General features: G+C 35.0%; 7 protein-coding genes and 1 non-coding gene across 16 annotated transcripts; 4 read left to right on the top strand and 4 right to left on the bottom strand.

Moving 5' to 3' along the window:
- Positions 1-216: 216 nt before the first annotated feature.
- Positions 217-17991, bottom strand: LOC101891826 (sorting nexin-25). The gene is made up of 11 exons (XM_020037684.2): positions 16818-17991; positions 16138-16234; positions 11694-11828; positions 11452-11628; positions 9621-9793; positions 8422-9554; positions 8195-8359; positions 5202-5339; positions 4730-5136; positions 4045-4327; positions 217-609 (listed from the first exon to the last, which is right to left on the bottom strand). The coding sequence occupies exons 1-11, from the start codon at positions 17146-17148 to the stop codon at positions 289-291; spliced, it is 3360 nt and encodes a 1119-aa protein (XP_019893243.2). The 5' UTR covers positions 17149-17991; the 3' UTR covers positions 217-288.
- Positions 5467-5539, top strand: TRNAM-CAU (transfer RNA methionine (anticodon CAU)). Its single transcript has one exon. It is a non-coding gene; the product is annotated as a tRNA-Met (tRNA).
- A 1674-nt stretch (positions 17992-19665) lies between the features above and the next one.
- Positions 19666-22666, top strand: LOC101892861 (transcriptional protein SWT1). Its single transcript, XM_005186078.4, has 6 exons — positions 19666-20235; positions 20297-21436; positions 21500-21706; positions 21769-22095; positions 22155-22304; positions 22369-22666. The coding sequence occupies exons 1-6, from the start codon at positions 20016-20018 to the stop codon at positions 22581-22583; spliced, it is 2259 nt and encodes a 752-aa protein (XP_005186135.1). The 5' UTR covers positions 19666-20015; the 3' UTR covers positions 22584-22666.
- A 2665-nt stretch (positions 22667-25331) lies between these two features.
- On the top strand, positions 25332-55374 carry LOC101900700 (solute carrier family 53 member 1). Of its 6 annotated transcripts, none has more exons than XM_059121888.1 (8): positions 25332-25365; positions 49070-49160; positions 49230-49890; positions 51555-51925; positions 51984-52326; positions 52397-52566; positions 54227-54360; positions 54431-55374. In XM_059121888.1, exons 2-8 carry the CDS (start codon positions 49092-49094, stop codon positions 54708-54710), a joined length of 2028 nt encoding a protein of 675 aa, XP_058977871.1. In that variant the 5' UTR covers positions 25332-25365; positions 49070-49091; the 3' UTR covers positions 54711-55374. The 6 variants fall into 6 exon arrangements, with proteins under 6 accessions (XP_058977871.1, XP_058977870.1, XP_058977869.1 ...); XM_059121887.1 differs by lacking the exon at positions 25332-25365 and adding an exon at positions 29500-29566; XM_059121886.1 differs by lacking the exon at positions 25332-25365 and adding an exon at positions 29526-29699.
- LOC101892000 (transcriptional adapter 3-A) lies at positions 25467-27151 on the bottom strand. The gene has a single exon (XM_059121890.1). It carries the CDS (start codon positions 26982-26984, stop codon positions 25584-25586), a length of 1401 nt encoding a protein of 466 aa, XP_058977873.1. The 5' UTR covers positions 26985-27151; the 3' UTR covers positions 25467-25583.
- A 4568-nt stretch (positions 55375-59942) lies between the features above and the next one.
- Positions 59943-69181, top strand: LOC101894216 (solute carrier family 53 member 1). The gene is made up of 7 exons (XM_005184772.3): positions 59943-60066; positions 60129-60551; positions 60609-60870; positions 64294-64664; positions 66105-66447; positions 66512-66812; positions 68947-69181. Exons 1-7 carry the CDS (start codon positions 59998-60000, stop codon positions 69146-69148), a joined length of 1971 nt encoding a protein of 656 aa, XP_005184829.1. The 5' UTR covers positions 59943-59997; the 3' UTR covers positions 69149-69181.
- Positions 69182-69220: 39 nt separating this feature from the next.
- Positions 69221-97159, bottom strand: LOC101894043 (dynein axonemal heavy chain 6). The gene is made up of 33 exons (XM_059121699.1): positions 96493-97159; positions 95135-95242; positions 94928-95072; positions 94634-94817; positions 94513-94574; positions 91057-91161; positions 90901-90996; positions 90621-90751; positions 90382-90556; positions 89919-90318; positions 85581-85991; positions 85102-85489; positions 84764-85040; positions 84073-84693; positions 83370-83822; positions 82485-83308; positions 81838-82423; positions 81630-81782; positions 80659-80970; positions 79191-79397; positions 78417-79134; positions 76600-76776; positions 75881-76333; positions 75470-75819; positions 75265-75406; positions 74868-75209; positions 72614-73275; positions 72364-72544; positions 71580-72137; positions 71325-71518; positions 70199-71267; positions 69668-70138; positions 69221-69577 (listed from the first exon to the last, which is right to left on the bottom strand). Exons 1-33 carry the CDS (start codon positions 97157-97159, stop codon positions 69221-69223), a joined length of 11979 nt encoding a protein of 3992 aa, XP_058977682.1.
- A 3854-nt stretch (positions 97160-101013) lies between these two features.
- Positions 101014-222614, bottom strand: LOC101893869 (uncharacterized). 4 transcript variants are annotated; one of them, XM_011294752.3, is made up of 13 exons: positions 221745-222598; positions 142475-142651; positions 117323-117535; positions 112270-113088; positions 112021-112200; positions 111566-111946; positions 111027-111498; positions 107513-107908; positions 106623-106625; positions 106376-106477; positions 102538-102696; positions 102394-102461; positions 101014-102270 (listed from the first exon to the last, which is right to left on the bottom strand). In XM_011294752.3, exons 1-13 carry the CDS (start codon positions 221824-221826, stop codon positions 102155-102157), a joined length of 3168 nt encoding a protein of 1055 aa, XP_011293054.1. In that variant the 5' UTR covers positions 221827-222598; the 3' UTR covers positions 101014-102154. The 4 variants fall into 4 exon arrangements, 3 of the variants coding, with proteins under 3 accessions (XP_011293054.1, XP_011293053.1, XP_011293052.1); XM_011294751.3 differs by lacking the exons at positions 106623-106625; positions 107513-107908 and having other exon boundaries at positions 101014-102265; positions 221745-222580; XM_011294750.3 differs by lacking the exons at positions 106623-106625; positions 107513-107908 and having other exon boundaries at positions 221745-222579.
- Positions 222615-243793: the final 21179 nt, after the last annotated feature.

Below are 243793 nucleotides of genomic sequence, written 5' to 3'. Positions count from 1 at the left end.
AAAAACCCCAGCTAGTATCAAGTCTGAAATTAAAATTTTGGAATTTCAAATTAAAAAATCAAAGTCTCTTCGCAAAAGTGGAATACAAACAATGAAATTAAAGCTTTTCTTATGGGAATCAACATGAATTCTACTACACTTACATATATAATATAGCTATATATCTTTTTTACAATACATATACAATATTAGCACCTAATTTAAATTTATTTTATATTTAACATGGTATGGCTTTAATAAATAACTTAAATGAAAGAAAAGAAAAAAAAAACAACACTTCAAATTTGTTTACTTTCCTGTGTGATGGTGGGAATGCTGCTGCTGCTGATGATGATTGTTAGAATGTTTATCACTGCCATGGTGGGTTTGGTGTCTATCACCATAATATTGCTGTTGTTGCTGGTGATATTTATCGCTTTGGTTATTATTGTGAGATTTATTCGAAGATCCACTACCACCGGCAGCGCTGTTGTTGCCCATTCCACCACTGCTGCTATTTCCAGCACCCGTGGAATGTGATTGGTTCGAGTGTAGTGTCGGTGTGGGTGCATGTATTTTCAATTGTTTAATTTCGGGAAAGAATTCCATCATTAGAATTTCCAAGAGTTCCTGGGAAAACATAAAATAAAAAATATTCGAATGAATTATTAAAAATCTTGGTTAGGGATTGGTTAGATTGTTGGCCTTTCCAAATACAATAGAAAATACAATTACTAGCAAGCGTCTGCTACTTCGTCAGCGAAAAGTCCACCTTAAAATTTAGATTCGTTCATCTTTATACCCTCCACGATAGTATGGAGGGTATATTAAGTTTGTCATTCCGTTTGTAACATCTCGAAATATGCATTTTAGACCCCACAAAATGTATATATTCTTGAGCAGCATAAAATTCTATGTCGATTTAACGATGGCGATCCGTTTGTCCGTCTGTGTAAATCACTCTAGCTTCCGAACGAATTGAAGTAAGTTCATAAAATTTTACTCAAATGTGTGTTTGGTCTGCAGGATTTTTGGTATTGAAAATGGGCTATATTGGTCCACGTTTAGGTATAGCCCCCATTTACTGTACCTCTCTATATTAAAATTCGTGATATCAGTTCTATTCCTTCACTCAATTCCCAAAGTAGTACTACTTAGTACTATTCGAGCAATTATGGTACACATTTCAAAAACCACATCCATATCTCAATGCTAGATAGCAACAAAGACCTTAATATCAAATTTGAAGATTCCAGCCCTATCCCTTCACCCAATGTCAAATCTGGTACCATTTAGTACTTTTCGTTCAAATGTAGCACACATACAACCACTGCCAATTCTCAAACACAGATACCATAAGTATTCATATTTTCAATTTTCAAATTTCAGAATTCCGTCTCTATCCCTGCAAACAATACCAAATTTAGTACCATTTTGTACTTTTCGTACAATATATAGTACACATTTCCGAAACCACCATCAAATCTCAATCCCAGATCCCTACAGGGGCCTCAATTTTAATCTTCGGGATACTGCCTCTATCCCTTCGTCCAATTCCCAATTTAGTACCATTTAATACTTTTCGAACAATTGTAGTACACATTTCCAAAACCACCTCCATATCTCAATTCCAGATACCAACAGAGACCTCAATATAAAATTTGAGGATTCCAGCACTATCCATTCACCCAATGACAAATTCGGTACCATTTGGTACTTTTCGTACAAATATGGGATACATTGTCAAACCACCGCCAAATCTCACACACAGATGTCATCAGTCTTCTTAATATTAAATGTCGGAATTTTATCTCTATTCCTTCTCCCAAAACTGAATTTAGTACCATTTTGTATTTTTCGTACAAATTTAGGATACAAACCAACTCCATATGTCCAGACTACACATGAACAGAGACCCTAATACCAAATTTCAAATTTCTTCTCTTAACACAAAATTGTACCAAATATAGTACTATTTAGTATTTTTCGTGGACTTGTTGTATACATTTCCAAAACCCACCTCCATATCTGAATACCAGATGACAACAGACCCCTCAATATAAAATTTGAAGATTCCAGCCCTATTCCTTTAACCAAAAAAAATTAGTACCATTTTATCTTTTTCGAAAAAATATAGGACGCATTTCCAAACCACCGCCAAATCTCAAACAGACACCATCAGTAATTTAAACATCACATTTCATAATTTAATTTCTATCCCTCCACCCATTACCAAATTTAGTACCATTTTGTACTTTTCATACAAACAACTCCTTCTGTCCAGGCTACACATGAACGTCGACCCTAATAGCAAATTTCAGGTTTCAAGCACTATATGTTCACCCAATTCCAAATTGTACCAAAAAAGTAATATTAAGTACTTTTCGTGCACTTGTATTACATAATTTCCGATACCAACAGAGACCTCAATATCGAATTTGAATATTCCCGCCCTATCCCTTAAACCATTGCTAAATTTAGTACCATTTAGTACTTTTTACAAAAATAGGGCGCCTTTGCTAAACCACCACAAAATCTCAAACACCATCAGTAATCTTTATATCAAATCTCAGAATTCCATCTCTATCCCTTCAACCAATACCAAATTTAGTACCATTTTGTACTTTCGTACAATCATAGTACACATTGCCAAAACACACCCCATACCTCAATCCAAGATACCTTAAGACTTCAACCTTAAATTTCGGAATTTCAAGCTATATCCCCTCAACCAATACCATATGTCCAGGCCGCACATGCGCAGCACATTTCTGAAACCACCTCATTATCACAAACCTACCTACCAAAAGGGACCCCAATACAAAATTCCAACTTTATCCGTTCACCCTTAAAAAAACTGTTCCAAATTTCGTACCATTTAGCACAGTTCGCACACTTTGTATACCGAAACGACTTTAGAACACAATTCCAAAACCGCATTTCCATATCAAACTTTGTTTACAACCTTGATTCTTCTACTAAATTTCAAGTTTTTAGATCTATCCGTTCACATAATACCAAATTGTACTATTTTAGAATTTTAGTGCCATTTTAGAACTTTTCGTAATCTTAAAATTTCGAATTTCAAAATATATCCTGCACTCCATTAGTGACTCTCATTCCAAATTTCAGAATCCTAACTCATTCCGTTTTGTCCAATACAAAGTATTAAATTTTTAGTACATTTCAGTACTTCTCGTACCCTTTAGGTAAGAATTTCGAAAAAAAATCAGACCTACACACCAATACAAACCCTCATACAAAATTTCAAGATTCTAACTTTAGCCGTTTCGTCCGAGCGTTACTTCTCAGTCAGTCAGATATTTCACTACTCTTTTATATAAAATGTATCCCAGCTAGAACGCAATCGTAAAATCGGAAATCGGTACCTTGAAATGATAAACAGTTTTTTTTGGACAAGAATTGGAGAAATGAATGTCGAGGGCATGTTGTTTCAAGAACACGGCTCCAAATGTCGTATAACCAGAGAAAGAATTCAATTACTGTCTCAGTCAGCTATGGTCGTGTTATTTTCGGTTTACGAGAATAAGTTGACGACGACTGAAGCCTTAAAAGGGGAAATTGGTATCCGAATGCAGCGGCTTGAGTAGTCGACGAATTATTCGCGTAAACGAAGAACTTCAAACCCCCTAAAAGAAAAAAAAATAATTTAATTTAGGCGTTAAATCGTACGACCTAGGCGGCCAATTCTGGTCTCAAAAACGCGAAATAACACGGCCGGAAAATGACTGAGACAGCAGTTGAATTGTTACTCTGGTTATACGACGCTTGAAGCCATCTTCTTGAAACCACATTGAAAATATCAACGACCAACAGCAAAGCCTCGTCGGCCATTTGTACGATATCTTGTCGCATACATAACCTAATTCTGTTTACATTACGATACATTAAAGTTACACTTTAAAAATTGCATTCTAGTTGGGACTCCCTTTACATAGATTTTTAATTTCTGATGTTTTCCAAATGATCTCCAGTATAGCCGATTATTTTATCTGATTAAAATTTAATTCCGTATGACCAACTAATACCCTCACATATACTTACATAAAACAATTGCTTATTATAGACAGGATTCTGTAGGGCATCGAACACCTTCAGTATTCCCCGTTTAGCTGCTTGAGCACCAACCAAATTACACAATACCTCTGGGATATTATCCATGAGTAAAGCTTTAGCCGCATTTGTTGTCATCTCTTTCATATCATCCGATCTAACTGGATAGGCTGAGGCCAATACCCCACCGGGCCAGAACGACTTCAATATCGCAGAAAAATAATAGTGCAGCATTGATTCTTCAAACAAATATGATACAGATTCACGAATTTGCCTGAAAATACAATTTAAATGTTATTAGTAAGTACTATTAAGTTAGGGAATTGTTGATATTGGATATATTCCAGAGCCTGCAACAATATACTAGTTTTGGATTTTTTTTTTCGATATCATAAGGTAAACACTTTTAAATTATTGCTGTTCTGGAACAGGGCAATTCATTTGTGAAAATTTGAATATTAGCAATTCAATTTTTCGCAAATGAAGACATCGAATGAGTTTTCTATTTTTTCAACAATCGCCCTTTTTAGTACCTTCAAGAATCTACTATTTTTGAAATATATTTTTCGATATCATCGGTTATCGTAGCAAAAACTTCTGCATTCTTGCAGTTCTGTAGCAGACCAAATTTCAGCTATTAAAAAATAACCAGTAACAATCATTTTCCCCTCCTTACCTATTAATTGTTCTACCATAGGTAATTTGTACAAACGATATAAGACTTTTACGCAGCCACTTGAACACACCGCCCATATCGAAAATTTCACCCATCAAGGCATACAATGGCTCCGCTATCGAATCCTTGCTATCCAAATCGGCCAACAACTTATTATCACCGGCCGGAACACCTTCCAAATACGTCGATATGTCCTCATCGTCTCGCTGTAAACCCCAAAAAGGATCTGTCGATGAACTTTTCGATGATGAATCTGAACTTTTTACAGTTTCTGTTTTGAAAAGAGTCGAAAGTGAAAATTTCGATTTTTTTGGTGAGGGTAGTGATTGTTTCAGATGATCCGAACTGGGACTGAGGAAAGTGTAGATGGCTTCACTGCCATTCAGATGGTCATCTTCTAAAATCATCTGAAAATTGAAACAACAAAATTTGATTAAAATTTTAAATTTAAAAATAATTCACCGTTACTCACATTAATAAACCGTTGTATCTGTTGCTTGGCCTTTTCCAGGGCATGTTTATCATTTTTCAAAAAGAAAAACTTAAAATTTGTTGGTAAATCATATGATTTGAGATTGGCACTGACATGTCGTAGTTTTCTTTGCAACTCCTAAAATTAGAAGAAAAAACAACAACAATAACATCGATTAGAACCTTTTGGTTATTTTGCTTTGCGAATTTGTGCGAATATTTGCCGTCATGTTTGTGTTGGCTTTTTGACAACCGCAACCAAACATGCCTCGGTGGCGCAGTAGGCAGCGCGTAAGTCTCATAATCTTAAGGTCGTGAGTTCGAGCCTCACCCGGGGCATTGATTTTTTAATCTATTTTTTTTATATTAAAATTTAAAGTATATCAATTGTCCATTTTTAAAAGAAACATTTAAGAAAAATACAAAAGTTGGTAGAACTTTTAAAAATAGATCACAAAAAAAATCGACTATTGATTGAAACATTTAAAAAATCCAGAAGTGGTCTTTGAAAAAAAAAAATATTTTTAAAAATGAAATATTTGAAAAAAAACATTTGTTTTTATAAAAAAAGGGATTAAGCCCGACCATTTTGCATCGATAAAAAAAAATAAAATTTTTAAAAAATTAAAAATGATTTGATCTTTAAAAAATAATTTTAAAAATTATAGTTCCTGATTCGGATATATGTAAAGGAGTAGTGAAATAACTGACTGACTGGCTGACTGAGAATTAATACCCAAACGAAACGCCTGAAGTTAGAATCTTGAAATTTTGCACGAGGGTCAGTCTTGGTGCTTAGGCGTGTGCTATGGCAGGGTAGTTCGAAATGGAATAAAATGTACAAACGAAATGAGCTAGAATTCTGAAATTTGAAATAACAGTCACTGATGGAGTGCAAGATAAAAGTAACAAAGGGTTTTAGAAAATTCGAACTTTATGGTTACGAAAAGTTCTGAAATGTTACTAAACTTCTAAGGATAGGGCTAAAAACTTGAAATTTGCTATGAGCATCAAGGTTGGAAAGTAAATTTAATATATGGAGGCTATGATAGTCGTAGGCGTGTGATATGTCTTTGTTTTTGGAAATAGATTCTGAAGAGTACGAAAAGTACTAAAATAGTCCAAAAAATTTAATACTTTGTCCAACACAAATACATGGAATGAGCTGTAATTCTGAAGTTTGGAATAAAAGTCACAGAGGAGGAAAGATATTCTAAGGGGTTCTTAGTAATTCGAACTTTAGGGTACCAAAAATGCTAAAATGGTACGAAACTTCTAAAATGGTACCATTTGTTATTATGTGAACAGAGAAAGAGCTAAAAACTTAAAATTTGGCATGAGAATCAAGGGTGGAAACTAAGTTTGGTAAATGAAGATGGTTTTTAGAAATGTGTACTAAGTGTGCGAACTGTACTAAGTGGTACAAAATTTGTAATATTTTGGTTTGGGGGGAACTGATGAAGTTTGAATTTTGAAATTTTGTATTGGGGCCTCAGTTGGTGTTGGGTTTGTGATAAAGAGGTTGTTTTGGAAATGTGTCCTACAAGTGCACGAAAAGTACTAAATAGTACTATATTTGGTACAATTGGTACAATTTGGTATTCGGTGAACAGTTAGTGTTTTAAATCTGAAATTTGGTATTCATGTGTGGTATCTGTTTTTGCGATTTGGCGGTGGTTTGAAAATGCATCCCATATTTGTACGAAAAGTACTAAATGGTACTAAATTTGGTATTGGATGGAGGGATAGGGCTGGAATACTCAAATTTGATATTGCGGTCTCAGTTGGTATCTGGAATTGAGTTATGGAGGTGGTTTTGGAAATGTGTACGATAATTGTACGAGAAGTACTAAGTGTGCTTAATTTCGTAATGGAGGAAAAGTAGCTGAAATCCTGGATTTTGATATAAAGGTCACTGTTGGTATCTGAAATGCGTACAAAGTACTAAATGCTACCATAATTGCTACTTAGTGAAGGAATAGAGCTGGAATCCAAAAATGTCACTGTTGGTGCCTCTGAAATTTTTCGAAAAGTGCTAAGGGGTACTAAATTTGATATTTGGTTAAGGGATAGATCTGTAATCCCGACATTTGATATTGAGATTTCAGTTGGTATTTGGGATTCAGATATGGAGGTGGGTTTTGGGAATGTGTCTTAAATTTGTACGAAAAATAAAAAGGGTGAAGGAATAGAAATAAAACTCCGACATTTAATATTAAGAATACTAATGACATCTGTGTATGAGATTTGGTGGTGGTTTGGCAATGCGAAATTTGATTTGAGGTCTCTGTTGGTATCTGGAGTTGAGATATGGAGGTGGTTTTGGAAATTTGTACTATAATTATTCAAAAAGTACTAAGTGGTACTAAATGAAATATATTGCTGGTAAAAGAACAAAAATATTGGTCATTGAAAAATGTTAAGAAATGAAAATTTATTCTTATTCTTTCTTTGGAAATAGTTCCTTAAAAAATCCATGATCCATTGGTCCTTGAAAAAATATTCTTAAAATTCCAGACACTATGCCCATTGATTCTTGAAAAATATCAAATATACCTCAAAAACTCTTCTTCATTGATGAAAAATTCGTAAAAGAGCTTGATTTCTTGTCCAACGGCATCCAATAGAAATTTCTTAAAAATCCAGGATTATTTTTTATAATGGTTCGTGAAAATTTATACTTAAAAGAGCGTGTCTAAAAGCCGATAGTCTTTGAAAAAAATTCTTAAAAATTCACGATAACTCGTCCGTATAAATTTCCCAAAAATCCACAATAACTCGTCAGTATAAAATTCTTAAGAAATCCACGTTGGATGCGCGTTGGAAAATGTTGTTAAATATATTATATATTCCTGGTTGTTAAATGGTCGCTGAAAAAAATATCTTGAAAAGAGAGTTCGCACAGTCTTTGCTCTAAGGACGAAACTGGTGGACTGTTAACCGGGTCTTAATCACAATGTCATACAAATAAATACGAGAATTCTAAGCACTTACATGAACTTGATTTAGTGATCTCATGACCACCCAACCACTAGATATGCTACCAGGTCTGGCCTCCACCTTTCCCGACGACGATTGTTTCAACGCACTTGGAGTGTTAATATCCTCGTCTACGTGGACTAAAATCATAAATTGCAACGATTCTTTTTCATCGGAAATCTGCAAGAAAATGATGGCAAAAAATTAAAGAACAATTAAAAGAAAACATTTCAAAAACCTACCTCAACACTTTGTAATGTGGCCTTCCAACGGCCCAAATGTTCTGTCCACGCATCGGTACGACGCAAATGGGCCTCCGTTTGCCGTTTGATGTTTTTCAGCCATTCCATTTCTTTTTCCAAAATTTGCAAAACTTTGGAATCAGGTTTCACTGAGTATTTTAAAGCATCTAAGGCTTGATTTTTCTTATCTATTCTCTCCTGAATTTGTTCCAACTTTTTGCGAGCATACGATGTATGGGCCGCCACATCTATGGTACCTGAACTATTGGCCTCCAGACCATCTAAACTTGCCGATGTCTCTTCGTGATTATCACTCAGGGCACCAACTATTAAGGTGGGATCTTTATAGTCATCAGAGTCCAATGCCTCCTTGAGTAGACGATATTGTTCGCTCAGTACAAACGGGGGATAGTATTTCTCCTCCAGTGTTCTAAGGACTTGTTTTTGCAAATCATAGAATATTTCTGGTCCAGAATCACCGAGCAGAAATGTTTCAATCAGTTTTCGTTCATGTTTGTCGAATTGTAATTCGGATTTCGGTACTCGTATATAGGTGTAGAATATTTCCGTCCCTAGCTGATGGGCTGAGTTTTTGGGGGCATGTTTCATTTCCTCCACTGCCATATAGAAACCCACCAAAGCACTGGCCTTAAGGGGTTCCAAAAATATCGTAAAATAACGCCTGCCAATGGCGGTGTTTAGTATCTCCACCAACGATAAATCCAAATCACTTGAATAGTTGCCATTCCAACCGAATTTCTCCAAATTTTTTTCACACATATTCTTGGCATAGGTCAGTTGTTGAACATAACGCTTCAAACGTACAGCAGCGGATATTTCCGATTTAGAAAGATTGTGATCGGGATCATTGTCGGGATCAATACCTTTGGCACGTTGGAGATTTTGTACTGTTGTTGCATGCATCAAATCGTTGACAATACTTTTGCGTATTAGCGACAACTCTTCCAGATTGCCGCAATTGTTGATTATTTTGAGGAAATCTTCAAAACTTGCTGCATACTCATATGAACGTTTGCTGATGGCTGCCGCCGCCAAACGTCCTTCAATGTTTTGTACAATTTTCTGATTGATATAGTCCGGTGAGGTTAACATTTTTATCATGGGAAAGAAAACTGGAAACAAAAGATAGGGAGAATGTTTTTAATCAACTGGAATATTAGATGAGATTCTACACTTACTTTTATACGAAAGTATCTCACTTAGCAGCACCTTCAATGGCGGCAGAGAGTAACCTCGCGGTAGTAAAAGTATAACCATTATTTCACACAACTTCCTTAAGAATTCCAGTTCTTTTTCTTCGGTAACCAAATAGGAATTTGTTGAAAACACTGGCGCCACATTCATTTCGGCCCTGGAAGTAAAAAATGGAATGTATCGATTACACAGATTTCCTCAAAAGCCGGGAGAGGGGAGCCTGTTGGCCTTTGGAAAAATCCTCGAAGGCCATTTAAACATGCAAAAATGTTTGGTTGTGTGAAATTTGATGGGAGCTAGATGCTCTTTTTGCGTTTGTTTATCAAAAACTTGAACCCTTTGTGGGGGAAGTAGCAAAAGGATTCTGCCGATATATCCCATTTTCACACCAGATCTTGTGTAAGCAAAGATAATGGGATGTGTGAAATATGAAGAGAACCTAATGCTTATTTCGGATTTTATTCTGGTTTTTGATATTCAAAATGTTGACCCTTTGTGAGGGAGGTACCAGAAGGAGTGTACAGATATATTCCAGCAGATCTTGTGTTAGTAGATATAATGGGATGTGTAAAATATGAAGCGAGTCGGATGCTTTTTTCGGATTTTATTATCGTTTTTTGTTATTCAAAATGTTGACCCTTGGTGGGGGAGGTACCAGAAGGAATGGTCCGATCTCTAACATTTTTTTAACAGATCTTGTGTTAATAGAAATATTGAGCTGTGCCAAGTCTCAATGGAATCGGAAATTAAATTCGCGTTATATGAGCTTCATAGATATTCCAAATTTTTGACCCTTTGTGGGGGAGGTACCAGAAGTAGTGGACCGATATATTCCATATTCACACCAGACTTTGTGTTAATAAAAATATTGTGATGTGTGTAATTTAAAGAGAACCGGGTGCTTATTTCGGATATTATAATCATTTTGGCTATTCAAAACTTTGACCCTTTGTGGGGGAGGTACCAGATCTCTACCATCTTTGTAGCAGATCTTGTGTTGAGGAAAAAATTGAGATGTACCAAGTCTGAATGAAATCGGAAATTAATTTCGCATTATATGGGCTTCATAGATATTCAAAATTTTGAACCTTTTTTTGGGGTAGGTACCAGAAGGAGTAGACCGATATAATCCATCTTAACGGCAGACCTTGACTTTATAAAAATATTGGAATATGTGAAATTTAAAGCCAATCGGACTCTTAAATCACATTTTATAAGAGTTGTAATTATTCAAAATGTTGACCCTTTGTGGGGAAGTTACCAGAAGGAGTGGGCCGATACTGCCCATCTCCGAACTCGATCTAAGTTTAACAAAAATATTACGATGTACCCTTTGTGGGAAAGGTACCAGAAGGATTGGGCCGATATTGCCCATCTCCGAACTCGATCTAAGCTTAACGAAAATATTACGATGTACCCTTTGTGGGGAAGGTACCAGAAGGAGTGGACCGGTACCAGAAGGAGTGCCCATCTCGGAACTAGATCTAAGTTTAACAAAAAATATTACGATGTACCAAGTTTGGATCAAATCGGATACTCCCCCAAATCGGATACTCCAGCAAGCCAGACACACATGGGAACGGACGAACATCGCTAGATCGGCTCCAAATGTTCTGAAACAGATTTGGTCCAAAGAGACCTAGGATCTAAAAACGTTATTTCCTTTAGGCACGTTTTGGCCGTATCAAATGATATATACCCTCTGTAGCCATATGGCTGAGGGTATAAAAATACACGGGTGTTGGATATTCATGGATAATACTCGGAGTAAGAGACCTGCTAAGTTTATCTTTTTCCCCTTTTTCAACAACTTACGCTCGTGCCTCCGATATTCGTATCTTCTCCAAATGCACTGTTACTCTGTTAACCATGTCGACAGCTATGATCTTGGGTGCATCGATTTTCTTGGCCCGTTCATGCATTTTTTGTATGGCATTCCACAAATCTTCACGGACAATGTCATTCATTAATTTTGGTTTGGTGACAACATAGCTGCAGGAAAATAAGATATTATTTAAATTAAACAAAAAGAAAACTAAATTCAATTTCTTACTTACCCCAGCCATGGTGTCATAAAATCTCTAAGAACATATTCGATAATTTGTTGTATTTGTAGGTCCACCGTTTTCCCAAAGATAAGTGGTAAATTCGAGGCATTCTTAATGGGTTTGGGTAGGTCAAAGAGACTATTTCTGAAAAAAGAAAAATTAGTATTTTTGAATATTTTATTATTATTGACAATTTTTGGATTTCAGACTATTTCTGGAAAAAATAAAAATAAGTATTTATACCCTACAACACTATGTGTTGGGGGTATTATAAGTTTGATTGGGCCAGAATTTATGTAACACCTCGAAATACTGGTTTCCCATATAGGAAAGTATATATGGATCTTCCTAGCTCGCCGAGCTGAGTCGATCTAGCTATGTATGTCCGTCCGTCCGTCTGTCCGTCTGTCCATGTTAATTTGTAATCACTCTACAGGTTGCAATTATGGCCCGATCCTAACGAAATTTTGCACGAAGGTGGGGTTGGGGTCAGAATAGAACCCTATTTCTTTTGGAGATGATCGCCAAATGTTTAGGGGTTGAAATGGACCAAATACTGAAAAAATGTCGGATTTTGCAGTAGCTATACAGGTCGCAATTATAGACCAATCGACGCGGAACTTCGCATGTAGCTAGAGTTTAGGGCGGGGAAGAAGCCTACCAATTTGGGTGGTCATCGGATAATATTTATCGGGTAAAATAGACCATATCTTTTGTGTTGAAAAAATTCAAAATTTTTCATTAAACCGCGAATATTTTAGATCCCGGCAAAATCACAAAGCCATGATAAGGTTACTTCTGATCTTTACATTGATGTTAACATCCAAAAAAACGGATATATAGCAAAATATGTGCGATATATATGTCTATCAAAGAAGATATGCTTGAAAGATCTCTTATATGTCGAGAACGGCTGAACTGATTTCGACAGTTCACATTAATTCAGAATGGCTTCTTGGCAGGAAAGAAACAACGTCTAAAAAATCGCATAAAAATATCTCTCTAAAGATGAAAATATTGATTTTGTAAAATTTTCTCATATTTTTTCAATTTTGTCACATTTTTGGCATATTTTCATTTTGAATTAAACATTTGGTAATATTACTACAGCTAACAAAACTAAGTAGTTAGGGTATCAGGATATCATATACAGATCGCATTTACTGCCCGATCCTTACGAAATTTTGCATGGGGATAAGATGAGGGTCAGAATAGAAGCCTACTCTTTTTGGAGATGATCGCCATATATTTAGGGGTTGAAATGGACCAAAAAAACTGCAAAATTGTAAGCAGGTCGTAATTATTGCCAGATCCTCACGCACATTTGAATGGGGGTTACCGGACATTGCAAAAGCCAAGCAGTTTTGGATGGCCATCCCAAAATATTCAATGTGTGAAGGAGTTTGCCAACTTTTGTAGACAAAATACGAAAATGTCCATTCCAGTGACTTTTTGGAGAATTCACAAATACAGGAAAGGCGCACTTCTGACTATTTCGTTGAAGAATATTGTCAAATATCTGTATCTCATATAGATGCGTTTCAGTCAAAAACCAATAATAAATGTTAATCTTTTGCCACTTCTGAGAGGTTATAGGTCTTTGGGAAATATTGGTTTCAGATCTAGGAAGACCATTTACGTGCAAAATCTACCAATAAATTGGAAATGAGCAAATTAGTTAAAGTTGCTATTATTTGAAACTTTATAAACTTTATCGTTTATTATAGTGTTGTAGGGTATTCAACGGTCGGCCCCGCTCGACTGTAGCCTTTGCTTACTTGTTTTTTTAATATTTTATTATTATTGAAAATTTTTGGATTTTAGTATTGTATGAGTCCAATATCCAACATTTTAAGTCTATTGTTTAATTGCTTAGATAAATCAAACCTATCACACCTCATTAAATGTGTATAAAACATAATGACGTGTATGTCATCAAATCACACGCAAACGATTTGGAAATATGATCATGGGTATGGGCTATACATTTCACTATTTACATGAAAGTGTTATGTATTTAAATATTGTGGTTAAGCTAAGGCAGGATATTATGTCATTTTGGAAGGAATGACGTTATAGAACATTTCTCAAATGAAAGTGATTAATTAGTTTTGAAATTTTTGGTTTGTGGTGAAGTCAATAGTTTTTTGTCTATTAGTAGAAAGTAAAAATAAAACAAGAAAAACACGATTTCACTGGATAATATTCATTGATAAATTATTGATTCTTTGCAGCCATAAGGATTTTTTTGAAGGACTTTTATACTCTCAGCCATATGACTAGACAGGGTATATATCATTTGATACGGCCAAAATGTGCCTCATCGAAATAACGGTTTCAAACCCTAGGTCTCTTTGGACCAAATCCGTTTTAGGACATTTGGAGTCGATCTAGCGATGTCCGTCCGTCTGTCCAGCTGGCTGGTGCACACGACAACTCTCGAAGGGAGTATCCGATTTGATCCAAACTTGGTGCATCGTACTATTATTGTGAAACTTAGATCGGCTTCGAATATGGACAATAACGGTTCACTCCATCAAGTACCTCCCTCACAAAGGTTCAAAATGTTGAATAATAACAACTCTTATAAAATGTAATGTAAGACTCCGATTGTCTTCAAATTACACACATAACAATATTTTCATGAACCCAAGGTCTGGTGTGAAGATGGAATATATCGGTCCACTCCTTCTGGTACCTTCCCCACAAATGGTCAAAATTTTGAGTAGCCATGACGCGAAATTGACGTCCGATGCAGACTCGCGACATCTCAATATTTCCATCAATACAAGATCTGTTATAAAGATAGTAGAGATCGGACCATTCCTATTGGTACCTCAAAATTTTGAATTACCAAAACGACCATAAAATCCGAAATAAGCATCCGGTTCTCTTCAAATTACACACATCACAATTTTTTTAATAAACCATGATCTGGTGTGAAGATGGGATATATCGGTCCAATTCTTCTGCTACCTCCCCCACAAAGGGTCAAAATTTTGAGTAGCCATGAAGCTCATAGAATGCGAAATTAACATCCGATTCCATTCAGACTTGGTAAATCTCGAAATTTCAATCAACACAAAATCTGTTGTAAAAATGGTAGTGATCGGACCAGTTTTTTGTACCTTCCCCACAAATGGTCAAAATTACCAAAACGATCATAATATCCGAAATAAGCATCCGTTTTCTTCAAATGACACACATCACAATATTTTAATAACCCACGGCCTGGTGTGAAGATGGGATATATCGGTCCTCTACTTCTGGTACCTCCCCCACAACCTCAACCAGAAATCTGAGATGAATCTGGAATTTATGATTTCGCATTAAATTGGATATAAATATTAGTTTTTCTTGTAATTTTGTCTATACCAGTATTTTTATCTGTATTAGATTAGATAAGATTATTCGAAAATTGAACATTTCGGTCCACTATATCTGGTACATCACGCACATTTCAATATTTTGTAAAAATTATCACATATTTCATATAAAGTGAAGGGAGTAGTCGATATTGTCCAAACCTAACACCTCGCAATATTTATATCATATTTATTTAGGTCCATTCCTTTGGAACCTACTCCATAGAGGGTCAACAATTTGAATAATCATGACAGAAGTCAAAATATATTCAAAAAATTGAGTATTGGCTAAGGGTATACATGTATCGGCTAAACCAACTGATACCTTTTAACTTGTTTTGATCTAAAATAATACCAAACTATTTAATATTGCAGTTCAAATTCCAAGCAAAGTTTTTAAGACCTGAAAGTAAATAAATGGACTTTTCGCAAAAAAATTTTCTTACAAAATATTCTTCTCAATTTAAGCGACAATTTAAATACTGGAAATAATTGAGCTTTAATTGCCGGGAGTTTCAGATTTTCACCAAAGGAAAAAATCGAAATAATTGCTTTAAGTTCATGTGAATGTTTTGGAAATTTTGTGGGCCTATATCTCAGAATGTATGGACAAAAGAGGAAGTGATGAACTCGTGGTGTAAATTTCGGAGCAAACAACCTTCTGTATCGTCAAAAAAAAATGATATGCATGAAAACAGGATATTTTCACAAAGGTAAATATGATATGATCACATGATATATCAATATGGTTCCCTCCTTATGGCCCCATTACAAGCCATGATGCTTCTAAAGACCTTAAGGAAATCAAAAAAATAACTGCTATATCTCGTTATGTATGGACAATGGAGGGAGTGATGTACTCGTGGTGGAAATTTCAAAACAAAACCACATTCTGTTATCGTAAAAAATGATACGAAACAGGACATTTTCATAAAAATGATGATATCACATGATATATAAATACGAGGGAACCGTATTATGGCCTTATGGCCCCCTTACAATCCCCGATCCTTCTAAAGACCTTATGGAAATTAAAAATATTAATTGCTAACATTTCTCAAATGGCATTTTAATTATTCAATACTTACTGGGTGGCATTGTAGAGAACATTTAATGGTTCACGATTGGGTTTTGGCGGCTCTTTGGTTGTAAATAAATAATGAATGTATACGGTACCGGCCACAGCTGCAAAAACAACAATGATAAAATTATTACTTACATATTGGAAAAAAAAAATAATTATAATGAAGAAAACTAAAAAAATTAAATGGAATTGTAATGAAATGATAAGAAATGGGTCACTTTGATTATGTTACGCTGCTGGTGTTTTGCGATAGTGAGTGAGTATGTGTGTGTGTTGTGAGGGGGTAATGAAAATTCCCAATTTCAAGATAAGAATTTTAATTTAAATTAACGGAAAATCATTGATGATCCATATTTGTATCAGCTTGGTTTTTTAATAAACAAAAGTGGAAATTAGCATTGGCCAGGCTGTGGCATTGGGAACAAAAAACAAATGTGATAAGAATTACGATATTGATATTTAGGTTTAATGAAAACTAATAATAATGAAATTAAATATCTAAAACAGACTGCAATGAATCCACTCAAGCAGGCAGGCAAGTGACCAACCACAAATCAAAGGGCGTCGTTTTTTGTTTTACAAAACAACAAAGGGAAAAGCGGAAAATAAACTAGATTTTCTTTCTAAACAGAAAAATGAAAAATGTTTACATGATTACATGACTAACGATGTGACATTACTTACCGGCAACAACCAATAGCAAAGAATACAACACAAACAGAATGAAGAGAAAGAAAATTGGATAATACCAAATGATGGCCAGCAGTGTCACTGCCAAGGCAGACAAAAAGATTTTCCAATTAAGTTGTATAACGCGCAATACCGAGGACCACAGTAATAGTTTCCCCCTAGATGAGGAGGCGGATGATGATGCGGTTGTGGAGTAGGATGCAGAGGTTTTGTGCCTTTCATTCTCCGATGATGGAGTATCCAAGAGAAACAAAGGTCGTCGATTGGGAAAGCTTTGTAAATCATCTATAGAAGGTATATCTTTTGGGTTAACTTTGTTTTTCATTCTGCCGAGACTTTGTACTCTATGTTTTGTGCCTTTTGTAACTAACTTTCCGAGCTGGTTGTTCGATGATGACGCTGAGGTAGGCTATTAAAATGTTAATCACATTTTATTTTTATACGCAATGCCCACATTCTATACACTTGTTTCCTCTTCTATTATTTTTAATAGTGATGGCGTTGGGGTGGGGGTGGGAAAAATTCAGTTTCAATAGTCACTATGTTGTTGTTACTACAGGCTGTATACAAAATCAATATTGTTCTCCTTCAAAACGAATAATTTTTTTCATTACTACAGCAGGCACACACAAATCAAATTTAATCCAAACCGATTTTCAAGTCCTTGCCCTGCTTCTCCCTCGACGTAAAAAAGGGGGGCAACAAGTTGTTATATAAAACGCACGCACAGGATCAAATTAAATATTCCTCAGTAATCTTATCCCACTTGTGATTCTTCTTACGTCAAGGATTAAAACATTCTTTTTTTTGTATTATATACAAACGAACGAATATTATGAGAGCAACAAACACATTAACGCTACTTTGCCTTCTTTCTAGTAAGCAGTGTAAGCAGTGTACACTTGTTCTGTTCTGTGGGAAAATTAACAGGCTGTCGTCGTCTGGCAGTCACAACACTTTCACTCTATCACTGATGACCGCAGTTTGTATTTCCGTTCATTGGGTGCGTCCATCCGCCACAATGCACGCGGTTCAATGGTATTGTTCAGTTTGTTTTTGTTTAAAATTATGGTTTATTAATTTATCGTATGTGGAAAAAATGTTTACACTTTGCTCTGCTGCGTAATTGTCTCTCTCTCTCTCGTTGCCCAACGATGGCTTCATTCAGAAAATCGCGACAGAGGCAGTTTTTGCTCTCTCTCTCTCTCTCTGTGTCAGTGTCAGTTTCTCTCGCACAAACAAACAAAATCAGCTGTTCAGTTTTATGAAGGCGCGCAAAGTAGTCCCTGTCGGCGTTTGATTTTATTTGCCGGTGCATGTGTCGTTTATTTTGTTCTGACAGCCAGAGATGTAAAGTTTGATGGGAAATGAGTGCAGTGTGGGAGTTTTATTTGCAAGATCTGAGCTATTTTATTGCTGCAAATTAATTAGGCCTGATACCATTATTGTTGTGTTTACAAAAATAACATTTGTAATAAAGAAAAATATTATGAAGAGGGGGTAAGGCAGGGATTATCATATTGTACAATAAGGAAGTAGAACAACTTCGTAAAACTAGAGAAATTCAACCCTGAGGTTATGCCCGCTTCCTGTCAGACTCATTCAAAATGATATACAACAAGTTGTTTTCATTTTTTCACACTTTTCCTCATTTCGAAAATGAGTTAAATATCGCGAAAAATAAATGAAATGCCTGGATTTTAGCACAAAAATATAGTCCAAACTGTTCAATCTTTCAATTCCATGGCAAAACTGGCAAATAGCGTTAATGCGCGTCTCGCAATGTACGCCTCTTCCACTTATTGATTTAAATTTTTTTTTCGAAACAATAAATGCATACACAAAATTGGCAGAAGTCGGGCACACTTAGAAAAATATTGTAATCAGCTGGTAGCTCTACCTTACCTTTTTATTGTACCATGGGAATTACAATGGTTTCGGAAAGAGCTACAAATCATCAACAGTTCCCTTTGTCTTTTTTTTTTTTTTGTCTGAAAATATTCTTCCCATGAGTTAATTTAAGTTCTGTTCCAGAACTGCAAGAGTGTAAAATTCTACCATGATAAACGAGTTTATTTGTATTTAAGTGGAATTTCTTCAAAATCTCACAACTGCACCCAAACATTCCCAATTTTCTCCCCACTGTTATGCTTTAATGAAAACCTCCAATATTTCCATCAGTTATAATAGCTAATAACAAATCAGAGATGCATTCAATTTTAAACCCACATTATTTTTTTTTAATTTGTGTTTTTATCTATTTTTTAATAATTTAATAAAAGAATGAATTTAATATTTTTTCTGCTTCGAAACACGCCGCCGCTGGTTTGTTACCGCCAGTGAGCCAACGCCGCCGCCAAAAAAGAATCGTTCCACTTCGTTGTCTGCTCTCCATTAATTTCCTTTCTTTATAACTTTTTCATTGTCCTCTGTTTTCCAACCCTCATTCGTAAACACGGCAGTTTTGTTTTCTGTTTATTTTTTAGCGGGTTGTATGTGTTTTCATTCTTATTTGTTTCGGTCAGCTGTGAAGCCTGCCTAATGATAACTCATACCTTAAACATCTGTTGCTGTGTTGTCGGCCGTTTTGTTTTGATTCCTTTTGTGTTGTCGGCCGTTTTGTTTTGATTCCTTTTGTGTTGTCGGCCGTTTTGTTTTGATTCCTTTTGTGTTGTCGGCCGTTTTGTTTTGATTCCTTTTGTGTTGTCGGCCTTTCCCTTTTGATTCCATCTTTATTTCGATTTTCTCTCTGTGCTGTCTTTCTTTTCAGTGTTGCCATATTGTAGTGTCCTTTGTTCGTCTTTGTTCTTTTTCTTTTCTCGGTGGCGTCGGTTGGATTGATTTTAATTTATTAATTTATTAATTAATTATTTAATTTCGTATAAAAATTTATATATAAATAATTTAGAAACAAATAGAACAAATGTGTATATGTGTGATTTGAGAATTTGAGATTGTGCGTGATTTAAAAGACTAAAAAAACAATAAACAAAACCCGACCGCCAACATAACCTCCAATTAATGGTCCATGGATAGAAAAGCCATATATGTGTCTCCAGCAACTCTTCAGTTCTACTTCGTTGCCGTGATTAAATTAATTAATTTTAAACTCGATTTCAAAAAAATTTCATAATTATCACATAATTTTGGAGATATTCGTCATAAATTTAATAATATTTCCAACAACTAACAATGGATGAAGGGAAACCAAAGAAGCCAGATGATTGGATAAAAGTTCAGAGTAAAAGTCGGCCTGGACGATACTATTTATTCAATCGTGCTACGGGAGAAAATAAGTGGCTATCAAATGACTCCAAATCCAAGGAAGAAAGTGGAGATTCCAACGAAAAACATACGTCACCCACAAAGAAAAAAAGCATAGTGGAAGAGTCTCCCCCACCAAGAATATCCGGTAAGACCAAAGTAACAAGTTACCAAGACAATGAGTTATAAGATTTCTTCTCTTCATTTAGTACCTAAACCATTGAAAACTCCCGCCCAGGATCGCCTTAAACGACTGCAGCATGAAATAAAATTACAGCAGACCAAGAAGCAAGAGATGAAGCACAAACGTCGTCATACGGAGGAAAACGATTCCAAATTAACTAAAACTCAAGATTGTAAGGAACAACAAGAAAATCGATGGCATACAGTGGAGTCCAAAGAAACTTCTTCCACGAGCAAAACGAAAGCTGCAAAATTACTAGACGCGATTAAGGTTAAACAAGACTTAGGGGACCAGCAAGAGAATCGTCCCCTTACCAAAGAGTCAACGGAAGCGTCCACCTCGAGCAAAAGTAAAGCTGATAAATTATTAGATGGAATAAAAGTCAAGCAGGAAAAATCTTCCGAAACTAAAATATCTGAATCACCAAAAAAGAAGGATGCAAAAACAACAAAAGACTCGAATATTGCAAAAAATTCCAAGGAGAGAGCAGAAAGGACAACGCCATCGAAAAGAAAAGACAAATCAGAAGATTCTCCGAAAAAAACACTAGACTCTCCAAGAAAGCGTGCTGCGAAAAGACCTCATTTGAATCTCTTGGAGACAGCAGAAAAAGGAAACAAAATTAAAAAGTCAGATTTAAGCCAATTCGTTACTCCACTACCAGCCAAATTATCACACACCATTGATTCACATAAAAAGGAAAGCCCACCACCTTCAACAAATTTATATTATCTTTTGGATGAGGATACTGAAATGTTACCTTGTGATGAGGCACCTTCAACATCTCTTAATAACAATCTACCTAATAAAACCAATTCCAAATCATCTAAAATTGGCAATATTCGTTCGGGTATTGTTAATAAAATCAAAGACATTTGCAAGTTACCATTTCGTAGTTCCAAAGCTGAGAGTATAGAAACAAAATCTTCGGTATTATCGGCTAAAACTAGTTTTAAGTCCCATAAGAAGACTGAAAATAAATTAGAACTCGGAACGTTTCCTGTCCAGCAGACTCTTAGCGAATTTCGAGAGGCCCAAAAGACATTGAGCCAGGAACATTCACATGATACCAGTGCCACATCAACGACATCATCTTTATTGACTTTTGCCACACCTCCCAGCACACCGAAGAATTTTAATATTCCAGCTTATTCCAAGGGATCGGGTAAGGAGTTTTGAATATAATCAATAACCATTTGTTTAATCGATTATTGGCACATATTTACAGCTAATTCTCGACTGGAACGCCTAAGACAATCACTTTTGTCCCAACAGCAGTCAATGCATTCAAATACCTCAGTACCTTATCCCAAAGACTCTGGATTTTCCACCGGGCCCGCTGTCACCAGCCCGTCAGTAAAAAGTGAAGCTAACTCCACATTAAATGAGACATCAAATTCTGTATTCCACACTGCCAATAACACCTTGAATGATGGTAAGTAACACCATATTGAAATTCTTTCCTGAGTTTTTAATTATATTTCCAATACTCTGCAGAATTCGAAGAAATGGACTGGGAACCGTTTGAAAAAGACAACACCGAAACCATTGAAATATCAAGCAGTGAGTCAAACTTGTCATTACTCCCGCCAAAAGAAAAACCCATTGTGAAAAGTCCATCTACAAAATCAATGCCCGAAACAATGGGAGATATTTATGATGCTGTCAATGAGAATCTCTTACGTTTGTCGGCCGAAAAGAAAACCAATGTTAGGGCAAATAATAACAAGTGGAGAAAAGATTACTATTATTTTGTGGTGGATACAAATGTGTTATTGGATCATCTGACATTTATTGAAGACCTAACTCAGTTGAAACTATGTGGTGAGTTTTCTAAAGCTCTTTTTGGAAAGTTTGAAATTTAAAATATTAATTTTTTTTAGATACCCAGGGCAGTATGCTATACATACCCTATGGAGTTTTGCAGGAATTGGATAAATTAAAGATGCGTGAGGAAGGCGTCAAAACTTTAGCTGTGAGAGCCATCAAATATTTAAACAAGAAACTGGAAAACAAATCACAAAATGTCTTGGGTATTTTGAGAACATTTTCAAATAATCGAAATTTTAATTAACTCTTAATAATGTTTATTTTTAGCTCAAACTGCCTTGGAGGAACGTGAACATCTAATAGATGTGAATTCTGCCGATGATAGCATCATAAATTGTTGTCTACAAGCCAAAGCCCAAATACCCAATCTCCTACTGCTAACAGAAGATGTAAATTTACGCAATAAGGCCATCTGCAACAATATTTTAGTTGCAACAAAATCTGATTTGTTGTCCAAACGTTATGATGCCCAGGCATCTTGACCAACTTGGAATTGGTTGCAAAAATTTCGTTATTCTTTGTATAAGAATTTCAAGTTTCGTTAACTAATCATAATTACTATAATTATTCGTTAACTAATCATAATTACTATATTATACATATGTTTTTGTATATATATTTTTACTATACTTATTTACTAGATGTAAATAATTTCAGGTATTTTAATTTAAATTTCATGCGAAAAATTCTTAAGTTTACTTTAAATATTTTCGATTTTTTTTTACTTTGGAAAAAGAAATAAGAAGAGTATATAATTAAACTATATTTCCAGACTAAATTAAATGAATTTTTTTGTTAAAAAACAAAGTAAATATAAAATTTACTTGAGAGCTAAATTTAAATATGTGAAAATTTATTGTTAACTATGGAATAAAATATATATTTTTTATAAAATGATATTTTTTCTAAATGACTAGCAGAGTTATAATGGATAAAATTTCCACAGGGGGACAGAGATATACTCTCGTTTTTTCTAGGATTTTTTTAAGATTATTTTTCCATGTATCATCAGAAGAATTATAATGGATTTTGAAAGAATATTTTTTTTCCATGGACTTTAGGATCGAAAGTCATGGATTTTTTAAGGAATAGTTTTTTTTTAATATCCGACCATAATCATGGAATATTTTTTCATGAACCATTAGACTAATAATCCTGGATATTTTAAAGAATATTGTTTTGAGGACCAACAGACCATTAATGAATAACTTTTAATTGACAATCAGATCAACAATCATCCATTTTTAGAGAATATATTTTCAACCAACATCAGACCAACAATCGTGGAATTTTTAAAGAATTTTTTTCGAGCAATCATCCATTTTAAGAGGATATTTTCTCAAGGAAAACAAGAGGATAATCGTGGAACAATAACTGCGGTTTTTAAAACTTTTTCATGGTTCTCTGTACTTGCCTTCTCCTTTTTATACCCTCTGTCATATGGCTAGAAAGGGTATATATCATTTGATACGGCCAAAATGTGCCTCACCGAAATAACGGTTTTAGACCATTAGGTCTCTTCGGACGGAATCCGTTGCATGACATTTTAAGACGATCTAGCGATGTCCGTTCGTCTGTCTGTCTGGTGCACACGATAACTCTAAGGGAGCATCCGATTTGGTATAAACTTGGTACATTGTAATATTATCGTCAAACTTAGATTGAGACCGAAGATGGGCAATGTCGGTCCACTCCTTCTGGTACCTCCCTTACAAGATGTTAACATTTTCAAAGAACGAATGAATAATTTACTGCACAGAAAGAGAAAATATATTCCGATTTTGCTCCAACTTTGCAGATTGTAATATTTCCATTAGTGCTAGGCCAGGTGTGAAAATATCGGGCCACTCCATGAAGTACCTGCCCCACAAAGGGTTAACATTTTGAATAACCAAAACGATCATAAAATTCGAAATAAGCATCGAGTTCTCTTCAAATTACACATATCACAATATTTTTATTAGCCCTAGGTCTTGTGTGAAGATGGGATATATCGGTCCACCACTTCTGGTACCTCCCCCACAAAGGGTTAAAATGTTTAATATCCATGAAGCTCATAAAACGCGACATTAACATCCTATTCCATTCAGACTTGGTACATCTCAATATTTCCATCAACACAAGATGTGTTATATAGATGGTAGAGATCGGACCATTCCTTCTGGTACCTCCCCCACAAAGCGTCAAAATTTTGAATAACCAAAACGATCATAAAATCCGAAATAAGCATCGGGTTCTCTTCAAATTACACACATCACAATATTTTTATTAGCCCTGTGTCTGGTGTGAAGATGGAATATATCGGTCCACTCCTTCTGGTACCTCCCCCACAAAGGGTTAACATTTTCAATATCCCTGAAGCTCATAAAACGCGAAAATATCACCCGATTCCATGCAGACCTGGTACATCTCAATATTTCCATCAAAATAAAATCTGTTATAAAGATGATATAGATCACCATTTATTTTGGAACCTTCCTCACAAAGGATCAACATTTTGAATAACCAAACGATCATAAAATCCGGAATAACCATCCGGTTCTCTTCATATTACACACATCCCAATATTGTTATTAACCCAAGGTCTGGTGAAAAGCTGGAATATGCCGGTCCACTGCTTCTGGTATCTTCCCCACGAAGGGTCAAATTTTTGAATAACCAAAACGATTATAAAATCCAAAATAAGCATCGGGTTCACTCATCCCATTCTTTTTACTAACACAAGATCTCCTGTGAAGATGGGATCGTTCCACTCCTTCCAATCCAATTTTCCAATCAATATCAGACCAATAATAGTGGATTTTTTAGGTCTTTTTCATGGTTGCCTTGTCCTTTTTTTTTTTGGTTTCCAATTATTTGTCTTAATTTTGAAAATATTTCCGCCACAAACATTACTTCCGTTTTTTCTTGTTATCTGGCAAACAAAGTCGTGTTCTCTTACCCTTGTTGGCTGTGTTAATATTTACATTTTAATTTGAATATCGTCTTTCATTGAATTGAATATTTTCTAATTAACTAAAATTTTACAAGTAACAGATAAGATTACGATACAAAAAAAGGGTTATTTACTTTAGTCAAGATCGTGCCTCCCAAAATCGATGTCTTCTATAATACTTGCAGGCCTTTAATCGTTTCAGTTCCATCCATTTGGCGGTGCATTAAAGACGTGCATTATTCGTCTTTAATTGAAATATAATAGAACATTTAAAAATTGTGTATTTAAATGATAGTCCTCTAAAAAGAAAGAAAAATACATCCTTCAAAGTAAGTGTCTTTTATCCTTCATTTAATATTTAATTTTTGTTTTTATTAAATAGGCAGTTTAAATAGTTTTGAAAAGAAAAAAAATACGAATTTTGTATACATAGGAGGCAATTTCAATTTGAATATATTTTGGGAATTTGTTAACACACCTACAATTTGTCGCTGAGTTCTGTTAAATATTCATCAATACATTTATTTCTGTTTTTTCTTTTGCTATCCTATTCCATTGGAAACTGATGGGCTTGCATACGTTCCAATTGATCGGAGAGTGTCTTTTGTTCGGCTGTCAAACGATAGATTTCCTGCTGTTCTTCCGGCGATAACGGCTTACGCTTAGCCTTTGTCTGCAGAGTTCTTTTATAGGTTTCCAATATTTCCTGATCAATTGCGTCTAGTTTACGTTTAACTTCCAAACGTTTTATCTCCTCGGTGGCCGCCTCGTGAAGACGTTTCAAAGCATTGCTATTGTGTTCGGCAATGGCCGAAAGTTCACCAACTAATCGCTTTATTTCCGCATGTATTTCATCTTCGTCATTGTTGGGAAAATCTGATATGTCCAAAATGCCCTGTTCGATGAGTTCCTTTTTGACACGTTTCTCAATGCCAATACAATTGCGCAGCATTGACAACGAGCGGAAACTCATTGCAGCCGAGGAATGGGTATTTTCACTGCTGCTGTTGCTATTGTCGGCCACCACATCGGCTGGATTTGTTATCAATTGTTCTTCCATGAGGGCGGAGACCAAACGCTGTGTCAATGGCCCTGTCACACATTCATCCACAATGGAATCGGCCTTTTTCAGCATGTTGCCAACACCACCATTATTCTGGGGTTTCAAACGATTGTTCGCATTCGGATTGGAGGCCTGTTGTATTTCCTTCATATCCTCCGCAGCCCATATGGTGGAGTAGTGTGGCCCCAGTTCAGGTATTGGTGGCACCAATGGCCCATTATATTGTTCCATTAAATCATCCAACAAACGTAGATCTTCATTTGTCAAAGGCATACAATAAGGCTCCACAGAAAGCCAAAATTTGTTTGGGGTATCAATTTTGGCGGGTATGGGTTTTTGTACATCCCGACCGGCACCATGTACACCTGGCACACAGTCCATGCTATCATCGGTCTGCTGGGCCAGGGGACTGTTTTTGTTGTGTAGATTCTTGGTATGTTTCAATGTTGCATGCTTGGGTTTGCGCACCAATGAAGTTTCATCCCGTTTACGTTTCCCACTGCTGGTCATGGCCGTTGCCGGAGAGGTGGGTTGTTTTTCTCCCGTCTGAGCGCCCAACAGCTGCAGCGAATGTTTACTCTTCTTATCTTTGTTCTTATCATCTTTATCAATGTTTTCATATTCCAATTTTAATACCCTATAACGTAGCGCCACACTGGACAGCAGTTTCTCCAATTCCAGTTGTATATTATCCAAATCTTCGGCAGCCAAATAATCTTCGGCTGGTTTACTTAAGGCCGCCGTGTAAATGGGCAGTTGTTTGGGACAATCCTTGGTCTTTATCATGGGTATAACCAGACCGGATGCACTCTCAGTGTCTGGCGAGACTGGATTTGTTTGTTGTCCACCCATGGGCATTTTCATGCTCTTCATGCTTTTGGCCATTGTTTTCTATCGAGTGGAAACTCGAAGAAACTCTTTTTCTGCAAAACAAGAACAATTATTGTTTGTTGTAACCACCACCACTTGAAATGCGTAATTTTTGTTGTTAATTACAATTTATTTATATCCGTAATATCTCTCCGCTTCTAAACCAAACCCACGGAACATAAACTATGACTGTTTTTTCGCTTACTCTTTGTCAAGATGCTTAGAAATAAACCAAGGTAGATCTAACAGGTAACCGCATCGGCGAATTGCTACAACAAAGCAACTTTTGTGGTCCCCTCAAATGTCAAAATTGGCATCTAAGGCGAAAAACATAGATTCGCCATGACATTTATAGGTTGCGGCAAATTTGTTTCAACCAATCAGAAACGAGGTGTTTGTTTTGTGTGCCTCTCGTCGTAAACGAACGTCGCAATAAAAGTTTTTATTGTAAAACAAATAAGAGTAAAATAAGTATTAATTGTAGTATTGCGATATTTTTTAAACCAAGAAACTTATAATGACTATATTTTACTGGTTTAAACCGAAAGTTTTCCGGAACAGCAAATGACAAGAATCGAATTCTTGCACTACTTCCCGTGATGTGCTTTGGGAATCTTAGATGTTGAGGCTTAATTTTTTTACTGGTTTCACTCTTAACTTGCTCTTAAATTATTTGAAATATTATAAAAAAGTACTTTTAGGGAAGACAACATAAACAAATTTGTTGTTGCATTCATTTAGGGCGAATTCTTCATTACAACAATTTGTTTTGACATTTAATGGTGCCGTCAGCTGGGCTGATGCGATTACCTAGTACATCTACCTTGGAAATAAACGATATGGTATCTTCGAAACGAATGAGGTAATAATAAAAATGATCGATAAAGTTTGGGAATCAAAACAAATATTATAATATTGAATAGGGAACTAAAGATCGATTAGGTATTAGGGTTCTTACAGTCGATTATTTTTTGGTGGAATGCCGATTTAAATTCTTATCACGGCAAATAACTAAAATCATAAGGAGAAAAAAATCAAAATCATCAGGAGAGAATAAGAATTTCTATGAAAATTTGAAATGAAGAATAATCGTCTTAAAAGTCTCCTCTCCTCTTTTCATTCTCTCATTTCCAACATTCGCAACCAGGCAAGACAAATACGCCTTGACAGCAAATCACAGGGTGTTTCAAATAATTCTTTTTCTTCTTATATGTGTGAAATGTCTGCTAAACAAAGCTAAATGATAATGTACATTACAGCATGAATTTCGGCAACAACACAACATTATGTGATAGCGGCCCAAATGTGGGATCTATTTTATTCTTTAAACGTAAAACTTAGTTGTATTCTGTGTAAGGAAATTAGAACTTCTGCTTTGATAGTCCTGTTTTATACAAGGCGAGTTTACTGACTGCAGTTTTTATGGTTCCTTTTTGAACTTGCCTTTTGGCAATTGGCCTTTATTATAGCCTCAGACATATGGCTAGAAAGGGTATATATCATTTGATACGGTCAAAACTTGCCTCATCGAAATAACAGTTTTAGACCTTAAATCCCTTTGGACCAAATCCGTTTCAGGACATTTGGAGTCGATCTGGTGAAGGCCGTCCGTCAGATCGAGTTCGGAGATAAGCAATATGTGTCCACTTCTTGTATCTCCCCCACAAAAGGTCAAAATTTAGAATAACCAAAACGATCATAAAATTCGAAATAAGCATCCGGTTCTCTTCAAATTACACACATCGCAAGATTTTTATCAACGCAAGGTCTGTTGCGAAAATGGGATATATCGGTCCACTCCTTCTGGTACCTCCACCACAAAGTTTCCAAATTTTGAGTATCCATGAAGCTCATGAAACGCGAAATTAACATCTGGTTCCATTCAGACTTGGTACATCTCAAAATTCCCATCAACACAAGATCTGTTGTAAAACTGGTACAGATAGGACCACTTCGTCTGGTACCTCCTGGGGTTCAAGATTTTTGAAAAACAAAACGCCCAAAGAAAGCGAAATAAGTATCCGACTCTCTTCAAATTTCACACATCCAAATATTTTTATTTTACGCAAGTTCTGTTGTGAAGGTCTACTCCTTCTGGTACCTCACCCACAAAGGTTCACAATTTTCAATATTTTTATCTGTCATAACTTGCAAAATAAGTCAGCTATTCTTTAAAATAAGTCAGCGAACAACGAACTTGTCTAGCGCGATTGTCAGCTTTATATTTACCAGTTTCTTTTTTCGTTATTTTTTGTAAAAGTTGTTGCCACAGATTGAATTTTACATATATCTCCTTTAGAAGTTGTACCATGGGAAGTCGGAACTTTCAGCAGTTTCTTTTTGCATTGTCTAATAAAAAAAAACCCACCTCTGTATGCAATGCAACGAAACACCCTGTTCTCTCGTTTCTGTCATTTTGACAATATCGCTCTCAGCTGGTTCTTTGTTCTTGATGAAAATATCGATTATGTGTTATCGATTTTCTTGTCAGCTCTATTATTGATAGGGGGACGAGAAATTAAATAATTTTTTATTTGTTTTTGTTTGTGATAGCGCACGGAATACGGAGAAATGGCATATCGGGGTCGACTGATATAGTGCGTTGCGTTGGAGACGTTTTTATTTACTGTTTATAGTTTGTAACGAAAAAAAAAAAACAATTGATTTCGTTCTGGGAACAACTACAACTTATACCGAAACCAAGTGATATTTTCTATGAAATTAAATTAAGTAATTAAGAAGAAAATTTCTAAGTGAAACAAATTAATAAAGCTATGCTATAAAAAAGTCATTTACAAATAACAAAGAAAGACTGAATAGTAGTTATTTAACAAAAAAGAAGGATAAAACAAAAGCAGAGCAACACTTGCACACAGAAAAGTTCCAAAGATTAACAAAACCCAAGAGAAGAGTGTGTGACACAAAGAAAACAAAAACAAACCGTTCCTTACCTTGATTGGGGGTTTGGAAAAGTTCTTTCTTCCGCGCCGTACCATGTACCAGGCAATAACATCAATCAATTGGATTTCTCTTCCTTTTGTCTGTTGCTGTTGTTAACCCACAGAAGAAAGGGGGTTAACAATAAATTTTGCTGCCTGCCTTGTGGCATAAAATCTAAAATTAAACACATTGGCCGGATCCAAAAACGAAGGAAGGTAGGTAATTGATAATGTTGTTGTCTTTATATCGATTGGAAATTTAAGTTGTTGTTTCTTTCTGTCATTGCTTAGAGAGGCGAAATTACACTGCGACATGCAAAGCCACAATGCATGCTGGGGGTCTTGTGATTTCCATTAATTCTTGTTTTGTTGTTATTATTGTGAGACATTTATTAATTGTAATTGTTTTTCGTGTTGTTATCTAAACTTGAGCAGGGAGATTGAGTCATTCCGTTCCGTTTTGTACGGATTTGCTTGTCAAGATGCAGGCGAGATGTACATTGTGATGTGTGAGCTGTTCTCAGCCGGTCATTGGTGTTATCAAAATGCAAACCTTTTGCTCGAATCACATATAATGCAATGTTGCAGGTTTATTCCGGATAATGACTAAATTTAACAATTTTTTTTAAAAATAGCTATAACTTCTAAAAATATATTTATAGCTACCAATATCTATTTCGGGAACAATCAAAGCCATGATGTTTCCCAATTGGTATTTGGAAAGCACTAAGTTTAATCAGCCTACTGATTATATTGTTACTGTACATGCGATTTTTGGGTGTTAATTTATAACAAGCGATTGCAAATTAGAGGCCTGTTTAATTGTATGTCGATTCGATAATGAAAACGAAAGAAACCCGCAGAAACTTTAGATTTCAATCTTTTTTATTGATTTGTTCTATGAATAGCGAGTTTGGGCATATGAAAAACCAGTAAGGAAAAGTCAAAGGTATGGCGTTTCCGACTATATGATACCCTACACCACCATGCATATTTAGTAGAGCTCCCGAAACAAAAGAATTGTGAGGGATTTAAATATCAAATCAGATGAAACATATATATGGGAGCTATAGCTATATCTGAATTGATTTTCACCAAATTCGCTGTACTTGCTTCGAGACTGAATTCCGTCGGACTGCTATTGGCCATTTGGTACACATTTAACTTGCTGCGTGATGTGATCGACACTGGTATTTTTAATGCCAACCTTGCTTTCTAAAATACTCCAGACACAATAGCCCAACGGATTGATATCCGGACATTTTGGTGGCCATTTTGAGCTTGAAATGAAGCGAGGAACCTCATTTTGTAAACATTCTTGGGTGGCGTGTGCTGAGTGCGATGGTGCTGAGTCCTGTTGGAATGTCCAAGGTCTGGGGCCAAAATGTTTGCGTGACCAAGGCTTTAATACACCCTCCAGAATATTTTCGCGATAATATTCGGCATTTATTCTGATGCCACGGTCGATTAATACGAGTGGAGAGCGACCATTGGCTGTTATGGCGGCCCACACTATCACCATGTCCGGCGCTTGAGTTCTGGTGGCCAACCGAAGGTGCACATTTTCAGCTGATTTCTTTGGCAAGTAAACACGATCATTTTGTTTGTTTACAAACTGCTGGATAACGAATGTTTTCTCATCGGAAAAAACCAACTTCGGCAGTTCACCACTTTCAGCCAAGCAACTCTTTAGGTCTTTTGAGTCTATTTTCTTTCTGTTGCAGTGTAAGTTCTTGCACTGTTTGGAATTTCAATGCCTTTACCCCGAGCTCATTTTTCAATATTTGACGAATGGAATATTGCGATATGTTCAGCTCGCGAGCCATTTTTTGGCCACTGCGACGTGGGATTCAGTCAAGTCGCTTCTTTACTTTTCAAACCATTTCTGATGATGTTGCTGTTTTCTTCCGACCACTTCCACTTCACTTATCGACAGGCTACGCTACCAGTATCACGGTAACGAGCGATGGTACGAGACGCAAAAGATTTATTCACATGAAAATGCTGGAGTGCTCTAACGATAGCCACTTGTGGTTTTCCAGCCAAATATAAAGAAATCACACCATCACTAATAACTTTTTTTTCTGGAAAATTCTCACCAAAATGCTTTTGTACGCTTGTAGACAATATAATGAGCTGTCACTGGAATAATTTTAACAGCTGTCGGACGAGTGGCTTAGAAATGACAGCAGTCTGAAGTTGGTTGCAGTTTTTTTCATGTCACCCTGTACATACTTCTCCCACAATGGATCAAAATTTTTGAAACGAAATAAGCATTCGATTCCATTATAACTCGGCCCATCTTAATATTTCTATCAACACAAGATGGTAGATATCGGCCCACTGCTTCTGGTACTTTTCCCACATGCGGTCAATATTTCATAAAATTGGAATTGAACATCCAATTTGATTCAAAATTCACTAATTTCAATATTTCAACTAAAACAATATCCGATGTAAAGATGGAATATATTCCTTTTGGTATCTCCCCCCACAACGGGTCAAGTCAGAGATTCTTTTCAAACTTGGTCTATCAACAGTCAGAGATCTGTTGTAAATTGAAAATTTCTTGGTCCGCTCCTTCTGATACCTCCATTTTAACTTTTTTATGCATGTAAATCTCAATAAGATGTTTTAAAGTAATTTAATAAAAAATCAATCATCATTCTTTTGGGCTGCTTGAAAATATTGTATGAAATAAGAACAACTCGATTGACAAATTTAACTAAGATTAATTTAATTGGCAATACATCTTAATAATATTTGACACAATACACCCCAATGTCCATAGTATTTACATACAAATTTAGTTTGATTGATTGGTATTGGTGCACATAAGTGTTGATTGATTTGTTGCCATTTGTTGTGATTCTTTGCGTTAACATCATTTTAATTGTATTTGGTTTGGTGGTTAGGTATATGAGTCATTTCAGAACAATTCCGTTAGTTTGTTTATTTAAATATCACTTTATACTTTTACGATGTTCGATAGTTGGTGAGAAAAAGTCATAAATGATAGAAACATCAAATTGATATACCGTATTTTGACAATTTAGATCAAATTTTCCAACAGAATGACATTTGTTTGAAATTTGGTACATTGGATTGGTAATGTGTTTTAGCTCCTTTGGCAGATCATGGGCTTATATAGCTTCACGTTTTCCGATAACCCCCATTTTTAAGTGCTTCCCAATATTCGGTATTATTTTGATTTTAGACACATATTTTTAGGGGGAATCCTTTAATATTCGGTATGTAGAATTTGTAATGGTTCCTGTCTTCAGTGCTGCTAATGGACCTATTCATTATTTCTTTTATCACTCACAAGTCGGTATTTCCGAATATTTGGTATTTTGGCTATTTTAGTCACATTTTTTAGCAGATATGGCTAGAGAGGGTATATATCATTTGTCAAAATGTGTCTAGTCGAAAAAAACGATGTAGCGATGTCCGTCCGTTTGTCTGTCTGCCTGGCTGGTGTGTACGATAACTCTTGAAGAGAGTATCCGATTTTGTCCAAACTTGGTACATCGTAATATTATTATCAAACTTAGATCGACTTAGGAGATGGACATTATCGGTCCATTCCTTCTGGTATCTAACCCACAAAAAGTAGACATTTTCAATAAAAAATAATTAATAAATAAATATTTTCTGCATAGACAGAGAAACGTTAATCCGATTTTCCTTCAACTTTACAAATCCTAATACTTGCGTCAGTGCTAAGTCAGGTGCGAAAATTGACAATATCGGTCCACTCCATCCAGTATCTCGCCCACAAAGGGCAACATTTTGAATAATTATAACTCTTATGAAATATGATTTAAAAGCCAGATTGTCTTCAAATTTCGCACATCTCAATAGTTTTATTAAGCCAAGGTCTGGTATTAAGATGGAATATATCGGTCTACTCCTTCTGGTAGCACCCCCACAAAAGGTAGAAATTTTCAAAACAATTTATTTTTTGCGCAGAAAGATAAATAATAATCCAATTTCGCTCCAACTTTACAAATCCTAATATTTTCATCAGTGCTAGGTCAGCTGCGAAAATGGACAATATCGGTCCACTCCATCGAATACCTCCCCCACAAAGGTTCACAATTTTGAATAATTATGACTCTTATAAAATGTGATGTTAGCGTCCGATTGTCTTCAACACACATCACAATATTTTTATTAACTCAAGGTCTGGTGTGAAGACGGAATATATCGGTCTACTCCTTCTGGTACCTTCCCCACAAAAGGTCGAAATTTTGAATATCCACGAAGCTCAGAAAACGCTAAATTGACATCCGATTCCACTCTGACTTGGTACGTCTCAATATTCCTATGAACACAAGATCTGTTGTATAGATGGTCGAGATCAGACTATTCCTTCTGGTACCTCCCCCACAAGTGTTAATGTTTAAAAAAAAAAAAAAACAAAATGATTATAAAATCCTAAATAAGCATCAGGATGTGTTCAAACACATCCGATTCCACTCTGACTTGGCGCATTTCAATATTTCTATCAACACAAGATCTGTTATAAAGATGGCAGAGATCGGACCATTCCTTCTGGTACCTCCCCCACATAGGGTTCAACATTTTTTTAAAAATAAAACGTTCAAAGAATGCGAAAAAAGCATACAAATCTCTTCAAATTTCACACATCCACATATTTTTGCTAACGCAAGATCTGTTGTGAAAATTACATATACATATCTGCGAACCCCTTCTGGTACCTTACCGACAACAAGGGTCACATGTGTGGTACCCCGCGCACACTTGTAACATTTTCTAAAAATTATCACATGCCTCATATAAAATGAGGGAAGCAGTCGATATAGTCCAAACCTGGCACGTCGCAATATTTATTTTATATTTATATAGGTCCGAAACGAAATGGACAATATTGGTCCATTCCTTCGGAACAATTTATTGATAATGGCATACTATCTTCGTTGAACCCCCAGACTCGGAAATGAAACGGAGATCCCATATCGATGAACTAAAATAGAGTAAATCTTCATTCATCGATGTGTGGTTAGTTCTCCTTACCCCTTCTGGGATGTCTGTCAGAATTTTATATCATAATCTTGTTATAAAATAGTTTCAATAATATATTTTTTTATTGTTACAAAGCTAATGTAAAAAATTAATTTTTTTTAAAAACCCGAGAAAAAAGTCTATATATGTGTTTATTCATGTGCAATCAATCTGAATAATGTAAATTCTGATAAGAAATCGCACATATACGTCGTACTAGACTATTTCCTCGCACTAGACTATTACCTCTGTAGATGTTCTTTGTCGTAAGACCTATGAATTTGTTCGTTTTATTAACAAACGTTTCTATTCTAATTACAAGATAAGAAATTGTTAATAAATAAATACTGACAAAAACAAAAAAAAAAAAAAAACAAAATTCATTGCAATTGTTTATTTTCAAATGCAAATATTTGACAATTTTTTTGAACTCGATAAATTCTATACTTTTTGCCTTCCCTAGTTTTGGTATCGAATTGCATTCAAAAGCGTTCTCAATGAACACCATTCATGAGAGAGCACAGGGAATATTGAATATTAAAAATTAATTAATTATTTTTTATGTTTGCTTTGTTAATATTGAATGGAGGTAAATATATAGGCATGCAAATGAGTATAGATTAAAAAATAAATATTTTAATAACAGCATAATTAATTAAGTGTTGTGATATGGAAATATTAATGTTTGAACAAAATAAACCAAACAAGAATTTTCATTGTCAATGGATTTTTACAAATTTTGAGTTTTTTTATTATGTTTTACAGATTTTTATACCCTACAACACTATGTGTTGGTGGTATTATTAGTGTAATTGGGCCAAAAATTTTGTAACACCGAGAAACATTGGTTTCCCACATGGGAAAGTATATATGGCTATGTATGTCCGTCTGTCTGTCTGTCTGTCCATGTTAATTTGTAATCCCGCTATAGGTCGCAATTATGACCCGATCCTCACGAAATTTAGCATTGGGTTGGAGTTGTCAGAATAGAAGCCTATTGCTTTTGGAGATGATCGCCTAATATTTAGGGGTTGAAATGGACCAAAACTGAAAAATGTTCTGATTTTGCAGTTTGCTCTACAGATCGCAATTATAGACTAATCGACGCGGAAATTAGCATGGGGCTAAAGCTTAAGGCTGGGCAAGAGCCTTTCAATGTAGATGGTCGTCGGGAAATATTTATTGGGTGAAATAGACTATAACATTTGTGTTAAATAAAAGTCAATTTTTTATTAAACCGCGACTATTTTTTAATCCCGACAAAATCACAAATAGACGAAAAGGTCAATTTTGAAAGCTACCTAGATGTCGGTAGCAAATATATCAGAAGTATATAGTGAAATTTATACAACGTATATATACAAAGGAAAGGGATGTTAGCTAGAATAATTATATCTCAAGAATGGCAGGACCGATTTTGAGAAATTTTGTCATTTGAGTATGCCATCTTGGCGTAAAAGTATAAAATCTAAAAAATCGCATAAAAAGATGCCAATAATGATGTTAATATAGGGTTTGTAGTATTTTGTGACATTTTTTTATTTTACCCTCCACCATAGTATACATTTTAGACCCCACAAAGTATATATATATTCTACATCAGCATTAAATTCTATGTCGATTTAGCGATGTCCGTCCGTCTATCCATTTGTGGAAATCGCTCTAGCTTTTGAATAAAACGAAGTAGGTTGATACAATTTTACTCAAATATACGTCTGCAGAACTTTTGGTATAGCCCCCATATAATGGTACCTCCTTAAATTCGGTATTTTTTAGCGACATTATTCACCGGAACTGTTTCAAATTTGGTATTTGAAGTTCGTAATGGATACTACAGCCTATAACAGAAAATTGTTTGTGCAGATCCAAGTCTTCGTCTAGCCCCCATATAACGTTACCTTAATATATACGGTATTCTGATGATTTAAGCGACATTATTTACCAGAATTGTTTCAAATTTGGTATTTGAAGTTCGTAATGGATACTACAGCCTATGACAGAAAATTGTCTGTGCAGGTCCAAGACTTCGTATAGTCCTCATATAACGTTACCTCCCTATATTCGGTATTTTGATGATTTTAGCGACATTATTCACCGAAATTGTTTGAAATTTCGCATTTGAAGTTCCTGAATGATACTACAGCCTTTGACAGAAAATTGTCTATGGAGGTCCAAGTCTTCGTATAGATCCGATATATCAGTACCTCTCTATATTCGGTATTTTGATAATTTTAGCAACATTTTTCACCGTAGTTGTTTCAAATTTGGTATTTGAAGTTGGTAATGGATACTACAGCCTATGAAAGAAAGTTGTTTGTGCAGGTCCAAGTCTTCGTGTAGCCCCCATATGATGGTATCTCCTGATATTCGGTATTTTGATGATTTTAGCGACATTATTCTGCGGAACTGTTTCAAATTTGGTATTTGAAGTTGGAAATGGATACTACAGCCTATGACAGAAAATTGTCGGTGCAGGTCCGTCTTCGTGTAGCCCCCGATATTCGGTATTTTGATGATTTTAGCGACATTATTCTGCGGAACTATTTCAAATTTGTTATTTGAAGTTCGTAATGGATACTTCAGCCTTTGAAAGAAAATTGTCTATGGAGGTCCAAGTCTTCGTATAATATTTTGATGATTTTGGCCTAATTATACACCGTTTTTTGTAAGTTTCGTATTTGAATATTGTAATGGCTTATGACAAAAGTTGCCTATGCGGGTCCACGTTTTCGTATAGACCCTAATATAACGGATATATTTTTAAGATTTTAACAGAATTGTTAACGGATTTTATTTATATTAAATTTTCAAATTCGTTCCAAGGGTATACAAAGTTTGGCCTTGTCGAACTTCCTTTTTTTACTATTTTAAACATTTGTTTTCATATTTTGTTTTAAGAGCAACCTTTTTCAGAACTGTAGAATATTCCACCTTTAAATAAATCAGTTTTTTAAGTAATATGTTTTTAGGATTTCTTTTTTCAATGACCGTTTGGTCCTGTCTGTTTTTAATAATTTTTTTTGCGAATATTTTATTTTCAATGTTCAATTTTTTTAAAAATTTTTTTTTCTAAAACAATTTTTTAAGGACCATTTGCTGTTTTATTATCATTTTGTCAATATACCGAAAATCAAGAGGAATTGCTATGTCAAAAAAGTGAACCTTCGTTGAATATTTAACGAGGTGTTAAACTACGAAACATCCAAAACCTTCGAAATAGCGAAAATCGGGAGATACCCTTATATATTTCGAACAGAATGAAAAGGTTATAACCGAACCGTACTATTGTTTCGAAGGTATCAGATGCATTTTTTACACAAGTTTGATGCTAATTTCGATTTTCAGCTTCTCGTAGGAAATATATAAATTTGGTATTGGGTGAAGGGTTAGAGCTGAAATACCGAAATTTGACATTGAGGTCTCTTCTGGTATCTGGAATTGTGATATGGAGATGTTTTTGGAAATGTTTATTATAAATGTACGAAAAGTACTAAATGGTAGTAAATTTGATATTGGGTGAATGCTTTAATCCTCAAAAGCGTCTTTTATATGTACGAATAGTACTAAATAGTACTATATTTGGCATTGGGTGAAAGGTTAAAGCTGGAATACCGAAATATACCCCCTTTATGAAGGCCCCAGGCCTACAAACCTGATAGTATTGGTCAAGTGGCGATCTTTTCTAAAAACTCTGCTGAAAAAAGGAGTCCTTAGCCCACTCAACAAAACTTTTACTTTTGGTCTTGCGGCAATCTTTTGTACTTTCTATCCAATGGAATTTTCCTTCCTTTGGAAAGATAAATTTGCATGAGTTCTCCTAGCAACCTTAAAAGATTTTAAGCAGTAAATGGTCGGCACAGCCTTTACGTCATCGATAGTTGTGGATTCCCCTTACTAAGTGGCCTAAATCAACCATAAATCTTTTTCATATAATTTTCCACTGGCCAAAAAAAAATTGTCAAAGCAAAAGCAAATTCGTTGGCAAACTTCTATTTGTCTGGCCCGCTTGCTCCCATTCAAAAGACGATCTTATCACGGCTAGCGTTGATGTTCCTCCGTTTATTTTGACATCAATCAAATTATCATTGTCTTTATTTATCAAAATTTTGTCATTGAGGTGTTAACGAAAAACACAACAAACTCTCTGGCATACCTCCCAGCAATCGTGTACTTACGATGTCATATATAAGTGATCGGATTTAGGTGGTGCTATGCGAACGTCATTTCGACGGGTGGTTGCTCCTCGTGGAACTTGAATAAAATAGTCTACTACTATGTGTTTGTTCGTGTGGAGTGAGTACTGGGTTTGTTTGGGTTTGGGTTGCTGACAGTGTCGGATTTTGTTTTCCTTTTTTACGTTACGTTTATATTTGACTGTGTGAATATCTTATCTGAGAGGGTAATTTGATGATAATTGCCGCCTATGCAGTATCGTCATTAATTCGAGCAAATTTGATGCTACACTTGTTAATTCATGAAGTGCTAATTGGTAATTTTTCTATGCAAATGTCAATTGGGAGAGGGGTGAAGGTTTGATGGTAATAACATTGGTTGGCAGAATAGGGGTTTTTCCATGGAGGCTTTTTTGGGGACAACTAAAATAAATCTGGAATCCAAAATGGGTATGGGAAACGAGAATAAATTCATTTAAAGTCAAACGATGGGACATGGAAATTTTGTGGATAAAAATTCTGTGAAATTTTTAAGATCAAGGAAAATACCAGCTATATTGGAAAAATATCAACTATATTGGCTGTTGTATTGAACGATACGAAGAGTACTAAAGTGTACTAGATATTGAATACTTTGTATTGGACAAACGGAATGAGTTGAAATTCTGAAATTTGGAATAGATGTCACTGATGGAGTGCAGAATAGATGTCCCGATGAGATAAAAATAAAACTGCAACAAAGTCAAACCCCATAATTGTTACATTTTTTTAAAAATTATTGAATGAAAGCAGCAAATGTCGGGAATAGCATCAAATTTTAGAATAAGTTTCGATTTGTTGGAATTGATCACCTTTGGCACGTGTTATGGCCTTCAAACGGCCAATGAAACCGTCACACGCTGCCCGAATGTTGCTCTGTGGGGTTTTTTGGCCCATTCTCGGCGAAACGCTTGCTTGAGGTGATCGATACATTGGTACTTTTTAGTGCCAACCTTGCTTCCCAAAATACTCCAGACACAATAGTTCAACGGATTGGTATTCGGAGATTTTGGTGGCCATTGTGCGCTGGAAATAAGGGAGGAACCTCATTTTGTAACCATTCTTGGGTGGCGCGTGCTAAGGTCCTGTTGAAATGTCCAAGTTCTGCGTCCGAAATGTTCGCGTTCCCAAGACTTTAATACGCCCTCCAGAATATTCGGCATTTATTCTGATGCCACGGTCGATTGCCATCACCATGGCCGGCGCTTGAGTTATGTTGGCCAACCGAAGGTGCACATTTTCAGCTGACCTCTTTGGCAAGTAAACCCAATCATTTTGTTTGTTTACAAACTGCTGCTGGACAACGAATGTTTTCTCTTCAAAGACGGAGAAAACCAAATTCGGCAGTTCTCCACTTTCGGCCAAGCGAAGCAACTGTTTAGCTCTTTTTAGTCTATTTTTTTATCTGTTTTTGGAATTTCAGTGGCTTTACCCCGAGCCCCGAGATCATTTTTCAATATTTGCCGAACGGAATTTGCGATGTGTTCAGCTCACGAGCCATTTTTTCGGCCACTGCGACGCGGGTTTCGATCAAATCGCTTCTTTATTTTTCGAACCATTTCTGCTGATGTTGCTGTTTTCTTCCGTCCACTTCCTTGACGTCGGGCTACGCTACCAGTATCACGGTAACGAGCGATGGTACGAGACACAAAAGATTTATTCACATTTAAATGTTGGAGTGCTCTAACGACAGCCACTTGTGGTTCTCCAGCCAAATATAAAGAAATCACACTATCACGCTTGAATTCCATCACGAATAACCTCTTTTCTGAAAAATTCTCACCAAAATGCTTTCTTTGGCTTGTAAACAATATAATGAGCTGTCACTGGAATAATTTCACAGCTGTCGGAAGAGTGGCTTAGAAATGACAACAGTCTAAATTTGACTGCAGTTTTTTCACCTCACCCTGTATGTAATATAATGATACTAAATATGGTTATAGGGTAGGTATAAGAGCTGAAATCCACAAATTTGATATTAAAGTCACTGTTGGTATCAGAGGTTGAATTATGCAGATTGTTTTGAAAACGCCGGCCATAATTATCCGAAAAGTAATAAATGCTACTAAATTTGGCCTTTGGAGAAGGGATAGAGCTGGAATCCTGCAACTATTAATGTCTGTGGTTGAGAGAAGTAACAGATTTTGGAAATGCGTTCTATAATTGTACTAAATGGTACTAAATTTGGTAATAGGGGAAATTAAAGAGCTTAAATCCTGAATAGAGCTGATAGCCCGAAATACGATATGGATATTCATGTTGTTGTTGTTGTATCAGCTCATACATCCGTGTTCGTTCGGTTTCCATTTTCTGACTCAGTTCAATCAGGTTCTGCCTCTAAGTCCAGTCTCAAAAAGGAAGCAACCTGTATGGGTTGTGTCCATAACGAGACTGGAGTTAGGTGAGTAGGCTTGGCTGGGCAGCGAAATAGGTGCAGCGTGTCATGTGGGCCTGTACCACATGCTGGGCAGATGTTCTGCACGTCGCCGTTAATCCGGGCCCAGTAGGAATTTAGGCGGCTGCACCATCCGCATCGTAATTGAGCCAAGACTACTCGGGTTTGTCGGGGCAGCTCTCGTTCTTCAGCTGCGACGGGAGAGGGATGGTCTCCTAGCACTGTATTCATTCTATATCCTTCAATGGCTTAGTCCCGCTTGATAGGCCTATTGATCTAGAGGCTCTCTCTTATACCTTTGTACCTCTCTCTCTAGATCATGAAGGTCTTTCCTAACGTGCCTGGGCGGAGGTTGCCTATCCACAATATGGTGATTTGGATGGCTTTGTCTATAACACCCAAGCAGGTATTGCATTGACATCATTTTGTTATGCTGTCACACCGGTAAGACCTTAGCCTCCTCATGTAGGTGATCGACAGGTGTCATGAGAAGGCACCCTGTTGCGGTTCTAAGGGCGGCATTCTGGCAGGACTGCACATTTTTCCACTGCGTAGCACTGACGTTGGCGGACCACACCGGAGCCGCATAGTTTACCACAGACCGGCCTATCGCGTTGTAAGAGGTCAACAAGGTTTCCTCATCAGCTCCCCAAGTACTGCCGGCCAGAGACTTGAGGACCTTGTTCCTACTTCTAATCTTGTTGCAGATAGCTGTGGTATGCGCGGACGACTTAAAAAGGCTATCGAATGTGACCCCTAATACCTTGGGGTAGTTGGTGGTGGGAATAATAGCACCATCGACCTGCACATTCAAGGATAGCCCCATCTCCGCAGTCCATGTGGTGAATAGTGTGGCCGTCGACTTAGTGGCGGATATCTTCATATCCCACGGCGGCCGGTTCTATGTATCGGATTGACTCGGAGGTATATTACTCCGACCAGGGGCCGCCAACCCAGCAAATACATGTTCGTGGATATTCATGTTGGTGTCTGTGGTTGAGAGAAGGAGGTGGTTTTGGATATGCGAAGCATAATTTACTAAATGGTACTATATTTGGTATAAGTAGAAATTACGGAGCTGAAAGACTGAAATTTAATATTGAGGTCATTGTTGGTTTCTAGGGTTTACATATTGAGACGTTGAAATATTTTTACACAGAAAAATTGGATATGGGTCCAATGTACAATGGCTTTACTAATATTCTTCTCGGTAAACTTCATAATGAATGATTTTGAAGGCGTAAAATATAAACTGAACCAATTGTGCTTTTTGAGTCCTAAAAAGTTTTAACACGGACTGTTGGAACGAATCAAAAATTTAAGGTGGACTTTGCGCTGACGAATTAGAGGGCATTTGCTAGTTATCTATAAAAATTAATAGAACACGGATCAAATATTTGGTCAAACGACCCTAGTACTATCTTTCAATTATCTTTCTGAACTTTTGCCCCACTGTATGCCAGCTCTTCAAAAACTTCAAGTGTTTTCATGAGAAAAACAAATTGGTATTTATTATGTCTTTTAGATTTATTTAATTCTAATCCTAATCTAATAAAAAATTATTTCGACAATTTTGCACTAAGCACGCCACTTATGGAACCACTTCAACAAAATGTAGCCATTCGAAAAAAGAAATACAACAACAACAAAAACTAATTTGTTTTCATATTTAAAAATATTTGTTGACAATTATTTATGCAATTTATTTTATTTTGTTGTTGGCGATCACTTTCTTTCAATATTTCTCCTCTCGATGTGTGTCATTTCCGTTTTCCCGCAACATTAAACATTTGCCAAAATGTCATTAACATTGAAAAGCCCGCGCACACACACACTCACACACAAAAAGCATTAGCAATGATGCATTGTAATATTGAAATATTTTGTCTCTTTCCCAATTTTTAAAAATTTTCATTCATTTAATAATTAGCCTTCTCTTTGCGGCATCAGTTCCATCGCGTACATTGTTAATGAGTGTGGGCTTGTTTGGTGAATTATTTTCGTGGCATCTGAATGTGTACTCGTATGTACTTTCATACATATATACACATGCATGCCTCATTGTCAGACTAATTCAATTAACATAGCTGATCTAAATGCTTTAATAGATCAATACAAATATTAAATATATATTTTTTTTTTTTTTGGGAAATAAATGTTTTTTCTTTAAAGGGGATGGCGAGTCGGCATCACATAATTGAGTCATTCATTTTTATTTTTTTTTTAGGGTTTACATATTGAGACGTTGAAATATTTTTGCACTAAAAAATTGGATGTGGGTTCATTGTGCACATTGGTTTTACTAATATTATCCTCGGAATACTTTAAAATTATTGATTTTGAAGGTCTTTTGGTTTAAAAGGTAAACCTTTTCCTATTATTTCTTCTGAAAAAGGAAAAATTTGAATAAAAGATAAAACCTTGAAAGTCGGAAAAATAGGACGTAGTATTGATAAAAAATTGTGAAACTGAACAATTTGTGTATTTCGAGTACTAAATAGGCCTAACACGAAATGTTTAGGTGGACTTTTCGCTGACGAAGTAGCGGCACTTGCTAGCTATCTATAAAAAATTAATAGAACACGGATCGGTCAATCGATCCTATTATTATCTTTCAAATATCCCTCTGAACTTTTGCATCCTCTTCAAAAATTTCAAGTATTTTCATATAAAAAACAAATTGATGTTTATAATTTCTTTTAGATTTACTTAATACTAATCCTAATCTAATAACATTTATTTCGACAATTTTGCACTAAGCACGCCACTTATGGAACCACTTCAGCACAACCGTAGCCATTTGAAAAATAAACTACAACAACGACAAACTAATTTGTTTTCATATTTAAAAATATTTGTTGACAATTATTTATGCAATTTATTTTTATTTTGTTGTTGGCGATCACTTTCTTTCAATATTTCTCCTCTCGATGTGTGTCATTTCCGTTTTCCCGCAACATTAAACATTTGCCAAAATGTCATTAACATTGAAAAGCCCGCGCACACACACACTCACACACAAAAAGCATTAGCAATGATGCATTGTAATATTGAAATATTTTGTCTCTTTCCCAATTTTTAAAAATTTTCATTCATTTAATAATTAGCCTTCTCTTTGCAGACTATGTTCCATCGGGTACATTGTAAATGAGTGGGCTTGTTTGGTGAATTATTTTCGTGGCATCTGAATATTTAGTCGTATGTACTTACATACATATATAGAAATGCATGTCTCAGTCTGATTCAATTAACATAGTTGATCTAAATGCTTTAATAGATCAATACAAATATTTAATATTTTTTTTTTTTTTTTGGGAAATATATGTTTTTCAAAGTGGATCGCGAGTTGGCATCACATAATTGAGTCATTCGGTTTTTATTTGCTCAAAAAAAATACCAGTAAAATCGCAGATAAGTTCAATCGAACTGAAATTGGTGGTATATTCCTTTCGGCATCACAAAGCCAATGAGATTTCAATTTATCTAAAAATGTGTCAAAGAAATTTTAAAATTATGACCTGGAAACCAAAATCATATATTTCTGATTTGGGTAGGTTTACCGGTTATGTATCTTCCCAGACTGCAAATTTTATCGGGTGACCCTTGATTTTGTTGTGAATATTTTTTTTTTACTTTCGCATGCAACAAGGCAGAAGTTCAGCAAAACAAATATGGCCTCATATGTATATATATATGGCGATTCCATTAGACGCTAAAATCACACAAATCTTTTGGCTTATTGGAGAAACTGCAAAAATTAGATTTAAGACATCTCTGACTTGACAACCAGGCTGAGAGAGGGGTTTTGTCTTTCAGACGATCGCTTCTTTATTAAATACTAACAACCTTTAAATTGATATCGACCTACATATTTTCTGGTGCTATGTGGGGGTCAAATAACCAACTTTCTTTCACTTTTTTCGCATCACCAGCACCTAGGATGTGTTCTTGATGTTACGCTGAGCAAAATCAGGCCCGAGCTATACAAAGATTAAATTATAGTCCTCAAATTTATTTAAATTTTTTATATTGGACCAATTGAAGATTTTTACTGAATGATGTCCCAGTAGCTAAGAATGTTTCTCTTGGTTCAATTGTGACATCATTAACAATATTTTCATACAAGAATTTTACTCATTTGTAAAACCACCACTGATCTCAACACCAGATATCGACAAATACCAAATTTAGTATTATTTAGTAAATTTCATACAATTATTGTACATATTTGCAAAACCACCTCCATATCTCAATCCCAGATACCAACAGAGACCTTAATGTCAAATTTTAGGAATCCACATCTATTCCTTCACCCAATACCAAATTTAATAGCATTTAGTACTTTTCGTGCCAATGTAGAACACTTTTCAAAACAACTACCAAATCTCAAACACAGATACCATTAGTAATCGAAATATAAAATTTGAAGATTCCTCCACCCAATACCAAATTTAGTACCATTTAGCACTTTTCGAAAAAATATTGATCCATTTTCAAAACAACCACCAAATCTCAAACACAGATACCATCTGTAATCAAAATATCAAATTACAGGATATCAGTTCTATTCCTTCACCCAATACCAAATTTAGTAACATTTAGTAATTTTCGTACAATTATAGTATACAATTCGAAAACCACTTTCAATTCCAGATACCAACAGAGACCTTAATATAAAATTTCAAGATCCCAGCCATATCCCTTCAACCAATACCAAATTTAGTAACATTTAGTAGTTTTTTTTACAATTATAGTACACATTTGCAGAGCCACCTCCAACAGAGCCCTCAATATCAAATTTGAGCATTTCAGACCTATCCCTTCACCCAACAATTATAATTAAGTACCATTAAGCACTTTTCGTACAAAAATTGGACGGACCTCCAAAACCACCTACACATCTTAACCACAGACTTGGTGTCAATGACGTTTTTATTTAAAATTCAGGATTTTAGCTCTATTCCTTCGCCCAATATCACATTTAGTTCTATTTACTCCATTTACTTGTTTCGCAAGTTATGCTAGATAAAAGCATTGGAAATGTTTACCCTTTGTGGGTGAGGTACCAGAAGGGGTTCGCAGATATATATCATCTTCACAACACATCTAGTGTAAGCAAATATGTTTATGTGTGTGACATTTGAAGAGAGTTAGATGCTTATTTCGCTTTCTTTGACTGTTTTGTTTTTCAAAATTTTGAATCCTATGTGGGGGAGGTCTGTCTGAATGAAATTGGATGTCAATTCTGCATTTTATGAATTTCAAGCATATTCAAAATTTTAACCCTTTCTGAAGGAGGTACCAGAATAAGTGGACCGATATATCCCATCTTTACAGCAGATCTTGTGTAGCAATAGAAGTAATGAGATGTATGAAATATGAAGAGAACTGGATACTTATTTTTGATGTTATAACCGTTTTGGTTATTCAAAATTTTGATCCTTTGTGGGGAAGGTACCAGAATAAATGATCCAACTTTTTAAAAAATCTTATGTTGACGGGAATATTGGAATGTACCAAGTCTGAATGGTATCGGATGTTAATTTCGCGTTTATGAGCTTCATGGATATTCAAAATGTTGTCCCTTTGTGGGACAGGTATGAGAAGGAGTAGACCGATTTATCCCATCTTCACATCACATCTTGTGTTAGTAGAAATAATACGATGGGTGAAATATGAAAAGAATCGGGTGCTTATTTCCGATTTTATGATCGTTTTGGTTATTCAATTGTGGGGGGGAAGTGTTAGAAGAAATTATCCGATCTCTACCAACTTTATAAAATATTTTGGTTGGCGGGAATATTGAGATGTACCAGTTCTGAATGGAATCGGATGCTAATTTCGCGTTTTATAAGGTTTTTCGATATTCACAATTTTGATCCTTTGTGGGGAAGGTACCTGAAGGAGCGGACCGATGTGTCTCATATTTGCAACAAACATTGGGTTAATCAAAATGTGTACATCACATTTTTGAAAAGTAATACTTATTCAAAATGTTGTCACTTTGTGGGGGAGATACTGGAGGTAATGGACCTATATTGTCCATTTTCGCACTTGACCTACCACTGATTCAAATGTTAGGGTTTGCAAAGTTGGAGCAAAATCGGATTATCCTTTCTCTTTTTGTGCAGTAAAATATTTTTTTTTTTTTGAAAATTTCGATCTTTTGTTGGGAGGTACCAGAAGAAGTGGACAGATGTTACCCATCTCAAATACTGTGATGTGTGTAGTTGGACTCTTACATCACATTTTAGAAGAGTTATACTTATTCAAAATGTCGACACTTTGTGGGGGGAGGTACTGGAGGTAATGGACCGGATTGTCCATTTTCGCACCTGACCTGATGCAAATATTAGGATTTTCAAAGTTGGAGCAAAATTCGATTATCCTTTCTCTTTCTGTGCAGTAAAATATTTTTTTTTTTTTTTTGAAAATTTCGATCTGTTGTGTGGAGTTACCAGAAGAAGTAGACAGATGTTGCCCATCTCCAAACTTGATCTAAGTTTGATAATAATTTTACGATGTATCAAGCTTGGACTAAATCAAATACTCTCTTTGAGAGTTGTCGTGCGCACCCGCCAGCCAGACAAACGGACGACGGACATCGCTAGATCGACTCCAAATGTCCTGAAACGAATTCTTGTCCAAAGAAGCCTAGGGTCTAAAACCGGGAACAACCAATAAATATACTAGAAATAGGTCAATCACCGATCGTGATATAAGCCATAAAGTGTTTACAAATAACCAAGGCAAACAGTAAAAGAGTCGTTGGGCCACTTCACCAGGTTCATAAACAAAACTTTCCTATAACACGAATAATAAAGACTTTTTTTTATTAATTTTTACGAGTATTCGCAAGACAAATAGTAAATATTTACATTCGTTTTCAAATATTTATTTAAAAAAAAAAAAGAAAAACGATAAAAAAAAACTTCCCACTCCCACAAAGACGTGGTTTAAAAGCTTTCAAAGCCATGTCATTGAAAAAAAAATAGTGGAACAAGTATTTCAGATTATATTGGAGCTACCTCAGACTTTCCAACCATTCAAATAATATAGAACATTTGATTGTTCTTTGATTTGATAAAGGGCAAGAAAACAATCCATTAAGTGCGTACACTCTATAATTGATCCCTAAATATACATGATATAAAAAAAAAAAAACTCCCCATTAACTTCATTCATTAAGGGAAAGTGATACAACAAATTGGTCACGGTGATTGATGAGTATCGATGATATATAGGAATTTTCAAATTGGAAACCACTCAGACAGGTGGTTTAGAGAGACTACGTCAACGCGGCGGTCGGCGGTGGCGACAAAGTACTCGAAACACAATTATGTCGTCATGTTGCACTTAATCAGCAAGTTATCGCTTTTGGTGTCACAAACACACGCTCCAACGCCCCAAAGAATTCATGCCTCGCGATTAGCTACTAATTTTATTTGTTAATTTTATTTAATAATTTTATTGATAATACCCGAAAGTGTCATGCTAATGGTTTTGATTTTATTATTTTGATTTCAGATTTAATCCATAACTTGACGCCATGAAGTTCGCCGAACATTTGACGGCCCACATAACGCCGGAATGGCGCAAACAATATATTAACTATGAGGTAGGTTTTGAGAGTAATAACTTCATGAAAAACTCTTCTAATTGTTCGTTTATTATTTTTTTTTTGCAGGAAATGAAGGCCATGTTATACATGGCCGTCGAGGAGGCACCCTCCGTCGATAGCGTCGAGGATGAAGTACTTAAACGCCACTTTGCCAATTTCGATGAGAATTTCTTCCACTATTGTGATAAAGAACTGAAAAAAATCAACACTTTCTATTCGGAAAAATTGGCCGAGGCCACACGTAAATTTGCCACCCTCAAAGCTGAACTTAAAACCTGCATCGAAGAGTCTGAACGTTCGGCCAAAAAGTCGAAATCATTAAAAAAGACTGCCGGTCTACCGCATCGCAAAGCCCAAGAACTGAAATTAGCCTTCAGTGAATATTATTTGAGTTTAATCCTGTTACAGAATTATCAGAATTTAAATCACACCGGTTTCCGTAAAATTCTCAAGAAACATGATAAGCTATTGCGTGTGGACAGCGGTGCCAAATGGCGTCAGGATCACGTGGAGGCATCACATTTTTTCACCAACAAAGATATTGACAATATCATCAATGAAACGGAATCGATGGTCACCAATGAATTGGAGGGTGGTGATCGTCAAAGGGCCATGAAACGTTTGCGAGTGCCACCGCTGGGAGAGCAACAAAGTCCATGGACGACGTTTAAAGTGGGCCTGTTTTCGGGTTCGTTTATTGTGCTGGGCATTGTCGTGGTGTTGTCGGGTAAGTTGAGGATCGAAAACAAAAAGTAAAGAATAAGAAAAATATGGGAAAATTAGGAATTTTAAAATAGGTCCCCAAAGTCGTCTCGGACGTCCATAGAGACTACTTTCAGGTCGTCTATAGAGACCACTTTCAGGTCGTCTATAGAGACGGCTTTTAGGTCGTCCATAGAGACGACTTTCAGGTCGTCCATAGAGACGACTTTCAAGTCTTCCCTGGAGTCGATAGAGACGACTTTAAAGACAAATTTTGGGACGTTTATAGGATACTTTTTAAGTCGTATAGAAGACTGCATTCAGGTCGTCTATAGAGACGACTGTCCGGTCGACTATAAGGACGTCTTTCCGGTCGTCTATAAAAAAGACTTCAAGACGTCTATAGAGACGACTTTCTGGTCGTAAATAGTGAGGTCTACAGAGACAACTTTCAGGCCGTCTATGAGAATGGCTTTTATTACTGAAAGGTCGTCCAAAGAGACGACATTCAAGTGGTCTTTAAGAATGGCTTTCAGTTCACCTGTAAAGTATATAAAGATGACTTTCGGGACGACTATAGAGAGGAATTTCAGGTCGTTGATAGAGACGATTTCCAGGTCATCTAAAGATACGATTTCTATAGAAATTACTTTCAGGTCGTCTATAGAGACGATTTTCATGACGTCTATAGGGACGACTTTCAGGTCGTCAATTGAGGCTACTTTCTGGTCGTCCATTGAGACGACTTTTAGGTCTCTGTAGGACGACTTTCCGTAGATGACTTTCAGATCGTCTATAGAGACGAATTTCAGGTCGTCTATAGAGACGACATTCAGGTCGTATATAGAGACGTCTTTCAGGTCGACTATAGAGGCGACTTTCCGGCCGTCTAAAGGGACGGGTTTCAGGTCATGTAAAGAGACGACTTTCAGGTCGTCTTTAGAGACTACTTTCAGGTCGTCTGTAGAGGCGACTTTCAGGTCGCCTGTAGAGGCGACTTTCAGGTCGTCTTTAGAGGCGACTTTCAGGTCGTCTGTAGAGGCGACTTTCAGGTCGTCTTTAGAGACTACTTTCAGGTCGTCTGTAGAGACGACTTTCAGATTGACTATAAAGAGTACTTTCAGATCGACTATAGGACTACATGTCTCACGAAATTAACGGAATTTAAATGTCTGTTCCATTATATTTAACATCAATACAAAATGAGATATAAAGACCTGCTATTCATTTTCATTTTTAGAAATGACGAGTCGACAAAATTTTTGCAGGAAACATATTTTTAATGCGTTTTTAATATTGCCATAAATCACTTCGAAGCCTTTTCCATAAATAATGAAGAGCGACATTAAAGTACTTATTTCGAGATAAAGGCGTACGTGATTTATCTTCAAGAAGCCATAAGTAGGGGACCATAAATCATTTGTCATTTGCAGTTATTGCGAATTTTAATTTAATTTGTTTTTGTCCATTATTTGTCAGAATTAATAAAACGCAAACCTTATCGCACAGACTGAAACTGACCAAGTCAATACTTTGGAAGTGAGAAGGATTTTCTAAAATTAAAAATATATTTATTTTTTCCCACTAATAAATCAATGTTTTTAAAATTTTAAAATAAAAACATTGGAATAAATTAAACATTCCTAAAAACAATGGGTAATAACTAATAACCGTTATTTTATTTTCCAGCAATTTTCCACGACATCAGTGGTGAAAATCTAAAAGTCACTTTCCGTCTGTATCGTGGCCCGCTACTCATCATCGAATTCATATTTTTGATTGGTGTCAACATTTATGGCTGGCGTTCATCAGGTGTAAATCATGTACTCATCTTCGAATTGGATCCTCGAAATCATTTATCCGAACAACACTTAATGGAATTGGCGGCAATATTCGGTGTGATATGGACCCTCAGTATGTTAAGTTATTTATATTCGGCCAGTTTGAGTATACCGGCCTTTATAAATCCCCTAACGCTGACCATTATAATGGTGGCATTTTTAATAAATCCCTTCCATGTATTTCATCACGATGCGCGATTTTGGCTGCTCAGAATATCGGTAAGAAACTCATTTTATATATTTTATACATTTAATTAAAATTATTTTTTATTTCCAGGGTCGCATGATTGCAGCACCCTTCTTCCATGTGGGCTTTGCCGATTTCTGGCTGGCTGATCAGCTGAATTCATTGGCCACAGCATTATTGGATTTCGAGTATCTAGTGTGTTTCTATTTTACCAATGGCAATTGGTTTGAGGCCAGAGATGCTTCGATTTGCATGGAAAAAGATTTCATTATAAGACCCATATTCAATTGCCTGCCAGCGTGGTTCCGTTTTGCCCAGTGTTTGAGGCGTTATCGTGACACCCGAGAAGCCTTTCCGCATTTAGTCAATGCTGGCAAATATTCCACAACATTTATGGTTGTGATATTTGCTACGCTAAAGAGTTTCAATAGTCGTAAGTATTGGTGCTTCTTATTCGGGTGATTTCTTTAGAAAATTAATATATATTTTCCATTTTGTCTTAGGTTACTATTCCACCACCTTTGAAAATCCCTACACTTGGCTATGGATAGCAGCTTCGGTGATATCAACAATCTATGCCTACACATGGGACATAAAAATGGATTGGGGCTTATTCGATAAAAATGCTGGAGAAAACACATTCCTTCGGGAAGAAGTTGTCTATTCATCGACGGTAAGTTAGGCCTTCTTAATAGAGTTCAAAATATGTTGTCATAGAAAAGAAAAGAATGAGAGAAAAATACAATTTTAGACATTCTCATAGACCTGAAAGTCGTCCCTATAGACGACCTGAAAATCGTCTCTATAGACGACCTAAAAGTCGTCTCTATAAACGACCTGAAATTCATCTCTATAGAAGACTTGAAAGTCGTCTCTATAGACGACCTGAAAATCGTCTCTATAAGCTACCTGAAAGTCGTCTCTATTGACGACCTGCATGTCGTCTCTATCGACGACCTGAAAGTCGTCTATATAGACGACCTGAAAGTCGTCTCCAAGGACGACCTAAAAATCCAAAAAACTCGTCTCTATAGACGACCTGAAACTCGTATCTATAGACGACCTGAAACTTGTCTCTATAGACGACTTGAATGTATTTTCTATCGACGACCTGAAAGTCGTCTCCATAGACGACCTGAAAGTCGTCTTCATAGACGACCTGAAAGTCGTCTTCATAGACGACCTGAAAGTCGTCTTCATAGACGACCTGAAAGTCGTCTTCATAGACGAGCTGAAAGCCGTCTCTATAGACGACCTGAGAGGTATCTCCATAGACGACCTGAAAGTCGTCTCTATAGACGACCTAAAAGTCGTCTCTATAGACGACCTAAAAGACGTCTCTACAGAGAGTCGTCTCTAAAAGATCAGAAGGTCTTCTCACCGGTGTGTATTCTTATAAAAGACCAGAAGTAGGTCTTTTGAAAGAAGACCAGAAGTAGGCATTTTTATAGAAGACCAGAAGGTCTTCTCATAGAAGATCAGAAGAAGGTCTTCTCATAGAACACCAGCAGAACGTCTTCTCATCGAGGACCAGAAGAAGGTTTTCTCATAGAGGACTAGAAGGTATCTCTCTGTCTTCTTATAAAAGACCGGAAGTAGGTCTTTTGAAAGAAGACAGAAGAAGGCATTTTTATAGACGACCAGAAGATCTTCTCATAGAAGACCAAAAGAAGGTCTTCTCATAGAAGACCAAAAGAAGGTCTTCTAATGGAAGACCAAAAGTCTTCTCATAGAAGTCCAAAAGGTCTTCTCATAGAAGTCCAAAAGGTCTTCTCATAGAAGGCAAGAAGGATTTCTCATTGAAAACAAGAGGGTCTTCTCCATAGAAGACCAGAAGGTCTTCTCCATAGAAGACCAGAAGGTCTTTTCCATAGAAGACCAGAAGGTCTTCTCCATAGAAGACCAGAAGGTCTTCTCCATAGAAGACCAGAAGGTCTTCTCATAGAAGACCAGAAGGTCTTCTCATAGAAGACCAGAAGGTCTTCTCATAGAAGAGCAAAGTCTTCCCATAGAAGAGCAAAAGGTCTTCCCATAGAAGGCCAGAATGTTTTCTCATAGAAGACTAAATGGTTATCTCATGGAAGACCAAAAGGTCTTCTCCATAGAAGGCCAGTAGGTTTTGTCTATAGAATACCTGAAAAAGGTCTTTCCATAGAAGACCAGCAAAAAATTTTCTCCGTGGGAGGTCAGAAGAAGATTTTCTCATAGACAACTAGAAGAAGGTCTTCTCATAGAGATCCAGAGAATGTTATTTTCTATTGGAAGAAGGTCTTCCCCTAACTAATTAACTAATTTTAAAAATTAATTAAATTTTAATTTTCTTTTCTTTAAAGGGTTTCTATTACTTTGCCATTATTGAGGATTTGGTGTTGCGTTGCAGTTGGGCCCTATCATTCTATATAACCGAAATGAAATACTTGAGCGGTGATGTTATGACTTCTATCACCGGTATACTGGAAGTATTTAGGTAAGCAATATCACGTACCCTTTACATAACTGGAATATAACAAGATTATAATTTTCTTTCCCCACCCTAGACGTTTCGTTTGGAATTTCTTCCGTTTGGAGAACGAACACTTGAATAACTGCGGTAAATTCCGTGCTGTGCGCGATATTTCCATTGCTCCCATAGATTCGTCAGATCAGACGCTGATACTGCGAATGATGGATGAACCGGATGGTGTTATAAATCGTTATACCAAAACCAATCGTCCCAAACCGAAAAAGACAAAAGATCCTGAAAAGAGAAGTTTATTACCGCCACGTGGCTCTTTGCAGGATCTTACCATAGACATTGATGGTACCAAGAAATTATAGGAGATGTAATCAATTTACAACTATAATGCAAGATTAAGAAAGCCAGCAGGGCTTTCACAAACTACAAAGAAACAAATAAGAAACATATATATTTTTAATTAGTTTAGTTAAGTAAAGAAAAAAGTTTTGTTCTTTTTAAGTTTAATATTCTTAAATATGTTTATATTTTTTAGTACAATTTTGTTTGTGTGTGTGTTAAAAATTATAGCCCACCATTTACTTCTTGTTATATACATTCCCCTTTTTCCTCTTGTTTGCGTGTTTATTCTGAAAAAAAAGAAAAATGTAAAAAAGGTAAATCATTTAAAACACCTGTCCTGGTGCAGAGTATAAATTGTTTATTACTGGCAATTTGTTAGCTTTATTTTCATTATCGTCCTGTAATTTTTAAGTACTTAAAAGTAATTCTTCCTCGCAAAAGACTTTTTAAAAAAACATATTTGTTCCCCCTCTTCTTTCTCCTCCTCATTACCACCTCTCTTATTGAAGCGGCAGTATTACTTATAGTTTACTCTTGACTATTTTTCTTGATCCCCACGCCCCGCTTAATTGTTTCCAAAACCAAAACTTATGCTAGCACATAAAACGAAATAACATTCCCATTGGATTATAAGTCAATTAAACATATCTTTATAAATATAATTTTGTTTCTTTCTTTTGTTAATCCTAATATATTTTGTATAAAAAAGAAATTAGGTTGTCCAAATTCCTTCATAAATTATTACTAAAATTAAAACTATTTTTTTTGTTTGTTTTTCTTATGTTCACAACTTCAACGTAGAGTGCTACACGAAACGAATTCAAAATTATAACAATAATACCATACTACTATAGAGATATGAATACAAAAAGTTTTGCTACAAAACTTGGCTCACTTTATTGGTGAGCCTTAAACCACTCTTTTTTTTTTACAAATGTAATTCAAATTGTAGGCCTCACAATTTATAAGAAAAATGAAATACAAAAAAAAAATCGAAAAAAAAATTATACAAAAATTTAAAAAACGAAATTACATTTTAAGATTATTCATACACATACATGCATATTTTTCTAATACAATACTAATACATGTGTAGTAGTAATATGATAATAAAACCATACGATACTTAAACGATAAAATGTTTTGAAAGCAAAAAAAGTTGTTGTTTTATTTCAGAATGGCCAATAGTTCAATGAGAAAATATGTTTCCAACTCGTTTCTATGAAGGAAAAACACATGTTATATATGAAACAAGTAAAAAAGTTGTAAGTTCGAGCTGGCCGAACTTTGAATACCCTCCATCATTTGGTACAAATTTGGCAATTTTCTAAAAAATAAAATCCGTTAAAAAATTTTGTTAAAATCTTAAAGATACCGAATGTAGTCGTATATTAGGGTCTATACGACGACGTGGACCTGCATAGGCAACCTTTGTCATAAGCTATTATAATATTCAAATGCGAAACTTGAAAAAAAAATCTGTTTATAATGTACCTAAAATAAATGAAATACCGAATATAGGAAGATACCATTGTGGTTATAAAACGAGTACTTGTACAGACAATTTTCTGGCATAGGCTGTAGTATCCATTACGAAGTTCAAATACCAAATTTGAAACAATTCCGGTGAATAATGTCGCTAAAATCATCAAAATACCGAATATCGTGAGGTAACGCAATATGGGGGGCTATACGAAGACGTGGATTTGCATGGCCCATTTTCTGTCAGAGGCTGTAGTATCCGTTACGAACTTTAAATACAAAATTTGAAATAATTCCAGTAAATAATGTCGCTAAAATCATCAAAATACCGATTATCGGGATGTACCGCTATATGGGGGCTATACGAAAACGTAGACCCACATGGCTCATTTTCTGTCTTAAGCTGTAGTATCCATTGCGAACTTCAAATGCGGAATTTGAAACAATTCCGGTAAATAATGTCGCTTAAATTATCCAAATACCGAGTATCGGGAGGTACCGTTATTTGGGGGCTATACGAAGACGTGAACCCACATGGCTCATTTTCTGTCTTAAGATTTAGTATCCATTGCGAACTTCAAATACAAAATTTGAAATAATTCCGGTAAATAATGTCGCTAAAATCATCCAAATACCGAATATCGGGAGGTATCGTTATATCACGAAGACGTGAACCTGCACAGACAATCTCCTGTCATTGCTGTAGTATCTATAGCGAACTTCAAATACCAAATTTTAAACAATTCCGGTAAATAATGTCGCTAAAATCGTCCAAATACCGAATATCGGGGAGTACAGTTATATGGGGGCTATACGAAGACGTGAACCTGTACAGACAATCTCCTGTCATATGCTGTATTATCCATTTCGACCTTCAAATACTAAATTTGAAAAAAAATCCGGTAATTAATGTCGCTAAAATCATCAAAATACCGAATATCGGGAGGTACCGTTATATGGGGGCTATACGAAGACCTGGACCTGCATAGCCCATTTTCAATACCAAAAGTCCTGTAGACATAATACACATTTGAGTAAATTTTTATCAACTTATTTCATTTCGTTCGGAAGCTGGAGTGATTTCCACAGACGGACGTACATTGCCAAAATCGACATAGAATTTTATGCTGTTGGGGGGAGGTTCCGAAGCAGTTGGACAATATTGACCAATTGGTATCTGACCTAAGACTAATAAAAATATTACAATGTGCCAGATGTGGACTACAACGACTACTTTCTATACTTTAAAGAAAATATGTGCAAATTTTTGGAAAATGTGAAAATATGCGTGAGGTAACAGATACGGCGGACCGAAAAATCTCATTTTCATATTTCATCTAATACAGTAATAAAAGTAAAAAGTCGGGCGGAGCCGACTATATGATACCCCATACCACTATGCGTATTTTGTAGAGCACCCGTAACAAAAGAATTTATTTCAAGTAGATCATATCACCTATCAACCTTTTTCTTTAGAGAAGTTGTAGGTTGGTTTCAGAGGGTGCTGATATATTGGAGGCATATCCAATTCTGAATCGATTTTAACTAAATTTGACGGAGACATTTCAATATTTTATGCCAAATAACATTGCTATAGAATGCATGATATCACCCGAGTTCTACAAAATGGAAGGGTATATTAACTTGGTCATTCCGTTTGTAACATCCCTAAATATTCGTCGTAGACCCTATAAAGTATATATATTCATAACCAGCATAACGATGTCCGTCTGTCTGTCCATCCGTCTGTCTGTCTGTTGAAATCACGATACAGCTCACATTATTTGACGTAGAGCGTCAAAACTTAGCAGAACAAATTGTATTGTGTCTAGGATGGTTGGTATTGAAATGAGGTATATCGGTCGACATTTTGGTATTGTCCCCATATGACGGTACCTCCCGATTTTTTGGTATTTTGATGATTTTTGCCAATTTTTTTTTACGAATTTATCTAAAAATTGGTATTGTTGTGGGTCATAATGGGTTCTAATGTTTCCTTTACCCTAAAAAGGAGGGTATTAAAAGTTCGGCCCGGCGAACTTTATGTTTTTTACTTGTTATAACAGATCTTGTGTTTATGGAAATATTGAGATGTGCCAAAAGTCTGAATTAAATCGGATGTTAATTTCGCGTTCTAAGAGCTTCGTGGATATTTAAAATTGTGACTTCTTGTGGGGAGGGGTATATGGGGGATATGCTCCACCTTCACCCCAGACCTGGAGTTAATTAAAATATTGTGATGTGTGTAATTTGTAGTGAACCGGATGCTTATTTCGGATTTAATGAACATTTTTGTTATTCGAAATTTTGACCCTTTGTGGGGGAGGTACCGGAAGGAATGGTCCGATCTCTACCATCTTTATAACAGATTATATGTTAATGGAAATATTGATATGTGCCAAGTCTAAATGGAATCGGATGTTAATTTCGTGTTCTATGAGCTTCATGGCTATTCCAAATTCTGACCCCTTGTGGGGGAGGTACCAGAAGAAATGGTCCGATCTGTACCATCTTTATAACAGATTATGTGTTGATGGAAATATTGAGATGTGCCAAGTCTAAATGGAATCGGATGTTAATTTCGTGTTCTATGAGCTTCATGGCTATTCCAAATTCTGACCCCTTGTGGGGGAGGTACCAGAAGGAGTGTACAGACATATCCCATCTTCACAGCAGATCTTGTCTTAGTAGAAATAATGGGATGTGTGAAATATGAAGAGAATCGGATGCTTATTTCGGATTTAATGATCGTTTTTGTTATTTAAAATTTCGACTCTCTGTGAGGGAGATACCAGAAGGATTCGACCGATATATTCCATCTTTACACCAGACCTTGAATTAATAAAAACATTGTTTTGTGTGTAATTTTAAGACAATCGGACACTTACATCACATTTTGTACGAGTTATAATTTTTCAAAATTTTGACCCTTTGTGGGGGAGGTACTTGATGGAGTGGATCGATATTGTCCATTTTCGCATCTGACCTAGTACTGATGCAAATATAAGGTTTCGCAAAGTTGGAGCAAAATCGGATTATCGTTTCTCTTTTTGTGCAACAAACTATTTTCTTTGAAAATATTGAACTTTTATGGGGGAGGTACCAGATGGAGTGGACCGATATATCTTCATCTTCACACCAGACCTTGGTTTAATAAAAATATTAGGATATGTGAAATTTGAAGACAATCGGACACTTACATCACATTTTGTAAGATTTATAATTATTCAAAATTTTGACCCTTTGTGGGGGAGGTACCTGATGGAGTGGATCGATATTGTCCATTTTCGCATCTGACATAGTACTGATGCAAATATAAGGATTTGGAAAGTTGGAGCAAAATCTGATTATCCTTTGTTTCTCTGTGCAGTAAAATATTTTCTTTGAAAATATTGACATTCTGTGTGGGTGGTACCTAAAGGTGCGGACCGATATTGCCCATCTCCGAACTCGATCTAAGTTTGACAATAATATTACGATGTACCAAGTTTGGACCAAAGCGAATACTCCCTTCTAGAGTTTTCGTGCGCAACAGCCAGACTGACGGACGGACATCGCTAGATCGACTCCAAATGTCCTGAAACGGATTTGGTCCAAAGAGACCTAGGGACTAAGACCGTTATTTCGTTGAGGCACGTTTTGCCCGTATCAAATGATTTATTCCCTCTCTAGCCATATGGCTGAGGTTATAAAAAAGTAAAGGATAGAATACTGGATGTAAATATTGACATCGAAAAAAATATTTTGGGTCGAAAAAAATAATTTTCAATCCAAAAAAATAAGTAAAAAAATAAAAATACCTCCTGAATTTATACAGAACCCGTTATGAAGTTCTCCGAGAAATTGGGAGCCCACTTAACACCGGAATGGCGCCAGCAATATATATCTTATGTGGTAAGTTACCAATCAAATATCAATGATATTCAAAAATTTTCAAAATTCTTCTCGTGTTTCAGGATCTGAAAAACATGATTTTGAATGTCATTGAAAATGCCCCAATTCCACAGATGGTCTCGGGCCGGATGATTGAAGTCTATTTCCGAAATTTCGAAGATGAATTCTTTTTTGAATGTGAAAAGGAGCTGCGCAAGATCAATACATTTTATGCGGAGAAATTGGCAGAAGCCACCAGGCGCAGTGAGGCCTTGGCCACATCTTTAGATGTCATTGGAGCTGAATTTCGTTTGAAGAAACGTACCCAGTCTCGTTACAGTCTACATGCCAATGCACTGAGTAAGACATCCAAGAAATGGAAGAAAACAAAAATGGAGGAACTACGTAATGCCTATAGTGAGCTGTATTTGAGTTTGGTGCTGTTGCAGAACTATAAGGTTTTGAATCATACCGGATTTCGTAAGATATTGAAGAAACATGATAAGGTTGGGGGAGGGAATTGGTGATGGAATTCAATTGCTAATGCGTTAGGGGTTTTCCAGCTTTTGAACAATGACCAGGGGGCTAAATGGTTTGCCAAGAATGTCGATACGGCCTATTTTTATAAGAACAATGACTTGGATCGTCTAATTGAGGAGGCGGAATATAATGTCACCGAATATTTGGAAAATGGCGATAGGGCCCAGGCCATGAAACGTTTGCGGGTACCACCCTTGGAGGAGACACAAGATATTGGCACAGTGTTTCGGGTGGGATTTTTCATTGGAGTCTTTACGGTGCTGTTGGCCGCCGTGTTTTTGACAGGTTTGGAAATACAACACTAGGCAACATAAAAAATGAGAATAACACAGAAGATTACACAATGCGACAGAACTAAATTTTCCAATAATTATGGGAAAACTCCAGTAGAAGTAGAGTCGAAAAAAGAAGACTGGTGTAACGGCGTTTTGAAAGTTTTCATCGCAAAGTAACCTAAATAGAGTAGGTAAGGTCCCCCCTCTTCCACACTTTTGGAGATTTTCGAATTAAGATTCCTTGGAATCAGGGCATTTTAGGTATACATTATATATGGGTGCTATACTAAAACGTAGACCTATATAGACAATTATCTTCGCGGGGGTAAAGTACTCAGAGAGAACGCCTTGTGTGGATTTTCAGACTATTCCATTGAAAAATATGGCTAAAATCATCAAAATACCGAATATCGAGGGTACCACTATATGGGGGCTATACAATATCGTGGGTCTATATAGAAAATTCCACTTCAGGGGGTAAAGTACTCACAGAGAACTTCTTGTGTAGAATTGCAGACAATGCCATTGAAAAATATGGCTAAAATCATCAAAATACCGAAAATCGGGGGGTACCGTTATATGGGGCTATAAACGTGGACCTATGTGGAAAATTCCCCTTCAGGGGGTAAAGTACCCACAAATAGCTCCTTGTGTAGAATTTCAGACAATTCCATGGAAAAATATGCCTAAAATCGTCGGAGGGTACCGTTATATGGGGGCCATTCGATATCGAGGACCGATATAGCCCATCTTCGAACTTGACCTGCCTGCACACAGAAAAATGATCTGTGCAAAATTTTAGCTTCCACAGACGGACGGACGGACAGAGCTAAATCGTCTTAGAATTTTACGCTGATCAGGAATATACAGGGTGAGACAAAAAAACTGCAACAAAGTCAAACGCCATAATTTTTACATTTTTTTTTTTAAATTTTTCTGAATGAAAGCAAAAAATGTCGGAAATAGCATCAAATTTTAGAATAAGTTTCGATTTGTTCGAGTTGGTCACCTTTGGTACGAATTATGGCCTTCAAACGGCCAATGAAACCGTCACACGCTGCCCGTATGTTGCTCTGTGGTATTTTGGCTCATTCTCGGCGAAGCGCTTGCTTGAGGTGATCGACACTTTGGTATTTTTTAGTGCCAACCTTGCTTTCCAAAATACTCCAGACACAATAGTCCAATGGATTGGTATCCGGAGATTTTGGCGGCCATTGTGCGCTGTAAATGAAGCGAGGAACCTCATTTTGTAACCTTCCATGGGTGGCGCGTGCTGAGTCCTGTTGGAATATCCAAGGTCTGCGGCCAAAATCTTTTGCGTGCCCAATATTTTCGCGATAATATTCGGCATTTATTTTGATGCCAAGGTCGATTAATACGAGCGGAGAGCGAAGATCGGCTGTTATGGTGGCCCACATCATCACTATGGCCGGGGCTTGAGTTCTGGTGGCCAAGGGAAGGTGCACATTTTCAGCTGACCTCTTTGGCAAGTAATCCCGATCATTTTGTTTGTTTACAAACTGCTGGACAACGAATGTTTTCTCATCGGAATCGGAGAAATCCAAATTCGGCAGTTCACCACTTTCGGCCAAGCAACTCGAAGCAACTCTTTAGCTCTTTTGAGTGTATTTTCTTTCTGTTGCGGTGTAAGTTCTTGCACATTTTGGAATTTCAATGGCTTTACCCCGAGCTCATTTTTCAATATTTGCCGAATGGAATATTGCAATATGTTCAGCCCACGAGCCATATTTCCGACACAGCGACGAGGGTTTCGATCAAGTCGCTTCTTTACTTTTCGAACCATTTCTGCGGAGGTTGCTGTTTTCTTCCATCCACTTCCTTGACGTCAGGCTACGCTACTAGTAACGCTCACGATAACGAACGATGCTACGAGACACAAAAGATTTATTCACATTTAAATGCTGGAGGGCTCTAATGATAGCCCCTTGTGGTTTTACAGTTAAATATAAAGAAATCACACTATTCCGCTTGAATCCCATCACGAATAACTTTTTTTCTAGAAAATTCTCACCAAAATGCTTTTGTACGCTTGTATACAATATAATGAGCTGTCACTGGAATAATTCTAACAGCTGTCGGACGAGTGGCTTAGAAATGGCAGCAGTCGGAAGTTGGTTGCAGGTTTTTCATCTCACCCTGTATATATACTTTTTTTGGGTCTAAAATTATTATTTCGATGAGTTCCAAACGGAATGACGAACTAAATATACCCTCCATACTATGTATGGTGGAGGGTATAAAACGCTGCTACATGTGCCTCCTTTTTATAGCCTCCACCATATTATGGAGGGTATATTAAGTTTGTCATTCCGATTGTAACACCTAGAAACAAATATTTTAGAACCAGTAAAGTACATATATTCTTGATCAGCATAAAATTCTATGTCGATTTAGCAATGACCGTCCGTCTATCCGTCCGTGAAAATCACTCTAGCTTCCGAACGAAATGAAGTAAGTTGATAACAATTTACTCAAATGTCTGTCTTTATGTCTTCAGAACTTTTGGTATTGAAAATGGCCCATGTAGGTCAACGTCTTCCTATAGCCCCCATATAACGGTACCTCCCGATATGCGGTATTTTGTTGATTTTAGGGACATTATTTACCGGAATTGTTTCAAATTTTGTATTTGAATTTCGTAATGGATACTACAGCCTAAGACCGAAAACGTGCCATGTAGGTCCACGTCCTTATATATCCTCCATATAACGGCACCTCCCGATATTCGGTATTTTGACGATTTTGGCAACATTATTCACCGGAATTGTTTCAAATTAGGTATTTGAAATTCGTCATGGATACTACAGCCTTTGACAGAAAATTTTCTGAGCAGGTCCACGTTTTAATATAGCCCTCATATAACGGCACCTCCAGATATTCGGTATTTTGATGATTTTGGCGACATTATACATCGGAATTGTTTCAAATTCCGAATTTGAAGTTCGTAATGGATACTACAGCCTATGCCAGAAAATTGTCTGTGCAGGTCCACGTTTTATAACCCCCATGGTACCTCCCTATATTCGGTATTTTGATGATTTTAGCTACATTATAAACACATTTTTTTCCTCAATTTCGCATTTGAATATTATATTAGCTTATGACAAAAGTTGCCTATGCAGGTCCACGTCGTCGTATAGACCCTAATATACGGCTACATTCGGTATTTTTAAGATTTTAACAGGATTTTTTAATTGATTTTATTTTTTTGAAAATTACCAAATTTGTAGCAAATGGTGGAGGGTATACAAAGTTCAGCCCGGCCGAACTTATAGCTTTTTTACTTGTTTAGCTCTACTTTCATTATCTGTTGAAATTTCCCCGCATCCATGTGGCCCAGTGTAATCTAATGGGGGTTTTCTTGTAATTTAGGAAAATTTTTAATTTTTTTTTTGAATTTCTTTTGTTGCAGATTCTGTGCAGTCTCTAAGTTCCCTGGACAAACAATATGGCTTGATATTATTTCGTGGACCCTTCTATGTGATCATGTATCTGTTCCTCTTGGGTGTCAATGTTTTGGCCTGGCGTCAATATGGAGTCAATCATATTTTAATTTTTGAAATCAATCCTCGCAAACGCCTGACCTCATCTCATCTATTGGAACTGCATGGCATATTTGGGGTACTGTGGTGCCTTTGTGTGTTGGGTTTTATTTATGGCCCAGTATTGTATCTACCGCGTTATTGGTTTCCTTTGCTGTTCCTTGTTATGATGTTGGGATTTTTACTCGTACCTTTGCCAATTTTTCATTTGAGTGGCCGCCTGTGGTTAATGAGGTTGATGGTAAGTGGGGAAGGAATATTTGTTCTAAGAAAGACGTTTTCGGGCCGAACTTTGAATACCCTCCACCATTTGGTACAAATCCATTAAAAATTCTGTTAAAATCTTAAAAATACCGAATGTAGCCGTATATTAGAGTTTATACGCCGACGTGGACCTTCATAAGCAACTTTTGTCATAAGTCTGCACAGACAATTTTCTGGCATAGGCTGTAGTATCCATTACGAACTTCAAATACAAAATTTGAAATAATTCCGGCAAATAATGTCGCTGAAATCATCAGAATACCGATTATCAGGGAGTACCGTTACATGGGGGCTATACGAAGACGTGGACCTGCACAGACAATTTTCGGTCATAGGTTGTAGTATCTATTACGAACATCAAATACCAAATTTGAAACAATTCCGGAAAATAATGTCGCTAAAATCATCAAAATACCGCATATCGGCAGGTACCGTTATATGGGGACTATACGAAGACGAGAACCTCCCGAGACAATTTTCTGTCACAGGATATCGGAAATATCGAATATCGGGAGGTACCGTTATATGGGGGCTATACGAAGACGTGGATCTGCATGGCACATTTTCTGTGTCAGGATGTAGTATCCATAGCGAACTTCATATACCAAATTTGAAACAATTCCGGTAAATAATGTCGCTAAAATCATCAAAATACCGAATATAAGGAGGTACCACGGGGGTTATAAAACGTGGACCTGCACAGATAATTTTCTGCCATAAGCTGTAGTGTCCCTTAAGAACTTCAAATGCGAAATTTGAAACAATTGCTGTAAAAAATGTCGCCAACATAATCAAAATACCGAATATCAGGTGCTACCGTTATATGGGGGCTACACGAATACGTGGACCTGCACAGACAATTTTCTGTCACGGCTGTAGTATTCATTACGAAGTTTAAATACTAAATTTTAAATAGTTCCGGTAAATAATGTCGCTAAAATCATCAAAATACCGAATATCGGGAGGTACGGTTATATGGGGGCTATACGAAGATGTGGGCCTACATGGTCCATTTTCTGCCATTACTAATTCGAATACCAAATTTGAAACAATTCCGGTGAATAATGTCGCTAAAATCATCAACATACCGACTATCGGGGGGTACCGTTATATGGGGGCTATACGAAGATGTGAGCCTACATGACCATTTTCAATACCAAAATTCCTGCAGACATAATACACATTTGGGTACATTTTTATCAACTTACTTCATTTGGTTCGGAAGCTAGAGTGATTTCCACAGACGGACAGACGGATAGACGGACGGACATTATTAAATCGACATAGAATTTTATGCCGATCAAGTGGGGTCTTAAATGTATATTTCGAGGTGTTACAAACGGAATGACAAACTTAATATACCCTCCATACTATGGTAAGGGGTATAAAAATAATTTCGTATAATTTCCTCTTCTAGGGTCGCGTCTGTGCTGCGCCATTCTATGCCGTTGGTTTTGCTGATTTTTGGTTTGGTGATCAATTGAATTCTTTGGTTTCCTGCCTCTTGGATCTGAAATACATGGTCTGTTTCTATTCCCTGCACTCACAGTGGGGTGAAAATTTCGAACCGGGTAAATGTCTGGATCAGGACTATATCGGAAATGCCATAATACGCTGCCTCCCGGCCTGGTTTCGTTTTGCCCAATCCGTGCGACGATATCGTGATACCGGCCTGGTACATCCCTTCCTTGTGAATGCTGGGAAATATTTCACCACATTTCCCATGGTCTTGTTTGCAACGCTAATGGCAGTATATAAAGGTATTTGGAGGTATTGGAGATACTGCAATTTATATTTCTAATTTTTTGTCTTATCCTTTTTCAGCCGATTATCCCCATTTCTTTGCCAATCCCTTCGTGTGGTGTTACATCATTGCGGCCACAGTCCAAACGTTGTATTGTTACAGCTGGGATATTTTACGCGATTTTAGTTTATTTGAAAACTTCTCAGGCAAAAATATATTCCTACGCGATCAAATAATATATCCTGCGAAATTCTATTATTTTGTGATAGTGGAGAATTTGTTTTTACGTTTCTTTTGGGTCATCTCGATGTTTATGACCGTGAATCGTGGCATTGAGGCTTATCTAATGGACACCATTGCTGGTTGCTTGGAAATTTTCAGGTTAGTGGGAACAATTTTTTTTATGCGCTCCACCATAGTATGGTTTGTCATTCCATTTGTAACACCTCGAAATATACACTTCGGACCCCACAAAGTCTATATATTCTTGATCAGCATAAAATTCTATGTCGATTTAGCGATGTCCGTCCGTCTGTCCCCCTGTGGAAATCACTCTAGCTTCCGAACGAAATGAAGTAGGTTGATAAAATTTTACTCAAATGTATATTATGTCTGCAGGACTTTTGATATTAAAAATTGGCCATGTAGGTCCACGTTTTTGGTATAGCCCCCATATAACGGTACCTCCCGATATTCGGTATTTTGATAATTTTAGCCACATTATTCACCGGAATTGTTTCAAATTTAGTATTTGAAGTTCGTAAGGGATACTATAGCCTATAACAGAAAATTATCTGTGCAGGTCTATGTCTTCTTATAGCCCTCATATAACGGTACCTCCCTATTTTCGGTATTTTGATAATTTAAGCGACATTATTCACCGGAATTAGTTCAAATGTGGTATTTGAGATTCGTAATGGATACTACAGCCTATGACAGAAAATTATCTGTGCAGATCCCCGTTTTGGTATAGCACCCATATAACGCTACCTCCCGATATTCGGTATTTCGATGATTTTAGCGACATTATTCACCGCAATTGGTTGAAATGTGGTATTTGAGATTCGTAATGGATACTACAGCCTACGACAGAAAATTGTCTGTGCAGGTCCACGTCTTCGTATAGCCCTCATATAACGGCACCTCCCTATTCTCGGTATTTTGATCATTTAAGCGACATTATTCACCGGAATTGTTTCAAATTTGGTATTTCAAGTTCGTAATGGTTGCTACAGCCTGTGACAGAAAATTATCTCTTCAGGTCCACGCCTTCGTATAGCTCCCATATAACGGCACCTCCCGATATTCGGTATTTTGATGATTTTAGCTACATTATTAACCGATTTTTCGCATTTGAATACTGTAATGGCTTATCACGAAGCTGTCTATGCAGATCCACGTCGTCGTATAGACCCTCATATGACTTCTATATTCGGTATTTTTAATATTTAAACAGAATTTTTAACTTTTTTTTTATTTTTTTTTTGCAAAAATTGCCAAATTTGTTTGGAGGGTACTCAAAGTTCGGCCCGGCCGACACACACCAGTGGCTATCGTTAGAGCGAGTAAATCTTTTTGTGTCTCGTACTATCGCTCGTTACCGTGATACTGCTGGCGTAGCCCGACGTCAAGGAAGTGGACGGGAGAAAACAGCAGCATCGGCAGAAATGGTTCAAAAAGTAAAGAGGAGACTTGATCGAAACCCGCTTCACAGTTGCCGACAAATAGCTCGTGAGCTGATTATATCGGAATATTCCATTCGCCAAATATTGAAAAATGAGCTCGGGGTAAAGCCATTGTAATTCCAAAAAGTGCAAGAACTCACACCACAACATAAAGAAAATAGACTCAAACGGGCTAAAGAGTTGCTTCGCTTGGCCGAAAGTGGTGAACTGCCGAATTTGGTTTTCTCCGTCTCCGATGAGAAAAGTTGAGTTGTCCAGCAGTTTGTAAAAAAAAATGGTCGCCACAGAGGTCAGCTGAAAATGTGCACCTTCGGTTGGCCACCAGAACTCAAGCGCCAGCCATAGTGATGGTGTGGGCCGCCATAACAGCCGATGGTCACTCTCCGCTCGTATTAATCGACCGTGGCATCAGAATAAATGCCAAATATTATTGCGAAAATATTCTACAAAATGAGGTTCCTCGCTTCATTTCTAGCTCACAATGGCCACCAAAATCTCCGGATACCAATCCCTTGGACTGTTGTGTCTGGAGTATTTTGGAAAGCAAGGTTGGCACTAAAAAATACCAAAGTGTCGATCACCTCAAGCCAGCACTACGCCGGGAATGGGCCAAAATACCGTAGAGCAACATTCGGGCAGGGTATGACGGTTTCATTGCCGTTGAAGGTCATAATTCCTGCCAAAGGTGATCAATTCGAACAAATCTAAACTTATTCTAAAATTTGATGCTATTTCCAAAATTGTAAAATTTAAAAAAAAAAACCTGAAATAATTATGGCGTTTGACTTTGTTGCAGTTTTTTTTATCTCACCCTGTATGTATATTTTCAGACGCTACCTCTGGAACTACATACGGCTGGAGAACGAACACCTCTTTAATGTGGGTCAGTTTCGAGCGGTACGCGACATATTCATTGCACCCATTGAAGATGACAAAAGTTCCATTAATCTTGAACGGATGATGGACGAAGAGGATGGTGTGCAGAATCGCAAAAGGAAAATTCAATTTCAGGATGATGACAAGGAGGATTAAACAATTCGATTTTATCTATATTTATTTATTAGAAAAAAAACAACATTAAAAATAATATAAAATATAATTATTTTAAGAAATATTATCTGCCACCCCCGACACCAAGGCTGTGCCTCGCAATATCCAAAAGTCGGCAGGCAGAGAACTTTCCAAAAGTATGGAGAGAATAAAATTCGTAGAATGACCAGTTGTTGATAGAACTCCAGAGCGGGCTTGGGTCTTATAGAGGGGAGCCTCGTAACGTTGACCGCGATCCAGTTGTAGGCAGGGTATAAAACGTATGGTCGGCATTCGGGTATAGAGTTCACCAATGTTGGCATCACATAGACCTCCTTTTTGGCGGTTCCATTGGGCAGCCTCAACAAAAATGCCATGCACGTTGACACCAGCCTCGGAGGATTCCGGTAAATCGCCATAGAGGTCATCAACCTGTTATAGGAAAAAAAGGGGGGTTTATTTTTTGGTTAAAAAATCGCGGACGTCTTGTTAAAGAGAATATCCGCAATAATTAAATCCTACCTCCATTCCATTTGCTCTCCTTTCGAAAAATTCCTGTTGCACCAGAATCCTTTCGATAACCTGAAAATCGATTTTCAGGGAATCAATTGGTAGTATACGCTTCCGCGCATGCGTCTGCAACACCCCCGTGAGAAAAGATTGCGGAAAATAAAAACCACTTATCCAAAAAGATTTTGGATTCCCCTCATTCGCCCAGTTTTGGATGAAATCTATACGCCTTTGAAAATCCGCAATATAACTTGGCAGTGGTTTGATGGATAGGAAACTTTTCTTTTCCCATAGCTTGGGTACCATATTGGCTAGGAGGGACTTAAAGACTTCTTCCAGCTCTTCAGACATGACCACCAATCCCCGGATGGCCTTGGCGAGATTTACCAAACTATCGTGGACCAGGCGTAGGGAAATGTTGTAGCGATCGATTTCCTGCACCAAGACCGTGGTCAGCGAGGGCATTTGGCCTTTGGCATCAATCTGGGAAGGGAAAAAATGAGGTTCTCCCTTTTTAATATTTAAGTTCTTAAAAATACTCACCGTCACCAAAGAAGCATGCAAGGACTCTTTGTTGATCTTGGGCGCCAGAACCTCTTGTATCTTCCTGATAATATCCAAACACAAATCATTCTCCTGGGCCTGACCCTCCTCGGCTGCAGAGCGTGGCTGGCCCTCCATTAGGGTATTTATAAAGAAATTTGTCTCCTTGCTTTGAAACACCAAATTGGCATTTTCATTCATGCCAAAGATCTCCGGATCCTCAAGGGTGGGGAAATTCAGTACATAATCCTTGTACTCCTGTATGCTGGCCTTGCGTGGATCCCGGTAATATGGATCTCCACGACAGTACTTGTAGTCCTCCTCAAGAATTTTCTCAAATGTGAAAATTTTCAATATGGTGCGCAGGCAACGCTGATCCCACGAATCGGTGACCCTACCACCCCAGGTTATTTCACCATTGATATAGTATATGGCCTCCCAGGGGATTTTCTCCTCCACTTCCCGATTTATAAAGAAATCCAATGTCTTGAGACCACATTCTCGATCACTTTCATTGAATTCATAGGTTATGTTCCATCCGAGGGGTCCGAATTTCCGGCGCTCCAAGAGCACAGCATGGAAAACACACAAACCAAAAACAATGGCCCGCCATTTTTGCTGCAGAATGTGATGCTCAAAGAAATCGGGATTAATATCTGCCAGGGCACCCAAAACATTAGCTTTTATGCCCTTCGGAGGTTCATTGGTCACCTTGACGGAATTTTGTAGAACGCTTATGGGGAAACTTTTCTGTGGCATGGAGGATAGAAACAAACGAAAATCCGCATGGGCCACAGTTTCACCCAGTGTTATGTTGCGTACAATCGCCTCCATTTGACCCATCCAGGAGGTGGCCAAATGGCAATTTTGCAGGAATACCCAATGGCCCAGCCTCAAACTTTTCTCTATTAAACTTTCGGCAATGGGTCCTTGACCTTGGCCCAGCGAAATGGAATAGAATTTGTCCATGTATTTCATATCTTCGGCAAATCTAAGGAAATTGGCCATGGGATCGGAACCACTGGACAACACGAAAACCAGGGGTGTTACATTGGAGGTATCCAAGAATCTGGAAAAAAATGTGAAATTAAAAATTCCTTAGAGTTTCAGTTAGACTTCGACCTACACAACTTTGAGTTGACTGCCCTCGGCCGAAACTTCGGTAAAATGGCGCCCAATTGTTATTCTCAAATAGACCACAACATTTAGGAGGAATCTTTCCTTGCGAAAGACTCGGATGAACATTAGTTTTTGAAAAGCTGTTAATCTCAGATTCCAGTAATCGCTCGGAGGACCCTTGGCCGAGCAAAAATTAAAGACCTGGGGAAAGAATACAGGTAACCTTATACGAATTTCAAAATATAGAAATTCTTTGACTAACCTCCCGATTATTATCCATTTGCAAAAAGAAGGGCTCATCCAAACGCTCCGTAAATCCCTCAAATGCCCGGAAATTCTCCTCCAAAAACAGGCAGGCCTCCCATTCAAATTGACTCAACTTTAAGTGGGCCGGTTTCATCCTCTCTCTAACCGTGCCTACAACACCTCGAGTCAGGAAATTAAATTCCTGTTGACTTACCCTACCCTCCTGCCGTTCAATTGCCTGTGAGAGCAGAAAACTATAGATTAGCTTGTGATTCTCAAAGAGCCCCCTTGACACATTATCATAGAGGGCCTTCAGCTCATCCAGCTTCAATTGAGCAATACGATCCTCGGTATTCATTTTCGGGTGGTCTTGGCGTATCACCGCACAGAACACTTGTGAGAAATATTTCAAGCTATACTGATACATTGGATCGATATCGGCCAGGCTGGCTATTACGAAGTAGAGTATGGCCCCACGAGATGCTAGGCTGCGATATTTTTCCCGGGTGGCCGTTATGACTTTTTCCGTTTCCTCGGTGTCCACCAGCCGGGTGGCAATAATCAGAGAGGTTTCCTGGAGGGTAAAGAGAGAGAGAGAGAGATAAAATTGAGTCCTGATGTTTAGGAAAAATCTAGAGTATCATCTAGAGTATTCTGGAACCCATATCAGGTTACTTGGCGATGTAAACTTTCAAAAACCCCGAATTACGTGTCCTCTATTTTAAGCTCTACTTCCATAATTGGGTTCAGTTTTTCCCGAATTTATATGAGAGTTTTTTTTGCTTGGGATCGGCTCTTACCTTAGCATCATTCAGAGTTTCCACCAACTCTTCGTCATCCAAAATATTACCCTTGGAATGGAATAACAGTTTTAGGACCTTATCTTCCAGGGCCAGCAGCTGCTGTTTGTCGGCATTGATTTTCACAATTAAATCATTTCGTTGGATTTCCAGAGCTGGGAGTTCTATGGCCACGATGTCGCTGTAAGAAAAAAAGGGAGAACGAATTAAAAATATTTTTTTCCTAAAATAAAAATCTGCTCCAACTCACGCCAGCAGCTGATCTTCCAATCCCGTTTCGGTGACCAAAAAATTCACCAAAGTCACATTAATACAAATCTCAGGCAGATAATGAGGATTGGCCAATTTGGTGGTCATATACAGCCGGAAACGTTCATCATAATCGATAATGACATCTCCCAGCTTCAGATAGGTTCTACCCTCAAAAACATAGGTTTCTCTCTGCAACACCGGGCGAATAGAGGGATCTATGCTCTCGCTGATATCCTCCAAGAGTATCGGATATCCTTGACGTATGCAATTCTCCATCACCCTTAGTAAATTCGAATCATTCATTTTCAGGATGTGTAAATTATTAGATTTTTCCATGTTGCGTATCCAACGATTTGCCTGCTCCTGGGGATCTATCATCAAAGGCCATCTCAGGGCCCGTGTGGCATATAGGCCATTTTCAATGGATATATCATCTTTGGGCAAACCATCCATGATCCATTGACGTATCTCATAGGGATCGCCTAGAACTTTGAGGAGATGAAATTCCGCACTGGAGGGTATTTTTTGTTCGCGACACTTTTCAACCCATCGCTGGCAGAGTTCATTGCGATATTCAGTGGAAAAGGCGCCCAAATAGGCAACACAGGCAGCGGAAACTAAAACGTCGCCCGGAACATATGCCAGCTCTTGGGTGAGGATCTGAAATATGGGAAAAATATCATTAAAAAAATGGAAAATGGGTCGACGTTCGTTATATAGAATTTCTGCAGTGAACAAGAGGTATTTAACAGCCAGAATACCTTCTGGAGGTCCTATAAAGGTAAAAGACCCAGGAAAAACCTTTACAACTAAGAGAACATGTAGGTCTTGTCCATGGAGGTGGTCTAAGCAGTGCGACAGCATAATAAAAAGCTTGGGTGTTACAGACAGACCCATCCGAATCACCATCTGGTGGATAGGCATCCTCCGCTTAGGCAAGTAAGAAAAGACCTTCATGATCTGGAGAGAGGGGTAAGTGGGAGCCTCTAGATCACTCTAACGCGGTCTCAGAAGCTGCCCCTACAAACTCGAGTAGTTTTTGCATAGTTAAGATCCGGATGGTGCAGCCGCCTCAATTCATATTGAGCCCGAAAATACAGCGATGTCCAGAACATCTGCCCGGCTTGTGGCACAGTTCCACATGACATGCTGTACCTATTTCGCTGCCCAGTCAAACCTATTCAATTAACATGTTGTGGACTCAACCCGTTAAGGATGTGTCCTTTTTGAGACTGGACTTAGAAGCTGAACCCGTAAGAAAATATCTTCATGATCTAGAGAGAGGTACAGAGGTATAAGAGAGAGAGAGAGAGAGAGAGAGAGAGAAGGAGAGAGCCTCTATAGGCCTATCAAATAGCACTGAATATTATTTACTCTGACGCGGTCTCAGAGGACATGGTAGGATATAGAGAGAATACCGTACTTGGAGACCATCCTCCTCTCATGGCAGCTGGAGAACGATAGCTGCCCTGACAAACCCGAGTAGTTTTGGCACAGTTAATATCTGCAGCCGCCTGGTGCAGCCGCCTCAATTCGTGCTGAGCCCGAATTGACAACGATGTGCAGAACATCAGCCCAGCTTGTGGCACAGGTCCACATGACTCGCTGCAGCTATTTCGCTGCTCAGCCAAACCTACTTACCTAACTCAAGTATCATTGTGGACTCAACCCGTACTTTTTGAGACTGGACTTTGAAGCAGAACCCGTAAGAAAAGGCCTTTATGATCTAGAAATCTAGAGAGAGATAGAGGTTTTAAGACAGAGCCTCTAGATCAACAGGCCTGGCAAGCAGTACTGAATAGTATTCACTCTGAGGCGGTCTTAGAGGTCATGGTAGTATTATGAGATCGTCCTCCTCTCATGGCAGCTGGAGAACGATAGCTGCCCCGACAAACCCGAGTAGTTTTGGCACAGTTAATATCTGCAGCCGCCTGGTGCAGCCGCCTCAATTCGTACTGAGCACGAATTGACAGCAATGTGCAGATCATCTGCCCAGCTTGTGGCACAAGTCCACATGACGCTGCAGCTATTTCGCTGCCCAGCTAAACCTACTCACCTAACTCCTGTCCCCCTTTTTGAGACTGGACTTAGAGCCAGAACCTGATTGAGAGAAGTCAAAACGAACACAGCAGTATGAGCTGCTACAACAACAACTAGGAGGCGTTGTAGATAAACTCTTCCAGAGGACCTTCATGTATCTATCAACTGGTCAATTAGAGGCTTTAATTGGTAAGGCTAAACGAAGTTATTACCTCCACAGTTTCCTTCCATCGCACTTCTTCATCCGACAGAGCCGAGGTTAATCTTCCCGCTCGATTCAAACGGCCATAAGTCAAATCCACGGCATCTTGTATAACCTGAAACTCACGACTTTTCTGATCGATATTATCTCGAAGAGCTTGAATTTTAGCCTCAACGGCAGCCAATTCTTGCTGCTTGGCTCTCAGCTCGGCCATGACTTCTTTGAGTTCACTTTCGGCTTGTTCTTTGCGGCGAATTTTGGGTTCCACAACCTTATAGACCTTGGCAAATTTATCCATGGCAATTACCCAAAGACTTACGGATTTGGCAACCTTGGAGACTTTTTCGAATTTCTGTAAAAAAAAAATAAAAAATAAAGCATACTTTTAGGAGGAGCGATTTACTTACAGCTGGCACAAAATCTTTGTGGTCAATGTACTTTTTGACCTTCTTCAGCGTGTCCTCCTTAATGTGTTCCTTGTCGAATTCAAAAAGACGTTTGATGAAATTCACATCGGCCATTATGGTTTTGGCTGAGGCCCAGGTGGGTCTAAAGAGAAGAGAAAATTAAAACAATAAACCCTAATATTATGCTTTCGAATAAATATCCTACTTGGCGCCCAATAGTAGGCACACAGCCTCCATAACAAATTGCACCAAAGCCGGTGGCGTGGTAAAAGACTTCAATTCATTTATGTCTGCCTTGGTCAGACCCTTTAAGGCCTCTTCGGATTCTTTTAAGGCTGGCATTGCAATTTCCAAATCCTTGTTGGCATCATCAGACATGGCCTGACAAACGGCTGCCTTTTCCTTGGCACTGGCCTCGTCACGCACCACACTTTCCTTTACCATATCCGCCTGTTTGGTATCACCGGCCAAACGTTCTAGCAGGGTTTTCATGTTGGCCGATTTTTCATCCAGTTGGGGCACCATGACTTCCAATTCTTTTTGCATGACAGCGATCTGAAGATAGAATAAGGCAACTTAGTGGAAAAAATACTCCTCTTGGAAATGTCTTGCTTACAATTTCATTGGTCTCCAAGATCTTATTGAGGCCATTTGCAATTCTCTTCCTTTTATTGACCAAATCCTGGGTCTTAGCCTTCAGCAAACTCTGATAGAGTTTCAGCAGCTCCAAATAACTACTGGGCGTGGTGTAGTAGTGCCGCTTCATTTCTTTGTAGAACCTCAGCGAAGCATCTTCCACAGTTTTGTGCATAAACACTGTGGTCGTGGCCAAGGCCTGACATTCTTCCGGCGTTTCGGTATTCTTTGCCAACAGGCCCAAGGCCACCGAATACAAGGCCTCCGTTGGCCAATTGGAAAACCAATCGATGGTGGTACAATTCACCAAAGATGGGAACATGCGACAACGTCTACGGAAAGCATCTCCAACCGGAGACATGGAGAGCACAACATGTAAGTTGTTACGCACCCGATTAATAAAGAATTTGTAGATTGTATCACGAGAGCAGCCCTGCGAGAGAGAGAGGTGATTAGTATATGGGTTTACAAAAAAAAAAAGACAGAGAGGGAGAGAATGGAAAATCAATGCTGACTTGTTGAACAAAGAGAGAGAGAGAGATAGATAAAGATAATAGTAAGAGAGAGCGATATATAGTTAATTAAAGTAATGTTCTCTCCATGAACAAAGAGAGAAAAAGCTTGAACTGTTATTTCGCCAACGTGCTTGGATGGACACTGACGTTTTAGTAGAAATCCTTGAAGTTTCTAGAGAAATACCTCTTTGTTGACAGCATTGCATTGATCGCGGGCATCCAGAATAATCTTTTCATAGTCATCTCCCTCGAAGAGATTTGGCACCTCTCCTGAATTCAAAATATTATTGATATCCTCCAGGAATTCTTCTTCAACAATTTGAGTATCGATCATTAGAAATACCACAGGTTGATTGTCAATCTGCAAGTATTTGGTGAAGAGATTAAAACACGTTTTAAAATAACTCAACATCTGAAGAAAAATAAGGAAAAGAAGAATGATGTAATTGTTTAAATTATATTTACAAAAAGGATCAGACTGCCTACCTTATTATGAGAGATATAAGTATTAACAAGTAAAAAAGCTTTAAATACCCTGCACCGTTTGCAACGAATTTGGCAATTAAAAAAAATAAAATCCGTTAAAAATTCCGTTAAAATTTAAAAAAAAATACCGAATGTAGCCGTTATATTAGGGTCTATACGAGGAAGACGTGGACCTGGACATACAATTTTCCGTCTTAGGCTGTAGTATCCATTACGAATTTCAAATACCAAATTTGAAACATTTACGGTGAATAATGTCGCTTAAATCACCAAAATACCGCAGATAGGGAGGTACCATTATATGGGGGCTATACCCGAAGGTGGACCTACATGACCCATTTTCAATACCAAAAATCCTGCAGACATAATATACAGGGTAAGATGAAAAAACTGCAATCAATTTCAGACTGTTGTCATTTCGAAAGTGGTTCGAAAAGTAAAGAAGCGACTTGATCGAAACCCGTGTCGCAGTGGTCGACACTCAATAGCTTATGAGCTAAACATATCACAATATTCCATTCGGCAAATATTGAAAATTGAGCTCGGGGTAAAGCCATTAAGATTCAAAAATATGGAAGAACTTACATCGCAACAAAAAGAAAATGGACTTAAAAGAGCTAAAGAGTTGCTTCGCTTGGCCGAAAGTGGTGATCTGTCGAATTTGGTTTTCTCCGTCTCCGATGAGAAAACATTCGTTGTCCAGCAGCAGTTTGTAAACAAACATAATGATAATGTTTACTTGCCAAAGAGGTCAGCTGAAAATGTGCACCTTCGGTTGGCCACCAGAACTCAAGCACCGGCCATGGTAATGGTGTGGGCCGCCATAACAGCCGATGGTCGCTTTCCGCTTGTATTAATCGACCGTGGTATCAAAATAAATGCCGAATATTAACGCCAAAATATTCTGGAGGATGTATTAAAGTCTTGGGCACGCAAACATTTTGGCTGGTGACCTTGGACATTCCAACAAGACTCAGCATCATCGCACTTAGCATGCGCCATCCAAAATGAGGTTCTTCGCTTCATTTCCATCGCACAACGGCTAATAAAATCTCCGGATACCAATCCGTTGGACTATTGTGTCTGGAGTATTTTGAAAAGCATGGTTGGGACTAAAAATACCAAAGTGTCCATCACCTCAAGCAAGAGCTTCACCGGGAATGGGCCAAATTACCGCAGGACCAATCCCTTTAAAGGAAGTTTTTAACCATTCAGGAAAAGGACTAAAAAGAACCCTCGTAGACTCGCTTGACGGTTAAAACATTGGTCCGACATTTTCTCTGTATTTTTATCTGCAATATTGCCGAAGATACTATATAACTAAAACGCACGGATTTCGAGAAATCTTAATCCGAAGGGGAAACTGCCCCCTCTATTTAGGTTACTTTGCGATGTAAACTTTCAAAACGCCGACACACCTGTCTTCTTTTTTTACCTCTAATTTCATAATCTGCTGGATTTTCTCCGTAATTATTTTTTTGTCGCACAGTTTTATTTTTTGAAGTCCTCACTTACCCCCGCTTGCCGGTAGATAATTTTCAAATCCTCATGGAAGCCATTGATGTCATAGTTCCTCTTCAACTCAATTTGCATGCATTTGTATTCGTTGACATGGGCGGCCAATTTCGTCAACGATTGCTTTCCCATACCAGCCACTCCAACCAGAAGACCATTTCCTCGATCACTTCTCAGCAGGCGAGCCAGCCGCACCGTATGTTCCAAGGCATCTTGAAACAAAATCAAATGCATCCTCTTACCCGTCATGGTGTTATAATCCTCCACATAATCCATAAGGATACTTTCCAGTTTGCTATGATCCTTAATCTCTTCATAGATACGTTCCGAACGGGCCTTGCCAAAAACCATAAAATCTCCAAACAGTATTGGTGGCTCTTCATCGCGGCAGACTTCTTTGTTGAAATGTTTCAGACACACTTCGTGCATGATTCGCTTAAAGAGTCTACGATCATCATCGTTGATCAGACGATCATGGAAGACCCGCGTCGTCTCGTGATAGAAGAGACGTAAAATTTGCATTTCCATGTTGTAGTGGAGGTTGCTGGCCTGCAGAATACCCTGGATGCATTTGGAGAGATCTCGTAAATTGAAGATGTAATGTGACTTATCGGGGGTGGGTAACATTTCCTGGGCAATGCGCATGTACACATCAACACAGGCATTGACAATTGGCTCGGACAAGGGGCGTATGGTGGAGGAGAAACTGCTTAGGAAGCTGTGGCGGAAAAAAATTAGGTTAATTTTAAAATTGTAGATCCCCAAAATACTCACCCTGTCAAAATGCCATTGAAAATGGTGGTCAATGTCTCATCATTGGGTTTCGGCAGGGCAAACAGCGCAAAATGCCTTACAAAGCGTGGTGTCAAAGGATTACGGCCACCACCCGGTGGAGCACAGGCACAGCCGAGGACCACATCAACAATTTCCTTCCAAAAGAGCTTTTCACGATCATAGAAACCTTGAAAGTCCAGAAATTGTCTGAAAATGGAAACATATTTTTTAGGCAGAGCACAGATTTTCCCTTCTTCACTCGGAAGCGAAACTTGCTCAGGAGCAGAATTGCTCGAAGAGAGGGAGTTTTTTACGAAGTCTACTCTCCACGCATTTGTTTTGTGTGGGAGCACTCCCGAGCCACTCCTGTTTGAAATTTGAGAGTGAGAGCAGCATCGCTTTAAATTGAGCAGGAGTTTCTTCTAAGAGTGTAAATGAGTGGAAAGAGGAAGAGGGGAAGAATTGAGAGACCATCACCCGGTGGAGCACAGGCACAGCCGAGGACCACATCAACAATTTCTTTCCAAAAGAGTTTTTCACGATCGTAGAAACCTTGCAAGTCCGGAAATTTTCTGAAAATTGAAACATATTTTTTATGCAGAGCACAGATTTGCTCTTTTTCACTCGGAAGCGAAACTTGCTCACGAGCAGGATTGCTCGAAGAGAGGGAGTTTTTTCGACGTCTACTCTCCACGCATTTGTTTTGTGTGGGAGGACTCCCGAGCCACTCCCGTTTGAAAGGTGAGAGTGAGAGCAGAATTGCTTTAAATTGAACAGGAGTTTCCTCTAAGAGTGTAAATGAGTGGAAAGAGGAAGAGGGGAAGAATTGAGAGACCACCACCCGGTGGAGTACAGGCACAGCCGAGGACCACAGAAACAATTTTTTTTCCAAAAGAGTTTTTTACGATCGTAGAAACCTTAGGAGGTCCAGAAATTGTCTGAAAATGGAAACATATTTTTATGCAGAGCACAGATTTGCTTTTTTACCATCGGAAGCGAAACTTGCTCAGGATCAGAATTGCTCGAAGAGTGAAAGTTTTTTCGAAGTCTACTCTCCACGCATTTGTTTTGTGTGGGAGCACATCCGAGCCACTCCTGTTTGAAATGTGATAGTGAGAGCAGAATTGCCCTAAATTGAGCAGGAGTACACTCACTGAATGGAAAGAGGAAGAGGGGAAGAATCGTGAATACATGATCAGTAAGAGAAGATTCTGCCCGAATTTGGCTCTCACTCACAAACGAGGAAAATAAGCTCACTCGTATTCCAACGTCATCAAAAAATTGAGTGTGCTCCATTTTTTTCTGCTCCCAGGAGAGCACTCACTCGAATTGACACAGAGAGTGAAATTTACTCGAATTTGAGCGAGTGCTCTCCTGGGAGCAGACAAAAATTATGTGAACTCAGATGTTATCCGAAGGTCTGGTTTTATTATTCTCAAATATTTTTATCCTAATCGCAGTTACATACCTCAACAGCTCAATGGCCGGTTGACTGCCATACGTATCCAATTTGGGCATATTCACATCATCGATGAACACAATTACCGACTTCCCAATCGGTGCTCCCAGCTGTGTGCGTTTACGTTTCTCCAGTGGTCCTTCGATCATTTCTTGGGTTCGCGCGCTGCTAGTTTGAGCGGAAAAATTAATCTGCACCGGCACAATATTGCCTTGGGATAATTTTTTCAACGTAGATACCGCCAGTACGGTTTTGCCCACTCCCGTCTCGCCTGTGAACATGACGGGATATTTTCGTTGAAATAGTAAGTCGGAGATGTAGCTGAAAGTGGAAGAAGATTCAAAGGAATTTTTAAGCTAAGTCCTTAGTAGGAAACACGGGAAAATTATGGGTATATGGGTGTATTTGTGATCTCGGCTAGAAGTAAATATGGCCGAGGCGAAGCTTAAGTTTATCTGATATACGTAGTTTGGATGCTAACATAGATTTACTCGTTTTTACTCGGGAGTGGGAGTGTTATTCCATTCCTTCTTTTCCCTTCCATCTCCGATTTTGATTTGCTGAAAATGCTGAGCTTCCTTTGGTCGCTTGAAACGGAGGTCATATATTTTCGAATGGCTTCGGCCAACATACCCTATTACTATGAATATTTGGGAGCCGGAGGTTCTCCTAAACGATTGTTGCTACTTGTGTTTAATGGGTGCCATACAAATGGACTTGGGTGGCGCTCAAGCGGGTCCAACAGGGACGGGAAAAACTGAGACCACCAAGGATCTGGGCAAATCTGTGGCAACACATCCGTGTGGTTTTTAATTGTCCGGACGGTTGGATTTCATGATGATGGGAAGGTCTTTTTTTCTTTTGGGGCTTCCTCTTCATGACAGAGGTGGGGGAACCGATCATTACACCTCAAATAGTAGCTATTCCTTAAAATTCCTAATAGCAATAGCCTTTCATGTAATTTTTTCTGGAGAACTCACCCATATTTCGTGGTATCCACCGTGGGTACTTGCATATCGAAATATTTATCTTCCGGATTAAAGACGAATTCATCAATGATACTGGACCAAGATTCCCAGCTACGGCTGGTCATGTTAATGCGATAGTCCCACAATGAAGCATCATCTGGCAAACTGGAAAGGAGGTCAAAAATTAAAATTTAATTCATTTTGAATTTCCACAACTCACTCCAAAGGACCCATGGCTTGGCGAATCAATTGCTCAAAAACGAGTTTTTCCTTATCCCTAAAATTAGAGCCCTGAGACCATAGGACACACCAAACAAACATTTTCTTGAGCAACGCCTGATAGTCTCTTTCCTCCACATCGTGCCAGCGTATCATTTCAATTAGCGAAGAGAGTAATTCCAAGCATAGGCGTACCTTGGAGCTGGTCACTTGATGTATGACAAAGGAGCCATGCTTTTTGGCCACTTCCAGGAGAGTCGCAAAATGCAAACTAAATAATTGGTCGAGGTATTCCAGAGGTTTGTTGGGTATTTGTTTTTGTATATCTCCCATCTTCCACGAATCGAGTAGGGGTTGCCATCCCAAATCTTCGGGATCAACATAGACCATACCACAACGGGATACAGTGGCGGGAGAGGCCTGTACCAGATCTTGTACCTCGAAAACCATGTGGACCCAGGCGGTGAGTTTTATGCGCTCCGAATTGGCCAGGCACAGCATTTTATTGTCATCCAGTACGGTGTTGAGATTTTCAATCCAAACAGCATCCACGGGGCCGTCATTGACAATCCATTGATGGATTTCCTCTGGAAGATCAAAAATTGGAGGATATTATTTCCAAAAAAAATATATATAATAAATTCTCACCCTCCACATTGACTGCAGTACGCACTGCCAATCCCAGGAGACCATCCTGCCATTCCAGGGTTTTGGGATCCACATAACCATACAGCTCATTCATGGAAACTGCCTTGGGATTCATGCATTGTATGTTTACGGGCCGGAAATTGGCACCCTCCACCCCTTGTTCATATAAATGACCCAGAGCCTGTTCCAGGGCATGCAGGACCGTGGATTTCCCACCACCTGTGGGACCCACCAGCATTACACCCCAGCGAACACACATTGTCTCATAAAGTTGTATACATTTCCTCAAGGTGGCCTGGACCGCCTGTAAATTCCTCTCCCTTAAATTGAATACCAAACTCTCCTCCAACTGAGGATGTGAGGAGTCTGGCAACTCCACTCCCGGAAATAAATCACTGAGTATACCCAAAAAGAGCACTGCATCATCGGCCAAGAACTTGGGTATATTTGAGTCCCTCAGGGCGGCAATAAGGGTAATATCTTCCCTCTGATCTGGGGCTGCCCGCTTCAGAGAGCCAGCCATTACCAAAACTGATTTAACCGCCCTCATACCAAAATCATAGTGATTTTGCTGACTCAGCTGCTCGGAGCAAAGTTTGTACATTTGCACCATTTTATGGGCCAAACTCTTAGGGTCCTCAAAGCCCTCGGAATATAAAATGACCTCGGCAATTAAGGCATAATCGGGGACCATCATGGATATTGGGCGGAATAGGGCTTTCAAGTTATCGGGGAGTTCTGTGCGTCCAGCATAGCCGGGGTTCATGGTAATGAAAACGGCACAGGATTTGCTGAGCTTTATTTCACGGCCCTCGAAAATGAATCTGCAAAATATTACTGATTTTTTTACCACCTCAAATCTTTTTGTAGGATCTCCAAACTTACCTCTTGGCATTCACCACCTTGGCATTGCGTATTGTAATCAATTGCTGAGCAATAACCGACAGCACCTCGATATCAATGCGATTGAATTCATCAAAGCAGCACCAGGCTCCACATTGGGCCAGGCCGGAGAAAAATCTTCCCATCATTTTGTAATCCAAACCATCGGAGCAATTAAAGACCACACACTGCTTGGCCACCGATTTGGCCAGATCTTTGGTGGTCTCTGTTTTTCCCGTTCCCGCTGGACCCGCTGGCGCACCACCCAAATCCATTTGTATGGCACCCATTAAACACAAATAGCAACGATCGGTTAGGGGTGTCAGAACCAAAACACCTCCGGCTCCCAAATATTCATAGTAATACGGTATGTTGGCCGAAGCCATGCGAGAGTAGATTGCCTCCGTTTCAATTGACCAATAGAAACGCAGCATTTTTAGCCAATCAAAATCGGAGCTGGAATGGGGAAAAGGGAGTGAGAGTGAGGGAAATGGAAGAAGGGAGGGAAACAGTGTAATAGACTGTGAACAACAATCCTTATCCCAATCTAAATTTTGTTCCTTTCATTTTTGGAGAGTTTTCGAACGCTCTTTGGTCAAATCATGGCTCAAGGATCTCGAACGTTAGAGGCGAGAGAAACATTTCCAAAAGAAGTTATAATTTTCCAAAAGAAGTCATGAGAAACTCCCAAATCCCTTTTACTTACGATTTCACAACCTGTTTTTCAATCAGCAGCGACACCGAATCCTTGGCATGTACATCAATGGTTATCAATGCGGTCAGTACCTTCCTCACCAAACTGCTAATATTCTGCCGCGTGAGAGAAGCCAAGGCCGCTAGATTTTTTAAACATTTCTTTTCGAATAATTTCATCTCTTGCATAACCTTCTCTTCCGACCATTTTGGATTATCCAAAATATAATGAATATCGGCAGCCCATTGCTGTTGGGAAATGGTCAAGGCCACTTGATTGGGATGATCTTGAAACCATTCATCACGTTGCTTGTGCGGATAACATTGATAGCCAAAACGCATGGCTCTCTTCACCGAGGCGAACATACCCTCCTCGACTTTACTTAACCATTCTTCGACAGCTCCTCGAGCCTTGAGACCTTTTTGGAAAAGTAATTTTTCTCCCTCAGGAGATATGAAGGCCAAGATGTCATTGGTCGCCACGGTGCGTCCACTGCCATCACCCACATCTTTTTGGCCGAATTCCAGGCGATGTATGGCATCGAAACATTTACGTAAGTGGGGTTGTACGGTTTGGGGAATACGTGTTTGGGCCAGGATTTCCAACAGCTCATCGTTGGAGAGGAAATAGAATCTAAAACACGAGAGGGGGGGGGGGGGGGGGGTATTATGTGGTGTGGTGGATAAATTTTAGAAATTCCTACCTTGGAAACACAACCCTTTTAACCTCCAAATAGGCCTCCAGACCCCTTGTGATTAAATCCAAATTGCGATTATTTTCCAATAAAATATCATAGTTATCCTTGGAGGACATAACCGGCAGCGCCAGAGATACCTTTTTGGCCGTGCGCACCATTTCCTTGAAACTTTTATCCACAGCAAAGAACATTTTGGCCTCCTGCGGCAATTGCCGCTGGATATCAGGTGAGGCAAAAATGGCCTCCAAATAAATCCACGACGTTTGGCAATCCATCCAGACCTCTAGGGGATGGAAAGAGACTTAAATAATTATTTCAAAGAAAATATAGAAAATAACCCCCACCCAAGGTCTTGCCAAACTGTTCCAAGGCCCCGATCCATTCATCGACTTTATTCTTAATGGGCGTTACATATTTCGAGGCAGCAATGGTATTAATGTTGACATTGGAATCATCCAGAATTGTCTGCAATTCCTCGGTGCCAGCCAATATGAAAACATCCTTCTGATCATGATGACAGACCACGGAGAGTTCTTGTTCCTTCCACACCGCTTCCAGAGATTTTAACATATTTTCCAATTGGGCCTCGCCGGTGGCTTGCGATGAGATTTCCATTAAGGAATTGGCAATTTCCTCATCAAAGGCATGGCACTCTTCATAGGCGGAGAGGAGGATGCCCTCTTCTTGGAAGAATTTGCGGCCCAAAATTGTTTCAACCTCACTCCAGTGGCGCTAAGTGGCAGAGAAGACAAGAGAACCAAAATAAAAGGAATTTGAATTAAAGAGAGAGAGAGAGATATAGAGAGAGATTTGCACCACTTACCGCCCTAAAATTGGGATTCCTCAGATAACCAATAACCGGTAGCTTCACCTTAAAATTCTCCGCAGCCTGCTTCAGCTCAGGCACAATATTATTTGCCGGTAAATATTTTTCATATTGCATACAATTCTTAATGGTTTTTATGGTCAGGTCCGTCAGCTCATTAACGACAAGTTGATTGAAATCCATCAGGATCCAACGATAATAGGCATCCTCCCATTCGTTGACAGAATTGTGTAGACTTTGTCGTAACTTAATTTCCGTAAAGGCCATATCCATTTCCGTGTACATGGTAATATCGATTTTAAACTCTTTTTGATAGCGTATATATTCGGCAGCGTGTTCGTGCAAACGTTCGAGGCGTTCCAAAAGATCCTTGAGCCGTGATTTGACCAAAGAACGTTCGGAATCTCTCTAAAGTGAAAATAATCAAATTTAGATTGGGATGAGGATAGTAAGCCACAGTCTATTACACTGGGTAACAGAGAAAATAATTAGAGGGAAGTCCAGCGGAATATGAGAGAAGAACAAAAAAAAAAAAAGAAAAAAAAAGACACAACTATACAGGGAGAGATGAAAAAACTGCAACCAACTTCAGACTGCTGTCATTTCTAAGCCACTTGTCCGACAGCTGTTAAAATTATTCCAGTGACAGCTTATTATATTGTCTAGAAGCGTACAAAAGTATTTTGGTGAGAATTTTCCAGAAAAAAAGACTTATTCGTGACAGAATTCAAGCGTGATAGTGTGATTTCTTTATGTTTGGCTGGAGAACCACAAGCGGCTACTGTTAGAGCACTCCAGCATTTAAATATGAATAAATCTTTTGTGTCTCGTACAACCGCTCCGTGATACCGTTACGGATAAAAAACAGCAACATCACTAGAAATGGTTCGAAAAGTAAAGGAGCTACTTGATCGAAACCCTCGTCGCAGTGGCCGAAAAATAGTTCTTGAGCTGAACATATGGCAAAATGCTATTAGGCAAATATTGAAAAATGAGCTCAGGGTAAAGCCATTGCAATTCCAAAAAGTGCAAGAACTTACACCGCAACAGAAAGAAAATAGGCTCAAAAGAGTTAAAGAGTTGCCTCGCTTGGGCGAAAGTGGTAATCTGCCGAATTTGGTTTTCTCCGTCTACGAGGAGAAAACATTCGTTGTCCAGCAGTTTGTAAACAAACAAAATCAAAATGATCGTGTTTACTTGAGGTCAGCTGAAAACGTGCATCTTCGGTTGGCCAACAGAACTCAGTGTCGGCCATGGTGATAGTGTGGGCCGCCATAACAGCCGATGGTCGCTCTCCGCTCGTATTAATCGACCGTGGCATTAGAATAAATGACGAATATTATAGCGAAAATACTTTAAAGCCTTGGGCACGCAAAAATTTTGGCCGCAGGCCTTGGACATTCCAACAGTACTCAGCACCATCGCACTCAGCACGCGCCACCCAAGAATGGTTACAAATTGAGGTTCCTCGCTTCATTTCCAGCGCACAATGGCCACAAAAATCTCCGGATATCAATCCGTTGAACTATTGTGTCTAGAATATTTTGGAAAGCAAGGTTGGCACTAAAAAATACCAAAGTGTCGATCACCTCAAGCAAGCGCTTCGCCGGGAATGGTCCAAAATACCGCAGAGCAACATTCGGGCAGCGTGTGACCGTGCATTTCCGACATTTTTTGCTTTCATTAAATACAATTTTAAAAAAATGTAGTTTTTTTGTATCTCACCCTGTATGAACTAAAAATGCAGAAATATTAAATTAAATAGGTGCAACAATTGGGCGCCACATCCTTTTACTACTCCCATTAAGAAAACTATGCGACATATTTCAATTTTTCCAATAATTACGGAGAAAATCCAGCAGGTTATGAGAGTAGAACCCAAAAAAAAGAAGAAGAAAAAGACACGTAACTATATGAACCAAAAATGCATACGTATTAATTTAAAGAGCTGCAACAGTTGGGCGCCACATCATTTTATTACTCCCATTAATAACACTGGGCGCCAAATTTAATTTTTTTCAATAATTACGGAGAAAATTCAGCAGGTTATGAGAGTAGAACTAAAAAAGGAGAAGAAGACATGTAAAAATATGAACGAAAATGCCAAAGTATTGATTTAAGAGCGGCAACAGTTGGGCGCCACAGCTTTTTATTACTCCCATTAATAACGCTGTGCGACAAATTTTAATTTTTTCAATAACTACGGGGAAAATCCAGCAGGTTATGAGAGTAGAACCCAAAAAAAAAAGAAGAAGAAGACACGTAATTATATAAACCAAAAATGCATGAGTTATAATTTAAAGAGGCGCAACAGTTGGGCGCCACATCCTTTTAATAGTCTCAGTAATAACACTGGGCGATAAATTTAAATTTTTTCAATAATAACGGGGAAAATTCAGCAGATTAAGAGAGTGGAACTAAAAAAAAGAAGACACATGTATAGACGTTTTGAAAGTTTACATCGCAAAGTAACCTAAATAGAGGGGGCATGTTCCCACCTCTTCCAAACTTTTGAAAATGTTCGAAATAAGATTCCTTGAAAACCGTACATTTTAGGTATACAGTGTCTTCGGCAATATTGCAGGTAAAAATACGGAGAATATTTTGGTTTGAATTTTTAACCCTCGAGCGAGTTAAAAAAGGGGTCTTTTTGGGCCTTTTTTGAAATAATAGTTAAAAACTCCCCTTAAACGGAATGGTAGCAAGTCAAAATATTCCACAAAATTATTTGTCATGAAATTCTACTATGGGTCCTATAAGACATGAAGCTTCTAAAACTTACCCAAACACCAGAAATTCATATATTTTAAAAACACATTTTAGGGTTAAAGCCGTACTTTGTGTGAGTTTGGGCAAAAATCTCCAACAAATCATCATTTTAGAAGAATGACGTCAGAGACAAAAACATTCTTCATCAAATTTCACTATAAGTCATTAAAGAACAGAAATCTGTATTTTCATTAAATATCAAAAAAAAAAAAAAAAAAATATTTGCATAAATATTCCCAATAAAAAACTCAAAAAAATTATTCCCTATTTTTTTTACCAATTTTTTCTCGAACTTTTTTTTGCCTGAAAGTTTCATAAAGTATACAATGAAAATACGGATTTTGTTTCTTCGGTGACTTATAGTGAAATTTGATAAAGAATATTTTTGTCTCTGACGCCATCCTTCTAAAATGATGCATTATTGGAGATTTTTGCCCAAACTCAGAAAAAGAACGGCTTTAACCCTAAAATGTGTTTTTAATATAGGTGAATTCCTGACGTTTAGGTAAGACTTAGATTTTTGACGTCTTCTAGGACCTATAGTAGAATTTTATGACAAATAATTTTGTAGAATATTTAGACTTGCTATGATCCCGTTTAAAGGGATTTTTTAGCCATATTTTTAAAAAGGGACCAAAAAGACCCCTTTCTTTGCTCGCTTGAGGGTTACACATTTTTAGCAAAATATTCTCCGTATTTTTATCTGCAACATTGCCAAAGATAATATATACCTAAAATGCACGGATTCCGAGGAATCTTATTTCGAAGATTTTCAAAATTGTGGAAGAGGGGGGAACTTGTCCCCTCTATTTAGGTTACTTTTCCGATGTAAACTTTCAAAATGCCAATATTTGTGCCTTCTATTTTTGAGCTCTTCTTTCATACCAAAATATTATCCGTATTTTTATCTGCGTCATCCTTCTAAAATGATGCATTATTGTAGATTTTTGCCCAAACTCAGAAAAAGAACGGCTTTAACCCTAAAATGTGTTTTTAATATAGGTCAATTCCTGGCTTTTAGGTAAGTCTTAGATTTTTGACGTCTTCTAGTACCTATAGTAGAATTTTATGACAAATAATTTTGTAGAATATTTTGACTTGCTATGATTCCGTTTAAAGGGGGTTTTTAGCCATATTTTGAAAAAAGGGACCAAAAAGACTCCTTTCTCTGCCCGCTTGAGGGCTACAATTTTTTACCGAAATATTCTCCGTATTTTTATCTGCAACATTGCCGAAGACACTATAAACCTAAAGTGTACGGATTCCGAGGAATCTTATTTCGAAAATTTTCAAAATTGTGGAAGAGGGGGGGAACGTGTCTCCTCTATTTAGGTTACTTTGCGATGTGAGCTTTCAAAATGCCGATATAGGTACATTCTATTAGGTCTTCTTTTATATACTCCGTATTTTTATCTGCGACATTGCCGAAGATACTACAGGGTTGCCCATTTTCGACGGACCCATGACTCTTTGGGCCCATTCCAATCGACGAGGCTTGTCCGCCCATTCAAAGGCCATCTATGTTTAGCCAATAAAACCCAAACCCCCTCCACCCCCATTACTTACATCAATTAAAAATGGATCCTGGACTTCCAAATAGATTTCATGAGTCTCTTCAAATATCAGCTGAATATCTTCATTCATTTTCTCCTCCAGCTGTTTGACAAATTCCGGCCTCTTCGCTTGGATCTCCTTTAGCTTATCATTTGTGCGATTAACCAAATCTTCACAATCCATATAGTCTTCCTTGCGTTCATCATCAATGGGTATGGCAAAGTCTTTGATGATCATGAAGACATCATGAGCATAATCGACATCGGCAAAGAGACTTTGCATTTCCTCATCGACAACATCCAAAAATCGTATGTGAGAGACAATTTCCAAGGTCGTTATGGGTTCGGCCGTAATGCGTCCCGACAAATCATTTGTGGCCTCATTGATGCGTTCCACCTCTTCGGTGGCCAATCTGGAAGGGAAATTCTTTTTAGAACCACATTTCTTTGAAATTTGTCCTGGAGAAAGAACTTACTTGGGCAAATAATTGGCCAAGACATTTTGCAATTTTATGCAAACCGGGGTCACAGTGTCCTTAAAACTGCCCTGATTCAGTTTCAGCAGGCCCAGGTGTACCGTGGAGAGTATGCCATCCAAGGCCTTGACATTGTTGCAATAACGTTCACAGTAGGCCCTCAGTTTGCCCAAATCTGAATAAATTTAATAATTTTTTATTTTTTTATTATCAACTTCTCTCCTAAATCCCCTTCTTACCCCTTTCCGTTTTCAAAATATTCGGATCGGTTTGGGTGTCTATTTCATAATTATTGCGTATCGTTTCAAATCTCAGAGTATAAATTTCCGCTTTCTCATAGGCCGTTCTAATGTAGGAGTATAATATTTTCCTGCCAGGAAAAGGAAACAAATATCAAATCAAATATCCATCAACAAATGTCCTTCGCCGGAATTACAAAAAATGAGAAATATTTCAAATGAAAACAATTTTATTTTTTGTGTTATTTCATTTTTTGTTAAGGACCCGAGTAAAACTCACCGATTAACTTGAAATTCTTGATCTGTTCTCAAGAGAAAATTCAAATCGGGCGCCACTCCGGATAATCGTTCTTCTTGCCGTCCCATAATTGAGGGTCTAAAAAGTGAATGATTTATTTTGCATAAAAATCACATTTGATATTGGAAAAAAACTCACTCTGTAAACTGTGTATAGGTTTTGTCATCGGTGAAATTCTCAATTTCCATAACAGTTTCCAAGATTAGAGTTGAAATTCGGGTGAAAATGTGCTTCATTACTTCTCTGAAAAATAAAAAAATAAATAAAAATTCAGAAAAATACCAATTAAATCACAAATAGTTTATTATGGATTTATAAGTCCTTAAAAAATATTTAAAACAAATCTAGGATCATAAGATCTAAAAAAGTGCGTCAAAAAAAAAAAAAAAAAAAATGAGGTCTTGAGGTATTTTTAAAGAAAAAAATATTTTTTACGTTATTGGCAGATCTCGGAAAAATAAATTTTAAACTCCATGGTGCAATAGGATAAATCATTACAATAAATTCTATATTCAATATACCTTTAAAAAATTAAAAAAAATACGATTGGTGGAAAATATTTTTAAGCATGTAAAAAGCAGTAAGTTCGGCCGGGCCAAGCTTTGAATACCCTACACCATTTAGAACGAATTTGCCATATTCAAATTCGAAACTTGAAATAAACGGTGAATAATGTAGCCAAAATCATCAAAATACCGTAGATAGGGAGGTACCGTTATATGGGGGCTATACAAAGACGTGGACCTGCACAGACAATCTCCTGTCATAGGCTGTAGTATCCACTACGAACTTCAAATGCGGAATTTGAAACAATTTCTGTAAATAATGTCGCTAAAATCATCAAAATACCGAAAATCGGGGGTACCGTTATATGGTGGCTAGACGAAGACTTCGGCCTGCACCGACAATTTTCTGTCATAGGCTGGAGTATCTATTACGAACTTCAAATACCAAATTTGAAACTATTCCGGTGAATAATGTCGCTAAAATCATCAAAATACCTAATATCGGGAGGTACCGTTATATGGACCTACATGGCCCATTTTCAATACCAAAAGTCCTGCATACATAATACACATTTGAATAAAATTTTATCAACCTACTTTATTTCGTTCTGAAGCTAGAGTGATTTCCACAGACGGTAGGACGGACAGACGGGCGAACATTGATAAATCGACATAGAATTTTATGCTGATCAAGAATATAAATACTTTGTGGGGTCTAAAATGTATATTTCGAGGTATTACAAACGGAATGACAAACTTCAATACTATGGTAAAGGGTATAAAAAAGGTGTGAAGAAAAATCTGGGATATAAAGCCCTAGGAAAAAAATATTCACAAAAACTGGGGTCAAAAGAAAAAAATATTTTTTACGGATCCCGGAAAAATAAATTTTAAACTCCATGGTGCAATAGGTCTTGGATAAATCATTCAAATAAATTCCATGTTCAATAAACCTTTCAAAAATTAAAAAAAAAATTACGATTGGTGGTCTTTTGGAAAAATATTTAAAAAAAAAAATGCAGGTTCTGTTACTGCCTTGGAATTTGTTTTAATTTGCCAGGGTAATTTTTTTTTGGTATTAAAAAAAATCCACAAAACTTAGTTCTCCAGATTTTTACTATTACAAGATCATTTAAAATATGGAGAAATTATTTGATTTTTATACCCTCCTGCATCCTATGGAGGGTATATTAACTTTGTCATTCCGTTTGTAACTCCTCGAAATATTTATAATAGGCCCTACAAAGTATATATATTCTGTATTACCGTAAAATTCTAAGACGATCTAGCGATGTCCGTCTGTCTGGCTGTTGTAATCACCCTATCTTTCGAACGAATTGAGATATAAGGCTAAAATTTTGCATACATGCATAGTTTACCAGTAGGCAGGATAAGTTCGTAAATGGGCCATGTCGGTCCATGTTTTCGTCTACCCCCCATATAACGGTAGCTCCCGTTATTCGATATTTTGATTAACGACATTATTAACCGGAGTTGTTTAAAATTTGGTATATGAAGTTTGCTATGGATACTACATCCTGACACAGAAAATGTGCCATGCAGATCCACGTCTTCGTATAGCCTCCATATAATGGCACCTCCCGATATTCGGTATTTTGAGGATTTTGGCGACATTATTTACCGGAATCAAATTTCATATTTAAAGTTCGAAATGGGTACTACAGCCTATGACAAACATTTTTGTATGCAGGTCCATGTCTTCGTATAGCCCCCACATAAAGGTACCTCCCGATATTCGGTATTTTGATGATTTCAGCAGCGTTATTCACCGGAATCGTTTCAAATTTCGTATTGGGAGATCTTAATGGTTACTACACCCTTCGTATAACCCCTATATTACGGTACCTCTCGATACTCGGTATTCCGTTATTCAACGGAATTGCAACAAATTTCGTATTTAAAGTTCGTAATAGGTACTACAGTATATGACAAAAAATCGTATGTAGGTTCACGTTTTCGTTTTGGGATGTACCAAGTCTTGAATGGAATAGGATGTCAATTTCGTTTTTTATGAGCTTCATGGATATTCAACATTTTGAGCCTTTGTGGGGGAGGTACCAGAAGGAATGGACCGATATATTCCATATTCACAACGGATCTTTTGTTAGTGGAAATAATGTTATGTGTGAAATATAATGATAACCTGATGCTTATTTCTGATTTTATAAACATTTTGGTTCTTTAAAACGTTGACCCTTTGTGGTGGAGGTACCAGAAGGAATGGTCCGATCTCTACCATTTTTTTAATGATAGAAATATTCAGATGTGCCAAGTCTAAACGGAATCCGTTTTATGAGCTTAATGGATATTCAAAATTTCGACCTTTTGTGGGGGAGGACCAGAAGGAGTAGACAGATATATTCCATCTTAACACCAGACCTTGGGTTAATATAAATATTGGGATGTGTGACATTTGAAGACAATGGGACTCTTACATCTCTTTTTTTGAGAGTTGTAATTATTCAAAATTCTCACCAGACCTAGCACTGAACAAATATTATCCTTTCTCTTTCTGTGCAAAAAAATATTTTTTTTTGAAAATTTTGACCTTTTGTGGGGGAGGTACCAGAAGGAGTAGACCGATATTGCTTATCTCCGAACTCGATCTAACTCTGACAATAATATTACGATGTATCAAGTTTGGACCAAATCGGATACTCCCTTCGAGAGTTATCGTGGGCACCAGCCAGACAGACAGATGGACGGACATCACTAGATCGACTCCAAATGTCCTAAACGGGTTTGTTCCAAAGAGACTTAGGGTCTAAAACCGCAATTTCGACTAGGCACTTTTTGACAGTATCAAATGATGTATACCCTCTGTAGCCATATGCCTGAGGGTATAAAAATGTAATAATTATGGCGTTTGACTTTTTTGCATTTTTTTATCTCACCCTGTATAATAACCTGTATACACACTGTTATGTATGTTGGGTGTAAATGGTATTAGAACATCGAAGTCGTGGAAAAGTATTCTTCATAAAAACCCTTCCCAGTTATTCATAAAAAATCCAAGCTAAGAAAGTCCTGGGAAAAAATTGAGTGCTTCTCCATACGATCTACTTACTCAGATGGTTCGATTTCAATACGATCGGGTAACAAATGCAATGTGGTCACAAAGAAAGGACTCTAAAAAGGATAATAGATTCATCTAAACATATCGAATTATTTAGGTAATTTATAAATACTTGAGGAACATCGGCTGGTCTTTCAGGTTCCAATTGTTCGTTCAAGGTTAAGTTTTCCTGCAACACCTCCTTCGATGGTCCCAAGGCATCGTGAATGTTCAAGGCCTTAGCCAAATCCCGAAAACTATTCACAGTGACTTTGTGCAGCATGTTGTACATCATGTGGTCGCAGTAGCTCAGGAAGCTGTAGAAGAAAATTATCTTACCTTATTCGCTAACTTACATTTCCAAAAGGAGATTTCCTTACTTGGCCCAAAATATGTAAACTTTATAGGAAAAAAAATCGAAACTTACTTGGAAAGTATTTTACAAAAACTCTTCTTCTTGGCCCGATCCATAAAGCTCATGGCATCGCGCATTTTCTTTATCGATGGATAATGATTGACTTCATCATCGGCAAAGAACCCATTGGCAATTATGGCATTCAGGCAGGCATCATCTAAGGAATCAATTTGAGAATATAAATTAGGGAACTGTGAAATATTATTTGCATCTACTTACATAGGTTCTTTCTCGTCCTTTCCCGAAAATCTCGAAATGTTACATTTAACCTTTCATAGATTTTCATTTGTATCTCCAGAAAATAGAAGGGATGCCAATCTTCAATGACTATGGAAAGGAAGAAAAAAGACAATATTAAATCTTAAGTGGGGTCCAAAGAAAGGTCATTCAGTCCTCTATCCATAGAAGAGTTACCTCAGCTCAGCTATTAAAACGACCCGGATGTCGGTGAAAACATGACCTTTAGTTAACAAAAAAAGGCGACCTTCGGATCGTCTATAAACACTCTCTTCTGGTTGTCTAAAAATACTCCCTTCAAACTCAGACGACGTTCAGAGATCGTCTATAGGAAGACGACCTTCAGAGATCGTCTATAAGAAGACGACCTTCAGAGATCGTCCATAAGAAGACGACCTGCAGAGATCGTCTATAAGAAGACGACCTTCAGAGATCGTCTATAAGAAGACGACCTTCAGCTCGTCTATAAGAAGACGACTTTCAGAGATCGTCTATAAGAAGAGGACCTTCAGCTCGTCTATAAGAAGACGACCTTCAGAGATCGTCTATAAGAAGACGATCTTCGTCTATAGGAGATGACCTCCACCTTAGCTCGTCTATAAGAGACGACCTCCACTTCAGCTCGTCTATAGGAAACGACCTCCACTTCAGCTCGTCTATAGGAGACGACCTCCACTTCAGCTCGTCTATGGGAGACGACCTCCACTTCAGCTCGTCTATAAGAGACGACCTTCAATTTAGCTCGTCTATAGGAGATGACCTCCACTTTAGCTCGTCTATAAGAGACGACCTTCACTTCAGCTCGTCTTGTCTTCCACAAAGACGAACTTCGGCTCATCTAAACACCCGACCATCTTTTGCTCATCTATGTAGACGACCTTCTATAGCTCGTCCATAAAGACGATCTTCTTTAGCTGGTCTATGAAGACCCTCTTCGGGTCGTGTATAAAGACTATCTTCTGGTCGTCTATAAAGACTCTCTTCTGTTCGTCTATAAAGGCTCTCTTGTGGTTGTCTATAAAAACTCTCCTCTGGTCATCGATGAAGAGTCTCTTGTGGTCGTCTATGTAGACTCTCTTCCGGTCGTCTATAAAGACTCTCATCAGGTCTATAAAAACTCTCTTCTGGCCATCTTTAAAGACTCTCCTCTCGTCTTCTATAAAAACTGTCATCTGATCCCCATAAAGGCTCTCTCTGGTCGCTCATAAAGTCTCCCTTCTGGTCGTCTATAAAAGACTCTCTCTTCCAGTCGTCTATTAGAACTCTCTTCTGGCCATCTATAAAGCCTCTCTCTCTCTCCGCCGATAATCCACAAGTTTTCTCACTTCTCTTCCACTTACCTGTAACATTGACGAAATTACTCCTCTCCAGCATAACAATCTCCTCCCTCAGCCGAAGTATGGCTCGTGCCAAGTGCGGTATGGCGATAAAAAGATGCTCCTGCAAATGCATGCGAGCCTCCGTCTGCTTCTTCCACTTGACCGTTTTCTCCCACACCTTAAAACCCTTCCATAGCCGAAATACGGCAAATGTACGAATCTTAATGATGCTCAGAAATTGTTGAAACTCCTGTTGCCATTGCAACAGAGGTGTGAAGAAATTCTCCGACAAATGCCAATAGGTTACACCGTGACGACTCATGGTGAAATATAACTGTTTGTTGGGCAACTCGGCCCAGGTGTATTCCTTAAGGCTGTACGGGGTGAAATATTCACTTGTCTTCGGCAACATATAGGTGAGGTAAATGAAGCTGTCATCCTTTTGGGAACGCATCCGCTCCACAAGGACATTCAAGTCGGGTATTAGGGATGCACCGGTTTTAATGCCTTCCTGGCTATTTTGATGTATTTTGTCTTCGAGTTTAGGTTTCTTGTCTTGTCCTCCGGCGTTATCTTTTTTAAACGAAACTGAGGGACGTTTAGATTTTAGTCGTCCACTGGGATTCATAATATCCAGTTGTTTAATCTTTGAGCTCAATTTTTCATTGCTAAACTTGTATGAGGACATTTTCGTATTGAGTTTTTAATTTTTTTTTAATATTTTTTCTTCTCGTTTTCAAAATATTGATGTTGAATTGAAAATAGTTTGAAAATTTATTGACAAACAAATTGAAGTTTTGTCCTAGCAACGTTGTAGTTGCCATCCTGCGAAAATTTGGTTACTAAAACAATCGATTTCAAAATTGTTATATTTGTGTGTTTACAAACAAATCAAACAAGTGGATATTTATAAACAGCAGAAAAAAGTATATTTACCAAAGAACGAGGACACGTTAAAAGCGAGGTCAAGTTTGTCTTTATATATTCACATCGGTCGGAGCTCTATCGACAAAAACAAAAGGATTTTATGAGTGGCCAAAAGTATCGTTTGGAATGATTACTTTATATACGACCTTGAGAACATCAGGGAGTATTTAAATATATTTTCCGGACTACCAGCAATTTTTTAAAAATTTGTAAGGGAAATAGCGGGAGTTTTCAAAATATTTATTCGAAGGGGTGATTTTTTGATATACAAAGTCTAAATTTTGCACACATGTGTGTTTTGCCAATTGGCAGGTTAAGTTCGTAAATGGGCAATGTCTTTCCACCATTTCAGTTTCAAATTTCGTATTTGAAGTTGGCAATAGGTACTGCAAGCTATGACAAAAAATTGCGTACGCAGGTCCACGTCTTCGTATATCCCCCCATATAACGGCACCTCCCAATATTCGTTATGTTGATGATTTTAGCGACATTATAGACCGAAATTGTTACTAATTTCGTATTGGAAGATCATAATGGCTACTTCAATCTTTGACATGAAATTGCGTATACATGCCTACGTCTTCGGGTAGACCCTATATGGTGGTACCACCCAATATTCGGTATTTTGGTCAATTTAGCCACATTATTTAGCGGAATTGTTTCAAATTTCGCATTTGAATATCTTAATAAGTATTACAGCCTATGATAAAAAAATTGTCTATGCAGGCCCACGACTTCGTATTGCTCCCATATAACGTTATCTGTCAGTTTGAGTCAGTTTTGCTGCCCGATGTATACCCTCAGCAATGTCGGATTATTTAAATATATTTTGACTTTTGATATGATTATTTGAACTGTTGACCCTCTGTGGAGTAGGTTCCGAAGGAATCGGCCAATTTTCTCCATTTCGTATCGGTCCCAAATAACTATGATACAAATATTGTTTTATCAGGTTTAGACTATATGGGTTACTTCCTTCACATTGTATGAGATATGTGATAATTTTTAGAAAATGTTAAAATGTACCAGATATAGTCGACCGAAGTATTCCATTTTCATTAGAAGAAAATCGAACATTTATATCCAATTTTCTGCGAAATCATAAATTCCATAATCATCTCAGGTTTCTGGTTGAGAGAAATATTAAGATTTAGCAAGTTGTAAAGAATCTCTGGCTTGTTTCGCAAGTTGTGACAGAAAAAGTATTGAAAATTGTGACTCTTTGTGGGTGAGGTACCAGAAGGGATTAGCAGATAAAAATCACTATAACAACAGATTTTTGTTAGCAAAAATGTGTGTATATGTGCAATTTGAAAAGAGTTGGATGCTTATTTCGCTTTCATTGAGCGTTGTTTTTCAAAAATCTTGAACCTCATGTGGGGCGGGTACCAAAAGGAATGGTTCGTTCTCCATCTTTATGGCATATTTTGTGTTTATGGAGATATTGAGATGTACCAAGTCTAAATGGAATTGGATGCCAATTTCGTTTTTTATGAACTTCATGGATATTCAAAATGTTGACTCTTTGTGGGGGAGGTACCAAAAGGAGTAGGCCAGATATTGGATTGGTAGAAATATTGCAATGTGTGTTATTTTAGGACAATCGAACTGTTACATCACATTTTAAAAGTGTTATAATTATTTAATCCTTTGTGGGTTAGGTATTTGATGGAGTGGACCGATATTGTCCATTTTCGCACCTGACCTAGCACTGTTATGAGGTTTCGCAAAGTTGGAGCAAAATTTCTCTTTCTGTGTAGAAAATTATTTTCTTTGAAAATATTGACATTTTGTCTTAAAGGTAACAGAAGGAGTGGACTAATATTGCTCATCTCCGAACTCGTTCTAAGTTTGACAATAATATTACGATGTACCAAGTTAGAATCAAATCGGATACCCCTTCGAGAGATATCGTGCGCACCAGCCAGCCAGACAGACCAAGTGTACTGAAACGGATTTGGTCTACAGAGACCTAGGGTCTAAACCTGTTTTTGCGATGAGGCACGTTTTGGCCGCATTAAATGATATATATCCTCTCTAGCCATATGGCTGAGGGTATAAAAATGAAGATAGTCATAAACAATGTTAAAATTATAGAGAGGGTCTAAGAGTCCTTATTGGCCACTCTTTAATGAAACGATTTACCCTAAGATAGCTCACTAAAGATAGATCCTAGAATGCTATTTTTTTAATCACTGCTCCAAATCCTTTTCTATAATTTTTCAGGAAAGAGATGTAATTTAAAGAATAAGAATTGATTTTTACTATATTTCTTAAACAAATCAGTTTTCGGTATATTTTTTTATAATTTTTACTCTTTTTCTATTTTGAGGTTCATGTAGTCGTCACTGCATTCTTCTCTTAGATCTTGGTAATGATCGAGGAATTTATAGAGGGTTACGTATTTCCAATGTCATTGGTTGTATTTTCTCTTCAAATGCCTGATAGTATGGGGTTTCGTGGTTACTTCGACTTGAATTCAGTGGCTAGGCTATGGACCAATTAATGACTTAAGTTTTCCGCGTTTTGCCATACATACGGTCTTAAATTTCCCCCATTTTCCAAAGTTTCCACCGACGATTGCATCTATTTCATATCAGATGTTCAAAGCTGCCAGTTAAGCCTTCGCTCTCCCACTGAACATACCCGATAACTTTCCCAAAATATGGCAATACTTTTCTTTTTTCATATCTCCAAACAGCAGGCGAACACTTTAATGGTAAGTATTGTTTTATAAACTTTTATTATCCCCTAAAAGTATCATAAATTCATTCATTTTCTTAAGTAAGGCAATCAAAATAAGCAGGGGCCTAATTACAACTTTCGCTATCGAATGCAGAATGGTATCGACATGAATTACGACCCTAATTTATTGTTGGGATGATTGCATTCGATCGTAATTTAGTATCGATTTTGTTACATTTGAAAATGTCAAATTGGCCATCTTCAAGATCAAACAAAATATGTTGTTAATTATTTCGTGAAAAAGTGAAATTTTGCAAAAATGGAATTGTGCTTTTTTATGTCATCGTCAGATTCAGAAGATGATTTCAATGTAAACATCTTAAGAAAACAAATTCGCCATAAAAGCAATCCTTTATCTTTGGCAGAAAATATGTAAGTACACTCATTTTTATATATATTACAACCGCTGTTATAGTTTTCTTAATTCATTCTTCATTGAAGGTTTAAACATCGCATTCGTGTTCCAAAGGTAGCTTTTGAATATATTTTATCAGAACTGCACTTTACTGGCCATATGTCTATGCTATGCTACCATATGTCTATGTCATAAAATCGGCCAAAATAATTTTTTGCTGGAAGTTTATTTTGTTGGAGTTTGCCCTACAACATCTGAAATATAATAATTATTCAAGTATTTAATATTTTTAAAGAAACTTCCATTTTTTGGAAATTGATGAATGAAATTGTAGTATACGATAAAAAAATATACGCAGGCAAAAATTCGCATGGTTGCATTCGACACTTCCATGTCAAGTACTCGATATCGAACGCCGTCATTCAAAAATAAGATTACGATATTTTAGCTTCTCGATATCGCATGCGGTAGGTAGACCCCTGTTCCTTCTTGCAAATAAAACAATTTCTTGTTCATTTTCGATTTTATATTTTCATTTTTTTATTTTATTTTAATTAAATTTGTAAATTAGTATTTATGTGTATGTCTTCTTCATATAATTTGTATGTAGGTATATCAGTTTATAAATAATTTATTATTTACACAAGAAAAGAAACACAAAATTAAGTTACAAAAATATTGCTGTTCTGGGATTCAGTTATGTTTTTTGTTTTGTTTTCAAAACTAAACAAATACAAAATAATATTACAATATAAAAATATAATGAAATGCTGTTCTAAAAAAAACTTGACTTAAATGGTATAACATAAATAAAATGATGCCAATAGTTTAATATGTGATTTTGTTTTTGTATACGAAGGGAAAAAAATTCATGCGAGTAGAGTATAATAATAGGTGATATTGAAATGAACAATTGTTTGTTGTTTTTTGGAAATAATATTTAAAAAAGATGCCGGTAATGGCACACTTATATAAGTTTTGGGAGGGTTTTTTTTTCAAAATAATTTTTTATGAATAAATCGATTTAGCTTAAATCAGCAAAAGACCGAGGTCTTTTGGAGGCAGTATAAATTAAACCAAGTTATTCATAATTAGAAAAAAACAAAACATTTTTTTTTAAATTTTGAAGTGTGAAATGCCAAGAAGCTTTGAGAAGGCCTAGCCAAGCGTTTGTGTTTGGGTAATAGATTGTCTTGCTAATGCTTTATCCGAAAGCTTTATAATTTACAAAGCAAAAGATTTCAAACATTAACACATTTTGCACTCAAAAAGCTTTTGCAATAACTTTCCTCTAAGAAAAAAAAAACTTATTAACTAATTCGTTTATTTTGTTTAAATTATAGAAAAAAATTCTATTGACTTTAGCATTTTTTTGGGGTAATTGTTGTTGTTCTTGCGTTTGCCATCTTTTTTTGGATAGTGGGACAGTGATAGTGTTTTTTTGCTTCTTAAAAATTACAAAAATAAAAACCTAACAATAAAAATTAAACTTAAAAATTATATAATTATATTTCGTTGTTTTTGTTGTTGTTTTTTTTTTTGTTTGTTCTGCATTTAATGTATTCTTAGTTTGTGAATATTGCATCCCGTTTGTAATATGTTTTGTTGTTGGTTTTGTTTTTATTGTTCTACATTGATGGTTATTATCATAGCTGGTCAATAATGTCCTCCACTGTGTCGATGATGGTCCCGCCTACCCGCCGAATGATCACGATATTCACCATTGCGTGAAGAACCGTTTTTGTGGTGATGATGATGGTGACGTTTCTTTTCTAAGTGAAAGGGGGAAATGAAAAGTCTTTATTAGCTTGAAAGCCCGAATGAAAAAATTTCAGATTTTACAAAATATTCGCAAAATAATGCCACTCCTCAACTCGCCACGAATTTCACATTACCTTTTAGACAGACATCGGAGACGACCATTTCGGAATTATCACGCATGCCATAGTTGTCACGACCAACACTGAAAGGGAGAAAAATTTTACAAATTTGGGATTAAGTGACCACTTTTGCTATTTGTTTTCCGAATTTCAATTTACCGATCCAAATTATCTCTAGACCTTTGCATATTATCCCTTAGATTATCCCTAGATCTGGTCATGGCTGGTGGATCCAAAGTCTCTTTGCGGCGCAAGGCATTGTGTGAACTATTCTTGGAGGCAGACTCGTGGAGGTTTTCCCAGGCTTGACGGTAGTATCTATAAAAAAATAGGAGGAAACATAAATAAATAAAATTAGAAAATGTATTTTAGAAGATTCTGAAAACGAAATCTAGCAATTTTGCATTCTTAAATCTATATCAAGTAAAAATCAGTAAGGAAAAGTCAAAATTTGGGCGGAGCCGACTATATGATACCTTACCACACTCTGCATATTTAGTAGAGCTTCCGTGACAAAAGAATTTATTTGAAGTGGAGCATACCACCTATCAACATTTGGGTTTAGAGCAGTTATAGTTTGATTTCAGAGGGTACTAATATATGGGAGGCTTATCCAATTCTGAATCGATTTTCACAAAATTTGACGGTGACATTTTTTTACCAATTTCTATAGAGTGCATGATCGGATGAAACTTATATATGGGAGCTAAGGCTATATATGAATCGATTTTCACCAAAATTTGAAGCACTTGCTTCTAGACTGAATTCGGTCGGATATGCCACAATTCCGGTAATTTGGTGTGATATTGGCTATTTGGAGCACAATTAACCCGAAATCTATTGAGGGTATGGGAGCTATGTCCAAATTTTAGCTGATCTGGATGAAATTTGGCAAAGGTATTTCCGAGCTCTATAGGATATCTGGTACCAAATATTATTGTTGTAGATCGCATATTACGAATGTGAGGGACATAAACCACAAATTGGATGAAACCTACATATGGGAGCTACAATTACATCTGAACCGATTTTTACCAAATTTAAACCACTTGTTTCTAGGATGAATTCCGTCGGAAGTGCGAAAATTCAGGTCATTTGGTGTGAAATTGGCTATTTGGCGTACAATTAACCCGAAATCGATAGAGGATATGGGAGCTATGTCCAAATTTTAGCCGATCTGAATGAAATTTGGCAAAGGTATTTCCGACCTCTATAAGATACCTTGTATTAAATATCATTGTTGTCAAATACATATTGCGCATGTGAGAGACTTTAATAATAAATCGGATGAAACATATATATGGGAGCAATAGCCATATCTGAACCGATTTTCTCCAAAATTTGAAGCGCTTGCTTTTAGGATGAATTGGGTCGGAAGTGTCTAAATTAAGTCCATATGAGATGATATTGGCCATTTGGTGCACAAAACAACCTGAAATCGGATAAAGGTGTATATGGGAGCTATATCTAAATTTGAACCGATTCTCACCAATTTCAAATAGGGTTCGTCCTTGGACCCAACAAATATAGTTTGGAAAATGTTCATCTTAATCGGATAATAAATGCGACCTGCATTTTATTCACAAAAATTTCTCAAAGAAGAAAAAATCTCCGCATAAATGTTGAAGAATTTTCATTAACGTCGAGGAAATTTTGTCAGCTAGCCTAAAAATTGTCTTCAAGAGTGAAACTATAGCTGGAATAGTTCCCATAGAGAGGACATTTATCAACCGGTGGGGGAGCTTCATATCTGAGATCCTCTGACAAAAGATGTCTCAGCAACTGATGGTGTCAAATGTACAATTTAACTGCACGTGAACGAGGATTTTGCGATGTATGGATGTCGAAGCTTTGAGTCACGAACCGATGAAGGTTAAAGATGGAAATAAGAATATGAAAAGTTTAAACGTAGCTTCAACTATGAACATTGCTGTGTTTTATAATTATGCCCAGTTATTAGAGAAAGCAAAGCGATGAATGTCAGAACTACGAGCAACTAACATCAAACTTGATGTAGCCTGAAGGTTGCTGTCGATGCCAATGTTGACCTTAAAGAAAGATTAATGTTTTTGAACTTCCAGGTTGAACGAGACTTAAAATTGAAGGATGATGTGAATGAATATAAATGTCGGTGTCCTACAAAATCAAATGATGGAGCTCAAGTTCGAATTGGTGGCTACTGAGGAAAGAGCCGAGTAAGTACTCAAACAAAGTACTCAATCAAACCACATCGTAAAGCCGCATGTAGGAGAAAATTAGACTATTTTCCGAGGGCTTGGATCATTTGGAGTAGGACTGTAGGGTAGCTGAAATAGAGCCTAATTAGTTCGCTGTGTAAATAGAAAATACCAGCAAAAACAAAAGAATATTTAAGAAGTAAAAAAACTGCTAAGTTTGAAGCCGAACTTTTTGCACCATCCACCATTCGGAAGGAACTTGAAAATTTTCCAAAAAATTTCGTTGAAAAATACCGCTCAAATGAAAACCTTAATATGGGGACTATACAAAGACGTGGTGCAGGATAAGTAATTTTTTGTCATAGGCTGTAGTAACGATTCCGAATTTCAAATACGAAATTTGAAGCAATTCCGGTGAATAATGTCGCCAGTATCATCAAAATATCGAATAAAGGGAGGTACCGTTGTATGAAGGTGAATAACACCGCGAAAATCCTGGAAATACCGAATATTTCGGGGTAGCGTTATATAGGTGCTATACTAAAACGTAGACCTATATAGACAAGACTCTACCAATGGGTAAAGCACTCAGAAGGAACTTCCGAGCTCTATAGAATATCTGGTACCAAATATTATTGTTGTAGAGCGCATATTACGAATGTGAGGGACTTAAACACCAAATCGGATGAAACCTACATATGGGAGCTATAACTACATCTGAACCGATTTTCAACAAATTTGAACCACTTGTTTCTAGGATGAATTCCGTCGGAAGTGCGAAAATTCAGGTCATTTGGAGGGATATTGGGCATTTGTTGCACAATTAACCTGAAATCTGTTGAAGATATGTATGGCAGTTATATCCTAATCTGAATCGATTTTGATAGAATTTTGTCAGAGGTATTTCTGGGCTGTATCTGATACCAAACATCATTCTTATGGTGTGCATATTACACTTGTGTGGATTTACAGACAAGTTCATTAAAAAATGTTGAAAAAATCATAAAAATACCAAATATCGGGAGGTACCATTTGGGGGATATATGATATTGTAGACCAATGTAGACAATTCTCTTACAGGGAGTTAGGTACCCAGACGGAACTCTTTGTGTAGATTTTCAGACAATTTCATTAAAAAAATTGACTAAAATTATCAAAATACCGAATATCGGGAGGTACAGTTGTAGGGGGGATATACGATATTGAAGACTTATATAGACAATTTTCCTGCAGGGAGTAAAGTACTCAGAAGGAACTCCTTGTGTGAAATTTCAGTCTATTCCATTGGAAAATATGGCCAAAATCAAGAAAATACCGAATATCGGGGGTGCTGTTATTTGGAGGATATACGATATTGTGGACCTCTCCAGCGAGTAAAGTACTCAAAAGGAACTCCTGGTGTGGAATTTCAGACAAATCCATTTAAAAATGTGGCTAAAATCATCAAAATACCAAATATCGGGAGGCACCGTTATATGGGGGTCATACGATATCGTGGACCGATATAGCCCATCTTCGAACTTGACCTGGCTGCACAAAAGACTGATGTGTGTAAATTTTTAGCTTCCTATCTTAATTTAGGTCTCAAATTATTATTTCGAGGAGATACAAATGGAACGACGACCTAAATATACCCTCCATCTTATGTATTGTGGAGGATATAAAATAGGCCTTAAATAAAAAGTTGTAAGAAATTCACTCCACTTCGAATTTTCTGGGCCACCCTGTATTTAAAGAGAATTCTCCCTTAGTTGGTCTGTAACTTTTTCACTGGAACTGAAATTTTCATAATTTGAGATAATTTCAAAAATACAGCTTACCTGTTGAGACCATTACGGGAACCAGATGTAGAACTATCGAACGAAGCAACGGTATTACAATCGGGTGAAGCTCTGTGGCGATAATGTTGAGTGGTGCGATTTCTGTAATGAGATGAATGAGAGAAAATCCAAAGAAAGGGAGATAATTAAAATGAGTTCAAAATATAAGAGAGTATAATAAGAGACAACAAATTAGAGGTTAGCTACAGACAGAGAGTGTAAAAAAAGGTATGGAGAAAAAATCTACACACTACTGGGTGATTGTAAAAACCAAAAAAAAAATCAAATAAAAAGGATACATAATAAAAAGAGATAAATGAAGAAAGAGAGTGAGAGGAGATAGAGTTAGCAGAAGAGAACCTAAAATAAAATATGGAGTTATTCACATAATAAGAAGACGTGCAAAACCCTCAAACCGCCCCACCATGGAGACCATGCTTCTTCATACGCCCCCTGATGTGCTCAAAACCAAAAAAAAAAAAAAATAAAAAATTATTAAAACAGAGACGTGCAACAGCAACAGGCGGCATTTTGCAAACCAAATTCTGAATGAAATGTTGTTGTTGTATGAAATGACATGAAGTTGTTTGTTGTTGTTTTTTTGATTTGGATTAATTGTAAGTTTTTTTTTGTCTGGAATTGTTTGTTGGGTTATCACATTGATTGTTTAGAGAGTAAGAGAGTGTGTGTGGTTTGTTTTTGTAGAGTAAAATAAAACGAAACGAAAAATTATCGCCAAATGTAAAATAGCGAGAACAAAAATGCGGCTTACTTGTTGGAGCTTAACAGTAAATTTGGGAGACTTTTCGAATTTGCTTTGGAAATTTCACTTGTTTTTCTTGTTGTTGTATTTTTAGTATTTTTTTTTGGTATGAATTATGGCCTTGAAATTGTACGTTTCAATTCGTGTGTTTTTTTTAGTTTCTTTTTTGGTTTCGTATGGTTAATATTTTGAAATGCTATTCTCTGATCTTTGGCACTGTGTAGCGGGATATTCCTTCCCCCGTACGTCCCCCTCTCTAATAGAGGTCACTATCCATAATGTGTTTATTACTCGTCGTACTCATACTCTCACACGCATCCTTCATATCCCTTTGATTTTTGGCATTTTGTTTTTCGTCCTGCTGACGTTGTTGCTGTTCACTGCTGAAAATGCCCGCCCTTGTGGCATAGCTACGACCACATGTGCTCAATTCACGCCTTCCCCATTTCTGATCATCGAATGGCAGTGCAAGAATGCCCGTGCTCCATATCGAGGGCAATGGTTCCTTTTTGATGCTCGAACTAACGCTATAATGATCGTATAGCCTTTGGGGCCGAATGCTATCCATGTTGCCACCAATGCCCAAATACGATTTTTGGGGATCAAAGGTCGAAGCATTGAACTGGGTGGTGGCCGTCGTCATCATGGTCATGGGTGGTGGCATGTAGCGTAGACGTGATTTGGGAATGTAGTATGGTGGTAATGACGATGGTGGTGGTGGTGGATATGAGAAATGTTTTGCATTGTGCCGCCGTTTGCTGTTCGAGGTGCTACACGGAGAGAGAGAACATAGAGAGAGAGAGAGAAAGAAAAAAGAGGGGAAGCACAGGAAATCAAATACAACAATTCTTCGATGTATGTATGTGTTTTCGTTTAAAGATTGGTGTTCGCGAGAAAGAGAGAAAAATACAATTGTGGGTGAACTTGATTTTGAAGGTGGTACTCCTAGTTTCGTGAGAAGAAAACTTGGAATGGTGTGACCAAACAAAAATTGATCTAAGGGAACTTTTCACACAAGTATGAAATAATAATTTTAGAATATAAAATGTCAAAATCTACCAATTGAAGGCATGTGAATAAAAAAATGTTTTCAAAAAAAAAAAAAAAAAAAAAAAATATTGGCATAGAGAGTCGTGCTGATAACAAAAATTTCAGAATATCGAAAAATCGAATATAAATAAATTAATCCTAGGCTTTTCGATTTGAAATTTCAAAAATATTTTTTTAAAGTTAGAAAAATTTTTTTTCTAATGGAAAAAATTTAGAAACTTATTTCCTCCGTTCCATAACCTACAAGAATATTCCAGTTTTTTTTTCTCGATTTTTCCGATAGAAGTTATAAGAATAGAAAAAATTGGATTATATTTTCATAGAAATAAATATTTGGACACAATTTTTGGGACAGGAAATGTTCAAATAGAAAATAGGTTCGGAATTTTCTTTTCAAGCAAAAAATAATATTTTCGTCCCAATACATAAAATTTGGAATTCTGCTTTAAAAAGAATCAAATTCTTAACATTATTTTCAAATAGAAAAATTATCTCAAGCAATCAAATATAAAACAAAAATTAGATAGAATTTTCGAACATAAATTCCGAAAAAAAACTTCGAATTAAAAAAGTTCGAAACAATTTTTTTCCGAAAGGAAAAAATTTGAAAACATATTTTTTTCGGATAGAAAAAAATTTGAAATCAAAAATTTCATTTTCACACCAGATCTTGTCTTAATAAAAATATTGGGTCGAGTAAAATTTTATAAGCGTTTTAGTTATTCTAAGTTTTGAGTTTGAAGTGGACCATCTTCAGGCCACAATATGTGTTAATAAAAATATTGGAATGTGGGATATTATAAGACAATCGGACTCTTATTTCGCATTTTATGAGAGATATAATTATTCAAAAATTTGTCCCTTTGTGGGAGAGGTTACAGAAGTAGTAGTCCTATTTCACAAGATTTTGTTTTAGTGGAAATATTGGGATGTGTGAAATTTTACAAGAAATTGGTTATTCAAAGTTATGACCAAATGTGGGGGGGGGGGGACCAGAAGCAGTGGTCCGATATCTACCATCTTCACACTAGATTTTTCTTTAGTGGAAATATTAGGATATGTGAAATTTGAAGAGAATTGGATGCTTGATTTGTATTTTATGGTCGTTTGGGTTATTCAAAATTTTAACCCTTTGTGGGGGAGGTACCTGATGGAGTCGACTAATATCTACCATATTTCCAACAAATTTTGTATTGATAGAAATATTGAGATATGCCGAAGTTAAAAGGAATCACATGCTTATTTCCCGTTTATTGAGCTTCGTGGATATTCAAAATTTGACCCTTTGTGGGAGGAGGTACCAGAAGGAGTGGTCCGATATATCTCATCTTCGCTGCAGATCTTGTATTAGTAGAAATAATGGAATGTGTGAAATATGAAGAGAACCGGATGCTTATTTTGGATTCTACAATCGTTTTGGTTATTCAAGACGTTGACCATTTGTGGGGGAGGTACCAGAAGGAATGGAGCGATATATCCCATATCCAAACTAGGTCTTGTGTTTATAAAAATATTTGGATGTGTGAAATTTGAAGATAATCTGATGCTTATTTCGCTTTTTATGAGAGATATAATTATTCAAAAATTTGACCCTTTGTGGGAGAGGTACCAGAAAAAGTGGTCCTACATATACCATCTTGGCATGAGATATAGTATTGCTAGAAATATGGTATAAGAGTTATAATTACTCCAAATGTTGACCCTTTGTGGGGTAGGTACTTGATTTGGCAACTGACCTAGCACTGAAAAAATTATTGGGGCTTACAGAAATTGCACAAAATCGAATGATTCCTTCTATTTCTTTGAGGTAAATTAGTTTTCTGTGAACATTTTGACCTTTTGTGAGGGGAGGTAAGAGAAGCAGTAGACCGATATTGCCCATCTCCGAACTCATTCTAAGTTTGATAAGAATATTACGAAATACCAAGTTTGGACAAAAACGGATACTTCCTTCAAGAGTTATCGTGCACACCAGGCAGCCAGACGGATGGATTGACGGACGGACACCCCTAGATCGACTCCAAATGTCTTGAAATGGATAAACAGATCTAGGGTGTTAAAGCGATTTTTGAATGAGACACGTTTTGGTCGATATAAACCCTCTCTGTAGCCATATGGTAGGGGGTATTAAAATTGGGAAAGGGAAGATGTGTTACACTATTTCAATTAATTTTGAAACATTGAAAGTAAAATGTAGGAATAGTGCTCTAATAGAGCAAATTTTATATAAGTCGTACCCCTGCTGGACGTTCTCCGCAAAAAACCTAAAAAATATATTCTAATCAACCGGAAATTTTAGGGGTGAAGCTCTCCTTATTATTTCAAAATATTAAGTTCGGTTAAAAAGCGGTCGAATTCCAAGGATCCAACTACTTTGGGGTTCCGATTACATATATATTTGTTAGGAACCTCATTACAGCTCCATGGATTTCCCAGACCTAGGGGCTGAGAGGCTTAAACCTTTGTTAGGTACCTCTTTTCTAAGAGAGGGAGATCCATCCCCACGGATTTCCCAGAATGAGAGACTGAGAGGCTTTAATCTGTACCCCTGGCTAGGAAAAGTGAAAATAATGACCTCCATACCCCAACATAAATTTTATGAGGCCTCGTTTCAGAAGCTACCAATATATAAAAATGAACAAACAACATTAACAAAATACGAACGCAAAAATGCAAGGCAGGCAGTTCTTTAGGAGAGAGAAAAATAAGACGAAAACAAAAAACAACCGGCAAAGCATTTGGTAAAATGTGAGTGCGAAAAAAGCTAAGCATAAATAAACTTAAAGCTAGCGAAAACAGTCGGAAAGTTACCCTCTAACCTCTACCATTTCAACTTACCTTCTGACCAATATGACGATGGTGGTGATGACAGCAGCCAAAAAGACAAAACCACCGAAAGCACCCAAAGCCACAATGGCGCCCAAATTGAGTTTGGCTTCCTTGGTCTCTTTGTGATTGGTATTTTCGACGGAGAAGGGCACGTTGACATTGGGCGATTGATTGTGGCGAATATTGACACTGTCGGCAATTTCATTATCCTGAGGATGGGCATTTTGGATGACATTTTGAATGTTGCGGGTGGTGGTCTCGGTGGCTGGTGTGGATGATGGGGCACGAGTACGCGTTGGAGGACTGTAGTAGGTGGGTGGTCTTGAGGTACTCGAGGCTGTGGTGGGTCTACTGGGTGTTTCATAGGCCGGTGTGGTCTTGGGTTTGTTGGGTGTGAGCACGGGGCGCACTGTGCGGCGTGGTGGGAATTCTTCGCGTACCGTGCCGGGCACCACATAGGTGACATCTTCATCGGAATCGGCTGGAGGGGGAGAAATGGGGAAAATTGTATTAAATTAAGAGGTCTATATTTTTTTGGATAGACTTACTTTCTCCATTGATTTCCACTTGGGGACTGGTGGGATATGCCGTACTGCTGCTGCTGCTGGTTGTGGTGGTGGCTGTGGGCCTATAGGTCTTCTTGGTAGTGGTACTGCTAATCTTGGGCCGGTAGGAAGTGGTGGAAGGCACTGTGGGTGCTGCTGTGCTAGGTGGTGGTGGAGGTGGCAATGTGGTAGAGGGTTCCACTTTAATACAACGTGGCAGGGCACTGCTCCATTGACCCGAAGACAAACAGGTAAGAGTACTGGGTCCCTCCAAACGATGGCCAGGTGGACAGGTAATTTCAGCCTTAGAGCCGTAATAAGAACCGTTGGGCGCCGAAATAATGGTGTTGTAGTAGTTGCCGGGTAGGGTATCGCATTCAACAACTGGAGAGAGAGAAAAGAGAGAGGAGAGAATTTAGTTACATTTATCGACTCAAAATTCTGAAATGGAAACCTACTTTCACATCTTGGTGGGGGACCGTTCCAGCGTTCATCAAAGTCACAGGTGAGCAGGGCCCGACCCACCATTTCATAGCCTTCATCGCAGCGATATTTAACCAGGCTCAGATAACCAACTGTGCCATTCAGTAGATCATAGCCACCATGAGGTATGGAGGCAGGCAAGCCACATTCAATATCTGCAAATAAACAAAGTTTTGAGTCAAAATTGTCCCACAAAAATAAATTAGCAACCATTTTCCACTTACATTTACACACCGGTGGGAATTCATTGTAGAAACCCGTCTCCAAACACGTCCTGGTCGATGGACCAACCAGCAAATGATTAGCATCACAGGTATATTTAATTTGGGCGCCAACTTCATAACCATTCAAGGCAATCATTGTCGAATTGGGTGGTTGTTCCGGTCGGCCACAAGTCTTGGGCTGATGTTGACAGATGAAATTCAAATGCGTATTACAATTGGTGTCACTCCACAACCATCCCTTGGAGCCATCAAATCTAGCACAATCCTCATCACCGCCAGGATGATTCCAGAAGGACACAGCCACCTCTTCACCATTAACCCATTTCCAGGTAGAACGATCGACAGCATCACGCACAGCACCCATCCAATATTGAGAGCTCACATCACTACGATGTCTACGCCATAATTCCCAGCTAATGAAACCCTGGAGGGCGGGGTTACTTTCGCTAATCAAAGTACCACCCCGTGAACGGCAGAAAGCCAGAGAATCCAAAAAGTTCAACGGTTGACGATTATAGAAAATATAACATTTGCCATTGTAGGAAGCCAAAGCGCCTGGGGGCTGATCACGGAACGTGGGGCAACGTTCAATGGGCAAAGCTTGATCAGTGTAAACGAATGCCTCACAAATGGACAGCTGATTGGGCGTCTTATTCTCCAAATGTACCGAAACGAAGGCACCCGGCATGGGAGGATTACAGGGCAGGAAGAGAGGTTGTCCCTCCTCCAGCAGACCCGTGAAACGATTGCAAATTGGATTGGTACCCAAGTCGGGACGATTGTTGCCAACGCGAACCACAATGGTGGCGGGTTTGTTGCCTGCAAAACAAAAAAGGAGAGAAGAGATAAATGTTAAAGATAGTTTTTATTTTTAATGAGAGAAAGAAAAGAGGTAAACAGTTTCCAGTTTTAAATACGCATGTTCGTGTGGGAGAGTCGTGATGAGAGAATGATAAAAATCGTTACAGGAGAGCTTTATCAGTAATAGATCTCAATGTCAAAGGGAGACAGCTGACTCATATCAAGAAATGTATGTCACTCGAAGCTGGAAGAGAATCAGTCAAAATTTACAAACTGAACTCATCTATGCGAAAAAAATGTCTCCAAATTTTTTTTCTATTCGATAAAAATGTCTCCAACATTTTTTCTATACCCAAATAATGTCTCCAAATTTTTTCTATACCCAAAATTGTCTCCAAAAAATGATTCCAAAAATTTTTTCTACGCTCAAAAAATGTATCCAAAATTTTTTCTATGCGAAAAAAATTTTTCCAAAACTTTTGCTATGCGAAAAAAGAAAAGAAAATTTCTCCAAATGTTTTTTATGTAAAAATGTCTTTAAAATAATGTATGTGCCAAAAAGGTCTCCAAAAAATGTAGATTCAAAATATGTCTCCAAAATTGTTTCCGTTCGAAAAATCCTTTTACGCCAAAAATATCTCCATTTTTTTTTAAGAAAAAAACGTTTTGTTTTTCTATGCTAAATAAACGTATCCAACATTTTTTTCTGTGCAAAAAGTGTCTCCAACATTTTTTTCTGTGCGAAAAATGTCTCCAACATTTTTTTTTGCGAAACGAATGTCTCCAACATTTTTTCTGTGCGAAACGAATGTCTCCAACATTTTTTTTGTGCGAAACGATTGTCTCCAACATTTTTTCTGTGCGAAACAAATGTCTCCAACATTTTTTTCTATGCGAAACAAATGTCTCCAATATTTTTTTCTATGCGAAACAAATGTCTTCGACTTTTTTTCTATGCGAAACAAATGTCTCCAACATTTTTTCTATGCGAAACAAATGTCTCCAACATTTTTTCTAGGCGAAACAAATATCTTCCACATTTTTTTCTAGGCGAAACCAATGTCTCCAATTTTTTTCTATCTGAAAAAATATCTCCAATTTTTTCTATCCAAAACAAATGTTTCCAACACTTTTTTATGCGAAACAAATGTCTCCAACATGCGAAAGAAAGTCTCCAATAATTTTTCTATGAGAAATAAATGTCTCCAAAATTTTTTTCTATGGTAAAACAAATGTCTCCAACAGTTTTTTTATACGAAATAAATGTCTCCTACATTTTTTCTATGGGGAAACAAATGTCTCCTACATTTTTTCTATGGGGACACAAATGTCTCCAACATTTTTTCTAGGCGAAACAAATGTCTCCCACATTTTTTCTATGCGAAACAAATGTCTCCCACATTTTTTCTATGCGAAACAAATGTCTCCCACATTTTTTCTATGCGAAACAAATGTCTCCCACATTTTTTCTATGCGAAACAAATGTCTCCCACATTTTTTTCTATTCGAAGACAAATTCTCCAACAGTTTTCCTATGCGAAAAAAAAAATTTTCTATAAAAATTTTTCTATGCGAAAAAAGTCCCCAACTGTTTTTCTATGCGAATGAAATGAATCTATTTTTTTCTATGGGAAAAAAATATTCAATTTGTTTTTGTAGAAAAAAAGTCTCCAAAATTTTTTCAAAAAAATTTGAATTTTTTCCTGTGCGCAAAATGTCTCCAACTTTTTTGTATACTAAAAAGTTTCCAAAAAATTGGAAAGTACCTACTCTCCAATTTTTTTCCTATGCAAAAAAGTTTCCAAATTTTGTTCCTACGCGAAAATCCGTGTCTCCAATTTTTTTCAAAAGATTTTGAATTTTTTCCTGTGCGAAAAATGTCTTAAATTTTTTTGAATACTAAAAACTTTCCAAAAAATTGGAAACTACCAAAAACGTCTGCAAATTTTTTCCCATACAAAAAAGTTTTCAATTTTTTTTTTTTCGAAAAAATGTCTCCAAATGTTTTTTTTTTGGGAAAAAATGCCTTCAATTTTTTATGAGAAAAATGTCTCCAGTTTTTTTTTTCGAAAAAAATGTTGATTTTTTTCCTATACTAAAAAAGTCTCCAAAATATTCAAAACTTTCTTTAAGTTTTTCTCTATGCGAAAAAGATTTCGCCAAAGTTTTTTCTATTCGAAAACAAATTCTCCAATAGTTTTTCTATTTGAATACAAATTCTATAACAGTTTTTCTGTGCGAAAAAAATTTCTCCAATAGTTTTTCTAGGAGAAAAAAATTACTCAATATTTTTCTAGGGATTTTTTCAAAAAAAAAAAAAAAAATTAAATTTTTTCCTATCCGAAAAATGTCTCCAATTTTTGTTGTATCATAAAAAGTTTCCAAAAATTTGGAAACTACCAAAAACGTCTCCAAATTTTTTCCTATACCAAAAAGTCTCCACATTTTTCCTACACGAAAAAATGTTCCCAAAATGTTTTCTATGCCACCAAATTCTATCAGAAAAATGTCTCCAGTTTTTTTTTTTGGAAAACATGTTGAATTTTTTCCTATGCGAAACATGTCTCCATTATTTTTGTATACTAAAAAATCTCCAATTTTTTTCCTATACCAAAAAAGTCTCCAAATGTTTTTCTATGCGCAAAAAATGTCTATAAATACGACCTTTGCCTCGTCTATAAAAATGACCTTTGGATTTATGGACGAGCCTCTTTATGCTAGTCTATAAAGACAGGCTTTGTCTCGTCCATAAAGTCCTCTTTATGCTAACCTATAAAGACAGACCTCGGCTCGTCTATAAAGACAACCTTCGGTTCATCTATGAAGACAGCCTTCGTCAAGGCAGCCTTCGGCTCATGTATAAAGACTGCCTTCGGCTCGTTTACAAAGACGACCTTTAGCTCGTCTATAAAGACAGCTTTTAGCTCTCCTATAAAGATATCTTGTTTATAAAGAATTTATTTTCTATATAGGAACATGTTCCGCAACCAAAAAAAATCCGAATTGTTTTGTTTGGTTATTTGGTCAAAAGAAGCTCTCGTGGTCATAATTTTAGAAATTACCCATTAATGGATATTAGGCAACGATAATAAGATAAAAGTCCATTCAAAAATAACTCTCTCAAAGTGATTGCATTGATTGCACATCAACGCCAGCAGACAGAGGCACCGCCATCGTGGTCATCATCCCCCTCACCCCCCCTCCATCATCAACATTATTATGGCTTTGCATTGCGTCCGTCTCGTCATCATCATCCTCATAGGCCGTCCGTATTACAAAGTGTGGGTACTTTTCGGTTGGTCATTATCAAAACGACAAGCGACTTTACAAGTTTGACTGCCATGGCGCATTGCATCAAAGCACCTCCCGTGAGCGGCTGGAGAGGAGTGTGAGAAGAGTACCCGTTTCAGTGAAAGTAATCATAAATTGTGCGCCAGAGGTTGGCTCGGTGTTTGGCTGCGCAAAAAAAGAAAGAAAAAAATCAGGTATTTTTTCCCAGCAACAAAAAGAAGAAAAACAAAGCCATGATGAGTTCAGATGCGGCGGCAACCACATTCACCGTCAATGAATTACTTGGTGGCTGGATGGTTGTTTGATGTTGGGCAAACATCATTACTTTTGGGTCCTCTGTGTTTTTGTTGGTTTTTGGGGAAGGTATAGAAGTGTGGTTGTTGTTTTCTTTGTGGAAGTATGTGTGACTTTGCTGTTTTGCTTTTTTTTTTGTGGAGCTAAACAACAAAACTCACATAACACTTTATTAAGACCAGCCGAAGTGAAAGCATGTGAGCCAAAAACCAAAAGCTTTGGAGGTAACATAGCAGAGATGTTGGGTATTTGGTGGCTTTGATTGTTTTGCCATTTTTCCTACCAGACCCAAAAGACTGGCGCTGGACCTATTCATTTCAAAACTCAGCCATAGAAGGGGAGCAAAAGGATTATGTATTTTTTTTCTTAGGAAAAAAAAAGAGTAACAGGTTTGAAAATTGTCTATTAACTTCTTTCCTCTCCCACTCTCCTTCCCCCTCCCTCTCTCCACTTATTTTTCTAAAGTCACCCACTGACGCAACGCAACTACTGTTAACTAACATGGCCCGAAGACGACAGTTAGAGTTATTTATTGGCTGGCTTGTTCGTTGGCTGCTTGTCTACCATTCCACAGCCAACGGCAGGTTATTGATCTCCTCTACACACACACACACACACGGACGTACTTAATAACTTATACACATATCCACAATTTACTGCTACTTACCACAGCACGATTTGCCAAAGTCCAAACGCACCAGCTGCACCATATAGGGTTCCAATAGATTTACATACCACCATGGCGAACGTTCGGCTTTGGTCAGTGAACAGGTCTCGGGTGTGAAAAAGGCCGAGGTGGAGCCATCGATGGCTTTTTGTGGAGCACCGGAACCTTCGGTGGAAATTTGCATGGGTGCCTTGCCGGCGGCCACATTCAGTACTGGAAATAGAAAAAAAAAAAAAAACAAAAAAAAAAAAAATAATAAAAAAATTCAACAATAAAATAATAATAATAAAAAAATAGAAAATTTGGCTAATATCCAATAATTATTTAATTAATATAATGGCTTAAAAAAAATTAAATAAAATATTTTGATAAATTGAATGTTAGCCACGGATCATTTGGAAGTGGTAAAATTATTATCCATTTTTTTTTAAATTTAAAATACTTTATCCGGCTCATTTGTATAAGGAAATATTTTTATTTGCATCATTTGGATAAAATTTAAAACTTTATAAGCCCCATTTGAATAATGTTAATATTTTTTTTAAAGAGCATATTCTTATATTTTTAAATTTTATAATAACTTTAAACTTAACTTAACTTTAAATCCCCATCATTTTAGACAAGGAAAATATTTTCGGAATTACAAAATTTTTTGGATTTTTTTATGGAATGTATTGGATATACAAATATCATTTGTTCAGAGACTCACAAAGAAATTTGATTTAGAATAATTCTTCCTTTGACACTTTTCCGAAAAAATGAAGTAGAAAGGGAGATTTTGACTCGGATTGGATACGTGTTAAATTAACACTAAAAAAGGAAAGACATAATTTTCACTTATATTACATAAATTTCGAATGTAATTTTCATAGAAACTATTATACCTAGAAATATGGTTTATTCTGAGATTTATGGTGAAATTTTGTGTAGAATATTTCATCCTTTGACACCATTTGACGAAAATGAAATTTTATGTTACTTTCAGGCGTCAACTTGGAAAAAGTCCGAAAAAGTCGATCAAAAAATTGGGGCATTTTTTTTTTTTTTGGAACATTTATGCATTTTTTTCTGGTACGCAATGGAATTAGAGATTTCTTTTCTTTGGTGACTTATAGTGAAATTTAATAGTAACTATTTTTGTCTCTGACGTCATTCTTCTAAAATGAAGCTTTTTTGGAGATTTTTGCTTATATTCACATAAAGTATGGCTGTAATCCCAATTTTTTTAAAATTTATATCAAGGTTTTTCTTAGCAACAATTGACGATATTTTTTCATGGTATATATTGAAAATACAAATTTCTTGTGTTCGTAGACTCACAATAAAATTTGATCTAGAACAATTCTTACTTATACACTTTCCCCAAAAAATGAAGTCAAAAGGGAGATTTTGACTCGGATTGGAAACGTGTTAAATTAACACTAAAAAAAGGAAAGGCATAATTTTCATTTTTATTACATAAATTTCGAATGTAATTTTCATAGAAACTATTATACCTAGAAATATGGTTTGTTCTGAGATTTATGGTGAAATTTTGTGTAGAATATTTCATCCTTTAATACATTTTGCGGAAAATGAAATTTTATATTACTTTCAGGCGTCAATTCAAAAAAAAGTCTGAGGAAAAATCGATCAAAAAATTGGGGCATATATATTTTTTTTGGAACATTTATGCAATTTTTTTTTTGGTACGCAATGGAATTAGATATTTCTTTTGTTTGGTGACTTCTGGTGAAACTTGATAATGAATATTTTTGTCTCTGACGTCATTCTTCTAAAATGATGCTTTGTTTGAGATTTTGGCTTATATTCACATAAAGTACGGCTGTAATCCCAAATTTTTTAAAATTTATATCAGGATTTTCTTAGCAACAATTGACGATATTTTTTCATGGTATATATTGGAAATACAAATTTCGTGTGTTCGGAAACTCACAATGAAATTTGATCTAGAATAATTCTTCCTTTTACACTTTTCCCAAAAAATGAAGTAAAAAGGGAGATTTTGAATTGGATTTTAAATGTGTTAGATTAACCATACGAAAAAACAAATACATAATTTTCACTTTTAGTGCATAAATTTAGAATATAATTTTCCAAAAAACTATTGCCTAGATATATGGTTTATTCTGAGATTTTTAGTGAAATTTTGTGTAGAATATTTCGTGCTTTGACACATTTAGCCGAAAATGAAATTTTATGTTACTTTCAGGCACCAACTCGAAAAAAGTCCAAGGAAAAATTTCATCAAAAAATTGGGGCATATTTTTTTTTTTTTTTTTTTGGAACATTTATGCATTTATTTTGGTACGCAATGGAATTAGAGATTTCTTTTCTTTGGTGACTTATAGTGAAATTTGATAATAACTATTTTTGTCTCTGACGTCATTCTTCTAAAATGATGCTTTTTTGGAGATTTTTGCTAATATTCACATAAAGTACGGCTGTAATGCCAAATTTTTTAAAATTTATATCAGATTTTTCTTAGCAACAATTGACGAGATTTTTGTATGGTATATATTGAAAATACAAATTTTTTGTGTTCGGAGACTCACAACGAAAATTGATCCAGAACAATTCTTACTTCCACACTTTCCCAAAAAATGAAGTAAAAAGGGAGATTTAGACTTGGATTGGAAATGTGTTAAATTAATACTAAAAAATCAAACTCATAATTTTCACTTTTAGTGCATAAATTTAGAATTTAATTTTCCAAAAAACTATTGCACCTAGACATATGGTTTATTCTGAGATTTATAGTGAAATTTTGTGTAGAATATTTCTTCTCTTGACAACTTCCATCTAAAATGAAATTTTATATTACTTACAGGCGTCAACTCGAAAAAAGTCCAAGGAAAAATTGATCAAAAATGTGGACATATTTTCGGGGTTTTTGGGAACATAAATGTAATTTTTTGATACACAATGAAATTAGAGATTTCCTTTTGTTTGGTGACTTATAGTGAAATTGAATGAAGAATATTTTTGTCATTGGCGTTGTCCTTCTAAAAGGATCCTTTGTTGGAGGTTTTTGCATATACTCACATAAAGTACGGCTATAAACCCAAAATTTTTAGAATTTAAATCAGGTTTTTGTTAACAAAAATTGACGATATTTTTTCATGGTATATATTGAAAATACAAATTTCTTGTGTTCGTAGACTCACAATAAAATTTGATCTAGAATAATTTTTACTTTGACAGTTTTCCCAAAAAATGAAGTAAAAAGGGAGATTTAGACTTGGATTGGAAACGTCTTGAATTAACACTAAACAAAGCAAAGACATAATTTATACTTTTACTACATAAATTTCGAATATAATTTTCCAAAAACTATTGCACCTAGATATATGGTTTATTCTGAGATTTTTAGTGAAATTTTGTGTAGAATATTTCCTTCTTTGACACATTTCGTCGGAAACGAAATTTTATGTTACTTTCGGAAGTCAACTCAAAAAAAGTCCGAGGAAACATTGATCATAAAAAATCAGAGAATATTTTTGATTTTTTTTTCGGATCATTTTTGCAAACAATTTTTTGATACGCAATGGAATTAGAGATTTCTTTTCTTTGGTGACTCATAGTGAAATTTGATGAAGAATATTTTTGTCTTTAATGTCGTACTTGTAAAATGATCCTTTGTTGGAGATTTTTGCATATACTCACATACAGTTAGGCTATAATCCCAAAATTTTTAGAAATTAAACCAGTATTTTATTTACAACAATTGACGATATTTTTTTATGGTATATATTGGAAATACAAATTTCTTGTGTTCGGAGACTCGCAACGAAATTTGATTTAAAATAATTCTTCCTTTGACACCTTTCGCAAAAAATTAAGTCTAAAGGGATATTCTTACCCATATTAGAAACGTCTTAAATTAACAGCAAAACAATTAAAAAAGTATCAGTAGGTTGTGCCGACAGATGTATACCCTCAGGCAATGTTCGATTATCTAAATATATTTGACTTCTTACATGATTATTCAAATTGCTGACCCTCTATGGAGTAAGTTCCGAAGTTGTGGGCCAACATTGTCCATTTCGTATCGGAACTAAATAAATATGATATAAAAATTGCCAAGTTCCAGGTTTAGACTATATCTACCACTTCTTTCACATCACTACATTAGATATGTGATTATTTTTAGAAAAGTGTTAAAATGTGCCTGAGGTACCAGATATAGTCCAGATCAGCAACTGAGATATTATCTCGGAAAGGAAACATTTTTGTTTCCCAGTGACTGAGTTACAATTTTTTTCCTTCAGAAAAAAATCCCTTTGTAACTGACGTCGATTTTTTTCAATAGATTTATATTTACATTTTTACTGTAGCCCCCCCCCCCCCCCCACCTTTCTTTACCCCGTTTGACTGTGGCAAAATCTGAATTGCACCCAAAATCTACGAATTGCAAATGCATGCAAAGTGTTCCATAAGAATTACAATTTATAATAACGAACTAAGGCACGCCATGGCCTGGCATGCCATGCCATCAATCCTCGCCACACTCTCTCACTTCTAGGCAGGCACTCACTCACATGCCTAGACACCGACGACAGCAGCCCAAGCATAATAAGAAGTTACACCATTTTTTGTAATTCTTTTTCTCTTTTTTGCAAATAATTTGCAATTTACTGGATATCCAACTACCTAGCCGACTTTCGTGCATTTTTATGTGGTTTCTATAGCTACTAAGATCAACAAACTTCACAAAAAAAAAAACTGGCTAAGAAATAGCCCAGATTTCTGCAAGTAGATAAACTAAATCGCCTCGTAAACATAATGAAAATGAAAGAAAGAGGAGGCAAAAAATCGCAGCTTAAGCTGGCCAAGATAATATCAGCAGCACCAGCAACAGGCATGCAGAAGAAAGTCTGTCCGGCCACCCCTTGGAGAAACTGTAACATAATCGTTGGAAGCTTCTATTACTACTTATTTTTTGTTTGCTTTTCTAAGCTTTGTTTTTCGTTCTATTCTCCATTCTCCACCTAAATGCCGGTGCGCTGATTATTTGCCCGGTTGCTGGAACTGGGAGTAACGCCACATGTGGTGGCAGTTAGAATTGGTTTATTATTCCCAGATAAGATAGAGAACCATGCCATTATTTTATTACCACCTTTTGTGGTTTTGAAGTTTGTTTTGTTGATGTTTTTGTTGTTGTCTTTTGTCTTCTTCTTATTATCGGTAGTTAAGGCAACAAGTGGTATTGTTTGAACTCAGCTTGAGTTTTTTTATTATTTTTATTATTATTCTTTTTGGGCTGAGGATAGTTCTGCAAAAACGGAAAATTAGGGATGTCGAGTTGGATGGAATATTGCCGTATAACAGATTAAAAAAAAAAAAAAATAGTGATTTCGATCGATAAAAGTATTGAAAATTGTTACCCTTTGTGGATGAGGTACCAGAAGGGGTTCGCAGATACATATCATCTTCTCAACAGATTTTGTGTTAGCAAAGGGAGTTTAATGTTTTTTTCGCTTTCTTTGAGCGTTTTGTTTTTCAACATCTTGTACCCTATGTAGGGGAGGTACCAGAAGGAATGGTCCAACCTCTATTATCTTTATAACATATCTTGTGTTGATAGAAATATTGAGATGTACTAAGTCTGAATGGCATCGGATGTTAATTTCACCTTTTATGAGCTTTATCGTTATCAAAATTTTGACCCTTTGTGTGGGAGGTATCAGAAGGAATGGACCAATATATTCCATCTTTACAGCAGATCTTGTATTAGTAGAAATAATGGGATGTGTGAAATCTGAAGAGAACCGGATGCTTATTTCGGATTTTATAATCGTTTTGGTCATTCAAAACTTTGACCCTTTGTGGGGGAGGTACCAGAAGAAATTGTCCGATCTCTACCATCTTTATAACAGATCTCGTGTTGTTAGAAATATTGCGATGTGCCAAGTCTGAATGGAATCGGATGTTAATTTTGTGTTTAATGAGTTTAGTGTATATTCAAAATTGTCACCCTAAGTGGGGGAGGTACCGGAAGTAGTGGACCAATTTATTCCATCTTCACACCAGACCTTGGGTTAATAAAAATAATGCGATATGTGTAATCTGAAGACAATCGGAGTGTTATTTCACAATTTATAAGAGTTATAATTATTCTAAAATTTTATCCTTTGTGGGGGAGGTACTTTATGACGTGGACCGATATTGTCCATTTACGCACCTTAAGTAGCACTGATAAAAATGTTGGGATTCGCAAAGTTTGCACAAAGTTGGACGATCCCTTCGTGTTCTAAACGGCTAATTATTTTCTGTGAAAAATTTTACCTTTTGTGGGCGAGGTACCAGACGGAGTGGACTGATGTTGGCCATCTCCGAACTCGATCTAAGTTTGACAATAATATAACGATGCACCAAGTTTGGACCAAATTGGATACTCCCTTCCAAATGTCCTGAAACGGATTTGGTCCAAAGAGACCTAGGGTCTAAAACCGTTATTTCGATGAAGAACGTTTTGGCCGTATCAAATGTATACCATCTGTAGTCATTTGGATGAGGGTATACAAAAAATTAATTATAAAAAATTAATAAAAAATCAAATTCTGAAAATGCAATGCGATTTCGGGTCTCTGAATAGATATTGTGAGATAAATAATCATTTAAATACCGAAATTCTGGGATATATTAAAAAAATTGAAAAATTATTATGGATGCTGGTTTGAATGGGATTTTGAAAATGTTCAGATTTTCAAAGAAATTAATTTTCAATCTAAGGCTCTGTTTTAAGATTGGAATTGTGTACTATAATTGTACAAAAAGTACTAAATGGTACTAAAATTTGGTATTGGGTGAAGAGATGGGGCTGGAATCTGAAATTTGATATTGAGGTCTTTGTTGGTATCTGGAATTAAGATATGGAGGTGGTTTAAGATATGGAGGTGGTTTTCTCTAGGATAAAATAATGTATGGTGTGTACATGACGGCGATGACCCAAGTCCCCGAAAGGGTTAATATTCTGACTTTTTTGTAATTTTTGAATGAAAAATTTAGTTTTTCTCTTGGGTATAGTTGAGATCCCTAAAAGAAGTAGTTTCGGACGGCATATCAGCAACCCTCCTGATTTCTCAAAAAATAAACAAAAATTCAGGTTGACAAACATCTAAATATGCCTGTTTTTGATATGGCCAATATCGAATTATCGAAGCCCTGGAAAGTTCGCAAAAAAATCCATCAAAATCTGATTTGATATATATCCACAAAGGCTCATCTTTTTAAAAATATACCGATTTCGAAGGTGGCCATAAGCTAACTAAAATGGTAACCACATTTTCCCACATAAGGGATTTTGTTTATTCATTACTTCCACACTGGCATCCCTACCTCAGCCCAGCTGATTGCATTGCTATGGAGGGATTTATTATTAAGTTATTACAGGTATCACGTGGCCACCGAGAGATGGCTGAGGAGTTTTCTTCGGCAGATTTCTAATACTCTATCATCTTTTGTCCGCCCCTCACCTCTCCTTCTTCTCTTCAATGATTTTATTTTCATTATCGTGTATTTCTTTGTAAATTTCCGAAAGATGAAGAATAAACCATCGTCGTCGTCATCTTCTTTTCGGAAGCGCATCTAAAATAGTGCCTTGTGGGCTGCCTCTTTTAAGTAATGGTTGGAAAGAATTTTGAATTGTTCCAAAATGGATTTCTTTTTTTTTATCAAGATTTAACTGTTATGGAGGTTGTAATTTTTAATTTAAATCTCATATCCGGTTATTAGGGGAGATTTTTATTTTTATGATGTTATGTGAAGTTGTGGATTTGAATGGGAGTTTGTATATGTTATGAAGTGTAATAAATGTAAGTTTTTAAAGTTTACGTTGGGAGACAGTGGAATACGTCGAATAAATAGATAGTTCGAAGAGATCAACAATTTTTTGTATAGAGATGAACATTTAAAAAAAAAAAAAATAGAAATAATCCACAACATTTTTTAAAGAAAAATTTAGATGAATTTATTAATTAGATTTAATTTCGATTACTGATGGTGTCTGTGCTTAAGATATGAATGTGTTTTTAGAAATATGTACTACACTTGTTCGAAAAGTACTAAGTGGTACTGATTTGGTAATGGGTGAAGAAATAGAGCTGGAATCCTGTAATTTGATATGGATTTCTCTGTTGGTATCTGTGGTTGAGATATGGAGGTGAATTTGGATATGCGTACTATAAATGTACTAAATGGTACCAAATTTGGTAATGGGGGAAATTATAGAGCTCAAATTGAATATGGATGTTACTGTTGGTGTCTTTAGTTGAGAATATGAGGTAAGATTGGAATTGTGTACTATAATTGTACAAAAAGTACTAAATGGTACTAAAATTTGGTATTGGGTGAAGAGATGGAGCTGGAATCTGAAATTTGATATTGAGGTCTTTGTTGGTATCTGGAATTAAGATATGGAGGTGGTTTGGGAAATGTGTGCTATAATTGTAGTACAAAAATTTGGTATTGGGGGAAGTAATTGAGCTGAAATTCTGAAATTTGTCATTAAAGTCATTGTTGGTATCTATACATGAAATCTTTTGGTGGTTTTGCAAATGCCTACTAAATTGTTCGAAAAGTATTAAATGCTGCCTAGGATGAATACATGGAGATTGGCTGAAGGGATAGATCTGTCTCTAGGGTTTACAAATTGAGACGTTGAAATAGTTTTGATTTTAATAATCATCTCCTAGGTAAATTTAAAAATGAAAGATTTTAAAGATTTTAAAGATTTTTTTGTGTAAAATTTAAACATTTTTCTATTATTCTTTTCGAAAGATTTGAATAAAATATAAAACCTTGAAAGTCGGAAAATTTAGTACGATGTATGAAATTATGATTAAAAAAATTAAAACTAAACAAATTGTGCATTTTGATTACTTAAATATATAACATTTTAAGGTGGACTTTTCGCTGACGATGTACTGGGCACTTGCTAGTATATGTATAAGAGAGGATATGGTAATTAACAAATACCACAAATAAATTCTGGAAATATATATTGAATAAATTAATATAAAATCCGAGATATAGGTTGTAATTAATTGCAATGCACTTTATATATTTTAATTTTTTTATTTCAAAATTGTTGTGCCTACTCTTGTGTTCTTAATTATAAAAAGCAGCACTTGGTGAAACCTTCAGCTAACGTAGGTCATATTGCAAATTTACAAAAATAGCCTTCAAAATGATAAGAGAGTTTGTAAATTTTCTCAAATTGTAAAGTTAATTTCCCACATTAAAGACTCCATAATTAGTTTTTCTTCAAAAAAAATTACCACATTGCCTTCGTCATTTATTATCGCACAAACAATAGATAATGACATGCAGTAGAAGCATTTTCCAGAAAATCTTCAAGGTAAACTCTATTATTTTCAGATTGTTTGAAGAAAATTACTTTATTAGTTTGTGAATTATAGCCAAAGAATTTATGAGCATTTACAATTCTTTTTATTACAGTCTTACAGAGTTGAAACGCCCTTGCTGCAGTATCCGATACAAAAATTTTAAATTTCTAAAAATTCCCCTTCATTTCTCCATGATATTACAAAAAAAAAAAAAACAACTCTAAGAATGTTTTTGAATTTAACCGCAAATGTGTAGCATCTCGACAACGACGACCAACCCATTTCATAATAAAAACCTCTTATTAAATTCTAATTAATAACAAAAGACTTAAGACACATGCCTACATGCCATTTTCAACAACGCCCCTTAGACAGCACGATTGAAGCGTGGCGGCAGCACACAGCTAATCAGAAAATAATTATTTCATTTTTAACAAAAAAAAAAAAGAAGAAGTCAATATAAAAAGAAATCTTAAACTGTTTTTAATATGGAGCATAAGCTATGGAAGGTTTGAAGAAATTTGAAAAAGAAATAATGTGACTAGGCAATATTTGGCTAAGTAATATTTAAGAGATTTTTTTAAAAAAAATATATTGTATTTATTTTTTGATTATGCTATTGAAGTGGTCAATAAGGCATTCCTATTTGGTCAATAAGGCATTCTTGTATTTTTGTACAAGAAAAAGTGGATTAAAAAAGTGGATATTCAAAAAGTACACCACAAAGAAAGTTAAAAAATTCCGACTGTTTGTGGGGACTAATGTATCTCTCATTTACATTGGGCTAATATTGAATATTACGAAATTTGAAAAAAGGCGGTGGCTTTGTCAGCGAAAAGTCCACATTTAAATACAAAGTTTGTTCAGTTTGACAAATAATTTTAACCAAAACTTCATACATTGTACTAAATTTTCAAAATTTCACGGTTTTATAGATTATTCTAGTTTCTCCTTTTTTGAAAAGAATAACAGGACAATGTTTACCGTTTACACCAAAAGGTCTTGAAAATCTATCATTTTTGAAGTTTACCGAGGAGGATATTATTAAAACCATTTTACAATAGGACCACATTCAATTTTCTCTGTCCACAATTATTTTAACGTATTTTCATAATAATTATTGGCCACCACAATATCTAAAACGTAGAAACCAACAGTGATCTCAATATCAAACTTCATATTATTTTGACCTTTTCGAAGAAACATAGTATCCATACCCAAATCCAGTTTTTTCTATCAAAATTATATACCAACAATGGTCCCCAAAAATTTCAGATTTCCATCTCTACCCTCACTTTTTGTATGTTCATAGTACGCATTTCGAAAAACCACCTCCTTCACTCAATTACAGACACAAAAAGTAACATTCATATCAAATTTCAGGATTTCCGCTCTATTCCATCCCTCAGTACCACATTTAGTACTACTTAGTATTTTTCGTGCAATTACAGTACACATTTACAAAATCACAACCATATCTTAATAACACACGCCAACAGTGACATATATATCAAATTTGAGGACTTCAGCAAAAATTTAGTACCTTTAGTACAATCATAGTACTCATAAGCAAAACCAGTGACATCCACAACAAATTTCAAGATTCCAGCGTCCAAAACCAAATTTAGTACTATTAAGTGCCTTTTGTACAAATAACCGATGCATTTCCAATCTACCGCCAGATCCCAAATACAGATACCATAAGTAATCTAAATATCAAATTTCAGAATTTTATCTGTATCCTAATACTAAATTTAGTACCATTTAGTACTTTTTGTACAATTATAGCACCCATTTTCTAAACCACCTCCATATCTCATTTCCAAACACCAATAGAGACCTCAATAACAAATTTGAGGATTTCAGCCCTAACCCTTTACACAATATAAAATTTAGTACTAGTTAGTACTTTTCGTACTATTATAGTACATATTTCCAAAACCACCTCAATATCTTAACCACAGACACCAAGAGTGACATCTGTAAGGAATTTCAGGATTCCAGCCCTATTTTTTTTACCCAGTACCTAATTTAGTACCACTTAGTACTTTTCGAACAATTATAGTGCACATTTTCAGAACTACCTTCATATCTCAATCTCAGACACCAACAGTGACATCTATAACAAAATTCGGAATTCCACCTCCATTCCTTCATCCAATACCTAATTTAGTACCACTAAGTACTTTGTAGTACAATTGTAGTACACATTTCCTAAACCATTTTCAAATTTCGATTTCAGATACCAACAGAGACCTCAGTATCAAATTTAAGGATTGCAGCCTTATTCCTTTACCCAATACCACATTTGGTACAGTTAGTACTTTTCGTACAATTATAGTATTCCTTTTCCGAAACCACATCCATATATCCAGGTAACACATGACCAACGAGCCTAATGCCAAATTTCAGATTTTAAGCACTATCTGTTCACCCAATACTAAATTGTACCGAATGTTGTACTATTTAGTACTTTTCGTAATCTTGTACACGCTTCCAAAAATGACCCCTTTTTAAAAGCCTACCCCAAAAAGGGACCCCAAATACCAACATTTAAAAAATCCAACTTCATTCGTTTACTCTAAACCAAAATGTTCCAAATTTAGTACCATTTGGTACCTTTCGTACCCTTAGCACATATTCCAAAAAGACCCCTCCATATCTCAATCCCAATTACCAACAGTGACATTTATATCAAATTTCAGGACTTTAGCTCAATTGCTTCGACCAATACCAAATTTAGTGCGATTTAGTACCTTTCGTACAAATATAGGACACATTTCCGAAACCATTTCCATTTGTCCAGGCTACACATAAACAGCGACCCCAATACCAAATTTCAGATTTCTAGCACTATCTGTTGATTCAGTACTACATTGCACCAATTAAAGTACTATTTAGTACTTTTCGTACACTTGTAGTAAATATTACCAAAACCATTTCTTTTTTACAAATCTACCACCAAGAGGGACCCCAATAAAAAAAATTCAAAATTCCACCTGCATCTGTTTAACCAAAATCTCTTCCAAATTTAGAACCATTTACCAAAACCACAACCAAAATCACCATCATATCTCAATTCCAGATACCAACAGAGACCTTAATATCAAATTTCAGAATCCCTTCACCCAATACCAAATTTTGTATCATTCAGAACTATTTGTACACATTTCCGAAACCACCTCCACATATCTAGGCTACACATTTACAGCGACCCCAATACCAAATTTCTAGCACTATCTGTTCACCCAAAACCAAGATGTACCATTTATAGTACTATTTAGTACTTTTCGTACATTTGTAGCACATATTTTTCAAATGCACCTCATTATCACGAACCTGCCAGCAAAAGAGACTTCAATACAAAAAATTAAAAATTCCAGCATCATACGTTCATCCCTAAACCAAACCGTACCGTAATTTAGTACCATTCGGTACAGTCCGCACACACTTAGTAAACTTTTCCAAAACCTTCAATTTCATACATCGAACTTCCTTCCCAACCCAGATACATATATTAAATTTTAAATTGTTAGCTCTATCCGTTCACATAATACCAAATGGCACTATTTTAGAAGTTTAGTACCATTTTAAAACTTTTCGTAACCTTAAAGTTCGAATTTCCAAAAACCATTTGGTACATCTATCCTGGACTCCATCAGCGACTCTCATTTAAAATTTCAGAATTCTAGCTCATTCCGTTTGTCCGATACAAAGTATTTAATTTTTACTTAATTTTAGTACGAATTTGCCAAAATCCAGCTTTTCACTCGACTACGATTCTAGACTGACCCTAGTGCAAAATTTCAAGATTCTTTTAGTTCAAATTTCTAAAATCCAGTCATATCACACATCATCGTACCAAGACTGGCTCTCGTACAAAATTTCAAGATTCTAGCTTCAGCCGTTCATTACTCTGGAATAACACCAACTATAGAGTAGGCCTCATTCAAAGGCAAGGTGGTAGGCTTTTGAATGAGGCCAACACGAAGGGGACTGAGATTGTATTCGACAGTCTCCTTCAAATCTCTCATAGTTGCCCCTCTCAAAAAGAAGATTAATTTCTAAACAGATTCCAAAAAAAAAAAAATAACAATATAGTATCCAAATGCAACACATCCGCTGCCCAAAATCAAAAGACTTAAGACACAAGCACCAAAACAATTTTTGTGTTGGAGACAATTTTTCATTCTTTTTCTCTGTTTGTGTGTGTGGTTTGATAAACCCTCTCCACTTTTAGTCATTAATCCAAATTACAAGTTGTAATTATTTTCCATGTTTTTTTTTTAAACGCTTATCATCATCGCCTTATGTCGCATTTTCGAAAAGAAAAATCTTGTTTGGAGTTTATTATTATTTTTTCACTTTCATGTTTGGGTTCTTGGGTGTTAAGTGAAACTTAAATTAGTTCCGGTAATCAGACAAGAGATAAAAAGTTAATTTTAGAATAGAAGATGTAGCGTCTGATATGAAATATTTTTTTCGGAAAAATTTTGTAGCTTTTTAAATAAATATATATATATATATATATATATATATATATATATATATATATAATTAAAAAATATAACAAATAATTTAAAAAAATTGTTAAATGACGTGAAATGTAAAAATAATATTTTAAAAAAATATATATTTTTTTCTAAATAATTTTAAAAATGTTTATATAAAAATATTTTTTTTTTTAATATTTTTTTTTTAATTTAATTTTCTAAAGAATATTTTTTAAAAATTAAAAATTATATATTATTTAAAAAACAAAAATTTTCTATGTTATCAATGTGTTCATATTTTTTATATTTTTCTAAAATCTCCTTCTTTGCAACAAAATAGGTCAATGGCTGGTGCCCTGGCTATTTGACCGCCAACTGGTTGAGTTAATGCATGCAAACCTGTGCGCCTACAGCTGAATGCAACAAAATTTGGCACATAAAATTCTACCCGTTGTCCCCATCTCCCCCTCCTCTCTCCCCTCTCCACTCCTGCAAACTATTATTTTCCATTACAAAACATTGTTCATTGACAAAATTTCATTCATTCTATTTTTGGATTTTCTTTTTCAAGTTTTTTTTTTCAGTTTTTAAGGTTACTGTGTTGAGAGCTGCCAACCACGTTCCATTCTTTTTTCCAATGCCTCGCCATGGTTGATTGTTCTATGAAGAAAGAAAACGAAAAAGAAAAACATGTTTCTCCTAGGGGGTCAAGGTTGATAATGCGTGGTGGAAATGCATGTCTCATGATTTCAATGGGTTGTGGTGGTGCTGCTGGCGAAAGACAGCTGTGACAACAACAGCAGGAACAAAAGACGATGACAGAAAAAAAACGAATTGAGTACAACATCATTATTATCGGGTGGGGGGATAATGCTTGATTATTTTATATGGCATAAAATGGGTAATTGTTGTTAATTATGATAAGAGGGGGGTGGTATGATAAGATTGGGAAAGATGTGAATTACAAAAAAAAAGATGTGGAATTACAAAAAAAAATAATAATAATAATATTAAAATAAAAAATAAAAAATTAAAAAATACAGCTCCAACCAGTCACCCTAAACCGAATTGTTCGAAATTTACTACCATTTAATAAAATTCGCACACTTAGCGCACATTTTCCGAATCTTCATTACACATATCAAACTTACTTTCCAACATTGATTCTCATACCAAGTTTCAAGTTCATTTTACTTTATCCGTTCATGGTACCATTTTAGAAGTGTAGTACCATTTTAGAACTCTTCCTAACTTTTGAAAATTGAAATTTCCAAAAAAAACCCTTTGGTATATAGATCCTGCACTCCATAAGTGACAGCCATTCCAAATTTTATTTCATTTTCAATTCTAGCTCATTTCGTTTGTCCATTATTCAATTTTTAATAAATTTTAGTACTTCTCGTACCTTATGAAAAAAAGCAATGGAGGTTAGGCGTTTTGCAGTGCAAAAAAAAAATTGTCTTGAGAAATCTCCAAGTTTGTAAAGTGGATTTTTATTTGAAGTTTGTGTCCTAAGTCTTTAGTTTTAAATGCAATGAGGGCTGAATAAAAAAGACATTTACATTTTTTTAAAAAAAAATTTAAATTTTATTTTTTTTTTCGTTTGGGAAATAGATAAATGCAAAAGATTTTTAAAATCAGAGATTTTTTGAAAATGAGGCTGAGACCCCCTAACATCTCCAAATATTCCACATTTAGAAACAGCTTTGTACCATAAAATGTGTTTGAGAATGTGTATTTTTAATAGAAGTCTGAGGCCACTTAGAGGCCTAAGAAAACTTGAGTTTTTATTGGATTCTCGGATGATGCCTGCGAAGACGAAGAATTTTGGAAAAATCTGAAGATCTATAACCACGTGGGACAGGTTAGATTATTTAAATAAAAAATAATATTTTTTTTCTAAAATCGCGGAATTTTTTAAAAGGAGCCTGGAGGCTTTTTATATCTCCAAATATTCAACTTTTATAAACAGCTTTGTACCAAAAAATGTCCTCGAGAACGTGTATTTTTAATAGAAGTCTGAGGCCACTTAGAGGCCTAAGAAAACTTGAATTTTTATCAGATTCTAGGATCAGGCCTGCCAAAACGATGAAGTCTGGAAAAGTCTGAAGATCTATAACCCTGAGGATACTTTAAAGGAACACAACAGTTCATTTAAATCGGAAAATTGTTAAAGGAGTCTTGAAGGAATTTTTTGGTGGGATTTAAAAACCATCCAAAAAATTCTAAAAATGTGGAGCTTTCGGTGTGTTTCAAAAGGGATTCTTGAATTACTTAATCACTGGACTTTCAGGGCAATTCTAGGGCCACCAAAAGGCCTCAAATTACGCGGGTTGTGAAAGGTGTTCTACGATTACCCCGCACATTTTAGGGACTCTAGGACCACGTGAATGAATATAAAAACGTGGATTTTTAAATGGACTATAGGTTCCAATAAGGCCATAAAGGGGTTCTAAAAGTCAAATAAATCAGTATCAGTAGCTATACAGTATCAGTAGGTATTGCCGACAGATGTATACTCTCAGTCAATGGTCGATTATTTAAATATATTTTGACTTCTGTCATGATTATTCAAATAGTGGACCCTCTATGGAATAGGTTCCGAGGGAATGGATCGATATTGTCAATTTCGTATCGGACCTAAATAAATAGGATATAAATATTGCGACGCGCCAGGTTTGGACTACATTGATTACTTCCTTCCTGCTTTAGATGAGATATGTGATAATTTTAGAAAATGTTGAAATCATCTAATACAAATAAAAATATTGACCCTTTGTGGGGACGGTACTTGGAGTGGACCGACATTGTCCATTTTCTCACATGACCTAGTGCTAAGATAAATATTAGTATTTACAAAGTTGGAGCATAATTGGATGATCCATTCTCTCTCTCTCTCTCTCTCTCTCTCTCTGCACAGCAAAATATTTGCTTTTAAAATGTTGACATTTTGTGTGGGAGGTACCAAAAGGAGTGGGCCGATATTGCCCATTTCCGAACTCGATCTATGTTTGTCTATAATATTACAATGTACCAAGTTTGGATCAAATCGGTTACTCCCTTCGAGAGGTATCGTGCGCAACAACCAAACAGACGAACGGACATCGCTAGATCGACTCCAAATGTTCTGAAACGGATTTAGTTCAAAGAGACCTATGTGTCTAAAACCGTTATTTCAATAAGGCCCGTTTTGGCCGCATCGAACGATATATTCCCTCTCTAGACAAATGGCTGAGGGAATAAAAAAAATATTCTTAAAAAATATGAGTCTTTTGCTCAGAAGGTCCTTAAAAATTTTCAGTAGGAAGTTCCTTAAAAAAATTACTTGAATATATTTCTGAAAATACATGATTTTTGGCCAGGAGGTCCTTGAAAAAAATTTATTTAAAAATTCCTAACTTTCGGTAAGAAGATTCTTCAAAAAAATTAAAAATTGTTCTTAAAAATATGAACAGAAGAAAGTGGAAAAATTTTAAGTAATTTCTAAAAATGATGTTCTAAAAAATTAATTTCTGCAGGAATTCCTTAAAAAATTAAAAAAAAAAACGGAAACGCTCTTAAGAACCCAAGATTATTACGGCCTTAAAAAATTTCTTTAAAAAAATATACCTAAAAATCCTTGATTTTCTGCAAAATAATAATTCTTAAAAATCTTAAAAAATGTTAGAAATTTTTAAGTCCTTGAATTCCCTTTCAAGTTTGTTGCCTAAGTCTTTATGTTTTCTAAAGGGTAATTTCAAATACGTTAAAAAATACTGATTTTAATTTTCCTCTATTTATCTCCATTTCCATTTGTTTTAATTAGTGTAATTTCAATAATTAATTAATATTTTTTTTTTTAATTTCTTTTCCTTCTCAGAATTAAAATAAAAATATTAAATTTTTTCTAATTGTCAATTTATTAAAGCCTAATTGTCAATTTATTAAAACCGGCAAGGAGTACAGATAGGGTATTGGCTGCAAATATGTCTGGCGATGGGTTCTCTACAAATCCTTCTAAGACATCAAAGTGAAATCTCCACTATTTCAAGTCGAAAAAATTCAAATACTACTAGAACCTAAAATATCATTTGACTCATTTGCGTGTTCGTTGCTTAAGTCTTTTGTTTTCAGATGGCAAATTTCAACGGCGTGAAAAGTAAATTGTAAATTTAACTTTTTTTATTATTTTTTTTATTAAAATTTTACAATATTTAATAATTGCAAATTATTCTCCATAACTATCCCCTCCACCCCTCTCTTCCATAATTCAAAAAATCCAAAAAAATTGTCATAAACATATTTTTTTTTGTAATGCCATCTGGGATTAACCCGACATTGTTCAGCTGAGAAAGCCAAATTGTTGTTACACACATCTGCACATGCTTTTTAAATTTAAAACTATACTCCTTGTTGTTGTTGTTGGTTGTCTGCTATGCTAACAAGCTTAGCCAACGATTAGAGTCCATTCACTGTCATACGGATGGAGCAGAAGAAAAAGATTACAACTTTCTGTTAATGTTTGACAATAAAGCAGACACTAAACAAGAGAAAAACAACAACAACAACAAAAATCCAAAATCCAACAACAATAACTGAAAAACCTTTGGAATTTATGTCATGACTTGGAATAACTTGGGTGTCATTTATTGTTGACTCTTTTTTCGCTTCCTTCATAGGCTAGTAAAGAAGAACTTTCTTTCGTTTGAATATTTTTGAAAATTTCTTCTGGCAACAACAACAACAATGTTGTGGAGATTTGTAAAATCAGTTGTTGTTACTGTTTTTTTTTTGTGAGTTTTCGGTTGGGTTTGTCATTTGATATGCTAATTTTGTTCTCTTTTATTTTCTTGATTGTTGGGTTCCTCCCCAAAAAAGAAGAGACTCTTCTTAGGTGTAGCGTTTTGAACATTCGGTTTTTGTATAATTTGTGAATATAAAATAAATAGTTATGGGAGACGTTGTGGCATTTGTTGTTGTTGTTTTTCGTAAATTGTACATCTTAAATCAGAATTTTGTTGTTGTTTTATGTGTGTGTGTGAGTGTAAGTTAGTTATTTTTTGGGTGGGTGTTATTGTTGTTTGAAATTGAATGAAAATTTGAAAGCCATCTCCCCTTTGTAAACTGGGGCGGAAGAATGCCATAAAATTTCGATTTTTATAACACTGAATATTATCATGGGATTTTTGAACATATTAATATTCAAAATGTGGATTTAGTTTTGGTGTCTTCTTCTTCTACGTCGTGGATAAAATTTTGAAAAAAAATGTAAAAATCGAAAAATATTTTATATTGTAATTATATTAAATAAAACAGGGTAAATTTCCAGAATAATTTTAAAATTTTGAAAGGTATTTCCGGAGAGAGACAGATAAAGAGGGAGAAGGTTTTAATAGTAAGGACAAAATGTATGGGACTGGTTTTCTATAGAGAAGATCAGCTGATCTTCTTCTGTGGAGAAGACCAACTGGTCTTCTTCTACGGAGAATACCTTCTGGTCTTCTACGGAGAATACCTTCTGGTCTTCTATGGAGAATACCTTCTGGTCTTCTACGGAGATTACATTCAGGTCTTCTATGGAGAAAACCAACTGGTCTTCTTCAGTGGAGAAGACCAACCGGCCTTTTTCAGTGGAGAAGATCAACTGGTCTTCTTCAGTGGAGAAGATCAACTGTTCTTCTTCAGTGGTCGTCTTTTATGGAGAAGACCAACTGGTCTTCTTTGTGGAGAAGACCAACTTCGTATTTTTCTATGAAGAAGACGAACTGGTCTTCTTCTATGGAGAAGACCAACTGGTCTTTTCCTATCGAGCTTTTCGACCTCTTGGTCTTCTATGGAGAAGACCATCGGAACTTCTATAGAGAAGGCCTTCTGGTCTTCTATGGAGGTGACCCTCTGGTCTTCTAAGGAGAAGACTTTCAGGTGTTCTAAGGAGAATACCTTCTGGTCTTCTAAGGAGAATACCTTCTTGTCTTCTAAGGAGAAGACCTTCTGGTCTTCTAAGGAGAAGACCTTCTGCTCCTCTAAGGAGAAGACCTTCTGGTCTTCTATGAAGAAGACCAACTGTTCTTCTTCTATGAAGAAGACCAACTGTTCTTCTTCTATGAAGAAGACCAACTGTTCTTCTTCTATGAAGAAGACCGCAACTGGTCTTCTATGGAGAAGACCGCAACTGGTCTTCTATGGAGAAGACCGCAACTGGTCTTATATGGAGAAGACCGCAACTGGTCTTCTATGGAGAAGACCGCAACTGGTCTTCTATGGAGAAGACCGCAACTGGTCTTCTATGGAGAAGACCCTCTGGTCTTTTATGGAGAAGACATTCGGGTCTTCTATTGAAAAGGTCTTCTATGGAGAAGGCCGCAACTGGTCTTCTATGGAAAAGATGAAATCATTAATGAAAAGACCTTCTGGTCTCCTATTAGAAGACCCCTTGGTCTTCTATCTAGAAGACCTTCTTGTCTTCTAAGGAGAAGACCTTCTGGTCTTCTAAGGAGAAGACCTTCTGGTCTTCTAAGGAGAAGACCTTCTGTTCCTCTTCTATGAAGAAGACCAACTGTTCTTCTTCTATGAAGAAGACCAACTGTTCTTCTTCTATGAAGAAGACCAACTGTTCTTCTTCTATGAAGAAGACCAACTGTTCTTCTTCTATGAAGAAGACCGCAACTGGTCTTCTATGGAGAAGACCTCAACTGGTCTTCTATGGAGAAGACCGCAACTGGTCTTCTATGGAGAAGACCGCAACTGGTCTTCTATGGAGAAGACCGCAACTGGTCTTCTATGGAGAAGACCGCAACTGGTCTTCTATGGAGAAGACCCTCTGGTCTTTTATGGAGAAGACATTCGGGTCTTCTATTGAAAAGGTCTTCTATGGAGAAGGCCGCAACTGGTCTTCTATGGAAAAGATGAAATCATTAATGAAAAGACCTTCTGGTCTCCTATTAGAAGACCCCTTGGTCTTCTATCTAGAAGACCTTCTTGTCTTCTAAGGAGAAGACCTTCTGGTCTTCTAAGGAGAAGACCTTCTGTTCCTCTTCTATGAAGAAGACCAACTGTTCTTCTTCTATGAAGAAGACCAACTGTTCTTCTTCTATGAAGAAGACCAACTGGTCTTCTTCTATGGAGAAGACCGCAACTGGTCTTCTATGGAGAAGACCGCAACTGGTCTTCTATGGAGAAGACCGCAACTGGTCTTCTATGGAGAAGACCGCAACTGGTCTTCTATGGAGAAGACCGCAACTGGTCTTCTATGGAGAAGACCGCAACTGGTCTTCTATGGAGAAGACCTTCTGGTCTTCTATGGAGAAGACCTTCTGGCCTTCTATGGAGAAGAACATCTGGTCTTCTATGGAGAAGAAGAACATCTGGTCTTCTATGAAGAAGACCGCAACTGGTCTTCTATGGAGAAGACCTTCTGGTCTTCTATGGAAAATACCTTCGTGTCTTCTATGGAGAAGATCTCCTGGTCTTCTATCGAGAAGACCCTCTGGTCTCCTATCGTGAAAGACCTTCTGGTTTGCTATGGAGATCATATGATCTTCGTCGACTATGATCTTCTCTATATATTTTTTTATTGAGAACACCTTGGCCTTCCATGCAAAGTTTCGGTCTTCTATGAAAAAAATTGGCCTCCTGGAATAATGGGAGTTTCCACATCAAATCTACTTTTCAATCACACCAAGTGATCCCCTTTAGAGTTTCAAAAATCTAATTTAAATATTTTTTGGTTTGCGTTTTCACTGCATGTCTCTGCATGCCAGGCAAGACTATTAAGTGCACGATTTTTGGGTTTTAAAAAAAAGAATGCATTCCATGTTTTCACCACCTCCAACAACAAACAAAACATCAATCTTGATTTATTTTCGATGTTCATGTTTAGTTCGGTGTTATTTTTGTGGACTCTTGGACACAAATATAATTGTCATGCTATTTTATTTAACAAAAGACCCAGAGATGACCACACACACACTCTTCAGAACAACAAGAGCGAACAAAAAGTGGGTCAAATTTCCCATGTCTTTATAATCCAAAAATTTGTGTTATGTTGCTAATTTTTTTTCGTTTCGCCATAACATGACTTAACATCATGTATCGATCTATGCCAATTGTGGACAGATAACTTATTTTGTCGATTCTTTGTTGGCGTTTCTTTGTTCTCTTCCTTGGAATGGCTTTTGGTCGGTCTGATGCTTCCCCATAAATTTTGGTGTGTAACCGAACTAGAGCAACATTTTCGTTTGTGGCTTTGGTTTCTGCTCCAATTTTTGAAGCCAAAGAATGCCATGGTTTGTTATTGTTATTTTTTTCTCCATTCAGATACTCACTTACACACAAGAAAAACATTTGAAAATGAAATAGAAAAACCAAAAGTAACCGAGATTTATACCAATCTCCATGGAGAATGGGTCACTTGACGGCATGCCACCTCAAAAATTTGCATCTCCACTTGAGTCGGCTGACTGGTGTTGTTGTTGTTCGACATTTGAAAATTGACAGTAGCTATTTTGCGGAGGCTTTTCCTGTCAGTTATGTTTTCGAATGGATTTTGGGATTTAACAATGAAACCAATATCACCAATTATAAATTTTTTGATATTTGATTGATACTTTTTGTAAAAAAAAATTGCGTGTGTGTGTGACAAGCTGCTGGAGAAATTTAATTGGCTTTCCGTTAGCCAGCTTTCATAACAAAGATTAAATTGTAACTGTTTCTTTAATGACAAGTTAGGCAGCAAATAAGAAATCAACATTTTTTGATGCCATACCACATGCATTTGCGATGCTAACAAAAGACTTAAGAGACAAGCACTACTTTTTACAAAGGTCAGATAGAGGTAAGAGAAACCCATCTGCTCTTCTATGAGAAGAGCAACAAGTGCTCTTCTAGGAGAAGAGCAACTACTGCTCTTCTGGAAGAAGAGCAACTACTGCTCTTCTAGGAGAAGAGCAACTACTGCTCATCTAGAAGAAGACCATTCAGCTGCTCGTCTATGAGAAGACTATCCAGCTGCTCTTCTTCGGGTCTCCTATGAGAAGACCTTCGGGTCTTCTATAAGAAGACCTTCGGGTCTTCTATGAGAAGCCCTTCGGGTCTTCTATGAGAAGCCCTTCGGGTCTTCTATGAGAAGCCCTTCGGGTCTTCTATGAGAAGCCCTTCGGGTCTTCTATGAGAAGCCCTTCGGGTCTTCTATGAGAAGCCCTTCAGGTCTTCTATGAGAAGCCCTTCGGGTCTCCTATGAGAAGACCTTCGGGTCTTCTATAAGAAGACCTTCGGGTCTTCTATGAGAAGATCTTCGGGTCTTCTATGAAAAGACCTTCGGGTCTTCTATAAGAAGACCTACGGGTCTTCTATGAGAAGGTCTTCGGGTCTTCTATGAGAAGACCTTCGGGTCTTAAATAAGAAGACCTACGGGTCTTCTATGAGAAGATCTTCGGGTCTTCCATAAGAAGACCTACGGGTCTTCTATGAGAAGATCTTCGGGCCTTCTATGAGAAGATCTTCGGGTCTTCTATGAGAAGACCTTCGGGTCTTCTATAAGAAGACCTACGGGTCTTCTATGAGAAGATCTTCGGGTCTTCTATGAGAAGACCTTCGGGTCTTCTATAAGAAGACCTACGGGTCTTCTATGAGAAGATCTTCGGGTCTTCTATGAGAAGATCTTCGGGTCTTCTATGAGAAGACCTTCGGGTCTTCTATAAGAAGACCTACGGGTCTTCTATGAGAAAATCTTCGGGTCTTCTATGAGAAGATCTTCGGGTCTTCTATGAGAAGACCTTCGGGTCTTTTATAAGAAGACCTACGGGTCTTCTATGAGAAGACCTACGGGTCTTCTATGAGAAGACCTTCGGGTCTTCTATGAGAAGACCTTCGGGTCTTCTATGAGAAGACCTTCGGGTCTTCTATGAGAAGACCTACGGGTCTTCTATGAGAAGACCTTCGGGTCTTCTATAAGAAGACCTACGGGTCTTCTATGAGAAGACCTTCGGGTCTTCTATGAGAAGACCTTCGGATCTTCTATAAGAAGACCTACGGGTCTTCTATGAGAAGAGCTTTGGGTCTTCTATGAGAAGAGCTTTGGGTCTTCTATGAGAAGACCTTCGGGTCTTCTATAAGAAGACCTATGGGTCTTCTATGAGGAGACCTTCGGGTCTTCTATAAGAAGACCTACGGGTCTTCTATGAGAAGACCTTCGGGTCTTCTATGAGAAGACATTCGGGTCTTCTATGAGAAGACCTACGGGTCTTCTATGAGAAGACCTTCAGGTCTTCTATAAGAAGACCTACGGGTCTTCTATGAGAAGACCTTCGGGTCTTCTATAAGACGACCTTCGGGTCTTCTATAAGACGACCTTCGGGTCTTCTATAAGACGACCTTCGGGTCTTTTATAAGATGACCTTCGGGTCTTCTATAAGACGACCTTCGGGTCTTCTATAAGACGACCTTCGGGTCTTCTATAAGACGACCTTCGGGTCTTCTATAAGACGACCTTCGGGTCTTCTATAAGACGACCTTCGGGTCTTCTATAAGACGACCTTCGGGTCTTCTATAAGACGACCTTCGGGTCTTCTATAAGACGACCTTCGGGTCTTCTATAAGACGACCTTCGGGTCTTCTATAAGACGACCTTCGGGTTTAGAATGAGAAGACCTTCGGGTTTTCAATGAGAAGACCTTCGGGTCTTCTATGAGAAGACGACCTTCGGGTCTTCTATGAGAAGACGACCTTCGAGTTTTCTATGAGAAGACAACCTTCAGGTCTTCTATAAGAAGACCATCGAGTCTTCTATGAGAAGACCATCGAGTCTTCTATGAGAAGACCATCGAGTCTTCTGTGAGAAGACCTTTGGGTCTTCTATGACAAGACGACCTTCGGGACTTCTATGAAAAAACCTTTGCGTCTTCTATGAGAAGACAACCTTCAGGTCTTCTATACGAAGACCGTCGACTCTTCTATGAGAAGACCATCGAGTCTCTAAAAGAAGGCCATCGAGTCTTCTGTGAGAAGACCTTTGGGTCTTCTATGACAAGACGACCTTCGGGACTTGTATGAGAAAACCTTTGCGTTTTCTATGAGAAGACAACCTTCGGGTCTTCTATGTGAAGACTTTCGTGTTTCCTATGAGTAGACCTTCGGGTTTTCTATGAGAAGACCATAAAATACTCTTCTATGCACTCCAATGAAAAGAGCAATTTTACTCTCCTATGAGAGAGTAACTCTTCTCTTCTCAGAGAAGAGTAAATCTACTATTCTCTGAGAAGGTCAATATATATTCATTCATTTTTAAGATCTTCTTCAAAAATGGAATAAAAAAAATCCCGAATTGAACTTACCACAAAATGGTATGCCCTCTGGCAGCCAGACACCCTTGTCACAAACTCTGCGGGCAGGACCGAGCAACTCAAAACCACGTTCGCAGGAGTAAGAAGCCACAGTGCCATCGGTTAGATTGGCATTTGTAAAGACCACCGTACTATGGGCTGGGGAACCGGGAAAGCTACACGAACCATCTGAAAAGGAAAAAAGAAAAAACATTAAATACAATTCATAACATTATGTCATAATCTTTAAATTATATAAAAAATGGACGTAAAATAAAACATTTCTTCCTGGCAAAGATTTCACCAAAAAAAAAAACGAAAAAGAAAAATGAAAAATAAAGTCATTTCGCCATTTCGGTCCGAAGGCCATTAATTTATGTGCGAATCAAATGCATTGCCAAAGAAATGGGTTTATCGTGTAAATGTCATTAAAATGCTTAACCCAAATTTAAAGCGAAAACTTGCCTAAAGACGTTTCCAGCTACAAAAAAAAACACAACTTGGTTACCCAGCTCCAACATTCAGGAAATAGGTTGGCACTGCATTTGGTGTTGCATCTTGGTTGCAACATTCATGTTTGACTTGAATTGCAAAGTGTGTAAACATACAGGTACACACTCACACATACATACAGACACATGTATATATACATTTATATAACAATTTTTCATGTGTGCCATTACGCACTCTAGAAGACCAGGCCAACAGGCAAGAGTTTCAAATCTTACACAACAGCTTCTTTGGTTATCATCAAAGAAACGTACCCCCCGAAAAAGGAAGAGCCAAGCCAACGGAGATAGCCATTCCAACATTTGACTATGGGGGTTTGATGTTTGAAAATCTGAAAATATATTTTTTTGTACTTCCTCTCCCTCCCTTCCTCCCCCTCTTTCCCTTTGTGAGAGGAGCACCATTGTCTTGCATTTCCTTACATTGTTTTAATGCGTTGATTTTGATTTGAATAATTTGCGTTTGGCAAGTTGCAAACCATAATAGTGATGATGCAACAGCTCCTCTTCTTCTTCTTGCCACAAAAATACAAAAACGCATTACAACAACAATACAAAAAAAATGTAATTTATTTACAACCATTAGCCAAGTTTGACAAATTTCCTTACAAATCATAGGTTATGAGTTTTTCAAGTGGCATATTGTCAGTGCCGGGTAATGGTGGTCAGCAGAATTGTCCATTGTATTATTTTTTATGGCCTGTGGTCGGTGGCAATATGCGGTTTTTTGTTTCTATTAATGACCAGGCAATTATGCGGTAGTTTATGATATTCTTTTTGATTACGTCTTTAAATATTTTTTGCAAAAAAAAAATTAATAATTAATTTGAGTTTAAAATAGTACAAATATATGCGATTTTTTCGGATCTGCGATTTTATCGGACAATTTGAAATGATGCGTTTGAAATTGAGTGAGGATATAATACTTCTAATGCGCTATCGTAAGTAATTAAATATTAAATTTGAGTTTTCGATAGCAGGTATATACAAGATATATGACCAATAGAAGAAGAAATTAATGAGGTGTCGGGAAGCCCTTATTAGAAAATCTTAATAAGGGCTTATAAGAAATATAGGGGGAATTTTTCTACAGAAGACTTCTTGGAAGAGGACTTATTTTTATAGGAAATTTTTGGAAGGCCTTTTTTGTATATAAAACCTCTAGGAGGATTTCTTTCTCTATAAAGTTACTAGATATTTTATAGAGAAAGAAATCCTGCTAGTTGTATGCAAAAAAAGGCCTTCGAAAAATGTCCTATACAAATAAGTTCTCCTCCTCCAACAATAAGTCCTCCTCTCATAGAAGCGATCCGGAGGTCTTCTTTCCATAAAATACATCCAGACACCTTCTTTCTATAAAAAACGTCGTAGTGGACTTCTTAATAGTATTTTTCTACAGAAGTCTTTAAGGAGTTCTTGGTTCTAGAGAAGTCCCGAAACAAGTGTTCCTTTTACAGAAGATCTTTTGCGACTTTTTGTATTAAAAATGGGCTATATAGGTCCTTTTTTGCTAGGTTTGAATATATAATGGCCTATGAAAAAATTGCATAATATGTTTATACCATCCACCATAGTATGGAGGGATTTTAGACCCCACAAAGTATATTTATTCTTGATCAGCATAAAATTCTGTATCGATTTAGTGATGCCCGGCCGTCTGTCCGTCCGTCTGTGGAAATCACTCTAGCTTCCGAACGAAATGAAGTAGGAGGGTATTTTGATGATTTTAGCGACCTTATTCACCGGAATTGTTTCTAATTTGGCATTTGAAGTTCGTAATGGATACTACAGCCTAAGACAGAAAATTATCTGTGCAGGTCCACGTCTTCGTATAGCCCCCATATAACGGTACCTCCGATATTCGGTATTTTGATGATTTTAGCGACATTATTTAACGGAATTGTTTCAAATTTGGTATATGAGATCCGTAATGGATACTGCAGCCTATGACAGAAAATTGTCTGTGCAGGTCGCCGTCTTCGTATAGCCCCATATAACGGTACCTCCCGAAATTCGGTATTTTTATGATTTTAGCGTCATTATTCACCGGAATTTTTTCAAATTACGCATTTAGAGTTCGTAATGGGAAATTGTGCATGCAGGTACAGGTCTTCGTATAGGCCCCATATATCAATACCTCCCTATATTCGGTATTTTGACGGGTTTAGGTACAATACTCACCGAAATTGTTTAAGATGTCGTATTTGAAGTTCGTAATGGAAGCTACAGCCTGTGACAGAAAATTGCTGGTCCAGGTCTTCGCATAGCTCCGATATAACGGTACCTCCCTATATAACATATTTGGATGATTTTACATATATTATCGCCGTTTATTTCAAGTTTCGAATTTGAATATGGTAATGACTTATGACAAACAAGCCTATGTAGGTCCACGTCGTATAGACCCCAATATAACGGCTATATTCGGTATTTTTAAAATTTTAACAGAATTGTTTAAGGATTTTATTTTCTAAATTCTTTCCTAATGGTGGAGGGTATTTTTTGCCGCTATTTAACTTGTTTTTGCTTTCAATTGAGTTTGTGTCTTAAGTCTTTTGTTTTTGGTTTACCAAAAAGGTATTTCCTTTATTGATAACATTATTTAAATAAATATTTTCACAGCAATTGTGAGACTATAAAAAAACGCCTCCTGAACTAATGACGATCCATACAACATTCAATAGATTTACCCCGCTTGAACACCCTAAACATGTTCCAAAACAGAAACTTATTTAAATGGTTACCTCTCACATGCCCCCCTGAAAATCAAAAGAAAAAACTCCGAAGCGCAAAAATTCCTTCAGTAAATATTTATATTGACATATTTATGCACCAATTCCAGTTAATTATTTTTCTGCAGATTTTCATGACGTTGTTGTGGCGTTTGTTTGTTGTTGGACAAGTGAGCAAACAAACATTGAGAATTGACGATGTCAAGAATTTCGTGTTAATGTTGTGTGGGGTGGCAGCGTTGCTGTTTGTGGTGGTGCCGGGGGTAGCGGCTGTGCAAATTCTTTTGTCGGTGGGTTTTCAATGATTTCTAGAAAATGTTCTGCTTTGAAAAATCATTTCTTAAAAAAAAAAAAAAAAAAAAAAAAAAAAAAAAAAAAAAAAGAGGCACAAAAAACGCTTAGGCATTTTAACGATGTTGTTACAATATCATGCTGCTCAATTTCTTGTTGTTGTTTTTGCTGCCTTTTGTTAAAACCAGTGTGCCGGTGCTTGCATTGCATTTTCTGATAGTGTTTTTTGTTGTTGTTTTGTTTTATCTTAAAATTTATTATTATTACTTTGCCTATACGTATGTATGTATGCCTGAGTATCGTAAATGTTTTGAGTTTTCAGTGAACAACAGTTTTACTGTTGCTTGCATTGGGGGGGAGTTAAATAAAAGACGGACCCATGCACGCAGAGTAACTGAACATGTGTGAATTTTGCGGTTACGATTGCAAAATGCCGCCATGGCTCCAAAAACCACTATTACACCGAAGGAGCTGCCAGTTACCATCATCACCATCAACATTGTTTGGGTTGTTGTTGTTGTTGGTTTTGTTGCTAAAATGCAATTTATGGAAAATTTAAACACCTTTGAAGATATTATTTGCTGTTTAATGAAGGCTTTGGAGATAGCTAAGGTGGGAGGAGGAAAAAATGGAAAATAATTTTCAAAAAAAAAAAAAAAATGTATTCTAAAACATTTTTATTTTTTTGCTATTTTAGATTCTATTATTTTTTAGCTAAGGTTGGAGGAAGAAAAAATGAAAAATAATTAAAAAAAAACATTCTTTACAAATTTTTTGCTATTTTAGATTCTATTATTTTTTGGCTAAGGTTGGAGGAGAAAAAATGAAAAAATAAAAAAAAAACATTTTTACAAATTTTTTGCTATTTTAGATTCTATTATTTTTTAGCTAAGGTTGGAGGAGGAAAAAATGAAAAAAAAAAATAAATAAAAATAAAAAAAGTGTATTTTAAAACATTTTTACAAATTTTTGGCTATTTTAGATTCTATTGCTTTCTTTAATTATTTTATATTATATTCTAAAATTTGATGCTATTTCACAAGCTATATATATATATATATATATATATATATATATATATATATATATATATATATATATATATATATATATAAATTACGATTAGTGGTATGATGTCGGAAATAGCATCAAATTTTAGAATAAATTTAGATTTGTTCGAATTGATCACTTTTGGCACGAATTACGGCCTTCAAACGGCCAATGAAACCGTCTCACGTTGCCCGAATGCTGCTCTGCGGTATTTTGACCCATTTCCGGCGAAGCGCTTGCTTGAGGTGATCGACACTTTGGTAGTTTTTAGTGCCAACCTTAGTTTCCAAAATACTCCATACACAAAAGTCAAACGGATTGGTATCCCGAGATGTTGGTGGCCATGAAAATGCGCTGGAAATGAAGCGAGGAACTTCATTTTGTCCTGTTGGAATGTTCAAGGTCTGCGGCCAAAATCTTTGCGTGTCCAAGACTTTAATACACCCTCCAGAATATTTTCGCGATAATATTCGGCATTTATTCTGATGCCACGATCGGTTAATACGAGCGAAAAACGACCATCTGCTGTTATGGCGGCCCACATCATCACCATGGCCGGTGCTTGAGTTCTGGTGGCCAAACGAAGGTGCACATTCTCAGCTGACCTCTTTGGCAAGTATGCACGATTATTTTGTTTCTCTAAATCTGAGATGAGTCTGAGACCCCCTAGCTTTTCATAAGACAAATTATTGTTATTGAATATATCGGCCTTATAAAAGGTGTGAAGCGATATTGCCCATCTACGAGTTCTGTAGTCATTTGGCAGAGAAATAAAAATCTACAGTCTTCGCAACGCCTCATAAAAAAATCTTTTTGTGGATCCGGACATATATATGCGAAATGGTCTTTTTATACTTTTTTGTTTATTCTCATTGCTGTTTGTTATGCAAAAGTTTTGTAATTTTTCATCGCTTAATTAAATATTCAATTAATGTTGTATTAAATCATCTCTACAGGGGGAGGGTATGTACAAAAGTAACCACGTTACAAGAATTTGTAATTTTTTTTATTGCTATCTTTTGAATATGGCAATATTTTTTTTTACATTTTTCAATTGCGGTTTTTGATGTTGTTATTCTGATGTCATATGGCTGGAGATTGAAAAAAAAATGTAGTGGATATTTTTTTTAAATGAATTTTTGAGAATTATCTTCGGGAGATTTTAGGTTTCCAGGAAATATATTTTGACAAAATTCCAAAAATAGATGTGATGAAGATCCGCAATAAACCGGTGGTATTCTCAGTGAATATTTTTTGAAAATTAAGTTTTGAGATTTATCAGTGGGAACCTTAAGTTCTCAATAATTAGATTTTCAAAAAAAAAAAAAAAAAAAAAAAAAAAAAAAAAAAAAAATCCGAAACATTATGTGCTGAAGATCCTTAATAAATCAGTGATATTTAAAAAAAAAAAAATTTAAAAATTATCTATGGTGATCTAAGTTTCCCAAAAAAAAAAAAAAAAAAAAATATTGAAAAAAATTCCAAAAATAGAAGTGTTGAAGATTATTCATAAATCAGTGGACATTTTTGAAAATTAATTTTTGGGGATTTTTTCGGCGGACCTTAGGTTTCAAATTAAATCGATTTTAAAACAATCCCACAAATAGATGTCTTGAAGATCCTTCAAAAATTATTAATATTCTTCAGTGGCTTTTTTGTAAAAATTAACTTTTGAGAATTATCTTCTGGCATCCTAAGGTTCCCAAAAAATAGATTTTAAAAAAATCCCAAAAATAGATGTGATGAAGATCCATAATAAACCGGTGGTATTTTTCAAAGGATATTTTTGAAAATTTTGAGTTTTTCAAAAAATTCTAAGACATTATGTGCTGAAGGTCCTTCATAAATCAGTGATATTTATGAAAATTAATTTTCCAAAAAAAAAAAAAAAAAAAATATTTAAAAAAATTCCCAAAATAGATGTGTTGAAGATTCTTCATAAATCAGTGGTATTCTTCAAAATTAATTGTTGGGAATTTTTTCGGCGGACCTTAGGTTTCCAAATAAATCGACTTTAAAATAATCCCACAAATAGATGTCTTGAAGATCCTTCAAAAATTAGTAATATTCTTCAGTGGATATTTTTGAAAATTAATTTTTGGGAATTATCTCTGAGGCACCTCAAAATTCCCAAATAAAAATATTTAAAAAAAAAATCCCAAAAATAGATGTCATGAAGATCCTTCAGAAATCTGAGATATTATTCTGTGGCTATTTTTTAAAAATTAACTTTTGAGAATTATCTTCTGGCATCCTAAGGTTCCCAAAAAATAGATTTTGAAAAAATCCCAAAAATAGATTTGATGAAGATCCATAATAAACCGGTGATATTTTTCAAAGGATATTTCTGAAAATTTTGAGATTTTCAAAAAATTCTAAGACATTATGTGCTGAAAGTCCTTCATAAATCAGTGATATTTTTTAAAATTAATTTTTGAGAATTATCTCTGGGGATCTCAGGTTCCCAAAACAAAAAAAAAATATTTAAAAAAAATCCAAAAATAGGTGTGTTGAAGATTCTTCATAAATCAGTGGTATTCTTCAGTGGACATTTTTGAAAATTAATTTTTGGGAATTTTTTCGGTGGACCGTAGGTTTCCAAATAAATCGATTTTAAAATAATCCCACAAATAGATGTCTTGAAGATCCTTCAAAAATTAGTAATATTCTTCAGTGGATATTTTGGAAAATTAATTTTTGGGAATTATCTCTGAGGCATCTCAAAATTTCCAAACAAAAATATTTAAAAAAAAATTCCAAAAATAGATGTCATGAAGATTCTTCAAAAATTAGTAATATTCTTCAGTGGATATTTTTGAAAATTAATTTTTGGGAATTATCTCTGAGACACCTCAAAATTCCCAAATAAAAAAATTTAAAAAAATCCCAAAAATGGATGTGTTGAAGCTCCTTCAGAAATCTGAGATATTATTCTGTGGCAATTTTTTAAAAATTAACTTTTGAGAATTATCTTCTGGCAACTTTAGGTTAGCAAAAAAATAGTTTTTGAAAAAATCCCAAAAGAGATATTATTCAGTGGCTATTTTTTAAAAATTAACTTTTGAGAATTATCTTCGGGCAACCTTAGGTTCTCAATAAATAGATTTTGAAAAAATCCCACAAATAGATTTCTGGAAGATCATCAATTTTTCCAAAAAAATATTTTCCAAAAAATTCCAAAATTTATGAAGATCTTTCATAAATGAGTGATATTTTTTTAAAATTAATTTTTGAGAATTAATTCTGGAAATCTTAGGTTCCCAAAAAAAAAAAAAAATATTAAAAAATTCCAAAAATAGATGTGTTGAAGATTCTTCATAAATCAGTGGTATTCTTCAGTGAACATTTTTGAAAATTAATTTTCATGAATTTTTTCGGTGGACCGTAGGTTTCCAAATAAATCGATTTTAAAATAATCCCACAAATAGATGTCTTGAAGATTCTTCAAAAATTAGTAATATTCTTCAGTGGCTATTTTTTATTTTAAAAATTAATTTTTGGGAATTATCTCTGAGGCACCTCAAAATTCCCAAATAAAAATATTTAAAAAAAAATCCCAAAAATAGATGTGTTGATGTTGATTGAAATCTGAGATATTACTCTGTGGCTATTTTTTAAAAATTAACTTTTGAGAATTATCTATGGGGAACAATAGGCTCGCAACAAATAGATTTTGAAAAAATCCCAAAAATAGATGTCTTGAAGATCCTTCAAAAATTAGTAATATTCTTCAGTGGCTATTTTTTAAAAATTAATTTTTGAGAACCATAGGTTCCCAATAAATAGATTTTGAAAAAATCTCACAAATAGATGTGTTGAAGCTCCTTCATAAATCAGACGTTTCCTTCAGTGGCGAGTAGTACTCTCCTCTCTCCAATTTATGTAGAACTTATTTGTTTGCGAAATTCATTTTCCGTTTCAAATTTAAATTTCCCAATTTTCCCCATTGGATATATTTTCCCACGGAGTAGTCTCATAATCCATTTAAAATTTATAACTAATTAAGTTTTTGTTATTGTTGTTATTCGAGTATGTTTAACATTTATTTCCGTTCCTTTGAGACATTGTTTTTAATTTTTTTTTTCTATTCTGGAAATTCTTCAAGAGACTGGTCTCCGTCATCTGGTGTTATTTTCACAACTTCATAAATTACCCACAGCCCTGCCATGTGGAGAGTGGAGTAGAACCCCATCACACCTGACAGCTTACGATTTTATGAGTTGTCGTGGTTTATTATTGTTGTTGTTTTATGACTTTATGAACCCCTCCACTACCCCTACTTGGCTTATTATGATTAATTGTGTGGGAATAATTTGCCATAAACGCCAGCAAGAAAGTGACACACTAAGAACTTTAAGGGGAGAGGGAAAGAGAGAGAGAGATCCAGAGAGTTGGAGTTGTTGAAAAAAGTTATTTTTGAAAAGGGAAAATAAAAACAACAAATTCTGCCTAATTTAAATTTATCTAGCAGAACATTTGTGCCAACAACAACGAGAAATTCAATTTGTTGTTTTTTATGCCCTCCACCATTCCATGGAGGGTATGTTAGCTTTGTCATTCCGTTTGTAACTCCTCGAAATATCCATGATAGATTGTACAAAAGAAATATATATTCTGGATTAGCGTAAAATTCTCAGACGATAGCAATGGCCGTCTGTCGGTCCGTCTGTCTGTCCGCCTGTCTGTTGTAATCACGCAAACTTTCGAACGTAATGAGATAGAAGGCTAAAATTTTCACACATGTTCATTTTGCCAGTAGACAGGTTCAGATCGTAAATGGGCCATGTCGGTCCACGTTTTCCTATATAGCCCCCATATAACGTTACCTCCCGATATTCGGCATTTTGATGATTTTAGCGACATTATTCACCGGAATTGTTTCATATTTGGTATTTGAAGTTCGAAATGGATACTACAGCCTAAGACCGAAAACTATCTGTGCAGATCCACGTCTTCGTATAGACCCCATATACGGCACCTTCCGATATTCGGCATTTCAATGATTGTAGCGACATTATTCGCCGGAATTGTTTTAAAATTCGTATTCGAAGTTTGTAATGGGTACTACAGTCTATGCATAAAAATGTCGAATGCAGGTCTACGTCTTCGTATAGGCCCCATATACGGTACCTTCCGATATTCGGTATTTTAATGATTTAAAACGCCTCATTCACACGAATTGTTTATAATTTCGTTTTCGAAGTTTATAATAGGTACCACAGCCTATGACTAAAATTTTCGTATGCAGGTCCACGTCTTCGTATAGCCCCCCATTTTACTTACCTCCTTTTATTCGGTATTTTGATGTTTTTCGCGACATTCTTCAGCCGAATTGTTTCAAATTTCGTATTCGAAGTTTGTAACGGATACTGCAGCCTATGCGTAAAAATTACCTCGACAGGCCCACGTCTTTGTATAGCTCCCATGTAACAGTACCTCCCGATATTCGGTATTTTAATGATTTTAACGGCATTATTCACCGGAATTGTTTTAAATTTTGTTTTCGAAGTTTGTAATTGGTACTACAGCCTTTGCCTAAAAATTGCCTATGCAGATCCATGCCTTCGTATAGCCAGTCCCCTTTATTCGGTACCCCCTGATATTCGGCATTTTGATGATATAAACGACATCATACACCCGATTTTTTTCAATTTTCGTATTCGAAGTTTGTAATGGGTACTACAACCTATGCCTAAAAATTCCGTATGCAGGGTGGCGTCTTCGTATAGCCTCCTTATAAAGCCTTATAACGGTATTTCGGAATTTGTTGAAATTTTTTAAGTTCCTTCCAAATGATCGAAGATATTAAAAGTTCGGCCCGACCGAACTTACTTATTTTCCCTATTTGTACCCTACACCACAAGGTGTTCAGGGTATTATGTTTTTGTGCATTTGTTTGTAATAGGGAAAAGGAAACGAGATAGACCCATAGTTCCTTTTGATGATCTGCGTAGAATCACATGCTGAGTCGATTTATGAAAGTCCATCCGTCTATCCGTGTGTCTGCCCGTCCGTCAGTCTGTCCATGTACTTTTGAAAACAAAGTACTGGTCGCATTTATTGCCCGATCCATATAAAATTTTGCACAGGTCATTTGTTTGACCCAAGGGCGAACCCTATTGAAATTGGTGATAATCGTTCAACATTTAGATATAGCTCCCATATATATCCGATTTGCCTAATATTGTGCACCAAACGTGTAATATTAGCCCAAATGAGATGGAATTTGGCACTTACGACCGAATTAAGCCTAGAAACAAGTATCTCAAATTTGGTGAAAATCAGTTCAGATATAGCTGTAGCTCCCATATATATTTTTAACCCGATTTCATATTTTTGCCCGCCGCAGCCGTTATATGCATTTTGTAACAACGATATTTGGGAAAATCTATCAAATACAGCACAGCAATACCTTTCCCAAAATTTTACCGAGATCGGTTGAGATTTGGACATATAGCTCCCATATATATCTTCAACCGATTTTGGGTTAATAATTAATATCATTCCAAATGACCTGAATTTTGGCACATCCCACCGAATTCTGTCTAGAAGCATGTATATCAAATTCGGAGAGAATCGGTTCAGTTATAGCTATAGCTCCCCTATATATATTGTTCATCCGATTTGATATTTTTGTCCTCCACAGCCGTAATATGCACTCTGTAACAACGATATTTGGAAAAATCTATCAAATACAGCACAGCAATACCTTTCTCAAAATTTTATCGGGATCGGTTCAGATTTGGATATAGCTTCCATATATAACTTCGTCCGATTTGCCTTTTATTGTGCACCAAACCTGTAATATTAGCCCGAATGGGATGAATTTTCGCACTTACGACCAAATTGAGCCTAGAAACAAGTATGACAAATTTGATGAAAATCGGTTGAGGTATAGCCATAGCTCCCCTTATATATTATTCATCCGATTTGATATTTTTGTCCTCCGCAGCCGTAATATGCACTCTGTAACAATGATATTTGGGGAAATCTATCAGATACAGCTTAGAAATACTTTTCCCAAGTTTTATCGAGATCGGTTCAGATTTGGATATAGCTCCCATATAAATTTTCGTCCGATTTGCCATTTATTGTGCACCAAATGTGTAATATTAGCCCAAATGGGATGAAATTTTGCACTTACGACCGAATTAAGCCTAGAAACAAGTATCTCAAATTTGGTGAAAATCGGTTCAGATGTAGCTATAGCTCCCCTATATATTATTCATCCGATTTGATATTTTTGTCCTTCGCAGCCGTAATATGCACTCTGTAGCAATGATATTTGGGGAAATCTATCAAATCTACAACACATCAATACCTTTCCCAAAACTATATCGAGATCGGTTCAAATTCTGATATAGCTCTCATACATATATCTTCGTCCGATTTGCCATTTATTGTGCACCAAACTTGTAATATTAGCCCGAATGGGATGAAATTTCGCACTTACGACCAAATTGAGCCTAGAAACAAGTATGACAAATTTGATGAAAATCGGTTGAGGTATAGCCATAGCTCCCCTTATATATTATTCATCCGATTTGATATTTTTGTCCTCCGCAGCTGTAAAATGCCCTCAATAACAACGATATTTGTGAAAATCTATCAGACACAGCTTAGAAATACTTTTCCCAAATTTTATCGAGATCGGTTCAGATTCGAATATAGCTCCCATATATATCTCCTTCCGATCTACCAAACGTGTAATATAAGCCCAAATGGGATGGAATTTGGCACTAACGTCCAAATTGAGCCTAGAAACAAATATGTCAAATTTGGTGAAAATCGGTTGAGGTATAGCCATAGCTAACCTATATATTGTTCATCCGATTTGATATTTTTGTCCTCTGCAGCCGTAATATGCACTCAATAACAACGATATTTGGGAAAATCTATCAAATATAGCTCAGAAATACCTTCGCTAATTTTTTTCGAGATCGGTTCAGATTTGGATGTAGCTCCCATACATATATCTTCGTCCGATTTGCTTTTAATTGTGCACCAAATGTGCAATATTAGCCCAAATCGGATGAAATTTGGCACTTACGACCAAATTGAGCCTGGAAATAAGTATGCCAAATTTGATCGGGATCGGTTGAGTTATAGCCATAGCTCCCCTATATATTATTTATCCGATTTGATATGTTTGTCCTCCGCAGCTTTAAAATGCCCTCAGTAACAATGATATTTGTGGAAATCTATCAAATATAGCTCAGAAAAACCTTCGCCAATTTTTTTAGATTTGGATATAGCTCCCATACATATGTCTTCGTCCGATTTGCCTTTTATTGTGCCTCAAACGTGTAATATTAGCCCGAATGCGATGGAATTTGGCACTTACGACCAAATAGAGCCTAGAAAGAAGTATGCCAAATTTCATCGAAATCGGTTAAGATATAGCTATAGCTCCCCTATATATTCTTCATCCGATCTGTTATATGAAGCCCTACTAAATATGCAAAGGGTTGTAGGGTATCATAAAATCGGCCCCACCCGACTTTTAGACTTTCTTTACTTTTTTTTATGAAGTTGTTAAAAGTCCAACTCCCACGCAAGGAAACAACATTGCTTTAGGTTATGGTTTTGCGGACTGGGTTAAACAAACACTTAATGGCCCTTAACGTACCAATTTTTTCCAAAATTTTTTTTCTCTCTGTGTTTGTTGTTGTTGCCCTTGCTGTTCACTTGCCTTTAAGCATTTGTTGGGTAATGACTTTCGAAAAATTATTATTATTTTTTTATATTTTTGATTTTTATCTAGAAGTCATAGCCATAGAAAAAAACGTACGAAGACGAGGATGGTTTCAATTTCATTTTTGTTTGGTTCAACTTCTCTGTTTTCAATTTGTTGTTATTGTTGTTGTTGTTGTGGGCCATAAAGTGAAAGTGATACTCTCATATCTCGTCACAGAAAGTCAGTAAGACAATCAGACAAATCACATTGTGACGACCGGTTAAGTTTTGGCTTCACTCAGGTGTTATAGAGAAATGAAGAGAGACGGACATACATACATACATATGGGAATAATTAGATTTCTATGTAAGTATGTATGTATGTATGTATGTATGTATGTATGTCTGTATGCATGTGCTGGTGTGTAAAGTGTAAGCTTAATTATTTTGTAGATAGTTTTGCTACAACATTTTCTATTTGTTTACTTCATAGAGTTTGCTTTTCGTTGACAGACCATAACAAATGTTCGTTCGTACGTCCACCATTCCCTCCAACCTTCCCTCCCCTCATGTATGACGTCTTAGACAACGCCGTCTATGATGATGATATTTAAATTGTTTTTCAAGCTTCTGGTATTTTGTTATACCTTAAATTACATATGCTCTATGAGTAACGGAGGTAAAAATTGAAAGTGCTTTTTGTCTAACTTCCCTACATGCCTTTGACTAATTACGGCAAAAAAAGATGTAGTTAGTTATGCTTATTACAATTATAATATTTTTTACCATAATTTAACACAAGGGGGTTTTTTGGGGGGGAGGGGAGGTGGAGAAATACGAAAATAATTTGTATAACATGTTTTGCAAACAAATTTGTTAAATGAAAGTGCATGTCAAATGGGCAAACTGTTATTAAATTACTTTCTTTGTTGCTGCTGCCGCTGCTGCTGCTGGGTTGTAAAGAGAAACTATGAAATTCTTTGGGTTGCTCGCAAAACACGTGTTTGTTGCTTAAGTCTTTTGTTAGGCCAAAGGAAGATTGCTAATAAAAGGTAAGTAACATATCTTATTTTCATATCTTATGTGGAAAATAGCAAATAGATTGAACCTAAATAAAAACAAGCGAAAAGCAGCTAAGTTCGGCTGGGCGGAACTTTTCATACCCTCAACCATCTTAAAGGGAAAATTTCAAAGAAAAATCGTAGAAAAATACCTCTCAAATGAAAACTCCAAATAAGGGGGCTATGCGAACGTGTGTTCCTTCATAAGTAATTTTTTGGCATAGGCTGTAGTACCCATTAAGATTTTCAAATACGAAATTTGAAACAATTCCGGCGAAAAATACCGAATAAAGGTAGATATAGTTATGTGGGGCCTTTACGAAGTCGTGGACCTGCATACGAAATTGTTAGGCAGAGGCTGAATTACAAATTACGAACTTCAACTACGAAATTTGAAACGATTCCGGAGAATAATGTAACTAAAATCATTAAAATATCGAATATCGGGAGGTACCTTTACATGGGGTTATACGAAGACGTGTTCCTTCTGTAGTACCCATAACAGAATTCAATTATGAATTTTGAAACAATTCGGTTCCGGAGAATAATGTAACTAAAATCATTAAAATACCGAATATTGGGAGGTATTGTTGTAGAGGGGCTAAAGAAGACGTGGACCTGCATACGAAATTTTTAGGCATAGGCTGTAGTGCCGAGTACAAACTTCAAATAGGAAATTTCAAACAATTCGGGTGAATAATACCGCTAAAATCATCAGAATACCGAAATATTAGAGGTACCGTATATGGGGGCTATAGGAAGACCTGCACAGTCAATTTTCTGTCTTAGGCTGTAGTACATATTACGATCTCAATTACGAAATTTGAAACAATTTCGGTAAATAATGTCGCTAAAATCATCAAAATACCGAATATCGGTAGGTATTGTTATATGGAGGCTATACGAAGACCTGCATGAACAATTTTCTCTCATAGACTGTAGTTCCCATTACAAATGTCAAATACGAAATCATCAAAATACCGAATATTATATAAATGTTGCAACGTGCCAGGTTCGAACTATATTCGTTACTTCCTTCATTTCATATGAGATATGTGATCATTTTTTAGAAAATCTTAAAATGTGCGTGGGCGGTACAAGATATAGCCGACCGAATTGTTCCATTTTCATACTTCATCTTATTCAGATAAAAATATTGGTATGGTCAAAATTACAAGAAATCGAGATTGGATATAAATCCAATTTCATGCGAAATAATTCCATATTCATCTCAGGTTTCTGGTTGAGACAAATAGGGCGAGGTACCAGAAGGAGTTCGCAGTTCATCTTCACAACAGATTTTGTGGTAGCAAAAATATTTGGACATGTGAAATTTGAAGGGAGTTGGATGCTTATTTCGCTTTCTTTGAAGGTTTTGTTTTTTTTAAATCATGAACCCTATAGTCATATTCTATGGCCACCACTGTAATAATTCTATGTCTCATTATCCCCGTTCTTTAAATATAATTAACTTCTTTGATTTCATTATAAAAATATCTCTATTCTAATTGATGCTCTCTTTTGAACTTACACTTACATTCTCTTTCCCTCTCTCTTACTCTCTCAAAAATATTCTCCTGCTCTTAAATTTATTTAATTTTTATTCTCTTTTTATTTCTTATTGTCAAATAAATATCTTTATAACATGAAGTTTTAGAATTAAGATAGTGAGTTCTGATTTGAAGCTCAGTATCAAACCTCGTTTTTAATATTACCGGTCAATTATTAAGTCTTTGACAGGAGTGAATTTAATAAATATAATAAAAATAATCTCTTTAATAATAATATTACAAAATATGTGTTTGATTTAAAATCATAAACATAACTCTATGTTGGGGAGATACCAGAAGAATTGGTCCGATCTCTAACATCTTTACAACAGATCTTTTGTTGATGGAAATATTGAGATGCACCAAGTCTGAAAGGAATTGGATGTTAATTTCGCATTTTATGACTTTCATAGATATTCAAAATTTTGGAGCATTTGTGGGGGAGGTACCAGAAGGAGTGGATATGGATGTAGTTTCGAAATTATACCAATATTTGTACGAAAAGTACTAAGTGGTACTATATTGGCTATTGGGTGAAGGGGTAAACCTGGAATCCTCAAATTTGATATTGAATTCTACTTTTGTATCTCTGATTGAGATGTGGATGTAGTTGATACTGAGGTCTTTGTTGACATCTGACATTGAGATATGGAGGTGGGTTTGAAAATGTGTACTATAAGTGTACGAAAAGTGCTTCATAGTACTAAATTTGGTATTGAGTGAAGGAATGGAGCTGAAATCCTGAAATTCGATATGGATATGTCTGTATGGATATGTCTGGAGTTGAGGTATGGAGATGGTTTCGGAAATTTCTACTACAATTGCACGAAAAGTAAAAAAAACTAAATTTGGTATTGGGTGAAGAGATAGGGCTGGGACCCCGAAATTTGATATTGAGGTCTCTGTCAAATCTGGCGAATGGATATATGCGAGCTTAATCTAAATTTGGACCGGTTGCTACCAATATCACAATACATACCAATGTCAAATGTTATAATCCGAAATATTTTATTTTTAAACTTACATACACATTTCATGGAGATATAACAATTTTAGTTTGTATTTTGTCCTTTAAAGATAATTTGTAATAATTTACCTGAAAATAAAAAAGAGAGAAAGAAATATTAAATAAGGGTAAAACTAAAGGGGGAATCTGACATAATATTAAAGGTCATAACTATTTAAGATGAGACAGCTCTTGTGGTAATGATCCAATATAATTTTAAATCAAGACAATTTCGTACTAAATATTTGTATTTGTATTTTTTCAAATTAACTTATTTTTGCTCAAACGAGAATTTCTATAATTTATCATACAACATTATTTTTATAAACCTTAAATTTTTTTGAATAATTGTCATCTTCATTTCAAATAGACTTCAAATAAAAGCTCTTTGCAACATTGTTGCCTCGCCATCCGGTTGCATTAGCCTCTTTTCTCCAAAAAACCGCACCACCCATCCGTTGGAAAATAAAAACATAAATGCAAACAGTGCATGACAGACTGTCAGGCAGGCAGGCAGGTGGGCCGGCAGAATATTGACAATCAGCAGCACCTTTTTTTCCAAAGAAGAATCAAAAGAAAAAGAAACCACCTAACAAATTCTATTGTGTGTGACAAGACAATTGGTTGCTGTTGCAAAGAATACAAACAAAGACAATAGCAACAAAAAATTAAACAATAGAAGTGGGTGGTTTGTGCTTTAATTGAATGTATGGAAGTAATTTCGTTTTTTTGCGAAAGATAACACTGGGCAACACAAAAAAAATTATAAAGAAAATCCAGAAGATTATGAAAGTGGAGCTAAAAAAAGGAAGACAGGTGTAGTAGCGTTTTTAAAGTTTACATCAAAAAGTAATCAAAAAAGAGGGGCCAAGATCCCCCTTCTCCTACCCCACTTTTGAAAATTTTCGGTTTTAGATTCCTCGCAATCTGTGCATTTTATGTACATAGGGTCTTCGGCAATATTGCAGATAAAAATATGAGAATTTACTTGATTGAAAAATATAACTATCAAAAAATGGGGTCTTTTTGGTCCATTTTTCAAAATATGGTTAAAACTTCCTTTAAACGTGGTCGAAGTAAGTAAAAATCTTCTAGAAAATTATTTGTCATAAAATTTTACTATTAGTCCTAGAAGACGACTAAAGTCTACATCTTACCTAAATGCCAGGAATTCAAATGTATTAAAAACACATTTAGGGCTAAAGCCGCACTTTTTGTGAGTTTGTGCATGAAAGCTTCATTTTAGAAGGATGACGTCAAAGACAAAGATATTCTTCATCAAATTGCACTATAAGCCACTAAAGAAAATAAATCTCTATTTCCATTGTATCCAAACGGTTGGTACAAGTGCCATCGTTAAATTTGGTGGAAATCCATTTGGAATTGGATATAACTCCGACATATAAGTTTTCTCAGATTCCAAACGTTTACCGGTTGCGGGTAGCTCTACTAAATACGCATAGTGAAGTATGGTATCACATAGTTGATCCCGCACGACTTTTAACCTTTCTTTATTCATTTTTATTAGTATTTGTGAAGGGGCTCTTGTTGCGAATTTTTTGGGAACATTCAAATTTATTTAAGGTCACATACCAATAATTTTGAATTTGTATACCCTCAGCTATATGGCTAAAGAGGGTATATATCATTTGATACGACCAAAACGAGCTTCATCGACATAACGGTTTTAGACCCCAGGTGTCTTTGGCCCGAATCCGTTTCAGTAAATTTGGAGTCGACCTAGCGATGTCCGTCCGTCCGTCTGTCTGATGCGCACCATAACTCTTGAAGGAAGTATCCGATTTGGTCCAAACTTGGTACATAGCAATACTATTGTCAAACTTAGATAGAGTTCGGAGATGGGCAATGTCGGTCCACTCCTTCTGGTTCCTCCCCCACAAAATATTTTCAAAGAAAATAATTTACTGCAGGAAAAAAGAAAGGATAATTCGACTTTGCTCCAATCCTAATATTTGCGTCAGCTCTAGGTCAGGTGCGAAAATTGACAATATCGGTCCACCCCATCAAAATATCTCCCCCACAAAGCGTCAAAATTTTGAATAATTATAAAATGTGATATAAGTGCCCGATTGTCTTCAAATTACGTAAATTACAATATTTTCATTAGCCCAAGGTCTGGTGTAAAGATGGAATATATCGGTCTAGTTGGTACAAGATCTGTATATATATGGTAGAGATCGGAACATTCCTTTTGGTACCTCACCCACAAAGGGTCAACGTGATGAATAACCAAAACGACCATAAAATCCAAAATAAGTATCCTGTTCTCTTGAAATTACACACAACACAATATTTTTTTTAACCCAAGGTCTGGTTTAAAAATGGGATATATCGGTCCACGCATTCTGGTACCTCCCCCACCAAGGTTCAAAATGTTGAATCTTATAAAACGCAAAATTAACATCCGATTCCATTCAGACTTGGTTCCTCTCAATATTTCCATAAAAAACAAGATCTGCTATAAAGATGGTACAGATCGGACCATTTCTTGTGTTATATCCCCCACATAGCGTTCAAGATTTTTGAAAAACAACCCGATCGAAGAAAACGAAATAAGCGTCTAACTCTCTTCAAATTTCACAAATACAAAGATTTTTGCTAAAACAAGATCTGTTGCGGAGACGATATATATATATCCTTGTGGTACCTCACCCACAATACTATTATCTGTCAAAACTTTAAAAACAGTGAGCGATTTTTCTAAAAATTATCACATATCTCACATAAAGTGAATGAAGTACCCAATATAGACGAAACCTGACACGTTACAATATTTATATCATATTTATTTAAATCCGATACGATATAGACAATATTGGTCCATTGCTTCGGAACCTATTTTATAGAGGGTCAACAATTTGAATAATCATAGCAGAAGTCAAAATACATTTAAATAATCCAACATTGGCTGAAGGTATACATCTGTCGGACGGATACTTTCTAAGTTGTTTTTTTTTTTTTAATTTTAATAATTTTTTAGGGATTTAAAAAATTTAAATTTTTTAAAATATGCGTATATTTATTAAAATATTTTCGGAATTTTTTAAAATATATTTTTAGGTGGCATTAAACAATTCTGAATTTTTAGAAATATTTTTGGACAGATCAAACAGTTCATGGATTTTATTTTAATTTCTTAAAGGATACTAAAAAAATATTGGACGTTTGAAAATTTTTTAGAACAGTGTTGACTTGTTTTTTTCGGGATACCATAGTATTTTGTTGTTGCAAAATGGTCAGGCTTAACTCCTTTATTGTTGTTAAAAAAAAAACGTTTGTTTATTAGTGGAGAACGATAGTAATGGTTACCAGGGGGGTAAGGCAGGGAATAACTTGGTTTCGGAAAGAGCAACCAAACCTCATCAGTTCTCTTATTTTTTGTCTGGGATATTCTTCCCAGGAGAATATTTGCAAAGGGTTAACACCCCTGAGATACTTTGAAATAGTTTTGTAGAGGCTCCTTCACTTTTAATTTTTTTCTGCTGGTCACCTAATTCCCCCTCCCCCCTATAGTTCACAAAATCGCGCAATGCACTTGAGATTTTCTTGTAATTTATAACAGTTACTATTAATTACACGTTTCCAAGAACGGCTATGGCATTTAAAATTCCATTGCAGTACAATGGAGCGCGAACAAAATAGAACAGTCTGAAATACTTTTCATTGGCCAATATATAGTTCTGGATTGCAACCCCGACCACATGAAGAAGAGGAGGAAGAAGAAGAAGTAGGAGAGTAGAAAAAATGGTCAATATTTACAAGAATCAAGTCGACAACTGGCCACAACGTCAACACCGCCACCACCATCACCAATTGTTAACAACATCATCATTGGCTGGGGCTCTCCTCTACCCCCCCTCCCCCCTTTCATTGCTGTTTTAGTATTTGTTTTATCATTTCATTCTTTATTCTTTTTTTTCGCTGTTGCTGTTGTTGTTGTCCGCTCAAACTTTGCTACTTTCACAACAACCTCATCATTATGAGTTTTGCAAAAGAAAAACGTGTTGTTGTTGTTGCTGTTTTCTTGGCCACCAAATGCTTGTTGACTGGCTGTCCGGACATTTGTCTTGGCCGTACGAAAAAAAAATCTTTCAAGCGGTTTGTTACCATTAACAAAACCGTTATGAAATTATTGATTGTATAATCTGCTGAGCTCCAGAGACCAGCTGAAGATGAAACTAAGAAACTAAGCGGCTCGGGCCAACATTCTTAGATGACGATGATGACGGGGATGGTGATGATGCCAATGATGATGCTGTAGTTCTCTCTTTGTTGTCTATTTGCCGACTGCCCCACAATGAAGGCCTAATATGTGAACATAATATTTAGCCCCGGTAGTGACCATTGTTACCAGTCAAGCATTTAAGTTTTACATCCATGGATAACAGGAGAATTCAATGCAGGTCCAGCTGTGTAACGAAATGCTTTCAAAGAAGGAACATTGTTTTGTAAATTATCCATATGTCAAGTGTGTGGTCAAAATAGAATTTATGATTAACAATTAAGCACGTGGTTATCAACATTGAGCGGATGATTAAAGCTCATATTCATAAGAATGGAAGAAATTGGTTGTTTGCACTTTGTCGGAATGTAATAAATAATCGTTATATGTGAAAGAGGCTGTTTATGAAATATTAACAAATAATCGCAATTTTTTAATGGAAATTTGTAATAAAAGAAAATAATTTATTTACTCAGCGGTGAGAGATTGCCTCGAAATACAAAAGACTTAAGACACAAGCACTACATGGAATAAAAATTGCATGAGAAGTTGGTGAAGGAATTAAGTTTTGGCAAATAAATATGATCCAAAGTAAAAAATGTGAAACAAGGATCAGCCATTAGGCCTCTGCAAAAATATACTAAAAAAATTAATAATTATTAGTATATAAAAACAAATGTATTGAAAAAATAGGATTTATTGGTCTAAAAATGAGGTGCTTTTCTCAAAACTTTTTGAAAATTCAGCAATTTCTGGACAAAAAGTCCCTCAAATTTATTTAAACGATAAAATTACTGGCCATAAGAACACGAAAAAAATTGTGAAAAATAGCACGACTTCAGACCAAAAATTATAATTTTTTTTAAATTATATTTTTTTTTTTTTAAATTGTAAATTTCTCAAATGAAATATATTTTTTATAGATCCCTCAAAATAAGAAAAAATGAAAAAGAAATCCAAAAATATTGGTACGTTGGTCGGAAGTGTCCGCTAATAAATTTGTTTGAACTTTTTGTAAATTCAGCAACTTCTGGACATAAAGTCCCTCAAAAATTATCAAAAAAAAAAATCAAATTACTAGTCTTAAGAACCCCAAGAAAATTGTGAAAAATAGCACGACTTCAGACCAATAAATTTAAATTTTTTTTAAATTATAATTTTTTTTTTAAAAAAATTGTAAATTTCTCGTATGAAATATATTTTTTATAGATCCCTCGAAATAAGAAAAAATGAAAAAAATCCAAAAATATTGGTACGTAGGTCGGAAGAGCCCGCAAATAAATTTGTTTCAAAATTAACCAAATATTTCTTGGGCAAAATTTCCAAACATTATTTTCATAATTAAAAATTTGTCACCACCATATCTAAATCTTAGGAACCAACACTGACCTTAATATCAAATTTTAGGATTTAAGCTCGATACATACACTCAACGGTAAAATTAGTACCATTTAGTACTTTTCGAAAAATTATAGTACGCATTTTCAAATTCACCACCTTCTCTCAAAACTACATACCTTCAGTGGCCTTCCTATAAAATCCTAAGACCCAGTCCCAAATTTCTTATCATACTTTTCGTACATTTGATTTCAACCGTGATTTCAACAGACAGTGACCTCGATGCCACATTTTAGAATTCCATCTCTATTCCAATATTCAACGGCATATTTTTGTGGCATTTTGCAAGTTTCATTCATTCCTGGTACTTCTTCTCTCAACTACCATATCAAATTTGAGGATTCCAGCGCTATCTCTTTAGCCAATACCAAATTTAGTAAGTTTCATAATTTTTAGTACACATTTGCGAAACTAACTTCATGGCATAATACAAGATACCGAAATCAAATTTCAGAATTCCAACTTTATCCTTTTATACAATTCCAAATTTAGTACTATTTAGTACTTTTCGTACAATTAAAGTACACATTTCCAAAACCAACTCCATATCTCAATTTCAGCTGCCAACGGAAACTTCAATATCAAACTTGACGATTCCATTCCTATCTCTTCACTCAATTCCAAATTTAGTACCATTTAGTACTGTTCGTACATATGTAGGACGCATTCCCAAACCACCGTCAAATCTCATACACAGATACATTCAGCAATATAAATATCAAATTTCAGAATTTCATCTCTTTACCCTCACCCAAAAACCAAATTTAGTACTTTTCGAACTATTATTGTACACATTTCCGAAACCATTTCTATGTGTCTAGGCTACACATGAACACATGACCCTAATACAAAATTTCAGATATCAAGCAATATCGGTTCACTCAATACTAAATTGTACCAACTATAGTACTAATTAGTACTTTTCGTGCACCAGTAGTACACATTTCCCGAAGCACCCCTTTATCACAAATCTAATACCAACAGGGACTTCAAAACAAAATTTCGTTTACCCTAAACTAAACTTTTCTAAATTTAGTACAATTTAGTACAGCTCGGACCATTTAGTAGACATTTCCAAAACCATTACCTTTAAAAATCCGAACTTTTAATACCCCCACCTTAGGGTAATGGAAACATTAGAACCAATTATGACCCACTAATACCAAATTTTAGACATATTCGTGGGAAAATGTGGCAAAAATCATCAAAATACCGAATATCGGGAGGTACCGCTATATAGGGCTATACAAGAACGAGGACCTATATATACAATGTTTCGCCAATGAAGCTAGAACTCATTATGATCAACAAATAACAATTTTTAGACAAATCCATGAAAAAATGTGGCGAAAATCAACAAAATACCGAATATCGTGAGATACCGTTATATGGGGGCTATACCAAAGCGTGGACCGATATATCTCATTTTCAATACCAACCAACCTAGAAAAAATAAAAATTATTCTGCTAAATTTTGACGCTCTATGTCAAATAATGTGGCCTGTAGACAGACGGACAGACAGACAGTCGGACATCGTTAAATCGGCTCAGAATTTTATGCTGATTATGAATATATATACATTATGGGGTCTACGACGAATATTTAGGGATGTTACAAACAGAATGACAAAGTTAATATATCCTCCTTTCCAAGGTGGAGGGTATAAAAAGGTAAGAATTTAGGTTCCTTTAAAAAAACATTTAAAAACATTCGTGAGAATAGCTCACTATTTTTTTAACAATCCAGAATTCTGACGCTTCAAAATATCCAAGATTAAAGGTGCTTGAAAAATATATTTTTTTTAAAAATACTCGACCGGGATCCACAGATCAACATTTTTTTTATCAAATCAGCAAATAGAGAGTCCTTAAAAAAATTTTTCTAAAAAATCCAAAAGTATAAGTTCTTAAAAATATTGAAAAAAAAAAATTAAAAGTCCAGTATTCCACTGGTATAGGTCCCTCAAAAAATATTTAGAACAAAAAAAGTCTCAGATATATTTTCTGAAACAACCATGAATTTTTTTAATTTTAAGTTCACGACCGTTGATGACCAGAAAATATTTCCTAAAAATCCACAACAATTGATCCTTTAAAAATAAGTTCTGGTATTGATGCTTTTAATTTTGCGAAAACTTCAGACTTTCTCCTCTTGAAATATATGAATGTCCTATGGAATGTATCATTAATACAGGACATAAAGTACTTTGATCCATACACTGAATTAACGTTCGTCGTACCACATATATCCGAATGAATCACTTCATGCAATTCTTTTGATCTTCTCTCCGATTGTTTGGAAATTGATGTATTTTTTTAATTGTAATGCCTCTTGAAAAATATTACAAAAAAATCCACCATAATTTGTCTCCCAGAAAATATTTTAAAAAATCAAGAATTATTATTTTTTTAAAAATTTTACAGCAAAATTCCAAAATATTAAAAAATATTTTTTTTTAAATCCACGATTTATTTTTGTAAAGACATATGGATTAAAAACTTATTTATTTGGAAGTTACAGATTTTGATTTTCATTGGCATTTAGTTTTTTTCTATTTCAGCCAGGTTTTTCCAAAAAATATATTTTTTTATTTGTAAATTATTTCAATTTCACCCAAGTATCAACTGCTTAGGTGTTGTTGTTCAATTTTTTTTTAATTTAGTATTTTGACCATGTTCTACGCGATTGCTTCTCATGTTGCAGTAGATGTTGTTGTAGTTATTTTTATTGTATTTACTAAATGTAAAGTTTTATTTTATTATTACAATGACCCACATTTGTGCCTAGAAAGAGAGAGAGAGAGAGAGAGAGAGAGAGAGCGAGAGAGGGACAGTTGTTGTCACACACATTTATGGAGTATCAAACGCATTTTGGTGAGGTTTATGTTTTGGGGCTACCAAAAATGTCAAACGGTGAGTTTATTTTTAGGCTGGTGAAACTACTTTTTTTTTGGAATATTCTTTATGGCCATAGTTGGTTGGCAGTTGGGTCGTCGTATTGACAAAAAGTAGAGTTGTAACAGGTTAAAAGCTTTAAAATAAAAATTCTTTTCTTAGTAAATTTTCTTTGGGTGTCAGTCAGTTAGTTTTTTTTGGGAGAGTTTTAGAAAATTATGTTAATGGGTTGGACATGTGTAACTATGGTAAAAATAAATTATGTATTTTTTTCTGGTTTTTCGTTTGGCTTGAGGTCAGAATTTTTTTAAAAAAATATGATTTTTTTATATTTAATTTATTTTTCCGATATTTCGCCTATCTTCAATTTTATGTGTGAAATTTGAAGAGAGTAGGATGCTTGTTTCTCTTTCTTTGAGTGTTTTATTTTTCAAAATCTTATTATGTGGGGGAGGCACCAGAGGAAATGGTCCGATCTCTACCATCTTTATAACAGAACTTGTGTTGAAGGAAATATTGTGATGTGTTAAGTCTGAATGGAATCGGATGTTAATCACGCCTTTTATGAGATCATGAAAAAAAATTTGTCCCTTTGTGGAGGAGGTACAAGAAGGACGGGTTCAATAGATAGCATCTTTACACCAGATAATGTTTTAAAAAAAATTGTGATGTGTGTAATTTGAGAACTGGATGCTTATTTCGGATTTTATAATCGTTTTGGCTATTCAAAATTTTGACCCTTTTGTGGGGGAGGTACCAGATGGTATGGTCCGATCCCTCCCATCTATAGAACAGATCTTGTGTTGATGGAAATATTGAAATTTATAAGTCTGAATGCAATCGTATGTTAATTTCGCGTATTATGAGCTTCATGGATATTCAAACATTTTACCCTTTTGTGGGGAAGGTACCAGAAGGAGGGCACCGTATATTTCAACTTCACAGCCGATCTAGTGTTAGTAAAAATAAAGAGAATCGTGAAGTGTACAGAGAACCGAATGCTTATTTCGGATTTTATGGTCGTTTTGGTTATTCAAAAATTTCACCCTTTGTGGGGAAGGTACCAGAAGGAATGGTCCGATCTCTACCATATTTATGACAGATCTTGTGTTGATAGAAATATTGAGATACACCAAGTCTGAATGGAATCGGATCTTAATTTCGCGTTCTATGAGCTTCATGGATATTCCGAATTTTGACCTTTTGTGGGGGAGGTACCAGTAGGAGTGGACCGATGTATCCCATCTTCACACCAGATTTTGTGTTGCTAGAAACATTGGGATGTGCAAAATTTGAGGACAATCGGACTCTTAGATCACATTTTATAAGAGTTGTAATTATTCAAAATTTCGACCCTTTGTGGGGGAGGTACTTGATGGACTGGACCAATATTATCAATTTTCACACCTGACCTAGCACTGATGCAAACATTTGAATTTGCAAAGTTGTAACAATATCGAATTATCCTTTCTCTTTCTGTGAAGTAAAATATTTTCATTGAAAATTGTGACCTTTTGTGGGGCAGGTACCAGAAATAGAGGACCAATACATTCCACCTTCACATCAGATCTTGCGTTAGTAGAAATTATGGGATGTGTGAAATATGAAGACAACCGAAGGCTTATTTCGGATTTTATAATCGTTTTGTTTATTCAAAACTTTGACCCTTTTGTGGGGGAGGTACCAGAAGGAGAAGATCGATAATGCCCATCTCCGAAGTCGATTGGAGTTTGATAATAATATTACATTGTACCAAGTTTGGACTAAATCGTCGTCAAGGAAGTGGACGGACGAAAACAGCAACATCAGCAGAAATGGTTCGAAAAGTAAAGAAGTGACGACTTGATCGAAACCCGCGTCGCTGTGGCCGAAAAATGGCTCGTCAGCTGAACATATCGCAATATTCCATTCGGCAAATATTGAAAAATAAGATCGGGGTAAAGCCATTGATATTCCAAAAAAAGTGCAAGAACTTACATCGCAGAACAGACAGAAAGAAAATAGACTAAAAAGAGCTAAAGGGTTGCTTCGCTTGGCCGAAAGTGGTGAACTGCCGAATTTGGTTTTCTCCGTCTCCGATGAGAAAAAATTCGTTGTACAGCAGTTTGTAAACAAACAAAATGAGCGGGTTTACTTGCCCAAGAGCTCAGCTGAAAATCTGCACCTTCGGTTGGCCACCAGAACCCAAGTGCCGGACATGGTGATGGTGTGGGCCGCCATAACAGCCGATGGTCGCTCTCCGCTCGTATTAATCGACCGTGGCATCAGAATAAATGCCGAATATTATCGCGAAAATATTCTGGAGGGTGTATTAAAGCCTAAACATTTTGGCCGCAGACCTTGGACATTCTTCCAGTAGGACTCAGCACCATCGCACTCAGAACGCGCCAACCAATAATGGTTACAAAATGAGGTTTCTCGCTTCATTTTCATGGCCACAACAAACTCCGGATACCCATCCGTTGGACAATTGGGTCTGGAGTATTTTGGAAAGCAAGGTTGGCACTAAAAAATGCCAAAGTGTCGATCATCTGAAGCAAGCGTTTCGCCGGGGCCAATGGGTCAAAATACCGCAGAGCAACATTCGGGCAGCGTGTGACGGTTTCATTGGCCGTTTGAAGGCCATAATTCGTGCCAAAGGTGAACAATCCGAACAAATCTAAACTTATTCTAAAATTTGATGCTATTTCCGACATTTTTTGCTTTCATTCAAATAAAATGTTCTCTAAAAGTAATTCATTAACATTTCTTATGATTCATATTTTACAAAATTATTATTTTTTTATCTTTAATTTTAAATCTTCCAAAAATTTGTCGTATCTCCCAAAGTTGCTCAACCTTAATCTCTTATCCAATATTAAATATTTTCAAAAAGTCATGACGGCCCCTTAAAAAATAGCTTTTCTGATAACATTTAATTTTCAATGCTCCCATTTCCATTAAAAAAAAAAAGAAAACTACGACTAACTAAGACGAAGAGGATTAATATGAAAAAGAAAAAAAATAGGAGAAGAAAGAAGGAAGAAGAAAAAGTCGCAAGAATTAGATTATGCTCCAAATACGTTGACAAGTTTTTCAAGCCTTTCAATTGACAATTTATTCGAAACAAACGAACGAACGGGTCTCAATGACACCGCCGCCAGTGTCTCAAACGACGATCAAGTGTTACATTGATTTCTTCCCACCGAACTGCTACGACGTCTTCTCATCCCCCCTACCCATGGCTGCATGGTTTCCTAACATTTCACAATCATTTAATCACAGCACCAGCTAAAAGACCAGGCCAGCGTTTGGTCAAGCAAATCAAAAGCTAAAACCCCCGGCACCAAGAGGAAAGACCAACCAGACACAATGACAAGAACTAACGAACGAACAACGTTACTAGCCATTCAAGTAAATAATAAAATACAAGAAACCAGTCTCGAGAAAGAAATCACAGAATCAGAGAATGCGGTCAAATCTAAAATAAACCGTAATCAATGACCGAAATTATATTGAGTGTGTTTCGAGACTACATCTTGCAGCCATGCGGCCAATCGCTGCCATGGCTACTACTAAACAGCAATTGATGTGATAGCTACCAGAGGAATATGAATTGGCATCATAAAAAGTAGCTGGACAGGCAGGCAGGAAGGGGGAGGCAGCATTATGGAACTTGTAACCGATTTCATAGAATTCAAAACTGCACCAAGAATAAATGGGAGTCGTGCGTTTCCACATTTCCGCATGATTATGGTGTTTGTTTGGATTTCTTGGCTAATATGTGTGTGTGTGTGTGTGTGTACATGTGTGTGAGTGTGATGGTTTTGCTGCAAAAACAGTAACATGCATGGACTCTCCCCTGCCAAGTAACTAACTCAGTCACTCACTCGACTCCAAGAACAACCTGCAAAAATACAAATCACCGGCTACCCAACCACAACAACATCACATACCGGCTTTTTAGAGACGTCAGTTAGTGTAATGTTGCATACAAGCGTTACGCTCAAATGCCAAAGTGACTAAATGAATGGTTACCAGCAATCGCAGAGAACTAGCTGTGTTAGACGAGGTGGGTATGGGTGGTCGTTGGGTTTGTTTCTTGATATGGGTAACATTGGGAGAAAATATTTCTAAAAAATTCTCGATTATGGTCAATACCCCCTGCAGTAACTTGAATCAGGGGGTATCATTATATACCCAAAAGGTGGGATCTATATTCATATTTGTTTAAAAAAAAAATAGCCATTTAACAAAGGGAAAATATGGCCAAGCCATAAAAAATACTTGAAATCGGAGTTATCCTTACAAGGGGACAATAACAAAAAGTGGACCCAAGTGACCCATTTTCTGCACCAATGATTCTAGATATAATCTAAAGATCTCCGTCAAATTTCAAAGCTCTATCCTAAATATTGCGAAACATATGTCAAAATATAAGGGTCTCTTTGTAAAACTGCTAATTTTTCCAGAAATAAACCGGGGTTTTAATTAACAAAAATGATGACAATTTTTTATAGGACTTATAGAATATAGAGGGTGAGATAAAAAAACTGCAACAAAGTCAAACGTCATAATTTTTACATTTTTTTTTTAATTATATAGAATGAAACCAAAAAGTGTCGAAAAAAGCATCATATTTTAGAATAAGTTTAGATTTGTTCGAATTGGTAACCTTTGGCACGAATTATGGCCTTCAATCGGCCAATGAAACCGTCACACGCTGCCCGAATGTTGCTCTCAGGTATTTTGGCCCATTAGCGGCGAAGCGCTTGCTTGAGGTGATCGACACTTTGGTATTTTTTAGTGCCAACCTTGCTATCCAAAATACTCCAGACACAATGGTCCAACGGATTGGTATCCGGAGATTTTGGTGGCCATTTTGGGCTGGAAATGAGAGTGAGGAACCTCATTTTGAACCATTCTTGGGTGGCGCGTGCTGAGTGCAATGGTGCTGAGTCCTGTTGGAATGTCCAAGGTCTGCGGCCAAAGACTTGTTTGAGTGCCTAAGGCTTAAATACGCCCTCCAGAATATTTTCGCGATAATATTCGGCATTTATTCTGATGCCACGGTCGATTAATACGAGCGGAGAACGACCATCGGCTGTTATGGTGGCTCTCATCATCACCATGGCCGGCGCTTGAGTTCTGGTGGCCAACCGAAGGTGCACATTTTCAGCTGACCTCTTTGGCCAGTAAACTCGATTATTTTATTTGTTTACAAACTGCTGGACAATGAATGTTTTCTCATCGGAGACGGAGAAAACCAAATTTGCCAGTTTACCACTTTCGGCCAAGTGAAGCAACTCTTTTGAGCTCTTTTGAGTCTATTTTCTTTCTGTTGCGGTGTAAGTTCTTGCACTTTTTGGAATTTCAATGGCTTTATCCCGAGCTAATTTTTCAATATTTGCCGAATGGAATATTGTTGGTCTCTCAATTTGGGTTAATTTGTGATGAAAACTTAAAAAACACCGATACAAATGTGTTCTGTCTTTAACTTTACTTTCATAATCTGCAGGATTTGTCCTGTAATTATCCCTTTACACAATCTTATGGGTCTTTTAATTCTAAAAAAATAATTTCAAAAAATCTACAACTGTCATATCTGAGGTTATTCAGATAAAATTCCCCATAATCCACAGTTTTTAAGCAGTTTATTTGGGAAAAAAGGATCAAATTAAATTTTTTATGTCTGCTGGTCGTTGGAAAATACATACTTTTTTCGATGTGAACGAACGACCACTATTTAGTAAATTATAATGTAATAAAAAGAATTAGGAAGTAAAAAATGTTCGTTTTTTAAGACCCTTTGGATTGTGTTCATTTCCTCAATCTCACTCACTCGGATTCCCCTTTATAAATTATTAAAAAAAATGAAAAAAGTGGGTTCCTCTGAATTATTTATTGTTAGCCCGAAGACAGATATATAAGCAATAAATTAAAGGTGACAAATTTTGGGTACCAAACTTTTTTATATTTAACTCAACTTTACCTTCATAAAAAATTTGCTTCCTAAGTCTTAAGGCTTCAATTCATTCTTCCCACGTTATGTTTTTGAGAGAGAATACGAAATAATCCAATCCAACTCTCTTCCTTAAAAAATCTAACTATTTTATCATAGGAAGTATGTGTCCTAAGTCTTTTAATTGTGGTTTTCATTTCACTCCATATTCTTGAGGGAGAATATAAAAATATCTCTCAGGCTCTCTCTCTCACACACAAAGGGCTGAATCTGTTATTGATAGAAAGTCGGGATTATTTATTTTTTATTTATTTTATTTCAGAAATATATTTAGCAACAATGAGTTTTTATTAAAAAAAAGAAATTTTGGATCTCAAATATTTTTGTTTAATTGTCTTACCCTTCCATCCTTCCTAAAGTGTTTGTTTCTTAAGTCTTTTATTTTGAGATTTTAGTTCATTCTCTACATATTTTTTATTTATTTTATTTAAGAAATTTATTTAGCAACAATGAATTATTATTTAAAGAAAGAAACTTTGGATTCTTAAATCTTTTTGTTTAATTTGCTCACCCTTCCTTTTATAATGTGCTTGTTTCTTAAGTCTTTTATTTTGAGATTTCAGTTTATTTTCCACACACAATGTTTTTCAGAGAGAATACGAAAATATCTCTCCAACTCTCTTCCCTAAAAGTTCCATCAGTTTATGATTACAAGTTTGTGTCTTAAGTCTTTTAATTAGGGGTTTTCATTTCGACGCCATATTCCTGGGAGAGAACATAAAAATATCTCTCTGGCTCCCTTTCCCTGACAGCACTACCGTGGTTCTTGCTAAATAAGTTCGTTGCTTAAGTCTTTTGTTCAATTTGCTTACATTCTAGTTTATCTATAGAGCGCATGGAGATTGTGCTCTCATTGTTACTCAATTTCTCATTTGATCTATGAATGAAAGACATGAAAGCAAATATATGAATCTAAAGACTTAAGCAACGAACTTGTTATCAAAATGTAGTGCTGAGAGGACTATCTCTCTCTCAGAGAAGAGATATTATTGAATTTCTCTAAAAAACATGGAGTGTTAAGGATTGAATTAAAACCAATAAACGAAAGACTTAAGAAACAAACCTGTTATCACAGATTAATGAAATCTTGTAGGGAGATAGGATTTTGAAGATATTTTAGATTTTCTCTGAAATAAATGAAAGACAAACGTTTTTTTTTTTTTTTTTGGACGGGAGAAAGAGTTGGAAATTAATAAATAAATGTATGTTTAATGCCTGTTTTAACGAAACGTCTTTAAGATAATAAAAGAAAACCACTGAGTAAGAGCTCCTAAGTGTGTTAGTGTGACTAAAAAAATATTCCATTCACATAATCTGGCCATTAATCCTTATATGTTTAAATCTTACCTAAAAAACTTCTTTAAAAAAATAAAATAAAGAACAGCTAAGAAATTTGTAATATTTATATAAAACCACTAAAGAAAGCATTAAAGTCGGACGGTGCCGACTTTATGATACCCTACACCACTTTGCTAATTTAGTAGAGCTCCGCATAACAATTAAAAGTTTTTTATGGGAGAATTCAATCCCCTACACGCTATGATTATAATTATAATTTAAAGTTTAAAGGACTAAATATGCCGAAGCATTTTTATCTTTTAAATTCGGATTTGTATTGCCCATTTGGTGCACAATTAATTTGAAATCGGATAAAGATATATCCAAATCTGAACCGATCTCGATAAAATTTGGCAAAGACATTTCTATTTCTGAGCTGTATTTGATATATTTCCCTGAATATCGTTGTTTCGCGGGGGCATATTACGGCTGTGGGTAAGAAATATAACAAATCGGATGAACAGTATACATGGGAGCTATAGCCATATCTGAACCGATCTTTACCAAATTTGACATACTAGCTTCTAGACTCAATTCGGTAGTAAATGCCAAATTCCAACCCATTTGGACAAATATTAGACGTTTGGTGCACAATAAAAGGTAAATCGGACGAAGTTATATATGGGAGCTACATTCAAATCTGAGCCGGTCACGATAAAATTTGGCAAATGTATTTCTGAGCTGTATTTGATATATTTCCCAAAACATTGTTTTTACAGAGTGCATATTACGGCTACGGAGGACAAAAATAACAAATCGGATGAAAAATATATATGGCAGCTATAGCTATATCTGAATCGATTTCGATAAAATTTGGCATACTTATTTTCAGGCCTACTTTGGTTTCATGTGCAAAATTCCATACTATTTGGGGTGATATTACACGTTTGGTGCACAATATAAGGCAAATCGGACGAAGATATATGTGGGAGCTATATCTAAATTTTGACCGATTATCACCAATTTCTATAGGGTTCGTCCTTGGGCCAAACAAATGATTTGTGCAAAATTTCATCTGGATAGGGCAATAAATGCGAACTGTACTTTGTTTACAAAAATACATGGACAGACGGACGGACGGACGGACGGACACGCATAAATCGACTCAGAATGTGATTCAATGCAGATCATCAAAAGGAACTATGTGTCTATCTCGTTTCCTTTTGCCTCTTACGAACAAATGCACAAAGACATAATTACACCTTGTGGTGTAGGGTATAAAAATCGGCTAAAAAATGCAGTTTAAATTACTAAAACTCCGAATATCAGGCGTTACAGTTATACGGGACTATAATAAAACGTGGACGTCTATAGCCAATCTCCTTCCAGAGAAGGTGGTGTCTGTTACTATTACAAACAATAACCTAAAGGTAATTGTGATAAAATAATTAAAATATCTAAGAGTGGGAGGTAGAGTTATATGGTGGAGGGTATAAAAATTTAATTTGAAATAAAATTCTTACGCTTACATACGTCCTATAAAGGAAATTTGTCCATTGTTTGCCGATTACATACCTAAAATAAAATAAAAAAAATTATAAATATATAAATTGAAAAAAATTTGGCATAAATTTAAAAATAATCAATTATTTATAAAAATTAAAAACTTGATTTTAAAATAATTCTCCAAAAAAAAAAAAAAAAAAAAAAATCTCATTATTTTCTCATTTCATTTTCTCCCCCTCCTCGTTCTACTTTTTTCATTTAATATTTTTTCTTTTAATTTTTTCTTCTCTAATATATATTGCCTAGTTGTAACTTTCAACGGCAACAAACCATAAAACAATAACATATAGACTAAAAAATCAAGTGGTAAGAAGATGCAAGGAAAAAAACTACAAAACCAACAAATAACTATGTATATCGACCACAAAAGGCATTCATTCGACAGTAAAGATAAAAATCTCTTAGTTCAGTTGTGGAACCTGTTACCCAATATTAGTCGAAGAAGTAGAAGCTGAAAAAAACGTATCAACATCTAGAGGCATCTGACTAGCCACAGTCATAGACACCACTCTATGCCATGGAAGCTACTTGCAAACAAGTGATTGTTTTCTATTTTTCTCTCTCTCTGCTGGCCTTTCTTTTCTTTTCATTTCATCTTTCTATTAGCACCTGTTTTATGTAACTGTTTTATAGTTTATTTTCAGCATGGAGTGGCCGCTTAAAGTTTAAGCATTAACTGTTGTGCTGACCACAGCTAAAATGAAATAATAATAAATTTAGCTTGGGGGAGCAGGAATGTTAGAGGCAATGAAATTTTGAAAAAAAAAGTATTGAATTGAAGAGAGGAAGAAGATTTATTGGAGACAAATTGGGAGATGGCTGGAGAGACAAAAAAAAGTAGACCATTGGAGAAAGAGAGGATAATAACATCTCGCAAAAAATATCCTCCTCAATATTTTTCCTAGGAGGCCCTTAGAATTTCTTTTTCTCTTTCATAAAAGGACTCCATCTGAACGGTTTATTTCCAAATAAAACACTTGTCTTTACACAGAGGACTCTTCGATGACCTTCCTTTCGTAGAAGACTTTTTAAAGCTCAACTTTTGAAAAAAAAAAACTTTGGAATGTCTTTTTTAGTAGAAGGCCTCTCAAGGGTCTTTTTTCCCAACGAAAGACCTTTCGAGAGCCTTTTTCCACTTTTCATAGAAAACTATTAGAAAGTCTTCTTTTAATAGAGGTCCTCTCAAGGGTGTTCTTTTCAAAAAAACCCCTTTCAAGAGCCTTCATTTCCTTCAAGCCCTTTAAGGGTTCTTTTTTCATAAAAAACATGCCGACGTTTCCACTGACCACCTTTAAATGACTCTCGTTCCACAGAAGGCCCTTTGAAGGTCTTCTTTTTATTGAGGACATCTAGAGGTCCTTCTTTTCGAACTTTAAAATATCTAGAAATCATAAAAGACCATTGCAGAGTCAGTTTGCAGAGTCACCTTTCGAACTTCTTTACTCAGAAGACCGTTCGAAGTTATATTTTTCCGTAACTACATCCATAAAATACATGAGGAAGCTCTTCTGTTCATAGAAAAAGTGGTCAAAGGTCTTTTCCCATAGAAGACCTGACTATAAGAAAAATGTGGAATGTCGTCTATCCACTGAAGATATGTAGCAGTTCTTCTGTCCATAGAAGACCTCAAGAGGGTATTCCATCCAAAGAAAATCTGTGAAAGGTCTTTTTTCCATAGCAGACCTGTCGAAGATGTGTCCATAGAAGACCTGTTGTAGGTCTTCTGTCCATAGAAGATATATGGAATGTCATCTGACCACAGACGATCTGTAGATGGTCTTCAGCCAATAGAAGGCCTGTGGAAGGTTTTTTGCTCATAGAACATCTGTGGCAGGTCTTCTGTCCATAGAAGACCTGTGGAAGGTCTTTTGTCCATAGTTCTTTTCTTAGAAGAAATTTGTAGCAGGTCTTTTGTCTATAGAAGACCTGTGGTAGCTCTTTTGCTCATAGAAGACCTTTGGAAGGTCTTTTGTCCATAGAAGACCTGTGCAAGATATTATGTCCAAAGAAACCCTGTGAAGGATCTTCTGTCCAGACCTGTAGAAGGTCTTTCGTCCACAGAAGACCTATGGCAGGTCTTCTTTCCATAGAAGACCTGTGCAAGATCTTATGTCTATAGAACACCTGTGGAAGGTCTTCTGTTCTTAGAAGAAATGTGGAATCTCATCTGTCCATAGACGATCTTCAGTCAATAGAAGACCTGTGAAAAGTCTTTTGCCCATAGAAGACCTCTGTCATCTGTCCATAGACGATCTGTAGATGGGCTTCAGTCAATAGAAGACCTATGGCAGGTTTTCTGTCCATAGAAGAACTATGGAATGTCATCTGACCTTATACCATCTGTAAATGGTCTTCGGTCAATAGAAGACCTGTGGCAAGTCGATGTCTAGATGGTTTTCAGTCAATAGAAAACCCGAGGGAGGTATTTTTCCGAGAGAAGATCTGCGGCAGGTCTTCTATCCATAGAGAAATGTGGAATTTTGTCAGTCCATAGAAGAAATAGGGAATGTCATCTGACCATAGAAGATATGTAGGTGGTCTTCAGTGAGTAGAAGACCTGTGAAAGGTATTCTGTCTATAGAAGACCTTTGGATGGTCCTATGTCCAAAGAAGATCTGTGGAAGCTCTTTCGTCCAAAGAACACCTTGGAAAGTCTTCTCTTCATATAAGGTATGTGATAGGTCTTCTGTCCATAGAAGACCTGTAGAAGGTATTCCATCCAAAGAAAACCTGTGGCAGGTCCTTTGCCCATAGAAGACCTGTGGCAGGTCTTCTGTCCATAGAAGAAATATGGGATGTGATCAAACCACAGACGATCTGCCGATAGTCTTAAGTCAATAGAAGACCTGTGAAAGGTTTTCTGTTTATAGAAGACCCATGGAAGCTCTTATGTCCAATGAAGACCTGTGTAACCTCTTTCGTCCAAAGAACCCGTGTGGAAAGCCTTCTGTGCATAGAAGATATGTGGTAAGTCTTCCTTCCTGTTGAAGGTATTCCTTTCAAAGAAAACATGTTGAGCATGTGTCCATAGAAGACCTCTGCGAGATCTTATGCCCAAAGAAAAACTGTGGAGGATCTTCAGTCCACAGAAGACCTGAAGCCTGTGAATTAGCTTCTATCAATAGAAGACCTGGGGAAGGAGTTAGAAGAAAGCTATTCCTGATCTGATTAAAATCCCGGAAGAAAGTCTTCTATGAATTTAAGATCCGTAGAAAGTCTTCTATTCCTTTCAGACCTAACAAAAGTCTTTTATCGTAAGAAGGTCTATCCACAGAAATCCTGAGAAAGGTATTTTGGCCTTCTCTTTATAGAAGTCTCGTAAAAGAGAAGCTCTCTAAGATCCGATGCCCAAAGAAAAGCTGTCCATAAAAGACATGAGGAAGGCCTCCCTCAATAGGAGACAAAAAGAAAGCCTTCGATCTAAATAAAATCTGAGAATTAGCTCCAATTAATAGAAGATCCGTGGAAGGTGTCGAGTGGTAGCCATCAATGTGTAGACGACGGGTGGAAGGTTTTCTATATATGGAAGTCTGATTTAAATTCCTGAAGAAAGTCTACTATGCACCTAAGATCCGTAAAAAATCTTCCATTCCTATAGACCTGAAGAAGTTGTTTGATCTTATGAAGATTTATTCAAAAAAAATCCTCGGTAAGGTATTCTGGCCCTTTCTGACCCATAAAAAATCTTCAATTCCTTTCAGCCCCTAGGAAGTTTTTTTTTTATCATTAGAAGACCTATCCACAGAAATCCTGAGAAAGGTATTTTGGCCTTCTCTTTATAAAACTCTCCTAAAAGATCTTTTATCTATCAAAAACCATCAAATCGCCGATCAATAATCCACCTCCAAAATTTTGCTTCTTCTCACTCTTTTGTTAAATTAAAAATAGTGAGTCTTTGAAATATTTCTATTTTTGTTTAGAATTTTTTTCATCTTCGTTGCTAGCTGATGAAGATACCGCATAATTCGCCTACTTTCTGATCTTGTTTAACCGTTACTCTTGAGATGCCACAGCCCCCGGGCATTATTCTCAGTTAGCATTTTGTTTCGTTTTTTTTTCATTTTTTGTTTGTTTTTTTTTTTCGATGTCATTCTTTGTTTTCCATTCAGTTTTGTTGTTTTGCTTCATTGGCCAGGTTGGTTTGCTAATTTTTGTCTGTGTGTTTTTTTCTTTTGCGCCACACATTTTGCCCATTCATAGTGTTGTGGCTGGAGTTTTGTGAGTAGCTGATTTTTTATCAGCAACAACTTTTTTTTTTTGATGGCCACCTTAACAAGCATGAGTCGATTTTTTTTTCTCCTCTTCCATTTTTTTGCTACAAACAATTAATTTGTGGCCATCTATCATTCATAAATTGCAATGTTTATTGCCAAGGGAGTGTAATGTATTTAATTTTCGATGAATGGCCATACTAGTTTTCTTCAAAGTAGAAAATGATAATTGTTGGACAAAGTACCTCTTCTCAGTTGTTATTTTGAAATTTATTTTTGTTTCGAAATTGTCAGTGAGAAAAAAAATTTCAAGCATTCAAAGGTGTTTTCTTAATTTAATAAATGATTGTCATAAATCAATTTGTGTTCCGTTTTTATTTTCAAATTGAAAGTGGAGATTTAATGAGCATTTTGTAAGAAAAATGTGAGAAAGTAAAATTTAGCTTGAGATTTTCAGGGTGTTGCCATGATGAAATTAAAGCAGACATTTCGGGGAATAAAGGGAAATTATTAATAAAAAATTAAAACAAGTGAAAAAGCTGTAAGTTCGGCAGGGCCGAATTTTGAATACCCTCCACCATTTGAAACGAATTTGGCAATCGTAAAAAACAATAAAATCCGTTAAAAATTCTGTTAAAATATTAAAAATACTGAAGTAGCTATATTAGGGTCTGTACTACGACATGGACCTGCATAGGTAACTTTTTGCAATACAATACAATATTCAAATGCGAAACTTAAAAAAAAATCGCTGAATAATGTAGCTAAAATCGAATATCGGGAGGTACTGTTATATGGGGGCTCTACGAAGACGGGGACCTGCACAGACAATTTTCTGTCTTAGGCTGTAGTATCCATTACGAACTTCAAATACCAAATTTGAAACAATTCCAGTGAATAAATTCATTAAAATCATTAAAATACCGAATATCGGGAGGTACCGTTATTGGGGGCTATACGAAGACGTCAGCCTGCACAGACAATTTTCTATCTTAGGTTGTAGTATCCGTTACGAACTTTAAATACAACATCTCAATCAATTTCGGTGAGTATTGTCGCATAAATCACCAAAATACCGAATATCGGGAGGTACCGTTATATGGGGGCTATACCAAAACGTGGACTTACATGGCTGATTTTCAATACCAAAAGTCCTGCAGATATAATACACATTTGAATAAAAATTTATCAATCTACTTCAATTCGTTCGGAAGCTAGAGTGATTTCCACAGACGGACGGACATCGCTAGATCGATATAGAATTTTATGCCGATTAAGAATATATCTACTTTTGTGGGTCTAAAATGTGTATTTCGAGGTGTTTCAAATGGAATGACAAACCTAATATACCCTCCATACTATGGTGGGGGGTACAAAAATGATGTTATTAAGAATAGTGTTAAGTTATTTTAATGGCAAACTATTTGTAAACTACAATTTTCTCTCGTTTTTTACCCTGAGCTACTAAAAAATAGTTATAATAGCTCGAATATGTTATTTAAAATGTCCATAATAGGTGTGGAAAAATGTAGATTAGAAATGTTTATTTTATGATTTTTTTTCGGGTCAATGAAATAAAATGTTCGTTTTAAGAGAACTAAGAACTAACAGAAACCAGACTGGCAAGAGAGCTCTTGCTCCTGAACAGCCCTTATATTATTGTCCCTTGAGTCTTTATCATTTCTCTCTCAGAATATGTCACTTCAATGTTCGTGTCTTAAGTCTTTTATTGATATGGCCGCATCAACTATTGAGAAAAAATAAAAATTATTTAAAACTCCAAAAATCTCCGAGAAATTGAAGAACTATGTAAATTTCATTAAAAGACTTAAGACACATATTTTAATAGGTGAGATATTATAATATAATATCATTATAATGAAATATTTCTCTCTCTCACTCTCGGAGAGGCAGTTATTTACAACATTGCATTCGAGTGTTTGTGTCTTAAGTCTTTTGTTGATATACAACAATTGTTTGTCCTATTTTGAAGAGCTAACGAGAATCGATTATAATTTTCTGGAACTCTCTGAGAAACGAAAAAATCCGTAAATGTCAACAAAAGACTTAAGACACAAACTTTGGATTATAGCAGCGGTGCTCAAGAAGAAATATCTCTTTTCAGTCAAATTTCTCTTTGCTTATTTAAATCAAGAACAAAACAGTGTTAAGTCATTATTTATACAAATATTTTTTATCCATTTGCTTTATAAATTATTTTGGCAAAAATTCGTGTTTAAAAACAATTAAATAGAACCTTAAAATATAAAGAAAAACAGAATTTTAATTTTCTCTTAAATTATCTCTTTTTTCGGTTCATGTTCCAGAACACGGTTTTGAGCACCGCTGATTATGGTTACTAGGGAAATTCTCTCAGCTCCTTCAGGTGAGTTTTTTTTTCGCAAAACATTTCGTTTAAATAACTCTACCTTAAAGGAATTTTTTAGACATCCCTTACTCTCTGAGATATTCTAGAAACTATATTTAGAATATCAATAAAAGACATAAGAGAATTACATGCATTACCCGTCCTTTGGAAAGAATTTCGAAAAACATATTCGCTTATTTAACTCAAACAAAAAACCTAATATTTCTTGAAACAAATTATAAAGAATCGGTCGTATTTGCCGACAGATGTCAGCCCTCAGCCAATGTGCCATTATTTAAATATATTTTGACTTGTGTTATGATTATTCAAATTGTTGACCCTCTATGGCTTAGGTTCCGACGGAATGAATATGATATAAATATTGCAATGTGATAGGTATGGACTATATCGACTACTTCTGTCAATTTATATGAAATATGTGAGAATTTTTAGAAAATTTTAAAATGTTCGTGAGGTACCAGATAAGGTCGACCGAGGTATTCCATTTTCATTCTTCATCTAATACAGATAAATATATTGGTATGTGCAAAATGACAAGAAAATCGAAAGTTTCTGGTTGAGAGAAATATTCAGATACAGCAAGTGGTAAATAATCGCTGATTTGTTTCGCAAGTTAAATGTTAAAAAAATGTGTTAAATGTTTGAAAAATTGTTACTCTTTGTGGGTGAGGTGCCAGAAGGGGTTCGCAGATATACAGGGTGAGATAAGAAAAACTGCAACAAAGTCAAACGCCAAAATATTAACATTTTTTTCTTCAATTTTATTGAATGAAAGCAAAAAATGTCGGAAATAGCATCAAATTTTAGAATAACTGGAGATTTGTTCGAATTGGTCACCTTTGGCACGAATTATGGCCTTCAAACGGCCAATGAAACCGTCACACCCTGCCCGAATGTTGCTCTGCGATATTTTGGCCCATTGGCCCCGGCGAAGCGCTTGCTTGAGGTGATCGACACTTTGGTATTTTATAGTGCCAAGCTTGCTTTTCAAAATACTCCAGACACAATAGTCCAACGAATTGGTAACCGGAGATTTTGGTGGCCATTGTGCGCTGGAAATGAAGCATGGAATCTTATTTTGTAACCATTCTTGGGTGGCGCGTGTTGAGTGCGATGGTGCTGAGTCCTGTTGGAATGTCCAAGGTATGCGTCCAATATGTTTGCGTGCCCAAGGCTTTAATACACCCTCCAGAATATTTTCGCGATAATATTCGGTATTTATTCTGATGTCACGGTCGATTAATACGAGCGAAGAGCGACCATCGGCTGTTATGGCGGTCCACACCATCACCATGCGCGGCACTTGAGTTCTGGTGGCCAAACGAACACATTGGTGCACATTTTCAGCTGATCTCTTTAGCAAGTAAACACGATCATTTGGTTTTTTTACAAACTGCTGGACAACGAATGTTTTCTCATCGGAGCGGAGAAAACGATATTTGGCAGTCCACTACTTTCGGCCAAGCAAATCAAAGCAACTCTTTAGCTCTTTTGAGTCTATTTTCTTTCTGTTGCGGTGTAAGTTCTTGCACTTTTTGGAATTTCAATGGCTTTACCCCGAGCTCATTTTTCAATATTTGCAGAATGGAATATTGCGATGTCTTCAGCTCACGAGCCATTTTTCGGCCACTGCGACGCGGGTTTTGATAAAGTCGCTTCTTTCGCTTTTTGAAGCATTTCTGTTGATGTTTCTGTTTTCTTCCGTTCACTTCCTTGACGTCGGCCTACGCTACCAGTATCACCGTAACCAGCGTAAATGCTGGAGTGCTCTAACGATAGACACTTGTGGTTTTTCAGCCAAATATAAAGAAATCACACCATCTCGCTTGAAATCCATCACGAATAACTTCTTTTCTGGAAAATTCTCACCAAAATGCTTTTGTGCCCTTGTAAACAATATAATGAGCTGTCACTGGAATAATTTTAACAGCTGTTGGGCGACTCGCTTATGCTATGTTCTCATTACACTTTCAATCACGTTGTTCGCTCTCAGAATTAGGTACACGAATTAACCCGTTCATACGGCACGATTCGTAATTCATAGTAAAATAATTCCTTTTTTCACAAATTTTGTTTGTTGATTTGAATGGGAATTTATACAAAAATACATGAAATTTTCACTAATATGAATAGAAGAAATTATTGTTTTTCTTCCAAAGAATAATTATATCATTAATTTTACAATTTTTATTCATGTTTTCAAGTTTTTGTGTAAATATTGACATTTTGAACATATTTTTGTATTTTTTTAATTTTAAATTCTGCTGGAGAGACACTTGTCAAAATTTTTTTCCTGCCGATACAAACATTTTGAAAATATTGCTCTTTTGTTTGCAGTTTTCTGTGGAAATTTCAACTCGTGGACAAAATGCGTACCTCGAATGAAAGAGAAAACAAAATGTACTTTCGTTTGAATGTACATACGCTATTCAATATTGTAGTTTTCATTCATAATTTTCAGTCTTCCCAAAAAAATTTAAAATTTCATTAAATTTTTCTAGTTTTAATTTTTAAATGTCATAATTTATTTTTTCGATAAATGCTCTCATTTTTTAGGAATGGGACATATTTTTTCGTTGTTCGGAGAGTGATTTGATTTGAACAATGTACAAATATAAGTGTTCGCTCAGGAAATTTTGTGTGAAGAATTAAGTAGTTTTTTCATAGTTAAGGGTCGAACAAAGAATAGAGAGCGAATCAAGTGTAGTGGAAACGCCACATTAGAAATGACAGCAGTCTGAAGTTGGTTGCAATTTTTCCATCTCACCCTGTATAAGGTCATAGGCTAAGGGGAATACATTGATTGACATGTGTTGACCAATCAAAGGCATTTGAATCATTCAAATTTTTTTTTTAAATATTTTAATTTTTGTGGGAACCAATCGAAGGTTCTGACTTTCAAGACTCCACTGGAGAAACATAAAATATCACACAAAAATATTTTTTATTTAAAAAAAATCCATTAAGCTCTCGTCATGATTTCTCACATGCATAGAAAGATATTTCAATTGGCGAATCAATTAATATTACAGCACCGCTTCAAAACATCTGTAAAAGTATGCAACTACCGTGAGAATATTTCAATAAAAATTCAAAAAAAAAAAAAAAAAAAAAAAACCACATGGAACCTGAAAAAAGCAAATGATATTTTGCTGATTGACTATGAGTTAGCCACTGGATTTTTTTGGTAAGTGACCATTACAAAACTAAGCAATTGCTTTGATTTAGTTGCTGTGGATTTTGGTTTGCATTCGACCACATCAAAAAAAAAAAAAAAAAAAAAAGATGAAAAAAATCATAGCTCCGACTGACTCACGTTTATTTATGAACATTGTATGAACAATAATGAATGAATGAATATGAAACGAATCGGAAAAAAAGCGAAGCAAAAAACTCGCGATGGTGTTACTCCACACATAAATTGTAAAGAGCGGGTTTACATGAATCCATATGCAATCTGCCGCCACTGCCTCCGCTACAACATGCAATTGATTAATAATTAAGGTTGCCATGTGTAATGGCTAATTTAACACAAGCAATCACACACAGAGTCACACATAGACCTACCGGAGCATTAAGAGTTAATGCGAGTTAGTTCTTGACAAAAGCGTCGCAAAACATAAGCCCAGATCCACACACCTGCAATGCGATACTTTGTGTTATAGATTTTTTGCAAACCTCAAAAAAAACTGGTTTTCAAGTTTTCGCAAATATTTCAAACTGACTGAATTGTGTGAGGAAATTAGCTGGGAGTTTCACAAAAAAACACAAATTCTGTAATTAATCCAATCTAATTTTATCTTTTCAAGAAATGAAATCATAAGCCTTCCTTCCTTGGAAAAATATGAAATTAAAAAAATAAACAAATTCTTTCAAACATTCCATTTCCAATCATTTTTTTCTCTAACAAATTCATTGTGACAGTTTGAGTTTGTGGTATGTTTGGTATTTTTTTTTTTTTTTTGTGTTACGAATGGGAATTGGGTTACCAGAAAAAATGTCAAGCCAATGGACAAACGGAAAATACCAAAAAAAGGCAAAAAAAATCTAAACAGTTATCTCATCTTTGTCAACAAACCAAACTTTAAAGATTAATGAAGTGAAACAAAAAAAATCGCCCTTGAAGAAATAAGGTTTTTATTTTTATTTACCCAGATTGGCATATATATTTTTTCTTTTTTTTAATTAATTCCCATATTCACACACATTCTTTGAATATCGGTTTCGAAATTGATTGCTGACAGCCATTCAAAAAAATGCCCTGTTTTTGTTCAACAATTTTCTGTTGAACATCTCTTAGGGGTCTATTCAAATGATGCTCGTGTTCGTTGCTTAAGTCTTTTGTTTCATTCTGGGATTTGTTTTTTAGACACATGTTGGAGTTGACATAGTTGATGTGTTAATTCATTAGTGTCAAGTCAATCGAATATTGAATTCATAAAATAATCTCACTCTCTATCTCTCTCTCCATTAATGTTTCTCTTGAAAAAATCAAGTTTAACCTTTCCTCTCTATTGATTGCCTATTGAATAGTTACAAATTACATGGATTTTTTTTGTTAATATTGGAAATCATGACTAAGAGAGAGAGAGAGGGAAAGAGAGAGAGAGAGTTTAAAACAGTACCTTGTTAAAAATTAACTGTTGGGAAATATAAAAAAACAGTGACTACTGATTTCCTATGAGAAGACCAACCAACAGGTCTTCTCTGAGAAGACCAACAGGTCTTCTATGAGAAGACCTACAGGTCTTCTATAAGAAGACCAACTGGTCTTCCATGACGAAGACCTAGAGGTCATCTATGAAGAAGCCCTACAGGTCTTCTCTGAAGAAGACATACAGATCTTCCATGAAAAGAGATCTTCAGCATTTCTATGAGAAGAGACCTTGAGCTCTTCTATGAGAAGACCTACAGGTCTTCTATAAAGAAGACCTACAGGTCTTCTATAAAGAAGACCTATAGGTCTTCTATGGAAGAAGAAGACCTATAGGTCTTCTATGGAAGAAGAAGACCTACAGGTCTTCTATGTGAAGAAGACCTACAGGTCTTCTCTGAGAAGACATACAGGTCTTCTATGGAAGAAGACCTACAGATCTTTTATGGGAAGAAGACCTACAGGTCTTCTATGAAGAAGAAGACCTACAGGTCTTCTATGAAGAAGAAGACCTACAGGTCTTCTATGAAGAAGAAGACCTACAGGTCTTCTATGGAAGAAGACCTACAGGTCTTCTATGAAGAAAGCCAACAGGTCTTCTATGAAGAAGACCTATAGGTATTCTACGGAAGAAGACCTATAGGTATTCTACGGAAGAAGACCTAAAGGTCTTCTACGGTAGAAGACCAACAGGTCTTCTATGAAGAAGACCTACAGGTCTTCTATGAAGAGGACCTACAGGTCTTCTATGAAGAGGACCTACAGGTCTTCTATGAGAAGCAGACCTACAGGTCTTCTATGAAGCAGACCTACAGGTCTTCTGTGGAAGAAGACCAACAGGTCTTCTGTGGAAGAAGACCAACAGGTCTTCTATGGGAAGAAGACCAACAGGTCTTCTATGGGAAGAAGACCAACAGGTCTTCTATGGGAAGAAGACCAACAGGTCTTCTATGGGAAGAAGACTAACAGGTATTCTACGAGAAGAAGACCTACAGGTCTTCTATGAAAGAAGACCTACAGGTCTTCTATGGAAGAAGACCAACAGGTCTTCTATGAAAGAAGACCTACAGGTCTTCTATGAAGCAGACCTACAGGTATTCTATGAGGGAGAAGACCTACAGGTCTTCTATGAGAAGAAGACCTACAGGTCTTCTATGAAGTAGACCTACAACAGGTCTTCTATGAAGTAGACCTACAACAGGTCTTCTATGAGAAGAAGACCTACAGGTCTTCTATGAAGAAGAGCTACAGGTCTTCTATGGAGAAGAGCTACAGGTCTTCTATGGAAGAAGAGCATCTACGGCTCTTCTATGAGAAGAGCATCTACGGCTCTTCTATGAGAAGATCATCTACGGCTCTTCTATGAGAAGACCATCAGCTCCTCTCTGAGAAGAGACCGTCAGCTCTTCTCTGAGAAGACCTTCAACTCTTCTCTGAGAAGACCAGCTGCTTTTCTCTTTAACTCTTGTTTTTACAATTTTCAAGGTTATTCTCTGAGAAGATCAATTGATTTGATTGTATCAAGTTCTCTTCAGACTGGTATGTATTTTTTTTCCAGAGCAAGTAACTTGGAGCTGATAAATTGTCACTTTCATTTTGAAGGGGTACTTGAAAACATTTAAAACAAAAGTAAAAGTAAACCAAGACAATAGCCGACAAAAAATAATAACAACAATTACAACAATCACAGAAGATCTTAAAAAATTAAAATCCAAGAAACCGTTTTCAAATGCAACAATCTTCAGCTGAATCAAAGTCAGTTGGAACTTTTATGCAAAAGACCAGACTCTCAGCCGGAGAAGGTAAAAATAAAATACTCCACAATAAATGCTGCCACATTACCCCGAGGCTAATGACAGCGTCTTTTTTTGTTTTTTTTTTTTTGTTTTTGAGGGCTATGGGGTACTTAAAAGAAAATTATGTGAAAAATGTCAACACTTTACATTTTTATTTTCAAAATTCCCAGGGGGGGGCTGTTTTCCCTTTTCATTCGCCAGTGCTGTTGTAATTCGCGGCAGAATTGAAAACAATAACAAAATAAAGAGTGGGGCGACTATTTTATAATTGTCATGGGATTTATTTTTCTGGTTGTGTGAATTTCCATCATCAATTGCTGTAACCTTCCCCTCCTTTCCCACACTCCCTTCCCCAACCATTTCCCTCAAATATTTGTTTTATAACCTCCATTTGGGGAAGTTATGGTTTTGATTGAAAAGCAATGCCACTTTTGTTTTTTTCGAAATTGCAAATCAACTTGAACTTTTCCTTTTCCTCTTCGGTACTTTCAATTTCCTTTTCACATTTCGTTTTTGCCATCTGTGTGTGTCTGTGGTTACCTTTTTTTAGTGGTTTTATGGCAAAGTGCGAATGTCTGATTGTGTGTGTGTTTTTGGGAAGTAAATTCAAATACGTCTCATGGTACTTTCCGTGGTCTTACCTTGACATAAGCTTGGTCTATTTACCGATCATGCTGAAGAGCGGGAGTCTTATGTCTGGAAATATTTTCAAAGACAAGTCCGCTTCGGATTTGTATGTTTTTACATCACCCGGTGTCCGTAATGTAATATGACATCTCGGTGTGTTTTTTTCTGTTTTATCTGTCAAACTAATGAGGAAATATATTACCTCTGTTTTTAATAACTGTCACATAAAAACAAAAACAGGAAATATTGTTATGTAACGAAGGTAAGTCTTTTTGCTGTAATGTTATTATGTTTTCACTTAATTAGACATAAAAAGTGTGAAATTTGTTTCAATGAAGATTTGGGGCGGGATATGGAGAGTTAGCAATTTCTAACAAGAGGAGTAAAGGGAGGAATGAAGAGTTTACCATATTTTTAACAACATTTTTTTCAGAGCAGCTCAGGAGGAATTGTCCTTGAAGACCAGAATTTATATAATAAAAGTTCAACAAGTCTTCTTGCTGAAAAAAGGAAAGGGTGAAATGGAAGGAAATACAGGTTGAAGTGAAAAAACTGCAACCAACTTCAGAATGCTGTCATTTATAAGCCACTCGTCCGACAGCTGTTAAAATTATTCCAGTGACAGCTCATTATATTATTTACAAGCGTACAAAACCATTTTGGTGAGAATTTTCCAGAAAAAAAGTTATTCGCTGTGGAATTCAAGCGCCATAGTGTGATTTCTTTCTATTTGGCTGGAATACCACAAGTGGCTATCGTTAGAGCAGTCCAGCATTTAAATGTGAATATATCTTTTGTGTCTCGTACCATCGCTCGTTACCGTGATACTGGTAGCGTAGGCCGAAGTCAAGAAAGTGGACGGAAGAAAACAGCAACATCAGCAGAAATGGTTCGAAAAGTAAGGAAGCGACGACTTGATCGAAACCCGCGTCGCAGTGGCCGAAAAATGGCTCGTGAGCTGAACTTAACGCAATACTCCATTCGGCAAACATTGAAAAATGAGCTCGGGATAAAGCCATTGAAATTCCAAAAAAGGGCAAGAATTTACACCGCAAACAGAAAGAAAATAGACACAACAAAGCCAAAGAGTTGTTTCGCTTGGCCAAATGTGGTGAACTGGTGAATTTGGTTTTCTCCGTCTCCGATGAGAAAACATTCGTTGTCTAGCAGTTTATAAACAAACAAAACTATCGCGTTTACTTGCCAAAGAGGTCAGCTGAAAATGTGCACCTTCGGTTGACAACCAGAACTCAAGCGCCAGTCATGGTGATGGTGTGGGCCGCCATAACAGCCAATGGCCGCTCTCCGCTCGTATAAATCGATCGTGGCATCAGAATAAATGACGAATATTATGGCGAAAATATTCTGGAGGGTGTATTAAAGCCTTGGGCACGCAAACATTTTGGCCGCAGACCTTGGACAATCCAACAGGACTTTGCGCCGTCGCCCTCAGCACGCGCCACCCAAGTATGGTTATAAACTGAGGTTCCTCGCTTCATTCACTCCAATCAAGCTCTTCGCGGCTTCTTCTCAAAGAAGAACTGAAATGGTCTTCTCATAGAAAAGCTGAAGGTCTCTTCTCAAAGAAGAACTGACATGGTCTTCTCATAGCAGAGCTGCAGGTCTCTTCTCATAGAAGAGCTGCAGGTCTCTTCTCATCGAAGAGCTGAAGGTCTCTTCTCATCGAAGAGCTGAAGGTCTATGGAGAAAACTTTCTGGTCTATGAGAAGACCATCTTCTGGTCCACTTCTATGAGAAGACCATCTTCTGGTCCACTTCTATGAGAAGACCATCTTCTGGTCCTCTTCTATGAGAAGACCATCTTCTGGTCTTCTATGAGAAAACCTTCTGGTCTTCTTCTATGAGAAAACCTTCTGGTCTTCTATAAGAGGTCCTTCTGGTCTTCTGTAAAGGAGGAGACTTTCTGGTCTTCTTCTATGAGAAGACCTTCTAGTCTTCTATAAGAAGACCTTCTAGTCTTATATAAGAAGACCTTCTGGTCTTCTATGAGATGACCTTCTGGTCTTCTATGAGAAGAGGCCTTCAGCTCTTGTATGAGAAGAGACCTTCAGCTCTTCTATAAGAAGACCTTCTGGTCTTCTTCTATGAGAAGACCTTCTGGTCTTCATCTACGAGAAGACCTTCTGGTCTCTTCTATGAGAAGACCTTCTGGTCTTCAGCTCTTCTCATAGATATTAACCCATACCTCACCAATTAAGTGTAAACTACGAAAAATAGACCACGGACTCTTTTCCCATTCCATACTTCGCAAGTTTAGTGGCTACTCTATTTTCTCCCAATACTTCTGCAAAATGTATAAATCAATTTTTGATGAAAATTTTTGAAGGAGAATTTTTAACTTACGTTTCAATATCTCATTTTCTTAGCCTTCGAAAAGAATTTTGTCTTACCTGCAATGAAAATGGAAGAAAATTGAATTAATAAAAAATGGAATTAAAATTATTGTTTATAAAAAATATATATATACACGCACATTTTTAAATAAAAATATATTTTATATTAATTTTTTTATGAAACTAAAAATATATAGTTTATGGAAAAAAATGAAAATTTATAAAAAAATGTAAATACAATCCTGTAATTTACATTTTTTATAAATTTTCAATTTTTTTGAAGGAAAAAAATATTGATTAATGTCATATTTATTATATTTGATACTTTCAAATGGTTTCGACTGCTACTTCCTAGTCTATCAAACCAAAAATTCATAGAAAAAACTCCATGTCTTTATCCCCCAAAGTGTGAATAACACATGTATGTCTCTATGAATTATCCTACGCTTCATTGCCCTGCCATTCACCATTGCGCATTCGAAAAAGAAAAGCCAATAATACCGCCATAAGATGGTGTTAACTTTGAATAGTTTTTTTTTTGTCGTAGGCCTACAAGTTTGTTGCTTAAGTCTTTCGATTGGAAATGACATTTGATCAACGCGTTGCGCAAATAATACTTTCTTTCTTTCTTTTGCAGGCATTCATCTTTTTCCTCACTTCATATGTGGTGCATAACACCAAAGTAATGAGAGCTTTAACAGAAAATTATATCCTCTCCTTTCTCCCCTCCCCCCATAACTCTCTACTTTTTCACACCAAGTGATGCAGCTGATTTTTTGCCATCGGAATTGAATCTAAGCCATCTAATAATGACTTTCATTGTTGTTTTGGATTTAATATTCAATTTTTCTTCTCCTCCTTCTTCTTCATGACTTTTATTTTTTGTTATTGTTATTTTGTGGCATATTTGGTTGACTGTCTGCCGTGACTGCCTACCTATCAAATACCAAAGATAACCTTTAATTATTTGTTGTTGCTGTATTTTTTTTCTCGAAGAAAAACAAACTCAAAGTGTCAGGCAATCCACCACCACCACCAGCCACAGCAGCCGCAACAGGTGTATTTCCCATCAATCCTAATCATATACAATTACAATTGGGGAGTTTGGTTTGGTTGCAGGGCCATAAAATTCACTTCTGGTATTACGAGTTTTGTGAGGAAAATCTCTGATCTGTTTTCATTCATATGTGTGAAAATTTTTGAGATATGGAAAATTTACATAGGCAGACATATGGAGATTCGAGGATTTTTTTTTTTATTTTATTTTTTTTTGTTTTTATGTTGTTAAAAAAAATAAATTACGAAGCTCCCGCATTATAATTACAAGTTGATTGAACTCAAGTGGGTTGGAGATGATGCCTAGGTTTATGAAAAAAAAATTGAAAATTCACCCTCTTTATCGAGGAATATATTGAATTACAATAAACCCCTAATTTTGGCCATAAAATCATAAATTCACGATTTTCCAAAAAAAAAAAAAAAAAAAAAAAAAAAAATATTGAAAATTCATTTTTTTTCTAATTTTTTCATCTATGATTTTAAAAAATATTTTTAAATATTTAAGAATTTTAATCAGGTGGCCTTGTAAACATTTTCCAAAAAATCTAAAAAAATCGACCAGAATATTCTAAACAATTTTATTTCGAAATTTTAAAAGAAGGGAGGTTTATAAAAAAAATTGAAAATTCACCTTTTTTATCTAGGAATATATTGAATTACAATAAACCCCTGATTTTGGCCATAAAGTCTTAAATCCACGATTTTCAAAAAAATATTGAAATTTCATATTTTTTTTCTAATTTTTTCAGGAGTTCTCTAAAAATGATTTTAAAAAATATTTTTAAAAATTTAAGAGTTTTAATCAGGTGGCCTTCTAAACATTTTCCAAAAAATCTAAAAAAATCGACCAGAAAAGGATTAAAAAATATTGTAAAAAATTTTTAAATTTTTAATAAAAATACGGGGAGTTCGTCTACGAAAAAAATCAATTATTTTAAGACAAATTCGATGTAGTTTAGTCATGACTTGGTCTTTGATATAATCCACAATTTTAGCTCAATATTCTCAAAATCATCGGGTTATAGTCAGGAGGTCCCTGGTACATTTTTTTTTTTTTTTTTTTAAATACATCGTTTTTTTATCCGGAAAAACGTTGTAAACATTTCCAAATTTTAAAAGAAGGGAACACTGAAATATATTTTAAAAAAATACTCAATTTTTTTTTGCAAGATTTTGAAAAATATTGTTAGGAAATTTGTCCGAGTCCTGGTTGGAATGAAGATTCCCCATATATTTTCCAAAAAAAAATACGATCTGTAAAAAGTATAGGTATTTGTGGAAACAGGTGTCCCTGCTACATCAACTAATTCGTTCTTTCGATAAAAATAACCAAATATTTAACATTCAAATAATTTTTTCCATGCATATTGAAAATTTTATTTCCAATCCATTTTTGAAATAATGTCACATAGTTCTGTAAAAGTTTTAACTTGGGTTTTGACCGAAATCACAAGTTCGTGGAAATCTTCGTAGCATTTGCCCTTGATTTAATGGACATTTTCGTATTTATTTTTACGCAAAAGTAATGGTCCGTTTCACCTGCTAAATACTAGATGATGACCATCCAAATTGGTAGGCTTCTGTCCCACCCTAAACTCTAGCCTCATGCAAAATTCCGAGTCGATTGGTATATAATTGTGACCTTTAGAGCAACTAAAAAACCTGTCTGTTTTTGGGACATTTGAACCAAAAACAGTTGACTGTTATTCTGATCTTAAGCCCACCACGAAGCAAGATTTTGTTAGGATCAGAATATAATGTTGGGTAATTATAATAATTATAAAAAAGTATGGAGAGGATATAAAAATCCAATGCCGTTTGTTTTCTAAGTCTTTTAGTTGAGAGAAAATTTCCATGGAATGTGATTTAGAATTCGAATTTCCAAAGCCTACGGTTTTGAAGGCAGTGGTTCCCAAAAATAGAAATACAAATGGTCCCATGGTGCTATACGAAAACATGGACCTTTACAGCCAATTATCTGCCGGAGAAAGTGGCGCCTAATACGAACTCCAAACACCAAGGCTAACTCTAATAATTTTGTTGGAACATGTAGCTAAAATCGTCTTATGTATGCTATTTTTTTATGCTACGTAATGAATATACAAATTTCTTTTGTTCAGAGATTCACAATGAAATTCAATTTAGAATAATTCTTTCTTCAACACTTATCCCAAAAAATGAAGTGTAAGGGGAGATTTTGCCTCGGATTGAATATGTGTTAAATTAACAGCCAAAAAAAGTAACGACATAATTTTCAGTTTTAGAATATAAAATTTAAATTTAATTTTCATAATAACTATTGCACCTAGGCATATGATTTATTCTGAGATTTCTAGTGAAATTTTGTGCAGAATATTTCTTCCCTTGGAATTTTTTGGGTAAAACTAAATTTTATGTCACTTTCAGGCGTCAACTCAAAAAAAGTCCACGGAAAAATTGATAAAAAAATTAGGGATTATTTTCCTTTTTTTTGGAAACATTAATGCAATTATTTTCTTAATAAACTGTGAAAATACAGAATTTTCTTCTTTGGTGACTTATAGTGAAATTTGATGAAGAATATAGTTGTCTTTGACGTCATCCTTCTAAAATAATGCTTTGTTGGACATTTTCGTACTAAACCACTCAAAGTAAGGCTATAACCTCAAATTTTTCAAAAATTAAACAATTGACGTTATTTTTACATAGTTCGTATTGAATATACAATTTTTTTTTGTTCAGAGACTCACAATAAAATTCGATTTAAAATAATTCTTTCTTTGACACTTTCCCCAAAAAATTTAATCTAAAGGGAGTTTTTGCCTCGAATTGGATATGTGTTAAATTAACAGTAAACAAGCAACGACATAATTTTCACTTTAATTACATAAAATTCGAATGTAATTTTCATAAAAACTATTGCACCTAGGCATATGGTTTATTCTGAGACTTATAGTGAAATCTTGTGTAGAATATATCTCCCTTTGGAATATTTTGGGTAAAATTAAATTTTATGTTACTTTCAGGCGTCAACTCAAAAAAAAAAAGTCAAAGGAAAGTTAAAAAAAAAGTTAGGGAATATTTTCCATTTTTTTTTTTTTGGAGACATTTATGCAAATATTTTCTTAATAAACCGTGGAAATACAGATTTCTCTTCTTTGGCGACTTCTAGTGAAATTCGATGAAGAATATATTTGTCTTTGACGTTATCCTTCTAAAATGATGCCTTGTTGGAATTTTTGTACTAAAACAAATCAAAGTAAGGCTATAACCTCAAAATTTTCAAAATTTAAACAATGTTTTTATTGTCAAAAATTGACGATATTTTTACATAGTTCGTATTGAATATACAAATTTCATTTTTTCAGAGACTCACAATGAAATTCGATTTAGAATAATTCTTCCTTTGACACTTTCCCCAAAAAATTAAGTCTAAAGGGAGATTTTGCCTCGAATTGAATATGTGTTAAATTAACAGACAAAAAAAAGCAAAGACATAATTTTCATTTTAAGTGCATAAACTTCGAATGTAATTTTTATAAAAACTATTGCACCTAGGTATATGGTTTATTCTGAGATTTCTAGTGAAATCTTGTGTAGAATATTTCTTCTCTTGACATGTTTCGCTTACAATGAAATTTTATGTTACTTTCAGGCATAAACTCGAAAAAAGTCCACGGAAAAATTGATCAAATAAATTAGAAAATATAAATAAATAAAATTTTCCAAATATTTCTTTTTGTTGGATCTCTTATTAAAAAATTAATATTAAAAACCAAAACAATTCCAAATAAATAAATTTTTCTTTAGATTTAATATTTTTTCAATTTGCAACAGATTTTACTCATAGCTCAGCCATCTGCAAGACCCCATATCTCCAAACAATCCTTTCTATTTTGGTATTTCATTTATTTATTTTTTTTTTTTTTTTTAACAAAACCACATTCGAAATTAATTAACATATAAAATGGCAATTCATGCGTGTTAGAGTTCACTGCACATAAAACTTCACTTCACTACGTTTACATTTGGGAGATTTAATTAAAAAAAAAAAGGAAAAAAAATCACTTTTCAAAGTTGTTTGTTGCAACTTTGGGGCAATTTGCATTTTCAATTGGCCAAGTGCGAGTGCGAACGTTGCTAGCAATGGTGGTTTGGGGAGTATTGTTGGTTTTTTGTTGTTGTTGCTTTCAGTTGATTGCCACATAAAACGTGCTAAGTGCAGTTTGGTGAAGTTTACGGCTGGTTGCGTCCGTTGAGGATTTACGCAATTTGCTGGCCAACAAAATGCATAATAACAACAATTGTTTGTTTTTTTTTTTTTTTTTTTTTTTTTTTTTTTTTTTTTTTTTGTTATGAAGACCCAGAACTTCAACAATTTTGAGGCAATTTTTTGGGTGATTACTCAAATGTTGTTTTATTTTCGTAAACTCACATTTGAAGGTTAAGTAGGGGTGATGCAATAAAACTTACGGTTAATGTTTTTAACCCTTTCAACTTTTTTTTTTGCCATGTTGTCAACAACAGACGATGTCTAACAAAAGACTTAGGAAAGAAACTTAAAAAAAAAGAAACACAACTACTCATTACTGGGGGTGAATTTCAATTAAAACAAAAGACTTAAGCAACAAACTTCATAGAGTATTGCCAGCCATTGCCAAGTCTTTATCTAAATTGCAAGATAATATCTTTCAACTTCCCAATTTAAAATTCTTAATGATGCGCATTTTGTTTGTTCGTTTTTGGCAGCTGCAAGTGTTGCAAAAATCCCAACAACCAAATGTATTTATTTATGTTAATATGTACGGGCGGCTGGGTTTCCTTTGAAATTCATGCAAACAAAACTTGGGTAATTTGTTTAAAAATCTTTGGTGTTTTTCTATTTTTTCCAAAGTAATTGCCAATTGTTGGTTTCTAACACATGAGTCTTTCCTTGGTTCATGTGTAAACAAAAAAAAAATTTTTTAAAATAACTCTTAAATACCCATATGAATGTTCATATGTGTGAGACGTACACATTAAGGTGTGGAATGCCTTGACTGAAGTTTTGTTGTAAGGCCATAAATAAATGTTGTAAAATTATGGTTATTTTGTAAAACAAAAAAAATATTCATAAACAACATAAACGCAGCTAATTTTTATGCGTGACAACTTTATGCAGTCCGTGGTGGGATGTCTCATTGAATGCCTAATTAATATTTATAAAAAAAATTGCACAGCACTGGGGTATGACACTCCGTGATTCAGAGGCGTTTTGGGTCACATTTTTGAAAATTTTAGAAGGGGTAGAAACATTTAAAAATCCCTCCAGAGTTAAGAATTTGATATAGAATAATTTTGTCTTTGACGTCATCCTTATGAAATGATGCTTAGTTGGAGATTTTGTTCATAAACTCACATAAATTAAATTATAAATTATATACCATTTTTCTATGGTATATATTAAGTATACAAATTTCTTCTGTTCAGAGACTGGCCATGAAATCTGATTTAGAATAATTCCTACTTTAACACTTTGCCCAAAAAATGAAAAATAAAGGCAGATTTTAGCTAATATTGAAAATGTGTTAAATTAATAGTAAAAAGGCAAAGACATAATTTTCACTTATAGTACTTAAATTTCGAATGTTATTTTCATAAAAACTATTGCGCCTAGATATATGAATTATTTTGAGATTTATAGTGAAATGTTGTCAAAAATATTTCTTCTTTTGCCAACTTGCGCCTTAAACGAAATTTTATGTTACATCAACTCGAAAAAAGTGAAAGGAAAAATTAATAAAAAAAATATATATATATTATATATAGAACATTGATGCAAATATTTTTTTGATATACTGTGAAAATACAGATTTCTCTTCTTCAGCAAGCTTTAGTCAAATTTGATGAAGATTATTTTTGTGTTTGAAATCACCCTTCTAAAATGATGATTTGTTGGAGATTTTTGTATAAACTCAGCCTAATTTAGGCTATAACCTCATTTTTTCAAAAATTAAACAATGTTTTATTAACAAAAATAGACGATATTTTTACATATTATATATTGAATATAAAAATTTCTTTTGTTCAGAGACTTGCCACGAAATCTGGTTTAGAATAATTCTTACTTTGATACTTTGCCCAAAAAGAGAAAAATAAAGGGAGATTTTAGCTAATTTTGAAAAAGTGTTAAATTAATGGTAAAACGCATAAAGCATCATTTTCACTTTGAGTGCATAAATTTCGAATTTAATTTTCATAAAAACTATTATAAATAGATGCGTGGTTTATTTTAAGATATATAGCCAAATCTTGTGTAGAACATTTCTTCTTTTAACACCTTGCGCCTAAAACGAACTTTTATGTTACTTTCAGGCATCAACTCGAAAAAAGTGAGAGGAAAAATTTATAAAAAAAATTTAGATTTTTTTTGGGAACGTTGATGCAAATATTTTTTTGATATACTGTGGAAATACAGATTTCTCTTCTTTAGCGTCCTTTAGTAAAATTTGATGAAGAATATTTTTTTTGTTCAAAATCATCCTTCTAAAATGATGCTTTGTTGGAGATTTTTGTATAAACTCAACCTACTTTAGGCTATAACTTCATTTTTTCAAAAATTAAACAATGTTTTTATTAACAACAATAGACGATATTTTTACATAATATATATTGAATTTAAAATTTTCTTTTGTTCGGAGACTCGCTAAGAAATTCGATTTAGAATAATTTTTACTTTGACACTTTGCCCAAAAAATGAAAAATAAGGCCAGATTTTAGCTAATTTTGAAAACGTGTTAAAATAATAGTAAAAAAGGCAACAACATAATTTTTACTTTAAGTGCATAAATTTCGAATTTAATTTTCATAAAAACTATTACGCCTACATAAATGAATTATTCAGAGATTTATAGTGAAATTGTGTCTAGAACATTTCTTCTTTTGACACCATTCGCTTAAAACGAAATTTTATGTTACTTTCAAGCATCAACTTGAAAAAAGTGAGAGGAAAAATGTATAAGAAAAAAATTATTTTCAATTTTTTTTCTGGGAAAATTGATGCAAATATTTTTTTGATATACTGTGGAAATACAGATTTCTTTTCTTTACCGACCTTTAGTAAAATGTAATGAAGAATATTTTTTTCTTTGAAATCATGCTTCTAAAATGATGCTTTATTGGAGATTTTTGCATAAACTCAGCGTACTTTAGGCTATAAACCCAATTTTCTCAAAAACTAAAAATGTTTTTATTGACAAAAATGGACTCCAATTTTTTATGGTATATATTAAGTATACAATTTTATTTTGTTCAGAGACTCACCATGAAATCCTATTAAGAATAAATCTTACTTTGACACTTTGCCCAAAAAATGAAAAATAAGGCCAGATTTTAGCTAATTTTGAAAACGTGTTAAAATAATAGTAAAAAAGGCAACAACATAATTTTTACTTTAAGTGCATAAATTTCGAATTTAATTTTCATAAAAACTATTACGCCTACATAAATGAATTATTCAGAGATTTATAGTGAAATTGTGTCTAGAACATTTCTTCTTTTGACACCATTCGCTTAAAACGAAATTTTATGTTACTTTCAAGCATCAACTTGAAAAAAGTGAGAGGAAAAATGTATAAGAAAAAAATTATTTTAAATTTTTTTTCTGGGAAAATTGATGCAAATATTTTTTTGATATACTGTGGAAATACAGATTTTTTTTCTTTACCGACCTTTAGTAAAATGTAATGAAGAATATTTTTTTCTTTGAAATCATGCTTCTAAAATGATGCTTTATTGGAGATTTTTGCATAAACTCAGCGTACTTTAGGCTATAAACCCAATTTTCTCAAAAACTAAAAATGTTTTTATTGACAAAAATGGACTCCAATTTTTTATGGTATATATTAAGTATACAATTTTATTTTGTTCAGAGACTCACCATGAAATCCTATTAAGAATAAATCTTACTTTGACACTTTGCCCAAAAAATGAAAAATAAGGCCAGATTTTAGCTAATTTTGAAAACGTGTTAAAATAATAGTAAAAAAGGCAACAACATAATTTTTACTTTAAGTGCATAAATTTCGAATTTAATTTTCATAAAAACTATTACGCCTACATAAATGAATTATTCAGAGATTTATAGTGAAATATTGTCTAGAATATTTCTTCTTTTGACACCATTCGCTTAAAACGAAATTTTGTGTTACTTTCAGGCATCAACTCGAAAAAAATGAGAGGAAAAATTGATAAAAAAAATATTTTAGATTTTTTTTTTGGAACATTGATGCAGATATTTTTTTGATATACTGTGGAAATACAGATTTCTTTTCTTTAGCGACCTTTAGTAAAATTTTATGAAGAATATTTTTGTCTTTGAAATCATCCTTCTAGAATGATGCTTTGTTGGAGATTTTTGCATAAACTCAGCCTACTTTAGGCTATAACATCATGTTTTCAACAAATTAAACAACGTTTTTACTAACAACAACATAAGATATTTTTACATAGTACACATTGAATATAAAAATTTCTTCTGTTTATAGACTGTCCATGAAGTCTGATTTATAATAATTCCTACTTTGACACTTTGCCCAAAAAATGAAAAATAAGGGCAAATTTTAGCTACTTTTGAAAACGTGTCAAATTAATGGTAAAAAAGGCAACGGCATAATTTTTACTTATAGTACATACATTTCGAATGTAATTTTCTTAAAAACTATAGCGCCTAGATATATGAATTATTCTGAGATTTATAGTGAAATTTTGTCTAGAATATTTCCTCTTCTGACACCTTGCGCCTAAAACGAAATTTTATGTTACTTTCAGCCGTCAACTCGAAAAAAGTCTAAGGAAAAACAGATACAAAAATAATTAGGGAATATTTTCGTCTTTCGGGAACATTGATGCCAACATTTATTTAAGATACAATGAAAATAGAGATTTATTTTTCTTGATGACTTACAGTAAAATTTGATGAAGAATATTTTTGTCTTTGAAGTCATCCTCCTAAAATGATGCTATGCTGAAGATTTTGGCATGAACTCACATAAGGTACGGCTATAAGCTTATTTTTCCAAAAATGAAACAATGTTTTTATTGACAAATTTTTTTCGTGGTAAATATAGAGTATACAAATTACTTTTGTTCGGAAACTCACCATGAAATTTGATTTAAAAATATTTCTTGTTCTGACACTTTTCCCAAAAAATGAAAAATAAAGGGAGATTCTGGCTCGGATTGGATATGTGTCAAAATATTGAGATATATGAAGTCGAAATTGAGTTGAACGATGGATGGATTATCCTTCATGGATAATCAAAAATTTGACCCTTTGTGGGGGAGGTACTTGAAGGAGTGGACCGATATATCCCATCTCACACCAGACTTTGGGTTAATTAAAATATTGTGATGTGTGTAACTTGAAGAGAACCGAATTATTTCGGATTTTATGATCGTTTTGGTTATTCAAAATATTGACTGTTTGTGGGGGAGGTACCAGAAGAAATGGTCCGATCTCAACCATCTTTGTAACAGATTTTGTGTTGATAGGAATATAGAGATTTTCCAAGTCTGAATGGAGTCAGATGTTAATTTCGTTTTATTACCTTCACAGATATTCAAAATGTTGTCCCTTTGTGGGATCGGTACTTGATGGGTTGGCCCGATATTGTCCATTTTTGCACCTGACCTAGCACTGATGCAAATATTAGGATTTTCAAAGTTGGAACAAAATCGGCTTATTCTTTTTCTTTCTGTGCAATAAAATATTTTCTTTGAAAATTTCGACCTTTTGTGGGGGAGATACCAGAAGGAGTGGTCCGATCTCTACAATATTTTTGACAAATTTTGAGTTGATATTGATATGTGCCAAGTGTGAATGGAATCGGATGTTAATTTCCCGTTTTATGAGTTCCATGGATATTCAAAATTTTGACCCTTTTGTGGGGGAGGCACCAACAGAAGTGAACCGATATTATCTATATTTACACCAGACCTTGGATTAATAAAAATATTGTGATGTGTGTAATTTGAAGACAATCAGAGGCTTACATCACATTTTATAAGAGTTATAATTATTCAAAATTTTGAGTCGTTGTGGGGGAGTTACTTGATGCAGTGGACAGATCTTGTCAATTTTTTGCACTAATTTATGCCCTAAAAACTAAGCACAAATAATATCTAAAAATCTCGAAAAGTCAATATCTAAGGAGCTTTGGCCATTTTAAAATATTCACTAACTCATACCCTAAAAACTGATCCTGACCTGACCTAGCACTTATGGAAAAGTTAGGATTTTTAAAGTTGGAGCATTATAAAATAATAATAAAAAAATAATAAATATAAAGAATATTTTACGAGGAAAAATCTGTTACATTTTTTTTTTCAAAAAAAAAAAAAAACAACGAAGTTGTAATTTGAATTACAACGGAAATATTTTGAATTGCAAATAAGACGAATAAAATTGTAAATGGAATCCTATGAGATTCTCTCTTTCCGCATTTCTCAAAAGAGTAAAAATGCACTGAGTTTGTTTCTTAAGTCTTTTGTTTAGTTAAGGTACACATAACTCTCTCTTCTAAAATAACAGTGAAAAGAGACCCATAACATATTTATATTGTCAGTTACATTACTAGTACTCTCAATTACTGTTCATATTTTCCAACTTTCATTTCTCTCCGAAATTTAACTTAAAACGCTGTTTTAGACCATAACAAATGTTTTTCGAGCTCTTCAACACGTTTTCATTTTTAATTTCAAACAATTGATTACCAACATTTGATTTGGGGAGGTCAAATAGGTTAAACCAAATAACAACTCATACAGTTATTTGCTCTAAATTTTCTTCGAAATATTTTTCCATTTTTTTTCTTACGTTTTTTTCTTTTTGGTTTTTTTTTTATTTTTCCTTTTAATCAAATAGCAATTGTAGCAATTCCTCTACCCACTTGGCCATGCTTACCTTGCCGTGATGCACTACAATTGTGATGGGATTTACTTGCATTATTAATAGGTGATGGTGGTGGTTTTGGTAGCTTAAAAACTAAAACGAAACGTGCAAAAATTTTTTGGAAGGTAAAAACAAAAAAAAATGAAGAAAATTATTTTTTGGAATTTTTTCTCATTTTGTTTTGAATTGGGTTTAGTTTGCTACGCTATGCAACTACTAATCACAGAGTGCAATTGATCTACATTTGTTATGGGAGAGCTGGCTACTGGTATTTGATGGGAGAGCGATTAGATAGGCGGGGTTAAAAGGAGGGTTACTGAGTTAATATTTTTTTATAGATAACTGTGCAAATAGTTGATTGGACAATCATTAAGCGCTACAAATTTAAATTAATTTTTTTTATAAATTTTAATTTTTTTTTATCTAAAAGCCGTTATAGATTAGAGAAAAAATATCATATTGAGACATTTGGGCAGAAAAATGGTTTTAAATGGATTTACAAATTTTTAAAGTGCATTTTTTAAATATTTCTTGAGAGCTCATTGTGACATCCTAGAGGTGATTTTTCATGTCTAGAGTTTTTCGGGGCACCCTGTATATGGATATTTAAAAAAAAAATATTTTAAAAATAATATTTTTGTTCAGAGCTTTCTGGGATACGGACATGAGTTTTTTTTTTTTTAAATAAGGTCTTTTTCAAAGCTTTCAGTGATTTTTTTAAGGTTAAGGTTGCTGTTTGGATTTTAAAGAATTTTTGGAGCCCTCAACGTATATTTTTAAATATTTTAGAGCTCATTAGGGTAGCTTTAACTTGGATTTTTTTGAAGCTTCTTGATTTAAAACGTTTTTTTTTTCTTTTTTGGAGCTCCTTGAGGTGATTTTTTCAGACCTCCTTGAGGTTTCTTTGTCGTGATTATTTATACCATCAGCCATATGGCTAGAGAGGGTATATATCATTTTATACGGCCACAATGTGCCTCATCGAAATAACTGTTTTAGACCCTAGGTCTCTTTGGACCAAATACGTTTCAGGACATTTGGAGTCGATCTAGCGATGTCCGTCCCTCCATCTGTCTGTCTGCCTGCCTGGAGCGCACGATAACTCTCAAAGGGAGTACCCGATTTGGTCCAAACTTGGTACATCGTTATATTATTATCAAGCTTAGATCGAGTTTGCAGATGGGTCGACTCTGGTACCACCCCCACAAAAGGTCGAAAATATCAAAATAAAAAATATTTTACTACACCAAAAGAGAAAGGATAATCCGATTTTGCTCCAACTTTGCACATCCTAATATTTGCGTCAGTTCTAGGTCAGGTGTGAAAATGGACAATATCGGTCCACTCCATCAAGTACCTTCCCCATAAAGGGTCAACATTTTGAATAATTATAACTCTTAAAATATGTGATATAATTGTCCGATGGTCTTCAAATTACACGTATCACAATATTTTTATTAACTCAAGGTCTGGTGTGAAAATGGAATATATCGGTGCACTCCTTCTGGTAACTCCCCCACAGAGGGCCAAAGTTTTGACTAACCAAAACTATTATAAAATTCGAAAAAGGCATCTGGTTCTCTTCATATTTCACACATCCCATTATTTCCACTAACAAAAAATCTGTCGTGAAGATGGGATATATCGGTCCACTCCTTCTGGAATCTCCCCCACAAAGGTTCAAAATTTTATATATCCATGAAGCTCATAAAAAGCGAAATTAACATCCGATTCCATTCAAGATTAGGTACATCTCAACATCTTCATTAACGCAAGATATGTTATAAAGATGGTAGAGATCGGAACATTTCTTCTGGTACCTCCCCCACAAAGGGTAAAGATTTGAAAACAAAACGCTTAAGAAAACCGAATTAAACATCCAACTCATTTCAGACATTACACATACAAACATTTGAAGATGAAGGTACCCTTCTGATACCTCACCCACAAAGGGTCACAATTTTCAATATTTTTATCTGCCACAACTTGCGAAAGAAGTCAGCGATTCTTTACAATTTACTATATCTAAATATTTTTCTCAACCTGAAACTTGAGATGAATACGGAATTTATGTTTTCGCATAAAATTTAATATAAATGTTCGATTTTCATGTAATTTTGCCTATACCAATATTTTTATCGGTATTATATGAAAAAAAAAATGGAATACTTCCGTCTACTATATGGTACCCCCAAGCACATTTTAAAATTTTCAAAAAATTATCTCATACCTCATATAAATTGAAGGAAGTTATCGATATAATTCAAACCTGGCACTTCGCAATATTTATATCATAATTATTTAAGTCCCATACGAAATGGACAATATTGGGCCATTTCTTCGGAAGCTAATCCATAGAGGGGCAACAATTTTAATAATCATAACAGAAATCAAAATAAATTTATTTATTTGAATGCCAAGAAAAAATATTTTTTTCCAGTCAAATTTCTCTTGGTTTATTTAAATCAAGAACATAACAATGGTAAGTCATTATTTATACAAATATTTTTATCCATTTGCTTTATAAATCATTTTAGCAAACATTCATGTTAAAAAAAAAAAAATAAATTGAATCGTGAAATATAAAGAAAAACAGAATTTTAGTTTTCTCTTAAATGATCTCTTTTTTCGGCTCCTGTTCTAGAACACGGTTTTGAGCAGGGCTGCTTCCTGTTGATGGAAGATAATTTGCCTCTCTTTGGAGAAACGAGAAATGCATTTAAAGCAGCGGTGCTCAAACCCGTGTTCTAGAACATGAAGAGAAAAAAGAGATAATTTAGGAGAAAATTAAAATTCTGTTTTTCTTTATATTTTACGGTTCTATTTAATTGTTTTTAAACAGGAATGTTTGCCAAAATAATTTATAAAGCAAATGGATAAAAAATATTTGTATAAATAATGACTTAACACTGTTTTGTTCTTGATTTAAATAAGCAAAGAGAAATTTGACTGAAAAGAGATATTTTTTTTGAGCACCCCTGATTTAAAGGCCGCAACAATTTAGAGAAGTACTTACAATGTATCTCATTTGCAGTTTAGTAAGAGAGAGAGAGAAAGTTGATGAGATTTCCCACACTCGTATTGGTATACAAATATTATTGAGTACTAAGGGTTGGATCACGCATGTGTCTTAAGTCTTTTGATTGGAATATTATATTAAAGTATTCAAAGTATTTCAATGTATTGACACTGGTTAACCATTAGAAATGTCTTGCCATCTAATATAACTGAACAAAAACGAATATTTCTTAACTAATGGTTAGCCACACATTTCAAGTATTACAAACAATATTCTTTAAGAATTGTTTGTGAAAAAGTGAAAAACTTTTTTGAACATTATTTTTTTATTTTGATTTAAAAAAAAAAATTTTTTATTTATTTATTTTTTGGAAAATTATTTAACAATTTTTCTAAAATGCCTTGGTATATTTTAACACTTTCTTCTCTTCACATATTATCCATGTATGTTATATCTATCTTCCATGTAAATAACATTTCTTTTACTTCTATTTTTTCTCTTTTCAATATTAAATTCATTATCAGAAAACAGAAAAAATGTAAGAAGATGAAAAAAAGAAGAAAGAAAAATGTAAACAGACTCAGTGGTTCACCTAATTTGCATAGAAATAAAAGAAAACTACTTTTCTTCATTGATTTTACAGATTGCTTTGTTGGAGAAATAAAGAGTTGAATGGCTTAGGCCTATTGTATTGTTGTTGTTTTTTCCCTCACACACACATGCAAGTGTGTGTGTGTGAACATTGTTGATTTTAGGGTTAATGTACAGTTTGATTTTGTTAATTAATGATGCAACTTTATTGGTGGGGGTTAAAGGTGTTTCAGAAGATTTTGGAAGATTTGAGAAATTTTATATTTGGAAATGTAAATTATTCAAATGTAACATATGTTTGTATGGGGGCAGAGCTATATTGTTCTAAGGGTTTAATGAATTGATAAGAAATTAATTTATATTAAAGACAATGATTAATAAAAATACCTGTTCTTTGTCATATTAGAATTTAATATAAAATAAATAATTTCATTTAAGGCTTTGTGTTTAAAAATGTATTCTTTGAAATAAATTGATATTTGAAAATGTAAACTTGTTAAATGTAACATATATTTTGTGAAGTAAATATACGAGTATTGTTCTAAGGGCCCAAAATGGATGACAAAAAATTAATTTATATTACAGATTTAGGAAAATACAAACTCTTTATTATTTATAATTTAATAGAAATAGATGACAATGTAACGGTAGTTTCTGTAAAATTTGTTCTATAAAATATTCTTGAAAAAAAAAATAAATTAATGTAATTGTATGAATATTTATTTAAAGAAGAATGAAAAGAAATGTTGTTGCAATGTTGTTTTTGATAAAATGGGCGAATATTTAAAACGTTTTTTTTTTTAAGAATCTAAACAAGAAATTTAAAAATGATTTATTTTAGATAGTTCTACTAATGTTTGTAAACGATTTTATAGGAATGAAAAGGAACTTAAAATAGTAAATTAGATTTTTTTTTTTCAAATTTAAAAAAAATAATAATAATAATAAATATATAATTAATAAAAAAATAACTAAAAATATATTTACTTTTCAAAATTTGAAATATCTTATAAATTAGAAAAATGTTTATTCTTATTTAAAAATAATGAATTGGAATTTGAAAAAAGGAAATATTTTTTATTTGTCTTCTTTCAACAGCTGACCTATTTTGGGTGGCTTAATTCTTTTTATAATAATTTCCAAAATCTGATATTTAGATATTTAATCTGGATAAATCCCTTAATGTGGATTTTTGAAGCTCCTTCAGGATTTTTATAAGATTCTTTTAGGTTTTGAGGCTTCAATTTAAGTTTAATTTTTTAGCGATTTTTTTCAAAGTTCCTCGAGGCTTCTTTTGACTTCGATTTATTATAAATTTATATTCAAGTTTCCTTTAAAGTGAATTTTATAAGTAATATTTCATTGCCCAAAAAAGGCTGAGTTTTTCTTTATTTTTCCAATATTTTGTAAATTTGATTTTTTTATTGTTATTTATAAAATGAAAAAAATGGAAATATTTATACCCTCAGCCGTATGGCTAGTTATACCCTCAGCCATATGGCTAGGGAGGGTATATATCATTTAACACGGCCAAAACGTGCCTCATTGAAAAACGTTTTAGAACCTAGATTCCTTTGGGCCAAATCCGTTTAAGGACATTTGGTGTAGAATTCGGAGATGGGAGGGTCCACTCCTTCTGGCTGAGGGTATACATCTGTCGGCAAAACCGCCTGATACTTTTTAACTCGTTTATAAAAATATTAGAACTCCTTGAGGCTATTTGAAATGTTTTTTATACTATTTTTTGTACTCCTTGTGGCGCTCTTGATTTCAGAGGCACTTTAAATGCGATTTTTTTTTATAGAATCTTTGGAGCTCTGAAGCTCCTGTCTTTTTAAAAATAATTTCGAAGCTCCTTAAGGGTTTCAAATTTTTTTCAGAGGCGAATTTAAGGTGAATTTTAAAATCACTTAAAACAAAATTAATAAAAATTGAAATATTTTTTCTTTTTCATAATTCGAACTGTTTTGGAATTTAGAAATGTAAAATTAAAAAAATATATTTTTTATTTTATTTTTATTTTTTTTCATTATTTGCCTTGCATTCCATTGCAAATACCATAAATAACTTTGTAAATTGCTGATTATTTTCACAACAAATTGATATCAACATTGATAGCCCACCTTCAAATGAACAAAAAAATTCCTTCTCAATCATTTGGTTGCCACTGGAGGCGATTGGAAAATATTTGTATGCCCCAATCAAAAAAAATCGCAATTTAACTCAAATACAAAAATACAGGTGCAGCTGAAGGCAGGTGATTTTTTTACTCATGATTTAGAAGAAGAAAAAAAACTAAATTAAAGATATGTGGCTGGTAGCTCTGTGGTATTTTTCATAAAACAAAAAAAAACTGAAAATAAAAACAGCAAAAACGACAAATTACTTTTTTTTGCTTGGTAATTTTGTTGCTGTTTTTTTTTTTTTTTTTTTTTTTTTTTTTTTTGAGTTTTCATTGCACACATTAAAATTAAGAAAATTTCATTGCAGCATAGCTCATTGCCTTGGCATGATGCCGGCCTACCTGCCACTGCTTGGCTGGCTGCCTGGTTGCAATAAAAAAAGTTTGGCTCTTAAATCTTTTGATTTTGTGACTTCAGCGGTGTTGAGCCGAGTGGAGTCGAGGTTTTTGGGTCAATGAAAGTGTGAAAAAATATTTCAAATGCTGCTCTTTTTCCTTTTATATCTGTTGCAATCTTGTTGTTACTGCTGTTGTTGCTATCTCGTAGTGTTTCATTTTTGTGTGGCAAATTTAATTACCTGGTGTGACAGTCCAAGGAATTTATTTGAAGAGATTAGATGCAATGATAGTTTGTTGCAGTTGCTAAACAAAATAAATGGCTAAAATTGTGTTTTAGAAAGGGGTAATGTTGGGTTTGGGTTGTTTTCTTTTTGGAAATGGAAAACGGCCATGGCAAATTTGTTAATGGCTGGTAATTTAGTGGAGTTGGCGAAAAAGTTAGATTCGAAAACGTTTTTAAAATTTTCCACTGCAAGGTTTAATTTTTGATTTTAAGGTAATTTTAAATTATTTTTTTTTATTTTATATAGACACAAAGTGTCAAAGGAGAAAATATTCTACACCAAATTTCACAATAACTGTCAGGAAACCTTATATATCTATATATATTCCAAAATTCATCACATGATTTTCCTGAATTTTTTTTAGCCTCTTTCGAGTTTATGCCTGAACGTAACATCAAACTTCGTGTTAGATACAAGGTATCAAAGGAGGAAATATTCTACACTAAATTTCACTATAAGTCTCAGAAAAAATATCTATCTAGGTATAATAGGTTTTCAGAAAATTACATTGGCGATATACATCACTTCTAGGAGTTTAAAATATTAAAGACATATTTTCAGTCATAGCTCATATGATGTAATGACAAATTCTCCTAAAATCAATCATTTTAGAAGGATGACTTCCAAGACAAAAATATTCTTCATCAAATTTCACCATAAGTCACCAACGGAAAGAAACCTATATTTCCATTACAAAACAGGAAAACCATTGTTTCAATATTAGCAAAAAATTGCGAAAGTATTTTCTAGTTTTCCTGGATTATTCCTTGACCTCTTCCAAGTTTATGCCAAAAAGTTACCTTAAACCTAGCGTTTGACACAAAGTGTCAAGAGAGGAAATATTCTACAAAAAATTTCATTACAAGTCTTAGAATAAATTATCTAGCTAGGTATAATATTTTTAGGAAAATTACATTGCCAAAATACTTCGCTTCTGGGAATTTAAAAGTATTAAAAAAACATTTTAAGTCGTACCTCATATGATATAATGCAATATTCTCCTAAAACCAATAGTTTAAGAGAGATGACTTCAAAGACAGAAATATTTTTCATGAAATTTCACTATGAGTCACCAACAAAAAGGAAACGATATTTCTATTAGATATTTGAAAAATATTTGATTTAATGTTGCCATAATAAATCAAAAATATTTGGTATTTTTTGGTGGATTTTTCTTTGGCCTTTTTCGAGTTGAGGCATGAAAGCAACATTAAACTTTGTTTGTGACAGAAAGCATTAAAAGAGGTAATATTCTAAACCAAATTTCACTTCAAGTCTCAAAATAAATTATATGTCTAGGTATAATAGCTTTTAAGAAAATTACATTCGAATATAATATATTACAAGTGGAAATTATTGTTTTCGTTTTGTGACTGTTAATTGATTGCGTTTCCAATCTGGGTCAAAATCTTCCAAAAATTGATTTTTTGGGACAAGTATTAAAGGAAGAAATATTCTGCATCAAATTTCACTATGAGTCGCCAACGAAAACGAAACGATATTTTTATTAGATATTTTAAAATTTTTTGAGTCAATTTCGCCAAAAAAAAAAAAAAAATAAATAAATAAATATTTCGTATTTTTTGATCAATTTTTTCTCGACCTTTTTTCGAGTTGAGACATGCAAGTAACACTAAACTTCGCTTTAGTCAGAAAGCATTAAAGGAGGAAATATTCTATACCAAATTTCACCTTAAGTCTCAAAATAAACCATAACTCTAAGGATAATAGTTTTAGAAAAAATTATATTCGAAATTTACATATTACAAAAGAAAATGATTAGTTTTCGTATTATGACTGTTAATTTAATACCTTTATTATCTGACTCAAAATCTTCCATAATATTTGATTTTTTTGGGACCAGTGTCAATGGAAGAAATGTTCTGCATCAAATTTCACTATGAGTCACCAAAGAAAAGAAATCGATATTTTTATTATTTATCAAAGAAATATATGAGCCAATGTTGCAAAAAAAAAAAAAAATAAATAAATAAAAAATATAACATTTTTTGCTACATTTTTCTTTGGTCTTTTTTAAGTTAAGGCATGAATGTCACATAAAACTTCGTTTTAGGCAGAAAATATTAAAGAAGGAAATATTCTAGACCAAATTTCACCTTAAGTCTCGAAATAAATCATATCAAGGTATAATAGTTTTTGAGAAAATTACATTCGAAAATTACATATTACAAGTGGAAATTATTTGTTTTCGTTTTATGACTGCTTATTTATGACGTTTCCAATCTAAGTCGAAATCTTCCATAGTATTTGATTTTTTGGGGACAGTTTTAAAGGAAGAAATATTCTGCATCAAATTTCACTATGAGTCATCAACGAAAAGGAAACAATATTTCTATTATTTATCAAAGAAATATTTGAGTCAATTTCGCAAAAAAAAAAATCGTATTTTTTGGTCCATTTTTCTTTTGCCTTTTTCGAGTTGAGGCATGAATGTAACATAAAACTTTATTTTAAACAGAAAGTATTAAAGGAGGAAATATTCTACTTCAAATTTCACCATAAATACCAAATTTCACCGAAGGTCTCGAAATAAATCATATATCTAGGTTTAATAGTTTTTGAGAAAATTACATTCCAAATTTACATATTACAGGTGGAAATTTTTTCTTCACATTTCTACTCTTAATTGAATACATTTTTAATTTGACTCAAAATCTTCCAAAATAATTGATTTTTTGGGAAATATGTCAAAGGAAGAAAGGTTCTGCATCGAATTTCATCATGAGTCACCAACGAATAGGAAACGATATTTTTATTATTTGTCAAAGAAATATTTGAGTCAGTTTCGCAAAAAAAAATCGTATTTTTTGGTGCATTTTCCATTGGCCTTTTTCGAGTTGAGGCATGAAAGTGACATAAAACTTAGCTTTCGGCGGAAAGTATTAAAGGAGGAAATATTCTGTACCAAATTTCACCTTAAGTCTCAAAATAAATTATGTATCTAAGTATAATAGTTTCTATGAAAATTAAAATTAAACATTACATTTATAAATTAATTTTTTTTTTGGTTTTTTGACTGTTCATGTAATACGTTTCCAATCTGTGTCAAAATCTTCCATAATATTTGATTTTTTGGGAAAAGTGCCAAAGGAGGAAATATTCTAGATCAAATTCCATTATTAGTCTCTGAACAAAAGAAATGTGTAACCCGAATATGTATCATAGAAAAATATGATCAATTTCAGGTTAAAAAACCCTTTTTCGTTCTCGGAAAATTTAGCATTTTTTGTGAATTTGAGGTTTTGCAAACGGAATTTTTAAATAAACCTCATGTTATGGAGTAAGGTCCAACTTTGGTCCACTTCCAAACTTCTGGTACCCACTTCCCTCTTTTGGTATCTTCCCCCTATAAACGTCATTCAACTTTCACAGGCTCACCTAATGATTCTCTGTTTCTGATTCATTTTTCTCCCAAAGTAAATCCAACAACACAAACTTCCTTCAAACCTCGTAAATCCAACTGCCGGCTGACTAACATTTAACGCCCATTAACAAAAAAAGAATCTTGACAGCCAAAAACCCGCCATCAAATGGCTCTTCAACGAAGTTAGGCACTAAAATAGCACTAATAAAGTCGCCGTTGCCCATTTGACATGTATGTGTCAAAATAAATATTTACTTGTTAGAAACACAGCACAGACAAATGGCCAACAAAGAAAAAAAGAAAGTCTGCAAGAACCTAAAGAGGTACCAAAAAGAAAAAAAAAAGAATTCTAAAAGTGAGCAATAACAACACTAAAACATGACAAACTTGGCCAAAATACTAAAAGGAAGACAAGCACAAGCACCACCAATCTGGCATGGCTAATTGACCAAGAAACCAAAAAAAAAAAAAATAAGCGACTGAAGCCCAACTACAAATTGACCAACTTTAACAAGATACTTAAGTTTAATGGCTAAATGGTTGTTGTAGCAAAAAAAAGTTGAAGTTGGAATGGAAAGAAAGAAGGTTGTAACTAAGGTCTAGTTTTTTAATGTTTATTTTGCGACGTCATAAGGGGAACGAGAAGAAAATGTCAGCACCCAAGACTTTTTTGGGGGGATTAGAATATTTACAAAAAATTAAAAAAAAAATATAACAAAAAATGAATAAAAAAATATTAAAGAAAACGTGCATAAGTAGGACTAAATGCAAACTTGTCGATCCACTACAGGTGTGGCCAATAAAATAGTTGGAAAAAATGACAATAATTTGGTAAAATAGGTCTTTGGAGAATAATTTTTTTCATGTCATATTTTGAGTTTTCATTTCTATTTGTCTGGCCAAAAATTTAGAAAGGGAAACTAATTTCAGCATTCCCATTCTTGTGCCCTTGATACACATTTGCCTTATTGGCCATAAACTTTTACTATTTTACAACTGCCTCATTTTCAACCATTCACCCAGTTTACTTTTTTTTTTGGAACCTCTTCTCCTCATTAACCCAATAACAGCAACAGGTGGTTTTTGTTTTTTTTTTTTGTGGTTTGCAATTTGAATTTAAATTACATTTAATTGTTAAATTAAAATAAAAAATCCAAAATAAAAACACATTTTAACAATTGAAAGTTTTGCCTTAACTATAGCAAACAAAAGACTTAAGACACGAACATGAAATTTGTTGCTGCCACTGACCATTGGACATGGGATCTTCAAAATATATTTGAATTAACATTTTTATTTGTTTTATTTCAATTGTGACTGGAGATGAGACGTTCACAAATTTAACCTTGAAAAAATTAGGCTTTTGAAATTGATACAAAAATTTTGAGTGGAAATTTTAGAAGGCAAAATAAATAAAAAAATATAGGAGGATGCCTCTATGAAGAAGGTCCAAGGTTAAAATTGGCAAACATGGGGTATTGGAAAAAAATAATCAAAACAAAATTCATATTTTTTTTTTAATATCAAACTAATTAGGCAAAATTTCTAGCATTATTGTTATAATATTACAAAATCACAATTTAGTTATTGGTGAGTAGTTTCCTTGGATGTTTTTGGTCTCTTTCGAGTTACTGCCTGAATGTGACATCAAACTTCGTCTTAGACACAAAGTCTCAAAGGAAGAAATATTCTACACTAAATTTCACTATAAGTCTCAGAAAAAATTATATATTTAGGAATTATAGTTTTTAGAAAAATTGCATTGCCACAATACTTCCCAACTCTAGAAAATGAAAAATATTAAAAACACATTTCAGGTCGAACCTCATTTGATGTAATGAAAAATTCTCCCAAAAACAATAGAATAAGAAAGATGCCGTCAAAGACAGAAATAATCTTCATCAAATTTCCCCATAAGTCACCAACGGAATGAAATATATATTTCCATTTTATATCAAAAAAAAAAAAAAAAAAAATAAATAAATAAATAAATAGCTTTCATTTTGCCAAAAAAAGTCCTAATTTTTTTATTAAATTTTTCTTAGTTTTTTTTCAATTGACGATTGAAAGTAACACAAAACTTTATTTTAGACAGAAAGCTTCAAAGGAGAAAATATTCTACATCAAATTTCACCATAAGTCTCCAAATAAACCCCATATCTAGGTTTAATAGTTTATAAGAATATTACATTTCCACAATACTTCACTCCTAGGCATATGCAAATATTAAAAACACATTTCAGGTCGAACATCACATGATGTAATGCAAATTTCTGCTAAAACCAATCGTTTAAGAGGGATGACGTAAAAGACAGAAATAATCTTCATCAAATTTCACCATAAGTCACCAACGGAACGTAATCTATATTTCCATTATATATCAAGAAAAAGTTGCTTTGCCATTTGGCCAAAAAGTCACAAAAATATTTCTCAATTTTTTGATAAAGTTTTTTCTCAGCCTTTTTTCGAGTTGAGGCATGAAAGATACATAAAACTTTATTTTAGGCAGAAAGCATCAAAGGAGGAAATATTCTACATAAAATTTCACCATAAGTTGCAGATATACATCACTTCTAGGAGTTTAAAAATATTAAAAACATATTTTCAGTCATACCTCATATGAAGTAATGCAATATTCTCCTAAAACCAATCGTTTCAGAAGGACACCCTCAAAGACAGAAATATTCTTCATCAAATTTCGCCATAAGTCACCAACGGAAAGAAAACTATATTTTCATTATATACCTGGATAACACTTGCTTCAAATTTGGCGAAAAATTGCGAAAATATTTTCGAGTTTTCCTGGATTTTTTTATATTGGCCTCTTTCGAATTTATGCCTGTATGTGACATCAAACTTCGTGTTAGACACAAAGTCTCAAAGGAGGAAATGTTCTACATCAAATTTCACTGTAAGTTTTCGAATAAACCAAATATCTAGGTTTTATAATTTTTAAGAAAATTACATTGCCGATATACATCACTTTTAGGAATTTAAAAAAATTAAAAACATATTTTCTATCATACCTCATATGATGTAATGCAATATTCTCCTAAAACCAATCGTTTTAGAAGGATGCCCTCAAAGACAAAAATATTCTTCATCAAATTTCGCCATAAGTCACCAACGGAATGAAATTTATATTTCCATTATATACCAGGAAAACATTTGCTTCAATTTTGGCAAAAAATGCAAAAAATATTTTCTAGTTTTCTTGGATTTTTTGGTCTCTTTCAAGTTTACGCCTGAATGTGACATCAAACTTCGTGTTAGACACAAAGTCTCAAAGGAGGAAATATTCTACACTAAATTTCACTATAAGTCTCAGAAAAAATTATACGTCTAGGAAAAATAGTTTTCAAGAAAATTATATTACTAGAATACTCCTTTAGGAATATATACAAATATTAAAAAACATTTCAAGTCGAACCTAATTTGATGTAATGCAAAATTCTTCCAAAACCAATCGTTTTAGAAGGATGCTGTCAAAGACAGAAATAATCTTCATTAAATTTCACTATAAGTCACTAAAGAAAGGAAATCTCAATTCCCATTATATATCAAGAAAAAAGTTGTTTCCATTTTGCCAAAAAAAGTCACAAAATTATTTCCAAATTTTTTTGATAACTTTTTTTTCGGCCTTGTTCGAGTTGAGGCATGTAAGTAACATAAAAATTCGTTTTAGCAAAAAAGTAATAAAGGAGGAAATATTCTACATAAAATTTCACTATAAGTTTCAGAATAAACTATATGTCTGGGTATAATACTTCTTAAGAAAATTACATTCGAAATGTATGGATTAAAAGTAGATTTTAAATGTTTATGTTTTTTGACTGTTAATGTAATGCGTTTACAATCTGAGTCAAATTCCTCATTGAAACTTCATTTTTTGAGAAACTCTCAAAGTAAGAGTTATTCTACATCAAATTTTATTGAGAGTCTCTGAACAAAAGAAATTTCTAAACGTAATATGTACCATAGAAAAATAGCATTTATTTTTTGTAAAAAAAACATTTTTTTTCTGAATCATTTTTTCTGAATTATTTTGGGATATATTTCACAATATTTAGCATAGAGCTTTGAAATTTGATAAAGTTTTTTGGATTACATCCAGAATGACTCGAATAAAAAATAAGTCATACTTGTCTACTTTATGAAATGGCCCTCCTTGTGGAGAGGATTTAGATTTTAAGTATTTTTTTTTACGTTTTGGCCATGTTTTCTATTTAATATTGCCAAATTTCGGCATTTTGAGTTCTAATTATGTGGTAAAACTATTAACAAAAAATTATCAATATAGGTTCACCTTTTGGTACAGCAGTTATATAATGATACCCCCTATTTTAGTTATTGACTACAAATTACTATTTTTGCTTTTTTTTTTGGAGTTTTACTTTTTTGAAAATTAAAAATGTGTATCATTGTCCCTTGTTCGTTAGAGGTTCTCCCTCGCTTTTAAAGAATTCTGTAATGGAATGTCTCTCTCTTGAAGAAAAAAAAATTGAATTAAATTTCCCATTCACTATATCCTTTATCTTGGAACTGAAACTGCCGACCCTTTTTCGCAATGTCAGGCCTCAAATGAAAATCCATTTTTTGTTGAGTAATCATTTTCAATTTCATTCGTAGGTTTCATTGGTGAGAATAAAAGAAATAGTTGTTTAAAAAATGTCATCGAATATCAGGTTAACATTATCCTCCTTATCAATATGGGTTAATATTTATGAAAATTTCTTGGAAAATTCCCAATCCATAAAAAACTTCTCAAAAAAACTAAATTTCTAATTTCCAAATCCCTACTTGAACAACATGATTTTCGGTTTTTGTTTATAAAAACTACTTGAGAAAATCTTTATCCATAAATAAATTTTCAGAACAAAAAAAAAAATAAAATTTCCAATATTCAAATCCCTACTTCAGCAATATAGTTTTCGTTTTTTATAAAAAATTAATTTTAGATTTTTTTAAGAACATTTTTTTGGGAAAGGAAATTTTCAATTTTTAAATCCCCACTTCAGCAACATAATTTTCGTTTTTTTTATTACTTGGGAAGTTCATCCATAAAAAAATCTCAAAAAAAAACTAAATTTCCAATTTTCGAATCCCGCTTCAGCAACATAAATTTCCATTTTGTTTATAAAAATTGCTTGCTCCCAACACATAAAAAATCTCATATCTAAGTTTCCTACTTAACTTTAGCAGCATAATTTTCATTTTTTTTAATTTCTCAGAAAAAAAATCTCAAAAAAATAAATAAATAAATTGTCAAATTTCTACTTCAGCACCATAATTGTCTTTTTTATAAAAATTAATTTTCGATTTTTTTAATAAAAACTTCTTGGGAAATTGTTCATACATAAAAAAATCTATAAAAAAAAACTTAATTTCCAATTTTCAAATCCCACTTCAGCAACATAATTTTTAATTTTTTTTATAAAAATTTGTTTTTTTAAGTTTTTTTTTGTTCGTCCGTAAAAAATATTCTCAAAGAAATTAAATTTCCAATTTAAAAATCCCTACATTGGCAACTTTATTTTGGATTTTGGTTTATAAAAATTATTGTAGAAATTCTCAATCCATAAAAGAAATTCTTAAAAATAACTAAATTTCCATTTTCAAATCCCTACTTCAGCAACATAATTTCCTTTTTTTATAAAAATTAATTTTCGATTTTTTAAAAAAAAATTCCTTGGAAAATTGTTGATCCATAAAAAAAATCTCAAAAAAATAAATGTCCAATTTACAAATCCCACTTCAGCAACAACATAATTTTCGATTTTTATTTATAAAAATTTCCTAGGAAATTCTCAACCCATAAAAAATTGCATATCTAAATTTCCTACTACCTACTTTAGCAGCATAATTTACATTTTTTTTTAATTTCTTGGAAAAAAAATTCTCAAAAAAATAAATTTTCAAATTTCTACTTCAGCACCATAATTTTTTTTATATAAAAATTAATTTTCGATTTTTTAAATAAAAATTTCTTGGGAAATTCTTCATCCATAAAAAATCTCAAAAAAATTAAATTTCCGATTTTCAAACCCCACTTCAGCAACATAATTTTCGTTTTTTTTTTATAAAAATTTCTTAGGAAATTCTCTATCCAATAAAAATAGCATATCTAAATTTCCTACTACCTACTTTAGCAGCATAATTTTCATTTTTTTTTTTTAATTTCTTGGAAAAAAAATTCTCCAAAAAAAAAAAATTAATTTTCAAATTTCTACTTCAGCACCATAATTTTTTTATATAAAAAAATAAATAAAAATTTCCTGGGAAATTCTTCATCCATAAAAAATTTCAAAAAAATTAAATTTCCGATTTTCTAATCCCACTTCAGCAACATAATTTTTGTTTTTTTTTTTTATAAAAATTTCTTAGGAAATTCTCTATCCAATAAAAATAGCATATCTAAATTTCCTACTACCTACTTTAGCAGCATAATTTCATTTTTTTTTAATTTCTTGGAAAAAATTCTCAAAAAAATAAATAAATAAATTTTCAAATTCCTACTTCAGCACCATAATTTTTTTTATAAAAATTAATTTTCGAATTTTTAAATAAAAAATTCATGGGAAATTCTTCATCCATAAAAAAATTCTCAAAAAATAAAATTTCCATTTTCAAACCCCTACTTCAGCAACATAATTCTCGTTTTTTTTTTTTTTGGAAATTCTCAATCCATAAAAAAATCTCAAAAAATAACCAAATTTCCAATTTTCAAATCCCTACTTTAGCAGCATATTTTTCATTTTTTTAATTTCTTGGAAAAAAAATTCTAAAAAAAAAATAAATAAATTTTCAAATTTCTACTTCAGCAGCAAAGTTTTTATTTTTTTATTTATTTTTTTTCGATTTCACTAACAAATTTCCATATGTGCTAAATTTATGCCCCCTGCTGTTCCGTGTATTTTTCTTCTACAGTATGATTATGGAAAACAGGAACTTAGAATGCAAAAAAAGCAGACATAAAAAGCGGACACAATAACCTGTTAAGAACAGAGGTTGTTTTTATTAATACTTTGGCCTAATGTTGGTGGTGGTGGCTAAGTAGCACCAAGTCATAATAAGAGCCACAAAAAACATCGTAATATACAAAAATGTATGAAAATGTTTTTCCATGTTATTTTTCCAACACTACCAACGACAAATTGCTTGCAGCCAGAACTCGCCGGGCAAGAAGTCGTCCCGTTAAACAGGCTGGCATCGCCATGACATACTCACCTATATTTTGTGCATCGATTCGAGCATGATAGCCCAATAGGCTAATGATCAGCAACAGTAAATGTGTGGAGATTTTGGGCATTTTGAAGACAGGTGGTGGTGATGGTCGGTCTATGAAGCCGACGTGAAGTAGAAGTCCAGAAAAAATTGATTTCAGTTTATTTTTTGGGATGATGAGTTCTAGATGTTGGACGATGACAAATGATCGAATGATATGATTAATTGCAGCAAGGTGTTGAAGAGGAACACATTTGATCACTTGAGGTTACACAGAGAGAGAACCCTTTTTTATCTTTTTTTGGAGGGGAGATTGTAATTAAGATTTCTCTTTCATTGGTGGGTTTATTTCGATTCGATTTAATTATTTAATTTTATTTTTTTTTTAGTTGATTTTCAAACGGTAACTGTTCCTCGCTGGTATCCAAGATTTTGGCTGCACAGGTGAATTACAATTTCAAGTCGTGTTGATTTGTATTATTTTTTCATTAGCTTGACTCCGCAGTAGCTCACGTTGTTGTTGTTGTTGTCGTTGTTGGCTGTTTGTGAGAAGTTTTCTTAAAGAAAAAGTATGTCACCGTTACACACACAGCAGGTTGCACCAGACACCAAACTGCCAGGCAGCCAGTTGGGTAAAAAAGGCACAGTGGGGTAAAAAAATTACATAAAATTTTTTTGTTTTATTTTTGGCTATTGAATTTTTTCCCCAGATTTCAAACTTTCTTTTTTATTTATTTCCAACAATTAACACTTTTCTTCAAGATCGAACTTGGAATTGATATGAGTAAATTATATTTTTTTAATAATTTATTAATTTTTTTTATTTATTTTGAAATTAGGAAGTTTTAAAAATCCACCATCATTTTTTGGCCAATGACTTATTTCTTCTCCGTTTTTTATTTTTTAAGAAATTTTGCGACACACGCGTTAAAATTCATTCAAAGTGAACGTTTCTTTACGGCTTCCAGAGTGGCGTGCTTTCCGTTCCGATATTCAAGTGCGACTAAACATTGCCAGTGCAAGATCATAAGCCTTAAGCTTTGTCTAAACGAACAACGGCAGAGTCAATGAGAAGGCCCCCCCAAACATAGCTATGTTACACACACGCACACAAAGACAACAGACGAGTTACACCAAGCAAGTGTAGAAAAATTTCTTTTTTTCTTTCTCTTGGCGACGATGACGACGAGGCCGAACACGAACAACACAACACCGTAAAAGACCAACTAGCATTCGGAGTTGAGCATAAACTTTTCTACATTGCCAAGCAAAGCAAAGCAGCCAACAATGACCAACAAGTGTTGTTCGATGTCTTGGGGTAAAGTTTTGTATTGACTCTCTCTCATTCACTCTCTCTCCCTCTCCATTTGGGTGAAAACTTCCGTTGAGATTAAAAGCTAAACAACTGGTATAAAGTGGCCATTCGACGAGTTGAGATCTCATTTTAAGATGTAATTGGGAGAGAGCAAGAGAGAGAGATCTCAGATTGAGATGGATGGAGGAGAGAGAGTTAAAAGATCGCAGCTCAATCTCTTGTGGAAAGCTTTAAGAAAATTATTTCATTTGGCCTAATGTGCCGGTAAGCCAAGTGTAATTGTTGTGTAAATAGGCATTGCATGCTGCAACTCATACCAAAACGTTACAGTATTGGGTCAATGAAATTGGAATGGTTGGGGTATGAAAGGCAACTGGTGGAATGAGGAAGTTCGGGTCTTAAGTCTTTTGAATCTAATTATGTATGGGCAAACAGGCCCAGAAATGTGGATTTTTTAAAGATTTTTTTTAAAGATTTTTTTCCAAGGACCAAAAGACCTATAAACGTGGATTTTTTAAAGAATTTTTTCCAAGGACCAAAAGGCCTATAAACGTGGATTTTTTAAAGAATTTTTTCCAAAAACCATCAGATCAATAAACGTGGATTTTTTAAAGATTTTTTTTCCAACGACCATCAGAACAATAAACGTGGATTTGTTAAAGAATTTTTTCCATATACCATCAGTCCTATAAACGTGGATTTTTTAAAGATTTTTTTTTTAAAGACCATCAGAGCAATAAACGTGGATTTTTTAAAGAATTTTTTCCAAAGACCATCAGAGCAATAAACGTGGATTTTTTAAAGAATTTTTTCCAAAGACCATCAGAGCAATAAACGTGGATTTTTTAAAGAATTTTTTCCACAGATCAATAAACGTGGATTTTTTAAAGAATTTTTTCCACAGATCAATAAACGTGGATTTTTTAAAGAATTTTTTCCACAGATCAATAAACGTGGATTTTTTAAAGAATTTTTTCCACAGATCAATAAACGTGGATTTTTTAAAGAATTTTTTCCACAGATCAATAAACGTGGATTTTTTAAAGAATTTTTTCCAAAGACCATCAGATCAATAAACGTGGATTTTTTAAAGAATTTTTTCCACAGATCAATAAACGTGGATTTTTTAAAGAATTTTTTCCACAGATCAATAAACGTGGATTTTTTAAAGAATTTTTTCCACAGATCAATAAACGTGGATTTTTTAAAGAATTTTTTCCACAGATCAATAAACGTGGATTTTTTAAAGAATTTTTTCCACAGATCAATAAACGTGGATTTTTTAAAGAATTTTTTCCACAGATCAATAAACGTGGATTTTTAAAGAATTTTATCCAAAGGCCATCAGATCAATAAACGTGGATTTTTTAAAGAATTTTTTCCAAAGGCCATCAGATCAATAAACGTGGATTTTTTAAAGAATTTTTTCCAAAGGCCATCAGATCAATAAACGTGGATTTTTTAAAGAATTTTTTCCAAAGACCATCAGAGCAATAAACGTGGATTTTTTAAAGAATTTTTTCCAAAGACCATCAGAGCAATAAACGTGGATTTTTTAAAGATTTTTTTCCAAAGACCATCAGAGCAATAAACGTGGATTTTTTAAAGATTTTTTTCCAAAGACCATCAGAGCAATAAACGTGGATTTTTTAAAGATTTTTTTCCAAAGACCATCAGAGCAATAAACGTGGATTTTTTAAAGATTTTTTTCCAAAGACCATCAGATCAATAGACGTCGATTTTTTTAAAGATTTTTTTCCAAAGACCATCAGATCAATAGACGTCGATTTTTTTAAAGATTTTTTTCCAAGGACCAACTGGTGAATGAACTTGGATTTTTTTAAATATTTTTTTTCCCAGGTTCAACTCGTCTATGAACCTGAATTCATTTAAAGAATTTTTTCCAAAGAAGATCATATCATTCAAACATGCATTTTTAAAGAATTTTTTTCACATGACCATCAAACCGTCCGAAGGCGTATTTTTTAAAGAATTTTTTTCATGGTTCGACTCGAACATAAACGTGGATTTTTTGTCATAGACCTAACGGTCCTTGGCAAAAATTCTTCAAAATTCACATTCACTGACATGATGGTCCTTTGAAAAATAATTTTAAAAAATCCAAAATCAAGATTTAAAAAAAAAATGGCATTGGAAAAAACCTCTCTAAAAATCAAAATTTAGGGGCCTAATGGTCCTTAAGGAAAATCTCTTAATAAATACCTGCCTGGCGGTCCTTGGTTTTTTTCAAATCCACGTTTGGACGGTCTTATTGTCCTGGGATTTTTTTGGAGAGAAATTCTTTAAAAATCCACTTTTGAATGGTCTGATAGTCCTTGGAGAGAAATTCTTTAAAAATCCACGTTTGAATGGTCTGATGATCCTTGAAAACAAATTCTTTAAAAATCCACGTTTGAATGGCCTGATGGTCCTTGGAAAGAAATTCTTTAAAAATCCACGTTTGAACGGTCTGATGGTCCTCGCAAAAAATTCTTTAAAAATCCACGTTTGAATGGTATGATGGTCCTCGCAAAAAATTCTTTAAAAATCCATGTTTGAAAGGTCTGATGGTCCTTGGAAAGAATTCTTTCAAAAATCCACGTTATAAATATTCTTTAAAAAATTAGCGTTTATAGGTCTGGTGGTTCTTGAAAAAAAAAAATTTTTAAATCCACGTTTGAATAATCTGATAATCCATAGAAAAATATTCTTTTAAAATCCACGTATTAGGCTTTCGAAAAATACTTTAAAAAAATCAACGTTTTAATTGTTTGATTGTCATTGGAAAAAAATCCGCGGAAAAAATCCTAATGGCCTTTGGATCCATGTTTATAGGCCTGATGGTACTTGGAAAAAATCCTTTAAAACCCCACGTTCCTTCCTCTGAGGGTCCTTAAAAAAATATTGTTTGAAAGGTCTTATTGTCCTTAGAAATTTTTTTTTAAAATCCAAGTTTATAGGCTTGATTGTACTTCCACATTTATAAGTGACGTTAATTGTCCTGATGGTCCTTGGAAAAAAATCCTTAAAAATCCATGTTCGAATGGTCTGCTGGTCCTAAGACATTATTTTTTTTTTAAACTCACGGTTTGAAATCCAAGGCTACTTGGAAAAAATTATTTAAAAGTCCACGTAAAATAGTCTGATTTCCTTGGAAAAAATTATTTAAAAGTCCACGTAAAATAGTCTGATTTCCTTGGAAAAAATTCTTTAAAAAATCCACGTTTGAATGGTCTAATGGTCCTTGGAAAAAATTCTTAAAAAAATCCACGTTTATAGGTCTAATGGTCCTTGGAAAAAAATCCTTAAAAAAATCCAAGTTAATAGGCCTATGGGATCATGGAAAAAATTCTTTAAAAAATCCACGTTTATAGGCCTATGGGTCCTTGGAAAAAATTCTTTAAAAAATCCACGTTTATAGGCCTATGGGTCCTTGGAAAAAATTCTTAAAAAATCCACGTTTATAGATCTAAGGGTCCTTGGAAAAAATTCTTAAAAAATCCACGTTTATAGATCTAAGGGTCCTTGGAAAAAATTCCTTAAATATCATAGTTTATAGGCCTATGGGTCCTTGGAAAATATTCTTTAATAAATCGACGTTTATAGGCCTAATGGTCTCTGGAACGAATTTTTTTTTTTTTAAATCCGCATTCATGCTAATAAAAATATTTACAACTTTAAAATTTAACATAACTTTTTATTGCAATCTCCACCAACCGCAACGCCATCAGCAACATTGTATTTTTTATTATTCTCTGTCCACATGTTGTTGTTCTGTTGTACTGGTGTTTCGAGAAGTCTGACAGCTACGACATAATCTTGATTGAATTTTCGGTTTGTAGCTGTTAAAATATTTAGAACACATTTGTTTTGTCATTTAACTGACAATGCAACGAATAAATCGATCAAAAATTGCAAAACCAAAATCGGTAAACAAATCAAAGAGCAGTAACAACAACAATAACAGCGGCATAAAAACAAATGCCGTTAGTGTTGAAAATTTATTTGGTCATTTGGTGTTGTGGCCGCCAGCATTTATTAAAAAAAAAAAAGAATCCGTTGTTCGACAGCTACTGTTGTTGGTATTTTTATATTTTTCGTATTTTCAGATTTTTATATGTCTTGCAAATCACTCTATGTCAGAAAAAAAAAACAAAAACAGCAACAAAACGAGTGTCAATGTCATTTTTCAGGCATGCAATGCAATGACCGAACGACTGCCCGATCTGCTAGCCAGTCAATACCAAATGTCATTGACAATGGTACATAGAACATGTTTGGCGTTCTCCAGTCATAGATGGACATCAAACAAATTTTGCTGTCATAAATTGTGGAAGCAACGAAAAATCCAATGACTTGACCGGAATGATGATGCAGTTTTTATAAATGCGAACTGTTAACGGGTCATTGTGACACAAAAATAGAGGGAGAGAGGGAGGACTGAAGAGGGGGATATAAAAAATTGCAAGTCTGTCATTGTGGCACCCCCTTTCCTTATGCAATTTTGTAGAGTAAAAATATTATCTAAAATTCACCTTTAAAGCAAATAATTTTAAAGAATTGTCTAGATCAAGCAAACGTGGATTTTTTAAAGAATTTGGATGTTTTAAAGATTTTTTTCCAGCCCTACAGCCCTATAAACGTGGATTTTTTAAAGAATTTTTTCAAGGACCAAAAGGCTTATAAACGTGGATTTTTTAAAGAATTTTTTCCAAAGACCCACATGCCTATAAACTTGGATTTTTTAAAAAAAATTTCCAAGGAACATCCGTCAAAAAAACATGGATTTTTTAAAGAATTTTTTTCAAGACCTATCAGACTTATAAACGTGGATTTTTTTAAAGATTTTTTTCCAAGGCCTATCAGACCTAAGAACGTGGATTTTTTAAAGATTTTTTTCCAAGGCATATCAGACCTATAAACGTGGATTTTTTTTTTAAGTTTTTTTTCCCAAGGCCTATCAGATCTATAAACGTGGATTTTTTAAAGATTTTTTTCCAAGGCCTATCCGACCTATAAACGTGGATTTTTAAAGATTTTTTTCCAAGGCCTATCAGACCTAAGAACGTGGATTTTTTAAAGATTTTTTTCCAAGGCCTATCAGACCTATAAACGTGGATTTTTAAAGATTTTTCTCCAAGGCCTATCAGGCCTATAAACGTGGATTTTTTAAAGAATTTTTTCCAAGGACCATCAGGCCTTTAAACGTGGATTTTTTAAAGATTTTTTTTTTTCAAGGACAAAAAGCCCTATAAACGTGGAGTTGAAAGATTTTTTTTTAAGGACCCATAGGCCTTTAAACGTGGATTTTTTAAAGAATTTTTTCCAAGGACCATCAGGCCTTTAAACGTGGATTTTTTAAAGATTTTTTTTTTCAAGGACAAAAAGCCCTATAAACGTGGAGTTGAAAGATTTTTTTCCAAGGACCAAAATCCATATAAACGTGGATTTTTAAAGATTTTTTTTTTCAAGGACAAAAAGCCCTATAAACGTGGATTTTTAAAGATTTTTTTTCAAGGACCAACGTGGATTGTAAAGGAATTTTTTTCAAGGACCCATAGACCTATAAACGTCGATTTTTTAAAGAATTTTTTCCAAGGACCAAAAGGCCTATAAACTTGGGTTTTTTAAAGAATGTTTTCCAAAGACCAAAAGGCCTATAAAAGTGGATTTTTAAAGAATTTTGTCCAAGAATCAAAAGGCCTATAAACGTCGATTTTTTAAAGAATTTTTTTCCAAGGACCAAAAGGCCTATAAACTTGGGTTTTTTAAAGAATGTTTTCCAAAGACCAATAGGCCTATAAAAGTGGATTTTTAAAGAATTTTGTCCAAGAATCAAAAGGCCTATAAACGTCGATTTTTTAAAGAATTTTTTTCCAAGGACCAAAAGGCCTATAAACGTGGAGGCCTATCAGACCTATAAACGTGGATTTTTTAAAGAATTTTTTCCAAGGACCAAAAAGCCTTCAAAATTGGATTTTTTTAAAGAATTTGTTCAATGGACCATCAAATCATTCAAACGTGGATTTTTTAAAGAATTTTTTCCAAGGACCAAAAAGCCTTCAAAATTGGATTTTTTTAAAGAATTTGTTCAATGGACCATCAAATCATTCAAACGTGGATTTTTTAAAGAATTTTTTCCAAGGACCAAAAAGCCTTCAAAATTGGATTTTTTTAAAGAATTTGTTCAATGGACCATCAAATCATTCAAACGTGGATTTTTTAAAGAATTTTTTCCAAGGACCAAAAAGCCTTCAAAATTGGATTTTTTTAAAGAATTTGTTCAATGGACCATCAAATCATTCAAACGTGGATTTTTTAAAGAATTTTTTCCAAGGACCAAAAAGCCTTCAAAATTGGATTTTTTTAAAGAATTTGTTCAATGGACCATCAAATCATTCAAACGTGGATTTTTTAAATAATTTGTCCATGGAATTTTTTCCAAGGACCAAAAGGCTTATAAGTGCGGATTTTTAAACATTTTTTCCAAGGCCTATCAGACCTATAAACGTGGATTTTTTAAGGAATTTTTTCCAAGGCCTATCAGACCTATAAACGTGGATTTTTTAAAGATTTTTTTCCAAGGACTCATAAGCCTATAAACGTGGAATTTTTAAAGATTTTTTCCAAGGATCATAAGACCCATAAACGTGATTTTTTAAAGAATTTTTTCCAAGGATCATAAGACCCATAAACGTGATCTTTTTAAATGTTTTTTCCAATGACCCATAGGCGTATAAACTTGGATTTTTTAAAGAATTTTTTCGAAGAACCCATAGGCCTATAAACGTGGATTTTTTAAAAAAATTTTGCCAAGGCCTACCGGACCATTCAAACGGGAATTTTTTAAACAATTTTTTCCAAGGACTATCAGTCCATTCAAAAGTGGATTTTTAAAGAATATTCGTCAAAGTCTCTAAATATTTATTAAAGCCTATTACAAAGCTGCATACCGACTGTCGAACCTAACTAACATTCCTTCCAACTCTACAATTTTCATAAACTATTGCTGGCGATAACAAATAGAGGTCACACTTTTCAAAGCTCATACATGCAACATCTGTTCTCCTCAAACGTTCGTCCGTCCATCCGGTCGTCTGTCCATTCATCCATTATTCGGTTCATTGATGTTCACAACTTGTCCATAACAACGAATCAGGTTATGCAACTTCCACTTCACAACGGCCGACGTTTAACCACAGAAAAATGTTTGGAAAAAATCACATTTTTATTTTAATGAAATGATTGTTGCCTATATGTCGCAGATTTTATTGGAAGTTATTGGATGCTGCAACAACCAGATTTCGTCTATGTGTGTAGCATACTTGTGTGAACGTCTAACTGGATGCCAGCAATTTTTTTCTTCTGTTTTGCTTTGTAGGTTACACAACAACAAAAATGCGATGGCGAGCTGTGCAACATTTAGAAGAGTTGCTGTTACAATTTGCATCTTGGCTAGGTGGTCGGTCGACTGGCTACTGCCACCAAACTTGCGCTGGTCGTTTACACGAAACAGGCCTATCAATTTAATCGGAAGGCCAGAAGTAAGTCAACTGGTCAACAAGTCTAAGTTGTAGATGTGCGAGCTGTTGCAGCCTTCCGCTTTGAGGTAAACTACTTTGGCCAAACGTAGTTAGTAAGTCATGGAGGACAGTGGCACGATTATAGGCCTTTTGGTCCTTGGAAAAAGTCTTAAAAAAATCCATGTTTATAGGGCTTTTGGTCCTTGGAAAAAAAATCTTTAAAAAATCCATGTTTATAGGGCTTTTGGTCCTTGGAAAAAAAATCTTTAAAAAATCCACGTTTATAGGGCTTTCGGTCCGTGGAAAAAATTCTTTAAAAAATCCATGTTTATAGGGCTTTTGGTCCTTGGAAAAAAAATCTTTAAAAAATCCACGTTTATAGGGCTTTCGGTCCTTGGAAAAAATTCTTTAAAAAATCCACGTTTATAGGTTTGATGGTCCTTGGAAAAAATTCTTTAAAAAATCCACGTTTAAACGCCTTTTGGTCCTTGGAAAAATTCTTTAAAAAATCCACGTTTATAGGCCTTTTGGTCCTTGGAAAAAATTCTTTAAAAAATCCAAGTTTATAGGTTTGATGGTCCTTGGAAAAAATTCTTTAAAAAATCCACGTTTATAGGCCTTTTGGTCCTTGGAAAAAATTTTTTAAAAAATCCAAGTTTATAGGTTTGATGGTCCTTGGAAAAAATTCTTTAAAAAATCCACGTTTATAGGCCTTTGGTCCTTGGAAAAAATTCTTTAAAGAATCCACGCTTGTAGGACTTTTGTTCCTTGGAAAAATCTATTAAAAAATCCACGTTTGTAGGACTTTTGGTCCTTGAAAAAAATCTTTAAAAAATCCACGTTTATGGGCTTATTGGTCCTTGGAAAAAAATTCTTTAAAAAATCCACGTTTGTAGAACTTTTGGTCCTTGGAAAAAGTTATTAAAAAATCCACGTTTATGGGCCTTTTGGTCTTTGGAAAAAGTTATTAAAAAATCCACGTTTATGGGCCTTTTGGTCTTTGGAAAAAAATCTTTAAAAATCCACGTTTATGGGCCTTTTGGTCTTTGGAAAAAAATCTTTAAAAATCCACGTTTATGGGCCTTTTGGTCCTTGGAAAAAATTCTTTCAAAAATCCACGTTTATAGGCCTTTTGGTCCTTGGAAAAAATTCTTTAAAAAATCCACGTTTACAGGCATTTTGGTCCTTAAAAAAATTATTAAAAAAAATCCAAGTTTATAGGCCTATGGGTCCTTGGAAAAAATTCTTTAAAAAATCCACGTTTATAGGCCTTTTGGTCCTTGGAAGAAATTCTTTAAAAAAATCCACGTTTATAGGGCTTTTGGTCCTTGGAAAAAATTCTTTAAAAAATCCACGTTTATAGGGCTTTTGGTCCTTGGAAAAAATTCTTTAAAAAATCAATGTTTATAGGCCTGAAGGTCCTTGGAAAAAAGTCTTTCAAAAATCCACGTTTATAGGCCTTTTGGTCCTTGGAAAAAATTGTTTAAAAAATCCACGTTTATAGGCCTTTTGGTCCTTAAAAAAATTATTTAAAAAAATCCAAGTTTATAGGCCTATGGGTCCTTGGAAAAAATTCTTTAAAAAATCCACGTTTATAGGCCTTTTGGTCCATGGAAGAAATTCTTTAAAAAAATCCACGTTTATAGGGCTTTTGGTCCTTGGAAAAAATTCTTTAAAAAATCCACGTTTATAGGGCTTTTGGTCCTTGGAAAAAATTCTTTAAAAAATCAATGTTTATAGGCCTGAAGGTCCTTGGAAAAAAGTCTTTCAAAAATCCACGTTTATAGGCCTTTTGGTCCTTGGAAGAAATTCTTTAAAAAAATCCACGTTTATAGGCCTTTTGGTCCTTGGAAAAAATTCTTTAAAAAATCCACGTTTAAGGTCTGATAGGCCTTGGATTTTTTTTTTTTTAAATCCACGTTTATAAGCCTTTTGGTCCTTGGAAAAAATTCTTTAAAAATCCATGTTTATAGGCTTTTTGGTCCTTGGAAAAAATTATTTAAAGAATCCACGTTTATAGGCCTATGGGTCCTTGGAAAAAAATTCTTTAAAGAATCCACGTTTATAGGCCTTTTGGTCCTTGGAAAAAAATTCTTTAAAAATCCACGTTAATGGACCTTTTGGTCCTTCGAAAAAAAATCCTTTAAAAAAATCCCGGATTATTGCTAAAGGCCTTCTCTCTTCTGTGCCACTGTGCTGCCCCATTGCCATTTATTGTCATCAACAACAATGCTGCTGTTTTGCATACGACAACAACAACAACATCTTAACTTTGGTGGTGGTGAAATATTGAAAAAAGCAAGACATTTTCAAAACTAGAGCAAACAACTGGATTCGGTTGCCATATCTCTGATGGGTTATGATGATGGTGGATGCAAACGAGAGCATTCCATAACTGCATTCTAAGAAATTTAACCCAGTTTTGGTGGCAGCCCCAAACACACATCGGTGCATATCCTCACAAAACACACAACAACAACAAATATAAAAGAGAAAATGCAAATCAAGAACATGTGTGTGTGTGATAAGGATGATAAATGCAAAATTTTCCAGACTATGATTTTGTTCTAGTTCTTCGTGAACGAAGGCCACGCAGAGGAAGTCATGTGGCCAAATTGTCACTCGCTCACACACAGACATGTGTGCGAACACACATGTGTGTGTTTGTTTGCTTGCTGTTTATGGCAGACCATTAACTGCGACGAGATGCAATCGGTGGCAACAAGGTGATCCACCTAAGTCATCCATAAATTAGAAAACGGGTCTGGTGAACCACTACCACTGGACCTAGAACGACAAACCACTAACCGGTAGACTAAATACTGGCTCTTGAACTACTTTGTTTGGAATTTATGAAAATGTATTTTTTTCTAAAAAATGTATCTTTTGAACGTTCCATATGTAACGTTTCGTGTTCTCACATATCAGTCGGACGCAAACATATTTTAGAAGTTTCAAAAAGTCAAATCAGCAACTTCAGATGTTAATAGGTGCACACTTCACTTTGAATTAAACATTACATTGAAAATATACGAGGGTTGGTGGGACAATTTTTAAAAGGAATTTCTAAGAACTCTGACATGTGGATTTTTTAAAGAATTTTTTTCCAAGGACCAAAAGGCCTATAAACGAGGATTTTTTAAAGAATTTTTTCCAAGGACCAAAAGGCCTATAAACGTGGTTTTTTTAAAGAATTTTTTCCAAGGCCTATCAGACCTATAAACGTGGATTTTTTAAATAATTTTTTCCAAGTACCAAAAGGCCTGTAAACGTGGATTTTTTAAAGAATTTTTTTCCAAGGATCATCGGGCCTATAAACGTGGATTTTTTAAAGATTTTTTTCCAAGGACCATCAGGTCTATAAACGTGGATATTTTAAAGAATTTTTTCCAAGGACCAAAAGGCCTACAAACGTGGATTTTTAAAGAATTTTTTTCCAAGGATCATCGGGCCTATAAACGTGGATTTTTTAAAGATTTTTTTCCAAGGACCATCAGGTCTATAAACGTGGATTTTTTAAATAACTTTTTCCAAGGACCATTAGGTCTATAAACGTGGATTTTTAAAGAATTTTTTTCCAAGGATCATCGGGCCTATAAACATGGATTTTTTAAAACATTTTTCCAAGGACCAAAAGATCTACAAACGTGGATTTTTTAAAACGTTGTTTCCAAGGACCAAAAGATCTACAAACGTGGATTTTTTAAATCGTTGTTTCCAAGGACCAAAAGATCTACAAACGTGGATTTTTTAAAACATTGTTTCCAAGGACCAAAAGATCTACAAACGTGGATTTTTTAAAACATTGTTTCCAAGGACCAAAAGATCTACAAACGTGGATTTTTTAAAACATTGTTTCCAAGGACCAAAAGATCTACAAACGTGGATTTTTTAAAACATTGTTTCCAAGGACCAAAAGCCCTATAAACGTGGATTTTTTAAAGAATTTTTCCCAAGGACCATCAGGTCTTTAAACGTGGATTTTTTAAAGAATTTTTCCCAAGGACCAAAAGGCCTATAAACGTGGATTTTTTAAAGAATTTTTCCCAAGGACCATCAGGTCTTTAAACGTGGATTTTTTAAAGAATTTTTCCCAAGGACCAAAAGGCCTATAAACGTGGATTTTTTAAAGAATTTTTTCCAAGGACCATCAGGTCTATAAACGTGGATTTTTTAGAGATTTTTTTCCAAGGACCATCAGGTCTATAAACGTGGATTTTTTAAAACATTTTTTCCAAGGACCAAAAGGCCTATCACACGTGGATTTTTTAAAACATTTTTTCCAAGGACCAAAAGGCCTATCACACGTGGATTTTTTAAAACATTTTTTCCAAGGACCAAAAGGCCTATCACACGTGGATTTTTTAAAACATTTTTTCCAAGGACCAAAAGGCCTATCACACGTGGATTTTTTAAAACATTTTTTCCAAGGACCAAAAGGCCTATCACACGTGGATTTTTTAAAACATTTTTTCCAAGGACCAAAAGGCCTATCACACGTGGATTTTTTAAAACATTTTTTCCAAGGACCAAAAGGCCTATCACACGTGGATTTTTTAAAACATTTTTTCCAAGGACCAAAAGGCCTATCACACGTGGATTTTTTAAAACATTTTTTCCAAGGACCAAAAGGCCTATCACACGTGGATTTTTTAAAACATTTTTTCCAAGGACCAAAAGGCCTATCACACGTGGATTTTTTAAAACATTTTTTCCAAGGACCAAAAGGCCTATCACACGTGGATTTTTTAAAACATTTTTTCCAAGGACCAAAAGGCCTATCACACGTGGATTTTTTAAAACATTTTTTCCAAGGACCAAAAGGCCTATCACACGTGGATTTTTTAAAACATTTTTTCCAAGGACCAAAAGGCCTATCACACGTGGATTTTTTAAAACATTTTTTCCAAGGACCAAGAGATATACAAACGTGGATTTTTTAAAACATTTTTTCCAAGGACCAAAAGAAATACAAACGTGGATTTTTTAAAACATTTTTTCCAAGGACCAAAAGAAATACAAACGTGGATTTTTTAAAACATTTTTTCCAAGGACCAAAAGAAATACAAACGTGGATTTTTTAAAACATTTTTTCCAAGGACCAAAAGAAATACAAACGTGGATTTTTTAAAACATTTTTTCCAAGGACCAAAAGAAATACAAACGTGGATTTTTTAAAACATTTTTTTCAAGGACCAAGAGATATACAAACGTGGATTTTTTAAAACATTTTTTCCAAGGACCAAAAGAAATACAAACGTGGATTTTTTAAAACATTTTTTCCAAAGACCGAAAGATTTACAAACGTGGATTTTTTAAAACATTTTTTTCCAAGGACCAAAAGATCTACAAACGTGGAGTTTTTAAAACATTTTTTCCAAGGACCAAAAGGCTCTTAAACGTGGACTTTTTTAAAGATTTTTTTCCAAGACTAAAAAGCTCATAAACGTAGATTTTTTTAAGATTTGTTCCAAGGACCAAAAGGCTCATAAACGTGGATTTTTTTAAAGATTTTTTTCCAAGACTAAAAAGCTCATAAACGTAGATTTTTTTAAGATTTGTTCCAAGGACCAAAAGGCTCATAAACGTGGATTTTTTTAAAGATTTTTTTCCAAGACTAAAAAGCTCATAAACGTAGATTTTTTTAAGATTTGTTCCAAGGACCAAAAGGCTCATAAACGTGGATTTTTTTAAAGATTTTTTTCCAAGACTAAAAAGCTCATAAACGTAGATTTTTTTAAGATTTGTTCCAAGGACCAAAAGGCTCATAAACGTGGATTTTTTTAAAGATTTTTTTCCAAGGCCTATCAGACCTAGAAACTTGGATTTTTTAAAGATTTTTTGCAAGGCCTATCAGTCCTATAAACGTGGATTTTTTAAAGAGCAGCCCTTTAAAAGTGGATTTTTTAAAGAATTTAAACGTGGACTTTTTTAAAGATTTTTTTCCAAGACTAAAAAGCTCATAAACGTAGATTTTTTTAAGATTTGTTCCAAGGACCAAAAGGCTCATAAACGTGGATTTTTTTAAAGATTTTTTTCCAAGACTAAAAAGCTCATAAACGTAGATTTTTTTAAGATTTGTTCCAAGGACCAAAAGGCTCATAAACGTGGATTTTTTTAAAGATTTTTTTCCAAGACTAAAAAGCTCATAAACGTAGATTTTTTTAAGATTTGTTCCAAGGACCAAAAGGCTCATAAACGTGGATTTTTTTAAAGATTTTTTTCCAAGGCCTATCAGACCTAGAAACTTGGATTTTTTAAAGATTTTTTGCAAGGCCTATCAGTCCTATAAACGTGGATTTTTTAAAGAGCAGCCCTTTAAAAGTGGATTTTTTAAAGAATTTTTTCCAAGGTCTATCAGACCTATAAACGTGGATTTTTTAAAGAGCAGCCCTTTAATCGTGGTTTTTGTAAAGAATTTTTTCCAAGGTCTATCAGACCTATAAACGTGGATTTTTGGTTTTTTTAAATAATTTTTCCAAAGACCAAAAGGCCTATAAACGTGGATTTTTTTAAAGAATTTTTTTCCAAATACCAAAGGGCCTGTAAACCTGGTTTTTTAAAGAATTTTTCCAAAGACCAAAAGGCCTATAAACGTGGATTTTTTGAAGAATTTTTTCCAAAGACCAAAAAGCCTCTAAACGTGGATTTTTTAAAGAGCAGCCCTTTAATTTTTTTTCTTTTTTTTAAGAATTTTTTCCAAGGACCAAAAGCCCTATAAACCTGGATTTTTTAAAGATTTTTTTCCAAGGCCCATCAGACCTATAAACGTGGATTTTTTAAAGAACTTTTTCCAAAGACCATCAGGTCTATAAACGTGGATTTTTCAAAGATTTTTTTCCAAGGACCAAAAGGCCTATTAACGTATTTTATATTATTTCATATACCACCTAGAAGTTAATTATCTACAGAAGTTTCCAGGATTCTTTTACATCGCTTTGGTTTTTTTAACCCCACCTTGCATTCCATTACTTTTGAAGAGCTCCTCGTTAGTTTTCACATTTTTCGCATTGAATTCCAATTGCAAATTCACTCCAAATCACAACAAAACGATTGTTTAACAATGATGACAGCAAAGCATAAAATGTGTTTTCAACAAATCAGAAAAAAATGGGAACAAATTCAGTTCAATTTATGCGATGCTTGTCATTTTATGGCAGAGTGTCTAGAAATGGAATATTTTATTTAAAGTAGTCAAGAAAAAAATACAAACTTAATTTAAAAATGTAAATTTATAGGTCTCTTTGCCAACAATTCCAAAAAAAAATATTAAAAAATTGGAAAAACATACAAAAAACTCAATTTCAAAACAAAAGACTTAAGACACAAACCTGTTTGGTTACAAGACGACCCCAAAGCAATTTAGGGTTCATCATTTGCAAATGTCTCGCAATTTGTCTTCTCTCTTCAAGAGAGCAAATGGGGGTAGAATGAGAATTTTTTGGGGAGCGGGGGACACGGAGATCCCCATTTCCTGGGAGATTTCTTGAGGAGATTTGATGATTTTTTGATTACCTAAAGATTTTATTCGAGGTGGCAATAAATGTAAACTAAAAACGAGACCACCTTCATTCATAAAAGAGATACCTATGCTAATAGTAAAATTTGAACAGCCTCCTCCTCCCACCGATAGGATGCCGACACTAGATGTAGCTACGCCATTGTCTGGACATTTATTGCAATTTAACCCTTCTTGAACACCAAACACTAATTTTATCACTTTTCTAATTAACATCGACTTTGATTGGATTGTTTGTTTGTCTCCCTCTGTTTGGTTTGCTTTGTTTTTTTTTCCCTTGACATGAGATTTCTACCATGAAATCTCCTCTCGTGTGGCATTTACTTAGCGATGTGTGTGTAAACTCATCCTCCACCAAATCGCCTCTGAAAACAATTGCCAAAGTGGAAATTGTATTCCGGCCCCAGTCAGGGGGGTTTCAATACAAAATAGTTCGATAATTAGTTTGTCGCTTTTAAATCCACAATGGCATTAAATTAATAGCTGCCTCTAAAGAGCTGTGTTTGCATTGTGAGAAAACCATTTAAGGTATTCGAAATTATTTGTTCACTTAACTGGTTTTTGGAAGCTTGAATAGGGAGATTTGTGTTCATTGGAGTCTGATTAGCCATAAGTAGTACAATTTGCAATGCTTGCCTACGACTAGTTTGAGGAATTTTAGAATTGTTGCTAGCTTGGGAAATATTTCAAATGATTAAAGCAAACGTGGACTTCTTAATTTTTTTAAGAAGTCTTAACAAATGTGGATTTTTTGAAGAATTTTTTCCAAGGCCTAACAGACCTATAAACGTGGATTTTTTAAAGAAGTTTTTCCAAGGCCTATCAGACCTATAAACGTGGAGTTTTTAAAGAATTTTTTCCAAGTAGCCTTGGAACTATAAACGTAGATCCTTTAAACAATTTTTTCCAAGGCCTATGAGACCTATAAACGTGGATATTTTACAGAATTTTTTCCAAGGCCTATCAGACCCATAAACGTTATTTTTTAAAGATTTTTTCCAGGGCCTATGAGACCCATAATCTTGGATTTGTTTTAAGAATTTTTTCAAGGCCTATCAGACCTATAAACGTTGATCGTTTTAAGAATTTTTTCCAAGGACCAACAGACCATTCAAACGTGGATTTTTTAAACAATTTTTTCCAAGGCCTATTAGACCCATAAACGTGGATTTTTTAAACAATTTTTTCCAAGTAGCCTTGGAGCTATAAAAGTGGATTTCTTAAAGAAATGTTTCCAAGGCCTATCAGACCTATAAACGTGGATTTTTTAAAGAATATTTTTTCCAAGTAGCCTTGGAGCTATAAATGTGGATTTTTTAAAGAATTTTTTCCAAGGCCTATCAGACCCATAAACGTGGATTTTTTAAAGAATTTTTTCCAAGGCCTATCAGACCCATAAACGTGGATTTTTTAAAGAATTTTTTCCAAGGCCTATCAAACCTATAAAGGGGATTTTTTAAAGATTTTTTTTCCAAGGCCTATCAAACCTATAAACGTGGATTTTTTAAAGATTTTTTCCAAGGCCTATCAGACCTATAATCGTTAATTTTTTTAAATAATTTTTTCCAAGGCCTATCAGACCTATAATCGTTAATTTTTTTAAATAATTTTTTCCAAGGCCTATCAGACCTATAAACGTGGATTTTTTCAATTAGACTTGAAACCATAAACGTGGATTTTTTTAAATATATTTTTTTTCTTTTGCTCATTCTCCCGCCGAACCTGAATCACTCAACAACAAGAAAGCCCGCCCGCCAATTAAGATCTCAAAGATGCGTATAAAAATTGGTATGCATTGAATGAATGAAGACCGACCATCACCAACTGCCGTTAGGTATTTGTTTATTCAAATGTGATATTAAACGCTTTAATATGTAATTATCTTTGGCAAGACTTATTAACAGTTATACGCAAACCGAACGAAACTGAAAAATAAAAAAAAAATTGAAAAGATTCCAGAGAAAAACAGACGTTTTTATTTTTCAAATAAATTACTGGCAACACTCCAAACGCATCGCAGCAACATTGCCGTTAGCTGTAAATTTATTCATTGGCAATTAAAAGAAGACAAGCAACTTGGCAGTCAGTCATTCATCTATAACTTCAATGCCAAAAGGAAAGCTCGGCTCAACCTCTCTACAGAAAATGTGGTTGCTTTTTTTCAAATTACAGGTAATTTTCCAGAAACCCAGCCATGGTTTAATGGATTATGGCAAGAACCTTCATCTAATTACCCCCCACCTCCTGCCCACGCCGCACGCTATTGCCACCTGCCACAAGAAAATAGGTGTAAATAAATATAAAATAAAAAATAGTTACGATACGAAATTTAGGAAGTGAAATTCTTCAATTTAGAACTTCTTGGGCGCTCAACGCTTGAGTGGAGTGTAGCAGAGTTAATGGCCTTTTTCTCAGTTGTTCAGACGTAGGTGCAGTGCATCCATCCACAGCGGCATGTATGTGCGTGCGTTGAAATGAAAACCCAACTCTTGTTTTCACTGTAAATCATAAAATTCAATTATAACGCGCCAAGTGTGCCTAAAGGGAGGATTGGGGACGGGGGGTAATTTCATGGCGAATTTTCTTCTTGTGTAGAAGTTCTCAAAAGAGTTACTCGAGTGATGTGTGTGTGGTAATGCAATTAACTTCTGCCTGCTGAGAATTACTTTATTTGGGTGGTCGGATGTTCTCTGTAACGGGTGTTTCTGTGGTTGTAGATCGACCAAATCGTAAAAAATCCACGTTAATAGATCCAAGGCTACTTGCAAAAAATTCTTTAAAGAATCCACGTTTATAGGTCTGATAGGCCTTGGAAAAAAAATGTTTAAAAAATCCTTGAAAAAAAAATCTTTAAAAAATCCACGATTATAGTCCTGATGGTCCTTGGTAAAAATTCTTTAAAAAATCCAGGTTTATAGGTCTGATAGGCCTTGGGAAAAAATTCTTTAAAAAATCCACGTTTATAGGTCTGATAGGCCTTGGAAAAAATATTTAAAAAATCCACGTTTATGGGTCTGATAGGCCTTGGAAAAAATCTTTAAAAAATCCACGTTTATGGGTCTGATAGGCCTTGGAAAAAATTCTTTAAAAATTCCACGTTTATGGGTCTGATAGGCCTTGGAAAAAATTCTTTAAAAATCCACGTTTGAATGGTCTGATAGGCCTTGGAAAAAATTCTTTAAAAATCCACGTTTATAGATCTGATAGGCCTTGGAAAAAACTCTTTAAAAAATCCACGTTAATAGGTCTGAAGGTGGCTGGAAAAAATATTTCTATAAATCCACGATTTCCCAATCTCCCAAGCCTAGTTGTGACACACATACCCTCTGTGAAGACATTTCCACCATTTTTGTCTCACATCATTCATTTGCATAGCCCAACTAATTGTTTGACAAACATATTTCATTTCGATGCAACAATCATCACAATTTTCAAAAAAAAAACTCTAAATTATCTGATGATGCTGATGTTGGGGGAGACAAGTCAACTACCAACTTCATTAGCGACACAACAACAGAAACTCTTCCAACTCCAGCATTCATTCATAAGTGATGTGAAATTTTTTAGTGTGTCAAAATTGCGGCATGTCGCAGCAAGCCAGCAAGCGAACAAAGCATAATCATTGTTTTGAAAATTGTTTTCGCATTGCCAATATAACTGTCTAAAAGTTAGTCAAATTTTACAGTTTTTTTTGTGGTGAGGTTTCCAAAAAAAAATTATTTACAACCCCACTTCATAAATGAAGTGCCTCTATTTTGTGGTGACGACGCTGGCGCAGTTATTTAAGATGTCATAATAATTCATTTTCATGCCATTATCACACTGGCGACAACTGTAGAAGCCCGGAGCTACACAGGTCTTAATCTGCAACCCCACAACACTGCAATTCCCATACAAAGTTTCAAATACATCCAACCACCTGATGGGAATTTTCAAAATTGTTTCTTTCAATTTTGGAGATAAACAAATGTGGTTACAGCAGCAGCGTCATTACAATGTGGGCTATGACTTGGAGAGCCACAGTGTTTGGAACACGAAACCATACCATTCAAACAAAGATTTTTTAAAGAAATATTTTTTATCGAACATCAGACAAGCCTTCGATGAAAAAATATTCTTTAAAAATCCACGTTTGAATGGTTTGATGTTCGATGAAAAAATATTCTTTAAAAATCCACGTTTGAATGGTTTGATGTTCGATGAAAAAATAATTCTTTAAAAATCCACGTTTGAATGGTCTGATGTTAGATGTTCGATGAAAAAATATTCTTTAAAAATCCACGTTTGAATGGTTTGATGTTCGATGAAAAAATATTCTTTAAATATCCACGTTTGAATGGTTTGATGTTCGATGAAAAAATATTCTTTAAAAATCCACGTTTGAATGGTCTGATGTTCGATGAAAAAATATTCTTTAAAAATCCACGTTTGAATGGTCTGATGTTCGATGAAAAAATATTCTTTAAAAATCCACGTTTGAATGGTTTGATGTTCGATGAAAAAATATTCTTTAAAAATCCACGTTTGAATGGTTTGATGTTCGATGAAAAAATATTCTTTAAAAATCCACGTTTGAATGGATGTTTGATGTTCGATGAAAAAATATTCTTTAAAAATCCACGTTTGAATGGATGTTTGATGTTCGATGAAAAAATATTCTTTAAAAATCCACGTTTGAATGGTCTGGTGTTGGATGCTCGATGAAAAAATAATTTTTAAAAAATCCACGTTTGAATGGTCTGATGTTGGATGTTCGATGAAAAAATAATTTTTAAAAAATCCACGTTTGAATGGTCTTTAAAAAATTCACGTTTGAATGGTCTGATGTTGGATGTTTGATGTTCGATATAAAATATTCTTTAAAAATCCACGTTTCAATGGCCTGATGTAGGATGTTCGATGAAAAAATATTCTTTAAAAATCCATGTTAGAATGGTCTGATGTTGCATGTTTGATGTTCGATGAAAAAATATTCTTTAAAAATCCACGTTTGAATGGTCTTTAAAAAATTCACGTTTGAATGGTCTGATGTTGGATGTTTGATGTTCGATATAAAATATTCTTTAAAAATCCACGTTTCAATGGCCTGATGTAGGATGTTCGATGAAAAAATATTCTTTAAAAATCCATGTTAGAATGGTCTGATGTTGCATGTTTGATGTTCGATGAAAAAATATTCTTTAAAAAATCCACGTTTGAATGGTCTGATGTTGGACAATCACATTTTTGTGTTTTTTTTTTTCCACCCCACTGTGCCGGACTTGTAAAATTATGTTGATGGCGCTGAAATTATTTCATAACCCTCTCCATTAATTATTTGAAAATCTTCAGTTTTTTTCACATCTGTCTCCTACCAATGATGAATGACGACCTGTGTTTATATTTCATGGGGATTTTGTCACATCGGTGTTACATTTAGTTTGAGGTGGGGAATTTCTCTCACTCCATGAACAGAAAGCAAATAGCCAGCTGAGGTTACATTCGGACACTCTTCATTACATCTGATTTACTTAATGAAGTCCAATTTTATGAGGCAATGTGAATTTAATTTTAATTTCTTAACTTCGACGGGAAAAGCTTCTTTTCAGCCAGAAAATATGTCCCAAAAAAAATTTACTTGAAAAAATTTTTTATTTCCACTATTCACCCTCAATCGCCAAATACTAACACTTGCAGGAGTATTTTAAATTCCATT

Source organism: Musca domestica, unplaced genomic scaffold (assembly GCF_030504385.1).
Source record: "Musca domestica strain aabys unplaced genomic scaffold, Musca_domestica.polishedcontigs.V.1.1 2, whole genome shotgun sequence".
Lineage (NCBI taxonomy): Eukaryota > Metazoa > Arthropoda > Insecta > Diptera > Muscidae > Musca > Musca domestica.
This window is presented reverse-complemented; position numbering and strand designations above follow the sequence as displayed.

Bases quoted from the DNA above. Each gene is read 5' to 3' on its own strand.
- LOC101891826 (XM_020037684.2), bottom strand. From the start codon at position 17,148: ATGAAAAACAAAGTTAACCCAAAAGATATACCTTCTATAGATGATTTA. The intron at 5,340-8,194 runs GTAAGTGCTTAG...TTCTAATTTTAG, and splicing joins GATCACTAAATCAAGTTCAT to GAGTTGCAAAGAAAACTACG. The intron at 610-4,044 runs GTAAGTATATGT...ATGTTTTCCCAG, and splicing joins ATAATAAGCAATTGTTTTAT to GAACTCTTGGAAATTCTAAT.
- LOC101892861 (XM_005186078.4), top strand. From the start codon at position 20,016: ATGGATGAAGGGAAACCAAAGAAGCCAGATGATTGGATAAAAGTTCAG. The intron at 21,437-21,499 runs GTAAGGAGTTTT...ACATATTTACAG, and splicing joins AGCTTATTCCAAGGGATCGG to CTAATTCTCGACTGGAACGC. The intron at 22,305-22,368 runs GTATTTTGAGAA...GTTTATTTTTAG, and splicing joins CAAATCACAAAATGTCTTGG to CTCAAACTGCCTTGGAGGAA.
- LOC101892000 (XM_059121890.1), bottom strand. From the start codon at position 26,984: ATGGCCAAAAGCATGAAGAGCATGAAAATGCCCATGGGTGGACAACAA.
- LOC101900700 (XM_059121888.1), top strand. From the start codon at position 49,092: ATGAAGTTCGCCGAACATTTGACGGCCCACATAACGCCGGAATGGCGC. The intron at 49,891-51,554 runs GTAAGTTGAGGA...TTTATTTTCCAG, and splicing joins CATTGTCGTGGTGTTGTCGG to CAATTTTCCACGACATCAGT. The intron at 52,327-52,396 runs GTAAGTATTGGT...ATTTTGTCTTAG, and splicing joins GCTAAAGAGTTTCAATAGTC to GTTACTATTCCACCACCTTT.
- LOC101894216 (XM_005184772.3), top strand. From the start codon at position 59,998: ATGAAGTTCTCCGAGAAATTGGGAGCCCACTTAACACCGGAATGGCGC. The intron at 60,871-64,293 runs GTTTGGAAATAC...CTTTTGTTGCAG, and splicing joins GGCCGCCGTGTTTTTGACAG to ATTCTGTGCAGTCTCTAAGT. The intron at 66,813-68,946 runs GTTAGTGGGAAC...GTATATTTTCAG, and splicing joins GGTTGCTTGGAAATTTTCAG to ACGCTACCTCTGGAACTACA.
- LOC101894043 (XM_059121699.1), bottom strand. From the start codon at position 97,159: ATGTCCTCATACAAGTTTAGCAATGAAAAATTGAGCTCAAAGATTAAA. The intron at 83,309-83,369 runs GTAAGTTTGGAG...AATATTTTGCAG, and splicing joins AAGGTGGTGAATGCCAAGAG to ATTCATTTTCGAGGGCCGTG. The intron at 76,334-76,599 runs GTATTTCTCTAG...TCTCTCTCGCAG, and splicing joins GCAATGCTGTCAACAAAGAG to GGCTGCTCTCGTGATACAAT.
- LOC101893869 (XM_011294752.3), bottom strand. From the start codon at position 221,826: ATGCCCAAAATCTCCACACATTTACTGTTGCTGATCATTAGCCTATTG. The intron at 142,652-221,744 runs GTGAGTATGTCA...TTTCCTTTTCAG, and splicing joins AATCGATGCACAAAATATAG to ATGGTTCGTGTAGCTTTCCC. The intron at 102,697-106,375 runs GTAAGCTGTATT...ATTTTTTTATAG, and splicing joins TCCCGTAATGGTCTCAACAG to ATACTACCGTCAAGCCTGGG.